Source organism: Mesoplodon densirostris, chromosome 4 (assembly GCF_025265405.1).
Source record: "Mesoplodon densirostris isolate mMesDen1 chromosome 4, mMesDen1 primary haplotype, whole genome shotgun sequence".
In the NCBI taxonomy this organism is placed as follows: Eukaryota; Metazoa; Chordata; class Mammalia; order Artiodactyla; family Ziphiidae; genus Mesoplodon; species Mesoplodon densirostris.
In genome coordinates, this window is record NC_082664.1 from 115,341,531 (window position 1) to 115,629,888 (window position 288,358).

The following is a 288,358-nucleotide window of genomic DNA, read 5'->3' on the forward strand; positions in this document are numbered from 1 at the left end:
CATTAGAGAAATGCCAATCAAAACTCCAATGAAGTATCACTTCACACCAGTTAGAATGACCGTCATCAAAAAATTTACAAACAATAAATGCTGGAGAGGGTGTGGAGAAAAGGGAACCCTCTTGCACTGCTGGTGGGAATGTAAATTGATACGGCCACCATGGAGAACAGTATGGAGGTTCCTTAAAGAACTAAGAATAGAACTACTGTATTACCCAGCCATCCGACTACTGGGCATATACCCTGAGGAAACCATAATTCAAAAAGAGTCATGTACCACAAAGTTCATTGCAGCTCTATTTACAATAGCCAGGACATGGAAGCAACCTATGTGTCTATTGACAGATGAATAGATACAGAAGATGTGGCACATATGTACAATGGAATATTACTCAGCCATAAAAACAAACGAAACTGAGTTATTTGTAGTGAGGTGGTTGGACCTAAAGTCTGTCATACAGAGTGAAGTAAGTCAGAAAGAGAAAAACAAATACCATATGCTAGCACATATACTTGGAAACTAAAAAAAGAAAAAAAAATTGATTCTGAAGGACCTAGGGGCAGGACAGGAATAAAAACACAGATGCAGAGAATGGACTTGAGGATATGGGGAGGGGGAAATGTAAGCTGGAACGAAGTGAGAGAGTGGCATGGACATATATACACTACCAAATATAAAATAGATAGCTAGTGGGAAGCAGCCACATAGCACAGGGAGATCAGCTCGGTGCTTTGTGTCCACATCGAAGGGTGGGATAGGGAGGGTGGGAGGGAGACTCAAGAGGGAGGTGATATGGGGATATATGTTTATGTATAGCTAATTCACTCTGTTATACAGCAGAAAGCATCATACTGTTGTAAAGCAATTATACTCCAATAAAGATGTTAAAAAATAAATTATTTGAGAATATGGAGAGAGAAGAGATTAGGTGATTCTCCAAAAGTTTTAGAAAGGGATTATATATGTACTAGGAAAATGGCCAACATGAGGAAAATGGCACCAGTGGGAGGAGTGTTAAGGAATTCCAAGAAAAACAATTGACACTAGACCAAAATTTATATTGAGGATATTGGTGTCAGGGTACCTCCTTGCAATTTGTGCTGGGAAGTATATGGAGAAGAATTAGAGGCAAGGACCACATCTCAGGGGTGTTGGTCTTACTGTCTAGTAATAAATTTAAGATTTTTATTGTTAAGATGCACATGGTTAATAGTGAAATAGAATATGCATGCTCTTTTTTTGGAGCTGCAGTCTATGGTCCTCCACTTTCTAGATGACCAAGTCTGCTAACCTCTTGATGTCTCACTTTCCTGGATATTAATATGAAGATAATAACAACTAATCATAAGCTCACTCCCTAAGGTGGTAGTGAAGGTAAAATGAAAGAATACACATGGAAGTGCTTTGCACTTTGCCAAATCCTATGCATGTGATTGTTGCTGTGAAGACAGTATAATTACATCCAATTAATTTTGTAATACCAGCCTAGTCATTCCAAGCAGCCTGAAATTATACTTTTGTATTCCTGCAACTTTTATCAGAAAAGCATAGGGACTCCCATACACACAGATGTATTATAAATAAATTGTATGTGAAACAAACCACCCTCCTTTTCCTCCCTGCCCCATCCCTTCCTGTCTAGCTCTGTCCTCCAATTCAAAACGAGTTGGGTTTGATTCCACTGGATGCTAAAGATCAGGAAATACTCTCCAACCATTGGTGTGCCCTTCCAGTGGGGCTCTTTTGAAAACATGGCAGTTAGCAAACTTGTAGGTACGTCTGTTGGGGATCATTTTTGGGTCCCAGTCATTGTTGCTGCTTTTGTCTTGGAAATATGATGTCCTTTACACCCACTAATATCCTATTCCTCTTCATGCACAAGACAGTCAGAGCTCTCAGACAAAACAGGCTCACACCATCTTTTAGGGCTCTACTAAAAGAGAGCTGATGGGGTGCTCTGAGATTCTTTAAAAAGTGATTGCTCTTTCATTGGTTCCATCTTTGATAAAGAAAATATGTTTCAAACATAGAATCTCAGTATGACTAAGGATCTTAAAAGTCCCCTAGAGTTAATTCCTGGCTGAAGTGTGAAGAATTTTAATAGTGTCCCTGACAAGTGGTTGTTTCATTTCAGTTGAATCCCTATTGTGACAGGAAATTTACTCTCCTATAATTTTAGTGCTCAATAAATATTTGATGTATACAGGCAATTTTAAGGAAATTAGACTTCCACTAGAACCATATCTCACATAAGTAGACTAAGTCCTGCATTCTGAACCGACACAGGATGACTACCTGCTAAAATGAAAGATATACACAGGACCCAGAAACTCCTAACATAACAGACAAAATATAAAGGACTGATAAAAAAAATCACCCATCAGCCAAAACCAAGAAATATACAACTTGAATGAAAAAAAAGAAAAGTATTAACTGACGCCAGTAAGGATTTTCAAGGCATCTCATAGGTTAAGCTTCAACAATAAATTACAGATTCCCTGAAAACAAATAAAAGAAATAGAAGTTATTTTAAAAGTGGATATTATAAAACCGAAATATAAAAAAAGAAAACTTGTCAAATGGGCCCAATAGTAGAATGGAGATGATGGAGTGAACTTGAGGATGGATCAATAAAATTCACTGAAAGTAAACAACACAGAGAAAAAATTTTCTTTCTAAGAACACTGAAAAATATCTAACATAACTTCATGAACTTGCAGTAAGTGCAAAAGATTCAAAATTCATATAATTAGATTCCCAAAGCAAGAGGAGAGAGTAAGGTAGAAAGAATAGAGTTAAAATAATGGCTGAGAGCTTTTTAAATTTGGCAAAAGATACAAGTCTATAAGTCCAAGAAACTTAATGAAATTCAAATAGAATAAATCCAAAGAAATCCACACCAAGATACATTATAGTTAAACTTTTGAAAAATAAAGAAAATAAAAAATTGTGAAAGCCACCAGAGTTTACCTATAGTAAGACACAAATTTATATAACCACAGATTTATCATATGAAACCATGAAGGAAGTAGCACAATGTTTTTCAAGTGCTCAAAGAAAAACTATCAAACATATATTCTATATATGGCAAAATTATTCTTCAGAAATAAAGGAGAACTAAAGATACCCTCAGTAAAGGAACCTAAAGGAGGTTGTTACTTGCAAACTTACCTTAAATGTTGGCTAAGGATGTTTGTCAAATGGGAACTGATGAAGGAAGAAACCTCAGAGCATCAAGAAGGGAGGGAAAAAACACAAAAAGGAAGAAATATGAGTATATACAAAAGACTATTTCCTCATGAGTTTTTAAAATTAAGTTTGATGATTGAAGCATAAATTATAATATCATCTGATACTCAAGACAGTAACATTTAAAAGTGGGAGGTAAAGAGCCTTAAATAGAAGTAGATTTCTATACTTCCCTGGAAATGGTCAGAGTTGATACCATAGGTTGTAAAAAGTCACATTTCTATACTGTACTGCTCAGATCAATAATTTTAAAAAATATCAACTGTATACAAAGAGATACATTCAAACATACTATAAATATATCAAGATAAAAATCCTAATGAGTTTTCAAATAACTCACAGGAAGACAAGAAAAGAGAAACAGAGGAATAATAATAAGAAAAAAAAACAGAAAACAAAGAGTAAAATGGAAAACTTAAGACTTAATATATCAATATTTACTTTAAATATTAAGTGTTTAATTGCCCAACCAAAGGGTAGAAATTGGAGTGACAGTAACAAAAATGATGGAATAGGACTTCTGAAAATTCTCTCTTTTATAAAAATAGGAGAAAACAGATCAAACTTGTCAGAGTCATCTTTTTCTGGACTCTGGAAATTAGTCAAATGCTTTAACTAATTAGGGGAGTGTTTATTCAAGAAAATGAGATGACTATTAGTAAGAAAAGTGAGTTTTGTGATATTTTAACTTGCACTATTCCCATTCTGACCTTATCTAGCTTTGTGGTAGCCTTGACAATAAATGACCCACAATCACAATGAAAAGCAGCAGCTTGGCAGCACTGCTGAAAGAATAAAAGGTGGACGGAGTGACTTCAAAGCCCCGTTCTCAGAGAATTTGTCCTTATGTGACCTGTCCAGTGGTTCCCCAGAAGACTGCATTCATAGGGATGTTTCTATTTGACTTAACCTGGAGTTCACAAAGTGGGAAAAACATTTTCCCAGGGGTGATTGTTGAAAATAATTAGAGAAAATAGTTTAACTTCTTGAATGCCTGAGGCAGAGGATAACATTTCGGGAAAACAATAGTCTAACTAAAATACCTAAAACGAAAAACTAAGTAGTGAGATTTCTCTACTGACTTTAAATCTCTGACATATACCTAGGAATCTAGATGACCATATGCATGTATAGAACTCTGTGCATGCCCAGGGTTACGTACATGCTCAGGAAAGTCCTGCAAAGGTTCTAAGATTTCATCTCTGTCTGGCCTTGAGGATGTCTGCAAGTAGGAAATGAAAGCTAAAACAGAGTTGTCAACTGCCTGGCTAAGTGTTTAAGACATGTCCCAATCTTTACAGAGTCTATTTATAAAGACTAAGAGATGTATTGGTTCCAGGCATTGAGGAAATCTCCATTCAATTATTAGCAGACCAATAAGCTAACTGAGCAGCAACTTCAGTGACCAAATATTACAGAATTAGGTCATAAAAATAAATCCAACAAACAAAAATAACAAACAGCAAAAACAACAGACCTTGGGGAGGGTGAAGAATGTGATTTTCAGGATTGCCACATTATATTATTTTAAATGCCCAATTTTCAACAGCAACAATAAAAATGAGACATACAAAAAAAGAAGCCTTGCCCATACACAGGAAAAAAATGTGATTAATGGAAACTGCCCTGAGGAAGCCCAGAAGTTAGACTTACTAGACAAAGAATTTAAATCAGCTATTTTAAAACATGTTAAAAGAATGAAAGGAAACCATGTCTTAAGACCTAAGGAAAGTATGAGAATGACTTCTCACCAAATACACAATATCAATAAAGAGCCAGAAATTATTTTTTTAAAAAAACCAAACAGAGAGTTTCCCTGGTGGTGCAGTGGTTGAGAATCTGCCTTCTAATGCAGGGGACACGGGTTCAAGCCTTGGTCTGGGAGGATCCCACATGCCACGGAGCAACTAGGCCTGTGAGCCACAACTACTGAGCCTGCGTGTCTGGAGCCTGTGTTCTGCAACAAGAGAGGCCGCGATAGTGAGAGGCCCGTGCACCGTGATGAAGAGTGGCCCCCACTTGCCACAACTAGAGAAAGCCCTCACACAGAAACGAAGACCCAACACGCAAAAATAAATAAATTAATTAATAAAAACTCCTACCCCCAACATCTTAAAAAAAAACAGAAATTTTAGAGTTTGAAAGTACAAAAATGGAACTAAAAATTCTCTGGGGTGACTTGACAGCAGATTTGAACAGGCACAGAAAAGAATCAGTAAATGTAAAGATAGGTCAATTGATACCATCCAGTTTGATGAGCTGAGAAGAAAACTAATGAAGAAAACATAACTGAGATCAAAGGCTTGTAGAATATTACCAAGCAAGCATATCTATATACATATATTGAGAGTCCTAGAAGAGGAAAGAGAGAAAGGGGGAGAAAGAATATTTGAAGAACTACTCAGTGAAGAAATAATCTATACATCCAAGAAACTCAACAAACTCCTAGGAGTATAAACCCAAAGAGATCCTCACATGAACACATTAAAATCAAATTGTAAAAAGCAACAAGAGAGAAGTGGCTGTCACACACAAGAGAATATCAATAAGGTTTACAGCTGATTTCTCTCCCAAACAATGGAGGCCAGATGACATATTCAAATATCTGACAGAAAATAATTATTAACCAAGAATTTTATATAAAACAGAATTACCCTTCAATAAATGAGGGGGAAAGATATCTCCAAATGAACAAAAACTAAGAGAATGTATCTCAAGCAGACCTATCCTACAAGCAATACTAGAAGTTTGAAATGAAAGGACACTAGGCAGTAAGTTTAATTAACATGAAAATTAAAGAACACTGGTAAAGGTAAGTGCATGATAAAATATTAACAATGTAAATTAAGTTTTGTTTATAACCCATTTATTCTCATATATAATTTAAAAGACAGCTGCACAAAACAATTAATAATATCTATGTTGATGGACACACGATGTATACAAATGTAATTTTTATGACAGTTACAGCAAAAAAAATAGAGGAGAAAGAATGGGACTATATAGAAATAATGTTTTAGATTACTATTGAAATTAAGTTGGTACTGTTCAAACTAGATGTTTTTAAGTTAAGATGTTAATTGCAATCCTCAGGATAACCACTATGACTATACCTCAAAAAGTGTAGTAAAATGAACAGTAATGAGGGAATAGAAGAACAAAAACCACTTAAGACATAAGAGAAACATGTAGAGAAAACAACAAAATGACAGATGTCAAACCTATCTTAACAGTAATTACATTAGGATTAAGGATTCCAGTTAAAAAGCAGAAATTAGTAAAAATAGATTTTATAAAAACAGGAGACAATGAAATCCTGTGTAGAAGAAACACACTTTAATTTCAAAAAACAAATAAGTTGAAAGTAAAAGGATATCTATACCTATCTATCTATATCTATATCTATCTATCTATCTATCTATATCTATATCAGGTAAAGAGTACCTAAAAAAGAGTTGGAGCAGCTAACTAATATCAAAAAAAAAAAAAGACTCTAATACAAAAATTGTGACTAAAGACATAGAAGGACATCTTACAATGAACAAAGGCCACACATTGTCTGATTCCTTTTATATGTCCATAAACTATTTACATGACAAGTCCATAATAGGCAAATCCATAGAGACAGAAAATAGATTAGTAATGTCAGGGTCTGGGAGAGGGGCAGTCGACTGCTTAAGGAATGTGATGCTTCTTTTAGGGATTAGAAACACCAAAATAGGGTGTTCCAGAATTATGCAATGGTGATGGATGCAAAACCTCCTGGATTTATTTTTAAGTACATTTTAATAGGGTGAATTTTATGGTATATGAATTATATCTCAATTTTTAAAGTCAGAGGCTGGCAGAGAGAACTAAAACACACACACACAATCCAACCATGTGCTTCTTACAAGAAACTCCAAATTCAATGACATAGACAATTAAAAAGTAAACTTTGGCAAAATATGTGCCAGGAAAATTTTAATCAATAAAAGTATGAGTGGAAATATTAATATATGATTTCAGAGCAAATAAAATTGAGTCAAAAGAGGGATATTATATAATAATAAAAGGATCAATCCACCAGGAAGACATAGTGAGCTTAAATATGTGTGAAAAAAACAACAAAACCTCAAAACAAAGAAAGAAGAATTGGTATAGATTAAAATATATGAATAGATAATTTCATTTTTATTATTGGAGACATTAACAACTCAGTCTCAGAAGCTCAGAACTACCAGACATAAAATCAACAAGGATACTGAAAATCAAAACAACACAATCAGTAAGATCTAACTGAAATATATAAAACACTTCACCAAACAAGAGAAGAATACACCTTTTTCCAAGTGATCATGGAACATTCACAAGATAAACCATATACTGGGCCATAAAACACACCTGAAAAAAATGTAAATGAATTGAAATCATATAGAATATAATTCTCTACATACCATTATAGAGTGCCCTTTGACCATGATGAAATCGAATAAAGTCAATAACAGAAAGACAGTAGAATATCTAAACATGTGGAAATTAATATGCTTCCATAGAATCCATGAGTTAAAGAGGAAGTGTAGAGCCAGAGCCCCCCTATCAGCGGCTCCTTTAACCCTGTCCTGTCTGAACAAAGAATAGACGCCTTCTGGTGACCTACACGCAGAGGCGTGGCCAAATCCAAAGCTGAACCCCGGGAGCTGTGCAAACAAAGAAGAGAAAGGGAAATCTCTCCCAGCAGCCTCAGGAGCAGTGAATTAAATCTCCACAATCAACTTGATGTACCCTGCATCCGTTGAATACCTGAATAGACTATGAACCATCCCAAATTGAGGAGGTGGACTTTGAGAGCAATATTTATTATTTTTCCCCTTTTCCACTTTTTGTGAGTCTGTATGTGCATGCTTCTGTGTGAGATTTTGTCTGTATAGCTTTGCTTTCACCATTTGTCTTAGGTATCTATCCGTCCCTGGTTTTTTTTCCTTTAATAATTATATATTTATTTTAATAACTTTGTTTTATTTTACAGTATTTTAATTTCTTTTATCCTCTTTCTTTCTTTCTACTTTTTCTCCCTTTTATTCTGAGCCGTCTGGATGAAACGCTCTTGGTGCTGCAGCCAGGAGTCAGTGCCATGCCTCTGAGGGGGGAGAGCCAACTTCAGGACACTGGTCCACAAGAGACTTCCCAGATCCACATAATATCAAATGACGAAAATCTCCCAGAGATCTCCATCTCAACACAAGCACCCAACATCACTCAACATCCAGCGAGCTACAGTGCTGGACACCCTATGCCAAACAAATAACAAGACAGGAACACAACCCCATCCATTAGAAGAGAGGCTGTCTAAAATCATAATAAGTCCACAGACACCCCAAAACACACCACCAGACATGGGTCTGCCCACCAGAAAGACAAGATCCAGCCTCATTCACCAGAACACAGGCACTAGTACCCATCACCAGGAAGCCTACACAACCCACTGAACCAACTATAGCCACTGGGGACAAACACCAAAAACAATGGGAACTACGAACCTGTATCCTGCAAAAAGGAGACCCCAAACACAGTAAGATAAGCAAAATGAGAATACAGAAAAACACACAGAAGTTGAAGAAGCAAGATAAAAACCCATCAGACCTAACAAATGAAGAGGATATAGGCAGTATACCTGAAAAAGAATTCAGAATAATGATAGTAAAGATGATCTGAAATCTTGGAAATAGAATAGAGAAAATGCAAGAAACATTTAACAGGGATCTAGAAGAACTAAAGGTGAAACCAGCAACGATGAACAACACAATAACTGAAATTAAAAATACTATAGAAGGGATCAATATCAGAATAACTGAGACAGAAAAACGGATAAGTGACCTAGAGGATAAAATAGTGGAAGTAACTACTGCAGAGCAGAATAAAAAGAATGAAAAGAATTGACGACAGTCTCAGAGAACTCTGGGACAACATTAAACACACCAACATTCGAAATAAAAGGGTTTCAGAAGAAGAAGAGAAAAAGAAAGGGACTGAGAAAATATTTGAAGAGATTATGGTTGAAAACTTCCCTTATGTGGAAAAGGAAATAGTTAATCAAGTCCAGGAAGCACAGAGAGTACCATACGGGATAAATCCAAGGAGAAACATGCCAAGACATATATTAATCAAACTGTCAAAAATTAAATACAAAGAAAACATATTAAAAGCAGCAAGGGAAAAACAACAGATAACACACAAGGGAATCCCCATAAGGTTAACAGATGATCTTTCAGCAGAAACTCTGCAAGCCAGAAGGAAGTGGCAGGACATATTTAAAGTGGTGAAGGAGAAACAACTAGAACTAAGATTGCTCTACCCAGCAAGGATCTCATTCAGATTTGTTGGAGAAATTTAAAACTTTACAGACAAGCAAAAGCTCAGAGAGTTCAGCATCACCAAACCAGCTTTACAACAAATGCTAAAGGAACTTCTCTAGGCAGGAAACACAAGAGAAGGAAAAGACCTATAATAACAAACCCAAAACAACTAAGAAAATGGGAATAAGGACATACATATCGATGATTTCCTTAAATGTAACTGGATTAAATGCTCCCACCAAAAGACACAGACTAGCTGAATGTATACAAAAACAAGACCCATATATATGCTGTCTAGAAGAGACCCACTTCAGACATAGAGACACATACAGACTGAAAGTGAGGGGATGGAAAAAGATATTCCATGCAAATTGAAACCAAAAGAAAGCTGCAGTAGAAATTCTCATATCAGACAAAATAGACTTTAAAATAAAGACTATTAGAAGAGACAAAGAAGGACACTACATAATGATCACGGGATTTATCCAAGAAGAAGATATAACAATTGTAAATATTTATGAACCCAATATAGGAGCACCTTAACACATAAGGCAAATACTAACAGCAATAAAAGGGGAAATCGACAGTACCATATTCACAGTAGGGGACTTTAACACCCCACTTTCACTAATGGACAGATCACCCGAAATGAAAATAAATAAGGAAACACAGCTTTAAATGATACATTAAACAAGATGGACTTAACTGATATTTATAAGACATTCCATCCAAAAACAACAGAATACACATTTTTCTCAAGTGCTCATGGAACATTCTCCAACATAGATGATATCTTGGGTCACAAATCAAGCCTTGGTAAATTTAAGAAAATTGAAATTGTATCAAGTATCTTTTCCGACCACAATGCTATGAGACTAGATATCAATTATAGGAAAAGATCTGTAAAAAATACAAACACATGGAGGCTAAACAACACACTACTTAATAACGAAGTGATCACTGAAGAAATCAAAGAGGAAATCAAAAAATACCTAGAAAAAATGAAAATGGAGACACGACAACCCAAAACCTATGGGAAGCAGAAAAGCAGTTCTAAGAGGGAAGTTTATAGCAATACAGTCCTACTGTAAGAAACAGGAAACATCTCGAATAAACAATCTAACCTTACACCTAAAGCACTTAGAGAAAGAACAAAAAACCCCAAAGTTAGCAGACAGAAAGAAATCATAAAGATCAGATCAGAAATAAATGAAAAAGAAATGAAGGAAACGATAGCAAAGATCAATAAAACTAAAAGCTGGTTCTTTGAGAAGATAAACAATATTGATAAACCATTAGCCAGACTCATCAAGAAAAAAAGGGAGAAGACTCAAATCAATAGAATTAGAAACGAAAAAGGAGAAGTAACAACTGACACTGCAGAAACACAAAAGATCATGAGAGATTATTACAAGCAACTCTATGCCAATAAATGGATAAACTGGAAGAAATGGACAAATGTGTAGAAATGCACAACCTGCTGAGACTGACTCAGGAAGAAATAGAAAATATGAACAGACCAATCACAAGCACTGAAATTGAAACTGTGATGAAAAATCTTCCAACAAACAAAAGCCCAGGACCAGATGGCTTCACAGGCAAATTCTATCAAACATTTAGAGAAGAGCTAACACCTAACCTTCTCAAGCTCTTCCAAAATATAGCTGACAGAGGAACACTCCCAAACTCATTCTACGAGGTCACCATCACCCTGATACCAAAACCAGACAAGGATTTCACAAAGAAAGAAAACTTCAGGCCAATATCACTGATGAACATAGATGCAAAAATTATCAACAAAATACTAACAAACAGAATCCAACAGCACATTAAAAGGATAATACACCATGATCAAGTGGGGTTTATTCCGGTAATGCAAAGATTCTTCAATATACTCAAATCAATCAACGTGATAGACCATATTAACAAATTGAAGGAGAAAAAGCATATGATCGCCTCAATAGATGCAGAGAAAGCTTTCGACAAAATTGAACACCCATTTCTGATAAAAGCCCTGCAGAAAGTATGCATAGAGGGAACTTTCCGCAACATAATAAAGGCCATATATGACAAACCCACAGCCAGCATCATCCTCAATGGTGAAAAACTGAAAGCATTTCCACTAACATCAGGAAAATGACAAGGTTGCTCAGTCTCACCATTCTTATTCAACATCGTTTTGGAAGTTTTAGCCACAGCAATCAGAGAAGAAAAGGAAATAAAAGGAATCCAAATCAAAAAAGAAGAAATAAAGCTGTCAGTGTTTGCAAATGACATGATACTATACATAGAGAATCCTAAAGATGCTACCAGAAAACTCCTAGGTCTAATCAATGAATTTGGTAAAGTAGCAGGATAAATAATTAATGCACAGAAATCAATGGCATTTCTATACACTAATGATGAAAAATCTGAAAGTGAAATCAAGAAAACACTCCCATTTACCACTGCAACAAAAAGAATAAAATATCTAGGAATAAACCTACCTAAGGAGACAAAAGACCTGTATGCAGAAAATTATAAGACACTGATGAAAGAAATTAAAGATGATACAAATAGATGGAGAGATACACCATGCTCCTGGATTGGAAGAATCAATATTGTGAAAATGACTCTACTACCCAAAGCAATCTACAGATTCAATGCAATCCCTATCAAACTACCACTGCCATTTTTCACAGAACTAGAACAAAAAATTTCACAATTTGTATGGAAACACAAAAGACCCTGAATAGCCAAAGCCATCTTGAGAACGAAAAACGGAGCTGGAGAAATCAGGCTCCCTGACTTCAGACTATACTACAAAGCTACAGTAATCAAGACAGTGTGATACTGGCAAAAAAACAGAAATATAGGTCAATGGAACAGGATAGAAAGTCCAGATATAAACCCACACACATATGGTCACCTTATATTTGATAAAGGAGGCAGGAATTACAATGGAGAAAGGACAGCCTCTTCAATAAGTGGTGCTGGGAAAACTGGACAGGTACATGTAAAAGTATGAGATTAGATCACTCCCTAACACCATACACAAAAATAAGCTCAAAATGGATTAAAGACCTAAATGTAAGGCCAGAAACTATCAAACTCTTAGAGGAAAACATAGGCAGAACACTCTATGACATAAATCATAACAAGATCCTTTTTGACCCACCTCCTAGAGAAATGGAAATAAAAACAAAAATAAACAAATGGGACCTAATGAAACTTCAAAGCTTTTGCACAGCAAAGGAAACCATAAACAAGACCAAAAGACAACCCTCAGAATGGAAGAAAATATTTGCCAATGAAGAAGCTGACAAAGGATTAATCTCCAAAATTTATAAGCAGCTCATGCAGCTCAATAGCAAAAAAACAAACAACCCAATCCAAAAATGGGCAGAAGACCTAAATAGACATTTCTCCAAAGAAGATATACAGACTGCCAACAAACACATGAAAGAATGCTCAACATCATTAATCATTAGAGAAATGCAAATCAAAACTACAATGAGATATCCTCTCACACTGGTCAGAATGGCCATCATCAAAAAATCTAGAAAGAATAAATGCTGGAGAGGGTGTGGAGAAAAGGGAACACTCTTGCACTGCTGTTGGGAATGTGAATTGGTACAGCCACTATGGAGAACAGTATGGAGGTTCCTTAAAAAACTACAAATAGAACTACCATATGACTCAGCAATCCCACTACTGGGCATATACCCTGAGGAAACCATAATTCAAAAAGAGTCATGTACCAAAACGTTCATTGCAGCTCTATTTACAATAGCCAGGAGATGGAAACAACCTAAGTGTCCATCAACGGATGAATGAATAAAGAAAATGTGTCACATATATACAATGGAATACTACTCAGCCATAAAAAGAAATGAGATTGAGCTATTTGCAATGAGGTGGATGGACCTAGAGTCTGTCATACAGAGTGAAGAAAATCAGAAAGAGAAAGACAAATACCGTATGCTAACACATATATATAGAGTCTAAGAAAAATAAAGTCATGAAGAACCTAGGGGTAAAATGGGAATAAAGACACAGACCTACTTGAGAATGGACTTGAGGATATGGGGAGGGGGAAGTGTAAGCTGTGACAAAGTGAGAGAGTGGCATGGACATATATACACTACCAAACGTAAAATAGATAGCTAGTGGGAAGCAGCCGCATAGCACAGGGAGATCAGCTCGGTGCTTTGTGACCACCTGGATGGGTGGGATAAGCAGGGCGGGAGGGAGGGAAACACAAGTGGGAGGAGATATGGGAACATATGTATATGTGTAATTGATTCACTTTGTTATAAAGCAGACACTAACACACTATTGTAAAGCAATTATACTCCAATAAAGATGTAAAAAAAAAAGTATTTACTCATTAAAACTGTAAATTCACTTCTGTTTAAAGATGACTTTCCTTGCTCTCAGTCTCCCTCACAGCCCCCCAAAAATATATAAACAACAACAACAACAAAAGAAAAATAGAGAAAAAGACATATCCATCTTAAATAGGGAAAATGATCTATCGATCATATAAAACAAGATAAGGGCCACAATCTTAAAAGAAAAGCTGTGACATCTTGACAGGAGTTACAGATCTCATAAAAAGTTAACCTCTACCACCTGAACCTCAGGCCAGCCCAGAGGTGCTCCTAAAAGGGAGGGTCCATGGTCTATGGTCCATCTGCCTGTTCCTGCCCCAGCTGTTTTCATTATTGGAAGAGTGTCATAGGTGTACAGGACCCAAAGGATGATGACAGCTATTGCCAGCATCAAGTGGACACCCTGTAAAGGGCTTGAGAGTATATACCTGCAGGGAGGAAGATCCTCAGGGCAAAAAAACAAAAAAGCAGGTTTTATTGGAGAACCGTGAAGGAAAAATACATGTGGAAGTGGGAGACAGGATCCCTTACCCACTTCCTGCCACTTTCCCACTTCCACCCCACCCTCCCACTAACTGAATGGGGCTACTCACTGGCCCCTTCAAAAATGAATCATACAGAAATAAAGAGCCTAGCCCTAAGTGTAAACACTGCAAAAAGATACAAATTATTTACAAATCAAAAACAGACTTACAAACTTATGGTTACCACAGGGAAATCTGGTTGGGGGAGGGATAAATCAGGAGTATGGGATTAACATACACACACATGCAATATATGATATATAATCAACATGGACCTACTGTATACCACAGGGAACTCTACTCAATATTCTCTGATAACCTATATATAAGAAAAGAATCTGAAAAAGAATGAATACATGTATGTGTATAACTGAATCACTTTGCTGTACACCTGAAACTAACACAAGGTTGTAAATCAACTATACTCCAATAAAATTTAAATAAAACAAAAACCACTGCCATCAAGCAGTCAAGTGGAGGGAGGAAAAACAAGAAGACAAGTCAAGGGCATATGTCACAAGAGGCACTATTCAAGGGAACGGGAATTGTGACCAATCATTCTTCACTGCTGCCAAAAGATATATATAGCAGACAGCATTCCACCCCTGGAACAAGAGCTCACGTGAGAGTTAGGATTTTCAAAGAATAGGCTATGTGACAGAGGGGAAGGATGTGAGCAGAGCTGCCAGGGTCCAGGAAAAAATGGAAAAGAGGAAGCACACTGCAGAAATGAAAAATCTATATGAAGGGGGGAAAAGGCAGATGCTACAATTAGGTATTGACAGATAGATCTGGAGGAAATCTTTTAAGTATTAAGAAGAATTAGAGAATTTAAAATATATATGTTTATAAAAAAGGTGGCAGAGAGGCAAGCATGCAAGGGTGACACAACTCTCACCCTGCTGCTTTTAACCCCTACCCCCCGCCTAACCGTTCACACTGCTGGCCTTGGCAGGGCAAGAAAATGCTGGCCCATTGCCATCACTTTGTACCTTTCCTTGGGTTAGGCTGTTTGACTGCAATCATCCTCCCTGCTTTCCCTGCCAGATATATAATATCCTTTGCTTTATCCAAATATTTTCTTGTGTAGTTTTCTCTGTGAAACCTCCCTCATGAATTCTGATTCTCATGCCTTCAGTAGCTGCAGTGACAACAACTCATCTCTAAATTTCCTTCCCCTTTAAATCCCACAGTTCAGTGGTCATCGGCAGAGTTCCCTTTGACCTCACACTTGCCCTCACTGACCACAGAGCACGCGGGATGGCATTCCCCAGGGGATCCCAGCATTTTCACTCTGACACTTTCATGACATGCTTCACATCCACACTGATCAACGCCCTGGCTGCCGTGGCTCTGATCTAAGAGAAAACAAGTTCAATTTCATCAGATCCAAAGGAAGGCTCCTTAAAATAGGAAAGGATATAATTCTCAGTGAAGTGTACCAGTCATGAAAACCTGCACCTAATGACATAAATCAACAATTAAAAAACGAAAACTGGGCTTCACTTGTGGTGCAGTGGTTGAGAGCCCACCTGCTGATGCAGGGGACACGGGTTCGTGCCCCGGTCCGGGAGGATCCCACATGCTTCAGAGCGGCTGGGCCCGTGAGCCATGGCCGCTGAGCCTGTGCGTCTGGAGCCTGTGCTCCACAACAGGAGAGGCCACAACAGTGAGAGGCCCTCATACTGCAAAAAAAAAAAAAAGAAAGAAAACTACAGAAAATACAAGAAAGAGTGGTGAAAGACTTGAATGCACTTGGTCCTTGAGAAGGAAGTGTTGCCACCAAGGAGGCTAGAAACATTTAAACAATAATTGACCAGGTGAATCATTTTTATTATTGATCAATGTGGAGTTTGGGGGGGGTGTGTATAAATGTATTTATATACACACATATACATCAGTGAATTAAACATATATGTGTGTATATGGATATATACATATAAACATGTATATATATATGTGTGTGTGTATAATTCACTTGATACATATACATGTATAATTCACTATATATGTGTATAATTCACTATATATATAATTCACCATATATATATATATATATATATACATCAAACTCCACACTTATAGATAATATGCCATCATTATTTCAGGTGACCAAGAAACATACACAAAACATAACCACATATTAAGCCACAGAGTAAAAACTCAAAAAGTTCCTGAGAATAAAATAGAAAGAATATTTTCTAATCCCATTCCTGTAAAACTAAAGTCTTACAGCAAAAATATCAAATGCAAAAATCAAAAAGATAGAAATCTGGGTTTCCCTGGTGGTGCAGTCGTTAAGAATCTGCCTACCAATACAAGAGACATGGGTTCGAGCCCTGGTCTGGGAAGATCCCACGTGCCGCAGAGCAACTAAGCCCCTGCACCACAACTACTGAGCCTGTGCTCTAGAGCCCACAAGTCACAACTACTGAGCCCGCATGCTACAACTACCGAAGCTCGTGCTCCTAGAGCCCATGCTCCACAGCAAGAGAAGCCTCTGCAATGAGAAGCCCACACACTGCAAGGAGGAGTAGTCCCTGCTCACCGGAAATAGAGAAAGCCCGTGCGCAGCAAAAAAGACCCAATGCAGCCAAAAATAAATAAATAAATTTATGTTTAAAAAAAAGGTAAGGCTTCCCGGGTGGCGCAGTGGTTGAGAGTCCGCCTGCCGATGCAGGGGACATGGGTTCGTGCCCCGATCCCGGAAGATCCCACATGCCGCGGACTGGCTGGGCCCACGAGCCATGGCCGCGGAGCCTGTGTGTCCGGAGCCTGTGCTCTGCAGCGAGAGAGGCCACAGCAGTGAGAGGCCCGCGTACAGCAAAAAAAAAAAAAAAAAAAGGTAGAAATCAAAAACTCTTGGGTTAAAAAGTAAATTAAACCTGGGAATTCCCTGGCAGTCCAATGATTAGGACTCCATGTTTCCACTCTAGGGAGCACGGGTTGGATCTCTGGTTGGGGAACTAAGATCCTGCAAGCCAAGTGGCACAGCCAAAAAAAGAAAAAGCAAATTAAATCCAATGTTACATAATATAAAGAAATGATCATGGAAACACATATCAGGTCCTATGGGATACAGCTAAAACTATGCTCAGGGTAAAATTCATGAAACTCAACAAAATAAACTGGAGCAGAAAGACATTAGTCAGGATAAATTTTTTTTAATGACCTAGAAGTATAAAAACTGTATAACCAATAATTCTAGAATCAGATTTTTTAAAATAAAATTAAAAATCATTAGCTAACATAATCAAGGGGGAAGAAAGTTTATAAACATCAAAAAAGAGAACATTAATAAACAAGACTAATTTGCTCAGTTTTATGAAAATATATGGAAGAACCTGGATGAACTGGATGATTTCCAGGAAATTCTTGGAAAAAATAACAGAAATGATCCCAGGGGAAATTAAAAATTCAAACAGAATGATTTTTCTTGAAATTTCAGAAAAACAAATTGTCAGTAAGCAAGTTAAACACTAGGCTAAGACACTCTCACATAAAAAAGTTTACCAAATCTTTAAGGACTGCATAAATGCTATATTTAAGCTTCACAGCATAGTAAAAGAAGGACATTTTCCAAATTATTTTAATGAAACAAACAAAATTTATAATAATGCTAACCAAGATGGCACAAAAAGATACAGATCAATCTTTATTATGAGTATTTATGTAAATGTTATAAATAAAATATTAGACACAGAAGGCAGCAGTGTAGCATTTTCTCAGTAATACCAGGGTGGTTTAATATTGCAAAAATATTTATCTAGTTCATTATATATTCACATGATGCATTATGTTAAGTAAAAAATGGAAAAAATAGAATCACTTTTACAAATACAGAAAAGATATTTTAATAACTTTCAATATCCATTCTTGGTTTGAATAATAGACTTATTAAAACTGTGACTGACAGAATGTATATATCTTGACCCCAAATCCATTCTTATGCTTGATGGAAGAAAACCAGAAGCATTGCCATTAAAGGCAGGGACAAGACTAGCATCATTATTACCATTGAGCATTGCTATAGTGGTACTAGCTGAAAATTTTAGGAAGAAGTAAGACATATGGAAACTGGAAGCGAAGAGGTAAAGTTATATTTGATTGTAGTTAATATGATTGTATACCTGGATAAACCAGGAGAATCAACTTATATAAGACAAGTGAAAGAATTCAGTAAAGGGACTGTGTAAAAAATAATAATATATAAAAGCCATCAATTTGCACGCAACAATCAGAAGTGATAGCAACAAGAATGAAAAAAAAAAGAATTACCCTGGATTTAAGTAAGAAATCTGTAAGACGTTTAGGAAAACTATAAAATATTATTGAGAGACTTTTATTAAAAGAAGTCTTAAACAAATGGAAAACCATACAATACTCTTGGATTGAATGAGAGTAATTAGATGTCAATTACATTACCCTGTATTTGAGATCCAATAAAAGTGCCAATAGGCTTTATCTTTTTTTTTTCTTCCCCCTTTGGAACCAGATAAGTTGATTCTAGATTCTAAAGAGAAAAACACAGAAGGAAAGTAGTTAGGAAAATTATGCATGTGAAGAATAATGAGGGTGGGGAGCCCATTCAAATATTAAACTTTACTATAAATGTACACTGAATACAAGATTGTGGTACTGGTACAAAATCAAGAAATCAACAAAACAGAATGAAAAGTCCATAAATAGAATACTATATATTCTATATAGTAGAGTATATATATATATACTTTATATATATACACATTATATATATATATATATATATATATATATATATAAAGGCATTGTTAAAAATAAAAATAACAAGCATGTTAAAAAAAATGGAGACCAACTGTAAAAATTCCCTGAGCAGATGAAACCTTTTTTTTTTTTTTTTTTTTGTGGTACGCGGGCCTCTCACTGTTGTGGCCTCTCCCGTTGTGCAGCACAGGCTCCAGGTGCGCAGGCTCAGTGGCCATGGCTCACGGGCCCAGCCGCTCAGCGGCATGTGGGATCCTCCCAGACCAGGGCACGAACCCGTGTCCCTTGCATCGGCAGGTGGACCCTCAACCACTGCACCACCAGGGAAGCCCAAAACCAGTTTTATCTGCTTAATTTAGCTTATTTTGTAAAGCTAACTTGACCTGGGTCATTTCTTCTTTATGCTTCTGGAAAACATAAACAAAATTTAACTTGTTTCCCAAAACTGATATGACATAACCACTAACCGATTCCCTATCATTTAAGAGAATTCTAATATTGTAACCAACTACTGTGAAGAATAAACAGTCACTGCTTTCTCACTATATAAGCTGCTTTATAACAATGTTCCCCTGAGCTTCATTCCATGTTTTCGTTTGAGGACTCCTTGTTTGTGAACTGTCTTTTTTTGGTGTGTACACAATAAAATTTTACTAATTACTGCTTCAGTGATTCATTGGTTTTACTTCCATTATTTCTGAAATTTTGACAGTTAGTTATTGTGGTAACATTTTAGGTTATTCAAAATATGATGTTGACAATTTGTGTCCATCTGAAAAGATTGTTGGAGCGCTAGCTGATATGGCACACAAAATAAATCCTAAACAATCTAAGTCTCAAATTCTAAGAGAAAACCATAAAAATATTAGAAAAGCAATGACATTTTTATTAGCAAGTGGAATGGGGAAGGCTTCATTTTAAACTATTACACAAAACCCAAAGCCATGAAAGTATTGAGAAATTAACTATATGAATATGATAAATTCTGCTTGAAAAAATAAAGTCAAAAGAGAAATGAAAAACAGAAATGAAATATTTGCAACTTATGTGATTGTAAAAGAGTGATTATATATTCCCATACTATGTAAAGAGTATCTATAAATCAATGAGAAGAAAGACCAAACCCCCAATAAAAACCTGCAAAAGATAAGAAAACATTTCTAGTGCATAAGAAAAGCACACAAGAACAACTGTCATGCCCCTATCTTCATTTAAAGATGTAGACTAAAACCAATAGTATAGTTTTTACTTATCAGATTTGATAAGTGATTGGAGAAGATATAGTTCATACATTGCTGGTGGAAGTGCTCTTTGGTGCAACCACTATAAGAAACAGTAAGGTCCTGTCTTACCAGAAATTAAAAGTTCACATACTCTCACATAAAAGTACACATCTACTTTTCACAAACTCACACCGGACTACATGAGGTGTGAACAAAATTACTTATAGCAACATTGTTTGTAATAGCAATATGTTGGAAATGCATAAATATCCATCATTAGAGAGATGTTGACTTGAATTGCAAAAGATCCATGAAATTTAATATTATACAGCAAAAGAAAAGAAGGAGAAAGCTCTACATACACCACAAAAGAATGAAATAAGTGAAAACCGCAAAGTGATGAGGTGGAAGACAATGTATCTGATGTGAGCACGATGTAGGCCTGAAGAACCAAGAAACCAATCACAGAGGTTGCCCCCTGGAAAAAGAAATGCCTGGAACACAGGGAGGAAGGATGCCTTTCTTTTTACTACAGATTCCCTATTCTTTTGAATTTCGTACCATGCATGTGTGTTTCCAGTTTAAAATTAATAAATTAAATGGCTATTTCAGAATTCAGTGGAGAAGAAAAGAAACATGATAAAGTTCCACAGCACTTGGGTTTACGACCATCTTAGCTCTACTGCAACTGCTACTCTTTCTTCTTCACTGTGTATCCATGAGTCTTTCATGTCAATGCAGGAAGAGAAGAGAATCTCCAGCAAGGGGCCCCAAGGTGGAAGAATCCAATCTGTGAAAAGCAGAGGAAGCTGGTTGGCATATGGGAAGAAGTAAAGACAGAAAGAGCATGAGCAACAGATAATAAGGGAGCTCATGCAGGATACACTACTACAGCACAAATTCTGGAATTTGCTTAAAAACTCATTGAAGTGTTCTAACCAGCACAGTGACTATGTCAGATTTTAAAATTTTAAAGGGCGTTATTTACAATTCCCAACACATAGAAACAACCTAACTATCCACTGACAGATGAATGGATAAAGAAGATGTGGTACATATATACAATGGAATATTACTCAGCCATAAAAAGAATGAAATAATGCCATCTGCAACAACATAGATGGACCTAGAGATTATCATATGAAGTGAAGTCAGTCAGACAAAGATAAATACCATATGATTTCACTTATACATGGAATCTAAAAAAATGCTATAACTTATTTACAAAAAGAGATAGACTCACAGACATAGAAAACAAAATTATAGTTACTAAAGGAGGGAGGGATAAATTATAAGTTTGGGATTAACAGATACAAACTAATGTATATAAAATCGATAACCAACAAGAGCCTACTATATAGCACAGGGAACTATACTCAATATCTTGTAATAACCTATAATGGAAGGGAATGTAAAACAGAATATATATATGTATATATATATATGTATATATATATACATATATATATATATTATTTATATATATACACATACATATATATATTATATATATATATATATATATATATATAACTGAATCACTGTGTTTTACACCTGAAACTAACACAACATTGTAAATTAACTATATTTCAGTAAATTTTTTTTGAAAAAAAGAAAAGAAAAGGGAGAGCAGAAAAAATTTTAAGGGCATTCTTAATGAAAACAACAGCAGATGCGGCAAAAATACTGGTAATATGAGTATCACAAAAAATAGAACTGGTAAGCAGAATTTTTTTTTAAATCCTGAAAACAATACAAATAAAATTGGTTAGAAAACATAAATAGGCAAGTTAGAGGAAAAGGAGATATAGTTGACTGATAAACATTGAAAAGATGGTCACCATACTGTAAGGCCTAAAATTGAATGTGCTATCTTGACATCTTCAAGCCTCACAGGCCCCAAGGTCTAAGCATGAGTTCTCCTGCCTTCCAGATATGCCCCCACCTGTGGGAAAGTCTCCCCACTGCCTGCTAGTCCCCTATCAGCAGGACCAGCTGCATTCCACCTAGTCCTCACCCTAAAGGGCTTGATTTCCCTGCCAGCCCATGAAGTTATTCAAGCAAGCCAATCACATCCTCCAGTGGGGATGGGAGGCACCCCAAATCCTTGATACTGCAAAGCCTGCCTCCCACAGACCCTGTTTGTTCACTCTGTTCCCAAGCACAATTCCAGTGTGGACCTGTGTGTGTGCCATGTCCTCCTCCCCCAGACTGTGAGCATAGGTGAGTAATAAACTTCTGCACATCTTGCCGTCCCAGTGTCAGGTGTCACGTGTCTCATCGTATTTAGGGCAAGGGATCTCTCCCTCACCAACATAAGAGATGATCAGAACCGTCACTTCATTGGATATCAGAGAAACAGTAAGTGAAACAACAATAATATGGAATATTTTTACCCAACAGACTCACAAAATTATGAATAACTAATAATAACCAGTGTTGGCAATAGTTTGGATGAAAATATAAATTGATGCTTTTTTGGATGATAACTATGCATAGCCTGTGACCTCTAATTGCCTTCTATTTACCTTCTAGAAGCTTTTACTTAGATGCACTATTGATAAAAGAGAAAAATTGGATAAGGCTCAGAGGTCCACTAATAAGGGGATGGTTAATGAATGTTAATACAACCACCTGTAGGCCATTCCTGTGGACTGGCTCAGTCAGTATCATTTTCAGCATTCCTCTTGTATGTTTCCCTGTACTTCAGGGGCTGGAAAGCTGGAAACTTTATTTTTCTAGGCTCCTTTGGTTACAAACATGACTTAGGTTCACCATTAGAAGCTCTCATGTATGATTTGGCTTTGGATGTCTGTTAAAGGAGATAGAGGCAGCATGAAACATCATTTTTTAAGTAAAATATTTTAACTTTTAGAACAGAATTCTGTTCTAAAAATTTTACATTACAGAAATACATTTATAGAAAAATTGAGAAGCTGATACAGAGAGGTCCCATAATACTCACATACTCAGCTTTCCCTATTTTTACCATCTTAACATTTAACATTTGTTAAAATGAATAAACCAATAGGACTTTTTACTATCATTATTATTAACTAAAATCCTTAGTTTACTCAGATCTTCTTAGTTTTTACAAAATGTCTTTTTCTGCTCCAGGATCTCATCCAGGGTCCCATTATATTTACTTGTCATGTCTCCTAGGCTCCCCTTGGCTGTGACAGATTCTTTGTTTTTGACAATCTCGACATATCTAAGGGTAGAGGTCAAGTATTTTGTAGGATACATCTCAAATGGAATTTGTCTGAAATTTTTCTCATGATTGGAGTGGGGTTATAGGTTCTGGGGACAAGGACCACAGAGGTAAAGTGCCATTTTCACCTCATCACAACAAGGGTAATTTCTATCAACATCACTAATCACTGTCAATGTTGACTTTGACCACCTGGCTGGGGTAGTGTTTGTCAGGGCTCTTCACTATCAAGTTACTCTTTTTTTCCCTGCTTTCCATACTTTACTTTTAGTAATGAAGTCACTATGTTCAGCTCACACTTAAGTAGTGGGGATTTAAGTACACCCAAAATTTCACCACTCTAAAATCCCCCTGTGCTTCACCTAGTCAACCTTCCCACAATCCTCAGCCCCTGGAAACCACTGATCTTTTTACTCACTCTGATTGTTCATTTTTGAGAATGCCATACAATTAGAATCATACAATATTTAACCTTTTCAAATTGATTTCTTTCACATAGCAATATGCATTTGAAATTCATCCGTGGTCTTTCTTGGCTTGATGGTTCATTTCTTTTATTGCCAAAATAATATTCCATTGTCTGGATGTTCTACAGTTTCTTTATCCATTCACCTATTGAAGGACATCTAAGTTGCTTCCAGGTTTTTGTGTTTATAAATAAAACTGCTAAAAACACTTGCATGTAGGCTTTTGTGTGAGCATAAATTTTCAAATCAGCTATTACTGAGGGATGTGATTGCTGGGTTTATGGTGAGACTATTTTTAGCTTTGTAAGAAAATGTCAAACTGCCTTCCAAAGTGGCTGTACCATTTTTTACTCTCACCAGCAATGATGTGAGTTCCTGATTCCACATCTTCTCCAGCAACTGGTAGTGTCACTTTTATAAATCTCATCTATTCTAATATAGGTATAGTAGTATCTCATTGTTGTTTTAATTTGCAATTTCCAATTGACAAAATCATTTTGAAATTATTTCATATTGCCATCAGTATATTTTCTTTGATGAAATTTATGTTCAGATCTTTTATCCAATTTTGTTTTATTTGGTTGATTGATTTCTTACTGTTGCATTATAAAGTTCATTGTATATTTTGAATATAAGTCCTTTATCAGATATGTGTTTTGCAAATGTTTTCTCCCAGTCTGTGGTTTGTCTTCTCATTCTCTGAACAATGTATTTTGAAGAGCGGAGTGTTTAATTTTAATAAAGTCCAACTTATCAATTCTTCTTTCAAGGGTTAGGTCTTAGAAGGTTGCCTTGATTCTAAGAATTTATTTGCTTCTTCTAGGTTGTCCAATTTGTTGTTGTATAGTTTTCATAGTATCAATATTTATTCTTTTATAATCCTTTGCATTTCTGTGGTGTCCATTGTTATTTCTCCTCTTTCACTTATGATTTTATTTATCTGAGCCTTGTCTCTTTTTTTCTTAGTGAGTCTAGCTAAAGGTTTGTCAATTTTGTTTATCTTTTCAAACAACCAGCTGTTAGTTTTATTGACCTTTTCTATTGTCTTTTTAGTCTCTATTTTATTTATTTCTTCTATGATCTTTATAATTTCCTTCCTTCTACTGATTTGGACTTCATTTGTTATTCTTTATCTAGTTCCTTTAGATGTAAGGTTAGACCGTTTATTTGAGATTTTTCTTTTTCCTCAAGATAGGCCTGTGTATTGCTATAAACTTCCATCTTAGTACTGCTTTTTCATATTACATGAAGTTTGTTATTTCTTAGATGTTTATATTCATGTCTTTCATAAAATTTAGGAAGTTTTCAGTCATTATTTCTTCAAGTAATCTCTCAGCCCCTTCAGCTCCCTCTTCTCCTTCTGGGACTCCCATAATGCATATGTTGATCTGCTTCATGATGTCCCACAGGTCCCTTAGGCTCTGTTCACTTTTCTTCAATTATTTTTTTTTCTTTCTGTCCGTTAGACTGGACAATTCCCAAAATCCTGTCTTCTAAGTTACTGCTTCTTTCTTCTGCTTGCTCACATCTGCCTTTGAATTCCTCTAGTGTATTTTTCATTTCATTTATTGTACTTTGCGGCTCCAGAAATTTTGTTTCTTTTTAGGATTTCTGTCTCTTTATTGATATTTCCATTTTGTTCATACATCATTTTCTTGGCTTTCTTCACATCTTTCTTTAGTACTCTGAGCATCTTGTATACAGTTGTTTTACATTCTTTGTCTAGTAGATTTGCCATCAGGTCTTTTTCAAGGACAGTTTTTATTGATTTATTTTTTTCCCTTTGGATGGGCTATAAATTCCTGTATCTTTGCATGCCTCATGATTTGTTATGGTTGAGAAATGGATGTTTGAATCTAATAATGTGGTAACACTGAAAATGAGATTCTCCCCCTTTCCCAGGGTTCACGGGTTTTATTATTGCTGTTGTTTATTTTTTTTAATTGTTGAAGTCTGCCTCTGTGTTAAAGATCAGCCTGAGGTGTAGACTTAAGGTCTTGTCAGATCTTTTCTAAGCCTGCATCTTTCCCTGGGCAGGTGCATCTACCTTTTAATTTTCCATATATATGAAGTTTTTGTTGTTGTTTGTTTGTTTTTTAATGTTCTAGTCTTTAATGCTTGGGTCCCAAAAGGAAAAAAAATTAATGGGAAGGGTAAAGGGTGTCCGCTCTTTAAATCCCCTGAAAGTTATTTCAGCCAGAAGGGGAGGGGATTGCAGCACATGGGGCAGGTGCAACAACAGTGGCCACCTGCATCTTTGTCTGCACTTCTGTGATCAGAAGCAACAATCAGAACACAGATTCCTTATACTTGAAGAACAGTGTTATTTTCTTCCACTCTTGTTCTTGTAAACTGTGTGCAGATATCTGGTGAAACATGTATACAGCTGCCTGCATGAGACAAGGGGTAGGAGATGAGTAGCTACTACTCTGATGAAAGCTGAAATCATCTGAAGTTAACTGAAATTTACTGTTCAACTCTTCCCATGGTAGTTGCAAACCTTTAATAGACTCCTGGTGTCCAAAATAGTTATATTGGACAGATTCTGCCAGTGCAATTGTTGTCTAGTCGGGAAGACAGTTTCCTGATGCTTTCTTCTCTGTCATCTTCCTCCACCCATTTACTGTTAATGTGTCTGTGTCTTTGTATTCAAAGTGAGTAAACTGTAGACCACATACAGTTGGATCTTGTTTCTTTCATCCATTCTGACAATATATGCCCTTTAATTAGTATATTTAAAACTTTTACATTTAATGTGATTATTGATATAGTTGGATTCATATTTACCATGTTTGTAACAGTTTTTCTATTCATACATTTCCTTCTTTTCTCCCCTCTTTTTCTATATTCTCTGGTTCTACTGTAGCACAAAATATAATTATATTTTTCTTCTTTCTTAGCATAGCAATTATGCTTTAAAAATGTTTAGTGGTTGCTCTAGAGTTTTCTATATACATTTACAACTAATCTAAATCTACTTTCAAATAACATGATACCACTTCATTGGTAGTACAGGTAGCTTGTAACAGAATATTCCCAATCTCTCCCTGTCTCCTCTTATAAAATTGCTGTGTTTTATTCCACTTGTCTATTTTATATAATTACATAATGCATTGCTACTATTATGGCTTTGAACAAATTTGTATCTATTGAATCAATAAGAACTTTTTAAAAGATTTTATTTTACCTTCATTTATTCCATCTCCAATGTTTCCCTTTTATTTTTAAAATGTAGACCCAAGTTTCTGTTCTATCATTTTCCTTCTCTTGAAGAACTTCTTTTAACATTTCTTGTGGGGGGATGAATTCATTCAGTTTTTGTTCATCTGAAAAATTCTTTATATTCTCTTTTGGAAAAAATTTTTTGGATATAGAATTTTATATTTGTGGGGTTTTTTCCTCTTTTTTTATTGGAGTAAAATTGCTTTACAATGTTGTGTTAGTTTCTGCTGTACAATGAAGTGAATCAGCTATATGTATACCTATATACCCTCCACCTTGGACCTCCCTTCCCCCTTCCCCCCCCATCTAGGTCATCACAGAGCACCGAGCTGAGCTCCCTGTGCTCTACAGCAGGTTCCCACTAGCTATCTTTTTATGCATGGTAGTGTATTTATGTCAAACCTAATCCCCCAATTAACCCCACCTTCCCCTTCTCCACCGTGTCCACATGTCCGTTCTCAATATCTATGTCTCTATTCCTGCTCTACAAATAGGTTCATTTTATTGGATATAGAATTTTATATTTGTGGGGTTTTTTTTCTTTCAATAGTTTGAATATTATGGTATAACTGGGTGCAGATTCTTTGTTGTTTATATTGCTTTGTGTTCTCTGAGCTTCTTAGATCTGTGATTTGGTGCCCATCATTAACTCTGGAAGGCTTTTAGCAATTATTACTTCAAATATTTATTCTGCTCCATTCTTTCTTTTTTCTCTTACTGGTATTCCATTTTGCATACATGTGTTACACCTTTTGAAATTGTCCCAAAGTTCTCAAAGTTCTTTCCTGGATATACTGTTCTTTTTTCCCTTTTTTTTTTTTTTTTTTTTTTTTTTTGCATTTCAGTTTGGGAAATTTCTGCTGATATAGTTTCAAGCTTACTGATTCTTTCCTTGGTTGTTTTCATCCAGTCTATTCATCAATCCATCAAAGGCATTTTTTATTTTGTTAACAGTTTGTGTGTATGTTTATTTTTATCATTTTCTTTTAATTTTCTTAGAGCTTTCACCTCTTAACTATCCATCTATTCTTTCATATTTTACTTCTTTTCATTAGATTTCTTAACAAATTAATCAAAATTATCTTAAATTTCCTCTCTGATAAGTCCAAAATATGTGACATATGTGAGTTTTGTTCCGATATTCGCTTTGCTTCACGTTCTGTTTTATCCTGCCTTTTAACATGCCTTATAATGTTATTTTTCTTGATATCTGAACGTGATAGGTTAATACAAACTGATATAAATTTGCCTTTACTCTGACGTATTATGTTAATCTGGCTAGAAGTGTTTAATGCTTATTGTAGGTGTAGGTGCCAGGGGCTTCAAATTCCTCTAGTTTTCTGGTTTTTGTCTCTGTTGTTGTCTGAGTTTCTCTAAGAACTTCTTAAGTAGAGTCTGAGTCTTGCAGCTCTTTTAGCTATAATCTACTGTTAACTTATTGGAGCCCTGTTGACATAGTGGTAAGACAGGCAGGGAAGTGTTCTATAATCTTATGATTCAATCTCAAGTGTTTTTTTGTTTGTTTGTTTTTAGTGGGCCTCAGTCTCTTGGCAGTAGCTTTAATGTAATTTATTTTAAGTGAGGCAGGAAGGTTAGAAGGGACTGGAATTGGATAATCGCCCTTCCACCTAAGTGAGATAAAGTTTTTTTCTGTGGAGAGTAGGTCTTTGTTATAGAGAATATTCTGGGCATATTTCAAAATGGTTACTTTTCCCCTCTCCCTCCTAGACAATGAGGTGATTTTTCTTGGCTCCTTTTGATAAGAACCTGATGAGGTGCCTGGAGGTAAAATTCACAAAAGTGTGGAAACCCTCTAAGACTGTGGCCCCCAGAAGTTTCTTGCTCTCAAGCTACTGTATACTCATTGTCTAGAAATTCATCAAAATTACTATTTATGAGATTCTACCAGTTTATGCTTCCAGAAACTTTTGTTCCTCGCAAATTTATCTGCACTCTTTTTCTCTGTATTCACCTGTATTTCTAGATTTCAGGGAACAATTTTCCCCATGACTTCAATTCTCTCTTGGGTTCAAAAAAAGTCTTTGAATTTAAGTTTGTTCAGTTTTTTTCTTATTGTAAATTTGGTTGACTTCCAATCTCTTTACATGTTGAGGCTAAAACTAGAAGTCCCTGAAGCATCATTATTACATCATGTGCTCATAGAGCTGGCAGCTGAAGTGGCAGCATCCTGACTTGGTGACTCAGCAAGAGTGATATGATGGTTAATTTTATGTATGAAACACACTGGGCCATGGGATGCCCAGATGTTTGGTCAAACATTGTTCTAGGTGTTTCTGCAAAGTGTAGTTGGATGAGATTAACATTTTAATCAGTAAAATAGGGTACAGTAGAGTGCAGCAGACTGCCCTCTGTAATGTGGGTGGACCACATCAAGTCAGTTGAAGGCCTGAACATAAAAAGACCAATCGTCCCCAGAGTAAGAGAGAATTCTACAGTATATTGCCTTAAGACTTCAGTTGAGCCATCAGTTTTCCTGGGTCTCCAGTCTGCCAGGCTCAGGACCAGAACAGCAAGATCAGCTCTGCTAGGTCTTGAGCCTACCAGCCCACACTGCAGATTTGGATTCCAATCACCACAATAATGAGAGCCAAATCCTTTTAATAAAACTTTTTCAATCTATACACACATTTATTGGTTGCATTTCTCTGAATAACTCTAATATGGATTTTGGTACTGATAGCAGTTCTAGAGGAACAGACTTTTAAGTATGAATTTTCAATTCATCAAGATGATATAACAATTATAAGCATATATGTGTCAAAAAACAGAGTCCCAAAATGTATGAAACAAACATTTACAGAATTAAAGGAAGAAATAGACAATTTTACAGTAACAGTTGGAGACTTTGTACTAGTTTTCTATGGCTGCTGTAACAAATTACCACAAACTGGGTGGCTAAAACAACATGGATTTAATCTTTCACAGTTGTGGCACCCAGAAGTCTGAGATCAAGGTGTCAGCAGGGCAATGCTTCGTCTAAAGCCTCTAGAAAAGAATACTTTCTTGCCCCTTGTAGCTTCTGGTAGTTGCCAGCAATCCTTGGCATTCTTTGTTTTGTGACACTAGGACTCCATTCTCTGCCTCTGTCTTCACATATAATTTTTTCCTGTGTATGTGTGTGTCTTCAAATCTCTCTCCTTGTAAGGATGCTAGTCATTGGAAGTAGGGTCTACCCTAATCCAGTTTGACCTAATCTTAGCTTGATTACATCAGCAAAGACCCTACTTCTAAATAAGGTCTAGTCATGGGTACAGCATATCTTCTGGGGGAGACACAATTCAATCAACAACAACTGCAGTAATAGATATGTTAAAAATATGTTAGATGCATGCTACAGACAAGATGTGCACATATCAACAAGGATACTGTAAGGACACATATCGGAGGGAAAATGTGAGAAGCTGAACAGGATATATAGCAACATCCCATTCATGTGATTTAAAATATATGCACACAAAATAGGTTTACATGTTTTACAATAGCACATACAAGGGAGTAATTAAAATGGGGCCTGCAGTAGGCAGATGGAATGGAGTAGGGGAAGGGAATGAAGGGTATAAAACAAAAGAGATGCTGTGCTCTAAGGGCACTGATGTGAGCTATATATTTTTGCACTTGAGGTCCAAAAAAGAATTAATAAACACATGAACACAGGAAAATAACAAATACACATTTAACACTTACTGTGTTTCAGGCACAGTGCTAGCTCTGGCAGTCATATATATACATACATACATATATATGTTTAAATATGTATATGTGTAAAAATGTTCAACTAATTAAACAGAAAACCACTCTCACCACTCTTAACAACTTTACTTCTCACTTGATCCCTTAAATGGCATTTTAGAATGTTGTATTATTAATCAATATAAATTTATAGAAATGTTAACAGTTGAGGAGATTCAATGAAATCTCTAAAGCAAATCTCTAAAAATCTCTTTAGGGAGAATATCTGATAGTGGTTTGTTCTGTATTTGTCACTTTCTTAAAGTAGTATGTAATGTAATATAGGAGGGAACAATTCTGAACATTGAGTCTTCCTTTTGTTCTGAAAATTAATGAATTGTTCCTCATTTAAATCTCATGCTATAGATTGACTCCCTTCTCAGATTCCCTTGTACATGGATTGTGTTTGTTCTTGATGCTATATTCTCAATGCTGAAAGCTTTATATAATGCCTGATACCCTGAGGTCATTAAATGGATGATAACAGAAAGGACTCACTTAGATGCCAAAGGTACCTTAGGTGATAGAGATTGCAGCTTCCCCAGACCTAATGGGTTCGAAGGCACAAAATAAAGAATCACAAGGTCATCAAGAGAGAAATAAAGTAGGTGTGGATTTTCCTCACTCCCATTTGATTTCCTTGGAGAAGAGAAGGCTTATAGAAGAACTGACACTTTATATCTGTCCCCAGAGACATACTAGAGCTTCTGTTCTGTTCTCAAAGTGCACTGTGGATAATATGAAAATGTATTTCTGGGGAGATTTCCCAGTGGCTACAACTTTCTCAGATGACCTATTCCTCAGGTGCCATATTAATAAAATGTTAAACCCACAAACTCCCCACAAGTCAATAAATAATGCAGGCTGAAATCATTAAATATTATGCTTCTGAGGGCCATTTCATTGAAATTCACTGATTCAACACTTTTCCAAGGAAGTTTTGCCTCATTCAGCATTCTTACTATGAAGTTGGCCAGCCTGAATATCAAGGTCCTTAAAGGTTCTCCTTGCTGCTGTCACCCTTTGGCTGCACACAAACGATGGAGATATAAAGCTGGTTCTCAGAAAACTGCAATTACATCGCGTCTCCAAAGTCTGCTTCATTTCCTCTCAGTTTCCAAGTCTGTGGAAGGGAATCAGATATGCTCACTCTGCCTCTCTAGCAGATTGTGCTCCTCTCCACCTCCAGCATAAAGTTCAAAGCACACATTGAAAAGCCTTGAAAAGGCTGACTCAACATCTTTCCCCTCTGTTAAAAATCTCTTAGAGTATTATGTTTGGAAGACTTAGTTTCTTAATTGTATCTGTGCTCTTATTCTAGAATTTCCAGAGCCAATTCTTCAGAAATTATGTGCTATTAATACATCTACTAACAAAAAGAGTAAAAAGTCTGCAACCCTGTTGCTTCAATTCAGCCGCTGTTCAACAGTGTCAAATAGAAACACAGAGACAGAGTTCTGAGTGAAGTAGAAAAGAATAGCTTTATTGCTTTGCCAGGCAAAGGGGGCTACAGAGGGCTAATGTCCTCAAGACTGTGTGACCCACCCTGGAGGGGGTAGTGAGGCATCTTATAGTGTTCAAGGAGCTGGGCATGGTCAGCTTGTGGACATTCTTCTGATTGGTTGCTGGTGAGGTAACCCAGAGTCAGGATCATCAACCTTCGGGTTCCAGTTTGTCTGAGGTCTACATGTTTGTCAGCAGCATATGGTTTACTTCTTCCACCTGGTGGGGGCTTCAGTATCTCCGAAACAGCTCAAAGGACATGGCTCAGAATATTATCTATAGTCCTTGAGGAGGAACTAAAGGTCCTTGACTTTGTTTAATGGCTAAAGTATTATTATTTTGTTTTGCTTGACTGTATTCCTTTCTTTCTGCATTTTCTCACTTCTCTGATTAAATTTATTCTTTGACTAAAGTTCTTCTACAGACAAAAGGCAGGCAGAGGTGGGGGTCTATTCTAGGAAGGCCTCATAGGGTCCTGCTCAGTTACAACCCTTTGCAAGTTCTTTTCCATAAGGAGGTAGGCGGGCGGCCGCAGATGGAGGGATTGCTGGGAGAGGAGAGAAAACAAACCCGATTGCACCCTCATGGCTATTGCTGATGGAAAACAAGGGAAGCTTTGGGAAAAGCACCTTGACTTTTCACTTTCAAATTCCTACAACATCATGTGTCTTTCAGGTGCTGTGTGTCCATAAGCACAGAGATGCCTTGGCATCTGTCCTTGGCTCAGGAGCAAAAAGAGAGTTCCAGGGCAGGTTTGTATATTCCAGGCAAGTTTGATTCCCCATAAATCTGTATGTTGGTCTTTGCACTCCCTTCTTTCCACTCCAGCAGTCAATGGTGATGTATAAGCATCCTTCTGAAGGCACTTCTGGTGTCAAGGAAAGACCCAAGAACATCACAATTAAAAACCAAATGGGGGTCTAAGTAAAACCTGAACCTTTCTTTGTCATGAGCTTTATGGCAGATCCCTTCACCTTCTTAACTCTATACTTCCTCACCCTTAAAATGGGGCCAGTGATGCCTATCATACATGGATGCTGTCAAAGGAGATAATGGGTATTTGCAAATAATTGAAAACATCAGGGAAAAAGTAATCTACATCTACTATGCCTTCCACTCACCTTTCAGTATGTCATACATTTCTTATAACTTTAGTTAGGCATGCTACAAGGGATAAGACTTCCTGCAAGCCAATTCAAAGACTGACTTTTGGTAAGAAATTTTATAGAAAACAATGGCTAAATGGTTGAAGGTGTGGATGCAAGGAACAGCACACCTGCTGAAGGCAGAGTGGAGTCTTTGTCCAGTCCTAGGAACCCAGTCAGGGTTGTCAACCCCTCTCAAGGCTGATGGTCAGCAGAGCAGGTGTGTAGCTAATGTCTAGAAGAATTCTTTTTTTTTAATTTTATTGAAGCATAGTTGATTTACAATGTAGAGTTAATTTCTGCTGTACAGCCAAGTGATTCAGTTATACATATATAAGTTATTTTTCATACTCTTCCATTATGGTTTATCACAGGATATTGAATATAGTTCCCTGTGCTATACAGTAGGACCTTGTTGTTTATCCATTCTATATATACTAGTTTGCATCCACTAATTCCAATCTCCCACTCCATCCTTCCCCCACCCTCCCTCCCCCTTGGAAACCACAAGTCTGTTCTCTATGTCTGTGAGTCTGTTTCTGTTTTGTAGATAGGTTCATTTATGTCATATTTTGGAAGAATTCTTAGTCCATTAAAATCCTTTGTAAAAGTGCTAAAGCATTAATCCAGAATGCTAATTTCTTCCTAGGATAAGGTTTATGCATTATGTCACACAAAAAGTTCTGTTCCAGATCAGGACTAGAACAAGATTTTTTTTTTAAATAAATGTTTGCGAAGAACATAAGTCTCTGTTAGTAATCTGCTAAAAAGAAAGCTACCTTAGCCTTTTAATTTGTGTTTGCTCTTTTGAGTCTTGTCGACTGAAAAACCTGCACAACCGGAAAGTTGAGAATCATGTTTTATTCGAGGACATTACTGAGGACTACAGCCCAGGAAGGCAGCCTCTCAGATAGCTCTGAGGAACTGTTACAGAGAGGTAAGGGAGGAGCCATATAGAAGTCTTTGCTGAGGGCTTTCCTGGTGGCGCAGTGGTTGAGAGTCCTCCTGCCGGTGCAGGGGACGCAGGTTCGTGCCCCGGCCTGGGAAGATCCCACAGGCAGTGGAGCGGCTGGGCCCGTGAGCCATGGTCCGTGGCTGGGCCCGTGAGCCATGGCCGCTGAGCCTGCGCATCCTGAGCCTGTGCTCCGCAACGGGAGAGGCCCGCGTACCACAAAAAAAAAAAAAGAAAAAAGATTTTGCTGAAAAAAAAAATCATGTAGTCTAATATCAAAAGATTACTGTTAATCACAAAAAAAAACCCTCAGACATCTCAAGTTAATGATTTTAGTGCTTTTCTACGTATGACAAGATGTAAGATTCTGGGCTCATTGAAATTATTCCTTTGATATGCATCTTAACTATCTAGGGCCAGTATCCTGTTTTTCACCATCCTGAATTCTCAGGGTGCACCTTAGGGGGCAGCTGCAGTAGCTGATAACTCCATGGCCACAGTGTTCTTTGTTTACTGACATTCTTTGTCCACAGTCTGAAGGAAGCCATATCTCCTGAGTGCCACTTTATGGACACCACTTGGCATGCTGCAATCTAGGAAGAATCAAGTGAATCTGGGAGCTCAGTGTGCTAATTTTTAGCATAGGGCAGAACCTCCCATAGTCCTGGATGGGATGGCAGGCCTTGGCAAGGTTCACCCAACTCCCTCCCCACATGAAGCCCCTGCCTTTTGGTTCTCTGAGCCTAAATCCAGATGGAACTGGCCATTTCTAGCTACAGGTCAAATTATCCTAGGCATAATTTGAAGTAAGAGAATAATTTCCATTGCTGGTTGTATCTTTTCATCTTTCTTTTTTTCTCTTCTCTTGGGGTCTGTGAGAGGTAAATTTTAGTGAGACAAAAAAACTAAACATTTACTAATTTGAAATAATGGCTTCTGTTATCCTTATGCTAGTTCTGTGGTACCAGTTCCTTAATAAGATCATCATTAGGAGTAAAGTTGCAGATCATGGCTGGGTTCACAGGGGCCACTGAACTCACCCTATAAAGTAACAAGCAGAATCATAAAAATTATCCAGAGGATAAAAGGTACATCATACAATCAAGTCCCCAGACACTGTGATTCCCAGGCTAGCTGGATATCAGCAACAAAAATAGTACAAGCCCCACCTGCCCCAGTGAGGGGGTATGAAAAGCCACTGCATCAGGAAGCACTGCTCTGACCTTTTCCATGCCTTGTGGTCACTCCTCACTGGCTGATGAGTTCTGAGTTCTAGAGCCCCAGAATAACAGCCACAGCCAGCCCCAGGCCTGAAGGGTGTCAATGACACATCCTTATCCTCAAGGAGTTCCTACTCTTGGCCTTCGAGAGAGAAGACCCCAGGGAACAATCATCTGATCACAATGGGGAAACATTTTAGTAGTTGTCATTAAATATTCATGTTTCTTCTGCTATAGATTTACTCTCTCTGACCCTCAGTTCTTTGTTTTTTTATTGTTGTCTTCTATTAAAATGAGTAGGTAGTCCTAAAGCTGTGGATCTCAAACTATGTTTCTAAGGCATCTGAATGTTGTTTCCAGGTGAAAATTAACCTAGTATATACACACACATTTATGTAAACACATGTACATTCATATAAATGCACACATGCATGTGCATGTCATGTACATTTCATGTGTAAGTACATGTAGCCATATACACACATATCCTATGTGTATGCACATATGCATATCATATCACATACACACATGTACATATACACAGACACATGCATATACATATACAAATGTGCAGCTGTGGTTGGTGAAGCTTGGTCTCTGCCCCCCGCCTCCCAGTCTGGCCTTCATGGTGACACCTGGGCACCATCACAAAACTCTTGGGCACCACCCAGCTCTGCTTTAAAACCACTAGGTTTTATATTCCAAGTCAAAGGCCTGGGGACTTCCTTGGTGGTCCAGTGGTAAAGAATCTGCCTTACAGTGCAAAGGATGTGGGTTTGATCCCTGGTCATGGAACTAAGATCCCACACGCAGCAGGGTAACTAAGCCCACACGCCACAACTACTGAGCTCTCATGTCTCCACTAGAGCCCATGTGCCACAAACTACAGAGCCCATGCGCTCTGGAACACACTCACCACAACTAAAGAGCCCACGTGCCCTGGAACCCGCTCGCCACAACTACAGAGCCCACGTGCCACAATAAAAAGTCCTGTGTGCCACAATGAAAGATCCCACATGCCGCAACCAAGACCCAACACAACCATAAATAAATAAATCATTAAAAAAACAAAGTCAAAGACCTGTTCCCACCAACCAGCTTGCTGGCAAATCTGAAAATGTGGATGTTTACATGAATCAGTGCTGCCTGAGGCCAAATTCTCTTGAAGGAAATGGGACAATACTTCAATTTTGTGGGATTAAATTTGTCAAAAAGCAAACTTCCTTTAAGAACCAGTGAGTGAATTCAGTGAGTTCAGTGAGTCTGAAGCTTGGACATCCTACACCCTTAGTTAGGACCCTTGGACCTCCCAAAATATCTTCGGTGTGGATGGTCTCTGTTTAAAGCTATTTCTGTCACAAATGAATTAGAGTTTTCCATGCTTTGTGACTTTGGGCAAATTGCTTAACCTCCAGAAGCCTCAGTTTCCTTATAAGTAAACTGAAAATAATGATAACATCTATTTCATGAGGTTAGGGTGAGGATTATGAGATGATCCAGGGAAAGTACTCCACATAGTGCTGGGAGGACAATGAACACTTACTGTATGTCATCATCTTTACAATTATTGCTCTTGTAATTGTAGAACTAGTGCTGACAACACCAGTAAGAGTAGAGCAGGCAACAATAACAAAAATACTTTCTGAGAAGAGTAAATATAACTTCGTGACCTATCAACTTTAGCAAGCAAAGGAGACAATAGGGAGAATTTCAAGCCGGGTGGAAGAAATCTTAAGGAGTATGGGAGCATGAGCTAATGAAACTGTTGGCTAAAAACAAATGCACAACCTAAAAGTTGAGAAATATGTTTTAATTTCCAGACAAAACTGAAGACTTAAGCCTGGGACACAGCCTCTCAGATAGCTCTGAAGGACTGCTCCAAAGAGGTAAGGGAGGAGCCAGGACATATAGGAGTTTTTGCAGCAAAGACCAGGTGGTCAGAACATCAAAAGATTACTGTTAATTAAATAAAAGCAGACATCTCAAGTTAATGAATTTAGTGCTTTTCTATGTATGGGGAGATGCAACAGTCTGGGCTCACTGAAATCATTCCTTTGATATGTACCTCAGCTCTCTGGGGCCAGTATCCTGTGCTTTCTCATCCTGAGTCTCCTCAGGCTGCACCATTGGGGATGGCTGCAGTGTCTGATGGTTTGGTGGTGGGCGTCCTCTTCCATCCTGAGTTCCCTCAGGGCTCACCATCCATCTGGGTGGCTGTAATGTGTTGGCTTGATGGCTGCAACATTCTTTGTTTACTGATATGGCAGGCAATATCTTTTCATTGACAAAGCAAAAGCTCATAAACTGAATGGAGAGGAATTAAACACACATTACACAGTGCTAGCGAGTTACAGCCATGTGAGGATGTCACAGGAGGTATGGTACATGAATAGAGCATTTTGGAAATTGGTGGGTTTCTGGGTAAGTGGAGGGTAGTATTGGGGGGGGAAAGATGTGGCTAGGATCAAAGCTGTGATGATCACAGAATTCATGGGACTGGAGGAGTTCATGCAATAGGAGGAAGACAACTTGTAATTGAGATTAGCAAGAAGATGAAAGGAGCTCATGGGAGCTTCTTTATGGGGAATGTGTGGAGGGCTGAGAAGAGGACTGGTTCTGCCTTCTGACAGAATGTGGACCCCATTCTGAGTGAGGTGAGAACTCTGTCACTGAGTTTGGAACTGAGTGAGTGGGGGCAGGGTTCTCACCCAGCATCTGCTATGAAAGAGCAAGCAAGTGACTCAATGGAAATGACAGAGATTCCCTCTTTAGGTCCCTGTTGGGTAGGCACCTTCTGGAAAAATTGATGGTAATTCATGTCATCTTCACACTGAACATATGCCCCATTCTCATACTAAACACTTACACACTTCCATCCAAAAGTTTAAATGGACACACACACACAAACACACAGGCCCCTAAGGAAGAGGTGACCCAAACTTTAATTCCTGAAGGGTCTGAGTCCTTAGCTGTCTTGCCTTTATGGAATTGCTATTGTCATTTGTATTCATTTCCAAGGGCTGCTGGAACAAATTACCACAAACCAGGTGGCTTAAAAACAACAAAAAATTATATTGTCACAGTTCTGGAGGCCAGAAGTCTGAAATCAATGCATCAGCAGGGTCAGTTTATTCTGGAAGTTCTGAGGGAGAATTCATCTAATGCCACTTTCCTAGTGTTGCCAGGGCCGCTCCAGGTCTTTGCTCAACACCCTCCAACCCCTACCTTTAGCAAGAGTTAACATAATATTTTTTTAAGTTTTTAATTTTATATTGGACTATAGTTGATTAAAAATGTTGTGTTAGTTTCAAGTGTACAGCAAAGTGATTCAATTATACATATACATGTATCTATTCTTTTTCAAATTCTTTTCCCATTTAGGTTGTTACATAATATTGAGCAGAGTTCCCCGTGCTATACAATAGGTCCTTGCTGGTTATACATTTTAAATAGAGCAGTGTGTACATGTCAATCCCAAACTCCTTAACTATCCCTCCCTCCCCAGTAACCATAAGTTCGTTCTCTAAGTCTGTGAGTCTGTTTCTGTTTTGTAAATAAGCTCATTTGTATCATTTTTTAGATTCCACATATAAGCAATATGATATCATAAGATAATTGTTTTTCTCTGTCTGACTTACTTCACTTAGTATGATAATCTCTAGGTCCATTCATGTTGCTGCAAATGGCATTATTTTGGTTTTTTATGGCTGAGTAATATTCCATTATATATATGTATCACATATTCTTTATCCATTCATCTGTAGATAGACATTTACGTTGCTTCCATGTCTTGGCTGTTGTCAATAGTGCTTCTATGAACATTGTGGTGCATGTATCCTTTCAGATCATATTTTTCTCTAGGTATATGTCCAGGAGAAGGATCATATGGTAGCTCTATTTTTAGTTTTTTAAGAAACCTCCATACTGTTCTCCACAGTGGCTGTACCAATTTGAATTCCCACCAAAAGTGTAGGATAGTTCCCTTCTCTCCACACCCTCTCCAGTATTTATTGTTTGTGGATATTTTGATGATAACTATTCTGACTGGTGTGAAGCGATATCTCATTGTAGTTTTGATTTCCATTTCTCTAATAATTAGTGATGTTGAGCATCTTTTCATGTGCATCTTGGCCATCTGTATGTCTTCTTTGGAGAAATGTCTATTTAGGCCTTCTGCCCATCTTTTGATTGGGTTGTCTGTTTTTATGATATTAAGCCACATGAGCTTAGTTCTCTGACCAGTCATCAAACCCATGCCCCTTGCAGTGGAAGTGCAGAGCTCTAACCACTGGACAACCAAGGAATTCCATAAGAGTTAACATAATCTTTAAGTTAAAGAGTTCAGAGATAGAGGAGCTTCAAGATGGCCAAAGAGTAAGACGTGGAGATCACCTTCCTCCACACAAGTACATCAGAAATACATATACACATGGAACAACCCTACAGAACACCTACTGAAAGCTGGCAGAAGACTTCAGACCTCCCAAAAGGCAAGAAATTCCCCATGTACCTGGGTAGGGCAAAAGAAAAAAATAACAAACAGAGACAAAATAATACGGATGGGACATGCACCAGTGGGAGGGAGCTGTGAAGGAGGAAAGGTTTCCACACACTAGGAAGCCCCTTCATGGGCGGAGACTGGGGGTGGCGGTTGGGGGGAGCTTCAGAGCCTCAGAGGAGAGCACAGCAACAGGGATTCAGAGGGCAAAGCAGAGAGATTCCCGCACAGAGGATCTGTGTCGACCAGCACTCACCAGCCCGAGAGGCTTGTCTGCTCACCCGCGGGGACGGGTGGAGGCTGGAAGCTGAGGCTCAGGCTTTGGGCTTCGGAGGTCAGATCCCAGGGAGAGGACTGGGGTTGGCTGCATGAACACAGCCTGAAGGGGGCTAGTGCACCACAGCTAGCCCAGAGGGAGTCCAGGAAAAGATCTGGAACTGCCACAGAGACAAGAGACATTTTCTTGCCTCTGTTTCCTGGTGTGTGAGGAGAAGGGATTAAGAGCGCTGCTTAAAGGAGCTCCAGAGATGGGCGCGAGCTGTGGCTATCAGCATGGGCCCCAGAGACGGGCATGAGATGCTAAGGCTGCTGCTGTAGCCAACAAGAAGCCTGTGTGCAAGCACAGGTCACTATCCACACCTCCCCTCCTGGGAGCCTGTGCAGCCTGCCACTGCCAGGGTCCCGTGGTCCAGGAACAACTTCCCCAGGAGAACGCACAGCACACCTCAGACTGGTGCAATGTCCCACCAGACTCTGCCGCGCAAGGCTCACCCCACGTCCTTGCCCCTCCCTCCTCCCGGCCTGAGTGAGCCAGAGCCCCCGAATCAGCTGCTCCTTTAACCCCGTCCTGTCTGAGGGAAGAAAAGATGCCCTCAGGTGACCTACAGGCAGAGGCAGGGCCAAATGCAAAGCTGAATCCCAGGATCTGTGCAAACAAAGAAGAGAACGGGAAATCTCTCCCAGCAGCCTCAGGAGCAGCGGATTAAATCTCCACAATCAACTTGATGTACCCTGCATCTGTGGAATACCTGAATGCACAATGAATCATCCCAAATTGAGGAGGTGGACTTTGGGAGCAACGATATATATAATTTGTTCCCTTTTTCTCTTTTTTGTGAGTGTGTATGCATATGCTTCTGTGTGTGATTTTGTCTGTATAGCTTTGATTTACCATTTGTCCTAGGGTTCTGTCTGTCAGTTTTCAGTGTTTTTTTTTTTTTTAGTATAGTTTTGAGCACTTATTATTATTGGTGGATTTGGTTTGGTTGTTCCCTTCCTTCTTTATTTCATTTTTTAAAATTATTTTTAAATTTTTTTAACAATTATTTTTTGGTTTTTATTTTAATAACTTTAATTTTATTTAATTTTATTTAATTTTATCTTTTTTTCTTCATTTCTTTTTTTCTCCCTTTTATTCTGAGCCATGTGGATGACAGGGTTTCGGTGCTCCAGCCAGGAGTCAGGGTTGTGCCTCTGAGGTGGGAGAGCCAAGTTCATAACATTGGTCCACAAGAGACCTCCCAGCCCCACATAATATCAAATGGTGAAAATCTCTCAGAGATCTCCATCTCAACACCAACACCCAGCTCCACTCATCAACCTACAGCAAGCTACAGTGCTGGACACCCTATGCTAAACAACTAGCAAGACAGGAACATAACCCCACCCATTAGCAGAGAGACTGCCTAAAATCATAATAAGGACACAGACACCCCAAAACACACCACCAGACATGGACCTGCCCACCAGAAAGGCAAGATCCAGCCTCATCCACCAGAACACAGGCACTAGTCCCATCCACCAGCAAGCCTACACAACTCACTGAACCAAGCTTAGCCACTGGGGGCAGACACCAAAAACAACAGAAATTACAAACATGCAGCCTGTGAAAAGGAGACCCCAAACACAGTAAGTTAAGCAAAATGAGAAGACAGAGAAAAACACAGCAGATGAAGGAGCAAGGTAAAAACTCACCACACCTAACAAATGAGGAGGAAATAGGCAGTCTACCTGAAAAATAATTCAGAATAATGATAGCAAAGATGTTCAAAAATCTTGGAAATAGAATGGAGTAAATACGTGAAACGTTTAACAAGGACCTAGAAGAACTAAAGAGCAAACAAACAGTGGTGAACAACACAATAAATGAAAATTAAAATTCTCTAGAAGGAATCAATAGCAGAATAACTGAGGCAGAAGAACGGATAAGTGACCTGGAAGATAAAATAGTGGAAATAACTACTGCAGAGCACAATAAAGAAACAAGAATGAAAAGAATTGAGGATAAGCTCAGAGACTTCTGGGACAACATTAAAAGCACCAACATTCAAATTATATGGGTCCCAGAAGAAGAAGAGAAAAAGAAAGGGACTGAGAAAATATTTGAAGAGATTATAGTTGAAAACTTCCTTAATATGAGAAAGGAAATAGGTAATCAAGTCCAGGAAGAACAGAGAGTCCCATACAGGATAAATCGAAGGAGAAACACGCCAAGACACGTATTAATCAAACTGTCAAAAATTAAATACAAAGAAAACATATTAAAAGCAGCAAGGCAAAAACAACTGATAACACACAAGGGAATCCCCATAAGGTTAACAGCTGATCTTTCAGCAGAAACTCTGCAAGCCAGAAGGGAGTGGCATGACATATTTAAAGTGATGAAGGAGAAAAACCTACAACCAAGATTACTCTACCCAGGAAGGATCTCATTCAGATTTGACAGAGAAATTAAAAGCTTTACAGACAAGCAAAAACTAAGAGACTTCAGCACCGGCAAAACAGCTTTACAACAAATGCTAAAGGAGCTTCTCTAGGCAGGAAACACAGAGAAGGAAAAGACCTACAATAATAAACCCAAAACAATTAAGAAAATGGCAATAGGAACATACCTACTGATAATTACCTTAAATGTAAATGGATTAAATGCTCCCACCAAAAGACATAGACTGGCTGAATGGATATAAAAATGAGACCCATATATATGCTGTCTACAAGAGACCCACTTCAGACCTAGGGACACATTCAGACTGAAAGTGAGGGGATGGAAAGATATATTCCATGCAAATGGAAATTAAAAGAATAATCAAATAATAATAATAATAATAATAATAATAATAATCAAATAATACCTAGAAAATAATGACAATGAAAACGTTATGACCCAAAATCTATGGAATGCAGCAAAAGCAATTCTAAGAGGGAAGTTTATAGCAATACAATCCTACCTTAAGCAAAAAGAAACATCTTAAATAAACAAGCTAACCTTACAACTAAAGCAACTAGAGAAAGAAAAGCAAAAAAAAAAAAACCCCAGAGTTAGCAGAAGGAAAGAAATCACAAAGATCAGTTCAGAAATAAATGAAAAAGAAATGAAGGAAATAATAGCAAAGATCAATAAAACTAAAAATTGGTTCTTTGAGAAGATAAACAAAATTGATAAACCATTAGCCAGATTCATCAAGAAAAAAAGGGAGAAGACTGAAATCACTAGAATTAGAAATGAAAAAGGAGAAGTAACAACTGACACTGCAGAAATACAAAAGATCATGAGAGATTACTACAAGCAACTCTATGCCAATAAAATGGACAACCTGGAAGAAATGGACAAATTCTTAGAAAAGCACAACCTTCTGAGACTGAACCAGGAAGAAATAGAAAATACAAACAGACAAATCACAAGTGCTGAAATTGAAACTGTAATTAAAAATCTTCCAAAAAACAAAAGCTCTAGACCAGATGGCTTCCCGGGCAAATTCTATCAAATATTTAGAGAAGAGCTAACACCTATCCTTTTCAAATGCTTGCAAAATATAACAGAGTTAGGAACACTCCCAAACTCATTCTACGAGGCCACCATTACCCTGATACCAAAACCAGACAAAGATGTAACAGAAAAAGAAAACTTCGGACCAGTATCACTGATAAACATAGATGCAAAAATCCTCAACAAAATACTAGCAAACACAATCCAACAGCACATTAAAAGGATCATACACCATGATCAAGTGGGGTTTATCGCAGGAATGCAAGGATTCTTCAATATACGCAAATCAATCAGTGTGAAACACTATATTAACAAATTGAAGGAGAATAACCATATGATCATCTCAATAGATGCAGAGAAAGCTTTTGACAAAATTCAACTTCCATTTATGATAAAATCCCTGCAGAAAGTAGGCATAGAGGGAACTTTCTTCAACATAATAAAAGCTGTATATGACAAACCCACAGCCAACATCATCCTCAAGGGTGAAATCTGAAACCATTCCCAGTAAGATCAGGAACAAGACAAGATTGCCCACTCTCACCACTCTTATTCAACATAGTTTTGGAAGTTTTAGCCTCAGCAAGCAGAGAAGAGAAAGAAATAAAAGGAAGCCAAATCAGAAAAGAAGAAGTAAAGTTGTCAATGTTTGCAGATGACATGATACTATACATAGAGAATCCTAAAGATGTTACCAGAAAACTACTAGATCTAATCAATGAATTTGGTAAAGTAGCAGGATACAAAATTAATGCACAGAAATCTGTGGCATTCCTATACACTAATGATGAAAATCTGAAAGAGAAATTAAGAAAACACTCCCATTTACCATTGCAAAAAAAGAATAAAATATCCAGGTATAAACCTACCTAAGGAGACAAACGACCTGTATGCAGAAAATTATAAGACACTGATGAAAGAAATTAAAGATGATACAAATAGATGGAGAGATATACCATGTTCTTGGATTGGAAGAATCAACATTGTGAAAATGACTCTACTACACAAAGCAATCTACAGATTCAATGCCATCCCTATCAAACTACCAATGGCATTTATCACAGAACTAGAACAAAAAATTTCACAATTTGTATGGAAACAAAAGATCCCGAATAGCCCAAGCAATCTTGAGAACGAAAAATGGAGGTGGAGGAATCAGGCTCCTGGACTTCAGACTATACTATAAAGCTACAGTAATCAAGACAGTATGGCACTGTCACAAGAACAGAAATATAGATCAATGGAACAGGATAGAAAGTCCAGAGATATACCCACACACTATGGTCACCTTATCTTTGACAAAGGAGGCAAGAATATACAATGGAGAAAAGACAGCCTCTTCGAAAACTTGTGCCGGGAAAACTGGACAGCTACATGTAAAAGAATGAAATTAGAACACTCCCTAACACCATACACAAAAATAAACTCATAATGGATTAAAGACCTAAATGTAACGCAAGGCACTATCAAACTCTTAGAGGAAAACATAGCCAGAACACTCTATGACATAAATCACAGCAAGATCCTTTTTGACCCAGCTCCTATAGAAATGGAAATAAAAACAAAAATAAACTAATGGGACCTAATGAAACTTAAAAGCTTTTGCATAGCAAAGAAACCATAAACACGACCAAAAGACATCCCTCAGAATGGGAGAGAATATTTGCAAATGAAGCAACTGACAAAGGATTAATCTCCAAAATTTACCAGCAGCTCATGCAGCTCCATATCCAAAAAACAAACAACCCAATCCAAAAATTGGCAGAAGACCTAAATAGACATTCCTCCAAAGAAGATATACAGATTGCCAACAAACACATGAAGGAATGTTCAACATGATTAATCACTAGAGAAATGCAAATCAAAACTACAATGTGATATCATCTCACACCAGTCAGAATGGCCATCATTAAAAAATCTACAAACAATAAATGCTGGAGAGGGTGTGGAGAAAAGGGAACCTTCATACACTGTTGGTGAGAATGTAAATTGATACAGCCACTATGGAGAACAGTATGGAGGTTCCTTAAAAAACTAAAAATAGAACTACCATACGACCCAGCAATCCCACTACTGGGCATATACCCTGAGAAAACCATAATTCAAAAAGAGTCATGTACCACAATGTTCATTGCAGCTCTATTTACAATAGCCAGGACATAGAAACAACCTAAGTGTCCATCAACAGATGAATGGATAAAGAAGATGTGGCACATATATACAATGGAATATTACTCAGCCATAAAAAGAAACAAAATTGAGTTATTTGTTGTGAGGTGGATAGACCTAAAATCTGTCACACAGAGTGAAGTAAGTCAGAAAGAGAAAAACAAATGCCATATGCTAACACTTATATATGGAATCCAAAAAAAAAAAAAAAAGGTCATGAAGAAACTAGAGGCAAGATGGGAATAAAGACACCGACTTCCTAAAGAATGGACTTGAGGATACGGGGAGGGGGAAGGGTAAGCTGGGACAAAGTGAGAGAGTGGTAGTGGACATATATACACTACCAAATATAAAATAGATAGCTAGTGAGAAGCAGTCGCATAGCACAGAGAGATCAGCTCAGTGCCATGTACCAGCTAGAAGGGTGGGATAGGGAGGGTGGGAGGGAGGGAGGCGCAAGAGGGAAGAGATATGATATATGTACATGTATAACTGATTCACTTTTTATAAAGCAGAAACTAACGCACCATTGTAAAGCAATTATACTCCAATAAAAATGTTAAAAAAGAAAAGACAATAGAACTTCTCTATCTAAAATAAATCCCACATCTGAGAAAACTTAAAAAAGGGTCCAGAGTTAAAAAAAGGAAGCTATAAACAAACAAAAACCCAGATGGCACCAGCCTGGACTAAGATGGCAACGGATCGGACCTCCAGCAGACCCTGAGTCTCATTATACGTTGATTTTACCATATGAGTATATTAAATTACACACCAACCAATGGCCATGACTGAACATTAGGACAAAAAAAGGATGAAAAGGGGGTGACACTCCCATTCCCTCAGATGCTCCTTTCCTGGTAGACTAATGCTTATGCCTTTCCATCATTAGCCTCACTCCTCCTCCGTTTGTCTCTACTGTTTAAAATTAGCTTCAGTTTCGTTATTCACCTATTCAAACCCAAATGGGAAACGAGCCCTCCCCCGCCAAGGTAGAGGGCCTCAGCCAAGCTAGGACCCATAGGAATTAATTCGGTAACACTATCTTCTGGTGGTGGCTGTAAACCTTGTCATTACTTGCTTTAGTCCTACATAACTCCAATCTCTGCCTCTGTTGTCAGGTGGCATTCTTCCTCTGTGTGTTTGTGTCTCTTCTCTACTTCTTATAAGGGCACCCATCATATTGGAGGTCATATTGATCCCCCACTCTAATCCAATGTGACCTAATCTTAACTTGATTACAACTGCGAGGACCCTATTTCCAAATAAGATCACATTCACAGGTACCAGAGTTTAGGACTTAAACAGATCTTTTGGGGGGACACAATTTAACCCACAAGATTGTCCACTAACATTTCCTATTGGACATGGGAGAGGCAGGTGAGAGGCGCTCCAGTGAATCTTCCAAGTACATCCTCCCTACCTCCTTTGTGTAGCAGAAACCCAGTTTCTCTGTAGTAATCAGAATCATTTACCCCAGCCAGGACAGTAACTCTCCTCTTTACAGTGTAATAAAGAGTCCCACGTGACAGGATACAGCCTCGGTTTCCAATCCAATGGACACATTGTTGAGTTCTCTGGCAGAAGTATCCCTCCCCTTAGAACTAGGACCTCCAAGCCAGCAATGCACACAGTTCTAGGGATGGGAAGCAACAATTCTGCAGAAGAGATATTAGGCATACTAGTGAGAAAAACCATTTCCAATTATGCTTCTTTGATTTCTAGACTCATGTATTCTGATGATTGCTTGCTGGTTCAGAGCATATACCACATATAGGGTGCTCCCTCCCAGTGGGTACCATAATGGAGTCTTCTCAGGCCATCCTATCAACATGTAATGACCACTGCTTCTGGGTAAGAGGGAATAGAGTAGGATGTGTGAATTTCATGAGCTTATTACCCTGTTCCTTTGATTGCGAAGTGAATGCCTTGATCAGAAGCAGTATTGTATGAAATAACACCATGGCAAATGTGGCATTCCAGACAAAGTGAAAAACGAAATGTCCTGCTCAAGGTTTTACCCACTTGGAGGATATCCCTTGCCCTGTTCTTTAGGGCCTCCCTTGAGTGAGGCTGTTGTGGTCCAGCTGTCCACTTAGAGTTAGTTGGTGCCGGCATCTCAGGCAGAACCATCTGTGAACCAGCCTGTCATAAGGAATTCCTCATGAGGTCATACATGTAAATCGTGGGGAAAAAAGATGGAGAAGCAGAAGATGTGATAGGAGTCTGAGCCACCTGCTCATGAAATATACTTGTGCTTCCCAGACTTGCAAACCTGTTCTCTTACAAACAACTTCTGCCTGTGGCTCCGTGTCAGAGCATATCCAATTCATGGTGATCAGCTTCAGTCACAGGGTCACTGAATCCCCATTCTGCTACAAAGTTCAGTTGCACAGAAAGAGCCGATTCTTAAAATAATAACTTTGGGGCTTCCCTGGTGGCGCAGTGGTTGAGAGTCCGCCTGCTGATGCAGGGGACACGGGTTTGTGCCCTGGTCCGGGAAGATCCCACATGCTGCAGAGCGGCTGGGCCCGTGAGCCATGGCCGCTGAGCCTGCGCGTCTGGAGCCTGTGCTCCACAAAGGGAGAGGCCACAATAGTGAGAGGCCCGCCTACCGCAAAAAATAATAATAATAAATAATAATAATAACTTTGCACCCCAAACCTAGATATTTTCATTGTTATATACAGTATCCCTGTTGGAAACAGACATTTCAATTACCGTGATGCACAAGGCCCAAGACACCTAATCCAGACCCCACTCAAAATCTGGAGCTTTGAAGATTTTCAGTAAATGGATTGGGGCAGCCCTTTCAAATATGGCATACGTTGCCTCCAAAGAGACCCACCCAAAACTGTCCACTTTTGAGCAGTAGGCAATCGGAGAAATAGCAACTTTTCTTTCACTTTGGAAGGGATGTTCCAACATGCTTCAGACCACCTGGCCCTTAGAAACCTCCCCACAGTCTGAACCCTGTAGTTTCATGGGGTTTCTTGCTCACCCTCTGCCACACACATGTCTCAATACGACATTTAAGGCTCTTGCTGTTCCTGCTCACCAGGTTCAATCATCTTGATATCATGGGTGTAGTGGATGAGTATGGTCTTCTGTAGAATTCAGAGATTTCTGCACACAGACCATCACAGAGAGCAGAGACGGCCTTATCAGATGTGGGCCAACGTCCAGTCTGGATTTCACCCCAGCAACCAAGCAAGCTGAGAGCTCCCCTAAGGAGCTCCATTAAGCCACTCGACCTGAATCTCTTGTCAATGAAAATAATCAATAAACAATCAATAAGAAGAATAGAAAAGAGTTTTATTTGAGTCAAACTGAGGACTAGCCCAGAAGCCCACTTCCCAGGTGACTCTGAGAAACCGCTCCTGAGAAGCAGGGTTTTCAGCACAGTTTTATATCTTGTCAGAACAAAGAACATTAAACAAGTCAGGGTTACATTTCTTCAAGGTTTCAGAAAAAAAGAACAGCCCAGCATGTACACAGTGAGTCAGCATGGCCTTGGCACCTGGGAAGGGAGTCTTATCATCAAAGGAGGACCAACATTGATATCCCAGGAAGGGAGGCATTTAATCTTTCTATTTTTAACATGGACATTCTTCACTTCTGGCCAATGTGCCCTTTTCTTTAATAATTAAAGCAGGTGTACAATGCATGTTTGATAGACTACAAAGAGTCTATTTTAGTTAGCATCAAATTCAAGTTAACTCACGTATAAACCAGAATGACTTCCCTATATCTCAATTGTGAACATTTCTTTTATCACTCTGGAAGGGCCCTCACCTGGGTAAATTCAGCCTTATCTAGTACTGAATTCTGCACTTCATGGTTTAACCTTCTTAAGATCCATGCCCATTTTACCTGTGTCTGGTGGTTTGAATTAGCAAATCTTTCCCTTTTTATCTTTTCCCTTCCCCTTTCTGTCTGCCTGTCTGTCTCTCTCTCTCTCTCTCTTTCTCTCCCTCTCTTTCTCTCTCTCCCACCCTACTCCCTATTCCTCTCTCACTCTCTCTCTCTCCCTCACCCCTGCTAAGTGTAAAAATATCTTCATGGATCAGATTTTGCATTTGTCCCTGTGAACCTTACTTGATAGATGCGACCCTAATTATGAGTCTCAAGGCAGTATCAGTTGAGGAGGTGGGTTGGAGGATCATAAGCATCACCTTGTGAGGGGACTCTCCCATGAAAGTTATTAAAGGATCATCAGATAAGGGAGGGTTCTTCACACAGGGTGCATGGGCCACTTCTTCCAGCAAGGGTGGAACAGGGCATTTTGGAGAATTCAAAATTCCCAGCTTTTCTGGAATCCACACGTGTCCCAGTTCCAAATCTCAGGGTGCCCCTGCACCACAATCCAGCCTCACTTGTATACAAGGGCATCGGCAAGTTACATTGTAGTGATACAACCTACTCAGTTACATTCTGAGTCTGTGTTACAATCATATCTGTCCTGTTGCTTTAAGAAAGGAAAATGTTTTATCCTATTTTGTCTTGAGTGTCACTGCAGAAGCTGTCTGATTCTCTGATCGTGACAGGAGCCAAGGGGTTAAAGTACTGAAATCATGTTAGTCAGTCATGCCAGCTTGTGACTGCCTTCCTGTGCAGTCACATGTGACTTTCCTATGCCTCCCTGCAGGCCTTGTCATTCTTGTCACCACTGTGAATGTCAAGTACAGCACCCAAGGCACTTGCGTCAATAGGCATTGCTTCCTTAGCAACCCCAGGTGGTAATTGAATCCTAATGCCACTGCACGCTGTGGATTATTGGAATCCCATTTTCTACTCAGCATTGCATTCAAGGTGAAGGACATCATCAAATCAGTCCTGAAATCCCACATCAGACATTAGTAACAGGCTGTATTTTATACATATTTTTCACTCCTAAAAATGTCAGGTAGCAGGGGGACATCTCTGGGGGAGGAGCCCCATTGCTAATGGGGTCCATGCTTTTTTTTTTTTTTTTTTTTTTTTTTTTTTGCGGTACGCAGGCCTCTCACTGTTGTGGCCTCTCCCGTTGTGGAGCACAGGCTCCGGACGCACAGGCCCAGCGGCCATGGCTCACGGGCCCAGCCGTTCCGCTGCATGTGGGATCTTCCCAGACCGGGGCACGAACCCGTGTCCCCTGCATCGGCAGGCAGACTCTCAACCACTGCGCCACCAGGGAAGCCCATGCTTATTTTTAAACTTCAAAAAATAGGTGTTTAAACACTACTTCCTGGAAACAGGTAGGGGTATGTTTTGGTCATTGTAGATTTCCTGACAATAACTATTAAGTACACAACCATACAAACTCATCATTAGTACTTATTAGTGCTCTTTTGACTTCATCCCCATCTCGTCTTTGAAACATACATCCTGGAAGTATCCCAGAGGGCTAGATACACCACAACCACATTACCTGTGGGCTCATGGCTGTGTATTGGGAACCTGTCTACGTCTATTCTTCAGGGTCCTTACCTAATAATATTGACCGGATGCAGCCTGTGGTCTGTGTGAGGTCCAAAATGGCAAACCTGGTTAATGTGTTAGCTCAGAGAAGCAATCTTAATTTGTTACTGTGACTTGTAGCATCAAGGTTATTAAAATTCAAGGACTTAATAGATTTCTCCATTTATTGCATCAATAGTAACTACAGGAATTAGCTGAAATGCACTATCATTAATGCAATGGGAAAACATTTTGTCTTTTAGGGAACTTGTCCCCACCGACCCCCACTTCTTTGATACTTAAGAGAGTGAGAAAAAGATGTTTTACATCTGGACCATTTGGGGGGGGTGTGTGTGTGTAATTTTCTATATAATTTAATTTGTTTGAATTATATAGCAAGAGAGCTTCATTTTTTTCCATGCTATGTACTTCACCAGTGGTTTTGGTTTTCTGGCTATTTCTGTGATATTGGAAATAACAGGTACCATTCTGTGCCCAATAGATTTAATGGCTCTTCTTATTTGGGTTCAATCCCTCTGTGTCCTCTGAAAGGAGCTTCCAAGGTCTAGAATTGGGAGCCATGGCTGGGGTACTTAAACTGTCTATCGATTTTATAATTAAATGGGCCTTTCAGGCATCATCTTGATCATAATTTTCCTGACCCTTGACCCATCCACTTGCCAGTCACTGCATATTCCACAGAGCTCTTGATCTGTCTGTCATACCTTGGTTAACTGGAGAAGAGGCTGTTGGATGGGGCCAGGAACTGGGATAAGAGACCCACAGAACCCAGGAGGTGGTTCTGAGGGATCTCCTGTCATTGGAAGAAGTCTAGCTCAGCAGGCATGAAAAAGTGCCAGAGCATAGGAACAGGAAATGAGTTTCTGAAAATCCAAAGCAGGAAAGCAGGCAAGCACTCACCTGGCGCGGGTCCTGGGCTGGTGTCTGCAGTCCCTAGGGAGGCACCTGTCAGGGACATGACTGGGTTCTGTGGTCTCTCTGGAGAAAGCCTTCCCCTCCTTCCCTTGTTCATTCTGCCCCCAACCACTATGGTCCCTCCTCTGTTTTGAACTTGCTGGTCATGCTCCTGTCTCAGGGCTTTGCACTTGCTGTTTCTCCATCCCTTGGAAGGCCCTTCCCCAATAACCAGAAGGCTCATTTCCTCACTTCCTTCAGAGTTTCACTTAAAAGTCATCTTCTCAGTTGGTGGCTTTCCCTGGCACATGATCTGAATGTTTATATTCCCTCTCCCTACAGACCAAATGTATGTCTCCTTTCTCTGTTTTATTTTCCTCTTTAGCATTTATCACTATCTAACACACTACACGTTTTCCTTATTTACCTTCTTTAAGGTGTCTCCTCTACTAGAATGTAAGGTCCATGCAGGAATGGTGTTTGTTGGGGTGGTGTCTTTTGTTCACTGCTCATGGTCCAGTGCCAAGAAAAGAGCTTCGTAATTAGTAAAGGCTAGTAAATATTTAACAAATAAATGCATAAAATGATCATGCAAAATCTTCTCCTGAGGAATAACTATTCAGTCATCCACTCCTTTGTGCATGGACTTTTGGCCGTAGTGTCTTGACTTTGGGCTGGGCTGTGGGACGTGCCTTGGCCAAGGGCAGAGGGCAGAAGCAATTGTGTTCCAGTTCCAAGACAGGCATTAAGAAGTCTTACATGTTTCTGTTTAGGCTCTTGAGGGTCTGCCCCCAGCATGAGAACTGCACGTCCTAGCCAGCCTGCTGATCCAAGGAGGGTGAGAAACACGCAAGAGAGACTAGAACACAGCTTGCATGTCGAGGCAGAGCTGCTCCATGACCCAGAGAGTCATCACAATAAGAGATGGTTGTTCAGGTTCACTGAGTTTGGGACACAACAGAATTGTGGCAATATCTAATCAAGGCAGTATGCATCTCTCCCATGATTTTATCAGGCACCTACAGAATTGATTACGTGGGATGCATTGTTTTTGTTTTTGTTTTTTAATGATATGTCTTAGGGATCCTCCAGTGTCAGTACCTATAAGCCAACAGTATTCTTTGTAAGAGCTACATAGTATTCCATGGTATGGATGTAACACAATTTATTTAGCCAAACACTGTTGATGAATATTTAACTTCCGCTCTTTCCTCAAATCAACAATGCTGCAGTGAATATTTTTATATATGCATTCCTTTTCACATATGGGAATATTTAAGATAGATTCCTAGTGGAAAGTTCATGAGTAAAAATACATACACATTTACAATTTTGACAAATGCATCCAGTTTTTCTGAAAAACTAGAAAGAACATGCAATTCCCAAGAGCGATGAATGAGAACATCCACTATTCTGCAGCCTTTAAATTAATCCCAAACTAATAAATGAGGAAAAATAATTTCAGTATGGTTTTATTTTGCTACTTCTTGATTTTGAGTAAGAATTAATCTCGTTTCATATGTTTATTGGCTATGTTCCAGTCTTCTGTGAGGGTCATGTTCATAGTTTAAATTTTTCTATTAAAATGTTTTCCTTTCTTATTAATTTTTAGATCTCTTTATATATTCCAGTTATTAACTCTTTATTGATTAAATATGTTGCAATATCTTCTACTAGTCACTTACTTGCCTTTTAACTTTATGGTGACTTTTTTTTTCTAAAGGCGATTTCAGATTATAAGAAGGCAAACATTTCATTAGATTTATTTATGGATTCTGAGTTTTACACTTTGCTTAGAAATACTTTTACACCATTCCAATATAATGAGGCAACTCTTTATATTTTCTAAGTGTACAATTTTGATTTTTATTTGGCCTTTGCAACACCTCAATATTAGGAAAACACTCTAACATTTTTTCTAAGTTTACAGTCCTTCTTTTTTTTTTTTTTTTTTTTTTTTTTTTTTTTTTTTGCGGTATGCGGGCCTCTCACTGTTGTGGCCTCCCCCGTTGCGGAGCACAGGCTCCGGACGCGCAGGCTCCGGACGCGCAGGCTCAGCGGCCATGGCTCACGGGCCCAGCCGCTCCGCGGCATATGGGATCCTCCCAGACCGGGGCACGAACCCGTATCCCCTGCATCGGCAGGCGGACTCTCAACCACTTGCGCCACCAGGGAGGCCCTACAGTCCTTCTTTTTATCAAAATTTTATTGTTTTTATAATGTAAGGAAACTTATTTTTTTCCAGAAGGAAATTAATTCTTGAATGCACTATCCATTTACCACTGACTTGAAACACTTGAAACTTGATTTTTTTTATTTTAATAAGCTACTATCCTATTAGTACAATAATATAAATATTTTTTAACTTAATAAATTTTCAATTGTGGTTAAAAGATAACTTAAACCATTTTAAGTGTAGAGTCCAGTAGTGTTAAGTATATTCACATTGTTGTGGGAAAGATTTCCAAAACTTCTTCATCTTGAAAAACTGAAACTCTGTACCTCCTTAAACAACTCCCCATCCTCCTCCCCAAGCCCCTGGCAACCACCATCTACTTTCTGTCTCTATAAATTTGACTCCTCTAGGTACCTCATACAAGCAGCATCATACGGTATTTGTGTGTGTGACTAGCTAATTTCATTTAATGTCCTCAAGATTCATCCATGCTGTAGCATGTGACAGGACTTCCTTTTTTTTCTTAAGGTTGAATACTATGAAGAATATTTCCTGAATTCTCTAATTTGTTTATCTCTTTTATTTATCTACTTTTGTACCAATACCACCATGTTTTAATTATAATTGATCTGTAGTGATAATTACACTATATTGTTCTCTTTAAAAAATTAGATATTCTCTACCACATGAAATTTAAAATCATTTTATCAGCTTCCATGAAACATTCCGATTTTGACTAAGATTTTATGCAATTTTTAGATTAATGTGGGGGAGAATTAACATTTTTACATGCCTATATCTTTCCATATCTGGACATAATATGTCTCTCCTCTTATTTAGTTTTTTTTTAATGTGCTTTAACAAAGTTTGAAGTTTTATTCACATAAGGCTTGTACATTCTTTGTTAGGTCTGGGGCAGAATTTGCTAGCAGTTCCTCAAAATCTAGTTGACTTTTCTTCTTGGGCAAGCAGCTAAACTTACAGCAATCTTTGCAATTAGGTTGGGTCATATAACTCAGGTCTTAGCCAGTGGAAGGTGAACAGAAGTAATGGGTGTTGCTTCCAAGCCAGACCCCTAAAACACACCCTCACTTTCTCCTAAGCTCTCTCCCTCTCCTGCCTGCCTGGAATAGTAATCCCCAGAGGGTCCTTAGAAGAAATTGATGAGGATGGTAAAACCCTGTCAGGGGATCCCTGGGGCCCGGAATGATGGAATGGAGCACGTGGGTTGCTGCCTGGGGCTGTTAGATGTGTGAGAAATGAACTTCTCTTGGGTAAAACTGTTAGATGTTTAAGTCTGTTACCACAGCTAAATCTTGTATAATCAGTATAGAAATCTCCACCTTGAAGAGGGGCAGTGCCATAGACAAGGTTTGAATTTCATGGCCTAACTTAGTGCTTGGGTGTTGGGCACAGGAAGATCCAGAAAGAGAGAGGCCCCAGCCAGCAGTGGTGGACATTTGGTCCAACACTTCCTGCTAACTTTAGCCTTGCCAGATTTACCAAATAAAAATATAGGACACCCTGTTAGATTTAAATTTCAGGTAAACAATGAATAAGACTTCATGGAAGTATGGATGTGGTTGCTGGCATGTGAAATTGACTGACAGAAGATCAGAAGTCTACAAAATTTCTGAGGAAGTTATATTACCAAAGAAACCATAAGCTTAAAAACAAAAACAAACTTGGAAATGTAAAATAAATTTGGGCCCCCAAATCGGCACCAGCAGGAAAACTGCTACAAAAACTGTACACACACCCCTACCCCAAGGGTGACATATTCTCCAATGCCTACTTCAAATATAGTCATGAAAGAAAATGGAAGGAAAAAGTAAACCTTGCCAAAGGGTAGAACCAGGGGCAAAGGAGATTTTCCTGGAGCCCAAATCCAACGTCTAATCAAGGCCCTTCTTCCAAGATGCTGGCCCCGTAAGAGTACACTCTTGCTGGGGATGGTGACTGCTGCACATCTCCTGGTGTTTCCCCCTGTACGTCTCCCTTTTAAGGGCAGTTGCATTGGGGTTACTCTCTTCCTGCTCCACCACAGCATTTAGTTTACAGGCAGCTGGATGATGGCGAGCCACATCCAGATGGATGAAGAGAAGACTTCACCCAGATCCCAGACTGAGCTGGATGAAACTTGGGGTTGGTCCCCTGGGGACGGGCTTGAATGAGTTCTGTATGTGGGAAGAAGGGTGCAGACAGATTTTCACGACAAGATTAATGCAGAGGTTCCTAAAAATCTGTGCCTCCTCTTCCTTACCCAGGCTGCCTTGCACTCACACATGGCTGTGTGGTTGAGCACTGGCCACTGGAGAGTGAATGCCACTTTCAGCCCGGCTCATAAAGCACTTCAGTGCACACTCTTCTGTGCTCCTCTCCTCTTCCAGCCAGCTTGGAAGCCAGGTGTGGAAGACAGCAGGGTCACGGTTACCTGTGCACCAAGATGTCTGGTGCAGCAGAACCTCCGCACTTCCCTGGAACCACCTCACGTTGTCAAGTGAGACTTTAGGTATCTGGGCCTAGTTAAGGCTGCCCTGTGGCCCACTCAGAAAATGTAGTTTATTTCATGGTGTTTTGTGTTAACTTAAACAATTGATAATGGAATCCATTTTTTTCCATTGCCTTTTCTGATTGGTTATTATTGGTAAGTATGTTTTAAATGTTTATTGTACATCAGACTGTAACCAAAAGTGGGGTCTGGCTGCTCGCCACTCAAAAGCCAATAAAGAGGCCAAGTTGGTGGAAAGGAAAGTTTGCTTTATTTTGGCTGCTGGCAACTGGCGGGGAGAGCAGATGTCTGTCCAAAGGCTGACTCCCCTCTAACAATCAGGGGGCAAGAGTTTTTATAGGCAGAGGGAGGGAGCTACATGCCAAAACAACACAGTCAGCTCTGACAGTCATCTTGAAACTGGTCATGCAGTGGTCTGACCAGCATCATCTTGATTGTTTTAGGTACAGTTAGTCTTCAGTTCCAGGGTCAGTTTGTTCCCATTTTCTTGAGGCCAGTTGTTGGAATTGTGGCAGCTTATGTCATGGCTACAGTCTGGTCATCATGTAGTTAACTTCTTCCACCTGGTGGGGGTTTCAGTATCTATAAGACAGCTCACAGGGCATGGCTCAGAATATTATCTATAGCCCCAGAGGAGGAACTAAAAGTCCTTGACTTTGCTTACTGACTAACCTATTACTGTTTTGTCCTGTTTGACCGCTTTTTTTTTTTTTTTTTTTTTTTTTGCTTCTGCATTTTCTCACTTCTCTGATTAAACTTATTCTTTGGCTAAAGTTTTTCCATAGACAAAAGGCAGGCAGAGGACATGGCGGGGAAGGACCATAGGGTCCTGCTCCATTTCAAGACCATCTTTTTAGTTAATATTTTTTATCAATTAATTCTTCAGAGTTTTGGGGTAGATTATCAGATAAAAGTTTTTTAAAAGGCAGGTTTGTCTCTTTTATTCCATTATTTTATTTTTTATTTTTTTAACATCTTTATTGGAGTATAATTGCTTTACAATGATGTGTTAGTTTCTGCTTTATAACAAAGTGAATCAGTTATACATATACATATGTCCCCATATCTCTTCCCTCTTGTGTCTCCCTCCCTCCCACCCTATCCCACCCCTCTAGATGGTCACAAAGCACCGAGCTGATCTCCCTGTGCTATGCGGCTGCTTCCCACTAGCTATCTATTTTAGGTTTGGTAGTGTATATATGTCCATGCCACTCTCTCACTTCGTCCCAGCTTACCCTTCCCCTTCCCTGTATCCTCAAGTCCATTCTCTAGTAGGTCTGTGTCTTTATTCCCATCTTGCCCCTAGGCTCCTCAGAACTTTTTTTTTTTTAATTCCCTATATGCGTGTTAGCATACAGTATTTGTTTTTCTCTTTCTGACTTACTTCACTCTGTATGACAGACTCTAGGTCCATCCACCTCACTACAAATAACTCAGTTTCGTTTCTTATACTTCTTTTTTCTTTTAATTTATTACTAAGATTTTCTATTCAAAACATTGAATAATGTAATAATGTAAGTAAAAATCACAATAGTTGGTGTCTTTTTCTTGTTTATGATTTTAATATGAGTACTTCTGATATTTCACCATTAGCTATCATGTTTGCTTCAGTTTTCTAGGAGATACTTTTTTTTTTTTTTTTTGCGGTACGCGGGCCTCTCACTGCTGTGGCCTCTCCCGTTGTGGAGCACAGGTTCTGTATGCGCAGGCTCAGCGGCCATGGCTCACGGGCCCAGCTGCTCCACGGCATGTGGGATCTTCCCGGACCGGGGCACGAACCCGTGTCCCCTGAATCGGCAGGCGGACTCTCAACCACTGCGCCATCAGGGAAGCCCGGAGATACTTTTTATATCAAGTTAAACCTTTATTTCTAACTTTACTGTGTTATTTTATTTATATTTTTATTACAAATAGATGTTGAATTTTAGAAATGCTTTCTTAATATTTATTGAGATTATCTTCTTTTCCTACTTTAATTTGTAGATACAGAGAATTAATAGATTTTGAAACTACTGAATCACATTTGCACTCTAAGTATTGTTTTGACCTGATATGTGAATCACAAAGATCATTACTGAGTAAAATCTGCTGAGATATTTTGTATTTAATTTGTCCATATCTATGTATTAGTGTGATTGGTTGATAGTTTTTAGATTTCTGTCTTCAGCCTTGTATAGTGTGGGAGTTAGTATTATATTAGCCTCTTGGAATTCTCTTTTATTTATAGAAAAAATGGCATATTTAGCAAAAGGCACACTGAAATAAGAGTCACTATAGTCCAGGAGACAAGGCAGGGAGGTGACAAGTGTTTGGAGGCCCTGCTAGGGGAGGAGAGGGCTGGGACAAAGTGAGAAGCAGTACCCAGTAAGAACAGAGTGGGGGGCGTGGCACAGAGAGGAGAAAGGTCCAGATGGATCCACACTGATGTCAGGTCATGGGTGGGACTCACAGTCATCTCACTGCTAATTATTGCTTCGGGGGGTGGGGGTGTCAGTTAGTGCTGCAGACTGGAGTGAGAGTCGCCCCCTGGTTCCTGGAGGGACACAGGTCAGGAAGCCCAGAATGGGAAGTGTAACTTGGGGTGGAGGCCAGGGAAAGCAAGGGCTCTGAAGTGGCTGAGGCCTAGGTGCATCCTGTTGCAGGGGTGGGGAGGGCGTCTGCACCGTGTCTGCCAGGCACTCTCCACTCCAACCAGGGTCCAAGCGGTAATGATGCCTCCCTTCAAGGGCTCCCTGGCACCCTTACTGTCAGCACAGGGGCGCTGGATGTCTTTGCCTTTCTCCTCTATGACCAACAGCAGGTGCGTGTAGCACTCTGGGGGACCTGGGCCCTGGTGGTTTCATTGCCTGTGCATGGCCCCTGGAGGGCAGTCCAAAGTGGTTAAACAATGGGGTTTTCTTGTTTGGCTTTGTTTTTTCACTGTTCAAGGTTTAGTTGGTATTTTAGCTGGTAGAACACTTGGATAGTTGGCCACATTATTTATGTAGACTTTTCTTTTCACGTTACATGGCAATGTACACTATTCTGATACATATAGTCCATAAAATAAGATTCTTTAGAATAGTTATGCATGAGCCATGCAATGTTGGATTTATACATTGGATTAATCAGAGAAACAAAAGTTGGATTAGGCATCTTGACTAAAGGAACTAGAAGTTATATAGCCCACAGTAAACACACATTCGGTTGGAAGGGCAGCTACAGCATCCATGATATTGGCAGTGGTGCCTCTTGAGGAAGGGCTGAGCCTAAGGACCGTGGTCCCCGTCCACCTGTAGTGCCCAGGGTGCTGGGCCCAGGGGTGCTGCTGGGGGTGAGGGCAATGGGTTGTATGTCATCCCAAAACCCTGGCACAGGGATGCTGGCCAGCAGTTCCCCTGGGTTGGTTGCCCATGTTCAGTCACGTTCAGAACCTGGTGACAGTAACCCACAACCTTCTGTAGAGGCAACTATCTTATCACTCCTGCAGGACTCAGAAGCTGCATTGTTGGTTTCTGAAGGTAATCAAATGGTTTGGTATGAATATGCTTGCATACGATCAAAACTGTGCAGTGTAACACAGATGCCATTTGATATGCATTAGGCTTCCCACACACCTATACTATGCAAGTGTGTCCATAATACAATGATCATCTAACAAATAAGGTTTAGTAAAATTCACTCAAGAAACTATCTGAACCTGATGTCATTCTTATGGATAGGTTTTTCTTTCTTTTTATTACTCTTTCAGTTTTGGTTTTGATACTTTGTTTGGATTTTGTCTCTTTGTGATTTAGAACTGATAATTCATAGATCGCATCTTCAAAAAATGTCCATTTTCCCTAGACATTTAAATGTGTTGGTATAATTTTATACACTATCTTCTTATATTTTAAATATCCTCTCTCCCCCCATCTCTAGATAGATAGATAGATAGATAGATAGACAGATGATAGACATATACATATATAGCATTTGACATTTTTTCACAGAGCTAGAACAAACAATTCTAAAATTTTTATGGGAACACAAAAGACCCTGAATAGCCAAAACAATCTTGAAAATGAAGGACAAAGTTGGAGTTATCAAGCTCCCTTAGTTCAAACTACATTACCAAGCTATGGTACTGCAAACAGTATGGTACTGGCACAAAAACAGACACACAGCTCATGGAACAGAATAGACAGCCCAGAAATGAACCCACAGTTGTATGGTTAACTAATCTATGACAAAGGAGGCGAGAATATACAACAGAGAAAAGACAGCCTCTTCAATAAATGCCACTGGTGTTTTAATAAGGATTGTATTGAAGCTGTAGATTGCCAAGAGGGAGATTTAAGGATCTGAACACCAAGCGCAGTCCTGGCTCACCCTTGTCTCAGCTGCCCAGCTCCAGACACAAGTTCTGGGCTGAGCCCCTGAGTTAAGAACTAGGACCTCACATGGCTTATTGGGCCACTGCTCTGGAGCAAGAGCTGGGGACCTACAGGAGGCCCACATCCACCTCCTTTCTACGTGCTTGTCTTCATGCTGTCATTAAGGTCAGAGCAATAATGCTACTTATAGAAGCCAGCACTCTGGGGTGTGCAGAGAGGCTGACATTCTGACAAGCCTGCCTTATATGAGGAAGTAGGACTAAGTATGGGGCAGGAGGGTCAAGCTACAATTCTGGGGCATGCTGCACATTGAGGAAAGAGAGACTTGGGGAAGGACTTTTTAGAACTAGAGGATACCATGAGTGTCTCAGAATCGTAGGGCAGGAGAACAACACATAATGGGAAAGAGAAAGGTATGAGAGCACCAAGGCAAAATAAAGTTCTTTTTTTTTATTGAAGTATAGTTGATTTACAATATCATGTTAGTTTCAGGTGTACAGCAAAATGATTCAGTTATATATATATATGTGTATATATACATATATATATACACATATATATATATATTTCAGATTATTTTCCATTATAGTTTATTACAAGATATTGAATATTGTTCCCTGTGTTATACAGTACATCCTTGTTGTTTAGCTATTTTATATACAGTAGTGTGCATCTATTAATCCCATACTCCTAATTTATCTTTCCCCTTGCTTCCCCTTCAGTAACCATAAGTTTGTTTTCAATGCCTATGAGTCTGTTTCTACTATGTAAATAGATTCGTTTGTATTATTTTTTAGATTCCACATATAAGTGATATCATATAATATTTGTCTTTCTCTGTCTGACTTACTTCACTTAGTATGATAATCTCCAGGTCCATCTATGTTGCTGCTGCAAATGGCATTATTTCATTTTTTTATGGCTGAGGAATATTCTATTGTATATATGTACCACATCTTCTTTATCCATTCATCTGTCAATGGACATTTAGGTTACTTCCATGTCTTGGCTACTGTAAATAGTGCTATTATGAACATTGGGATGCATGTATCTTTTCAAATTATAGTTTTCTCCGGAAACCATATGCCCAGGAGTAGGACTGCAGGATCATATGGTAGCTCCATTTTTTTTTTAGTTCTTCAAGGAAACTCCATTCTAATGGCAAAAGAGAGTTCTTAACTGTGCCCAGGACTGGTTGTTCCCTGTCCCTTTCCTTAAGATATAACTTAATGCTAGTCACATTTCCTGGACTAAACACACAATATTTATTTTTCCTGTGGTTAAGCAGAAGTGTAAAAGACAAAACAAAGGCATTCTCTGGACAGTGTCAGACAGCAAGCACAGTATGTTACTTTATGCTGGTAAAAGGTACATGTGAATTTTTCTCACACTTAAGAGGAAGTAGAAAAGGAAGAGGTTCAGTAAAAGTGTAAGAAGCAGCAATCAGAGAGGCTGGGGGCAAATCTTTATATTCAGATTTGCCCTGGGCACCCCTGCCCCAATCAATTTAAATTCCAAATTATCCATCGGAAACCTGGAAACACTTTTAACTTGTTATTTCAATTTTTGGTCATATTTTACCTTAGATAATTTTCTAAAGTTGGATAATCTGGAGACTAATTTATTTACTTTTCACTTTCCCATTAGAAGGTTGAATTCATTTCTGTTTTCATTACTGGTACACAATGGCTTGTCCAAAATTGCCTTCACCCAAATCCCACATGGTTGAACTTACAGCATTTTAATAAGATGGCTCTTTGCTTTGGGAAGAATCTATAATAAATCTCCTTATCTTTGAAGTAATACCTCACTTGTGCCAGCAGACACACAGAGTCACAAAGGTTGTAGGTTAGCTTGAATGTGAGACCAAAGTATGTCATTTGTACTTGTGCACACAATAATCCAGGATTCCTGTGACAAAGTGAGAGAGTGGCATGGACATGTATACACTATCAAACGTAAAATAGATAGCTAGTGGGAAGCAGCCACATAGCACAGGGAGATCAGCTCGGTGCTTTGTGACCACCTAGAGGGGTGGGATAAGGAGGGTGGGAGGGAGGGAGACAGAAGAGGGAAGAGATATGGGGACATATGTATATGTATAACTGATTCACTTTGTTATAAAGCAGAAACTAACACACCATTGTAAAGCAATTATACTCCAATAAAGATATTTTTAAAAATAATAAATGTATTAATTATTTTAAAAAGTTCAATACTGAGGTTCTAATGCAGCAGTTTATTAGATGGTAAAGAGCTCCCTTTCTTCATATACTATACTCCATAAACTGCTGAGTTGTCCGAGTGCCCCATAAATAATGCAAGTCCCCTGCCTATGATTAACAAAAGACACCACTAAGTGGACAGAAAATTCAATGATTCCCTTTTATGGAGATCACAGGACACACACTTAGCACAATTTGCTGACCATGCCTTCAAAAAATACTGTCTGCAGAAAACAGGGTCTGGATCCTTTCACACTGAAAAATGGAGAGTGGGGGATTTTAAAGGGAGACACTGAACCCTGGTTAAAACTCTGACTTCACTTTAGAAGTGACCCACTGAGAGAAATGTGTAATTACTGCTTCTCTTCCATTCAGAGCATGCTCTTCTAGCAAAGGCATGCTGAGCCAGGAATCTGAGCTCTTTCAGGAAATCAGCTGGTAATAAGCCCAAGTGAACTGCAAAGTCCAGACCCCAGTGTGATAACAGTTATATTATCTGTGATTAGCTGTGAATCATCACTCATGCAGCATCTTGTTTGTAATGTGACAAATATGCCAGACAAGCAAATTCACCGTGCATCTGTCCCTGGTAATTTGGCTTGGGAAATGTAACACAGCGTAACAGGCAACTTGCTAAGTTTATAAATCTAAAGAAAGCAGGGGCCTATGGGGTAAATGTGCCCGAGACCACCAGATGTCCAGGCACCTGGTCTGAATACGCTCTCCCCTAGCTGATGATACGTTCTGATGCTCCATTTCTCAATATTCTAAGCAATAACAAACCTCAGTTAAGTCTGCGTTAACGTCTCTGGTGAATGCATGCTGCCCATCTACTTCCGGATTTGGAAAATTTCTTAACAGTTAGTAGATCCCATATTCTGGAAAGTCCAGTTAGACAGATTGTAACACAGACATTGCAGGGACCACTCTGGATTTCTTTCTGGCAAATGCATAAGCTTAGACTGTAGGCATCTCCAAATGTTACATTCCACAGCATAGAATCCACCTTTCACTGTTTCTCTCATTCAAATCAGAGCCCAGAGTGAACCAAAATTCTTCACCTGACCAAATCTACTGAAAGAACCAGAAATCTGTTAAGAATCCTTTGGCATTTTCTAATGGTGTGGCCACCGTGATTGGCTTCCTAACACACAAACTTACCCCCACCCCCCTGCCCCACCGAAAGAAAGGTTAATCCTACAATCCAGAGAAAATGTATTACCCTGCTCATCCAGGTATCTTTTTTTCTGTCCACTTGCATCAGAATCAGCTTCTGTGTACATTGAAAGCTGGATTCCTGGTCTTCACCCCGGACCTGCTAATTAAAATCTCCCAGAATGAGGATCAGGAAATTTTACTTTTTAATAAAATTCCAGATAGTTCTGTACCCATTGTATTATACTTTGAGAATCATTTGGGGTAGGTTTGTACTGAGACTCATCTCTGCCCTAATGTTCTGTGGCTTTGGAAACATCTAATGTGTCAGTGTACACCACAAAGGAGTACCCACAGGGTCCCCTGCAGCCATCAGCCACCCCATCCTCAGACCATCACAGGAATGTGGTCAGGAGAACACACAGGATGCAATAGGGCTGGGGAATACGTGAGGGCTGGAGATCACGGATCTGGGTTCAAGTTCAGTGTCTCCATTTCTGATTTTGCAGTCTTAGTTACAGCACTTAACCACTCTAATTTCAAGTTCTCTACCTGTAAAATGAGAGTAAACACAGAAAAAAAATGGCTTCCCAGATTGCAAAAGGATTAAATGAAGTGATGAAAGTACAGGATCTTGTATACGGTGATGCTCCATTGATATTGGATTTAACTCAGTACATGTTAGTTCCCTTCCCAATTTCCTACCTGCAAGATGATGAAGACAGCACCCCCTGGTTTGTGGGTTGTTTTGAAGATCACGTTAGATGCACGTTAAAGATACTCTCTACAGATAGCATTGTGAAGAGCGGGGCCCCTGAATTCCTTTCCTTGCCTTGAAAGAGGAACAGAAAAGGCCACCAGTTCAGTCTGAGAGAAGAGTTGTGTGACTGGACAAATAATGGGCCCCTAGGATGTCCATGTCTTAATCCCTGGAACCTGTAAGTATGTTACCTTACACAGCAAAAGGGACTTTGCATATGTGATTAAGAACTTTGAGATGGGGAGGTTATCTTGGATTATCCAGGTGGGCCCTAAATGTAATCATAAATGTCCTTGTAAAAGAGATGCAGAAGGAGATTTGACTATGAAAGGACAGAGCCAATATGACAAGGAAGCAGGGGATGAAAAAGCCATGTGTGTAACGAAGGGGTTAGATCCAAACAATGTAAGCAGCTTCCAGAAGCTAGAAAAGTCAAGGAAACCGTTCCTCTCTTAGAGCCTCCAGAAGGAACCAATACTGCTTATACCTTCTTTTTTTTTTTAAGTATAGTTGATTTACAATGTTTTGTTAGTTTCAGGTGTATGGCCAAGTGATATATATATTTTTTTCTTTTTCAGATTCTTTTCCTTTATAGATTATGATAGAGCCAGGCAGGCTCAGTCTCCCCCAGAGGTGGGCCGCAGTGTCTTCAGATACAGCTTCCTGTAATCATTTTCTTGGGTCCATTCCTGTTCCTTAGGGGGTCTGCCCAGGTCAGGAGACCCAGCAGGAAGGGTAGAGTTTTTTCCTCCCCACCCCTACCATTTTCTCTGCTAGCTCTCTCAATCTGTGTCCTTTTTGTTCCATTTTTCCTCATCCTCACTCTGTCTGCCAAAATCCTACTGCCAACCGATTGTAAAGTTGGGTTCTGTGGTTAAAACAAAGCAGATGCAGCCAGTTCAATGCACAGAGTCCCCTGGGCTAAGAATAGGATGATCATATAATTTATCATCCACAGCAGGACACTCCTGCACTCAAAGCATCATTGCTGACTTGAGACTGGGTATCTGTTGGAACAGGCAAGCTCCAACCAGACAGTGGCACTGTCCCCCAGAGTTGGACCACAGTCAGGCAGGGAGAGTAAGGGCAGGAGGGTCCTCCATCAGAGGCCCGCATCTTCCCTAGTTCACATGGAGCATGCAAGCCTGTGGCTGTCTTGGGTTTCCAGGAGAGCCCTCCAGAAGCCCTGAGGGCTGAACAGAGAGCCCTCTTGGGGAAGTGAGGGGTAGAGAAACAGGACATGGGTTTCCTCATTCCCTTCCACCTAGAACATCACCTGGACCAAAGCCAGCTGCTTTCCCAGGCAGGGAACTTGACTCAGTTGAGACCAGCATATAACCCAGCCTCCTGGGGCTGGTCTAGGCTCTGGTCTATAACTAGACCTTCTGTAGTCAGCACTTCTCCACAACCCATCAGCATCAATCCTCTGCTACACACACAGTTCCCAAGTCTTCTTTTGGCCATCCATTAAGTTCCCAGTTCCTAAGACAGATGCCCAAAGCCCCTAGGTCATTGGCAGAGCATGCCTTGAATCCCATCACAGACCAAGCCTCTCTTAATTTAGAACTCCACTTCAACCTACCCAGTCTTTAATATTAATTTTTGTGATGTCCTTCCCACTCTCCTTCCCCCTGGGGTGGTGAGATAGAACACAGGATGCCCAGTTAAATTTGAATTTCAGATAAACAACTTTTGGGGAGTAGAAGTAGGTCTCATGTAATATTTATTTCATTCTCTATTTTTATTTCATAAATATACTAGCCCTACCTTCCCCCACTCCCTTTCCCCAGAACCCAAGGAGTTATTGTCCAAGATCCTATCACGATTGTATAGTATAAGTAAAACCTGATTAAAATATTTTCATTTGTTGAAATTGATGTGGGAAGTAGAATAATGTGGCAACTATTTAGGGGGCCAGCCCACACCATGAATTCCATGAAGGCAGGGTCATCCAATGGTGTGAATTGCATGGGTTCAGACCATATGTCTCTGCCATGTCTTATACTCCTGAAAGGGGTGAAAAGAATTGCTATGCAGATCTCAGCAAGATGTCTCCTTGAAGCTTCCCAAACTCCATCGTCAACTCCAGACAAAGAGACGTGTAGGATGCTCAGATGTACAGTCAAAGGCTCCATATTATATGCAAAGCCTCCCTGACTTTGAATATACTTTGAGTGCCATTTTGCTAAAAGTCTGTAACCAGAAACTTTAAGTAGATTGTATTTATTTATTTTTTATGTCTTTATGTTACTGTGTGAGAAGTTAATTTTCATGCCATTCAATGAATTACACTGGTGCTAAACATCCATTATAATGTCTCTTTTGGTTTTCTGAAAGATGTTCTTTGAAAGCAGATACACAGTCATTGAAAATGAATGGAGTGTGTGTCTTAGGAACAGACAGCAGGAGAGCTGGGAAGAAGAGTTTAAAGGCCTGGGTGGTTCCCATTAGTCACTAGTAGACTCATTAGATGAATGAATGGAGAAAATATGATCTCCACTTTCATGAAGTTACTCCTGGTGTCATTTAGACACCACAAAAAATGCAAGGATGTTCTCAGCTCAGATTTAATATCCTGTGTTCCAGAATCCTAGGGTTTAGTAAAAATTATACTATCATGGAGTTGGTGGCCAGTTGCGGGTGGAATATATAAGCTGTTTTATGTGTTTCAAAAGCTCTCATGGAAATTAGCCCGTGAATGCCATCCTATGTGAATATATTTTAACTGAAAATATCCTCCAACTGAAGACCCCTAGGAACAGCCCTGCGGTTGAGTGAGTTGGGCTTATTATTTGCCAGAGCAAGAGAGACTACACACAAGTCACCTGAGAGGGAGCCAGGGGCATCCCAGTAAAAGGGAGCCAGAAGGGACTCATTATAGGATTGTGTTGGGTGATTTGGGGAGAGGGGTCCAGGAAGCTGGGCTTTGCTCTAGATTGGATGCTGTGATGCTGTCAGGAAGAGGGGAATCCTATGCTTGGACATCTTAATACATCATGTCTAGAAGACGTGCAGATGAAAGCGAGATGGCAGTCTTCACTGTATAGAAGCAGCCCCTCTCCCTTTACCTGCAGCAAGGTGGATGTTTGGCCCTTTGTGTGGCTTCCTGTTTCATCTGTATTCAGACGTGATGACATTGTGACCTTTCTCTCGTCCTGACCTTTCACCCTCACTGGGTGGCCTTGCCTGATGATGTTCTGTGAAGTTGTTTAGGTTCATCAGGAGACACCAAGTTGTGAGCACCAGGCCAGCTCGGCCGGTCGGGCGGGGCAGCTCTCCCCTTTCTCATTATGAAGCAATAATAACCACTGCAAAATAAGACCAAGTTTAGCACTCGCTTTGTCGTTGTTTACTGCAGGGTTATTATGGAATAATGTTTCATCATATCCTTTCTTTAGAAACACTGGAATAGAGTCATTAATGGGCTAGATATGCTATTTCAAATCATGGGATGCAGAAAGGAAAAGTAACAGAAAGGTCTTGGGCTAAAGACAGCCTAATTGCAATATACAAAGATGCAATGGTCTTGTGGCAGCCACTAAAACAAGCCCCAGGAGACAATGGAGGCTGAGTCTGTCCTCACAGGGCCAGGCACCTCCCTCATTTTCCTCACAGCAGGCAGCCCCCTCACTTCTGCTGTCTCTCTGTCCACAGCCCCACACATATCTGTCCACCACATAACCCTCCTTTACTCTGGAGTGTTTCTCAGCGCCCTGGCAGTGCATCCTCCCACCTCAAGGACAGTCTATGACAAAGATGAAAGCTGCCTCCATCTCATCACTGATCCATCCCAGCAAGATAGGAGAACCCCTGCTTGCTGCTCTAAGCATAGCTGGACACCTCGAATAACACCAGCGTCAATCAGAGGACTCTGAAAGCTGGTCAGAGGACAGAGGGGTCGCTTGAGACCCTGGGGAGGAAGGAACAGTGGTAGGAAAACTGGCTGCTACCCTTGCCCTTCCGAATCTTCCCGCTGGGTAACTTCTAATCAGCTCTCACTGTTTGCTGCACACATTGCCTGCAGGGGGAGCTGGCCTGAACCCATTTCCCTGCTCCCAGGTCTTCACCCCATCAGTCATGCTGTCACATTCGTGTCCATGTCTGTTTATTAATTTACCACCCTCTCTACCAGACTCCAGCTCCATGTGGATAAGCCTCTCTCCCCATTTATCTTGTGAACATGCCAGGCATGTAGAAGGCATTCAACAGACAGCCATTCTGTGAAGGGTCTCTGCTGGTTTCCAAGTATAATGGCCCCTCCCTAAGGACTCCACCAGATTCTCCCAGAACTCACTGCCAAAGCCCCTTTCTTCATTTTTGACTTGTGCTTTTCAGTTTGGGGTCCCAGAAAATATCCCCAGAAAGAGACAGTTGACAGTGTCTCTAAGCTTTCCTTTTTCTCACCAGAGAACTTGCTGCTTGATGTCATTGCCAACAGTGGTGGGAAGAGTTTGCTAAACTTGAAAGGGACACTTGTGACAGGACCAGGCAGCCTGTTTGTCATAAAGCTTTTTAAGACAAGAATAGTGTGTTCCCTGTGTGGGAAGTCTGAGGTTTGATCCTGATGGAAATTAACTTAACTGACATTTTCTGAGTGTTTCCCATGTTCCGGGCTGTATCCAGGCTCCTGCCTCAGTGGGTACTAGTATTAGTTGTTTGCTCTTAAAAGATGGGGAAACTGAGGTTTGGATAAGGTGAGGAGCATGCTGGAGGTCAGTAGGGGCAGAAATGGGTTTGCAGGTGTGGCAGCCAACCCGGGGCGGCCAGTTTTCTTCTCTGCACTAGAGAAAGGAGGGAAGGTGTGTGGAGGGAGCAGACTTGCCAACCTTAAAGAAAATCTTGGAGAGGTTTTCTTAATCACTGCCCACCCAAGTTATTCTTTTCTTTTTAAATTTATTTTATTGAAGTGTCATTGATTTATAATGTTGTGTTAATTTCTGCTGTACAGCAAAGTGATTCAGTTATACATATATATACATCCTTTCCAAGCTTATTCCTTTGTGATGTGTTCACAGGGCCCTGAAGCACTCAGGAAGTTCTCACTGCCTGGTCCTCAGGACATTCATCCTCACCTGCCCCCCCACTGCCCAGGCCCCAGCTAAAGGCAGTTTTAGGGACCATGCGTGTCTTCCACCATCATGGTATTGAAATATTTACTTTCAAAGAAAAATTGTTTTGGCCAAAAATTTCATTCACAGCTAATGAAGACAGCACATACCAGTGACAAAAACAATACTTTGAATGAAAGCAAAGCTGGGGTGAACAAGGCAGCCTCTCCAGTTTCCCTTTCATTCCAGATCATTTAAGGATTCCACGTGCAGTTCCCTGCCACTGCCACAGGAGTTTGGAGGGCAGAGATATTGGAAGTAAATGAGAGCCTTGTCAGGACATTTTCTCATCCTCATTCAAAAACAGCCATTTGTGAGAGATGGAGCAAGCTGCTGGTGTGAGCCTCAATCCTGCTGTCTGGTTCTAGCTGAAGCACCACCATCTCTGGGAAGCTGGCCAGGATTTCTCAAGGCTGGGATTCCTCACTGGGTGGCCCTTGTCTGTTTACATATCTAAGCCCCTTACTGAGAAAGAGCTCATTGCAGCTGAGGAGTCATTGTTTCACAAGACTGTATCTGCACCCCACCCAGTGCCTGGTGGAGGGGATGCCCTGTTGTAGGTGGTGCATTAGTCTGCGAGGGCAGCCAATAAAGTCCCACAGGCTGGGTGATTTAAAAAACACATGTTTCCTTAAAAAACTACAAATAGAACTACCATATGACCCAGCAATCCCACTACTGGGCATATACCCTGAGAAAACCATAATTCAAAAAGAGACATGTACCAAAATGTTCATAGCAGCCCTATTTACAATAGCCCGGAGATGGAAACAACCTAAGTGTCCATCATCGGATGAATGGATAAAGAAGATGTGGCACATATATACAATGGAATATTACTCCGCCATAAAAAGAAATGAAATTGAGCTATTTGTAATGAGGTGGATAGACCTAGAGTCTGTCATACAGAGTGAAGTAAGTCAGAAAGAGAAAGACAAATACTGTATGCTAACACATATATATGGAATTTAAGAAAAAAAAATGTCATGAAGAACATAGGGGTAAGACAGGAATAAAGACACAGACCTACTAGAGAATGGACTTGAGGATATGGGGAGGGGGAAGGGTAAGCTGTGACAAAGTGAAAGAGCGGCATGGACATATATACACTACCAAACGTAAGGTAGATAGCTAGTGGGAAGCAGCCGCAGAGCACAGGGAGATCAGCTCGGTGCTTTGTGACCGCCTGGAGGGGTGGGATAGGGAGGGTGGGAGGGAGACGCAAAAGGGAGGGGATATGGAAACATATGTATATGTATAACTGACTAAATTTGTTATAAAGCAAAAAATTAAAAATAAATAAATAAATAAATAAAAATTAAAATAAAAAACACATGTTTATTTGCTCACAGTTCTGGAAGCTGGAAATCTGAGATCAAGATGTCAGCAGGGTTAGTTTTTTACTGGGGCCACTTTCCTTGGTTTGCAAATAGCCATCTTCTCCCTGTGTCCTCACAGGGTCTTCCTTCTGTGCACATCTGTGTCCTAATCTCTTCTTGTAAGGACACCAGTCATATTGGATTAGGCCCCACCCATACGACCTCATTTAACTTAATCATTTCTTTAAAGGCCTCATCTTCACATACAGTCACATTCTGAGGTACTGGGGTGGTTAGGACGTCGACATATGGACTTGGTGGGGTGGAGGGACACAATTCAGCCTGTAACACAGCCCAACATACTTTAAGTGAATGTATTAAATCTCAGCCTATGGTTCCCGTGGGGTCACGAAATCTGAATTTAAGTGGTAGGTTAGTCTCAGCCAGTGGCTTTGGCTCTCCTCTCCCCGTTTATTTCTAGGAGTCTGGAGGACCCTCAGGAGAGTTCAGGAAGCCTCCTTGAAGCAAAGCACCAAATGTTGGCTACCACCACTGCTCCATCCTGAGAGTGGGGTCCCCACCTCCCCCAAACACAGACGCAGTTGGAAGTGACCCCGTGACCCCTCACTGGTCCACCGCCTCCTGAGCCCACATTGCTTTGGCTGATGCCCCAATGTTTACTAAGACCCTTTCCAAAATGTTTCCTTCACAGCTTCTCTTTAGGGGCAAACCAGGACCCCAGACTCCCACTCTGGAACTGATAGTATGTTCTCTTCAGTTTGAAGAAATAGCTCTTTCCCTCTTCTTCTTTTTAAATTTGGAAATGGATGGCAGAGATGAGCTCTAAGCTTTTGTTTATTTTGGAAATTATGAATCTAATTGGATATAGTGAATTTGCCCCTATCCATGAAGGGTTTGAGGCACTGCCTCCTCAAATGAGTCACCAGGCCTCCCTCTGTAAACAGTATTGTTACCGACCAGGATCCTTGGCCTCCTTAATCAATAGAAATTGATAAGAGACTTGACAAGAAATTCAGGCAAGGCTTTATTGGGACTCCTGCTGCAGCAGGGGGGAGCTAAAACAAGTAAGAGATTCCCTTGTTTGCTCCCTGAGGGGAGGGGTGAGTTGATTCCTTATATGAGGTGAGGGTAGGGGTGTGACCGGGGTCGGGCCGGAGGGGTGGCTTAGGTCATCTGCCCACCCCCTTGGTGGTGGTGTGTGCAGGGAGCATGTGCAGCACCCTGCTTTTGCTCCCGGATCCTCAGAAGTGACGGTTGGATTTTTGGTCTTTTTGTACCTTGTTCATAATTTTCCCCAATTGTACATGTGTGCAGTAATTTTTAGTCCATTATAGTTTCTTTGTATTCTGTTGCTCGAGGAGACCTTTGTCCAGGTGCAAGCACTGCAGCAAAGGGTCCCAGGTCCCAGACTGTCTCAGTATGCAGGGCTCTGTAAATAAGGGTGCTAAAGGGAGTATAATACTGTCACATAGAAGCCAGAGACTGAGGATGACAGTGTATAGGGAGCACACTGCAGTATGGATGGGACTAGCTCAGATTGTCATTTCAAGTGGGTGGCGATTTTCTGAGCCTTATCATGTTTGAAAAATGTAACAGCAGTTCCCAATGTATAGTAACTACCAAAATGCACAGGCAGAAACATAACACTCATTTTAACTCTAAAGTATTTATGTCTGCCAGACTATCTTTATCTTAAGTGATAGTCCAAAGCAACATGCTTTAGAAAACAGTTATGCAGATAGTATTAATAAAAATATGTACTACAAAGAAATGGCTGATGCTTGGTTATTTTCACCTACCATAGAGAGAAAAATGGACAAATATAGGTGGAGAAATCCTAAGCCCACAACTACAGAGGCTCCTTCACCATAAAGATCAACAGCTTCAACATAAAGTTGAAAACATCTGCCATGATACTCTCAAATTATTGATAACATAATTTACCACTAGCCTTGGTACTTGAGTATATCACTGTCCACTGATACTCATCCTTTTTAACATAGGTCAAGGGCCTTAAAAATCATGGGTGGAGGAAATCAGGGCCAGAGATGCTCCAGCCCCTAACAACAATACTAACCAGCAGCAGCGAAATAAGTGACTTGACAGAGCCACATGCCACACTCTTCAAAATGCTGCAGCCAAGAAAAGAGAGTCAATCGTGGTGGGGAAAACCCTGCCTCAGGGAGACACCCCTACATACACATCCTACTGAAGGACCTGATTGTGTTGTCCCCACCCCATCCCTGCCAACGTGGAGTGAGGTGACTGGGAAGGGAGGCTGTAACCTGGAGGGGAAATTTATAAAAATTTCACGAGTGCAGAATCCCCTACAGAGCCCTCGAGGGTCTCCACAGAAGCAGGAAACCCATCCAAGGTCTTCGTGTTTTCTTTTCCAGATGGGCAGAAAGAAACAGGGATGTGACTGTAACCACTTCCAAGGCACAATGAGAGCAAAAGATAATGCTCCCCATTCCTACGAGCTGCCAGCACAGTGCCCAATCCATGGTTATCTTCTTTCTGTCCTGACTGGAGGTGGGTTAAGGATAGGGGTTGTCAATGCTGCTGGGGAGATGAACCTAAAATAACCAGCTGATGGGAGGCCCCAGGGTTTCATGCTAAATTAGAGAAGTAAATGCCAATGCAGGTCTCCTCTACCTGAGTGTTAGGGGCAATTAACAGACCAACAACTGCAGCAGAAGAGTAAAAACATACAAACCCAAATCCTCCAACTTTCCTTCCAGAACCTCAGGGCAAAAGAGCAGAAAGAAGAGGGAGGTCTGAGCCTTCATCTCCAGCTTGAATGGGAGGATAGAGAATTTGGGAAGAAGTTCAGAGACCTTCTCTTAGAGGAAAAAGAAGGTCCACACAGAGCTGCCCAATAAGCAGAAGCAAGATGAACATAAATGGGAAGGCATTCACTCAAACACACCACGGGAGAACAGAAGAGAAAGTGTGGACCCTGGCATGTGGCAGAGATGGGAAGTTCCCTTTCTGCAAAGGAAGAACCAAACAAACAGAAGAAAATTCTCCAAAATGTTGTATGAGAATGAGAACTGGACTTATATAAAATAAGTGCTAAAAGACAGGATGGACAAATAAAATAAGTGGTAAGTTGCAGAGCTTTGGAAAAAAACAGTGGACCTAAAACTCACCATTTCAGAACATGTGGAAACACTGAGAACAGGTTCAGGTTGGTTAATCATGAAATAAAGGTTTGATTATATTATGTAAAAGTATATAGGTGACCACTTGAAACACATACCTATAATGTCTTCCATTTTAACAAAAGGAATACATATACACCAAAGGAGGAAAAAGAAAGAAAATCAAAAACATAAGATGCAAAAAAATATGAACTTCATATACAGAAATTATTTAAGGAAAAATGATATTAGAACAAAACATAGCAGTTATATTAAAATGTAAATGCATATTCAAGACAAACCTATAACAAAGTGACTCAAAAAAGGTTAAAAATAAAATTATGGTTAAGGATATACTAGGCATAAGCTCAGAAAAAAAATCTGGGGCCCTGATTTTAAAGTGTGAATTCAAGGAAAATATAGAATCAACAAATGATATCAATTGTTAAATGTCATATAGTAAAAGGAAGGAAAACTAAAGGAGAAATACTGTTAGTAAGGAGTGCAGCCCCTCCTACCTGGCTCCCACTGGTCAGTCTAAAAGGCCAGAACTCCAAGGGCATACTCTGGGAAGTGCTCATTTGCACAAAATGATTATATTAAAAAAACTCAAAATATACATCAATAAATTATAAATATTAGAAGTAGTACAGAATACATGGTGCTCAAATCACAATGTAATACAAAAGGAAATTAATTTTTAACTTTTAAAAATTTTGGAAATTTTCAAATATTCAAAAAATATCAGTTCAAAGAATATTTCAAAACTGAATTTATAGAATATTTAGAAAGTGAAGATAAAAACGCTACATATCAAAACATATAGGTTGCTGTTAAAGCTCTAATGAGAAGAAAATTAAGAGCCAAAATTACTTATATGATTAAATCAGAATAAATGGAGATAAATGAACTAGGTATCAACTGCATAAGTTAGAAGCACAACAACAATAAAGTAAACAGTAAAAGCAGAAGAGGAGCACGAACTTGGATAAAACTTGAGGGTCTTATGCAAAGTGAAATAAGCCAATCACAGAATGACAAATCCTGCATGATTCCACTGATGTGAGGTACCTAGAATAATCAAATTCATAGAGACAGAGTAGAATTGTGGTTGCCAGGGTCTGGGGGATGGGAAATGGGGAATTAGTGTTTAATGTACACAGAGTTCAATTTTGCAAAATGAAAAGAGTTCTGGTGATGGATGGTGGTGATGGTTGTACAAAAATGTGAATGCAATTAATGCCACCAAACTGTACACTTAAAGATGGTAAATTTTATGTTCTGTATATTTTACCACAATTCAAAAATATATATAACATTTTTTTAAATAGGGGTTTGACTTCAAGACTTACTATAGATCTATAGTAATCATGACAATGTAGTATTAACAAAAGAATAGACAAATAGAGCAGAATAGAGAACCCAGATGGTACCCAATGGGAGAAAATAAAGAGCCCAGAAACAGACTCACATAAATATAGTCAACTGATTCTTGACAAAGAAGCAAAGTCAATTCAATGGAGAAAGGATAATTTATTCAAAAAATAATGCTGGAGCAACTAAACATCCACATGCAATAATAAATAAATAAATCTAGACACAGAGTATATACTGTCCAAAAAATTAACTCAAAGTGGATCACAGACTTAACTTTAAAACACAGAATTATGTAACTCCTGGGAGATAACAAGAGAAAGTCTAGATGACCTTGGGTATGGAGATGACTTTTTAGATACAACAGCAAAGGCATGTCCATGAAAGAAATAAATAATAGACTAGACTTCATTTAAATGCAAAAATTCTGCTCTTTGAAAGACAATACTAAGAAAATGAAAAGACAAATCACAGATTAGGAGAAAATATTTGAAAAAGACACATCTGATAAAGGATTGTTATCCAATATATACAAAGAACTCTTAAAACCCAACAATAAGAAAACAAACAACCTGATCTAGAAGATGGGCCAAAGACCTTAACAAACACCCTGTCAAAGAAGATATATAGATGGCAAATAAGCATATGAAAAGATGCTCTACAACATATGCCATCAGGGAAATTAAAATTAAAACAACGAGATACTAGTACATACCTATTAGATGGCCAAAATCTGGCAGATGGACAACCCCAAATACTGGCGAGGAAGGGAAGAAACAGGAACTGTCTTTTATTACCAGTGGGAATGCAAAATGGTACAGCCATTTTGGAAGACAGTTACTTTAAAAACTAAACATACTTTTACCATACAATCTAGTAATCACACTCCTCGGTATTTACTAAAAGGAGTTGAAAACTTATATCCAGGCAAAAATCTGCATGCAGATGTTTATAGCAGATGTTTATGATAAGCTCTGATATTAAAAAGTCAAACCCACATGCAATTATAGTAAATAATAATTAGAAAAGGAGCAAGGATCCGTATCATGAAGTAAATGATACAGACAGTGAACTGTTACTCAGTGCTAAAAAAAAAAAAAAAAAGAGCTATCAAGCCATGAAAAGACACGTGGGGAACCTTAAATGCATATTACTAAGTGAAAGAAGTCAATCTGAAAAGTCCATATACTGTGTGATTCCAACTATATGACTTTCTAGACAAGGCAAAACTATGGAGACAGTGACAAGATCAACCATTGCCAGGGGCTGGGAGTGAGGAATGAATAGATGCGAGCACAGATGATTTTTAGGGCAGTGAAACCACTCTGTATGATACTATAACGCTGGGTACACATCTTTATACATTTGTCCAAAGTCACTGAATGCACAACATCAAGAGTGAACCCTTGTGTAAACCATGGACTTTGGTTGATAACTATGTGTAGGTTCATCACTTGTAACAAATGTCCATCATGAGGGAGGTTAGGCATGCAGGGGGCAGGGAGTACCTGGGAAATCTCCACACCTTCCTCAATTGTGCTGTGGATCTATAACTGCTCTAAAAAATAAAGCCTTAAAAATAAAAAAAATACAAAAATAAGAGTAGAGGAGGACTGAAATATTAAAAATCAAGGCAGAAATTTAAGAATTACAAAATACAACAGCAGAATTTGTTGATGGGCAGTATTTGTCAGAAGGTAGAATTACAGAAGTCTAACACAGCAGAGGAGAGATTGGCAATAAGGCTCTAGCAAGAAAAAAATTAGGAAAGAATGTACATTTTTAAATGAGACATTGGAGAGGCAGATTAGAAAGGGCGAAGAACAGGGCAGAATGCTAGAATGTCTTGCATTCCTGTGATTCCCCAAGTGTGGTGTACTGTGGACTCAGCAAGATTTGACCACAAGAGTTCAGAAAGCCTGAAACTGCAGACAGTCCCCATCACACGATAAACTCTGATATTAAAAAGACAAAGCCACATGCAAATGAAGTAAGTTATAATTTGAAAAGGAGCCAGGAGCAGTAAAGTCAGGTCTAAGGAGGATTGGGCCGGAAAGGAAGGTTTGGGCCAGGAAGAATGAAGTAACCAGGGAACAGAAATTATTATGTGAGAAAGGATTGCTTCTGGGAGTCCAGAGCCTCAGAGAGCTTCTGGTTAAAGCTTTGGTGGGTCTGTTCTCCAACTAACTGTGGTCACAGGGGTGACATGACCAGCCTCGTCGGACACATCCCCACTGCCTGGCCTGGTTTGACCCTCTGGCTCTCACTGCCAAGTGAAGCTGCAGTCCTGGTGCCGGAGCCCTGCTGTGGCTCCCCCTGTACTGCTTGCCTGCTATCCCAGGAAGGGTTGCATCAGCCCAGGGGCAACAGGGGCTGCAGCCAGGTCCCCGAACTGATGAATAAGACTAAGGTTTCAGTGTCTGAAAATATAGAAAAATAAAATCCTTGGTGAGCCAAATCAGTAAAGACAAAAGGAGAAATGCACACAATTAGAAATGAAAAATGGAGACATAATTATGAATATAGAGGAAATTTTAAAATCCTAAGTTCCCATATTGTAAAACTACATAAATATACTGAAAATTGGATTAAAATGAATTTTCTTTAAAAATATGTAACTAAAATTGACTCCAGAAGTGCCCTAGGACCTAACGTGCCCAGTGGGAGAAATTCAGAAGCACCCCAGTGTATTCCCAGACAGCCCCCAGCCCTGGTGAGACATTTGACACTTAAGTAGAAAATGATTCTAAAACCAAGTAATGGTTGCAGAATGTAGAGCGTTCTTTGGTTTCTTTTGGTTTTACACACAAAGCAAGCTGCAGAATGATTCATCTCATATATGAAATTGATAGCAAAAATCGTAAGTAGAGATCGTCTCAGGAACATAATAATAGTTTGGTCTGAAGCAATCTATTAATATACAACATACTACTAGAGCAAAGCGGAAACCCTTCTGACCATCTCCATGGATACTGAGAAGGCTGTGACAAAAAACTAACATCTACATTTCCCCAGAGAGCCTTAATAGTCTGAGAATACACAGATACTTTTTATTATGACAAGGAAAATACATGTCTTCATACAAGTTAAACAGTGAGACATTAAACCATCCCATTGATGTCAGGAACAAGACAGGTATGCCACCTGAGTCACTATTATTTAACACTGTTCTCAAATGCAGTTGGCTAAGAGAAAGAAAAAAGGGAAATTAGTGGAAAGGGGGAGGCAAAAGAAAATCTTAGAAACAGTAAGAAATCATAGTTAGAGTGTTTGATTATAACACTGATGCAAAATTGACTACTTTCCTATATATCCAGTGAGAATACAAAATGTAAAAACTCATTCCATTAAAAATGGTAGCCAAATGACATCTAGAAATAGACAATAACAAATTCATAGGACCTATCTGAAACCATAAAACTCTACGAGTGATATAAAATTAGATTTGAATACAAGCCTGGATTGCAGTATTCTTCGATAGGAAGACAATCTAGAAATTCATTGTGATCCCAATTTTTTAAAAAGTTGTGTGTGTGTATATGAGAAAGAAAGAGTTACAGAAAAAAAGAGAGAGAGGAAGAGAGGGAGAGAGTGTAGAGAAGAGCCTTGATTGAAATGTTTACATTAATATGAATATTTTATATTAATTGGAATGAAGCCTCAGAAATTAAAGGAATTCATAGGGAGACAAATCAATAAAACAGAAGTAGACCCAAACACTTGGAGGAATTTAGTTTACAAATAAGGTGTCATTTTGAAAAAATAGGGAAAAAACTACAATTATATACCAGAATGCACTGTCATGTATTTTGCTGGCAGAATTGACCAACCATTTGGAGGGAAAAAAACCACATCTTTACCTCCATTTCCTGCAATAAATGAATTCCTGGGAGTTAGAAGATGTAAAGATAAACAGATGAAACCATAAGGATTTAGAAGAAAATATGAGTAAATTTATTTATAATCTCAGAATGAGAAAGGTCTTTTAGAACTGGAAACAGATTCTGGCATCTAACAAGGAATATATGGGTAAGTTGACAACAAAAAACTTTAAACTATATATATATACATATATATATGACCATTAATAAGCAAATCAATAGAGAACGTCAAAAGACAAAAATATTTCAAGACATAAGAAAGAAAGATTTCAAAATACACAGCCAAATTAATTAAGAAAAAGCCAAAATTGTGTAAAGGACATAAATTTACCAAAAAATTACCAGGAAACATTTGAAAAGATGTTCAACTTCACTCCTAATAAAGTGAACTAAATCAGAATGATACTGTAATATCATTTTTCACCAGACTGGAAAAAAAATAGTTGTTTGAGAAAACTGAGAAATCGACCTTTTCATTATACTCTTAAGTGTAGCCACGGGTCAATGTTTGAAGAATAATCTGGTAATATTGACAAAAGTGTTAAATGCACATAACCTTAAATCCAGCAACTCCATTTTCAAGTTGGAATTGATATCAAGATACAGTCACAAAAGTATGCCATGATATAAGTACAAGGATGCTAATTTTAGATCTGTGTATAAAAATAAAGGCAGGAAATACTCTATAGGTTCACTAATAAAAGACTAATCAAGGAAATTATAGTGCACGGGGACAATGGAACACTAAGCAGCTATTAAGAATGAGGTAGATCTTTATATGTTGTTATGGAAAGATCTCTTAACACCAAGTGAAAAAAGCAAAGTGCAGGGCGCTAGAAACAGACAGAAAAGGAAGGTGTCTCTCCACATCCTCTTCCTCCCTGCTCAGCCTCTCTCCCTTCCTTTTTTTCTGGAAATGCCCATCCCTCCCCAGAAGCTCACTGATGGTCCCCTGTGAGGAGAGAAGGCAGGGGCTGGGGTGGGTGGGGGCTTATTTTCAGCCCTTCACACTTGTCTTCCTATGTGTGCATCTTTTCCTTATTACTATTTTTTAAATCGCAGAGTAGTTATTCGGGTGGTCAAAATACAAACCCCTTTTGTTTGCCCTTTTACGTTTTTCTGTATAAAATACAAAACCAAAAAGGTTTTTTATTAAAGGAAAATTTAGTAGGGATCAACTTCAAATAGCAATAAGAAATGAAGCACTCTCTTTATATACCAAAACACTTCTAGCTGTTTCTAAAGACACTTTAATAGACCAAAAAAAAAAAAAAAATGATTGTGCATTTTTCGTCCACTCCACATAGAACGAGTGTACTCTGAGGACGACCCTGCTCCAAATGGTATGTTGCTGGAATGCCCTTATTTATCAGCCTTCTTGCTGTAAACCAGGGGCCTTTTCTGAAGGTGCTCACACACACGTGTTCTCACACACATACACACACACCATACACAAGGCTCCATCTTCTTCAGTGCACACAGATCCACCCAGAAATGAGCGAAATAAATGGCTGAAGAAGTGCATGCAATTTCTTTTGCTCTGAAAATCAAATCTTCCCCTCATGATGTATCCATTTCAGGGGTTAGAAGCAAATTAAAGATCCCCGGGAGCTCAGACACCTTCTGCAGTTTTGAGCTCTGAGAGTTACTAGATGAAACAACAGAACAGGAGAGATTGTCTTGTGTCTTCCTCTAATCACATTAAACAGTAAGGATGGGAGAAGCAAAGGGATGATTGTCAGCTAGACAACCTAAGTGGAGAACTGCATCACCACCTGGATTTAAAATAAAAATTTCCCTAGCTTTCAAAGCACACACCTCCAGTGAATCCACCCATTCAGCCAGCTCTCTGAGCTGAAGTTGTGTGTGTGAGCTGTGGGACAGCAGATCCCCCCAAACCAGAAACTGGAATTACTGGGTGTGCAGCCACTGTTAGTCTGTAAGCCCCTCCAGCTAACCACCACTGGCCTGCCATTCAGGAAACCCATCAGCCATGCCAACCCCTCCCCAGTTCCTGCCACATGGGGAGCTAGAAGAGGCCCAAACCCCTGCCCCTTGGCCCTGACAAATGGAGAAAAGGCATAGAATACTTTGGTGACTTCATGCTGAGCATTTGTATGGATTCACAAATTTGTAAGGCTAATCAACTCCAATACATGTGAAGTGTCTAATGCATTATTTTAAAAAAAATACACATATGGTTTAATTTAGCTTCAGCTATTACTTACATTAAAAACAAACAAACACATAGATGGTTTAAACTAGCTTCAGCTATTATTACATTGGGTGGTAATTCTAATAGAATTCTACTTGTCCTTTGGGTTTTGTCGACTAGAACAGACCGACTCAACCTGCCAGTGTCTGGGGGCAGCACAGAAAGCTTGGGAGTGCCTGGGATCTACAGAAATCCCCTTGACTGGGTCCGGTCCTGGTTCAGAATCAACACACACCTGTGTCCCTCCTGGCTCCCCTCACAGGGTAGGCTGGCAAAAGCGTAATTTACAAGATGAACTATTACTGTCTCTTTTTTTAAATGTAGACACAGCATAAAACTGTTTCTCTCTACCGTCTTTGGTAGAGAAAATTAAAGTCTGAATTGAAGAAAAACCAAGCAGTTGGGTTTTAAGTTTTAGTTTTTTTTTTTTTGTTGTTGTTGTTGTTGTTGTTTTGTGGTACGCGGGCCTCTCACTGCTGTGGCCTCTCCCATTGCGGAGCACAGGCTCCGGACACGCAGGCTCAGCGGCCATGGCTCACGGGCCCAGCCGCTCCGCGGCATGTGGGATCTTCCCAGACAGGGGCACGAACCCGCGTCCCCTGCATCGGCAGGCGGACTCTCAACCACTGCGCCACCAGGGAAGCCCTTAGTTTAGTTTTGTTTCATTAATTATCTGATGGATTTACTGAGTGTGGTTTATTATGATGATTAGCTTGTCTAGATTTGTACACAGGCAAACCAGATATGAATTTTCATGTAAGCCCTCACAGCAAGTGACATGCAGGCATGTAGACCAGCTACCCAGGCCTCACCTGGCAGTCAGCCCTGAGCTACCCGAACCTCTTTGAAGGGCACACCAGGCAGTGGAGAATGGGCAAAACGACCTCTCCAGGATCCTGCTGACTATAAGGATGCTCGGAGGATATCGAGTGGCCCATCAGAGGGTTAAACAGAAACGTGCTGAGATCCTATTACTGAAAGTAACAAGTAAACTGAAACTGACATGACAGCGATAGGGTACATCTGCGTACTCTGGTTTAACGGTGCTGTGGAATCAGCAACCCCAAGTTCTCCCTAAGCCAACGTCATTGCCCATCTCTGCGTTTCCTACATGCCGGGAGCCAGGACGGAGTCAAGCGAAATCTTTGGACACAGCCTCGACGAAGTTGGGCGCTGACATCAGGATGCCAATGGTGCAGAGGATGGTGAAGACCGAGAAAGCCATGAGGCACAGGCGGTCCACCACACAGGCCGCGAACTTCCACTCGCTGCACACGGCCTCGCTCTCGTCCTGGCAGCGGAAGCGGTGGGCAATGTAGCGCACCTCCTCCAGAATCTTGGCCAGGTCCGGATCCCCCTCCGAGGGCTGGCCGCCGTGCAGCAGGTGCTCATCGTGCGTGGGCGAGCAAGCCACGCGGCCGCACACAACCCCGGAGTCGGGGGTGGGTGCGCAGTGCACGCTGTCCAGGCCACGGAAGCCGATGTACAGCAGGTTGCCGTTGGTAGCCGGCGGCCCCGCCACGGCACTCATCTCCACGCTGGCCAGGCTGCAGCGGCGCTGCTTGTGCTGGCAGGCCGGCCGCACCTTGTCCTCCCCCGGTCTCTTCATGCGCAGGAACCAGGCACACCAGTTCAGGAGGATGACTCTCGTCTGCAGAGACAGCACACCGTTAGGGTGGGCGGGAAGGGCGCACGGCTGATCCGTCCAAGGGGATGCTGTGATACCAGCTAGACTTCGTGGGGGTGGACCCTAGGGGTGACAGGTCCCCAGGCCTTCCCAGGCGAGTTTACACAGGCAAGCAGTGCCAATGGGGTACAATGGTTGAATTGAATGTGAGGCAATGACAAAGCAATACAGAAAATCACCCTGGGAAGGAACTATGCGCACACTGCCATCTCAAGGAGGACAGCCCGTGTGGGAGGAGAGGGCTGTCTTCTAAAGAGAGCCCTGAGCTGGGGAACAGAGCAAGTCACCCCCTCTGGTCCTTCCTCATCTGGAACTAGGGACCACCAACTCTAACTCCCTGTGAGATACGCCAGTGTGCGGTGACAAACTCACAAGGGCACCCCTGGCGATGTTGAAGTTTCAAGGGCAACTCTGTGGCATGTGTCAGACACTGTGTGCACCCCTAGCCTGAAGCAGTTCAGACTGTCACATTAGATCACTGCATTCCTTGCATGATGTCCTATCCTTGCAAAGTAGATTTTGGAACTTGTCCTGATAAAAGGCAAGTGCCAAGAGTCATCGTGGAACAGACAAGGAGGGTAGCATGCTCCCAAGATGAGAGAAGTTTGCTGTGCCAATAGGTGCTAAGCTGTCGGGGTATAAGAACTTAGTAAGTTGTTTTGACCTGTTTAAATAACAGAACCGTTAGGTATTCCTCTTGTCCTAGGTGCTCTGTGGGAAAACAAACAAACAAACAAACAAACCCTGAGACATGAAAGGTTTTGTGAACCATGGGAGTTTAGGAAACTCTAACGTAACTCATTAGGCTGCAGTGAAGACTGAAGGAGATGATATGAGACAAAATGCTGTGAAAAGTCTGAAGCTGGGGTTGGCAGACTTTCTTTAAAGGGCCAAACAGTAAATATTTTAGCTTTGCTGATATAGTGCAAAGTCAGCCATACATGCAAAAGAGCAAAGAGGCTTTTTTTTTCTAATAAAATTTTATTTGCAAAAGCAGTTGGCAGGTTGGATTTGGCCACCAGGGCCATAGTTTGCCGACCTCTGGCCTAAAGTGTTTTATAAACATACATTGCCTGCATGCATAGAAGATGCTGGAGAGATTTGTTTCTCCCTTCTAATAGAAAGAAGGGAGCCTTGTGAAACCTCAAGCCAGCTTTTAAAAAATTCTTGCAAGCCTATTTAGGCAAGTGCAAGAAAAGTGAGCCCTTTCCCTGAAATGATCCAGATACGGATTTGAATTTTGGTTTATGATTGTAGGCAAATTTCCATCAGCAGTGTAGCAGGTATGCTTCCCATCTGTAAGTGCAGGCAGCAAGTTGTGAAATTCGTGTCTGCCACCCTTGTTTTGGTAACCATTTTTACGACACTTATCAAAGATAACTGCAGTTATCTGGTCTGGAGACAGCAATGAAAAGAACAAAAAGGCGTAAGAGCAGTTTGGCAGCAGCTGTAAAGATCACCCTCTGTCCATCATAGGCAACACTTTTTATCCTGCCCACACCCTATGGACATACCTCCAGAGCCTGGAAAAGCCAAACTGCAGACTCTGTTTTCCAGGATCAGTAAGGAGCAGAAACACACAGCCCCATGTGGACACTCCACGTGAGGCTCAAGACAAGCCATCTCACCTGGGCATCTCAGGGTTCAGTGAAGTGAGTATAATTCCCCCATTTTACAGATAAAGAAGCTGAGGCTCAGGGGGAGGTGGTGGGGAGTTTGGGGTGAGCAGGTGCAAACCATTATATATAGAATGGTTAAACAACAAGGTCCTACTGTATAGCAGAGGGAACTGTATTGAATATCCTGTAATAATCCATAATGGAAAAGAATCTGAAAAAGAATATATATGTATATGTATAACTGAATCACTTTGCTGTACACCAGAAACTAACACAGCATTGTAAATCAACTATACTTGAATAAAATAAATTTAAAAAAAAGAATCTGAGGCTCAAAGAGGCAAATAAATTGGGTCAAGGTCACACAGTGAGTTTGAGTCACCCAGTGTGTTCAGACTTCCACAGCCTCATCTATAAAGGGGTCTGCTAGGTTCTCTGCACGCCCCCTGTGACTTTAGCCAAACCCCAACTCAGAAGGCACCAGAAAGTTGGGGCCAGAGCTCAAGGGAGCACATGGGGCAGTGAGTGTGCCCAAACCCAGAGGCAGCCTGGAAGGGACAGCTGAGCCTCAGATCCAGGGCTGTGCCTGCCAAGTGGGGGTCTGCACATACCCTGGGGCATAGCTCAAGCTAAATCTATTTTGAATTTCATGGCCTAAATCATTATCTTTCAAGGCTAAAGCATCTCAGAAGATGAGATTATCCTCTTGGCACTTCTCAGACTGTGCTTGTGACCTCTGCTGTTAGGTTATGGTTTTGTTTCTGGCTGTGTGAATGTCACATAATGCCACTGCACCGGCAGTGTCTTCTTCATGGCAACAGATCACAATGAAAGCCCCTCGGAGGCTGTTTATGTTTCATATACACATGGAAAGAAAAAAAAAAAAACGCAGTGTGTTATATAAAGTGAAAGAGAAATACAAGTTTCATATCTGCTTTGCACCATTGGCTTTAACATGCTCTTGCGCTGAAAGGTGAATAATCAGCATATGCTCTTAATTCAGATTTTTCTGGAACAGTAAAGTGCTACCACATCATTAAAAATGGTTTTGTATCTTACTGCCTTAATCCCCTTGTCTTTACATCAGTCAAAACAGAATAAGAATATGTGTTTATATTTTGGCATCTGCATAAACACTGGAAGGAAAAAGAAATTAACTGAAATGGTTAGAAATTGGTGGTGGAAGTAGGGGGAGGGGCAGGAATGGGAGCAGGAGTTCCTTATGTATAATTCTTTTTTTTTTTTTTTTTTTTGTGGTAGGCGGGCCTCTCACTGCTGTGGCCTCTCCTGTTGCGGAGCACAGGCTCCAGACGCGCAGGCTCAGCGGCCATGGCTCACGGGCCCAGCCACTCCGCGGCATGTGGGATCTTCCTGGATCGGGGCACGAACCCGTGTCCCCTGCATTGGCAGGCAGACTCTCAACCACTGCGCCACCAGGGAAGCCCATGTATAATTCTTTGATTTTGACTTCTGAAACATGTAAATGTTATTGCAAACAAATGGGTGGATAGACAAGAAAGTGTATCAGAGTTATAAGGAAGTCAGATGAGAATGTAGGTGAATGTGTGCAAATGTATCTCAGCTTCTTTTGTTGAGGGGGGAGGCACTTCTCAAAACAAGCCCGCAGACTGTGGTGATGTGACCCATGTGGGAGGTGGCACCATTTTGGGGAGCCCAATGCTAATGCCACGAGAGAATTATTAAGTGTAAGGATTTGCTGTGGAAAAGAATTCAAGGGCAGTCACTGTGTAAAGCCAATTTCTTAAAAAAAAAAAAAGTGGTCTTGCCTAAGTTAATTTTTGGGTAACTGTAAATTATTGCACAATGGATGTTTTTGAAGGGCCAAGAACTCCCTGCTCCTGGAGATTAAGGGAATGCATCTTACATCTTGCAGTTACATTTAGTGCACTGGTGAGTCCTAAATTGACTCTGAACTTGGAGGCAATTTTTATGGGTCTGCAAAGACAGGCTTGTTTTGGCATGAGAGGGCTTCTTTAGCTCCCAACTGTCCCTAAGCCATGCTCTCTCGATGGGAAGACTGGAGGGTTTGTGGGGCCCAAGTAAGAAGTGGGGTGAGGGGTTGGGGGGCAGCTCTGCCCTGCCGGGGGTTTGGTCACACCAAGTGAGGCAGGGAAAGTCCAGGCCCTGCTTGTCCCCCAACCAAGTTTTCCCAAGTGCCTGGCGAGGGTGGTGTAGAGCTTTGGACATTGGACTCCAAAGGAGCATGGCCCATGGCTGGGGAAGCATCAGCACACGCCACAACACATCAGTGCTAGGAGGCACTGGGACCATGTGGCCTGACCTGGGCTCAGATGACAAACATTTATTTACCATCCATTTCCTTTTTTGTTTTTAATATTTATTTATTTATTTAGCTGCACCAGGTCCTAGTTGCGGCACTCAGGATATTCTTTGCCGTGTGCGGGATCTTGAGTTGTGGAATGCGAACTCTTAGTGGCGGCATGTGGGATCTAGTTCCCTGACCAGGGATCAAACCTGGGTCCCCTGCATTGGGAGCACAGAGTCTTACCCATTGGACCACCAGGGAAGTCCCATCCTCCTTCCCCACTGTTAACTACTTACACCTTATTTTATAGGCTTTTGGTTAAATCACCTTCCTATGTGTATTGTGATAAAAGAAAGTTTCACATACTGAGCTATAGGGAAGTCATTCTGGCTTATACATGTTAACTTGAATTTGATGCTAACTAAAATAGCCTGTTTGTGGCCTATCAAACAGGCATCTGCTTTAATTATTAGAGAAAAGGGCACATTGACCAGAAGTAAAGAATGTCCATGATAAAAATAAAGATTAAATTCCTCTCTTCCTGGAACACCAATGCTGGTCCTCCGATGATAAGACTCCCTTCTCAGGCGCCAAGGCCATGCTGACTTGTCGTGTACGTGCTAATCTGTGTTTTTGTTTTGTTTTGTTTTGTTTACCTTGAAGAAATGTAACCCCGACTCATTTCATGTTCTTTGTTCTGACAGGATATAAAACTGCTGAAAACCCTGCTTCTCCAGAGCAGCTTCTCAGATTAATCTGGGAAGCCGGCTTCCAGGCTAGTCCTCAGTTTGACTCAAATAAAACTCTTTTCTATTCTTCTTATTGATAGTTTATTGATTATTTTCATTGACAACTGATTGTATATATTTGTACACTGTTCACTCTATTTCTTACTCTTTTCACTCCCCATTCTGTTTTGAAGATCCAACCTGAAGCTGTGTGCTCATCTTGTGTGTTGCTTCTAACAGTGTACATGCAAAAAGGAGGTTTAGAAACACTGTCCAGTGAAAGGTGCACAGTGTTCGACCTGAGCCCTGCTCTGGGATATCAGATTGTAAGGACAGCCCCATGGGACCCTAAAAGCATTCACCATACTGCCCTGGATGCAGAGATATGCAGACAGGTAAGAAATTGCAGCTTTTTGTTTAGGAATGCTAGCTGTTTGTGGGATTTTTAAAATAGATAAGTCATCCTCAGAGCCTCCTCTGGGGAGCAGCCCTGACCCCCTCTGGTGGAGGAGGTGGGGAGGAACTCACCCACTTGGGCATCTTGCCACCGTCGGGGTCATGGTGGTGGTACTGTAGCACGATCACTGTGACGACCACGGAGAGGCCCACGATGATCATGGTGCTAGCGAAGTACTGGGCTGCAGAGAGAGCAGATGCAGGGGAGACCTGGGGCCTAGGTCACAGCGGGTCACCATGGCTCAGTGCAGGGGACCCAGACTGTGTCTTGACAACCAGGGGCTGGGGAGCAATGCCCAAGAACAGAGCAGGACCCCCTCCAGGCCTGTAGCCCACCACGCACATTCCTGGAGGGCAGATGCCAATCCAGAGCACACAGACCTCCTCCTCCCACCCTGCTGAGCGGCCTCACCAGCTGACTGCACTGCTGGGAACCCTGCCTGCCTCACCCTTCAGTGAAAGCTAACTGCACCTCACAGGATGGTGATAAGGTTGTCCGATGAGAAAGCACCATTGTCAGAACTGAAACCACCTGGACACAGAAGGTGTGATCACCACTGTGATGACTGTAGGCCACGGACAGGCTTCAGGGATCTAGCAAGGGCAGATACGGGTGCCACCGGCTGACTTATCAGACCTGGAAAATGACTCTACTAATGATAGAGTCTGGCCCCATCTACTTACTGAGAGCCACAGGGGTGGGGAGTGCCAGCTGTGCAGCTGGAAGAAGAGGTCAGCTGCAGTGTCTTTTCAGGCTGAGAACATCAGCTTCAGCTCTGATGGGCAAGGATGCGTTTCTCCACCTTGGACCAGGTGAGAAGCAGCATGGAGCTTCCCCACCGGGTCCACTGGTGGCCGTCTGTGAGCTTGGACAGACCACTCAGCCTCTCTGGGCCTCAGCTTCTTCACCGGTATAACAGGGATGGAGATGCCTTCTCTGAAGGGTTGGCACAAGGATTAGCAATTTTATGGGCCAAGGGTATAGGAGAAAGCTGGCATGGGTGGGCATTCCTTAGCTGCCAACTCTGATTAGTAAGCCTTCAGTGTGGGGGAGGCATAAATCAGGAGGTTGGGATTAACATACACACGGCTATATATAAAATAGATAACCAACAAGGACCTACTGTACTATACAGGGAACAGTACTCAATATTTTGTAATAATTGTAGGTTATTTGTAAAAACCTATAAGGGAAAAGAATCAGGCTGTACACCTGAATCCAACACAACATTGTAAATCAATAAAATAAATAAATAAAATAAAAAGGGATTAGAAGCAAAGATGGATTCAAGTATAAAAACAGTATTAAAAAGTAACGAAACAAAAAATATATACACACAATGCCTCTCTAAGCAACAGAATAAATTATCCTAACATAAATGCAAACAAACAAACAAAGCTTCAGTGTGGCCAACCACCAAGGGGCTGGGCTCTTAAAGAAAGCATCTTGGTACGAGGCTAAGTGTGCAGCCACACACTTGGTTAAAAACACCTCCTGCCCTCCAGACAGGCATGAACTCACTGCTCTCCCATGGAGACCAAGAGGAACCTACAAGGAGCTACCAGAGGTGGACATTTGAGACTTAACATCAGCATCAGGGACCTCTGGGAAGGGAAGGGAGGGGGGACCAAACTGTGACTGTTATGGGCTGCATACTGTGTCCCCCTAAAACTTATATGTTGAAGCTGTAAACCCCAAGTACCTTAGAATGTGACTGTGTTTGAAGAGAGGGCATTTAAAGAGGGAATTAAATTAAAATGAGATTGTCAGTGTGGCACCTGGTCCAATCTGACTGGTGTCCTTATTATAAGAAGGGGAAATTTGGACACACAAAGAGGCACAGGGATGTGAAGATACAAAGGAAAGACCATGTGGGGACACAGCAGAGGGTGCCCATCTGCAAGACAAAGAAAGAGACCTCAGGAGAAACCAACCCTGCCGGCACCTTGACCTTGGACTTCCAGCCTCCAAAACTGTGAGCACATAAATTTTTCCTGTGTAAGGCACCCAGTCTGTGGAATTTTATTGTGGTAGCCTTAGCAGACTAATACAACGACCTAAGGAGGGATCCAGGCTGACTGGATCCCACAGCTGAAATCTCAACAACAGAGGTCAAAGGCCAACAGCATCCCATCCTTCTAGATGTGGGCTATGCACCAACCAAGCCTGTGGGTTCATCAGACACAAGAGGGCCTGCCGACTGCCCCTTTAAGGGTGGTTTCTGCTGCAGGTCTCTATTGAAAGCATTGTGCTAGAAGGTAGAAAGGATGAGGTCAGAATGTCAGGTTGAAAGACGGTTCCTTGCTTCCAGGATGGTACGGAGAGAAATATGACACCCTCAGAGGCTTTTTATACCAACAGTCTCTCTGGTCAAAATATTACACATCCAGAAACCTCCAATAAGAAGGGCCTTGGCTTCTTAATTTGTGAAGCTTGGCGATATCATGCAAGGCCCCCCACTCCTACTTACCCCTGGTTAACCACACAGGACTGCCACCGGTATACTGCTTTCCTGTTTCTGACCTCCACCGCCAAATGGGAGAGGGGACTCTCATTAAAACTAATATCTATTGGCAGAATGTTTGCTTCCTGTCCTCACAACTGGCTTGGAGGTCTGGTTCCCTGACCAGGAACAGAACCCTGGCTGCAGTGGCCAGGGTGCTGGGTCCTAACCTCTGGGCCACTGAGCACCCCTCGGCACGCTCCTGCTAATTCCAGTTCAGTCCAGGGAGGTTCACAGCAACAGGTGATGCTGCCTCCTGTTTCTGTCATCCTTCCTTGGGCAGAAGGTCATCCTTACACCTGCATTTGTGTGTGGTTTGTGCCTCCCCTGCTGGACCAGTCCCTGCTTCACCCACACCCTACTCACATGACTGACTTTCCCCCCTAATTGCAGAGCCTAATCAGTAAATACCTACATCCTTGTCCCGCTGCCCCGAAGCTAGTGATTGTTTAATCTTTAGTTCAGAATGGCTCCCCTTTGATAGTTTAACAAAGGGAAGACCTCCACCCCTTGAAGGTACTTAGCCCAAGGGGCTAAGAGGGCTGTGCCCCTCTGCTGGTTTCCCTGGTAACCGATGGGCCAATCTGACTTCAATTCCCCTAGATAACTGGTGGGGTGTCACTCCAGGACCCTTTTGCTTCAGATGTGTAAGATCTCCCATCTACCAAACAACTGATGTCCTGTCTCTGGACTCTTTCTTCAGTCTTGAGTCTGGGCAAGTATAGGGCTTGCAGGCCTGCGGGGTGCAGCCCAACATGTGGCCAGAACATATTTGTCCTCTTCACCTTCCCTCACAAGCTTTAACTTTCTACAGAGACATTGAGTTATCTCAAGAAACAATGGCTGAGAGTTAACGTGTAACAAATAATTTGTGGAAAAACAGTGACTCAAGCTAAAATAATGAATCTTTAATGGTAAAAATCTCTGGCTCCGTAACAAGTGTGAGGGGGGCATTGTGGGAGAAAAGGGGGCATTTCTGCATCTTAAGGCCAAACCACAAAGCCAGACTCCCCCTCCCCTTCTATGTGCCAGGTGAGCAGAGGCCATGGGTCAACTCTGAGTAGTTACAGCAAGTCATCTCGTCACAGAAGAAAAGGGGGGCCATGCAGCTCTCCGGGGTCCTTCGGGACACGTTTCTACTCTCTGCCTGTGCTGCAAAATCCCAGGCACTAAGCCCATGTCTTTAGAGGAGCTGGATGCTTGCTTACCTATCAAGGGCACTGAGTCAGAGGTTGCAGGCATGATCTCAGCCACCAGCAGCATGAAGACGGTAAGAGAGAGTAAAACTGTGATCCCTGGAACAGAGACATACAGTGGCCCCTGAGACAGAACAGATGGTAAGGCCTGAACTCCATCCAGCCCAAGAGCCAAAGGAGGTGTGGAGGGAGGGATGGTGGTGGCCATGACATTCCTGAAACCAAATGCACGGTTTTCTATATTGATGGGAATGGGCATCTTTCTGGGGACAGTCTGTGTCATTTACCGGAGTCCCAGAGGAGTTCCTGGGAAAACAAACTTAGGAGCCAGAACTTTAGAAGAACAACTCAAAATAAATCATTGACCTCAGCACATGTATCTCTCATTTTCTTTATTACATTAGTATCGAGAGGTAGTTTCATGTAGCAGGAAAAAGAAAATACACAGTTTGAAGACCTGGCTTTTGTTCTTAACTTTTCTACTTACTAGCTGCGTAACCTTGGATAGGTCATTTAATGTGCCTGAGGCTCTTGTATGAATGAAAAATATCACCTGCCGTATCAGTAAACAAAGGATGTTGCAGCCATCAAGCCATCACATTACAGCCTCCCCAATGGTGCACCCTGAGGGGACTCGGGATGAGAAAACACAGGATACTGGCCCCAGAGAGCTGAGGTGCGTATCAAAGGAATGATTTCAGTGAGCCCAGACTCTTGCATCTTCCCATACACAGAAAAGCACTAAATTCATTAACTTGAGGTGTTTGGTTTTCTTTAATCAACAGTAACCTTTTGATGTTTTGACTACCTGGTCTTTGTGGCAAAAACTCCTATATACCCTGGCTCCTCCCTTCCCTCCTCAGAGCCGTCCCTAGAACTATCTGAGATGCTATGTCTCAGGCTTGAAGTCCTCAGAAAGTCCACCAAATAAAATATAATTCTTAACTTTTCGGTTGAACATTTTTTTTCAGTTGACACTCACAGTCAGAAGTTATAGGTTTGAGAATGACTTCTATGTGTACCAAATAGGATCTTTAGTAACTCTTTGAGATGCTGTGGAGCTCATTTCACCAATCTAAATCATAGTTTTCTTATCTTCCTATTGGAGGATCATCAGGAATTACACTGTGTGTGGCCATATATAAATGCAAGCTGATACTATATTAAACTAAACTGTGTCCTGTCCACAATGAATTCCAGCTGGTTGTCACCAAGGGGTGGGGTGGGGTGGGGTGGGGTGGGGTGGGGTGGCAGAAGGGGAGAAGGCACAGGCCCCTCATGGAGGCATCGGTTCTTCCCTGGGCATCCCCATTCTCTCTGCAGGATCAGAGGAGCCTGTGGAATCTCAAGAGGGCCTGGCCATCCTGCACAGCGGGCTGTGGTGTCAGGGAGCCACCCTGGGCTGGGATGCATGGAGTGGGCCCTGGACATCTCTGCACCTAGAGCCCAGACTGCCACCCTCAAGGCAGGGCCCTCCCATCCCAGCTCAGACCCGGTACTCACCCAGGGAGATTTTCTCCCCAGAGTCTGCAGGGAGCAAGAACACGAGGAGGGCCAGGGCAGAGATGAGCACACAGGGAATGAGAAGGTTGAGGCCATAGTACAGGGTCCTGCGGCGGATGGTGACAGTGAAGGTCACATCCGGGTATGGCTCTTTGCAGCACTCATAGTACTTCTCACTCCGCTTGCCAGGGATCCCTTCAGTTCCAGGGGAAGAAAGGAACCACCGTTGAATAAAAGGAAGCAGTTTATTTTAAGGGGTTATAACACACACACAGAGCCATGGAATTTGTTAAGTGCAAAAAACTGGCTAATTGTTGTCTGAATAAACACTTTAGGTTTATTATAGATTTATTTAAGGGTATCTTAGTGATATTTGAACAAATTGGCAGGTTTTTTATGTATTCAAATTACATGTGCTCTAGACTGAATGTGTCCCCCGCAAGGTTCATATGTTGAAATCCTAACCTCCACAGTGATGGTTATTTGGAGGTGAGGCCTTTGGGAGGTGATTAGGTCATGAGGGGGAGCCCTTGGGAATGGAATTAGTGCCCTTATAAAAGGGACTCCAGAGAGCTCCCCTGTTCCTGCTGCCATGTGAGGACACAGCTTGAAGACAGCTGTCTATGAACCAGGAAGCAGGTCCTCACCAGACGCTGAGTCTGCCAGCAAGCACCTTGATCTTGGACTCGCAGCTTCCAAACTATGAGAAATAACTGTCTGTTGTTTATAAGCTACCCGGTCTATGGTATTCTGTTATAGCAGCCTGAACAGACTAAGACACCATTATTATAAATAATACATTGTAAACTCGACACCATTATAAATGTAGTTATCGTTTTCTATTTAAAATCATCAAATATAGGTTCCCATCAACTACAATTTGCTGTTCCACCTGATTTTAGGGATGAAGCAGATTTGAATAATGTAGAGATGCCCATACTAGCACTGACCTTACCATAACTGCAAGTTCCTTATGGAAAGCACTGAATTTTCTAATTGTTTTTTGTTTCTCATCCTAGAGCTCTCAGTAAATCATGGAGAATGTTGCAGGGTTCAATAAATGCTCATGCTGAAAAGCAGAGTGGAAAATCCCAAACTTTTTAAGCAAGCAGAGTAATAAAGCAGCTTCCTCTTATGTTGCCAGTATCACGTCTTTGCTGGGCTTACCCACAAGGTCCCATTCTCCATTTGCGATATAGCCGCTGATGTCTGCCTCCTGCATCTGCAGATCCAAGGACCACCCTCCATAAGACCAGGACCCAAACTTCAGTTTGCACTGCTGCACATCAAAGGGGAACCATCGCACATCAATGTAGCAGGAGCTCTTGAAGATGCCTACGTGGGCAATGAGACAGACCAAGATGGAAGCTGGCTGAGACCTGCTTTAAACATACAGCAGTCTCACACTGTTGGTGGGAATGTAAATTGGTGCAGCCACTATGGAAACAGTACAGGGGCTCCTCAAAAAATTACAAAAAGAACTAAAAATGATCCAGCGATCCCACTCCTGGGTATACATGGAAAGGAAACAAAATCAGTATCCCACAAAGATATTTGCACCCCACTGCAGCATTACTCACAATAGCCAAGACATGGAAACAACCTAAGTGTTTGTCGATGGATAAACAGATAAAGTATTATATATATATATATATATATATATATATATATATATATGTGTGTGTGTGTGTGTGTGTGTGTATACATAAAATCAAATTTATGTGGATTATATGGAATATTATTCAGCCTTTAAAAAGATGAAAATCCTGCCATTTGCAACAACATGGATGAAACTGGAGGGCTTTATGCTAAGTGAAATAAGCCACACACAGAAAGAAAGATCCTGTATACTATCACTTACATGAAGATTTAAAAAAAAAAAAGTTGAACTCACAGAAACAGAGTAGAATGGTGGTTGCCAAGGGCTGGAGGGTGGGGGAAATGGGGGAGAGGTTGATCAAAAAGGGAACAAACTTTCAGTTATAAGGTGGATTCATTTTGAGGATCTGATGTACAGCATGGTGACTACAGTTAATAATATTCTATATTTGAAATTAACTATGTGAGGTGACGGGTGTGTTAATTAACCTGATTGTGGAAATAAATGATTTCACAATATATATACATATGCATGTGTGTGTGTATATATATATATACATGCATATGCATATATATCATGTATATACATACATATATTATACACATATATGTGTATGTGTATATATATATTACAATTTCATTTGTCAACTACACCTCAATAATGCTGGAAAAAATTAAAATAAATGCACAGCAATCCCTTGGTCTCCATCCCATACACTATTCATAACACACAAAGCCTACTCTTCATGGAGTGAAAAGCTTGCTAGCCTGATCAAGCAGGTTAAACGATGCATCATTTCTGATGCTCTGCGTGTCTCACAGTCAATGCTGTGCACACATCCCCTGGACCATTTGAGATCCCTTCAGGAGGAGGCAGTGTGAGTACCGGGGCCTCTCACCTGGGTGTGACCAGAGAGGCTTCAGCCCATCCTGCCCGTACAAACTAGACCTGCTCAGGACAAGCTGGGTCTTTCTGGAAAAATCTCTAGAAAAGAAGTTCAGCTGAAGCTTTACTGTCTTTTACGTTTCAAAGGCTACATCGACATCTTCTGTTCTGAGAGATTTCTGGGCAAAGAATTAAACATTCTGTAAACTTGCTCTTGCCATGCATGTGCATCTCCAAATTCTAAACAGTAAGAGAGATGTAAAGAATGTGAAAAAATCCTGTAGAAGCTGATAACAATGATGAAGAGCTTAGAAACAGAATCTGAAAGGTCTGTGTGCGTCTGTGTGACTGTGTGTGGTGAGGGGCAGGATAAGCATTTTCTTTAGGTTAAAAATTGAGGACATACTTGGTTATCTAGAAATATATATGGAAGATAATTTTAACTAGTCTGAATTCTAGATTATAAACAGAACAAAACCTAATAGGTTTTAGTTGAAGAGGTAGTGTTTGGACAAAAGCTAGAGTTTCCACTGAAAAGAGGGACAGGACAAGTTGGGAGTAAATTTCCCAACAGGTCACTGAGATAAGCCCACACCAGCCATTTATGCCCATGTGCTCCTTGCTGCCCAGAGAAAGACCAGAAGGCAGTGATGGCACAAATAGCTAAGGGTCCCAGTGCTCACAGGGACAGGGCAGACGCTCTGTAAATTTCTGCTTCCAAATTTAAAACAATGAATGGAGGGACTCAACTTGCTAACAGGGACACCCCACCCACCCTAAGTCAAGCTGGGAAAGGATAATAAACTTCCTGTCTCCTCAAGTCCCTTTAAACAGGATTTGCGGCATTACATCCAATGTCCGCAAGAATCTGGAAGTCATTATAGACACTGCCCTCCCATTAATGGGGTGAATCCCCCAAAACTCTCACTGCCGGTAGAAAATGAAACTGTCACTGTATTATTCCATTTCTACCAAATGACCAGAAAAAGAGGCTCTCTAGAGGCAGAAAGCAGGTCAGTGGTTGCCTCGGGCCGGCAGTGAGGGTGGGGATTAACCGCAAACAGGCAAAAGGGATCTTTGGGGGGTGATGGAAAATGTTCTAGAACTAGATTGCAGTCTGGTCGTACAACTCTGTGAATTTACTAAAAATCATTGAATCGTGCACTTAAGATGGGTCAATTGTATAATATGTAACTTATACTTCAATAATGCTATTAAAAATAAAAATATGACAAGGGAAAGAAGTCATTTCCTAATAAGTCATTTCCTATTTCAAAGCTTGCATCTGAAGCATCTTTTGCCCGTTTAGTTGCTGGAGCAGAGCAGCTTCCCAGTTCAGGTCGACGCGACCCCAGGCGCAGTCTTGCTGCCCTGAACCAGACAACCCCACACTCTCTAGACCAGAGTAGGGGAGACTCCCACAGTCAAAGCTTAATGTGCCCTCCTGACAGACTCCAGGGGCCATGGAGGCTGGGATGTAGGAACTGGCCCCAAAGTGGCTGCTGCACAGAGGGCTCTGGGGTCAGGAGTACTGCTCCTGTGGCTGAAAATAGCCTCAGCCTTCAAAACAACCCGTAGCCCAGTATTCTTCTACGCTGATGACTGCTGGAGGTCGTTTTCCAAAATAGTTCTCATGAGAGAAGCTGCAACTTCTAGTCCTGGTGTAAAAGAGTGTTCCAGTGATGGAAGACCCATCCCCGAGGTCTTTGTTAGGAGGAAGGCTTGCGTGGCCTTGGGGAGGAGAGGAGGGGCTGAGGAGGAAGCAAGGAAGCACAAGGTTTAAGACAGAAAACCTGAAAGTCTGGAGTCCTTCCATCTCCTCAGACAACAATGGACGGTATCTGCCTGTGACAGGTTCAATCCCTGATGCGTTCGTTTACCTACATGTGGGCCAGGCCGCTGGTTGACGAGGGTGGTTCTAATGGGAATAAACATAGATCCTGCCCTCGGGACTCTTATCCTCTGCTAATGAGAAAGAGCATGTAAACAACAACCCAGGAGGCAAAGCCAGCTTTGCTGTGAGCTGCAAGATGAATCCAAGGGCACAAGATGGGGCTGACTGTTGGAGGGTGTGTGTGTGTGTGTGTGTGTCTGTGAGAGTGTGTGGTGTGTGTGTGCATAGTGTGTGGTATGTTTTTTGTGTGATGTGTCTATATGTGTGGTGTGTATGTATGGCGTTAGTGGGTGACGTGTGTACGTGTGTGTGTGCACGTGTGTGTGTGTCTGTGTGTGGTATAGGTGTTGGTGGTGAGGGGGGAGGTGGCTGCAGGCTGCCTGGGAACAGGAAGTTAAACAAACAGTTGCAGTGGGGAAATAACCCTGGAAAAGAACATGTGAAAAATCATCTAGAAGATTTTTAAAAATCTGTTAATATCTTGAGGGCACGAAGTCTGGGTTTCCCACGGCATGGATCACTCACAAGTAGCCCAGGGCCCTGTGAACTGACAGGAATGATGGGAGGAGATTCAACCTCAGCAGTTACCCATCAGCTGCCTGAGAAGGAGAGAAGCTCTTTCAGGAAGAAATCACTGATGAGTCCCTTGGAAACCACCTGTTCTCACCTCTAACACGCAGGTGGGCTTTAATGCACGCACACAAGAAGCCAGCCCAACAAGGTCACCATCTCACCCCGACACTGGAGGGCAGCACATACCCAGGTACCAAGCGCAGTGGGAAGGAAAACGCAGGCTGTGAGGAGGAAATGACCTGGAGGTTGGCTTGCAGGCTATAAGGAGAACAGAAATGACCTGACAACGGAGACTTGTTTTAGTTGTGGATGAACTTTAAAGAACACAGGACAGACAATAAGGACAGAGGACATGTGTTGGCAAAGACAGCTTGAGCCATGATCCCAAGACAAAAAAGAGGAAGACGGCATTGCCACGCTCAGGGAATACATGCAAGCACAGAGGAGAAGAAGTCAGGAGGGCTGGGCGTGCATGGAGGCTAAGGATGCTCAGAGCTCAGAGCCAGCCGCTGCCCCTGAGGGAACTGTCGGGCACCCCAACCTCCTTCACGCTGTCTAACTGCAGGGGACAAAGGGAGCAGCACTTACCTGGAGGGATGTACTGGCAGTGCCCAGAAGAATTCACTAACACATTGGTGTGGAATGTGGCATCAAACCGCTCATCAGCACTGGAAACAGGAGAAGGATCCGTGAGCCAGCCCGGCTGGGCAGTGGGTTCCCCATGCCCTTAGGGCAGTTATTCCTGCAGTCTGAGCAGATCTGAGAGGGGCTGCTGCTTGCAGTTGGGGCAGCCAGCAGCGGTCTGAAAGCCCCACCTGTGGCTGACCTGGAAGGTCTTCCCAGAGCACAGGGGGAAGAGACCAATGCCCACCTCCGTTTCATAGGGATGCCGATTTTTTCCATATGCATATAAAACAAAGCTCTTAGCAAAAATGAAACCTGAAGACAACTTAGGAGGACATTGGCAGATGAGACATTTCAATCTATCTGCAGGAGATAAAGAGTGGGCTGATAGAGCACCCCTCTATCAGCCCTTAAGGGTGGGATTTGGACCCACTGTGTTCAAGGCTCTAGTTCCAGCCCCTTGAATGGGTCTAAAGCTCAGTTGGTGTTTGAGAAATCCATCTTGAGTGACTGAGGCTGCAGGTGCATGGGGGAGCTGGGCAGCCCCAAGGAGTACGGGGCTCCAGGATTAGTGATGACAGGAAGGAGAACAGGTGGAAACAGAAGAATTAGGTTCAAGTGTAGAAGAACGCACTCCAGCCCCACCCCCTGCCCATGGTTAGAACCTCCTACAGCCAGGAGTTACCAACCTGGTTAAAGGGGGCACACAAAACGGAAAGGAAAAACAATTAAGACCAACAGCCCTTATTATCCAGGTCTTTCATTTTCTGTGTTCTGACACTTTGACATCTGGGGCCTTGCTGATCCTGGAGGGACTATTCCCACCCCCACCCCACCCCCCAGGTCAGCCAATTCCTAGAGACAGCAAACAACTTGCTCAAATGGAAAGCAACCAATCCAGAGCCCACACTCCCACCATCTCTTTTATGGAGCTCTCACCCTCCTGGCCACCATCCACCTGCCCTAATCACCCCAGGACCAGGTACCAGACAAACAGGGACAGGCCATATGTACCCAAGCCTGCTGAAGGCATTCCCGGTCCTAGCCCTGCTTACCCTGCCTCAACAGTTCCATTCCAATGGAAACCACAATAAAGACTTTTGACCACATTTTCCCCTCACGCCCTCTGCCTCCTGACCATCCCTGGTGCTTCCCTGTGTGGCCCTGTATGGCAAACATGGCTCCTATTTCCAGGGAACTGTAAGATAAACTTCCTTCCTTCCTGATCCTGACAGTCATTTCTGTGTCTGCATTTTACCATGCCTGATTAAAACATATCCTTAAAATGTCAGATGTAGTGAATGGACTTGAGGACATGGGGAGTGGGAAGGGTAAGCTGGGATGAAGTAAGAAGGTGGCATGGACATATATACACTACCAAATATAAAATAGTTAGCTAGTGGGAAGCAGCCACATAGCACAGGGAGATCAGCTCGGTGCTTTGTGACCACCTAGAGGGGTGGGATAGGGAGGGTGGGAGGGAGACGCAAGAGGGAAGAGATATGGGAACATATGTATATGTATAGCTGATTCACTTTGTTATAAAGCAGAAACTAACACACCATTGTAAAGCAATTATACTCAAATAAAGATGTTAAAAAAAAATGTCGCCCTACAGGTGAATAAAAAAGTAAACAGCCTCAAGAAAACGTAGGCAGCCAGTCAAGGTGCCAGCACCTCGAGTTAAGTTTCCCTCATTTTAGCAACTGGAGAACATCTGCTAAGGGCTGCCCACGTCTACAGAGCCTCTGCAGACTTTTCTGTTCCCAAAATCTTCTGAAGGGGAAACTCACCGTCATGAGATATCTGAGGACAGCCTTCGCTGTGAAAGACAAGGACAGAGACAAGAAAGATCCAAGAAGAAACAGTCAATGAAAGGAATGAAAAATTACCTCTTAAAAAAGTAATATCTTCACAAAAATTCAAGAGGATGTTGCATTTAGAAAAACAAATGGCAATATGGATGTTAAAACATAATCTATGAAATACATCTTTATAAATTGGTGGGAGGTTTGGCTGATAAGAATCACTGAGATGAAATGTAAGACCGAAAGGATGAGGGCCTCAGAGTAAAGGCCAAGGAAACGCACTCAACAGAAGTGGAAGAGACATGGGGGCAGGGGTGGGTAGTGGGAGGGAGAGAAATCACACAGAGAAATTGTAGAGCTGAAAGAAACCCCTCCAAGGTGAAGGCAAAGAAAGGTGTTTTTAAGAACATTAAGGTGCCAGAGAGCTTGTTTCTTATGTATATTTTCTTGGTCATGGACTTGAGCATCAGCTCCAGAAAAATGAGGGTGAATACTAAGGAAGAAGAAATAAACTTTCAGACTAAACCTAAAGATCTGGAAAAGGAATTTTCATGATGAGCTGTGTAGTGGGTCTAGAAAAAGGGGCGGGGTCTAAATTACAGCAAGATATAAGGGGTCTCTGAAGAGAGTACAGTGGATTCAGAGTAATGAAGAGAAGAAACAACAAGGTGGAAAACACCGTGGATTTGATTAAGGGCACACTGTTTTCAAAAATCTTTCATTAAAAAAAGCCACCAGAAACTTCAGGAAAAAAACTGTACAAGAAAGCCAAGGTTTGAATATGAAACAAAAATGTGATGAAGCTTAAAGAAAGAAGGAAGGGAGGAAGACTAAGCTACAATAAAAAGATAATCCTCTGAGATGAAAAAGGACACATCCACCCCCTGACTTCCAAACACACTCAGGGAGAGAGAGGAGGAGGAAGGCTCAAGATGTAAATATTCTTTGCTTGACTGCAGTCTGTACCCAACTGTCTTAATGAGACACAAACAGTGACTGGGCACCAAATATCTGAGGATGTGGACCTTCACAAACTCACCCTGGATTTTACCCTGCTTTTTAAATTAGGTTCTCTGGAACCCCAAGATTCTGTGGAGGTGCTTCAGATTTCTGCGAATGTTTGATTCCAATATTTTCTTTTCCTTGTGTTTCAAAATGCTAATAAAAGTCCAAAAACACTCAAATAATTGTTTGCAAAATTTTAACTCTTCAGACACTACCAATGTATTAATTCATGTGGCCCATTTAACTTCTTTTCCAGTGGACGTGAAACTAAACCTCCTTTTGCCATGAATACTGCATGTATTTGAAACTCTTGAAAATGAGTCACCCAGTAAGATTTCACTTTTGCATTATTGCTCTTTTTAAAAAAATTCACATTTGGATCTACAATTCCAGCACAGAACCTGCCTCTGCCTTGGCACCTCTTCCCCCACCCCCCACCCCGTAGCAGCAACAGCAGAAAGCACTGTGTGATGCTTGCATAGCTTTGCTTATTTTAAGCTTGGGTGTCGTCTTGGCTGATTTTTATATTTATAATAAAGGCTGTGGGCATCTGTTAGTGATTCAATTCTGAAAGAAAGAAAAATTCATACAGCTCTTTCTCCATGGATTTGGAGCAATTTAATTGAAAAGACTCTTGAGATCACAAGGCAAATGGGTAAAAACAAGATAAAAATCTGTTGCCATTAGCAACAGCTTACCTGTGTGACTCAGTGATTTCTGAATACCGTTCAACCAAAATAGAATATTGAGATAAATGTACCGCTGTCATCATTATCAAAATTCAAATCTTAATACTCACTGTGGAAGTTTTAGGGTTCTTTCCCAGGGGCAAATTGATTTAATACATAAATGATATAAAAGTAAACTCTTGTAATAATTATGTGCTAATACCACTTCATCTGTTTTAACCATTAGGGCTGGAGATAAGGTTTGTTTGGAAAGGGGTTCTGTTGCTAAAATCTAAGTCTGAAAACACGCAGGGGATGAAGTCCCTGTGAAACATGAGTGACCAAAACCACTGCAAGGACCTGCCAGGCAACAATATTAGTGATGTCCATTGGGTGCCAGCTGACAGTGACCTTGAGGCCACATGGTATCACAGTCTTGCAGCCAGCAGATTCTGGTCACCCTGGAGGCTGGGTGGGTTCACAGAACTCAGCTCACTCTTCTCTCTGTGCTGGTGTGCACCTGAAACTTTCTGTATTAAACTGTCAGAAAACAGTCAAACATACATATTTTTTCTTGACTACTAGAGGACAGGATACACCCTCAGAACTTTTTACGACCCTGGCACGTGGCCCTTCACTCCCCTCAAAACCTCTTCCCTCCAGCAGCCTTGGTCCTCGTCCAGGTAGTGATGGACAGGTGAGCTTGCACTTGGTGTGAGGAGAGCTCTGGGCACTCCCACTGAGAAGTGCCCATGGAGAGGAGGGATATTTAACCCCAATATTGAAGGTGCAGGTCCTACGTCATCCGTCAAGTAGTCAGGAGCAGAGGACATCTGGACAGGCTCTAAGGATAGGCAGAAGGCTCACAGGTTCTGTGAGCCTACCAGGAAAGGTGGGCGTGTCCTCAGCAGAGAGTATAGTCTGATTACACACCTGGAGGTAGACTGGACTGAGGGAGGCTTCATGAAGGTGAGGTTTGCCTGGAGCAGGGGTGAATGAGATGTTGTCCCAAGCAGCAAGGCTAGTACAGGGGCTTGAGAGCTAACCACTGGTGGCTATGCCTGCAGGACCCAAGGGCCCATCCTTAGGGGAGGATTACAAACTGTGCTTCCAGACATCAATGGCAGCACAGGCAGGCAGAGCTCAAGGGACACAGGTGAACCCCGGTGGTCTGGGCTAAGACTGTTTCCTGCTCCCCATCCACAGGGTCTGACACAGTGCTTGATCCCAGCCCTGGAAAGGGCTCCTGGCCCTGGAAGCAGAGCCCTCCGATCCCAGCTTGGTGCAGCCCCTGCTCATCTCGCCCCACAACACTGACCCCCATCTCTGAGCAAAAAACCCCAAGTACACTGCACTGCTGTCTAGAGCACACTGTGGGCTCATGAGGTGAGGACTGTAATGAACAGGGTCTCAGGCGGTATCAGACCCATTCCCTCTGAGCTCACATGGTCCTCGAAAGAGAGAGAGGGAAGAGCAAAAAAGGCAAAAATGATCTTAATTGCTCTACCACAAAAAAGAAATAATGATTATGTGATGAGAATAGAGGTGTCAGCTAATGCTACAATGGTAAACATATTGCAATATATATGTGTCTCAAATCAACACAGTGTACACGGTAAACATAAAATGTTGTACATATATATATCAATTGTATCTCAATAAAAATAATAAAATAAAATTTAAAATATTGTAAGAAAAAAAGTAAATGAGTAAGAAAGAGGAAACCCATCTATCTCAAAAGACTGTCAATCTAAGGTGCCATTTATCTTAAATCTTTTAAGGAATAAAAGCTGCCATGGATCAAAGATCAATAAAACTAAAAGCTGGTTCTTTGTGAAGATAAACAAAATTGATAAACCATTAGCCAGACTCATCAAGAAGAAAAGGGAAAAGACTCAAATCAATAGAATTAGAAATGAAAAAGGAGAAGTAACAACTGACACTGCAGAGATAAAAAGGACCATGAGAGATTACTACAAGCAACTATATGCCAATAAAATGGGCAACCTGGAAGAGATGGACAAATTTTTAGAAAAGCACAACCTTCTGAGCCTGAACCAGGAAGAAATAGAAAATATAAACAGACTAATCAAAAGCACTGAAGTTGAGACTGTGATTAAAAATCTTCCAAAAAACAAAACCCCAGGACCAGATGGCTTCACAGGCGAATTCTATCAAACATTTACAGAAGGGCTAACACCTATCCTTTTCAAACTCTTCCAAAATGTAGCAGAGGGAGGAACACTCCCAAACTCATTCTACGAGGCCACCATCACCCCGATACCAAAACCAGACAAAGATGTCACAAAGAAAGAAAACTACAGGCCAATATCACTGATGAACATAGATGCAAACATCCTCAACAAAATACTAGCAAACAGAATCCAACAGCACATTAAAAGGATCATACACCATGATCAAGTGGAGTTTATCCCAGGAATGCAAGGATTCCTCAATATATGCAACTCAATCAATGTGGTACACCACATTAAAAAATTGAAAGAGAAAAACCATATGATAATCTCAACAGATGCAGAAAAAAGCCACTGACAAAATTCAACACCCATTTATGATAAAAAAAAAAAACCCTCCAGAAAGTAGGTAGAGAGGGAACTTAACATAATAAAGGCCATATATGACAAACCCACAGCCCACATCATTCTCAATAGTGAAACACTGAAACCATTTCCACTAAGATCAGAAACAAGACAAGGTTGCCCACTCTCACCACTATTATTCAATGTAGTTTTGGAAATTTTAGCCACAGCAATCAGAGAAGAAAAAGAAATAAAAGGAATCCAGATCAGAAAAGAAGTAAAGCTGTCACTGTCTGCAGATGACATGATACTATACAAAGAGAATCCTAAAGACTCTACCAGAAAACTACTAGAGGTAATCAATGAATTTGGTAAAGTAGCAGGATACAAAATTAATAAACAGAAATCTCTTGCATTCCTATACACTAATGATGAAAAATCTGAAAGAGAAATTAAGGGAACACTCCCATTTACCACTGCAACAAAAAGAATAAAATACCTAGGAATAAACCTACCTAAGGAGACAAAAGCATGGACTTATATATACTACCACATGTAAAATAGATAGTTAGTGGGAAGCAGCCGCATAGCACAGGGAGGTCAGCTCAGTGCTTTGTGACCACCTAGAGGGGTGGGATAGCGAGGGTGGGAGGGAGACACAAGAGAGAGGAGATATGGGGATATATGTTTATGTATAGCTGATTCACTTTGTTATAAAGCAGAAACTGACACACCATTGTAAAGCAATTATACTCCAATAAAGGTGTTAAAAAATAAAAATAGGGCTTCCCTGGTGGCGCAGTGGTTGAGAGTCCGCCTGCCGATGCAGGGGACTAGGGTTCGTGCCCCGATCCCGGAGGATCCCGCATGCCGCGGAGCGGCTGGGCCCGCGAGCCATGGCCGCGGAGCCTGTGTGTCCGGAGCCTGTGCTCCGCAACGGGAGAGGCCACAGCAGTGAGAGGCCCGCATACAGCAAAAAAAAAAATAAAAAAAAAATAAAAATAAAATAAAAATAAAAATAAAAATAAAAAAATAAAAACAATACATTGGTAACAGCAAAAAAAAAAAAAAAAGCTGCCAATTACATGTTAAGATACCGCTGATGCCCAGGTTTCAGAGGAAAAAAGTCTGTAGAGAATAGATTAATTTTATTTCAAAAGAGAGTAGTAAGTCCTTTCTCTGGATATTTTGATTTTGTTTTGTATTTTACTCTAATGTGTTAAGGACATGTTAAAATGATAGCAAGATGGCTTGTCACAGACCATGACCAAAAAGTCTTGAGCAGAACTGAAATTTCATGGTCGTTTCTACCTTTCAGAGATCCCAGGAGGCAGACATCTAGGTATCAGCAGGAGGCTTCCAGAAGAATCTATTCAAGATCCTTTCTTTACCTACCAATTTATATGTTAAATGGCATATAACATGGATTACAACAATTGGATGTAACATTGGATGAATTAGAACAATGTTATAAATAATATGGGATAATGTTATCAAAGCCTGTGTCAAGTTTCTGGGCTCCCAATATTGTTCCTTGATCAATAGGACCATTCCTGATCCAGTACAACATAATCTTAATCACTACAACTTAATGGAAATGTTGGTATTTGGCAGGGCAAGTCTCCGACAACTTTGTTCTTTTGTTTCAAAATTATCTTACCTATCCTTGGCCCTTTACTCATCATTGTTAAGTTCTAGGATCTACTTGTCCAGTCCCATGAAGACCCAGTTGAGACTTTAGTTGGAATCACATTAAATTTACAGACTAGTTTGGGAAATTCTGACATCTTTATGATACTGAGTTTTCCCAGAAATAAATATATAACTCACCATTTATTTTGGTCTTAGATTTATTTATTGATACTTTTTAACACCTGCAAATACTGGAAAAAAGTCATATAGTTGATGAATGATGGTAATTTAGTTTATTCCTTTCTAACCCTTAATATTTCATTCTTTTACTTTTCTTGTTATTTAAGATTCTTATCATTCTTAAGATATATTTTTTAAGTGATGACAATGGGTATCTTTATTTTGTTCCACATATAGAAACTTGTAATGTTTCAGCATTAAATGAGCTTTTGGTAAACACCTTACATCAGGTTACACAAGTTTTCTTCTATTTTACAAATGGGTATTAAATACCATCAACTGATTTTTCCCCAGCTACCAAGATGATCGTATGATTTTTCTCCTTCATTCTGTTAATATTGATAGAATGAATTATATGAATGAATTTTTCTAAAGTTAAACAAAACTTATTTTTCATTAGAAAACTAAATCTGTTATGATTTTTAAAAATTTTTTGCTAGATTTAGTGAGTTAATACTCTAGTTAAGATGCATACATACATGCTCATAAGTGATATTGTATGCTAGGTGGAACTTGCCTGCAAAACCCACTTTTTTGAATTTCTTTTTAAAAACATATCAATCAAGAGAATGAAAAGACAAGCTTCAGACTGGTATAAAATATTTGAAAAAAGATATACCTGATAAAGACTGCTATCCAAAATATACAAATGACACTTAACAGTAAAGAAAACAACCCAATCAAAAAAACCTTGGACACCTCAACAAAGAAGATATTAGGGAATTGCAAATTTAAACAACCAGATACCACCACACACCTAGTAAATGGTCAAAATGCAGAACACTGGCAAGGATGTAGAGCAACAGGGGCCTCCATTCATTACTGATGGGTATGCAAAATGGAACAGCCACTTTGAAAGACACTTCGGCAGCTTCTTACAAAACTAAACATCCTCTTACCATACAATCCACCAATCACACTCCTTGGCGTTTACTCAAGGGAGTTGAAAACTTATGTCCAGACAGAAATCTGCACATGGATGCTTAAAGCAGCTTTATTCATAATTGCCAAAACTCTGAAGCAATCAAGATGTTCTTGCGTAGGTGAATGAATAAATAAATAAACTGTGGTATATCCAGACAATGATATGTTATTTAGTCTTAAAATGAAATGAGCTATTAAGCCATGAAAAGACCTGGAGGAAGCTTAAATGCATACTACTAAGTGAAAGAAGCCAGTCTGAGGGCTACATGCTGTATGATTCCAACTATATGACATTCTGGACCAGGCAAAACTATGGAGACAGTAAAGTTCAGTGGTTTCCAGGAGTTGGGGGGGGAGAGGGATAAATGGGAGGAGCACAGAGGATTTTTAGGGCAGTGAAGCTAGTATGATACTATAATGGTGGATACATGTCATTATACATTCGTCCACATCCATAGAATGTACAACATAAAAAGCGAACCCTTAGTGTAAACTATGGACTTTGGTTGATCATTATTTGGCAATGTTGGCTCATCGATTGTAACAAACATACCACTCTGGTGAGGGTGTTCATAATTGGGGAGGCAGTGCATTGTGGGGGCAGGGCTATGTGGGAAATCTCTGAACCTTCTCAACTATGCTGGGGATCTAAAACGGCTCTAAAAAATAAAGCATATTTTAAAGATAGATGATAAATAGGTAGATAGGTCCAATTATCTTGTCTATTTTTCTATTTTGTCTGGAACCACCTTGTATTTTTCTAGAAAAAATAAATTCTGGCTAAGTTTCCATATTCAATGGCATAAAGTTGTCCATAATATTCTCTCTTCTTTACTTTCTTGATAATTATTCCCGAGGTGTGTTCATTTTATTAGTTCTTTTAAAAACCAACTTATTCCTTCTTGATTTCTATCTTATTTTTCTCATTTAATACATTTCTACTCTTTTCTTTATTCTTCCTTCTGTTTACTTAATATTATTTTTTTCCTAACTTCTTGGGATTGGTAATTAATTCACAAATTTTAGTTTTAAAATCTTGCCTAATGTAAGCATTTAAGGCTATGGATTTCTCCCTACATATATACACACATGCACACACACATTCACACACACTGAAGTTTTTTCTTTTTTAATTCACATTTGGGTACTTAGTTCTCCAGATACGTATTTTTAGTAGAACAAGGACACATCTGTTTTTCTATCTGTGTCTATCTGTATCTATTTCTCTACATTAGATGAGGCTTGTTAATTATGAAGTTCTATATCCTGACACAATTTTTCCTTCTTGAACTATCAATTACTTAAAAAAAAGTACATTAAAATCTTCTACCACAATTATGGATTTATCTGCCAATTTTTCTTCATTTGCTTCAAAGCTATTTTATTAGGTGCATACATGTGAAATTTGTTAAGTATTCTCAGAAATTGTTTCTTTTTTATCATTGACTTGACCTCTAACCTTAATTGCACCTTTTTCTTATAGTGTGCGCATGCACATGAGAGTGCATGTGTGTGTGCATTTTCCTGTTGTAAACATAGCCATTCTAATTTTATCTTATTCCTGTTGGTCAAGTATAGCTTTTTCCTTTTTTTTTTGTCTCTTGTGTACTTATGCTTTAGTTCAAATATATATCCAAATGGTATGTGTGTGTGTGTGTGTGTGTGTGTGTATACATATACATATATGTGTGTGTGTGTGTGTGTGTGTATATATATATATATATATATATATATATATATATATATATACAAATGGTGTACAGTTGGATTTTTAAAAAATATATTGTTGGGGGATCTCTGTCTTTTTAACTAGCTGCCTAATCCTTTTATCTTGTCTGTTACAATGTTTGGTTTTATTCCTACTATTTAATTTTGTGGAGTTTTTTGTGGGTTTTTTTTGTGGTATGCGGGCCTCTCACTGCTGTGGCCTCCCCGCGCCGTGGAACACAGGCTCCGGCCGCGCAGGCCCAGTGGCCATGGCCCACGGGCCCAGCCGCTCTGCGGCATGCGGGATCCTCCCAGACCAGGACACAAACCCGTGTCCCCTGCATCAGCAGTTGGACTCCCAACCACTGCGCCACCAGGGAAGCCCTCTGCTTTTTATTTCACCCTCCTTTGATTGCATTTCCCTCATTTCTTTAGGCTTCTCACATTTTCTTTATTCTTTCCCTACTCACTTCTTACCTGTCTGGAAGTTTAAAAAATTATTCTTATGCTTCTGATGGTTATTCTTACATTTTTATCCCTTTAAAACAAACATTTATTGTTCTTTTCTAATTACAGAAATAAAACATATTTACAAAAAGGGAAATACAGAAAACACTTGGTAGGGACGCAATAATTATGAGGTGACTGAAGGAACAAAAATAAAATTTACACACAATTTTGTAACTCAGAGGTAACCTCTTTAACATTTTTTTCTGACCTTTTTCTATGCATGTGGATACATCAGTTGTATATAATGCACATGCATACATACAGATATTTTAAACAAAATTTTGGATCTTACATACAATACTCTTTAGAATTTGCTTTTTTTCCCCACTTTAGCAATGTATCATAGACAGTTTCGATTTTTACATTTTTAACGTGTATACTTTACTCAAAGCTGACAGCTCTATGCTCTGACAGAGCAACTTAAGTCCAACTAAGTGCTTTACCTCCAAGTACCATCCAAATACTGCCTTTCATGTTACTATTTTCCATCATTTTAATCTCTGTTTTTCGCCCTCAAGTTCGTCATTATTATTATATATGTTCAAAACTGTTTATATTTACCTGAATTTTTAACAATTGCATTCCTTCTCATACCCTGTTCCTAAATGTATATTCTGGTAGTTTCTTTAATACATGTATTTCTGGTATTTCATGGCAGTTTACCTTTTCATGTTAACTTCTTTAGTCTTTGTTTTCCTGAAAATGTCCTGATTTTGCCCCTCATGTAAAGAAGGGTTTAGCCGGGACAGAATTCTACATTGACGATTATTTTCTCTCAAAATTTAAAGTTACTCTTATTTTTTTCTGGCTTCTACTGTTGCCTCTAAAAGGCCTGCAGTCAGTCTCATCGTCATCCCTTTGTAGCAAACTATCTTTTTTTCTTTCATTTTTTCCACTATCTCCTTAGCTTTGGGCGTTCTGCCGCTTTTAGCAAAGTTGTCTAGGTGCCCGTTTCTTATTATCTATCTTTCCTCAGACTTCTTGTATCTCCTGAAACTGAGGATTTATGTTTTTCATCAATATTATTAAATTCTCAGCCATTCTTTTGGAACATGGCTTCTGGAGGAAAAAGTCGTATTTCACCGGAAAACTGCATCCTCTAAAAGCATACAGCTCTGAGCAAGGCATGGGACTAGGTCTGAGCTCTTTGGAAGCTCTTTGTAAGCTGCAAGCAGAGTATAGATGTATAAATTATGTGTTGTCTGGGAGTGATTTCACTGGTGGTGATTTGACTTCCTGCGCCCAGTAAGTAAACACATTTTATGTCCACTTACAATTCATCTCAACATTCCTTTACTTCATATACATTTGTCCTGGTTTGACTTTTCCTTTAATTGGATCTAACATCTGCCTGGTTCCCTGTCTTGTGAGTAAAATAAATTCTTTAGCATGTGTTCATTTTTTATATCTGTATATGGGTCACAATTTTACCTTTCCTCTGAAACATCATCTCCTAACACTTCTCCCACGTTCTTTCTATTATTTCCTTCTACGATACCAGCCACCACGCGTGGGAGCACCTATGCAAGAGAGGAACTCATATGCCCTGTCTCACAAGGTTAAGTGTGGGGTCAATCCAGGATGGGGTTCATGCGTCCACATCTGCTTTCTGCATGACCTCAGACACACTATGCTATTATTTTGATGACTCTTCCTATTTTTGACTTACTTGCAAAATAGTAACAGTACCCTTCTCAAAAAAGGTTGTAAATATATGTAAAACATTTGGACCAGGACCTGATACATAGAAGCACCATTCACCAATGCATCCATTCACCATTCTTTCATATTTTCCACCTATTTAGCTGGCTATGATTCATTTAGGAAATTACCTCTACTCCTTTAACCATGTCTCATCTGACACCCAATGCTTCTACTGAGTTTTAATTTTTTATTTCACTGAAATGTTGTGTTAGTTTTACAATGTTGTGTTAGTTTTACAATGTTGTTAGATTTACAATGTTGTGTTAGTTTCAGGTGTACAGCACACTGATTCAGTTATATATATATATATATATATATATATATATATATATATATATATTCTTTTTCAGATTCTTTTCCCTTTTAGGTTATCACAAAATATTGAGTATAGTTCCCTGTGCTATACAGTAGGTCCTTGTTGTTTATCTATTTGATTTACTGTAGTGTGTATATGTTAATTCCAAACTCCTAATTTATCCCTCCTCCACCCTTCCCCTTTGGTAACCATAAGTTTGTTTTTCATGCCTGTGGGTTTATTTCTGTTTTGTAGATAAGTTGAGTTTTTAATTTTGATGCCTATATTTCTCATCTCTATTAATTTTATGTGATTTTTTTCAAAGCTGTTTTTTAAAGAGTGTTTTGCGTTTTTCTTGCATTTTCAATTCTTAATTGTATTTAATTATTTAAACATTATTTATTAGTTCCTATTATCTAAAGTTTAGATCCAGATCTGCAGTATGTTATGTCTGATAATATCTGCTCCAAGGGAGCTGCTATTTGTTTATGTATGTTTTGTAAGTTTAATTTTCAACTCATCTATTTGCATATGTTTGTTTTGCCTTTAGCAGTCTTTGTAATGTTTGCTGTAAAATCTAATGAAGGGTGATATAGAGCGAGAGCTCAGGGGACACAGATGTAGCCACGGTGTTGGTGGAAGCGAAATGACAAGGGGGAGTGAGGGAGAAGAGCAGAGCCCTATGGCTGTCCCCTCACAGCTTTCCAGCCCCCACTCCTGGACACCAACCACTGTAGTTTGTGCTGCTTGTCAGGTGGCAGAAAACTCGGTTCAAACACTGATGCACCACCATGGAGCTTGGACAGGGCACATCTCAGCTTCCAGATGCCAAAAACTGGAATGAATCTTCAGTCTCCGAGCCCCCTGATTGTGACACAGAGCTTCCCCCACACAGCCAGAAACAGGCAAGCTTCCTGTTCACCTTCCTGCACTGAGAAGGAGATACTCCTCCAGTCCCCTTCTCAGAGAGGGCAGTGTTTCCACAGCAGTCGGTTCCAGCCCACCTGGTCTGGGCAAGAGGGTGGGGCCCAGGTGTCACCCTTGCCTCCCTAGGGGAGTTGTTTGGTGACCCAGGACCCAGGATAACTGCCTGAGCTCCCAGGGCTCCATGTGGGGAAAGCACTGGCCTCCATCCTCCCGGGCTGCTCAGAGCCCCTGCAGTCCCTCCAACACAGAGGTCAGGCAGCCTACTTCATGGATGTGAATGAGTCCATGAAGTAAAAGTGAGTTTTCCATTTCTGAGCTGTGTAACCTGTGATGCCCTTTCTCTCCAGAGCCATGAAACAAAGAGAACAAAAGAAAGCTAGCCAACCCTGCTGGGGAGGGGAGAATTTCTGCCACTGGTGCCCTTGGTTACTTTTCACACAAGGACTGCGAATCAGGTGTGGAAATTCAAACGTGAGTGAAGGTGAGTAGAAAACACAGAGGGAAAGGTGCTGACTTTGCACTCTGCCCACCTGTGTTTCAGTGACCTCTGACCTGGCATGTATGCCACCTTGGGAACCTCCCACATAAGTGGGGCCACCAAGTCCATGCCTGAAGTTCCCCAGTAACTGGCTGAAAAGTGACCAGGCTAATCTTCTTAATGGGAGCTTTTCCCTTTAGATGGAAGATAGTAAAGAAATTGATCAACATTCATCTGAATAAATATGAAATCTAAGTAAACTAAGTGTATGCACTTGCTATTACAGTATAAATAAAATCTAAAAATGATAAAACAGAAATATTGTTTTTATCTTCAAGAAGTTAATCTACATATTTCCTGTCTAAAATTATACTAAGTATTTCTACCAAAACACTGAAGCAAGAAGTGCTTCAAGTGAACCAAGCTGGTATACCATGTTTGGAAAGAAATTTCACAAAATGTAATAAGAGGATTTAAGAACCTTAAAAATTCCATGTTTCATCTGGAAAAATGTATAAGGTTAAAATAATTATAGTCACAAATATGTTTATTACCAATTTCAATAAAACAAAAATTAGAGCTCAGACTTTTCACTTAGGGATAGAATAGACACACTTTTACCTATTTGCATGGGCTGAACTGCACCTCCCCCAATTCATATGTTGAAGTCCTAACCCCCAGTGTGAATATATTTGGAAACAGGACCTTTAAGGGGGTAATTAAGGTACATGCAGCCATAAGGATGGGGCCGTAATCCAATAGGACTGGTAGCCTTATAAGAATAGGAAGAAATTAATATTCATATTTTCTCTCTCTCTTTTTCATAGAGGACACAGTGTGAAGGCAGGCATCTACAGGCCCGGATGGGATCTTTCACCAGGAACCAAATTGGCTGGCAGAAATAAACGTCTCCATTTTTATGTATCCATTACAGTTACTTTAAGAGTTTCTTGGGAACAACACAGTATATAAATAAATAAGAAATAAAATGTAATGGCCTGGGGATTCTGCCCCAAATAAATATTTACTTTAGTGAAAAAAAATGCCCAGAGTATGGTATTTTGTTATTAGTGTTTTGCAGCACTATTACTTCCATTAACTATGCCTAAAACTCTTAACATAAAATATAAATAAACATAGGACCACTGTGAAAATGCAGAGAAGAAGGCAGAAGGACTCACACAGTCCTTGGGTTTTCCATTTGTCTCTTATATTCCAAACTGAGTACTGGAGAAGCACCAACAGGTGCAGAGAAAAACAACAACAACAAAAATGTCCTGAGAAAAGCAAAATGACCAGGAAAGGGCAGCCAGGGAGACAGAAAACTTTTAAGTAATAGTCCTACCTCAGCTAAACACCAAAGGAAAAAATCATGTTCTACCAACAACACCATCAGCAGAGAGGTGAGGCCTGTAGGCTACCAACAAAATTACATATTCCAAGAAAATATTATCAAAACAAGCAAGATCAACTATATATTACCAGATAAACTAGACTTTAGAGGAAAGAAAATTACAAAGAGCAGATATAAATTTACATACTGATAAAGACTCCACATATCAAGAAGACACAACAATCATACTTTCTTTCCCAAACGAGCTGAAAAGCTGAAAAGTATGTGAATAAAATCAGAAGGAAGTAAAAAAAAAAAAGAAAAAGAAAGAAAGAAATATACAAATCTACATTCTTCAACACTCCTCTCTCAACACTTGATGAGAGGACAACTAGACAGAAAATCAGGAAAGTCACAGAACTTCACACACCATCAACCAATAGGGCCAAATTGGCAGAAAACCCTTTCCCCAACACAGCAAAAACACATTGTTTTCAGGTCCCCAAGGAGCATATACTAAGACAGACTACAAACTGTGCCATAAAAGCCTCAACAATATTATAAGAATTTAAACCATATGGAGTGTGATTTTCCACAATGGAATCAAATTAAAAACAAGTAAAAAGGAGACAACATGAGAATTTCCAAACACTTGGAATCTAAACACTAAATTTCTAAATAACCTATGAGTCAAAGAGAAAGTCTATGGGAAACTCAAAAGATAAGGTGAACTGAAGAAACTAAAAATACAGCTTATCAAAATTTGTGAGGTGCAGGTAGAGTGCTGAGAAAGAGATGTATAGTAGTAAATGCTTACATTAGAAAAAAGTCTCAAGTCTGTAACTCTATGCTGACTCCTCATGTAACAAAAAAAAAATGAAGAAAAAAATAAACTCATAACAGGTAGAGAGAGAAGGAAATAATAAATATAGGAAGAAAAATCAATGAAAGTGAGAAAAGAAAAACAACAGGGAAAATCAATGAAACAAAAATCTACTTCTTTGAAAAGATCAATTAAATTGACAAGCCGGGGCTTCCCTGGTGGCGCAGTGGTTGAGAGTCCGCCTGCCGATGCTGGGGACACGGGTTCATGCCCCAGTCCGGGAGGATCCCACATGCCGCGGAGCGGCTGGGTCCATGAGCCATGGCCGCTGAGCCTGCACGTCTGGAGCCTGTGCCCCGCAATGGGAGAGGCCACAACAGTGAGAGGCCCGCGTACCACAAAAATAAGAGGGAAAAAAAAAAATTTGAGGGAAAAAAAAAATTTGACAAGCCAATATCAGGAATGAATTTGAGTATATCACTACAAGCCCTGAACACATCAGAAGAATGACAAGAGGATGTCACAAACAACTCTTCACATACAAATTTGACAGTTTAGATGAAATAGACCAATTCCTTGGAAAGCACAACCTACTAAAACTTAAACAAGAGGATATAAATAAGCTGAATAGGTACAAAATTATTAGACAAATTGAATTAATAATTTTAAAATTCCTGAAAAGAACTCTCTAGGTCCTGATGGTTTCACTAGAAAATTCTACCAAACAATTAAGAAGAATTAATACCAATTCTATAACTCTCTCCCAGAAAACAGAGGATAAGAGAATATCTATCAACTCATTTTAAGAAGCTAATATTATTCTGAAACCAAAACCACAAGGATAGTACTGAAAAAAAAAAGAATAAGAAAAAATATAGAAACGTATAGAGTACATTCCCTCATAGACACAAAAATCCTTAACAAAAAATTAGCAAATACAATTTGGCAGCATATATAAAGAATTATACACATAACCAAGTGGGGTTTATTCCATGAGTACAACATTGGTTGGAGTATTTCAAAACTGATCAATAAATCAACCATATTAAGAGGCTGAAGAATAAAAAGCACATGCTTATACCAACTGGTGCAGAAAAACACACTGATAATATTCAACACTCATGCAGAATAAAAACTGTCAGAAAACTGGAATAGAGGGGAACTTCCTCAGCCTGATAAAGAACATCTATCAAAAAACCCACAACTAGTATCATACATAATGGTAAAAAGACTGAATGCCTTCCCTCTAAGATCAGGAACAAGGCAGATCTTATTCCTGATCTTTCAACACCCTTATTCAACATAATACTGGAGTCCTCACCAGGAAAGCAGAAGAAATAAAGGCATAGAGATCAGAAGGAAAGAAAACCATCTTATTTGCAGTTGACATGATAACAGAAATCATTTGCATGACTATGTAGAAAGCCCCAAGAAATATTTAACAACAACAACAACAACAAAACCCCACAACAACTGCTAAAACTAATACATGAGTGGAGCAAGGTCAGAGGATACAAGGTCAACATTTAAAAAGAATTGTGAAGGAGGGTTCAAGATGGTGGCATAGGATGATCCTGAACTCACCTCCTTCCACAGACACAACAGATCCACAACTACATATGGGATAATCCCCTCATAAAGGGACCCGAAAGCTGGAGGAACAGAATCTCCACAACAAAGAGTAAAAGGACAACACTGAGATGGTGAGGAGAGGCAGAGAGATGTGTCACCAAGGAGGAAACCACACCCTGGCTGCGGTGATCCACAGTGATCCACAATCGGGAGGGATCACAAAGGCCCAGATCTTTTCTCTGAGGAGTGAGGGATTCAAGCTCCACACCAGGCACCCTGACCCCTAGATCCTGCACAGGAGAGACAAGCCCCCAAAACACCTGATTTTAAAAGCCAAAAGAGAGTGCTCACTTCAGCAGCCCATATACTAAAATTGGAACAATACAGAGAAGATTAGCAGGGCCCCTGCACGAGGAAGATGTACAAATTCGTGAAGCATTCCATAGTTTTTGCACTTATTTACAAAACAGAAATATACTCACAGACATAGAAAACAGTTTTATGGCTACCAAAAGGGGAGAGAGGGGATAAATTAGGAGTTTGGGATTAAAATATACACACTATTATATATAAAACAGATAAAAAAGAACCTACTGTATAGCACAGGGAACTATACTGAATATCTTGTAATAACCTATAATGGAAAAGAATCCGAAAAAGAAAATATATATATATATTTTTTTTATATAACTGAATCACTTTGCTATACACCTGAAATTAACACAACATTGTAAATCAACTATACTTCAATAATAAAAAAAAAGAAAAACCAAAAGGGAATACATCCAGGGCAACCACAGAACTGAGAGAAGAGAAAATTCATTCTTAAAGGACCCACATGCAGACTCACTCAATCCAAAAGCCAGCATGAAAACACCAGATTGAAAAGTATATAGACTGTAGGTCACGGGGACCCACTTACTAACCTTGAAGCATCACCAGAGAGGCAAGAACCATTTCAGATGCTCCCTGGGGAATGCAAGACAGTGCCAGGAACCATTTTTGCCATTTCAGACTACCTTGCTAATACTGGTGCTGGTGGGCACCACTTTGAAATTCTCGCTCTAACTTGTTAGCACCAGTGTGCCCCACTGAGAGCCCCACCCACTCCTGTCACATCAGCCCCACCTACCAGTCGGTGCAGCCATCACAGGTAGACCTCCAAGCCAGTCTGGGGGGCTGCCTCACTCACCAGCACACCACAGCAGCTGTAGCTATGTCCCTCAGCCATCCTGGAGGGAAGCCCAGCCCACCAGCATGCCACAGAACCAGCTGTGGCCCCACCATAGAGGAGGGTGCATGCAGCCCCAATAGGGGACAACCCTTGAATGCCTGGCTCTAGTGTCCAGGCAGAATTGCACCTCTGAGCCCCACAAGACATTTCCTAAATAAGGCCACTCCTTCAAGACTAGGAAGGATAGCTGATTCACCTAATACATAGAATCAAAGAATTAAGAAAAATGAGGAGACAGAGGAATATGATCCAATTGGAAGAACAAGTCAAAACCTCAGAAAAATAACTAAATGAAATGGAGATAAGCAATCTACCTGACAAAGAGTTAAAAGTAATGGTTATACAGCTGCTCACCAAGCTCAGGAGAAGAATGGATGGACACAGTGAGAACTTCAACAGAGACAGAAAATATAAGAAAGTACCAAACAAAAGTTACAACTAAACTGAAAAATACACTAGAAGAGCTGAACAGCAGACTGGATGAGATAGAAGAACAAATCAACAAGCTGGAAGACAAAATGGAACTCATCCAGACAGGGCATTATTACAGGGATTATTACAAAATGAAAAAGAACTTAAAAAGCAAAGATACCTAAATGGACCTTTGGGACAACATTACATTTGCATTATAGGGGTTCCAGAAGAAGAGGAGAAAGAAAAAGGGTCAGAAAAATTATTTGAAGAAACAGTGGCTGAAAACTTCCCTACTCTGGGGAAGGAAACAAGACTTCCAGGTCCAGGAAGTGCAGCAAGTTCCAAATAAGATGGACCTATAGAGTCACACACCAAGACATATTATAATTAAAATAATAAAAGTTAAGGATAAAGAGAGAATCCTAAAAGCAGAAAGAGAAAAACAACTTGTTACATACAAGGTAAACCCCTAAGGCTATCAGTAGATTTCTCAGCAGAAACTGTACAGCCCAGAAGGCAGTGGCATGACATATTCACAGTGCTGAAAGAAAAAAAAAAATTTCCAGCCAATAATTCTCTACTCATCAAGCTTATCATTCAGAATTGAAGAAGAGATCAAGATATTCCAAGATAAGTAAAAGCTAAAGGAGTTCATCACCACTAAACTGACCCAATAAGAAATGCTAAAGGGACTTCTTTCAGCTGAAAAGAAATGGCACCAACTAATAATAAGAAAACATACAAAAGTAAAAATCTCACTGGAAGGGTGAATAATAAATATAGTAAATTAATCACATAAAACAAGCATGAAGGTTAAAAGATAAAAGCAATAAAATTAACTAAAATTACAATACTTAATTACTTAAGGGATGCATAAAATAAAGAGATAAAATGTGTCATTAAAAGTATAAAACATGGGGGGTATTAAAAAGATAAAGTTTTGGAATGTGTTCAAACCTAAGTTGCTACTAACTTAAAACAGGCTACTATTTACACAGGATGTGATATGTGAACCTCACAGTAGCCAAAAGGAAAAAAATTATAGTAAATACACAAAAGAAAATAAGAAAGGAATCTAAACATAACACTAAAGAAAACCACAAAACACAAGGGAAGAGAAAAAGAGAAGAGGAATAGAACGGAGAGGAACTCCAAAAATAGCTAGAAAATAATTAAGAAAATGGCAATACATACCTATCAATACTTACTTTAAATGTAAATGGACTAAATTTGCCAATCAGAATACACAGAGTAGATGAATGGACAAAAAACCCAAGACCCGTAAGTAGGTTGCCTACAAGAGACTCACTTTAGAAGAAAGGACACGCACAGACTAAAAGTGAAGAGATGGAAAAAGATGTTCCATGCAAAGGGAAATGAAAAGAAAGCTGAAGTAGCCATACCCATATGAGACAAAATAGAATTTAAAACTAACAGTGAAATAAAAGACAAAGACAGGCATTATATAATAATGGGGTGATTAGAAATTAATCACAAGAAAAAAATGGGGGAAAAAACCCACAACATGTGGATATTAAATAACATGCTACTGAAAACCAATGGGTCATCAATGAAATCAAAGGAGAAATCAAAAATTACCTAGAGAGAAATGAAACAGAAATATGACATACCAAAATCTATGGGATACAGTAAAGTGGCTTTAAGAGAAAAGTTCTTATCAATACAGGCCTACCTCATAAAACATGAAAATCCCCCCCCCAAAATGTAACTTTACACCTAAAGGAACTAGAAAAAGAAGAATAAACAAAGCCCAAAATTAGTAGAAGAAAGGAAATAATAAAACTAGGGCAGAAATAAATGAAATAGAGACAAAAAGCTATAGAAAAGAGCAACAAATCTAAGAGGTGGTTCATTGAAAAGACAAAATTAACAAACCTTTAGCTAGACTAACCAGAAAAAAAAGAGAGGACTCAAATAAATAAAATCAGAAATGAAAGAGAAAAAGTTACACTAATACCACAGAAATACAAAGGATCATAAGAGATTATTACAAACAATTCTGCACCAATAAATTGGATAACCTAGAAGAAATGGATAAATTCCTAGAAACATACAAACTTCAAAGACTGAATCATGAAGAAATAGAAAATCTAAATAGAGCAATCAATAGTAAAGAGACTAAAACAGTAATCAAAATCTAACAAAAAACCCAGGATCAGATGGCTTCATTGGTGAATTGCATATAATATTTAAAGAAAATTTAATACCCATCTTTCTCAAACTCTTCCAAAAACTGAAGAGAAGGGAAACTTTCCAAATATATTTTACAAAGTCAGCATTACCCTGATACCAAAACCAGATAAGGGCATGAGAGAGAAAAAAAAAGAAAAAGAAAAAGAAAAAGAAAGAAAAATACAGGCCAATATACTCGATGAAGATAGATGTAAATATCCTCAACAAAATATTAGCAAATTTAATACAACAATACATTAAAAAGATCATATATCATGATCAAGCAGGATTTATTCCAGGGATGCAAGGATGGTTCAAATCCATGTATCGATCAATGTGATACATCACATTAACAAAATGAAGAATAAAAATCATATGATCACCTCAATAGATACAGAAAAAAGCATCTAATTCAACATCCATTTATGATAAAAACTCTCAAAAAAGTGCCTATAGAGAGAGTGTACCTCAACCTAATAAAGGCCACATATGACAAACCTACAAGTAACATCATACTCAATGGTGAAAAGCTGAAAGCTTTTCCCCTAAGATCAGTAATAAGACAAGGATGTCCACTCTTGACACTTTTATTCAACATAGTATCAGATGTCCTAGCCTAGAGCAATTAGGCAACAAAAAGAAATAAAAGGCATCCAAATCAGAATGGATGGCATCCAAATCAGAATGTCACTGTTTGAAGATGACATGATACCATATAGAGAGAATTCTAAAGTTCCCACCAAAATACTGTTAGAACTAATAAATGAATTTAGCAAAGTCACAGGATACAAAGTCAATATACAGAAATCCATGATATTTCTATACACTAATAACAAGCTACCAGGAAGAGAAATTAAGAGAACAACCGCATTTATAACTGCATCAAAAAGAATAATATACCTAGGAATAAATTTAACTAAGCAGATGAAAACCTGTACACTGAAAGCTATAAGACACTAATGAAAGAAACTGAAGAAGACACAAATAAATGGAAAGTTATTCCATGTTCATGGATTGGAGAAATTAATATCATTTAAATGTCCATATTACCTAAAGCAATGTACAGATTCAATGCAATCTTTATCAAAATTCTAATATCATATTTCACAGAACTAGAAAAAAGAATTCTAAAATTTGTATGGAACCACAAAAGATCATGAATAACCAAAACAATCTTGAGAAAGAAGAAGAAAGCTGGAGATATCATGAGCCCTGATTTCAAACTATACTACAAAGCTATAGTAATCAAAACAATATGGCACTGGTACATAAACAGACACACAAGTCAATGGAACTTTAATTGAGAGCCCCAAAATAAACTCACACATATATGGACCACTGATTTACAAGAGAGGAGCAAAGAACATAAAATGGAGAAATGACAGTCTCTTCAATAAATGGTGGAAAAACTGGGCAGCCACATGCAAAACAATAAATCTAGACCACTATCTTACACCATAACAAAAATTAACTCAAATGGATTAAGGACTTCAATGTAAGACCTGAGACCATAAAATTCCTAAAAACAAACAAACAAAAAACATAGGTGGTAACCTCATTAACACTGGCCTTAGTGATGTTTCTGTGGATCTGACTCCAAAGACCAGAGGAACAAAAGTAAAAATAAACAATTGGGACTACATCAAACTAATAAGCTTCTGAAGAGCAAAGAAAAGCATCATCAAAATAAAAAGGCAACCTCTTGAATGGGAAAAGATATTTGCAAATCATATATCTGATAAGGGGTTAATATCAAAAAATATATGAAGAACTCACACAAATCAACAACAACAAAACAGCCCAATTAAAAATAGGCAGTGGATCTGAATGGACATTTTTCCAAGGAAGACATAGGGATGGCCAACAGGCACATGGAAAAAATGTTCAACATCACTAATTATTAGGGAAATGCAAATCAAAACCACAGTGACATATCATCTCACACTTGCCAGAATGGCCATCATTGAAAAGACAAGAAATAACTAATGTTGGAGAGGATGTGGATGAAAGGCAGTCTTTGTACACTGTTGGTGGGACTGTAAATTGGTACAACCACTATGGAAAACAGTAAGGAGACTCTTTAAAAACTTAAGACTAGAACCATCATATGGTCCAGCTATTCCACTTCTGGTTATTTACTCAAATAACACAAGAACACTAATCTGATTAGATACATGCACTTCTATGTTCATTGCAGCATAATTTACAATAGCCAAGATATCCTAACAACATAAGTGTCCATCACTGGATGAATGGATAAAGAAGACACACACACACAAAATGGAATACTACTCAGCCATTAAAAAAAGAATGAAATCCTGCCATTTGCAACAACATGGATGGACCTTGAAGGTATTATGCTAAGTGAAATAAGTCAGACATAGAAAGATAAATACTGTATGATTTCACTCATGTGTGGAATCTAAAAAGTAAATAAATAAACAAACAAAATAAAGCAAAAACAAACTCAAAGGTACAGAGATCAGATTAGTGGTTACCAGAGGGAAAGGGGGCTTGGGGAATGGGCAAAATGAGTGAAGTGGGTCAACTGTATGGTGATGGATGGTAACTAGACTTGTAGTGGTGATCACTTTGAAGTGTATACAGATGTCAGATTATAATGTAAACCCAAAATTTATATAATAAACAAATAATCAATAGTATGTCTATATACTAGCAACTATGGAAACTGAATATTCAATACCATTTATAATTGCTAAAAAAATAAAACTCTTAAATATAAATCTAACAAAACATGAACAGGACATGCATGCTGAAAATTACAAAATACCCATGAAAGAAATCATAGAAGATTTAAACAAGAGATAAAACACAATCACATGTCGGGAGAGTCAACACAGTATGTCAATTCTCCCCAAAATAATCTGTAGGTTTAACAAAGTACCTATCAAAATTCCAGTAAGATTTTTGTAGACATGGACAAGGTCATTCTGAATTTATAGACAGGCAAAGAAACTAAAAGATCTAAAACAATTTTGTAAAAGAAGAATAAAGTGAGAGGAAAAACTCTATTTAATGTTAAGCCTTACTTAAAGCTAAAGCAAACAGGGCAGTATTGCATTGGTAGAGGGACAGACACAGATCGATAGAACAGAACAGAGAACCCAAGAGTAAACCCACACAGATCTGCGCAACTGACTTTATCAAGGATTTGAGGCAATTCAAAGGAGAAATATAGCCTTTACAAAGAATGGAGTTGGAGCAACTGGAAAACCATAGGCGAAAAGAACTCTGACCTAAGCCTCACATATTATACAAGAATTCGCAAAAATTAACTCAGAATGAATCACAGACTTAAATGTAACTCTTAAAACTATAAAACTCAGAAGGAAACAGGAGAACATCTTCAGGACATAGGTATAGGCTAAGATTTCTTAGACTTGACACCTAAATACAATCCATCAAGTAGATTTCATGTACATAAATTTTTTAAAAATTTGCTTTGTGAAAAATCCAGTTAAGAATATGAAAAGATGCCACATAAAAAAATAAATTAAATAAAATTCAAAAACAAAAAGAATATGAAAAGACAAGCTATAGAAGGATAAAAAATATTTTCAACACATATCCAAAAAAAGACTCACAGAATATATAAAGAACTCTCAAAACTAACAGTAAAAAATAAATAATAACAAAACCCAGCAACAATCAAATTAGAAAAAAGGCAAAAGAAATGATCAGATACTTGATTAAAGAGGATATGCATAACTAATAAATACATGGAAAAATGTTCAACATTTTTATTAATATTAGCCCTTGTGGAAATGCAAAACCACAATGCGATATTACTACATACCTATCAGAATGACCAAAGTAATAAATAATGAAAACATCAAATCCTTGTGAAGAGGCAGTATAACTTGAGTCACGTATTTCTGAGGAGAACGTAAACGGTACAGGTGCTCTGAAAAAGGGTATGACAGTTTTTTTAGAAAACTCAACACCTATGTATTATACAACCCAGCAATTATACTCTTGTCTAATTTATACCAGAAAAATAAAAACTAATGTTCACATAAAAACCTGTACATGAATGCTCATGGTAGATTTATAATACCTAAAAACTGTAAACTCCCCAAATGTCCTTCAATCGATAAATATTTAAACAAATGTTGTACATCTATACCATGGAATGTTATTCAGCCACTCTCAAAAGGTTACATACTGTATGGATCCATTTATATAATATTACTGAAATGCCATAATTCTAGAGATGGATATCCTATGAGTATGTGCCAGAGCTTAACTGTAGGAGGAGTTACACAAATCTACAGATGTGATGAAATTGCTTAGAATTATGCACACACACAAATGCACATATGTAAAATGGGTGAAACCTGAATAAACTCTGTGGATTGTACCAATGTCAATTTCTCGGTTATGACATTTTACTGGACTTATTTAAAATGTTACCACTGGGGAAGACTGGGAAGGATAGGAAGATGTACCTCCCTGTACATTTTTTTCTGTTTTTTTGTGAATCTATAATTATTTCAAAATAAAAAGTAGAATTATTATTTTTTGTTTTTTAATATTCTTAATAAGCACTTTATTTTTTTTGAATTTTTTAATTTTATTTTATTTACTTTTTTATACAGCAGGTTATTAGTCATCCATTTTAGAATTTTTTTTAAATTAAGACACCAAATATCCAATAATGGTCAATTAAAATACATCATCTCAATGGAATCTTATGTTACCATTAAAATTATAATTAGAAAGTGCCCATAGAAACATAGAAAATGTTTATAATTACTGAAAAATGCAGTCATTATAGCTACATCAAAATGTATTAAATGGATGGACTGACAGAAGATATATAAAATGACATTTAGCTGTTTAGGGAAGGGTGGATAGAAATTAAGCAATTTGACTTTGTAATGGCCAATGATACTGCTCTTTTGAACCATGAAGACTTTTTTTTTTTTTGGCTCTCTATCTGAAGTTGGCTTTCACAATAAATGAGGTAAAAGGGTCAACAAAGCCAAGATAAAAAGAATGTGACAATGTCCACTGGAAGGTCAGGAACAACTGTCACCTTCAAACCCAGATGCCACTTACCACAAGCCTTTAGAGGCACCCACTGGAAGTCTATAAAATGGAACCCATCCTATGTTCTGCTTACTGAGAACATCAAAGGAGCTATGTTATAGCCATAACATATCCTGCCTGTTGATTACAAAATGCATAAGGAATCCTGTAATAATTCCCTAAAGCATTAATGCACCCTGGGAAAATGAGAATACCTAGGTAAGTACCAGGGAGAAGCACTCAGATGGTTAGAATAAAGTTCCCATTTGTTCTTTTGCCATAGGCCACCAATGTCATGAGCATCCTTCATCATTCAGTTGGTCTCTGTCTCTGGACAGCAAGAGGGAGACAAGAATTTAATTAAGGTTATTGTATGGGCTGAAATTCATGACATCAAACCCCCCAAATTCCTCCTAGTTTCCACCTAATTAAAGATATGTAAGTTGGTATTTGTGCCCAGCAGTTCAGAGTCTTTCAAAGTTTGGTCCATAGACCACTGTACCATATTCCTCAGCTGTACTCCACACCTGCTGCATTGCACCCTGAGGGAGGCAGAGATGAAGCCCCCATTGCTAACAAGTACTTGGGAGTTTCTTAGGTAGAGCAGAAGCCAGAAAATCAAATCAGAAAAGTCAAAATGAGCAGGAAGACTGAGAGTACCCACATGGGTTGCAAGGACTCAGAGGACCACACCAAAGAAAACTCTGAGCAGCCTGGGAGTTTTTAAAGCCCATTGAATGTCTCCTCATGAACTCTCTGACCTGGTGCAGAAGGACGGCAGACATGGCTTACATGGGGGCAGAGCGGTTCTAGACCCTGGTCCTGAAACCTGGTCCCCACAGCAACGGTGCTTCTGGTTGCACACTCTTTCAGATGCTTTGGTGAGTTTTTATCCTGGATAGGCAAAGGTGGATGAAACCGGTAGGCTTACTAATGCAATTCACTACATATCCATGTTAGACAAGGAAGCAAAGACATAATCTTAACAGAGACAGAATAATTGTTAAATTCAGCTCTCACGGGCTGCTGCATTTATCCCAGATTTGTCCCTCAGTATTTCATGGTTATACTCAGTATTGTAAATGAGACCCTGTTTTCCATTTTGCTTCCCTGTTAGTCACTGATGTGTAACTCAGCTATTATCTCGTCTTCCTTGCTCAACTCTATTTAGCTCCAAGTTTGTCAGCAGATTCTATTTTTAAGTCAATAACCAACTAGAAGTAACAGCAGTGCTGTGTCTTCCTGCTATACTTAGATCTCTTATTTTTAATTTTTTCTTGTCATGCTCTGGCTACACCCTCCAGCAGACTGCTGATAGGAGGGATATCTGGCATCTTTGCCTTATGTCTGACTTGGATGTGGATCTAACTTCTCAACTATTAGTTTATGTTTACTGCAGTTTTCCTGTGGATTGTATTTATCCAATTATGGAAGTTTTCTTCTAGTCTTGGTTTATAATGTGTTACATCAAGAATTCGAGCTGAATTTAATATTTTTTCTGTTAATTTGTTTCCTTCTTTAACATGGATACAAATTAATGTGACTTGCATTAGTAAATCTACCAAGTTAATCCATCCTTGCCTACCTGGGATAAAAATTATTTGGTATTTTTCACTTAGTGCACTGCTGGAATTCATCTGTCAGTATTCTTTCAGGGTATCTGCATTCATATTTACACGTAAGATTTATCAATAGTTCTCTTCTATTCAGACATCTTTGTCATGTTTAATATCTGTTAGCTTTATAAATTTTCTATCTTTTATCATGTTCTAGAACAATTTATATAAGGTATATTTATCTATTCTTTGAAGATATAAAATTCAAATGTAAAAATGTAACTTTTAAATGTATATATTTGCCTACCCTTTCCATTTTTATGTATTTATGTATGTATTTATGTCTATTCTGATTTTCTACTTTTTAGGTATATTTAGTAATTTTTATTTCCCTCAAAAAGAACCCATTTCAACCAGATGTTCAATTTATACATATGTTCTTTCATTCACTCACTTTTTTGATGTTGTCAAAGAACTAGATTTTAGTTTTGAATATTCTTTTTTTTAAATGTGTGTTTGTTTTATGCCTTTTAAAAATCATTTCTGGTATGCCTTTACTAATTCCTCCTAGATTCTTCCAGTTTATTCTGATATGCATCTGCTAACTTTTTGAGGTATAGGATTAATTAATCAAATTTCAAACTTCCTTGTTTTCTTATATTTAGACACGACTTGGACATCTGTCTCTGGTCTTGACATGTTCATACTCATTGCTATTCATTCTTTAAAAGACATTTCTTAAAAATTCCTATAGTCAAGATTAATTTAAGAGTGTTTTTTAAAACAATTAAGTGGATATTATACATACATATATACATATTACTGTATTACTATCCCTTTATTGATAAATTCCACTTTTAGAGCTTTGTGATGAAAGAACAGAAGACATGTGATATCTACATTTTGGAATACAATAGATATTATTATTTGCCTTATGTATTGAGGTGCTCCTGTGTCGGGTGCATAACTGTTTAAGAGAATTCAGCACCACCAAAGCAGCTTTACAACAAATGCTAAAGGAACTTCTCTGGGCAGGAAACACAAGAGAAGGAAAAGACCTACAATAACAAACTCAAAACAATTAAGAAAATGCTAATAGGAACATACATATCAATAATTACCTTAAATGTAAATGCACTAAACGCTCCAACCAAAAGACAAAGAATGGCTGAATGGATACAAAAACAAGACCCATATATATGCTGTCTACAAGAGACCCACTTCAGACCCAGGGACACATACAGACTGAAAGTGAGGGGATGGAAAAACATATTCCATGCAAATGGAAATCAAAAGAAAGCTGGAGTAGCAATACTCATATCAGACAAAATAGACTTTAAAATAAAGACTATTACAAGAGACAAAGAAGGACACTACATAATGATCAAGGGATCAACCCAAGAAGAAGATATAACAATTGTAAATATTTATGCACCCAACATAGGAGCACCTCAATACATAAGGCAAATGCTAACAGCCATAAAAGGGGAAATCGACAGATTTCAATAATAGTGGGGACTTTAACACCCCACTTTGCCCAATGGACAGATAATCCAAAATGAAAATAAATAAGGAAACACAGCTTTAAATGATACATTTGAACAAGATGAACTTAATTGATATTTATAGGACATTCCATCCAAAAACAACAGAATACACTTTCTTCTCAAGTGCTCATGGAACATTCTCCAGAATAGATCATTTCTTGGGTCACAAATCAAGCCTTGGTAAATTTTTAAAAATTGAAATTGTATCAACTATCTTTTCGAACCACAACACTATGAGACTAGATATCAATTACAGGAAAAAAACTGTAAAAAATACAAACACAAGGAGGCTAAACAATTCGCTACTTAATAAGCAAGAGATCACTGAAGAAATCAAAGAGGAAATCAAATAATACCTAGAAACAAATGACAATAAAAACACGACAGTCCAAAACCTATGTGGTGCAGCACAAGCAGTTTTAAGAGAGAAGTTAACAGCAATACAATCCTACCTCAAGAAACAAGAAATATCTCAAATAAACAACCTAACCGTACACCTAAAGCACTTAAGAGAGAGAAGAACAAAAAACCCCAAAGTTAGCAGAAGGAAAGAAATCATAAAGATCAGATCAGAAATAAATGAAAAAGAAATGAAGGAAACGATAGCAAAGATCAATAAAACTAAAAGCTGGTTCTTTGAGAAGATAAACAAAATTGATAAACCATTAGCCAGACTCATCAAGAAAAAAAAGGAGAAGACTCAAATCAATAGAATTAGAAATGAAAAAAGAGAAGTAACAACTGACACTGCAGAAATACAACGGATCATGAGAGATTACTACAAGCAACTCTATGCCAATAAAATGGACAACCTGGAAGAAATGGACAAATTCTTAGCAAAGCACAACCTGCCGAGACTGAACCAGGAAGAAACAGAAAATATGAACAGACCAATCACAAGCACTGACATTGAAACTGTGATTAAAAATCTTCCAACAAACAAAAGCCCAGGACCAGATTGCTTCACATGCGAATTCTATCAAACATCTAGAGAAGAGCCAACACCTATCCTTCTCAAACTCTTCCAAAGTATAGTAGAGGGAGGAACACTCCCAAACCCATTCTATAAGGCCACCATCACCCTGATACCAAAACCAGACAAAGATGCCACAAAAAAAGAAAACTACAGGCCAATATCACTGATAAACATAGTTGCAAAAATCCTCAACAAAATACTAGCAAACAGATTCCAGCAGCACACTGAAAGGATCATACACCATGACCAACTGGGGTTTATCCCAGGAATGCAAGGATTCTTCAATATATGCACATCAATCAATGTGATATACCATACTAACAAACTGAAGGAGAAAAACCATATGATAATCTCAATAGATGCAGAAAAAGCTTTCAACAAAGTTCAACACCCATTTATGATAAAAACTCTCCAGAAAGTAGGCATAGAGGGAACTTAACTCAATGTAATAAAGGCCATATATGACAAACCCACAGCCAACATCATTCTCCATGGTGAAAAACTGAAAACATTTCCACTAAGGTCAGGAAAAAGACAGGTTGCCCACCCTCACCACTATTATTCAAAATAGTTTTGGAAGTTTTAGCCGCAGCAATCAGAGGTGAAAAAGAAATACAAGGAATCCAAATTGGAAGAGAAGTAAAACTGTCACTGTTTGCAGATGACATGATACTATATATAGAGAATCCTAAAGATGCTACCAGAAAACTACTAGAGCTAACCCATGAATTTGGTAATGTAGCAGGATACAAAATTAATGCACAGAAATTTCTTGCATTCCTGTACACTAATGATGATGAAAACTCTGAAAGAGAAATTAAGGAAACACTCCCATTTACCACTGCAACAAAAGGATTAAAATACCTAGGAATAAACCTACCTAAGGAGACAAAAGACCTGTATGCAGAAAACTATAAGACACTGATGAAAGAAATTAAAGATGATACAAACAGATGGAGAGATATACCATGTTCTTGGACTGGAAGAATGAACATTGTGAAAATGACTATACTACCCAAAGCAATCTACAGATTCAATGCCATCCCTATCAAACTACCAATGGCATTTTTCACAGAACTAGAACAAAAAAATTCACAATTTGTATGGAAACACATAAGGCCCTGAATAGCCAAAGCAATCTTGAGAAAGAAAAACGGAGCTGGAGGAATCAGGCTCCCGGACTTCATACTACACTGCAAAGCTACAGTAATCAAGACAGTATGGGGCTTCCCTGGTGGCACAGTGGTTGAGAATCTGCCTGCCAATGCAGGGGACACGGGTTCAAGCCCTGGTCTGGGAAGATCCCACATGCCACGGAGCAACTGGGCCCTTGAGCCACAACTACTGAGCCTGCGCGTCTGGAGCTTGTGCTCCGCAACAAGAGAGGCCGCTATAGTGAGAGGCCTGTGCACCGTGATGAAGAGCGGCCCCCACTTGCCACAACTAGAGAAAGCCCTCACACAGAAACAAAGACCCAACACAGCCAAAAAAAAAAAAAAAAGGACAGTGTGGTACTGGCACAAGAACAGAAATATAGATCAATGGAACAGGATAGAAAGCCCAGAAATAAACCCATGCACATATGCTCACCTTATCTTTGATAAAGGAGACAAGAATATACAATGGAGAAAAGACAGTCTCTTCAATAAGTGGTGCTGGGAAAGCTGGACAGCTATATGTAAAAGAATGAAATTAGAACACTCCCTAACACCATACACAAAAATAAACTCAAAATGGATTAAAGACCTAAATGTAAGACCAGACACTATTAAACTCTTAGAGGAAAACATAGGCAGAACACTCTATGACATAAATCACAGCAAGATCCTTTTTGACCCACCTCCTAGAGAAATGGAAATAAAAACAAAAATAAAACTAATGGGACCTAATGAAACTTAAAAGCTTTTGCACAGCAAAGGAAACCATAAACAAGACGAAAAGACAACCCTCAGGATGGGAGAAAATATTTTCAAACGAAGCATCTGACAAAGGATTAATCTCCAAAATATACAAACAGCTCATTCAGCTCAATATCAAAAAAACAAACAACCCAATCCAAAAATGGGCAGAAGACTTAAATAGACATTTCTCCAAAGAAGATATACAGATTGCCAACAAACCCATGAAAGGATGCTCAACATCACTAATCATTAGAGAAATGAAAATCAAAACTACAATGAGGTATCACCTCACACCAGTCAGAATGGCCATCATCAAAAAATCTACAAACAATAAATGCTGGAGAGGGTGTGGAGAAGAGGGAACCCTCTTGCACTGTTGGTGGGAATATAAATTGATACAGCCACTATGGAGAACAGTATGGAATTTCCTTAAAAAACTAAATACAGAACTACCATATGACCCAGAAATCCCACTACTGGGCATATACCCTGAAAAAACCAAAATTCATAAAGAGACATATACCACAATGTTCATTGCAGCACTATTTACAATAGCCAATACATGGAAGCAACCTAAGTGTCCATTGACAGATGAATGGATAAAGAAGATGTGGCGCATATATACAATAGAATATTATTCAGCCATAAAAAGAAACAAAATTGAGTTATTTTGTAGTGAGGTGGATGGATCTAGAGTCTGTCATACGAGTGAAGTCAGAAAGAGAAAAACAAATACCGTACGCTAACACATATATATGGAATCTAAAAAAAAAAAAATGGTTATGAAGAACCTAGGGGCAGGATAGGAATAAAGACGCAAATGTAGAGAATGGACTTGAGGACACAGGGAGGGGGAAGGGGAAGCTGGGATGAAGTGAGAGAGTGGCATGGACATATATACACTACCAAATGTAAAACAGAAAGCTAGCGGGAAGCAGCCGCACAGTACAAGGAAATCAGCTGGGTGCTTTGTTTCCACCTAGAAGGCTGGGATAGCGAGGGTGGGAGGGAGACACAAGAGGCGGGGGATATGAGGATATATGTATACATATAGCTGATTCACTTTGTTATACAGCAGCAACTAACACAACAATGTAAAGCAATTATACTCCAATAGATGTTAAAAAATAATAATAATTTCCCTCTAATATTTGACTAAGACCTTATTAACTAAGCCAAATTTGTTCCTTGTTACTGTAATTTTTCACTTTGAGAGCTTCTAAAGGTTTTCCCTATATTTTGGAAATTTTAATATTTCAGCATGATATTCAAAATATATGTCTCTTTTTGTTTCTCTCCTTAGCACTAAGTAGGCTACTGATACTGAATAGATGAATACAACTATCCCATTTCAATTCAGGAGGAAAAAGACAGAATGTTTAGTACATCACGTTAGAACCATTTTCTACCCTTTAAAGAAAAGTAAAGTTAGACCCTTACCTTGCACCATTAAAAAAATTTAAGTAAAAAAAAAAAAAAAAAAACCACAAAATGAAAAGCAAAAAGCATTAGAAAAGCAAAAAGCACGAGAAAAAACTAAAATAGAATGCATGTGTAATCTTCCAGTATGGAACCCAAAGCCACACTGATACATAATGAGAGTAACAAAAAGATCTGATTAAGAAGGTATAGTTTATCTTCAATAAAAGACCATAACTCATGCTAAAAGATAACTTGAGTAGTTTAAATTAGATAATCCTTCATGATAGATTGATAGGGAAGTGAAGGAGAAAAGAGAATGATAAACTCTAGATACTTGCATTTTATCACCCATACCCCTCACCCCTGCCCCAAACAACCAGAGTTCACTTATTTTTTTATTTATTGCTGTTGGGAATGGATCTCTTAATCCAGAGCTGTGAGCGCCAAGCACTAAGGCCTCCAGCGATTCCCTACTGTACCAGGGTCACAGCCCCCAGCACTGCATCCACTCACTCGAATTTGATGCCTTCCATGTGCTGTTTGCCACACTCACTTTTAGGAATCAAAGATGTGAATAGAACGTGATCCTTTTGACGGAGCTCACTGGCCGGAGGGGAGGAACCTGAGTGTTAAACTGGATTTGCACGTGATGTAATGCTGAGAAACACCAAGTCCTCTGAGGCCCACAGCATCCCAGAGGCAACAACTGCACTGGACATCAAGGGCAGAGTCCTGGAGGAGAAGCCCAGCTGGACTGGTCTGAATGCCTTACTGTACTTCATCCTGGCCTATTATCCTGTTCTTTACCCCCTCCCTTGAATTAAATAAAAGCAATGTTTTGGGGGTCCTGCAACATTTGTTCCCTTCCAAGACTGTCACCCACGGTCCCCCCCAAGAGCTCCGTGCCATGGCCTCACCTAGTGTTTCCCCCTGAGATGCCCTATCCTGTTGCCTTCCAGGTCTTCATTTAACTGTTGTCTCCCTGTAGCCACTTGTCCTAAGTGAGAGGACCACATACATTATTACCTAAGCTGGGCCACTCTTAGAAGTGAAAGAGGCACAGTTAACAGCTGCGCCAGGACTGCCCCTGGCAGACAGGTCCAGTCTGGCCCCCTTCCCAGGAACAACTTCTCCCCCCGCCACTGGATGAGCGTCTCTCTCCTCCAGACCTTGCCCGACCCCTGACTCACATCATCTGTTCTGTAAGATGATCTTCCGAGCCCCTGTCTTACACCCATGACAAGACTGTCAAGTGTTGGGAAAAGTCAAAGGTTTGGGAGTCAAGGCCTTGGTCCTGTGTCTCAGAATCAGTTTCCTTAATTGCGAGTGAGGGGGAGTAATTCCACATGGCTTCACTGCAATCATGAATCAGATCAGATCAGCCCACCAGGATGAATGTGTAACTGATTACAAACGTCTCAAGGGCAGTGAAGGTGTGTCCTCAGAAGATTCCCCTGAGCTGCACAGACAGCATCAGCTACACACCGGCCCAGAGACCCTGCCCCACAGCCCACTTCCTCCAGATTTTGATGCGTGCCATAGGCACACTCAGCTTGACCCAGCCCCTGCACAGCTGAAGTCCCGGGCTTTGGGGGAGGACCAGCACCCCACCCCCATGTCTTGTCCCTGTCTGTCACAACCTCCTATGCTCTCCTTCCTCTGTACAGATGGCCCACAGCCTGGGTAGGCAGTGGAGATCCCACAGGGACCCCACAGCAGGCTGAGGAGGGGGCAGCGTGAGGGCTGATCTTGGCCCCTCCCTTCCCCCAGGATGCTCCTGAGGATGACTGAACTCCCCATTGAATTCCTGTCTCACGTATTTACTACACAGACCCTTACAGCTGAGTTGGCTCCATGTCTGACATAACGAAGATCAATAAGCTCATCTCCCAAAGCCAGGCTCTTGGGCTGGATGGGTCTTGCAGCCCTCAGGATGCAGGGGGTGGGGGACTCCGTGGGCTGGCCTGGTGTCACAGGTAGCAAGAGAGTCTTGCCGGGGCAGCCCTGGATACAAAGCTATCCCTAGAAAACTCAGCTGGCTGCAGCGCCCGGCTCTCTGTTTGAAATTCTGCTCCAACTCTCACCCAGCAGTTTGCATTTTGTCATTCCACGCTGGCTGGCAAGGGATTTGGTCAAGGAAAATTCGGTTGTCGGATGCTGAGGAAAGGTCAGCAAGAAGCGATGTATGAAAATCCCCCAGCGGCTCTGAAATTGGGAGGAGACAGGCTCACTCCTTTCAGAGTGCAAGAAAAAAAGGCTGAGACAGAGTGGCCAGAGAAGGTCTGAAAGTGGAGTTGATTCTCAGGAAGCGAGAGGAGTGATTCCACTTTGTCCAACATGTAGAAAAATAAAACACAAGAGCTCTAAAAGCACAGCTAGAGGCAAGTACATCACACTCCAGAGTCAAGCATGCCCTGGGGGGAACCTCGGGCACGCGGCTGAACTTCTCCAGGCACCAGTTTCCTGCCCTGAGAAATGTGGCTGCTAACACAGACTTTGAAGCCACCCAGCCCTTTGCAGAAAGAGTGGAGCAAAGCAGGGCCACTAAAGGTCGGCTAGTGACAGTCCATGCTGTGCAGAAAAGCTGGGCTCCAAGTCAGTATGAGGCAGCTGGGTCTCTGGGATCCCAGCAGCTGAATGAGGATGCACGTCCACGTGCCCTCTGTCCCCTGATTTTACCAAGATGCTGGAGGAAATGACAGAGGTAAAACACATCCACTGCTGTAAGCTGGGAGGAGTGTGCAAGCAGAGAAGAACAGATAATAACTTCCAGACAAATAACCATGGGATGGGAATCAGCTGCTAGCAAGTCAAAAGGAGAATATGAATTAGGATTTTGACAGTTATTCAGGGCAAAAAAGGAAATGCAATTCTACCAAGAGGCTCAGAGGCTCTCCTGTCTCATTCAAAGTAAAAGCCAAGACCTGGGAGACTTGGGTGGCACCCCCAGTGTCCCTGAGCCTCTCCCCTGCCACTCCTGCCACTCTGGCCCCTTCTGCTCCGAGGACAGATCTAGATGACAAGTTCCTGCCTCAGGTTGATCAAAAAAAGATACATTTAAAAAAGATAAAATCATGATACTTACACAAATATAAAATGAACATGTGTCAAAGATTTCTTTTTAAGTCATTAGTTAATGAGGGAAACAGCAAGGCATCAAAGACCAATTCTAAGGAGCATCCAAAGAGCAGACATGGACACTGGTGAGCAGGAATGCTGATCCCGTCTATTCACAGAAGAGTCCACCAGACAGAATCCATTTGCTTCTCTATGGACTGGAATCATCTCCACCACTACTGGTTCTAGAACTTACAAAGGTGAAAGGTAGTTCAAAGACCATGACCTACTGAGTCTCTAGTAGAGGGTGCAGGTGACCTCACACAGAGATGTCATAGACTCCCACTCATCTTTCTCTCCTTCACCATTTTATTTTATGATGATGATGTTTTGCATTTCAAAGCCTTTCACAACCTTTCCTGACAGGCCTGTGCACCTGTTCTTTCTGCCAAGAGCATTTGCCTCCCTGATGCTCTTCTTCCACAGCCTCCCTCTAGCCATACTGCTTGTCTCACACCCCACCTCTGGCTCCAGCACATGTGAGGCTCTCTCCCCAATTCTCAAAGCCCCAAAAACCTGATGCATGCTCTCCCCTCCCTCTCTCCCTTCCTCTAGAGGGCTGTCCATCTTGATCGCTGCGATGTCCTCAGATCCTAGAACACTGTGTGATACCAGCATGTAATCCTTCATGAAATATTGGTTGAGTGAAGAGACAAACGAAAAACAAACATCAACAGTGGCAGGGGTGAGAAGGGGGAGGTTTGGATGGACAAAGTTGGCAGGTTCCACTCACTTCCTAAAAACTGCTCCGCCCTCCTCTCACCTTACCTTATCTACAATCAGCCTCCCTCCAGATTAGGTCAGAAGATTTGATAATGCAGATACTATCACAGCATGCCCTAAAGCCTCCTTCTCTAAGATCCAAAGCTGAAAATTACCTTTGCTCAACTGGAGTTTCCTGCCGTAACAAGAGCTGCCCCTGATGTCCTTTCAGTGATGCCTCCTGCCCTGACCCCCACCCCCAGACCAGCCACGGTTGTGTGATGGGCCTGGGAGCATCAACCTGGGAACCTCCTTGTGGAGCCAATAGCAGCGACAGCACCGATTCTAAGAGATTCACTCCCTAAGACCCCATCCCACACGTGGACCACTGTGATACCATGACAACGCATGCTGCCCAGGGGAGCAACTGCCACTCACAAGGATGCAGGTCCCAGCTGATCTGTTACCTTTGCCACCTGCCTGCCTCCTCCACTTTGCCTGAGTCCCAAGATGCGTTCCCATCACTCACATCACTGCTGCCCTGCCCCCAGGAGCTGGGATTGGACCTCCAATCAGGCCAAGGTGAAAACGACTGGAACTTCAGTGGGCCACTCACCTGCACTGAGCTGACCATGCTGACGGCTGTCCTGTCCGTGCCTGAGGCCCTGACAGCTGCCAAGAATCGGCAGCCCTGACCGAGGCTCTGGTTTGTGCACAGGACAGGCAAAGAGAATGATACCCCTGGAAGCAGCTGTCAATCTAGGACAGAAGGCGGTTGGCAGATAAACACCCCGGATGTCCCCGGTGAGAATGGGCCCTGTTGCCCACAGCAGTAGCTTTTTGACGCATCCTATATTGGTTTCCCTCCCTCCCTGGTCTCACGTCCTCTCTCAGACAATGTGCACTTGAATCCTTGACTTGATTGCTAAGGGAATTTAAGACACTCGGGAAGAGAATACATTCTATTTCACTGGTGACTCACTGATCAGCACAATTATAAGCCCTCTCGGGCTGGATCACACTGCATGCACTGCCCTCTCCCCAGGGTCTGCCATCAGCCACAGGGTCAGGGGAACAGGTGACAGAAAGAGGGCTGGAGCCAGAGGCCTGCAGCCTCAGAGCCAGACAGGTGCCTGCAGACGTGCAAATGTGGTTTTGCACAGCCTGTGAGAAAGAGATGGTTGACACCCCACGCTGTCCTAAAAATCCAGAGCCAACAAAAACATCAGCAAATTACATTCATCAACAAAGATTCCATTATTGTCATGAGACTTTCTGAAGAAACAGCTCAAGAACTGAGAAGCCTGGAGAGGCTGAGGCAGCCGCCCATGGTTGCACAGTACAGGGGTGGCCAAAACATTGCTGGAGCTCAGGCTTTCCTCTGAAAAGCGATGCTGATACCAGCCAGGCCTTTCATGCCGCCCACAGGCATTGTAGCTTTTCCCTGGTCAGTCTCTTGCATGACTCATTCTGAGGAAAGCCAGCCACCACACCAGGAGGACATGCAATCCATTAAGAAGCCCATGTGCATAAGAATTAAGGCTCCCAACTGAGGGCCAAAATCAATTTGCCAGCCATCTGGGTTGTTGGGATGCCCCAGTCAGGCTCCTGGCTGACTGCTGCTCCAGCCAGCACTGGGCTGAAACTTCATGAGATCTGGAGTCAGAGTACCGGGCTGGATCCCTCCCCAAATCCCTGACCCACAGTGATGGGGGGAAGTCACAAGGATTCTTATTTTAAATTTTGGAGTGATTTGTTCTGCAAAGACAGGAACTGCAATAAATACCATCTGTCCCAGTTAGGATTGGTTGGGGTTCCTTTACCTGATGATTCGTATTTTTTATAATTTCTGGAAAATTCCCAGCCATTATTTCTTTAAACACTGCTTTTCCCTCATTTTCTCTATTAGTTCTATCTCGGACTCCAATTAAACATTTTAAGGACATCTCACTCTATTCTCCAAGTCGTGACATTTCTCTTATTTTTCATCTTTTTGCATCCCTTTGCTACAATCTGTGTAAATGACTTAAATGTGCCTTCCAGTTCACTGATCTTCTCTTTATTTGTGAACCATCTATTCAATCTAGTACACGTTTCAAATTGATCTACAATTTACAAGAAGAAAGCACAGATTTTTGATGTGTGGTTCACTGAATTTTTTTTTTTTTTTTTTTTTGGCTGTGTTGGGTCTTCATTGCTGCGTGTGGGCTTTCTCTAGTTGTGGTGAGCGTGGGCTACTCTTCGTTTCAGTGCACGGGCTTCTCATTGCGGTGGTTTCTCTTGTTGCAGAGCATGGGCTCTAGGCACGCAGGGTTCAGCAGCTGTGGCTCGCAGGCTCTAGAGTGCAGGCTCAGTAGTTGTGGCACACAGGTTTAGGTGCCCTGCAGCAAGTGGGACCTTCCTGGCCCAGGGATCGAATCCGTGTCCCCTGCACTGGCAAGCGGATTCGTAACCACTGCGCCGCCAGGGAGGTCCTGGTTCATTGAATTTTGATGCAGATTACATTCATGTGACCATAATCACCATGAAGTCAAGATACAAACACTCCCATTACCTCAGAAAGTTCCCTCATGCCCCTTTTCAGTCAAATGCCCCTCCCAGAGGCAACCATTTTATTGATTTGTATCCCCTATTCTAGAACATCAATAAGCGTAATCATACAGAAGATAACCAAAAAAGGGGAGGAAATTGTAACAAGACATCCACAATTGCTACTCACTTTGAGCAAGACTGTGTTCAGACAAATCCTAGAACTGCAAGCTTAAAGTAAAGCAGAACAAAGTAACCAAGAAACCATTGGGCTCAGCATCTGGCAGGGATGGTTTTATCAGTGCCCGTCCTCTCCTCAGAGCCACCCAGCCAGCTGGCCAGCAGTAGTAACTTGTTCACCATCCCTCAGGGAACTAAAGCAGTGCATCCCAGAAATGATGCAGAGATGGCTGTTTTGCAGTGACCCAGCCTCTTCAAAGCACAGAAAACGTATTCTATCTCAAAAACCATGTGAGGCTCGCACTTGGACTACAAAATTGAGCTGGAATAGAAGGAGAAATGTAACATACATGTTGGTGTTTCCCCTGACCTGAATCAATGCTCCCTTCCAAACCATGGCTCACACAGAAGGACGGCACGTCCCCTCCTCAAGGAAGCGTGCCCAGCCCCACCACACACATATAATGAACTATCACATGAGCCCACTGAGGAAACATACCACTCTGAGACCCTCTGGCTGGTGGAAAGTATCAAGTTCAACATCTCCCCAAATCCCCCATAACAGAATAGTAACAGAAGGTTAGGATCTTACTGAATTCAGGCCTGTTTTTGCTACTTCCTATGTCAGTTTCTGGACTCAGTCACCCAGTCTCACATTTTCCAGGCTGCCAATATGGTATCTCTCCTTCCTTTCTTCCCTTTGCTGTCCTTAGCGGCACTGGCATCACAAAGATCATCCCCTTTGCTCCTCCTCACACCTGGACCCTCCCTCCGTGCTTCCATCTCATCTGTGCACAAAAATTAGTCAGGTGCTTTCCAGGTGTCCAGGAGAGGGGGCAGAACCTGCGTGCTGTTGGGCACAGGAACGCCCTTCTAGGAGATCACGTGACAGAGAGAGGTGTCTGGAGCCAAAGGGGTGTCGAGTTGAGGTCTGGGGGCAGAGTGAAGGGTGACTGTCCCATGCCGAGAGGGGGCACGTGTAACCAGTGGGAGTCAGGGCACGTTCCTGAGCTGACGGACAGCAGGTGGAAGAGGAGGCTACGGGGTGGGGGGTGGCGGGGGGCCCACACACACCTGGGGCAGGAGGAGTGGCAGCGGAGGGAGGCTAGCCCATGGAGGCAGGGATAACGGGGTCGCCCTGTGTCTCACCCTCCTCCTAGCCCCACAGGGCGCCCTGAGCTGAGTGCTCCTTCACTACACATGTCTGTTTTGGTCCTTCCACTCCTCCCAGTCTTTACTGTGACCTTCCTGTGTCATCACTGTCCCCTCTCAGCCTGGGCAGCTGGTCTCCCCAGGGCAGCCTCCCCACCTCCCTCCCTGGTGCCCTGGATAAGGGGACAGCTGATTTCTCCTCCCTCCTCCAGGCTGCACCCACATCTACTCTGCCCAACAGAACCAGGTAAAGGGCTGGTCTGGTTTCTCATGCTCAGTCCCTAAGGGCCCTGGAGCCCCCACTTCCTGCCTCTCCTGCGTCGCCAGGCCACGTGGAAGACCTTTGGGGAGGGAGGAGACAGCCGAGCTGGCACAGGTGTAGCCCCGGCTGAGCCCCCACCCATGGCACCATCACCACCACCGCCAGCCCTGGCGGTGCATCTCCACATCCCAGCTCATCTGAGCCGCGGCCCGTCGCCTCCTGCCAGCATCTCACAGAGCAGACAAGCAGCCACGCGGGCCCAGCCAGCCCACAGCATGGCGAGAAATAATCTGCGCTGTGTTATTTCCTTAAGCCACTAAGCTCAGGGTCATTTGTTAATTTGTTAAGCAGCAAAAGATAACTGGCGCCGTGTCTACAACTGGCTTCAATATCTTCCGTAACCTGCTTAGCCCTCGCTGTGCTCACGTGGACGCGCAGCCATATAGCTAGCAGTTACTTCAGGTAAAAAATCCTATATCTCATTTCTCGGAAGAAAACTAACACAGAAGAGGAGGCAGCCTCTACAGATCCCGTGACAGAGGCCGGCGGACTCATTCAATAGGGATACGGGACTGAGACGCAGGAGGAGGATGGTTATTTGGAGCTCCAGGGGATACAGGAGAGGAAGAAGGGGATGCATTATTCCTGGGGGCCGGGTCCCTGGATCCATCAGACAGAGACGGCTGTATCTTTGCTCCTTAAAATTCAGGTATGTATAGAATACTTGGTAACTCTTCATTAGCCAAAATATTAGGAACTCCAAACATTTTATTTATTGGGGTTTAAGGTCTCACAGATAAGACCCATCTCTTAAAGCCTCATTCTTAAGATTCTACCATACTATAATATTTATTCTTGATTTCAGATAAAAAAACTGAATTGGGAAGAACGAAAAGCATTATTGGCATGTCTTTTTTAAATTGTCAAACCCATCTTACTTGAAGCAGAAATCCTCATCATCAGGCCTGTGAGCACACGACTGCCATTAGTGAATGTTTACTCTTTGCCAAGTTCCACCCAAGCGTGCTATGTACATCTGCAGTCATCCTTCCAAACTCTGAGAGGCTGGCATTTCCCGCACTGGGCAAAGGAGGAATCTGAGACTTACAGACATAGTAAACATTACGGTTAAGATTTACACCCAGACTTGTTCAATCCTAACCCTTTGTCCTTAAGCAGTCAACGGCAATGCCCCTGTCATAGGCTGAATTGTGTTCCCCCAAAAGTCATCGGTTGAAGTCCTAATCCACGTGCTCAAGTATCTCTGAGTGAAACTGTATTTGGAGATAGTCTTTAAAGAGGTAACTAAGTTAAAATGAGGTCATTAGAATAGGCCCTAATCCAACATGACTAATGTCTTCATAAGAAGAGATGAGGACACAGACACACACAGAGGGAAACCTTGTGAGGACACAGGGAGAAGGTGGCCATCTGCAAGCCAAGGAGAGAGGCCTCAGGAGAAACCAACCCTGCAGACACCTGGATCTGGGACTTCCAGCCTCCAAGAGAAAATAAATTTCTGTTGTTTAAGTCACCCAGTCTGTGGTATTTTGTTCTGGCAGCCCTGGGCAACTAACATAGCCACCCCCAGGAAATAGATGAGCCAAGGAGAAGGCATGGGAACTCCTGTGCTTCTACTCAGTTGGGATCACTTACTCTGACCTGAGACATCTTTCAAAGCTCAGCTGCCTGAACTAATCTAAGAAACTGAAGAGTGGCAACAAATTAGAAGAGGTGTAGTCTTCTAGAGACAGGGCCAATGATTCAAATGAAATGTGATGTCAGTAAGAAAGAAAAAGAATTAAAAGGGAAAACAAGACTTGGAATACCCAGCCTTCTGGAAGGAGTCAGTGCAGGACAAACACATCAGCTGGTCCCGGGGGATGACCGTGGGCAGTGGCCGATGGCAGCACTGTTTCCTGAGTCAGGAAGGTACTTGGCTTCCTTCTTGTCCAGGTGGGACCAGAGGCAGCAGCCATCACTAGGAAATATCTTTCTTGTATATTAAGCTGGTTATCACATCCTAAGCCTTATTAGAAAGAAAGGTGCTGGGTTCCCTTTTTTGACTATGTAGTTTAGCAAATAATTTAATGCTTCTAGAAATTTACCCTACCTGGATATCTGCCTTCTGGGCTTCCACTCTACAAATTAGACAGTTTTGGATGACTAATGAATCCTTCCTTTCCTGACCTCAGGAGAAGGACTACATTTATTAGAACATGACTGCTATCTGCCTTTCTTCTGTCAGGTACAAGCTTCTGAGTGTGGCTAGAGATGACAGTCTCCTGTGCTCAGCTGCCCCACAGGGCTCTCCCAATGCCCAAAGGACACTGCATCAAATGAGGACCTGGGTCCAGAAAGTGGACTCCAGCCATGCGTCCCGTTGCCCAGCAACTTCTCGTGCTGTGACTGTAACTGCTGTCATTCAGGGGCAAAGGTATGGCCACATGCAAAAATGTCTCAGTGCCAACATGCACACAAGTACCTACACACCTGTAATGCACAGCCCTGTGGACATGGCCATCGGGGGCAGTGTGCTGGGCGCTGCAGGCCTGCGTGCCAGGACAGAGAACACTGGACATGGGACAGAGCTGCTTCCTACAAAGCCTCGTGGGGATCCACAGTCCCAAATTACAGATAATGTACTGGCATGGCTATAAAATACTCAAATATGCTTGATTGTTAAACACGTCCAAAAATAAACTCATTTTTCTCCTTTGTCCATTGTGCTTACCTGTTGTAGAGGAGAATGTCTGGCTTCCAGATCTGGCCATCTGGGAAACGAACCGTCTTCACGCCTGGATACTCTGACATATTCCACTGTAAATAGTGATCTATCCAAGACTGACAAACACAGAGGGCGGCATTAGCAGCACTTTGCTTCCTTGCCTGCTAATATATCTTATAAGAGATTATTAGATAAGTTCAAAACCAAAAAGAGTTCCAGACACTTATTTACATAATTGAGTTGCTATCTGTAAAATATATGGAAACTGGGAATTCAATAACCCCTTACAAAATGACCACGAATAGCAAAAAAATCACATTTAAGACCCTGCTGTCACCATGACTACAGTCAGAGGGTAGCATTAAAGTTAATTCCAGTTCACTGAATGCCCCCAAGCCTTCCCCTCCCATAGCAGATGGGTTTTTTCCTAGCCGAATGAAGAACTGTTTCGCTTTCAAAGTTCTCCATTGTAAAGACACTTTGGACAAATAAATTCATTATTTCAATTAGAACAAGAACCAAGCTGGAAAAATGAAGAATATTTATTTCCATGAAACAACTTCGTGCAGCTGCAGGGATACCTCTCAGAAATTTCTAAGGCACTGTTTTTGGATTTGAATTATTATTTTCATGTAGGAATAGTGCTTCTGACACCACAACTCAAAAATGCAAACATGGGTGTTGGCAGTAAAACAATGAATCAGCACATGAGGGTACAGGAAATATTTATAAACATGTGAACACAGGTGCATCTCTTTGGAGCTACGCCTGAAATTGGCTCTTGAGGGATCTTTGTGAGATGAAGGCCCATGTCTGGGGTCCTCCACCCCAGAACTATGCACTCCAGAGCTACCTGAGGTCCACTAGCTCTGTAAAGACTGCCCAGGTAGGACCCCACCTGCACTGCTGGACAACCAGCACCACCCAGCCAGGACCGCAGGGCTGCTGGGTTTGGACTCATCAGCTCCTACAGGTGTCCATAATCAGAGCAGATCCAGTAAAGGCCCCCATCCTGTATTCAGTCCCCCTGGGGCCACCTGCTCTGGAGTTCAAACTTTCTCAGATTTAAAAAGGTATGTGATGCAACACCCCAAGCTGGTCCAGGGACAACTCCCTATAATCAATCATTATTTCTGCAGCAAAACATGTATATTTTTACTGAGAAAATAAATGCATATCAATATCAGTTTGATGTAAAGTTATAAAAACAAAAACAAACAAACAAACCAAAAACCCTGTCATGTTCAGAGTTGCTGAGATTTGAGAACTGCAGCCAAGGGGCTGTGGGTCTAGAGCTACTGAAACTTGCAGCAGGGGTCAAAGGGCATGTCCCAGAGATCCCACCATCCTCTGGAAAGGGCAGGCAAGCATCCCAGTTCTGGGACTACCTGAAGTCAGACAAGAAGGAATATGCAGGCAAGTAACAGCATTTCACAGCCATGGACCATGAAAAAGAGGGTGTATTGATACTTAACGTGCTGAAGTATCATCTGGGGCATTTAGGATAGAGACCCACCAGGCCGATGTTTCTAATTAGACATGTGCAGCTGGGGAGGGTCTCTCCCACCCTCACCCTGCTGTGACAGGACAGCACAGCACCCAGAAAGGGCCAGACCTGTTCGAGCAGTTTTGCAGGAAGGCCTGGGTACCAGCCATGCTGTATCCGCTCCAGCGGCTCCAACTCTGCCCCATTTGCCCAGCGCTCCCTTCCTTCCTCTCGCCTGCTCTGGGCACAAGCCCTTATGTGCCCAACATCTGTGCTTTCCTGACCATGTCCTCATATCCAGCCCTGGGATGCTTCTCTGGCAGCTGATTATCACAGAGCCTTACACTGTCACCTTCCCCACCATGCTGCTCAGGGCCCCAGGGCCCCAAGAACTGTGCAGGAAGGTAGGTGTGGCAGGCAGACACCCATCTCCTCTGCCTGCTGAAATGATGGCCACAGGGCAAGGGGAAGCAGGGAAGAGGGAGCGCTCTGTTGGTCAAACTCAAACCTCTCCTAAGGGCACCTGATCTGAGCTGTAGGAAGCCTCCCTGGCAATTCCTCACCTCTCCCGTCTCCCCTACTCATGCTCTTACTTAGCTCCCTGTGCCCCAGGTCATGTATCCCGGCCATCCTGCCCACTCAGTGTCTGCTATGTGTACCATGCTCACCAGGATGCCGGGATGCCAGCATTACTATTCCTATTTACAAGAGAAATCTGAGGCCCAGAGAAGTGATATATTTTTTGTTGGTCACTGGATCAGGATTCAGAATGGCATTATTTGACTTCAAGCTGGGTGACTCCTGGGCTCTACCGTGGTTGGTTCTTTCCATCCAATCTGTCTGCACAGGCAGATTCTGCACCCCAACATGGTGGGCTGCTCATCATTCCTGAAGGCACTGCCCTTCTGGGGCTCTTCCTTAGTCCAAAGCCAAGCTGGGTCTCTCCCACCCTCACAGCAGAAAGAGGGGCTACCAGGAGCTTTGGAATCAGACAGGCGGGTTTGTACCAAGGCTCCGGCAGAGAACTGTGTGAGCTCTACCAGGTCAACCACCCTCTCTGTGCTGCAGTTTGCTCGTATGTGCCACACCTCATCAGGTGCTGTAAGGATGCAATGAGATAGTGTCACAGCAGGTAAGTCACATGGCCCTGGGAGGCACATGATACATCATGGCTTTAAAAGGAAGAGGGATCCCTCCCTTTCACAAAATTTCAAAGGACATGAGAGCTGTAATAACTGAGCTGAAGCCAAAGTGGAGAGAGCAAGGGCCAGCTCAGTGTCAGGAGGTGGATGGAGCAGGAACCTTGGTGCTGCGTTGTCCTGGGTTTGCATGAAGATTTCTTAAGAATGGATGTGGAAAGGGGCCCATAAACAAGTGTGGTGCGGGGGGAGTTTCTATCCTCCAAAGCACTGACTGCCCACTCAGATTGCAAGGCCCGGGAAGGCAGAGGCACTGAGCAAAATCTGTGCACAGACAGCAGCTGGCACGGCTTCCACACGTGGGCACCTGGAAACAGGCATGAACCTAGAAACGCCAACCCTCCCAGAGCTTCCCATCAGAAGAGGCTGCACTTTGCATTCTCTCCCTATTTCTGTGTGATTCCTTCTCATTAAGTCATCAAGATAAGATTACATGGGATGCTTAAGGGGGAACGCAGGGGAGGAAGGGGCCCTTGATCTAAAATGCACAGTAAGAATCCCACTCTTTCAGGGGTCTGAGAACTGGCCCTATTACAACCTGTCCTGGGCCCACAGGAAACTCTTTTTAAATGTGTGTGTGCACACAGAAAGCACACACAAAAAGTGTGTGTGCACACTTGCATGGAAATATTTAATGCAAGAAAGAAAGAAAGCAGAGAGTGAGAGCAAGTGAATGAAAGAGAAGAAAGGGAAAGTTTACTTCATTTTAAAAAAATACACTATGGTATAATAAGAAATATATTTGGCCTTTCTCCTTGGTTCCTGGCACAGAGTTCCTAAAACCCTGGGAACTTCCTGAGTGATCAGATGTCTTTTAAGCATATTTTTTATTCTAATGAGCTGGCTTAGGGTGGGGCCCCTAGTCAGCCTCAGGCCAGCAGAATACCTCTGGTCATCGGAAAGACCAGCCCTGCATTGGAGGGCGGGAACCCTTATCCCCACCCCACCCCAATCTCTGGGAAGAGAAGAGAGGCTGGAGACTGGGCTATGAAACTCTGAACAATAAGGCTCACATTGTAAAGCAACTATACTCCAATAAAAATTAATAATAACTGAATAAATAAACAAACAAACGATGCTGTTGGAGCGGGGGGAAAAAAAAACAAGGCTGGTGACCACATCAAGGTGCAGGGACAGTGACGGGGGTGGGGGGACAGACGTTCCACTCCTCCCCTCATACCTGCCCTGGCATCTCCTCCTTCAGCTGTGCATGAGCTGCATCCTTTATAATAAATTGGAAACATAGATGAAGGTTTCTCTTGAGTTCCAGGAGCTGTTCTAGAAAAATACTGCACCCAAGCGGGGTGTGGTGGGAAGGTCCGAATTTGAACTCAGCTGGACCGAAGTGTGGGTTACCTGGCTCCCCCATCTGCAGTTTGTGTCTCAAGTGGGGGCGGTTTGTGGGACTGAGCCCTTACCTCAAGGGACTAGACGCTAACTCAGAATAAAACTGAACTGCTGGACACCAAGGTCGAGTCCCGAGAATCACAGAACCAGCTATTGGATGGGCAGATGCCAAGCGCCTGGTGTCAGGAAACACCTCACACACACATGCTCTGAGCATTCTTCCCCGTCAACTGTTCTGATCTCAGAGGAAGAGAGTGGGCCTCCTCCTTCCTTCTGCCCTAAAACTTTCTTCTCTCAGTGGGACACACCGATTGAAACACCACCCTTAACCGTGGGTTACTCTTATGGCCCTAAGCAAGCCACCGACCTCTCATCTATGAGCATAACGTATGGCATTTCTATTTGTCAGAGAAAAGTGATAAAGAATGCAGAAATGAAGAAGGTAAGCATTTTAGAAATAAATATGGTTTAGACTCTAATATTCTATGATGCTATTCATTCCATCATTAGAATTAGGAGATAAAAAATAAGCATAAGAAGGACGGGAAACCTGAAACCAGAAGAATGGTCAAAATTCCAAAATTAAAGACAACAGATTTATTTTTAAAGCAACTACAAGTCTCTGGATGGCTCAAATGTCTCTTTAGAAACTGAAATGGCTTCTGTCATTTCTTCTCATAGATTAAATCAGATTATGTCTGACAGTCCTCCCCAAATGATAAAACTAATCTGCCAAGAAAATACACTAACTGCTTCCTCCTATGAATATAGAGGTAAACAGAAAGATCAGACACTTTCTCTTCCTTCAGATTATCTAAATAACTGGAAAGTCCTACAAATCAAGGGCAGGTAAGAGAAAGGAAAACACAATCAAGAAACTGTAGGTCAAAGAGAATGTTTTCTCTGCTTCTCTTTTTGAATGTATAGAAAATCCATCATTTGTATAATATTGACCTCAGAGTTTAAATACCTAGAGAAAAGATTATGTGGATTCAGGTTTTCAGAACAGGAATTCAGCAACATGAAATGAGAGGAGAGAAAAACCAATTGCTAAGAGCAATTTCCTGGGTCCTCTGTCCTCTCCTGTCCACATTTCTGCCCTCCCTCCCTGGGGACTCTGGCCTTGACCGTCTTCAGCATGGAGTCTCACTTCTTGTCTGTCTCCATAGCTGGGGCAGGCCAGGCTGGCCACCAGTTGGGAGAACACAAAGAGCAGGAATCAAGGTGGTCGTCTTACACATGGCTCTGGGGCAGCTTCCAAGGCTTGTCGGGGTGACATCTGAGTTCCCCATGGCCATGCTATGGCCGCAATAGGAATGCCATGGCTTTCCAGATGGAAACACTGGGTGGGGCAGAGGTTAGATAACTTTTAAGGTCTGCTCTAAATCCAAGATACTTGTGATTCCTTAAAATTCAGCTGGGAGCTACTGTTACAGCCGCTCCATGAGCTAAAGGGGCCAGATAAATGTGCCACCCAGCTTTATAAGGACATGCGCTACGAAGGCACCCAACTTGTTTTCCACAAGGTGGGCACCTGGAAAGAAGCACTAATTAGCAAGGTCACACCTAGAAACACTCGGGCTCCCTGATCATCACATTCAGAAGAGTCTGTGCCTTTCCTCCTCTCCCTCCCGTTTCTGTAAAGCAGAGATTTCTCCCACCTGCCAACTCCACGTCTACACAGCCAGCCTGCCTCCTGCCAATTCTCTAGGGAGGTACTTGGTCTTGATATTTGAACCTTCTTTAGAGTGTAAATTACACAGCCGGATTGGAAATGGTTTGCTGGGTAGAAACTGGGTCTCATCCTTTTCTGGGCCCCCCTACATGGCCTAGTTCAATGCTTTCCACAAAGCAGGTGCTTGAAAAGATTAGTTGAATAGGTACATGAGATAAAAAAGTGAGTTTTAAAACAAATGAAGCTGCAGATGCCTCTGCAGATGCAAGTCTTAATTAGAAATACACTGTGCTTGAAAGAAATTTAGAGGCTTCTGGTGACATCCTCCAAAGCAAGGATGTTTACTTATGGAGAACCTGAACTCAATACAGTAAGTAATAATCCAGTTACATTTTTCCTGGAAACCAACACCCTTGTAAAAAACACCAAATAATATACATTGCTGAAGATCAATCACTTACGGAGGGCTAAGAAACAGAGACTCAGGGAAACCTGACTGACATGCCAGAGGCAAATTCAGTGTGTCTCTCTCTCCATGAGAAAAATGCCCACAGCAGCTCTGCACTTTAGAGGGCTTGGGCAACAAGCAGTTTTATGTAAAAAAGGAAGCATTTGCATTATGCCCCAGGATTCCCAGAGCTATACCTTATATGACAGTCCTGAATGCAGGGGATGGGGGCGGAGGCTGCAGACCTGAAGGCATTACTGGCAATTCATTGACAGATACTCTTAGGATCTGTGCATTGCATTGTATGCAAATACTTTACCTTGAAAGAAAGAAAAAAAAAAAAACCTCTGAACTCTTGAGATCTCCATGAAATATGTGGGTGAAAGGGCACCACTGTCCACTATTCTACTTTGAGCTGCATTTCAAAATAAACTAGATGAATAGATTCCCAGATGTGGGATAAAGCAAGTATAGTAAAATGCTAATTATAGAATCCAGGAGGCAGGTATATGGGTGCGTGCTATAAATTCAACTCCTTGGTATAGTTGAAAATTCTCATCAAAAAAAATTGGGTAAAAGCATTACTCATAATATGTAGTAACCTGGGGGTTAGTGCTTTGCTTACACACAGCAAGATGAAGGTGAGTTTAAGTGAGAATGCAAGTGGAGAGATTGAGGACAGTAGGGCAGGGGGGCACTGCTCAGGGGAGCCTTGCCATAAAGGTTAAGAGGAACCAGGGAGTCACTGGGCAGGTTTACGGGGACAGACTGCATCATGTCTGTATGCTAAGGAGTGGCTCACAGACACTATTATGATGCTCCAGGCGATAGGGGCAGTTGTGAAAGCCCAGCTCTCAGCAGGTGCCAGGAGACAGGACCAAGCCCACTGAGGAAGGGCTGGCTTCCAGGGGAACACAGACCCTGTACCCCTGGCAAAGGAGGTATGCTGGAGTCGGCAAGCACAGGTGTGCAGGTGGGATCCACACACTGAAGAACGTTGCTTTAAATCCTGCAGGGGAGACTCTCAAAGGTTCCTACTTTATTCACTACAGGAAAGTTCTGCAAGTGGTCTGAGGCATAGCTAAGGGTACCCCTGGGACAAACAGCAGACAGTGTGAAGTAAATCCATTTTCTGTTTTCTATCCCTCAATGTCCACTTGTATCCAACTAAAACTCACCTGCCCAAGAATTGCCTGGGAGCATCCTTTGCCTCCAGGTTGAAGTATCCCCCTCCCACTTCACAAATAAAGACCTATTTCCCTTTTCTCAACTCTTACCTAGGGACACTGACCCAAGAAGCAAGAAAAAGTCCATTCAAAATACCAGTGTCTATGTCAATTTTGTTAAAAACTTGGGTGACAAATACTTTCAAAGGTCAGATGCATTTTGATTCTTTAAATTCTTTGTTTTCAGCAAAATTGAAGGAGAAACTAATCAAGTTGTCCACTGATACACCTTGATGAAAACTCTATTATTTTTGGCATGTAATCTGTAAGAAGTTCAAGGAACTGAGTAAACCTGTTGTTACAAAGTGCCTTTCATTCTGAACTATACATGTTACTACATCTATTTTTAAAAGTTATAGAATTGATAGTGAAATCTGTGTCAATGTCTCAGCTCTAGCAATAAAAATGTCATCTATGAATACATTAATGAATTTAAAATAAAGCCCCATCTTTTTTCCTTTTTTTTTCTTTTTTTATACAGCAGGTTCTTATTAGTCAACCATTTTATACGCATCACTGTATACATGTCAATCCCAATCTCCCAATTCATTACATCACCACCGCCACCACCACACCGCTTTCCCCCCTTGTATCCATACGTCTGTGCTCTACATCTGTGTCTCAGTTTCTGCCCTGCAAACCAGTTCATCTGTACCATTTTTCTAGGTTCCACATATATGCATTAATATACGATATTTGTTTTTCTCTTTCTGACTTACTTCACTCTATATGACAGTCTCTAGATCCATCCACGTCTCTAAAAATGATCCAATTTTGTTCCTTTTTATGGCTGAGTAATACTCCATTGTATATATGTACCACTTCTTCTTTATCCATTCGTCTGTTGATGGGCATTTAGGTTGCTTCCATGAACTGGCTATTGTATATAGAGCTGCAATAAACATTGGGGGGCATGTGTCTTTTTGAATTATGGTTTTCTCTGTGTATATGCCCAGTAGTGGGATTGCTGGGTCATATGGTAATTCTATTTTTATTTTTTTCAGGAACCTCCATACTATTCTCCGTAGCGGCTATATCAATTTACATTCCCACCAACAGTACAAGAGGGTTCCCTTTTCTCCACACCCTCTCCAACATTTCTTGATTGTAGATTTTCTGATGATGCTCATTCTAACTGCTGTGAGGTGATACCTCATTGTAGTTTTGACTTGCATTTCTCTAATAATTAGTGATGTTGAGCAGCTTTTCATGTGCTTTTTGGCCAACTGTTCGTCTTCTTTGAAGAAAAGTCTATTTAGGTCTTCTCCCCTTTTGGATTGGGTTGTTTCTTTAAATTGAGCTGCATGAGTTGTGTATATATTTTGGAGATTAATCCTTTCTCCGTTGATTTGTTTGCAAATATTTTCTTCCATTCTGAGAGTTGCCTTTTTGTCTTCTTTACGGTTTCCTTTGCTGTGCAAAAGCTTTGAAATTTCATTAGGTCCCATTTGTTTATCTTTGTTTTTATTTCCATTACTCTAGGAGGTGGATCAAAAAAGATCTTGCTGTGACTTAGGTCAAAGAGTGTTCTTCCTATGTTTTCCTCTAAGAGTTTTATAGTGTCCGGTCTTACATTTAGGTCTCAAATCCATTTTCAGTTTATTTTTGTGTATGGTGTTAGAGAGTGTTCTAATTTCATTCTTCTACATGTAGCTGTCCAGTTTTCCCAGCACCACTTATTGAAGAGACTGTCTTTTCCCCATGCTATATCCTTGCCTCCTTTGTCATAGATTAGTTGACCATAGGTGCCTGGGTTTAACTCTGGGCTTTCTACCTTGTTCCATTGATCTATATTTCTGTTATTGTGCCACTACCATATTGTCTTGATTACGGTAGCTTTGCAGTATAGTCTGAAGTCAGGGACTCTGATTCCCCCAGCTCCGTTTTTTTCTCTCAAGACTGCTTTGGCTATTCGGGGTCTTTTCTGTCTCCATGCAAATTTTAAGATTTTTTGTTCTAGTTCTGTAAAAAATGTCATTGGTAATTTGATAGGGGTGGCATTGAATCTGTAGATTGCTTTGGGTAGTATAGTCATTTTCACAATATTGATTCTTCCAATCCAAGAACATGGTATATCTCTCCATCTGTTGTATCACCTTTAATTTCTTTCATCAATGTCTTATAGTTTTGTGCGTACAGGTATTTTGTCACCCTAGGTAGGTTTATTCCTAGGTATTTTATATTTTGTTGCACTGGTAAATGGGAGTGTTCCCTTAATCTCTCTTTCAGATTTTTCATCATTAGTGTATAGGAATGCAAGAGATTTCTGTGCATTAATTTTGTATCCTGCTACTTTACCAAACTCAATGATTAGGTCTAGTAGTTTTCTGGTAACATGTTTAGGATTCTCTATGAATAGTACCATGCCATCTGCAAACACTGACAGTTTTACTTCTTCTTTTCCAATTTGTATTCCTTTTATTTCTTATTATTCTCTGATTGCCGTGGCTAGGACTTCCAGAACTATGTTAAATAATAGTGCTGAGAGTGGACATCCTTGTCTTGTTCCTGATCTTAGAGGAAATGCTTTTAGTTTTTCACCATTGAGAATGATGTTTGCTGTGGGCCTGTCATATATGGCCTTTACTATGTTGAGGTAGGTTCCCTCTATGCCCACTTTCTGGAGAGTTTTTATCATAAACAGGTGTTGAATTATGTTAAAAGCTTTTTCTGCATCTACTGAGATGCTCATATGGTTTTTATTCTTCAATTTGTTAATATGGTGTATCACATTGATTGATTTGCATATATTGAAGAATCCTTGCATCCCTGGGATAAATCCCACTTGACCATGGTGTATGATTCTTTTAATGTGTTGTTGGATTCTGTTTGCTAGTATTTTGTTGAGGAGTTTAGCGTCTATATTCATCCGTGATATTGGTTTTTAATTTTCTTTTTTTGTAGTCTCTTTGCCTGGTTTTGGTATCAGGGTGATGCTGGCCTCACAGAATGAGTTTGGGAGTGTTCCTTCCTCTGCAATTTTTTGGAAGAGTTTGAGAAGGATGGGTGTTAGCTCTTCTCTAAATGTTTGATAGAATTCACCTGTGAAGCCATCTGGTCCTGGACTTTGGTTTGTTGGAAGATTTTTAATCCCAGTTTCTATTTCATTACTTGTGATTGTTCTGTTCATATTTTCTGTTTCTTTCTGGTTCAGTCTTGGGAAGTTATATCTTTCTAAGAATTTGTCCATTTCTTCCAGGTTGTCCATTTTATTGGCATACAGTTGCTTGTAATAGTCTCTTAGGACACTTTGTATTTCTGCAGTGTCTGTTGTAACTTCTCCTTTTTCATTTCTAAATTTATTGTTTTGAGTCCTCTCCCTCTTTTTCTTGATGAGTCTGGTTAATGGTTTATCAATTTTGTTTATCTTCTCAAAGAACCAGCTTTTAGTTTTATTGATCTTTGCTATTTTCTTTGTTTCTACTTCATTTATTTCTGCTCTGATCTTTATGATTTCTTTCCTTCTGCTAACTTTCGGGTTTGTTTGTTCTTCTTTCCCTAGTTCCTTTTAGGTGTAAAGTTAGATTGATTATTTGAGATTTTTCTTGTTTCCTAAGGTAGGCTTGTATAGCTATAAACTTCCCTCTTTGAACTGCTTTTGCTGCATCCCATAGGTTTTGGATCGTCGTGTTTTCATTGTCATTTGTCTCTAGGTATTTTTTGATTTCCTCTTTGATTTCTTCAGTGACCTCTTGGTTATTTAGTAACGTATTGTTTAGCCTCCATGTGTTTGTGTTTTTGACGTTTTTTTCCCTTTACTTTATTTCTAATCTCATAGTGTTGTGTTCAGAAAAGATGCCTGACATGATTTCAACTTTCTTAAATTTACTGAGGCTGGATTTGTGACGCAAGATGTGATCTATACTGGAGAATGTTCCATGCGCACTTGAGAAGAAAGTGTAATCTGCTGTTTTGGGATGGAATGTGCTATAAATATCAATTAAATCTATCTGGTCTATTGTGTCATTTAAAGCTTCTGTTTCTTTATTAATTTTCTGTTTGGATGATCCGTCCACTGGTGTAAGTGAGGTTTTAAAGTCTCCCACTATTAGTGTGTTACTGTCAGTTTCCTCTTTTAGAGCTGTTCGCAGTTGTCTTATGTATTGAGGTGCTCTTATGTTGGGTGCATATATATTTATAAGTTATATCTTCTTCTTGGATTGATCCCTTGATCATTATGTAGTGTCCTTCCTTGTCTCTTGTAACATTCTTTTTTTTAAAGTGTATTTTATCTGATATGAGTATAGCTACTCCAGCTTTCTTTTGATTTCCACTTGCATGGAATATCTTTCTCCAACCCCTGACTTTCAGTCTGTATGTGTTCCTAGGTCTGAAGTGGGTCTCTTGTAGACAGCATATATATGGGACTTGTTTTTGTATCCATTCAGCAAGCCTGTGTCTTTTGGTTGGAGCATGTAATCCATTCACGTTTAAGGTAATTATCAATATGTATGTTCCTATTACCATTTTCTTAATTGTGTTGGGTTTGGTTTCGTAGGCCCTTTTCTTCTCTTGTGTTTCCCACTTAGAGAAGTTCCTTTAGCATTTGTTGTAGAGCTGGTTTGGTGGTGCTGAATTCTCTTAGCTTTTGCTTGTCTGTAAAGCTTTTGATTTATCCATCGAATCTGAATGAGATCCTTGCTGGGTAGAGTAATCTTGGTTGTAGGTTCTTCCCTTTCATCACTTTAAGTAGATCATGCCACTCCCTTCTGGCTTGTAGAGTTTCTGCTGAGAAATCAGCTGTTAACCTTATGGGAGTTCCCATGTATGTTATTTGTCATTTTTCCCTTGCGGCTATCAATAATTTTTCTTTGCCTTTAATTTTTGCCAGTCTGATTACTATGTGTCTCACTGTGTTTCTCCTTCTGTTTATCCTGTATGGGACTCACTGCACTTCCTGGACTTGGGTGGCTATTTCCTTTCCCGTGTTAGGGAAGTTTTCAACTATAATCTCTTCAAATATTTTCTTCGGTCCTTTCTCTCTCTCTCTTCCTTCTGCGACCCCTATAATGCAAATGTTGTTGTGTTTAACTGTTGTCCCAGATGTCTCTTAGGCCGTCTTTATTTATTTTCATTCTTTTTTCTTTATTCTCTTCTGTAGCAGTGAATTCCACCATTTTGTCTTCCAGGTCACTTATCCGTTATTCTGCCTCAGTTATTCTGCTATTGATTCCTTCTAGTGTATTTTTCATTTCAGTTATTTTATTGTTCTCTGTTCTTTAATTCTTCTAGATCTTTGTTAAATATTTCTTGCATCTTCTCGATCTTTGCCTCCATTCTTTTTCCAAGGTCCTGGATCATATTCACTATCATTATTCCGAATTCTTTTTCTGGATTGTTGCCTACCTCCACTTCATTTAGTTGTTTTTCTGGGGTTTTATCTTGTTCCTTCATCTGGTACATAGCCCTCTGCCTTTTCATCTTGTCTTTCTGTGAATGTGGTTTTTGTTCCACAGGCTGCAGGTTTGTAGTTCTTCTTGCTTCTGCTGTCTGCCCTCTGGTGGATGAGGCTATCTAAGAGGCTTGTGCAAGGTTCCTGATGGGAGGGACTGGTGGTGGGTAGAGCTGGCTGTTTCTCTGGTGGGAAGAGCTCAGTAGAACTTTAATCCGCTTGTCTGCTGATGGGTGGGGCTGTGTTCCCTCCCTGCTGGTTGTTTGGCCTGAGGCAACCCAACACTGGAGCCTACCAGGGCTCCTTGGTGGGGCTAATGGCAGACTCTGAGAGGGTACACACCAAGGAGTACTTCCCAGAACTTCTGCTGCCAGTGTCCTTGTCCCAACAGTGAGACAGAGCTACCCCCTACCTCTGCAGGAGACCCTCCAACACCAGCAGGTAGGTCTGGTTCAGTCTCCTACGGGGTCACTGCTCCTTTCTGTGGGTCCCGACGCACACACTACTTTGTGTGTGCCCTCCAAGGGTGGAGTCTCTGTTTCCCCCAGTCCTGTTGAAGTCCTGCAATCAAATCCTGCTAGCCTTCAAAGTCTGATTCTCTAGGAATTCCTCCTCGCATTGCCAGATGCCCAGGTTTGGAAGCCTGAATTGAGGTTCAGAACCTTCACTCCAGTGGGTGGACTTCTGTGGTATAAGTGTTCTCCAGTTTGTGAGTCACCCAGCCAGCAGTTATGGGATTTGATTTTATTGTGATTGTGCCCCTCCTACCATCACATTGTGGCTTCTCCTTTGTCTTTGGATGTGGGGTATCTTTTTTGTTGAGTTCCGGTGTCTTCCTGTCGATGATTGTTCAGCAGTTAGTTTTGCTTCTGGTGTTCTCACAAGAGGGAGTGAGAGCACATCCTTCTACTCCGCCATCTTGAAACAATCTCTTCCAAAGCCCCATCTTTGGTAGAGAGGTAGATTTCCCATTTTTTATGTTTAATAATTATTTATTAAGATTTGTAATTAGTGTCACCTTGAGGAATTATGTACCATTAATCACTATAATCCTAAATCTATCCAGAAGAAAAATTCTTAACACTTATTTTCTGAAGGAATAATTTTTATGTAAATATTTACATTTGAGAGAACCAAGACAGAATGATTAATATAAGAGTTTCAAACATAAAGTTATATCACATTTGGATAAAATTCTGTGTGGAAAGTGGAATAGAAATATAAGTGCAGAGAGAAAATGGGAGTATGTAAAATATCAACCAGTTAAAGAAGGGCTTGTTTGTATATTTTTTTAAATTAATGATATGGGCATCAAATTATATGGCACTTAAATAGATTCAATTTAAAATAGAGACTGACAGTTTTATTTTTAAACGTCCATATTTACAATTCAATGTAAGTAACATAATTTGTAGTTAATTAATCTGGGGTTAGAACTTTAGATGTCAAGGTTAAAATACATGAATGAAAAAATACGGCTTCTCAAAATTCTTGCAGGGGTCACTGGAGCAGGAAGTGTGAAGGCCTCTGGCTTATGTGTCACTCTGTCACATTCAGACATGCATGGCTGGAGCCAGGGGGAGCAGGGCACACACTCCCAAGCCCTAAGGACCAGTTAGGGTGCAGGCCGTGGACATGCACATGCAGACCTGCAACTTATGACTTGTGCATATTTCTGTCTTGCAGGGTTTAGTGCAGGACATGCAAAGGCGGGGTGGTCTGGTTCACTGTTTGCATACGTGAAGGTGGGAGGACAGTCCTGGTTTGTCTTACGGGACCTTCACTGTGATTCCAGCACAGGCATTGTGGAAGCAAGAGCAGGAAGCCACGGTCGCAACTTACCATTTGCAGCCAAATGTTGGTGGTCAACACTTGGTTCTTCTCATCCTTTAAAGGAAAAAAAAAAGTCAAAAATATGGTTTATATGATTTACATAAGAAGAAATGATACCCTTATTCATGCACCAATTTGATGGTTGGGAAGGTTGGCGTGTGTGGAAAATAGAATTCATGGAGCATTTCCAAATATACTCCAGCATTTCCCCAGAGCGCAGCTTTTCTATTTATGCTGAAGTAATACACATTCATTACAGAGCTCTTACAAAAGATGGAAAAGTATAAAAAAGAAAATTAAAACCCTGCAACCCCACCATCCCGAGATGATACCTGCTAATGGTTTATCTTATTTTTCCTTACACATTATTTATCATTTGTATACTTAAAAAATAAGACTGGGTGCAGATTCTAATCTTTTAAAGTCAAGTTTATTAGCAGAATGGATAGAGTTTTAAGCAAACTGAAAGATTTTAGGCTTCCCTCCCCCCGGGAAAGGGAGTCCCCGCCCCGTCCCGTGACAGCTGCGGCACCTGTGCGTGGGCCCCATTCCTCCCTGAGCCCCAAGGGTCTGCCTGCCTTTCCTCCCATTCTCCATCAGCCTGGCAGCACCCAGGCCCTTGACACACACCTGCAGGGTACATCCTGTCCAGGTGAGCAAACGAAGGATCAGAAAGGTGGTTCCTTTATGAAGGAACCATTCACACTTGGATCTGAGTCAACAGCCCCTCTTTCCACATTTCCAAACAGAGTGGGTTCCAAGCTGGGCGCCAAAGTCTGCATTCTTTCCAGGAAGCTCCGGAGAGCAGATCGACCGTGGCTTTGCCCCTGCACTGGGCACCCAAAGAAGATGCTAGTCAACATGGGGCCTTTCCATGTGGGATGCAACTGTTTATTTTTAGCATGGCTGGCAAAGCCCAAAAGGGCTTAGCAAAAGCCACAGTGCACACGGAGACAAACAAGCCTATTTCATGCAATAGTTCTGCTGAGAACGCTGTTCACTATTTCGTGTTCAATTCCCACCTAAAAGACTCTGTAAATTAGCAATTTTCACCCTCTCCAGGAGAAAGTACTTACTAATGCTGAGATACCCAGAGGCTGAGGCCATAAGCCCCTCCAGCAGGAACTACCTGGCCTGGCTCCCTGATGGCAGTCACAAAAACAGACCCAGTGGCAGAAAGAACACCATCTACTGGTGCATGGTCTCAGGGCAGGGACACAAGTGAGAAATAGATGCTGCTTCTCCTTCAAATACAAATGTGTTGAATGCATAAGAAGCTGGCAGAGATTCTTTGATGCATCAATGCCCCTGTCCCAGTAGCTCACCCTGGGTGCCTCTGAGAGGTGAGAGTTGGGGGCAGGAAGGTGGGTGTAAATCTCACAGAGAAGATCAGGCTGCCTAAGGAAAGACAGGGGACCAAGTCCCAAGGGTCCCAGGCCAGGGGCTGTGTCCAGAAGAAGCTGCCAATTCTGTTACAAGAAAAATACATCCCCTTTTTCAAAATAACACATGCCAGGGGTTTTGGTAGAAAAAGCTGTGGAGCTAACCTCTCTCTATCCTCTGTGCAGAGAGAACAGTCCCTGACAGAGCCATGCATCTGAATTGCAAGAGGGCTCTAGTTCCAGTCCGATCTCCAGTACTATTTGAAAGCACTGATAAACTCTTATAGGACATATGTCCCTTGTCTCAACTTATTAAGGAGTTGTTTTTAATCGACTTAAAATTAGCCAGTGTTCCATTCACGTGGCTTTCTTTCTTTTAATTGCATCCATGTCTTCTGAGAGATCTTCTGAGAGAAAGGCTTCTGTGGTTTGGGAGCTCAATTACGACCAATCTAATTAAAAGGCTTTCTTCTTTCCAATATGTTAGCTGAAACCTCATTAGAGGGAAATGAGATTTCTGTGGTGTGCGACAGCATGGGACTGAGCAGGCATTTCAAACTGTAATCAACGCAAAGCAGCAGCCAGCCTCCAACGGAGGGAGCAGCAATGTGGGTGGGGGAGCCTCCACGGAGATACGGGAAAACCCTGCAGGGCCAGCAGAGAGGCTACTCTCTGTGTTCCCAAGGTGGGCCCCTCACACCACCCTCATCCCAGGGCCACCCACTGGCTGAGTCTCAGCTCTCAGTCTGCATGGTGACAAGGCGTCCCACCTCCTTCCCACCCCCTTGTGAAGTATGTCCTTCCCCCCAAAGACTGAACGTTTGTGTTGCCCAAATTTCCGATGTTGAAACCCACCCTGCGCGGGGATGGTATTAGGAGATGAGGCCTTTGGAAGGTGTTTAGGTCATGAGGGTTGTTTCACCCTCATGACCAGGATTATTGTCCTTAATAAAGGGACCCCAGAGGGCTCCCTCACCCCTTCTGCCATGTGAAGACCCAGTCAGAAAACAGCCATCTATGAACCAGGAAGCAGGCTCTCACCAGACATCAAAGTTGCAGGTACCTTGATCTTGTACTCCCCAGCCTCCAGAATTATGAGAAATAAATGCGTGTCATTAAGCCACTCAGTCTATGGTTCTTTGGTTACAGCAGCCGAGCTGATGGAATGCAGGGCCCTCACAGGGTCTGAACTCTGCTCAGCTCCAGACAGGCTCTCTGCCCTCCTCCAGCTGTACTGCTCAAAGAATCCAGTCTCAAGTCCTTAGGGCAGCACACAGCCCTTTCTACAACCCACAGTCCAGCCAAGTGTTCATTTGCTCATTCATTCATTCACTCATTTGACAAATATTTCTGGAGCACTTCCTGTTTTGGGCATTACGCCAGCCTGACATGCACAGTGGGAACTGAATAGACACGGTCCCTGAGCTCATGGAATATAAAATGTGGGTGGAGGGTGGGATAACACAATTCGACAATGACACACCTATGATTAACAAACGGTGACAAGTCACAGAGGACAGGAACAGAGCCCCTTCAGAGGATGACAGGGAGACGAACTTCACCAGAGTGACAGGGATGGGATCCTGAGGAAAAGACATCACCTTTACTCCCTATGACCCTGCAACACCAAAGCCACGACCCCTCACGCCCACTGTGTGCACCCCTACCCTTCGAGATCTTGCTCCCCACTCAACCCCCAAGTGCCTGCCCTGCCCCATGCCGTCCTCCTTCCTCCTGCACAAGCCCAGGGGCTCCGGGAGGGAGCCAGCAACCTGGGCAGACCTGTGGCCTCGGACAGCAGAGTGCAATTCAACCGAAGAAGGAACCTTCCTGCCAATTGTCCAGCTGCCTTAGAAGGGACCTAACATGTCTCCACAAGGATACATCATTTAATGCTTAATAAATCTATTTTCCATTTCAAAAAAGAGGGGACCTATAGACCAGTTCCTGAGTTGTAAGCACAGAGGATGGCCACCCTTCTGGTCCACCCCTGGGCTGGCCCCCTGAGGGCGAAGCCAGGTGACCAGGGCCTGCAAGGTCTGCAGAGCCAGATCCCGCACACCCAGTGCCCCTGCCACAGCTTCCCAGCCTCGTCCCCGCCACCCTGCCACCCACGGTGCCCTGCTTCTTGATGGAGTCTTCGCCTCTGCATTCAACTGCATGGCCTCAGGGGCTGCACGTCCTACACACTGAGGCCGGGTGGAAATCAATTCTCACCCTGGGCGGAAGCTCCCTCCTCTCTCACCTCATCCTCCTCCACTGACACCCCAGTCACCAACCCCCGTACTGCTCTCGCGCTTGTGTGAAATCAGGAACCAGCCACTGATGCTGAACTCAGCAGTCACGACTGGCACAGGCTGGAGGCACACGGGTCCAACACTGGGACTCTTGGGAGGGAGAGGCGGATGAGGCTTCCAAACCCTGACTCCAGACCCTGGCCCAGGGGCTGTAAAAAATAAGCAGGTACAACCCCCTGAGAACAAACAGCACAGGATCCGGGCATGGGTTACGGTGATTCCAGACCCTCAGCAGCCGCCTGCCCATCACAGCCCTGACCCAACCCGGCAGGACAGCACACAGGAGCAGAGCCCCCGACACTGGCTGCCAGAAAACCCCCTGGGCTCCAATCAGCTGCCCCCTATCGGGCACTCAGTGTCTGTGGTTTCAGTGTTCTCTTCTCAGAAATAGGGAGACAATAGCTGCCCCCACCACCTCCCAGTCTAGGAGGGACGAGGGTAGAGTCACCCAGGCTGTGACATATGACTCGGCTCTAGTGTGTCACTGTGTGGTTGCTCTCTCTCTCTCTCTCTCTCACACACACAAACACACACACACACACACACACACACACACACACACCCCTCCCCCACAAGACCCAGGCTCCTTGCTGACCCTGGGATCTCACAAGAGGACACAGGACCCCTGAGTGCCATGGAATCACACAGACCAGTGCACAAAACACCCCCAAAGCCAACCTCTTCTTTGTTTTTCAAACTGAGCACTTCAGAATATATTCAGCCTCAAAAAAGAAGGAAATCCCACTATTTGCAACAGCGTGGATGAACCTGGAGCACGTTACGTTAAGTGAACGAAACCAGACACAGAAAGATCCTGCATGATTCCACTTGTATAACGAATCTAAAATAATCCAACCCACAGAAGTACAGAGTAGAATGGTGGCTGCCAGGGGCCAGGTGGGAAATGAGAGGTATTAGTCCAAGGGTGCAAAGTTTCAGTTCTGCAAGATGAACAAGCCCCAGAGATCTCCTGTGAGGCACAGAGCCTGTAACTAATAATGCTGTAGCATAGACTTAAACATTTGCTAAGAGGGTAGATCTTATGTTAGGTGTTCTTATCACAGAAATAATAATTATAATAAATAAAAAAGAGGGCAGGAGGAAACTTTGGGAGGTGATGGGTATGTTTATGGCATAAATTGTGGCGAGAGTTTCACAATGTATGGTTACCTCCAAACTTGTCATATTGTGTACATTAAACACGTATAGCTTTTTGTATGTCAGTCATACCTCAATAAAGGGATTTTTAAAGTATACTTTAAGTAGCCATGCTTTTTAAAACTAATCTCCCGAAATAATCATGTGTCTGTTTTAGAGTACAACCATTCTGATGTGCTATCCTGCACACCTGCAGCAATTATTCTTCTGGAAGTTACAGGGTGACATTATTCAACATTATTTTGCAGAGCTCCCAATACTTTTCCTTTGCTTTTGTGTAAATGCTGAGAAAAAAAATAGGTAACAATAGATCTGTGTCTCAATTCTTGTTTGCAGAGAAAGATAACATAAATTTTTATTTATGTAGTACTCTGCAGTTTTTTTTTAACAGGGATCACTTCTTTTATCTAATTTAATCTTTACATTAACCATATTTTTGTCCTGTTTTTACAGAAAAATAAATTGAGAGGCTGTGATTTTCCCTGAGTCACCGAGATATTAGGGCTGAGAGAAGAGTCATATCCAGCATAAGAAATAAACGCCTAAAAGTCAATAAGAAAAAGGCAGACAATCCAACAGAAAAACGGGCAAAAGATGAACAAACCCATGATTTTCACCACAGAGAATAACAGTAAATGATATTTGAAAATAACACAGCTAAACCTTAAATAGAGTTTGCAGTCTTCTGAATGTGATACATACACACACACACACACACTTTTTTTTCAAACTCATTACAGTCTTGTGACAACCACACAGAGAAGTCAGTACTGTTATTATTCTCATCTCATAGCTCAACACCAGTGTTTCAGCCGCCAGGTGACTCTGCTCCCAACGTCCTAAGGAAACACTTTGGTGATGGTCACAGAAAATGATTCCCTTTGGCATCTATACAGCACAGACATTCTCAAACTACAGGCTGGAAACCTCTGAGTTTCTGAGATGCTTCCAGAGGATCAGTGAAGCCACATCTTTTTCACAGTCATGAGAAGTTATTAGCCTATTTCACCCTCATTTACTCATGAACGGTTGGTAGAGCTTGGCAGAGACCACGTGACATACAATGCAGCAGACTGCCACAGAAGTGGATCAGAGAATCCAGCTGTCTTCTACGAAGCTGGGCATTAAGGAGATTTGCAAAAATATAAAACAATGCTACTCTTCTCACTAAATGTGTTTTTCCTGGGAAAATATAGTTATTTTTCTTAAAGTATTAGTTATGGTAACAAGGCACGGGGTTATTATTTCGAAAGAATTCATGGACTTGAAAATGTTTTCTTAGTTTTTATTTCAAACATGGTAATAAATATTGATATATGTAACCCATGTAAAAAAACTGGGGGGGGGGCAGGGATCTGCAATAACTTTTATGAGAATAGAGGGGTCCGGAAGCTTAGAAGTTTGAGAGCCACTGGTGCAGGCCTGGCGTTCCTAAGACAAGGCGTTCCTGGTTCTTGGACCCAGGGGCCCGGCCTCATCTCTGTTCTCATTTGGGGGTTGCTCAGAGTCTGTGTTTTGGGAGTACAGTGTGAAAAGTCTGCCCCAGCCTCCCCAGGGAGGGGCAAGGGGTTCGAGGGTGCACTTTTTACTAGGACTGAAAGGGCTTCTTTCCACTTCTGTTAGAGGAAGAGCCTCCCTGTCTCCCCCAAGAGAACCCAAATCGGGAAGAATGAAGCCTGAGATCATGAGAGCAGAACCAGAGAAGAGAGTCCATCTTGAGGCAGCAGGACTGGAAAGTGGAGGAAGGGTGGAGGGGCCAGGGGATTATAGATATAGGAGAGAGGGGGAAAGAGGTGGACTCCAGTCACACTGGTAAACCACTCAAGCTTCATCTGAACTCTCTCTGGACAGAAACAATAAATTTCCCTTTATTCTGAAGCCATCATCTTGACTGAATCAGTGTCTAAGCATCCCCTTCACAAACGTAGCACACATAACAAGTTATCTCTGACAGGACTCAAGGTAAGCAACTGCACGCAGAGATGGACTCCACAAATGCCTGGGTCATGGAAACCAGTGCTGGAGCTTCAGCATCAGGCTTCTCCAACAAACTCTCTTGGGAACCTGGCTGTGGAAAGTCCCATCAAAACGAGGTCCTCTGAAGACAGGAGCTAGTGATAGGGGATTTCAACACAACCCTCAGTGTGGAACTGGTGCCAAGGTGGGTTCAAAAGGTCAAAGGGAAGGGAAAGGGATGAGATACATGAAAGAAGGCAGGAGCTGGAAGTGAAAGCAGTAATGTTTTCTTTTTTTGTTATTTGACATTTATAATATTTCTACAAGCAATGTAGATTAATTGGTTTAATAAATTAAGCAAAAATAAAGATCACATAAAAGGAAAGAATATATATGAAAAAAATTACCACCATTATAGCTCAGAAAATTAAAAACTATGAGTAGACACACCCTCATAAGGCATGGGCAAGATGAAAAAATTGGAATGACAGATTCACATAGTTTGGCAATGAATGAATGAATGAATACATAAATAATTTAAAATAGCAAATGCAAGGAAGAAAGGAAGGCAAGGAGACAAACACAACTAAAATACAAAATATAATCTGGAAAAAAGCCCAATTAAGACAAGCATGCTTCCCATGAATTCTTTCTACTATATAACTCAATAAAGCCTTGGATCAAATTAAACATGATTTCAAATATGAGATTATAAAATACCGAATGAAATAAAAGGGAGACTGCAGAGCTAAACAAATACACTGAGAACCAAAACAATACAGTTACATGGCTAATAAATTAGAGCCAGAAAAGAACAAAACAGACCCAGTTGAAAATTGAGTTACTGGCATGAAGGCAAGGCATGAGACAACCACAGTATGTAGAGGAAAAACACAAAGAGATTAAGTCAATTAGGGACGTGGACACAGAAGTGCCACAAGGAGGGCACAACTTGAGCTGAAACAGAGAACACGCACGTGGGAAACAGAAAGTGTCCTGGGACCACGCACAGGAGACACACTTCTGGTTCTAGCAAAACAGTAAAATCCATGACCTGAACACTGTCCTGCTACCAAACACCTAGAAATGCTGGAGAAAATCACAGAAATACCTTCTTAAATGCAAATGGAAGCTCACAAAAATGGAAGAGAAATCTTCAAAAACAAAAGATCCAATAGGAAACGGAAAAGAACACTGTTAGGGGCACTGGTGGTGCAGTGGTTAAGAATCTGCCTGCCAGTGCAGGGGACACAGGTTCAATCCCTGGTCCAGGAAGATCCCACATGCCACAGAGCAACTAAGCCCATGAGCCACAACTACTGAGCCTGTGCTCTAGAGCCTGCAAGCCACAACTACTGAGCCCACATGCCACAACTACTGAAGCCCACGTGCCTAGAGCCCATACTCCACAACAAGAGAAGCCACTGCAATAAGCCCAGTCACCACAGTGAAGAGTAGCCCCCACTCGCCGCAACTAGAGAAAGCCCGCGGGCAGCAAAGAAGACCCAACACAGCCAAAAATAAATAATAAATAAATAACCTTTAAAAAAATAAAATAAGCTTCAGAAGGAGAAAATTTAAAGAAATAATGACTGAGAAATTTCCAGAATTGCTGAACTAATCCTCAGTTTAAGGAAGCTCAACAAGTTACTCAAGAAGATAAATGACTCAAAAGCTAATCAAAGTTTAATCATTTTTTTCAGCTCCTATATGTAAAGAGCTTAGAATTAAGCTCTTATAGCAAGAAAAAAAAACTGAACATACTGAAAATCAGTGACTTTGGTTGGACCCATGAGAGCTTGAGGTCGCAGTGTAAAGTGCCACACCGAAATCTGAAAACAGGCGAATTCAGAGTCATAGACAAGATCTGCTTACCTGGGGCAGAGGCTACTAGAGCCATAAACTTGCAGTAACACCCACAAGGTCATTTTGATGAGTCTCTGTTTGCTGAGGATAAACTTGAGTGAGAATAAGAAAGCTCCAGGGAGCCACAACCTTGGGGACACCCTACACTCTCATGGATTTCATCTCCAGGAGCCCCACCAAGTTCTCAAGGTAAATGTGCAAGAAAGATCCCCTTGTAACTCTGGCACAGGAAGGGAAGGAGTAACTCTTAGGAAACAGGCCACCCAAAGCCTTCTCAATAGCAAAGCCTACTCTCCAAGCTTTCCAGAGCTTGATCTCCACCATTCCTCCCACACCGGTGCCCTGGAGCCTTTCTATCCCATGTGAAGGAGGGGACAAAAGCCATCATAGGAGGGAAACACTTGTAAAGGCCACAGCCCAGGAGCACAGACAGACCCACTGAAAGGCTGAGATTTAACCCTAACACTACAGAACCTATAGAACACTTCCCCTCTCCCACATCATCCCATCACACTAACACACCAGAATAAGGGCAGTGGGAACCACTGAAAAAGCTGCAGACTCCCTCTGAGGAGGGTACTGAGCGAAGACCAAAATCAAGAGGGGAGACAAAAACAGACACTAGAAGAATCTGAAACTTCTGACACAGAAAGCTACAGCAAACATTACAGCCCAACTACTAGCCAAACTAACATAAATTCTCACATTAAAGGTATATTTATTTCAATTTCTATTACCTTATAGGATATTTCTGATTTAAAACAGAACAACTACAAGGCAACTAAAAGACAAGAAAAAAGTATGAAGAGACAAAGCAAGCATCAGGAAAAGACTGTAATATGACACAGATGTTGAAATTATCAAACACTAAATTTAAGATAATATGATCAATATGTTAAAGGGCTCTAAAGGAGAAATAAACAACATGCAAGAACAGATGGGTAGGGGGAACCTTCAAGATGGCGGAGGAGTAAGATGTGGAGATCATCTTCTTCCCCACAAATATATCAAAAATACATCTACATGTGGAACAACCCCTACAGAACACCTACTGAACGCTGGCAGAAGACCTCAGACTTCCCAAAAGGCAAGAAACTCCCTATGTACCTGGGTAGGGCAAAAGAAAAAAGGAAAAACAGAGACAAAAGAATACGGACAGGACCTGCACCTCTAGGAGGGAGCTGTGAAGGAGGAAAAGTTTCCACACACTAGGAAGCCCCTTCGCTGGCAGAGACAGGGGTGGCGGGGGGGAAGCTTCAGAGCCACAGAGGAGAGCGCAGCAATAGGGGTGCAGAGGGCAAAGCGGAGAGATTCCCGCATAGAGGATTGGTGCCAACCAGCACTCACCAGCCTGAGAGGCTTGTCTGCTCACCTGCCAGGGTGGGTGGGGGCTGGGAGCTGAGGCTCGGTCTTCAGAGTTCAGATCCCAGGGAGAGGACTGGGGTTGGCTGCGTGGACACAGCCTGAAGGGGGCTAGTGCACCACAGCTAGCCAGGAGGGAGTCCGGGAAAAAGCCTGGAACTGCCTAACAGGCAAGAGACCATTATTTCGGGGTGCACGATGAGAGCGGATTCAGAGCACCGCTTAAAGGAGCCTCAGAGACAGGCATGAGACGCGGCTATCAGTGCAGACCCCGGAGACAGGCATGAGACGCTAAGGCTGCTGCTGCAGCCACCAAGATGCCTCTGTGCAAGCACAGTTCACTATCCACACCTCCCCTCCCTGGAGCCTCTGAAGCCTGCCACTGCCAGGGTCCCGTGATTGAGGGACAACTTCAACATCATGCCAGCCTCTGCTGCCGCAGGCTCACCCTGCAGTCCGTACCCCTCCCACGCCCCAGCCTAAGTGAGCCAGGGCCCCGAATCAGCTGCTACTTTAAGCCCATCCTGTCTGGGCAGGGAACAGACGCCCTCAGGTAACCTACACACACAGGCAGGGCCAAATCCGAAGCTGAACCCCAGGAGCTATGCAAACAAAGAAGAGAAAGCGAAATTTCTCCATGCAGCCTCAGGAACAGTGGATTGAATCTCCACAGTCAACTTGATGTACCCTGTACCTGTGGAATACCTGAATAGGCAACGAATCATCCCAATATTGAGTCAGTGGACTTTTGGAGCAATTGTAGACTTGGGGTTTGCTATCTGCATCTAAATTGTTTCTGGTTTTATGTTTATCTTAGTTTAGTATTTAGAGCTTAATATCACTGGTAGATTTGTTTACTGATTGGACTGCTCTCTTCCATTTTTTGTTTATATATATATTTTTTTCCATTTTCTCTTTTTGTGAGGTGTGTGTGTGTATACTTCTTTGTGTGATTTTATATGTATAGCTTTGCTTTTGCCATTTGTCCTAGGATTCTGTCTGTCCAGTTTTTTTGTTTTTTTTTTTTTAGTATAGTTTTTAGCACTTGTTATCATTGGTGGATTTGTTTTTTGGTTTGCTTGCTCTCTTCTTTCTTTATTTTTTTCTATTACTTTTTAAATTTTAGTAATTTCTTTATTTTTTCATTTAATAACTATTTTCTTTCTTTCTGTCCTTCCTTCCTTCCTTTCTCCCCTCTCCCCCCTCCCCCTCTCCCCCTCTCCCTCTCTCTCCCTCTCTCTCTCTCTGTCTCCCTCCCTCCCTCCCTCTCTCTCTCCCTCTCTCTCTCTGTCTCCCTCTGTCTCCCTCCCTCCCTCCCTCTCTCTCTCTCTCTCTCTGTCTCCCTCTCTGTCTCCCTCCCCCCGTCTCCCTCTCTGTCTCTGTCTCTCTGTCTCTCTCTCTCTCTCTCTCCCTTTTCTTCTGAGCCACGTGGCTGACAGGGTCTTGGTGCTCCAGCCATGTGTCAGGCCTGAGCCACTGAGGTGGGAGAGAAGAGTTCAGAACATTGAACTACCAGAGACGTCCCAGCCCCAGGTAATACCAAACAGCAAAAGCTCTCCCAGAAATCTCCATCTCAACACTAAGACTCAGCTCCACTCAACGACCAGCAAGCTACAGTGCTGGACACACTATGCCAAACAACTAGCAAGACAGGAACACAACACCACCCATTAGCAGGGAGGCTGCCTAAAATCATAGTAAGTTCACAGACACCAAAAAATACACCACCGAATGCAGTCCTGCCCACTAGAAAGACAAGGTCGAGCCTCATCCAACAGAACACAGGCACCAGTCCCCCCCACCAGGAAGCCTACACAACCCACTGTACCAACATTACCCACTGGGAGCAGACACCAAAAACAATGGGAACTATGAACATGTAGCCTGTGAAAAGGAGACCCCAAACACAGAAAGTTAAACAACATGAGAAGACAGAGAAATACGCAGCAGATGAAGGAGCCAGGTAAAAATCCACCAGACCTGACAGATGAAGAGGAAACAGGCAGTCTACTTGAAAAGGAATCCAGAGTAATGATAGTAAACCTTGGAAACAGAATGGAGAAAATACAAGAAATGTTTAACAAGGACCTAGAAGAACTAAAGAGCAAACAAACAATGATGAACAACACAATAAATGACATTAAAAATTCTCCAGAAGGAATCAATAGCAGAATAACTGAGGCAGAAGAACGGATAAGTGACCTGGAAGATAAAATAGTGGAAGTAACTACCACAGAGCAGAAGAAAGAAAAGAGAAACAAAATAATTGAGGACAGTCTCAAGACCTCTGGGAAAACGTTAAATGCAACAACATTCTAATTATCCCAGAAGAAGAAGAGAAAAAGAAATGGACTGAGAAAATATTTAAAGAGATTATACTTGAAAACTTCCCTAATATGGGAAAGGAAATAGCCACCCAAGTACAGGAAGCGCAGAGAGTCCCCTACTGAATAAATACAAGGAGAAACATGCCAAGACACACATTATCAAACTATCAAAAATTAAATACAAAGAAAAAATATTAAAAGCAGCAAGGGAAAAGCAACAAATAACATACAACAGAATCCCCATAAGGTTAACAGTTGATCTTTCAGCAGAACTCTGCAAGCCAGAAGGGAGTGGGCAGGACATATTTAAAGTGATGAAAGGGAAAAAATTACAACCAAGATTACTCTACCCAGCAGGGATCTCATTCAGATTTGACAGAGAAACTAAAACATTTATAGACAAGCAAAAGCTAACAGAATTCACACCACCAACCAGATTTACAAGGAATACTAAAGAAACTTCTCTAAGTGGAAAACACAACAGAAGAAAAGGACCTACAAAACAAAGCCAAAACAATTAAGAACATGGTCGTAGGAACATACATATAGATAATTACGTTAAACGTGAATGGATTAAATGCTCCAACCAAAAGACACAGGCTTGCTGAATGGATACAAAAACAAGACCCATATATATCCTGTCTACAAGAGACCCACTTCAGACCTAGGAACACATACAGACTGAAAGTGAGGGGATGGAAAAAGATATTCCATGCAAGTGGAAATCAAAAGAAAGCTGGAGTAGCTATACTCATATCAGATAAAATACACTTTAAAATAAAGAATGTTACAAGAGACAAGGAAGGACACTACATAATGACCAAGAGATCAATCCAAGAAGAAGATATAACAATTATAAATATATATGAACCCAACATAGGAGCACCTCAATACATAAGGCAACTGCTAACACCTATACAAGAGGAAATCAACAGTAACACAATAATAGTGGGGGACAACAATGGACGGATCATACAAAATGTAAATAAATAAGAAACAGAAGCTTTAAATGAACAATAGACCAGATAGGTTTAATTGATATTTATAGGACATTCCATCCAAAAACAACAGAATACACTTTCTTCTAAAGTGTGCACTGAACATTCTGCAGGATAGATCATATCTTGGGTCACAAATCAAGCCTTGGTAAATTTAAGAAAATTGAAATCATATCAAGCATCTTTTCTGACCACAATGCTATGAGACTAAATATCAATGACAGGAAAAAACAAGTAAAAAATACAAACACAAGGAGGCTAAACAATACTCTATTAAATAACCAAGAGACCACTGAAGAAATCAAAGAGGAAATCAAAACATACCTAGAAACAAATGACAGTGAAAACACAATGAACCAAAACCTATGCAAGGCAGCAAAGCAGTTCTAAGAGGGAAGTTGAGAGCAATACAATCCTATCTCAAGAAACAAGAAAAATCTCAAATAAACAACCTAACCTTACACCTAAAGCACTTAAGAAAGAAGAACAAAAAAATCCCAAAGTTAGGAGAAGGAAAGAAATCATAAACATCCGATTAGAAATAAATGAAAAAGAAATGAAGGAAACAATAGCAAACATGAATAACACTAAAAGCTGGTTCTTTGAGAAGATAAACAAAATTGATAAACCATTAGCCAGACTCATCAAGAAAAAAAGGGAGAAGACTCAAATCAATAGAATTAGAAATGAAAAAAGAGAAGTACCAACTGACACTGCAGAAATACAAAGGATCATGAGAGATTACTACAAGCAACTCTATGCCAATAAATAGGACAACCTGGAAGAAATGGACAAATTCTTAGAAAAGCACAACCATCCGAGACTGAACCAGGAAGAAATAGAAAATACAAACAGACCAATCACAAGCACTGAAATTGACACTGTGATTTAAAATCTTCCAACAAACAAAAGCCCAGAACCAGACGGATTCATAGGCAAATTCTATCAAACATTTAGAGAAGAGCTAACACCTATCCTTATCAAACTCTTCCAAAATATAGTAGAGGGAGGAACACTCCCAAACTTATTCTGTGAGGCCAGCATCACCCTGATACCAAAACCAGACAAAGATGTCACAAAAAGAGAAAACTACAGGCCAGTATCACTGATGAACGTAGATGCAAAACTGCTCAACAAAATACTAGCAAACAGAATCTAACAGCACATTAAAAGGATCATACACCATGATCAAGTGGGGTTTATCCCCGTAATGCATGGATTCTTCTATATATGCAAATCAATCAATGTGATACACCATATTAACAAACTGAAGAATAAAAACCATACGATCATCTCAATAGATGCAGAAAAAGCTTCTGACAAAATTCAACACCCGTTTATGATAACAAACCTCCATAAATTAGGCAAAGAGGAAACTTAACTCAAGGTAATAAAGGCCATATATGACAAACCCACAGCCAACATTATTCTCAATGGTGAAAAACTGAAAACATTTCCACTAAGATCAGGAACAAGACAAGGTTGCCCATGCTCACCACTGTTATTCAACATAGTTTTGGAAGTTTTAGCCACAGCAATCAGAGAAGAAAAAGAAATAAATGGAATACAAATTGGAAAAGAAGAAAACTGTCACTGTTTGCAGATAACATACTATACATAGAGAATCCAAAAGATGCTACCAGAAAACTACTACAGCTAATCAATGAACTTGGTAAAGTAGCTGGATACAAAATTAATCCACTGAAATCTCCTGCATTCCTATACACTAATGATGAAAAATCTGCAAGAGAAATTAAGGAAACACTCCCATTTACCACTGCAACAAAAAGAATAAATATCTTGGAATAAACCTACCTATGGAGACAAAAGAGCTGTATGCAGAAAATTATAAGACACTGATGAAAGAAATTAAAGATGATATAAAGGGATTGAGAGATATACCCTGTTCCTGGATTGGAAGAATCAACATTGTGAAAATGACTATACTATCCAAAGCAATCTACAGATTCAATGCCATCCCTATCAAACTACCAATAGAATTTTTCACAGAACTAGAACAAAAAATTTCACAATTTGTATGGAAACTCGAAACACCCCAATTGCCAAAGCAATCTTGAGAAACAAAAACGGAGCTGGAGGAATCAGGCTCCCAGTCTTCAGACTATACTACAAAGCTACAGTAATCAAGACAGTATGGTACTGGCACAAAAGCAGAAATATAGGTCAATGGAACAGGATAGAAAGCCCAGAGATAAACCCATGCACATATGGTCACTTTATCTTTGATAAAGGAGGCAAGAATATACAATGGAGAAAAGACAGCCCCTTCAATAAGTGGTGTGGGGAAAACTGGACAGCTACATGTAAAAGAAAGAAATTAGAATACTCCCTGACACCATACACAAAAATAAACTCAAAATGGATTAAAGACCTAAGTGTAATGCCAGACACTATGAAACTCTGCCTATGTTCAGAACACTCTATGACATAAATCACAGCAAGATCCTTTTTGACCCACCTCCTAGAGAAATGCAAATAAGAACAAAAATAAACAAATAGGATGCAATGAAATTTGCAAACGAAGCAACTGACAAAGGATTAATCTCCAAAATATACAAACAGCTCATGCAGCTCAATATCAAAAAAACAAATAACCCAATCGAAAAATGGGCCGAAGACCTAAATAGACATTTCTCCAAAGATATACAGATTGCCAACAAACCTATGAAAGGATGCTCAACATCACTAATTATTAGAGAAATGCAAATCAAAACTACAATGAGATATCACCTCACACTGGTCAGAATGGCCATCATCAAAAAATCTACGAACAATAAATGTTGGAGAGGGTGTGGAGAAGAGGGAAACCTCTTGCACTGTTGGTGGGAATGTAAATTGATATAGCCACTATGGAGAACAGTTTGGAGGTCCCTTAAAAAACTAAACATAGAATACCATATCGCCCAGCAATCCACTCCTGGGCATATACCCTGAGAAAACCATAATTCAAAAAGAGTCATGTACCACAACAATGTTCACTGCAGCTCTGTTTACAATAGCCAGGTCATGGAAGCAACCTAAGTGTCCATCAACAGATGAATGGATAAAGAAGGTGTGGCACATATGTACAATGGAATATTACTCAACCATAAAAAGAAACGAAATTGAGTTATTTGTAGTGAGTTGGATGGACCTGCTGTCCTGATGGTCTGTCATACAGAGTGAAGTAAGTCAGAAAGAGAAAAACAAATACTGTATGCTAACACATATATATGGAATCCTCCCCCCAAAAAGAAAATGGTTCTGAAGAACCTAAGGGCAGGACAGGAATAAAGACACAGACATAGAGAATGGACTTGAGGATGGGGAGGGTGAAGGGTAAGCTGGGATGAAGTGAGGGAGGGCATGGACATATATACACTACGAAATGTAAAACAGATAGCTAGTGGGAAGCAGCCGCATAGCACAGGGAGATCAGCTCACTACTTTGTGTCCACCTAGAGGGCTGGGATAGGAAGTGTGGGAGGGAGATGCAAGAGGAAGGAGATATGGGGATATGTATACATATAGCTGATTCACTTTGTTATACAGCCGAAACTAACATACCATTGTAAAGCAACTATAGTCCAATAAAGATGTTAAAAACAAAAACAAATAAACAAACAACAACAAAAGAATAAAAGAACAGCTGGGTAATGTCAGCAGGAATATGGAAACTCTAAGGAAGACTCTAAAGGAAATACTAGGAATCAAAAACACCATAACATGGACCTAGATTCTGTCATACAGAGTGAAGTAAGTCAGAAAGAGAAAGACAAATACCGTATGCTAACACATATATATGGAATCTAAGAAAAAAAAATGTCATGAAGAACCTAGGGGTAAGACAGGAATAAAGACACAGACCTACTAGCGAATGGACTTGAGGATATTGGGAGGGGGAAGGGTAAGCTGTGACAAAGTGAGAGAGTGGCATGGACATAAATACACTACCAAATGTAAAACAGATAGCTAGTGAGAAGCAGCCGCATAGCACAGGGAGATCAATTTGGTGCTTTGTGAACACCTAGAAGGGTGGGATAGGGAGGGTGGGAGGGAGGGAGATGCAAGAGGGAAGAGATATGGGAACATATGTATATGTATAGCTGATTCACTTTGTTATAAAGCAGAAACTAACACACCATTGTAAAGCAATTATACTCCAATAAAGATGTAAAAAAAAACAAACCAAGAAAAAAACAAAAAACCCACCATAACAGAAATAAAGAATGCCTGTATGCAATTTGAATATATTTTGTCCAAAATATACAAACTTCTATTAAATGTAAACGTTTTTAAAATAAAGAAAAAAAGAAAGCCTTTGATGGTCTCATGATTAAACTGGACACAACCAGGGAAAGAATCAGTATGCTTGAAAATATGTCATAGAAACTTCTGAAACTGAAATGCAAAAAAGGAAAAAGAATGAAAAAAATTGACCATCCAATAACTCTGGGACAATTTCAAAATGTATAACTCTATGTAGTTGTGTTACCAGAAGAATAAGAAGCAGAGCAGATGAATAATCAAAGTAATAATGGCTGAGAACTTTCCAAAATTAATGACAGACACAAATCACATACCCCAGAAACTGAGGGAACACCAAGCAGCATAAATATCTAGAAAAATAGACATGGACCTAATACCTATCACAGAAATAAAATCAAAATGGATCATAAGACTAAATATAAAACTAGAAGAAAACATAGGATATCATATGTGTGATCTGAGGCTTGGTGATGAGTTTTTGGATACAATGCCAAAAGGATGATGATCCATGCAAAAAATAAAGTAATTAAAATTGCTAGGTTGGATTTTATTAAACCTAAAAACTGCTCTGTGAAAGACAGTTACCAGAATGAAAAAACAAACCACAGACTGGGAGACGGTTTCTCAAAATAACATCTCTGATAAAGGACTTGGATCTGAAATACTGGGAGAAAAGTCAACAATAAGAAAACAAACAACCTAACTAAAAAATAGGCAAAAGATGTGAACAGACACCTGAACAACAAAGATACACAGATGGTAAAAAAGCATACAAGAAGATGCTCAACATGTCATTAAGGAATTACAAATTAAAACAGTGAGATACTGCCACACACCTATTAGAATGACTAATATCCAAAAAAACTGACAATACCAATTGCTGAGAGGATGTGAAGCAGTAAGAACTCTCATTTACTGATGGTGGGAACGCAAAATGGTGTGCCAGTCTGGAAGACAGTTTGGCAGTTTCTTATAAAACTAAACGTAGTATCACCAGACTATCCGACAAATGCACTCCTAGATATTTACTCAATGGTTTGAAAATTTTTATCCACACAAAAGCCTTCATGTTAATGTTTATGGCCAGTTTATTCATAACTGCCAAAACCTGGAAGCAACCAAGATGTCCTACAGTAGATGAATGGATAAACAAACTGTGTGACATCCATATAATGAACTACTACTATTCAGGGATAAAATGAAATAAGCTATCAAACCACAAAAGATACAGATAAACCTTAAACATATATTGCTAAGTGAAAGAAGCCAGGCTGAAAAGGCAACATACCATATGATTTCAATTATAAGACACTGCAAAACTAGGGCTGGTAAACAGATGATCAGTTGTGCTGTGTGTGAGGTTATACGGATGAATAAATGGAGCACAGGGGATTTTTAGAGCAGGGGAACAATTTTGTATGATATTGCAATAGTGAACACAAGACATAAAGCATTTGTCAAAACCCATATAACTGTAGAGCACAAAGAGTAAACCTTAATGTACACAAATTTAAAAGAAAATCATTTAGGAAGTCAGAGGATCCAGGATGGAATGCAAAATGTGAGAAATGGATCTAAATACATCACAAAAGTATGAACCTCCCTGATGGAGTTGGAGGAAAAGGGTGCTGACCTAAGTAAATTCCAAAATAAGGGAGTCTGTAAGGCACCGTACACTAGCACTGCACTCTAGGTGATGAAGCTGTTCTCCATAGAGTTCTGACCTAACAATTCTAAAACCACTGCATGTATACTGGAATTGAACAATTATGTAAATGGGTGGAAGATCGTGGGAGTCAGATTTCTCACCACTGGGGTGAGAGGAGGTTAGAATTACCTATCTGGTAATGGATTAGAGTTGGAGACATAAGGCAGAATTCACGTTTAGCTTAGTATAGATTCCAGTGTTATATATAGAAATACCATAGATATGTGCATATACATGCATTAGTACACATACTGTATACATACACCTGTCCCTTACTCCATCAATTTAGAGGGCCTAGAAACATGCCCCAGGAACAATGAACACACACACCAAGCACTCAGATTTTGTTTCCTAATCATTCTCCAGTAAAAAGAATCAGGCATCCTTCAGAAACAGCTGACTCCAGGTGTTGGGCAGGAAATAAACAAGATGACCTGGAACATCTTTGAGTGCCAGGAAGTAAGAAAGTGGTCAAAAAATAAATACATAAATTCACAATGATGAGGGTACATCAAAGGGTCACAGGAACAAACAGAACAAGTACCCAGGTGGTCAAAGCTGGAACAATTTGAGAAATGAAATTCATAAAGTAGTATTGAATTATAAGATAAATATCCATGAGTCCACACTGCCATAAATAAATAATTGAATAAATAAAAGGGAGAAAACAGACAAATCTCTCATGCAGAGGAACTCCAAATAATTTATGTAGATACTCCACTTTTTAAGGAGATGGAGCTTACCTCCCCACTACGTAAATGTGGGCTGCACAGAGCGACTTCCTTGAAAAAACTACAGTATAGACAGGGGGGGAGGGAAAAAGAGTAACTGTACAGTGGAGAGGCCTGACCTACCTAAGGTCATAAGATGAAGGTCAACATCAACAATGACAAATCATATTGACGGTATATGCCCTTGATATGACAGGGTGAGGATGGTACTTTAGCTCTGTGGTCCTCCTCCCCAAAACATATTACCCCAGTCTAACTATGAGGAAAACATCCAACAAATCCCAACGGAGGGACATTCTACAAAATGCCTGACCAGCACTCTTCAAAACTGTCAAAATCATCAAAAACAAGGAAAGTCTGAGAAACTGTCACAACCAAGAGGAGCCTAAAGAGATGACTAAATGGAATGTGGTACCTGGATGGGATTCTGGGACAGAAAAATGACAATACAATAAGTAAAAAATTAAGAAAATCCTAATAAAGCATGGACTTGAGTTAAAATAATCTATCAATATATGTTCATTAATTATAATAAAAGGTAGCATACAAATGTACGATGATAATAATGGGGGAAACTGGGTGTGGGGTAAATGAGTAAATCTTTGCAAGTTTTCCCTAAATCCAAAACTGTCCTAAAATAAAATATGTATTTAAAAAACTAAATCTACTAAGTGAAGTCAGAAAGAGAAAGACAAATACCATATGATATCACTTATATCTGGAATCTAAAATAGGATACAAATGAACTTATTTACAAAGCAGAAACAGACTCACAGACACAGAAAACAAACATGGTTATCAAAGGGGATAGCAGGGATGGGGGATAAATTGGGAATTTGGGGTTAACAGATACAAACTACTATATATAAAATAGATAACAAGGACCTACTGTATAGCACAGGGAACTATATTCAATATCCTGTAATAAACCATAATGGAAAGGAATATGAAAAAGAATATATATTTATAACAATCACTTTGCTGTACAGGATAAATTAACACAACACAACCCTGTAAATCAACTATACTTCAATAAAATAAAATTTAAAAAAATAAAGTCCTCCCCTTGTCAAATCAGGACAGGGTCACCTTGGAAACCTGTTGGGCTAAGAGTACTGCCCAAACAATACACATCAACTAAGAGAAAGCACTACCATGTCCTCTCTCAGATTCCTAGCTCACACCATTTATCACAAGGGCTCTAAGAGGTCCTGGAGAATCTGACTAAGCCTGTGCTTCCCAAACGGGTTTATAGAATCCTTTTTGTTTTTCTGTAAAATCTATAAATAACGAGTCCCCTACGGATCTTTAGACTCTATCTTCTGGAGACTTGTAGGAAGCTAATAAATTACTGGTGCCCAGAAATAATTTGGCAATTCACCAACCATTAATCACCACAGAGTTCTAACACTCAGAAAGGAAAATTCGACACCTCTCCCTTCCCCATTTGGACTTCCCCCAAAGTCCATTTCCCATCTAATCCAGAGCATATTCGGATTCCTATTTTACAGGGAACAATGAGGAGCTAAATAACCCAAATTCAGACTATTCACAGACCTCTTTGCTTCTGAGAAGTACAATGAAGTGACTCAGGCCATAAAGCACATGACATCAATTGCCAAGAAAAATGTTCCTTTCACCAAATCAGGAAGGGAATTACTTCGGGAACTTTTTCATAATTCAGTTGATTAAATAGTTTACATAAAGTTCCCAAGTCATTCCTTGTTTCATAAATGACCTTTGGTTAAGTGTGAGCCACTTAACATGTCAGGAACAATATTGTCCTTATAAACTCTGGGGGGGCTGGGAGACAGGAAGAAAGTACGCAATGTAGGGGATGCCTGAGCTTGTATCTACACAACAGCTACAGCTGAATTTCTATCCCACAACCCCCCACCTCCTCACCCCAGACTATAGATGATCACAGTCTCACTTGTAGATCAAAATTAATCTGTACCTACTTTTATATTCATTATCATCTAGAACAACCACCAGTTTCTGTTCAGTTTAATGAAGTAATGCATTTGCCCTAACCTGGATTCCACAGATACAGGTTATTAGAGAGGCTTAGGTTATGAAATAAGGAGAGATTCCTGGGGAAGGAAGTACCCTCTTGACATCTTATAATCTAGTTCAAGAACTATCATGGAGTACCAGAATGAATCACTCTCTAACCTCTTCTTACCTGCCCTTACCTTACCTTCCCTAACCTCCCCTGACCAACCTCATGCCACAAGTCTCACCTACCCCTCTGCCCTCAGAAGGAGTTTCCCAAGGTCCCACCTATTTAAACAGAGATTTTAAATAAGACCCAGAGTTTCTTAACAAAATAAGTACGGTGTTTAGGTTCCTAATGAAAATCACTTACCAGACAAAGGGCCAGGAAGATCTAAAACTGAATTTAAAAAAAAGACAACCAATGGATGTCAACAAGATTACGACCAAGAGACGTTAGAATTATCTGACAGAGATATGAAAGCAGACATCAAAAAATGCTCCAAATAGCAACTGCAAACATGATACAAATAAATGAAAAAATAGGAAGTCTCAGCAGAGAAACAGAAGATATACAGGAGAATCAAATGGAAATTTTAGAACTGAAAAACAAAATAACCTCAATAACTGAATGGAGGGGTTCAACAGCACAATGGTCAAAGAATAAGTGAACTGGGAGACAGGACAATAGAAATTACCCAATTTGAAAAACAGAGAAAAAAACTAAAAAATGAAAATAATGAACAGAGCTTCAGGGACCTATGGGACTAAAATAAAATATCTAATAATTGTATAATTGGAGTCTTGGATGAAAAAGAAGGTGAAACTAAAAAAGTACATGAAGAAATAATGGCTGACACTTCCCAAATTTGATAAGACACAATCTATAGATTCAAGAAGTGAGCAAACCCCAAACAAAATAAATCTAAAGAAATCCCTACCAAGATACATCAGAGTCAAACTTCCAGAAGCTAAACACAATGAAAAAACCCTTGAAACAGCAAGAGAAAGACAATACCTTATCTATAGGGCAAAAGCAATTCAAATGATAGTGTATTTACATTTTGGAATCTAAAGAGTAACTCCTGTAGAGACATATAGTCAGATCTTTTTTTTTTAACCCATTCTGTCAATCTCTGTCTTTCAATTGGAATGTTTAACTATTTAAATTTAATGTAATTTCTGATAAAAGGAGGATTTACGTTCACATTTTGCTATTTGTTTCAATGTCTTATGTGGCTCCCTCTACCTGAATCCCTCTCTTATTGCCTCTGATGTGTTAAACCAAAACCTTCTAGACTACTGTTTTAATCTCCTTGTCATTTCATTTACCATATATTTTTTGAGCTATTTTTCCTGGGGATTACAATTAACAATTTATTACAATACTGTTTGGATTGATATTAACTTAAATAAATATTATACAAAAACTCTGCTCCTCTGTAGTTCTGCTTTCTCTCCCCTCTTCCTTTATACCACACAAGCTTTATATATGGTATGCACATCAACATGTATTTATAGTTATTGCTTTACTGGGTTGCCTTTCAAGTCAAATAGGAAGAAAAAAGTGATAAACAAAACATAGATTTATACTGTCTTTTATATTTACCTAAGTAGTTACCTTACTGGTGCTCTTTATTTATTATTCATGTGGATACAAGATACTGTCTACTGACCTTTCATTTCGCCTAAAGGATTCCCTTTAGTATTTCTTGTACTGTGTAAGTTTACTAGCAAGAGTTATCTCAGCTTTTTTTACTTTATTTTTTAGAGCAGTTTTAGATTCACGGCAAAACTGAAGGGAAGGTACAGCGATTTACCTGCCCCCACACACACAGCCTCCCTCATTACCAACACCGCCCCGCCCCCCACCGAAGTGCTAGAATCATTACAACCGATGAACCTACATAGACACATCATTACCAACCAAATTCCATAGTTTACATTACGGTTCACGTTTGGCGTACATTCTATGAGTTTGGACAAATGTATAATGACACATATCTATCATTTAAGTATCATTCAGAGTAGTTTCACTGCCCGAAAAGGTCTCTGTGCTCTGCCTATTCATCACTTCCTCCCCTGACTCTTGGAAACCACTGATATTGTTATTATCTCCACAGTTTTGCCTTTTTCAGAAAGTCATGTGGTTGGAATCATTCAGTATGAAGACTTTTCAGATTGACGTTTCACTTAGTAATATGTATATAAGGTTCCTATGCCTTTTCATGGCTTAATCGCTCATTTCTGTTTGGTGATGAATAACATTCCAGCGACTGGATGTACCACAGTGTTTACCTATTCATTGACTGAAGGACATTTTGGTTGTTTCCAAATTTTGGCAGTAATACTAAACGAGGCTGCTTTAAACACCTGTGTGCAAGTTTTTGTGTGAACATAAGGTTTCAATTCTTTTGAGTTAATGCCAAGGAGTGGGATTGCTGGATGTTATGGTAAGAGTATGTTTAGTTCCATAAGAAATCACCAAACTGTCTTCCAGAGTGGTTGTAGCATTTTGCATTCCCACAAGCAATGAATGAGAGTTCCTGTTGGCACATCCTTGCCAGTATTTCGTGTTGTAGGTGTTCTGGATTTTGGCCATTTTCATAGGTGTTATTGCTATCTCACTGTTGTTTTAATTTTCATTTACCTGATGACATATGACATGAATTCTCTCAGAGTTTTAAAATTTGAGAATGCAGTTGTCCTTTGATATCCAGGGGAACTGGTTCTAGGACCATCCTCAGATATCAAAATCCAAGGATGCTCAAGTCCCTTATAAAAAATGGTGTAGTATTTGCATATAACCTACATACATCTTCCCAGATACTTTAATTCATCTCTAGATTACTTATAATATCTAATATAATGTAAATGCTATGCAAATGGTTGTAAATACAATGTAAATGCTATATAAATAGTTGCCAGCATGTAGAAAATTCAAGTTTTGCTTTTTGGAACTCTCTGAAATTTTATTTCAGATTTTCAATCTGATTTTCAACCTGAGGTTTTCAATCTGAGATTTTCAATCTGAGGTTGGTTGAATCTGCAGATGTGAAACCCACAGATCCAGAGGGCTGAGTGTGTATTAATTCATCCTTCATTTTTAAAAGGTAGTTTTGCTAGATATAGAATTCTTGGTTGAAAGTCTTGTCTTTCAGCATTTTGAATGCCATCCCACTGCCTTCTATCCTTCATTGCTTCTGTTCACAGATCAGCTGTTAATCTGATTGAGGATTCTTTGAATGGGATGAGTCAGTTCTCCCCTACTATCTTCAAGATTCTCTCTGTATTTGTCTTCCAACAGTTTAATTATGAGCATCTGCATGTGGATCTCTTTGAGTTTATCCTACTTGTAGTTCACTGAGCACTTTGGATGTGTAGGTTAATGTTTTTCATCCAATTTGGTAAGTTTCTAACCATTATATCTTCAAATATTCTTTCTTCACCTTTCTTTCTGCTCCGTCTAGAACTCCCATTTTGCATTTGTTGGTGTCTAACAGGTCTCTGAGATTTACTTTTCTTCATTCTTTTTTTTTAAAGTTCTTCAGACTGGATAATCCCATTGATTTATCTTCAAGTTCCCAGTTTCATTCTTCCACCTACTCAAATCTGCTGTTGAAACACTCTAGTGAGTTTTCCTTTCAGTTTTTAGAATTTTCTATGCCAGAATATATATTTTTTTTATAATTTGTATCTCATTATTGATATTCTGTATTTGATGAGACATCATTCTTGAACTTTCCTTTGGTTCTTTATAGATGATCTTTAATTCATTGAAAAGATATAAAATAGCTGATTTAAAGTCTTTGTTTAATAAATCCAATGTGTGGGCTTCCTCAGGATAGTTTCTATTGTTTATTTCTGTGTATGGATCAAACTCTTTTTTCATTGCATGTGTTATATATTTTTGCTGAAAATGGACATTTAAAATAATAAAACATGACAACTCTGGAAATCATATTCTCTCTCCACCCAGGTTTGATCTTGTTGTTGTTTATTTATGTAGTCATTTTTCTGAATTAATTCTGTAAAGTGTATTCTTTGTTGTGTGTGGCCACTGAAGTCTCTGTCTGATTAGCTTAGTTTTCAGATAACAATAGAATGAACAGAAATTTCCTTAAATGCCTGGAACCAACAAGGCTCCCAGTCTTTGTCAATGGGATCTTCTGTATGTGCTGGGGCACATCCTCAGCACTCAGCCAGGCAGTTGACTACATCGCTTTAGCATTTACTTCCTGCTTGTGTGCAGCCTCAAGGTCAATCAGAGGTGAGAAGTGAGGGTCTTCTCAGGTCTTTTCCTGAGCATGTGCATAGCCTACACATGCTTTCTGGAGATTTTTTCAAAGATGCTATGGGCATCTAATTCCCCAACTTTTCCTTTTAATCTTTTTTCCCCAAGTGTCATCCATTGCTTCAGGCAGCTCCAAGCTTAAGCAATTACTTTTCAAAATGGAAAAGTAAATTTTCAACATGAAAAACATACAACACAATAGCAAATATATATATATATCACCAATTAAAAAGTGGGCAGAGGTCTAAATACACATTTTTCCAAAGAAGACATAGAGATGGCCAACAGGTACATGAAAAGATGCCATCACTAAACATCAGGGAAAAGCAAATCAAAACCACAATAAGATACCATGTCATACCTGTTAGAATGGCTATCATCAAAAAGATAAGAAATAGCAAGTACTGGCGAGGATGAACAAAAGGGAGCTCTTGTACACAGTTGGTAGGAATGTAAATTGGTACAGCCACTATGGAAAACAGTATGGAGATTACTCAAAAAACTAAAGATAGAACTACCATTTGAAATTCCACTTCTGGGTATTTATCCAAAGAAAAGAAAAACACTAACTCAAAGATATATGCATCCCCATGTTCACTGTAGCATTGTTTATAACAGCCAAGATATGGAAGCAACTGAACTATCCATTGATGGATGAATGAGTAAAGAAATTGTGATGTGTATACTTCACTATATATATACATACATCAATCATAAAAAAGAATGAAATCTTGCCATTTGTGACAATGTGGATGAACCTCAATGGCATTATGCTAAGTGAAATAAGTCAGATACAGAAAGACAAATACTGTGTATGATCACTCTTACCTGTGGAATCTAAGAAAACAAAACAAAAACCTGATAGGGAGGGTGGGAGGTGGGAGAAATGGGGGAAGGGGGTCAAAAGTTAAAGAGAAAAAAGAAAAATTATGGTCACACAGAAGAAATATGGAAATGGGAGACAAGTGGGGAAAAAATTCAACAGATGCTCCCAGGAAAAGCTTTATGGACTAGAAAGCTCTGGATTAGGTCTGTTAAAGACAGCCTTGCAAGTGGGGTTTTCTAATGATGCACCAGACAGATCAAAGAAAACTCTTCTCTGGCAATGAGTTCTTTTCCCTGTGGTGGCTGGTACCCTGGATGGAATAGAGGGCAAGTTACAAAGCTCACTGTTCTTACCAAAGGTCAGCTAATTTTCTTGAATTAATGTTCCCCTGGATTTCTGCATACGTTTGGTTAATTTCCAAAGTTTTGGAAAAGTTTGTTTGGGAAATTTTTGACAGTTTTCTCCTTGATTTTGTGAAGGAGAGAATCTCCAGAAGTCCTTACCCCACCATTTTCACTTCCATCCCTCAAGCAGTCATATTTGACAAAGCTTTTCATGGGGTTCTGGTACAAAGTCCTGGTTAAGAATCACCATTCAGAGGATTCCTATTAAAAATGTGATTTGGACATAAGCATACATCCTCTTCTTCCCAAAATTCAAAAAAAATGTGTGATAAAGAAATGCATTAAGGAATAATTTCAAACTTACCAAAACAAACGTGAGACAACATAAACAACTTGGAATCTGAAAAGTAAATGGACAAGAAATGATGACTGACGCAGTCTTCCAAGTGCAGATCTAAGTCCACATGGAGGAGACTGCGATGAAGCCCACAACAGCTCACAAGTTGGAAGGAGCAGGTAACCACGAAAGCAGAAGTGCAGATGAGGTTAAGACCGGAGGGCTGACATTAAGCCTTTATAAGAATCATTCAAATGCCCCAATATACTCATATGCACGAGTGGCAGCTGCTCCTCCCTGCCTGGCAGGATATCAGAATCTTACTCGCTGGAGAAGACAGACCAGAGGATTCTGTACACCAGACACAGGCAGAGCTACAACGGAAGTAACACACTACAAATAGAGGTGGGGTTAAGAATACCCAACTCCTCCAGCCCTTGTCTCCTCTTGGCTCTCAGAACTCCAATTGCCAGGCTCAGGCTGCCCCTGTGGCACACTAGAAAAATTTTCTCTGGGCAAACTGATCAGCCTAAAAGAAAAGATCTAATCATACTAAGGTCTCCAAAATAATACTGATACCTTTCCAGCCAGATCATGCTATAGTGAAGCCCACACTACCACTCTCTCTGAGACCCTCAGGGACATGGACACACACACACACACACACACACACACACAGCTCCAATCAAGGGATCACCTAGCATTATGAGAAAGCCTCTAATATAAAAAGCAAGAAACAGACAATACAGGGAGCAAATAAAAACTTCCAAAACTTAAAAATATATATATAACTTCAGAAGTTATTTCCCAAATTTTGCCAGCTAGAGTCTTTATTGAAATTCTCTTTTGTAAACACAATTGATTAGATTATTGGCTACATTATTGGGCTCCATTTCCAGCACTGCCTCCTCTCACTGAAGGTTGAGCTGAAAGTTCCAGCCCTCTAACCTCCTCTAGGGTTTTTCTGATGACAGTATCTATCCTGAAGCTATTCAGGATAACCCGTCATAAATTACCTTATTAGCATAATGAAGATATTCCTATCAGGAAATTCTAAGCATTTCTGAAGCTTTGTGTTATGTCAGGAACTTGAGACAAAGGAAAAAATATATATATATATATAATATTTTACAGTTTTTTTATATTTTATTATACCACAACTCAAGCAGAGAATTCCTATTGCTTTTCTCCAGGTATATCCTTTTCAGGGACCCATGTGATTTCCCTTCAATATGTATGTTCTCATTCTGGTGGATGGTGTCCATCAGGAGCAGTCTGAGAAAGGGAGCATAGAAGAATATGTTTTCCAGGTCTTATGTGGCTTTATTTTTGTCCCTTCTACTTGATGGTTAGTTTGGTCGGGGATAAGCTAAAGAACTTTTTCCTTGGAATTTTGCTGTTTCTTTGTCTTCTACCTTCCAATGTTCCAATTTCCAAGAACTCTGTTTTGCACTCTGTTCCTTTTTGGTAGTATCTGCAACCTGATACACCTTGTTCTTTTTACATTGATGCAACTGTTTCTCTTACATTTCTGAAGTTTTTTTTTTAAGTTTTGGAAGTTTTCATCGGCTCCCTGTACTGTCTGTTTCTTCAAAGCCCTTTTATTCCTTGCTTATATTTTTGACTGTTTGTTTATATTAGCTCTTGGGAGAGCTTCCTGGCTGGAAGGGTGGCACCATATACCAGGAGGGTGGCACAAACCAGCTCCTGTTCTCCGAGACCTCCTCAACCTTGCCCTACATACTCTTCATCTGGCTGCTCATTTGCATCCTTCATAATAAAATGATCATTGTAAGCATAGCATTTTCCTGAGTTGTGTGAGTCAGTCTAGTGAATTATCAAAACCTGGGATTTAGGGAAGTCCCAAATTTGCAGTCAGCCAGACAGACGTGCCTACAGCCTGAAGACCCCACTTGCAGCTGGTGTCTGAAGCAAGAGCACCTCGTTGGGAACCATGCCCTTTACTTCGTGGGGTTTGATGCCAACACAGAGTAGTCAGGGTCAGAATTGGACTGAACTGTAAGACACCAGTTGGTGTCCAAGATTTGTTGACAGAACGCGATAGTGAACGAAAATACCAGTTCAACATTTGCCAATTTAGTTACAAGCACGAAGACAAATGCTTCTGAAGATAAGGTCACTAAAAATGTGGATGATACAGAACCACATGTGTCTGAACCAAGGAGAGCAACTTACACTTCCATTTGAAAGTTTAGGGATGAAACAATGATTGTTACATGAAAAATTCAACAACTAGGAAAAGACAATAGCATTAACCCTGAGGAAAAATAAAAAGTAATACTACAAGATAAATGCAATCATAGCCCACTACTTGGCTCAAGTGAACAGTGATTTCATAACAATTTTAATATATACACTGTAAATTAATTTAACCAAAAATGATAATATAACTTCATTGGGAGGATAAGGAATGAGAAAAGGAAGTATATTACTTATCTGGTGGGGGGCGGTGAAAGGACAACTAAATCCTCACCTTCAGTATTGGGAAGCCCTTAGATATTGACCACAACTCTAAACCAAAAAGCAGTAGTTGTTATAAGCATTTTATTTAGAGATATAGATGTGAATCTCAAAGAAACACCCAGAGCTGGAATCAGACGCTTCTGGAAAATGTAAACAGAGAGAGAGGTATAAATAGGTCTTCTATAACTATTTCAGTGTTTAACCTATGTGCAAGAATCATATTAACAAAAATACAATTTTTTAAAAAGTATCACTACCCACAACAGCACTGTGACGTTATCACAGGAAGCAGTATAATTTAAGGGGCAGAACCCAAGAGGTGCGGCGGGGTTCCTGAGCTCACACAATTACGGAGGGTTGGATCCAGTTTGAAACTCTGTTCTTATGATTCCAAAACTTGTGTTTCTCTCTCAATCTTCCTAGTAGCAACCTGTCAATAAGTAAAGTGCTTTGACATCACAGGAGTAAAAAAGATTAATTGTGATTGGCAGGGTTGGGAAATCTCTTTATAGAAAGTACCCTTTAAACTAGTCTTCGAGCCATCTCAGGCTGCTCCCTGCAGGCAGGGAAAGTGCCTGGACCATATTCCTCCCTCTTCTCCTGACACTACCTGACTTCCTGTCTGGGGTGGGGGAAGGATGGAGCTCCTGCAGTCCACCCACCGCATGATCCTAATGCGGGAGTCTGGCGAGCTCTCAACAGTCTGTAAACCATCTACAATTTCTCAGCACCTGGTGGCCCCACTATTACAGCTCCCATAAACTGCACCAATGTGGGTGTGCAATCAACAGAATAAGGTGAGTAACAGTACATTTGACAGGGCTTACTGCAGTGTTACCAAACTCACTGTCTGTGTCTGTCTGTCTACATATTTTTGCCTTTCTGACTACTTTTTTTTTTTTTTTTTTTTTGCGGTACACAGGCCTCTCACTGTTGTGGCCTCTCCCGTTGCAGAGCACAGGCCCTGGACGCGCAGGCTCAGCGGCCATGGCTCACGGGCCCAGCAGCTCCGAGGCATATGGGATCTTCCCGGACCGGGGCACGAACCCGTGTCCCCTGCATGGGCAGGCAGACTCTCAATCACTGCACCACCAGGGAAGCCCTCTGAGTACTTTTAAGTCCTTCTCTTGAAAGTGGCACACATCTGGAACTTTTTAAAAGTGAACCTGGGGCTGCTGTTTTTAAATAAGTGTGTCTACCCATCTCACAATAGAGTGATTATGGATGAGACTGGGTTTGTTCTGTCATCATGTGCTGCTGTTTTCCCACAGTATTTCGTTGTACTTCTTAAACCATTTCTAAATATTATTGGAATGTTCAAGTTTCTTTGTTCCAGTTTCCCCCTCAAAATTTCAAAATGTTAGAACATCTTTCTGCTCGTACAGTGGTTATTTAAAAATTTTTGAAAACACATATTTTCATTTATATATAGAGAGAGACAGAGAGAGAGAAATACACATATTTGGGTTACAGATTGCTATTAACATTTCAGGGATGGTTGTTGTTTGACACAGTTAGCCTTGATGGAAATTTTTTTCTGACCTCTGACTAGTTTTTCTTACACCCCACTTACTTTGGTTAGGGTTTGTTTTGGTTTTTGCATAACTGGAATACATTATCTAGCAATGCTTTCAGATAATCTGTGGGTGGTAAAACGTTGATCCTTGCATATTTGAAAATTTTGTTTATTTTTCTACTTGGCTTTGTAGAAATTTGGGGATAATTATCGATTTCTCACCTGAGCTATGACATTATAGCCTACTGTCTTCTCAAAACCCAGTTTGGCAATTACTCTTCGGCAAATGATTTCCCTCTGTTCTGGATGAATTTAAGCTTTTCTTTTTCTTATCCTTGGTGTGCTGAAATTCAAGTGCTCAGGGGGTCTTTTACATCCAAGTTTTCATGTCTTCCTTGAACTCTAGAAGCTTTTTTAAAAAGATCATTTATTTATATTTTTACTTCCCATCTGCTCAGTTATCTCTTTCTGAGATACTTACTGGGCTCCAGTGAGAATTTATTCCAATGCCTGCTGTCAATCCGTGGTTTCCAAATAGTTTCCCATTGACAGGCTTCTTGATAAAAGTGGATTCAGGTCTTGAGTGGGAGGTACAAGACAGCCTTGGGACACCTCATTTCATTTTGTTCTAGAAAGCAGAGCACCTGTCAAGGATCATAATGACCCTACCAAAAGGACAGGAGTCACCTTGATAATCTGAGCATCAGAAACAAAAATAACTGGAATGAAATAAGACACATCAAATACCCCCCAAAATTATTCAAAATAATAATAAAATCTCATTGGTCATCTATTTGGCTATCTTGAATACTGCATAACATATTTAAAAATTAAAAAACAAACAAAAATATCCCCAAACAAAAAATATGAAGAATGCCCAGGTTCAAGTCCCAAAATCTTCTCTGCCTATACAAGAATGGTCCTAATAATAGAACACCTCATTCATATGATCAAAGAAGAGACAAAAATTAGGTGTGTGAAAGTATCTGAAAACTTTAAATTTACATGCATAGAAATGATACCATTTTAGGGCGCTTTTCAAATACAGACACTGATATACACCTACAAATCTACCTATTAGCATGGGAGATGGGCCCTGAATACCCCCCAGCCCAGGTCTGAGGCAGGAGATGGATGGGCTCCAGCCTAGGCATTTACAACTGGTCTCCTACTTACATTTCTTCAGGCGAGAAAAAAGTGGGCTTCAGGCCAGATACTTACAATTAGCCTCCTGTTTGCATTTCCTGAGACAGGAGATAGGTGGGCTCCAGGTTAGATATTTACAACCAGCCTCCTATTTGCTCTCCGAAATGAAAGTAACAACAGAAACAGGGTAAATAGCCAGGCTTTGTCTCCTGCAGACACCTTAAGATAACAGTCATGGCAGGAAGAGACAGGGGCTAAATCTTGTTTGGGTAAAGGATCAAGAGGTCATATATTTCCCTTCCTTGGGGCACAGGAGACACTACACACGGGCAGAAAGGCTCCTTGGGGTCAAACAGGAAGGAGGCGCCACCCCATAATATGTGATGCTAAGGCAGCAGTGTCACAGGCCTCTGGGCTGGAATCCATCTTGGAAAAAAGTTGTGCAAGCATGTTGGAGAGGGCCCTAGGGCAGGTCAAGTGTGGAAAAAGAAACCAGATAATTGGCCAAAGGTAAACAAGGACCCGGAAGAACTGCCCTATGTGAATGATTTAACCATCTCTTTACTGTGCTCCTCCTCAGCTCCTCCTCATTAAGGAGGAGGCCCACACCCTTTCTCTCTGCCTTGCTCCTATCTTCACTAAACAAACTGTTTCTCTGTGTGCTCTCCCATCGTGCTGTCTCTCTAATAATAAACTTTGTAGCTGTTTTTACAGTTTTTGCCTCCCTGAGAAATGCATTTTTCACTGGGGCAAGAGCCAGGGAAAAAATAGCTTCTAACCTCTAGCCCTTGCTGGTCTGGTGGCTAGGATTCCTGGTTTTCATCCAGGCTACCCAGGTTCAATTCCTGGGAAGGGAACTAAGATCTCACTTCACACCACCGCTCAACGCTGCCTCTCCGAGCTCAGGTCGACACCTACCACCTTTTCCAGATTTCCTACAACGATGATGATAAACTCAGAAAGAGTCTCATTTTCCTCCAAAAGAGCAGCCTTTCTGAAACAGGTGCAATATTTCCAATCCAGAGAAAGCCACACCATGTATCCCATCTTACTATTTCCCTTCCTCTATTTGAAATTAAGTTTCAAGCCCTTTAAAAGTATTTCTGTCTAGTTCTGTGTGCTTTTGTGTGTGTGTGTGTGTGGTACGTGGGCCTCTCACTGCTGTGGCCTCTCCCGTTGCGGAGCACAGGCTCTGGACGCGCAGGCGCAGCGGCCATGGCTCATGGGCCCAGCCGCTCCGCGGCATGTGGGATCCTCCCAGACTGGGGCACAAACCCGTGTCCCCTGTATCGGCAGGCGGACTCTCAACCACTGCGCCACCAGGGAAGCCCCTGTGTGCTTTTAAAGTGACATCTGAAAAAAAATGGAGGGAGCTGGTGGAAAGCTGGTTTGTGATGACACATCAATGACCCGCTGCTCCCTGCAGATGCAAACCACCACTGGAAAGGAAACACGTTTCCTGTCATGAGTATTCATTCCCTTTCAGTTTTTAATTTAATCCACTGCCTATAATTTTTCCTGTCATCAACAATGAAGGTGCCATCTGCACACTGTTGCTTTAATGCATACCCAATGGTTACTGACAAAGAAGCGTCCTGGGCAGTGGCCATCGCATTAATTGTTCCATACATGGAACAGGAGGAGGGGTCCAACTGGCCTGATGCCCTCCAAGGGAAATAAAGGAGGTAAGGGGGACCTTCCTGCAGCTGGGTATCAGTCCAACTCCTGGACAGAGAGCTGCCTTCAATGCCTCTCATTCCTGAGACCAGATGTCAGTACAGACCGCTCCCAGGTATAAAGACTTACAGAGAAAAGCCTCTGGTGCAGTTTCCATTCACTCTGGAACTTAAAAACACAAGACCACTAATACAGAGGATAAGCCTGATTTGGAGATATTCTCCTATTTCTAAATATCTATGCTGTATGCAATTTTGTCTACAGAATGTGCCCCTGAAGACTAGCCAGAGGCACTTGAATGTTTGCAAATATCGGGATTCTCTGGGCTTTGTCTGTTTTTTTAATCAACATGCCTGTTATTCTTCAGTTTCCATCAAGGAATTCTGTTGATCCTCAATCTCCAGATATTTTAGGCAAATATAAAATATTGTCCTAAATGATTCCGTCATAATTTGCTGAATAGCTACAACATTTAATGAAAAACATCTAAGAGTAACATATTTGGATTAAAAAAAAACCTTGTAAAATAGTTTTTTAATGTTTTCTCAAGTGTTTTAAAGTTTTGGACCAATTGATTTTTAAGACCCATAAAATGTTTCATTTACTAATATATAAGCTATAAATTTTTCAAACTAACATACCAAAAAGTTCATTACCTCATTAAGGCTGTCTTTGAAAATAGTCAGTAGAGAACTGTTTTAAGTTGCTTAGGACACTTTGGGGAATTTTTATTTTTCTCCAGTGTCAGATTATATGCATCCAAAACAAAAATAAAAACAGAAAATCCATCTCCATCTCATTTGTGAGCCATCAACATCCATCATGAGACCCTGCTTTGAGGTACACCAGCCAGTGCTAATAAATAAACTCATTCTGAAAAGAAGAATATCTCTACCAAAAATTTTCAAATAATCGGGCTTTAATCCTATCAGGATTCCAAAACTATTTGATATTTTAATAGCTTTCTTAGAATAACTGCATCTCCTTCTACAGGGGCTACACTGAAGAAAACATTCATTTACATTTAAATAAATTATAAATGTAAGAAGTATGTAAAATGCTCTTTCTTGATTAAGTCAAAAGTGTAGCCATGGAATAGGACATTACAACTTCTAACTGTATTTTTTTTTAGATAATACCTTGTAGGCATATATTCAATTCACTAAAAACCATCTGAAGGACATGCTCATACACCTTTCCAAGGAACTGCACTGATTTAAGAAAATGACAGACACAATTTTGCCCAAGTGTTCTCCACTCAGTCAGTTTAAAGGAACCCATTAAATATCAAAATGAGAGGGGGAGGAACCAAGATGGCAGAGTAGAAGGACGTGCTCTCACTCACTCTTGCGAGAACACCAGAATCACAATGAGCTGCTGGACAATCATCGACAGGAAGACACTGGAACTCACCAAAAAAGATACCCCACATCCAAAGACAAAGGAGAAGGCACAATGAGACAGTAGGAGGGGTGCAATCACAGTAAAATCAAATCCCATAACTGCTGGGTGGGTGACTCACACACTGGAGAACATTCATACCACAGAAGTCCACCCACTGGAGTGAAGGTTCAGAGCCACACGGTCAGGCTTCCCAACCTGGGCGCCCGGCAACGGGAGGAGGAATTCCTAGAGAATCAGACTTTGAAGTCTAGTGGGAATTGATTGCAGGATTTCAGCAGGACTTGGGGAAACAGACACTCCACTCTTGGAGTGCAAACACAAAGTAGTCTGTGCATCGGGACCCAGGGGAAGGAACAGTGACCCCATGGAGACTGAATCAGACCTACCTGCTAGTGTTGTTGGGTCTCCTGCAGAGGCGGGCGGGGGGCGCTGTGGCTCACTGTGGGGACAAGTGGGGGCAGCAGAAGTTCTGCGAAGTACTCCTTGGTGTGAGCGGTCCAGGAGTCTGTCATTAGCCCCACAAAAGAGCCCAGGTAGGCTCCAGTGTTGGGTTGCCTCAGGACAAACAACCAACAGGGAGGGAACCCAGCCCCACCCATCAACAGTCAAGTGGATTAAAGTTTTACTGAGCTCTGCCCACCAGAGCAACAGTCAGCTCTACCCATCACCAGTCCCTCCCATCAGGAAACTTACACAAGTCTCTTAGATAGCCTCATCCACCAGAGAGAAGACAGCAGAAGCAAGAAGAACTACAATCCTGCAGCCTGCGGAAAAAAAAACCACATTCACAGAAAGATAGACAAGATGAAAAGGCAGAGGGCTATGTACCAGACGAAGGAACAAGATAAAACCCCAGAAAAACAACTAAATGAAGTGGAGATATGCAACCTTCCAGAAAAAGAATTCAGAATAATGGTAGTGAAGATGATCCAAGAACTTGGAAAAAGAATGGAGGCGAAGATTGAGAAGATGCAAGAAATATTCAGCAAAGACCTAGAAGAATTAAAGTACAAACAAACAGAGAGCAACAATAAAATAACTGAAATGAAAAATACACTAGAAGGAATCAATAGCAGAATAACAGAGGCAGAAGAACGGACAAGTGACCTGGAAGACAAGATGGTGGAATTCACTGCTGCGGAACAGAACAAAAAAAAAAGAATGAAAAGAAATGAAGACAGCCTAAGAGACCTCTGGGATAACATTAAACTTAAGAACATTCTCATTACAGGGGTCCCAGAAGGAGAATAGAGAGAGAAAGGGCCAGAGAAAATATCTGAAGAGATTATAGTCGAAAACTTCCCTAACATGAGCAAGGAAATAGCCACCCAAGTCCAGGAAGCGCAGTGAGTCCCATACAGGATAAACCAAAGGAGAAACATGCCAAGACACATAGTAATCAAACTGGCAAAAATTAAAGACAAAGAAAAAATATTGAAAGCAGCTAGGGAAAAATGACAAATAACATATAAGGGAACTCCAGTAAGGTTAACAACTGATTTCTCAGCAGAAACTCTACAAGCCAGAAGGGAGTGGCATGATCTACTTAAAGTGATGAAAGGGAAGAACCTACAACCAAGATTACTCTACCCTGCAAGGATCTCATTCAGATTTGATGGATAAATCAAAAGCTTTACAGACAAGCAAAAGCTAAGAGAATTCAGCACCACCAAACCAGCTCTACAACAAATGCTAAAGGAACTTCTCTAAGTAGGAAACACAAGAGAAGAAAAGGACCTACAAAAATAAACCCAAAACAATTAAGAAAATGGTCATAGGAACATACATATCGATATTTACCTTAAATGTGAATGGATTAAATGCTCCAACCAAAAGACACAGGCTTGCTGAATGGATACAAAAACAAGACCCATATATATGCTGTCTACAAGAGACCCACTTCAGACCTAGGAACACATACAGACTGAAAGTGAGGGGATGGAAAAAGATATTCCATGCAAGTGGAAATCAAAAGAAAGCTGGAGTAGCTATACTCATATCAGATAAAATACACTTTAAAATAAAGAATGTTACAAGAGACAAGGACGGACACTACATAATGATCAAGGGATCAATCCAAGAAGATATAACAATTATAAATATATATGCACCCAACATAGGAGCACCTCAACACATAAGGCAACTGCTAACACCTATAAAAGAGGAAACCAACAGTAACACAATAATAGTGGGGGACTTTAACACCTCACTTACACCAATGGACAGATCATCCAAAATGTAAATAAATAAGAAAGAGATGCTTTAAATGACACAATAGACCAGATAGATTTAATTGATATTTATAGCACATTCCATCCAAAACCAGCAGTTGATTCTTTCTTCTCAAGTGCGCATGGAACATTCTCCAGGATAGATCACATCTTGGGTCACAAATCAAGCCTCAGTAAATTTAAGAAAATTGAAATCATATCAAGCATCTTTTCTGACCACAATGCTATGAGATTAGAAATGAATTACAGGGGAAAAAACGTAAAAAACACAAACACATGGAGGCTAAACAATACATTACTAAATAACCAAGAGATCACTGAAGAAATCAAAAAGGAAATCAAAAAATACCTAGAGACAAATGACAATGAAAACACGACGATCCAAAATCTATGGGATGCAGCAAGGGGAGTTCTAAGAAGCAAGTTTATGGCTATACAAGCCTACCTCAAGAAACAAGAAAAATCTCAAGTAAACAATCTAACCTTACACCAAAAGGAACTAGAGAAAGAAGAATGAACAAAACTCAAAGTTAGCAGAAGGAAAGAAATCATAAAGATCAGAGCAGAAATAAATGAAATAGAAACAAAGAACACAATAGCAAAGATCAATAAAACTAAAAGCTGGTTCTTTGAGAAGATAAACAAAATTGATTAACCATTAGCCAGACTCATCAAGAAAAAGAGGGAGAGGACTCAAATCAATAAACTTAGAAATGAAAAAGGAGAAGTTACAACAGACACTGCAGAAATACAAAGTGTCCTAAGAGACTATTACAAGCAACTCTATGCCAATAAAATGGACAACCTAGAAAAAATGGACAAATTCTTAGAAAGATATAACCTCCCAAGACTGAATCAGGAAGAATCAGAAAATATGAACAGAACAATCACAAGTAATGAAATAGAAACCGGGATTAAAAATCTTCCAACAAACCAAAGTCCAGGACCAGATGGCTTCACAGGTGAATTCTATCAAACATTTAGAGAAGAGCTAACACCCATCCTTCTCAAACTCTTCCAAAAAATTGCAGAGGAAGGAACACTCCCAAACTCATTTTATGAGGCCAGCATCACCCTGATACCAAAACCAGGCAAAGAGACTACAAAAAAAGAAAATTACAGACCAATATCACTGATGAATATAGATGCAAAATTCCTCAACAAAATACTAGCAAACAGAATCCAACAACACATTAAAAGGATCATACACCACGATCAAGTGGGATTTATCCCAGGGATGAAAGGATTCCTCAATATACACAAATCAATCGATGTGATACACCATATTAACAAATTGAAGGAGAAAAACCATATAATCATCTCAATAGATGCAGAAAAAGCTTTTGACAAAATTCAACACCCATTTATGATAAAAACTCTCCAGAAAGTGGGCATAGAGGGAACCTACCTCAACATAATAAAGGCCATATACGACAAATCCACAGCAAACATTATTCTCAATGGTGAAAAACTAAAAGCATTTCCTCTAAGATCAGGAACAAGACAAGGATGTGCACTCTCACCACTACTATTCAACATAGTTTTGGAAGTCCTAGCCACATCAATCAAAGAAGATAAAGAAATAAAAGAATACAAATCGGAAAAGAAGAATTAAAACTGTCACTGTTTGCAGATGACATGGTACTATACATAGAGAATCCTAAAGATGCCACCAGAAAACTACTAGAGCTAATCAATGAATTTGGTAAAATTACAGGATACAAAATTACTGCACTGAAATCTCTTACATTCCTATACACTAATGATGAAAAATCTGAAAGAGAAATTAAGGGAACACTCCCATTTACCACTACAACAAAAAGAATAAAATACCTAGGAATAAACCTACCTAGGGTGACAAAAGACCTGTATGCAGAAAACTATAAGACACTGATGAAAGAAATTAAAGATGATACAAACAGATGGAGAGATACACCATGTTCTTGGATTGGAAGAATCAATATTGTGAAAATGACTATACTACCCAAAGCAATCTACAGATTCAATGCAATCCCTATCAAATTACCAATGGCATTTTTTACTAAACTACAACAAATCACCTTAAAATTTGTATGGAGACACAAAAGACCCTGAATAGCCAAAGCAGTCTTGAGGGAAAAAAACTGAGCTGGAGGAATCAGACTCCCTGGCTTCAGACTATACTACAAAGCTACAGTAATCAAGACAATATGGTACTGGCACAAAAACAGAAATATAGATCAATGGAACAAGATAGAAAGCCCAGAGATAAACCCACGCACCTATGGTCAACTAATCTATGACAAAGGAGGCAAAGATATACAATGGAGAAAAGACAGTCTCCAATAAGTGGTGCTGGTAAAACTGGACAGCTATGTGTAGAAGAATGAAATTAGAACGCTCCCTAACACCATACACAAAAATAAACTCAAAATGGATTCGAGACCTAAATGTAGGACCGGACACTATAAAACTCTTAGAGGAAAACATAGGAAGAACACTCTTTGACATAAATCACAGCAAGATCTTTTTTGATCCACCTCCTAGAGTAACGGAAATAAAAAGAAAAAATAAACAAATGGGACCTAATGAAACTTAAAAGCTTTTACTCAGCAAAGGAAACCATAAACAAGATGGAAAGACAACCCTCAGAATGGGAGAAAATATTTGCAAATGAATCAACAGACAAAGGATTAACCTCCAAAATATATAAACAGCTCATGCAGCCCAATATTAAAGAAACAACCCAATCCAAAAATGGGCAGAAGACCTAAATAGACATTTCTCCAAAGAAGACATACAGATGGCCAAGAAGCACATGAAAAGCCGCTCAACATCACTAGTCAATAGAGAAATGCAAATCAAAACTACAATGAGGTATCACCTCACCCCAGTTAGAATGGTCATCATCAGAAAATGTACAAACAACAAATGCTGGAGAGGGTGTGGAGAAAAGGGAACCCTCTTGCACTGTTTGTGGGAATGTAAATTGATACAGCCACTATGAAGAACAGTATGGAGGTTCCTGAAAAAACTAAAAATAGAATTACCATATGATCCAGCAATCCCACTACTGGGCATATATCCAGAGAAAACTGTAATTCAAAAAGACACATTCCCCCCTTACCTTCACTGCAGCACTATTTACAATAGCGAGGTCATGGAAGCAACCTAAATGCCCATCAACAGACGAATGGATAAAGAAGATGTGGTACATATATACAATGGAATATTACTCAGCCATAAAAAGGAACGAAACTGAGTCATTTGTTGAGATGTGGATGGATCTAGAGACTGTCATACAGAGTGAAGTAAGTCAGAAAGAGAAAAACAAATATCGTATATTAACGCATGTATGTGGAACCTAGAAAAATGGTACAGATGAACCGCTTTGCAGGGCGGAAGTGGAGACACAGATGTAGAGAACAAACATATGGACACCAAGGGGGGAAAACCGTGGTAGGGTGGGGATGGTGGTGTGCTTAATTGGGCCATTGGGATTGACATTTATACACTGATGTGTGTAAAACTGATGACTAATAAGAACCTGCAGTATAAAAAAACAAACAAATAAAAAAACTAATACTAAACTTTCCTTGGGTAATTTGTATGGAAATATGTTAATATAAATGTTTCAGACATTACATGAAATTTCCAAAAATCTTATATGTTTTGGTATAATGTTATAAATCATAATTCTAGTTATTACTTTAAAATGTATATCTCATAAATTAAAAATATATATATCAAAATGATATTGCAGAAATACTGACATGGATTTGTGAGTCAAATAATTAATTAAAAAGAGAAAATGACATATATTTTGCCCATTTGCTTATTTGCTGATAAGAGTATCCTTTAAGTTTCTAGCTTAAGATGTCAGCTTATACCAATCTATTTCCCCTTTCCCCCCAAGACCACTCAAATTAAAATAAAGAAGGGAAACAGTATGTCAATGAAAAACAGTATGCCATATCAGGAAACAGGATGTTGCAGCTATCAAGCCATCATATTACAGCCTTCCTGGGTGGTGAGCCCTGAGGGAACTCGGGATGGAAACAGGATGGCTGCCATCAAGCAGTCGGTCACTGCAGCCACCCCCAAACATGCACCCTGAGGGGACTCAGGATGAGAAAGCACAGGATACTGGCCCCAGAGAGCTGAGGTGCATATCAATGGAATGATTTCAGTGAGCCCATACTCTTGCATCTTCCCATACATAGAAAAGCGCTGAATTCCTTAACTTGAGATGTCTGGTTTTCTTTAATTAACCGTAATCTTCTGATGTTCTGACCACTTGGTCTTTGTTGCAAAAACTCCCATATACCCTGGCTCCTCCCTTCCCTCTTCAGAGAGGTCACTCCGAGCTACCTGAGAGGCTGCCTCCCGGGCCTAAGTCCTCAGTTCTGTCCACCAAATAAAACATAACTCTCAACTTTCAGCTTGTGCATTTTTTTCAGTCACCAGGTATAAACTCCCCAAAACAAAGAGAATGGGAATGGGGCCATAAAAAGACAAGGTATTTCAATACACTACAAGAAGAGAGCACACACACACACGGAGGTTTGGTAACTGCAAAAGCAGATGAAGGAAGCCCTGTGCTGAACACTGGGGAGGGGGCTGCAGGATGGAGGTAGCAGGTCTGCCATGTAGAAACCCATAGAGTTCAGAAGTGCCCTGAGTCTGGAGGAGGGCAGGGAGTATGGAGTGGAGCTCTAACAGGTGAATTCAGAGAAAGCTTTGTCAACTCCCTTCTGACGATAATGAGCAACCAGGTTTCTCCTCACTCCAAGGAGTGAAAACTCAAACAAACTGATCTGATCAGTGAGTGCTGTACAGTACAATATGGTAGCCACTCCAAAACGTGGCTCTTGAGTCCTGGATGTGTGGCCAGTGCTGTGAGCCTAACACACAGGATTTGCACAGCTTAGCTGTGCCCTCCCCTAAAAGCATTAACTATCTCATTAACATTTTTTATGTTTGCTACCTGTTGCAACTTTAATAATTTAGGAATACTAGGCTAAGTAAGATACTTATTAAAATGTTCCCTGCACCATTTTCCTTTTTAAATGTGACCACCAGAAAATCTAAAATCACATCTGGGGCTGATATTACATTTCTATTGGACAGCCCTGAATTAGGGAACAAAGAAGCTAACACAAAAAGATAAACTAACACAGTAATGTGAAGCAATTACACTCCAATAAAGATTTAAAAAAAAAAAAAAAGAGGTGCCTCGAAGCAAAGCATTCAGTCCTTGAGCATTTAGGGTCCTCAAAAATGTAACAGCTCCCATCTGATATAGCACTTCTACCAAAGTTTCTGTTCCCTAATTTAAAAATAGGAAGAGAATACTAAGAATCAGAAGGCACTTTAGGAAGTCTTGCCAAACAAACAGTAAAAATAAACAGAAGGACAAATAAGCAAAATTAAAAGAAAGGCAGAGAAGTAACCCTACCCTAGCAGAAATAACATTGTTTGGTTTAAAACAAATGAACTACAAAAATAAAGAAGGAAAGGACAACCCTCCAAGCGGTATCCTCAGAGAAAGAGGGGCAAATGTACAAAGGACAGAGGGAACAGCAAAAGGAGGACATAGAGGACGGACAGCGTGACCAAGGACATCGGGAAAGGAAGGTACAATAAGGTTTGGTGAAGAAGATAAAAAGGGAGAGCATCTTAGCTTGACCCCAGATCAGCTGACAACAGGAACACTCAACTGAATGGCATGGAAGCCACAGCACTAAACGCACACAGAAGGAAAACAGGGGCTCAGAAAAATGGTTTTGCAGAGAACAGTGCTTACACTGTCACAGAATCGTGAGGGCTGCTTTTTTTTTTTCTTTTTAAGTCGAATCAAGCCAACTTTAAATTACAAAGAAATTAAATATGGCTAAAGAATGGAATGTACATGTTACCAACATGGAGATGGAAGGACTTCGAGAGAAGTAGGGACAGAACAGGAGTGATTACAGAAAAGGAAAACTGAATTCCGGGTGACAGAAATAACAAGAAGCTTTAAGACTGTCTTTTTTTTTTTTTTCACCAAGTTAGTTTGTAGATATAGTTAAGATTACTCTTAATTTTTTATTGAGGTAAATTTTTTAAAATTTATTTTATTGAAGTATAGTTGATTTGCAATGTTGTATTAGTTTCTGCTATACAACAAAGTGATTCAGTTATACATTACATTCTTTTTCATATTCTTTTCCATTATGGTTTATCACAGGATATTGAATATAGCTCCCTGTGCTATACAGTAGGACCTTGTTATTTATCCATTCTATATGTAATAGTTTGCATCTGCTAATCCCAAATTCCCAATCCACCCCTCTGCCAAGCCCTCCTCCCCTTGGCAACCACAAGTCTGTTCTCTATGTCCGCGTGTCTGTTTCTCTTTCTAGATATGTTTATGTCATATTTTAGATTTCACATATAATTGATATCACAATATTGGTTTATAACATCATATAAGTTTGACGTGTACATTACATTTCGACTTCTGTACACACTGCAGCATGCTCACCACCAGAAGGTTAATTTCCATCTGTCACCATCCTGTTGATGCCCTTAACCCGTTTTGCCCTTCTGAAGGTGCAAAAGTGAGCAGTGGAAGAAGTGAGAACAAAGGTTAAGAGGGGAGGTGGGGAGAACTGTGAATGAGCCAAGTTTATATCTGTCATAACAGGAATTCACAGAAAATGGGTAAAGTTGATCAATCCAGGAAGAGGAATATAAGCAGAGTATTAAAATAGGAGTCATAATCAGAAACAGAGGCAGCTGAAGGTCTTTGGGAAATGGTCAGAAATGGGAAATGTGGAGAGGGCCCAGGACTTTTCAGAAATCCTTTACTGTTGGCTCTGAAAACGTTGTGTGTGCCCTACTGACATTTATTTGTGTGTGTGTCTTCCAGTAAGACTTTATTTACAAAAACAGGCAGTGGGCATATTTTTAACCTGTGGGCTATAGTTTGTAATCCCTGCTTTATTCATTTTTACTACTTTGCATCTGCTAACCCCAAACTCCCAATCCATCCCTCCCCTACCCCCTCCTTGGCAACCACAAGTCTGTTTTCTATGTCTGTGAGTCTCTTTCTGTTTCGTAGATAGGTTCATTTGTGTCATATTAAAAATGTCATAGCCCCTACATTTTCTCCGTATTATGCACACACCAAATAACTGAAATGTCCATTTGGGGGCAGACACAGTAGATAATACAATGTCTAAATGTGAGAAAGTTCACCAATTGTGCAGTCATTACACTAACAACCCTTAAATTATCCTTGAAAAACAAAATAATAATCAGTTGAGATTTCCACGTGAAGGTAAAACAACAACAACAAAAAGCCTCTAAAAGCAAATATATAGGAAAGTATCTTCATTAGTTTGAGGAAGGGTAAGACTTTCTAAAGATAACATAAGCCCTAAACATAGAAGTAACGAGTTACAAAATAAGGCAATTAAGAATTTCTGTTCATCAAAAGATACCATTTATCTGCAAGCATATTCTACTTCAATCAAAAGTTTACAAAAGAGGGAAAGAACATGAAGGGTGAAAAGATCAGCCAAAGAGTCAAAGAAAATACTTGCAAAAATATTTTACGAAGGGCTCATGTCCACAATACAGAAAAACTCATACAAATCCCAATAAGGAAAAAAACAAAACCACACACACACACAACACACACAAAAATAGGCAAGAGATATGAATAAACACTTAGTAACACTTTGTAAGAGAAGATGATATCCAAGTGGAAAATTAACAAATGAAAATGTCCTCGACTTTATTGGTAATCAGGAAACTGCTAATTAAAATCACAAGGAAGTATCACTCTCCACCCACCAGAATGGTAAATTTAAAAGACTAAAATACAAAGTGTGGGTGATTATGTAGAATAAGAAGAATCTTTCAGACGCTGCTGGTGAGAACGTTAATTGGTATAATTATTTTGAAAAGGGTTTGGCTTCATCTGGAAAAGTTAAAGATATGGCATCCTATGGCCTGGCTAGTCCCCTCCTATATATATACATACGTGACAGAAATACAAATACATCTGCGTCAAAAGACATGAGCAATTAGAATATTCATGGCAGTGTCCTTCATAAGACAAAAGCTAGAAACAACTTAAATCTCCATCAACAGAATAATAAATCATGTTATATCCACTTGATAAAAATGAATAAACTGCAGCAACAGGCAAGAACTTGGGTGACTCTCACAAAAATAAAAGTGAGTAAAAGAAAACAAAAGAATACATATTGTGTGCTTGTGTGATTCCACTTATAAAGTTCTGGAGAAGGGCAAAACTAAACCCTGGCACTTGACTTCATGTTAATGGTTTTCCAGTGGGAAAAAAGGGGGGAAGAGCCATCTTGGGTGGAGGTTACCTGCGTGGGTTCACTGTGATAATTCACCAAGTTGGTTTTGATATTGTGCTACCCAGTGGATACATACTACACTGCAATTCAAAGTTGAAAATGACTTCAAAAATGAAATCTGACTAAGAGCTAGCCAGCATATTAAAGGTTACTGCAGGGCCTCCCTGGTGGCGCAGTGGTTGAGAGTCCGCCTGCCGATGCAGGGGATACGGGTTCGTGCCCCGGTCTGGGAGGATCCCATATGCCGCGGAGCGGCTGGGCCCGTGAGCCATGGCCGCTGGGCCTGCGCATCCGGAGCCTGTGCTCCGCAACGGGAGGGGCCACAACAGTGAGAGGCCCACATACCGCAAAAAGGAAAAAAAAAAAAAAAAAAAAAGGTTACTGCAAATGTCAATAAAACATCTTAAGAAAAAACAGTGAATAAATGAATGTTTCCAGACCAGTGATTTCAATTGTAAATGTTATCAATTTGAGTTTAATCAATCAGTGAGCATCCTCGGCTTAATTTGCTTAATCTGAGCCCCCCCATATGACACACGGTATGTGTGAGCTTCTGAAGACGGCTGCAGTAGAGCAGAAAACCCTTTTATGATTCTAAAGTTTCAAAACACCTGGAGCTCAACCTGACCACTTGGCTTCTCTCCACAAAATAAAACAAACACGTTTATTCTTGCTCAGACACCACCTCTTTTACCCCAAGACAGCAATCTTTACTGACAATTTGCCCTCAGTGATCCCAGAAAATTTCCCACGCTGGGAGTCATCTCACAGGTGGCACTCACTAACCACAGCAGCCACAACGTTCCCCCCTTTCTGCCCACCTCCACCTGCAGGGGGGATGGGTCAGCTCCTTCTTCTACTACCTGACTACCTGACTCAGAGCATGGAGTCAGCCCTGTGTCCAGGCCTCTCCCACAGCCTCCTCCCCTGCAGGATTTTAAACAATTCCTTACTTAATTTCATGTTAGTTTCAGTCAATTATTTGGCTCTCTGGAAGATATGACTCCATGGCTTTTGCTATATCTTCTAGCTTTTTCTCTTGGAAACTTAACAAGCATACTATGTGATGTCTTATCTTATAATATCCAAAAAAAATATTCAAAAAGGAGAGATAAGAGTAATAGGTAGGTGTGTGTGTGTGTGTGTGTGTGTGTGTGTTTATATACAAATAAATGTGCACATGCAAACTTTTTTTACAATGGTTTTGGTTTTTACTTTGAGGGCTCTTTTTGCTAAAACAGTTTATAGCTAATATAGAGTGGGAATAAGGAAATCACTGAAATAAAGAGCATGGGAATCAGAAAGTTCCAAATTACTTTCGTCTTCTCTAAGGAGTAAAACACTACCTAATCCTGATAAATCAATAAGGGAGCAGAGATTTTCACTGGCATCTCTCCATGACAAGACCACTTCTCTTCCTTTAACAGCATGTCAAGGATGAATCAGGAGCTCTGAGAGAACTGAGCCTTTGGGGAATATCTTCAGGGGTAGACTTGAAAGGCAACATTTACAAGAAAGCTTCCTTTATTAAAAGTGCCCATAATCCCCAGCCTATAAAGCTAAAAGAATTTTGTACCTTTATGTTCCAGAGCCATAAAGAGGTTTAAGAGGGATACAATTTCTACCTTAATAAATCTGGATCAATTACAAAGGTACATTGTAAATAAGTTTTAATTTAGAATTTCAGTTCTGCTACAGCAATGATGAACAAGGTAGTTCTCACTAGCCCTCTGGGCTACATTAGAAAAATGCAATGACCATGTGCATGAAGGCACCAGAGAACTAGCAGGGCAATGACGAACAGCAGGGCCAAGGTCCAGAAAAGGGAGGGAAGTTTAGGAAAATAACAGGATCTGGGGCCATTTTTACAGAACCATGTGATGATTTCTAAAGCAACGCCTACAATGCCAAAAGTTTAAACAGATCTTGGCAGACTCAACAGCTAGCAGGACAAATAGGGGTGCAGGATCCACAGAATAGAAGGAAGACCCTGCTAAATTCTCTATTTGCACACCCTAAAACATATATGCAAAATTCAGAAACTAACCAGCCCTCACAGGAACGGAAGCCCAGGTCCTCCTCTACTCAATCACTAACTGGATTAAGGTGATTTGTGCTTGCTGGTACCTATAGCCTGGGTGTTGGTCAGAAGCAAACATAAAACTGGAGGGAGGTAGTGTCAAGATCTTCAAATTAGCTCTGTGATTTTTCACATACAATATCTGGGACAATATTTAAAAGCATCCAGGCTTAGAAGTAACATCATGAATCATTTCAATAAATACTTTGTAAGAGATTTCTAAAATAAAAATAGGAATAGGGATTGAATATGCAGCGATGGTGAGAGTTATGTAATAGTGGGGAAAGAACACAATTTTGTTTTAAAACTCAGTTTATTACTTGGCCTATTTATGTCACTTTAAAAGTAATGCCTGTTAATATTGTTTAAGGCACCATAATGGTGTTATGCCATTTTAATTTTTAAATATTATCCCAAACCACAGAGAAAAGACAGCCTGAACTGCACCAGAAGGCCTTGAGTGTTGGTGATTTGGGTGATTTTCCCCCCTGCAGTCCTTTTTTGGTTTAATTTGATTTCTTGCACAAAACACATATTTGTAGTTGTAAAAAATATCACTTATAAAAACATTATTAGGATAATTACAGAATTGCACCTTGGGTTTTCCTCATAGACTGTCTTCAAGGTGTGCAATTTTTACAGCAAATATTTGGTAATATTAAGTTAGAGTTGTAGCCTTTTACATAGTGAAAAGTAAATATAAAATCATAAGTCTGACAAACCAGAGCAGAGGCCACCAAGGGATTTCAGATAACACACAAGCCCTCAGATACTGGGCTCCACACCCATGCCTGCCCTCTGCAGTAGCAAACCCCAAATGCACAACCACTTTGTTCTGCTGTCTTATGACTAAAGCTTCTAAAAAGTTGAATCTGCAATTCCAAACGTACAAAAGAGCAAAAATCATCCACGCATCATTATATATTATACATTTCCGTATACTTTTCTGTTGATTCCTATTATTCATTTTAAATACCTTGCCTTCTGGCCATGCTTTCATAACTGTACACATTTATTTTATGCAAATCAACACTCGGAATGGCCTTCAGATATATGTGTACAGGCAAATGACTAAATGGCATGCATAAAGGAGAAATATTATGGAAACTGTTGGTAGTTTAAGAACCTTACACTTGCATCACTTCAAAATGATTTCTTAGGTATTATCTCATTCCCAGCCCAGATACAAGCCCATGAAGTAAATTAATAATCACCATAAGTCAGAGTATGCATTTAGGTACTTTCATTTCATAAATTTATCTATATACTTACATGAAGTTCACATACACGGTTATATATCATAGATAGTATACCCAAAATGTCTCTGGAATCTGTCCACGTCTCCACATTCACACAGTGACCATTCTAGTTTCAACCTCTTCATCTTTGCCTACACTTTCTCTTCTCTTTAATCTGTCCCACACATACAGTGCCCTCAGCATCCTCGATCTAAACACAGATCTAGTAACATCCCTCCTCTTGATTAAAAATCCACCACCCCTTCCCATGCTTCACCTCGTGCCTCACCAAGGGGGCCTGGTGGATAGCTAGAGCAGGCCACTGCAGGTAAAACTATCCCTCTAAACACACAGGCTTTGTCTTTAGAAATTTATGCAATTTTTTTCATTCTAGTCTATAATTTATACTTGTTGTGTTGAATACAAATATAATGGTTTGGACTGTTTCCATTTCTAGGAAAATATCCAATGGCAAGCTGGTCTTGCAGCTCCACAAATCCTCTGGCACACCACCACCTCCGCCTCATGTACTGGGAGATACCCAGGCGAGGGTCCAGGGCAAAATGTAAACTCTACAGAGCCACTCGACACACCTCATGTTCAACATCTCTTCTGTCTACGGTATGAACTCACCTCAGCCCTCCCACCAAAAGATAACCCCATCCTTGCAAGGTGTGTTTCTAGAACATCATTATTACAAAAGGGTACCTAAGAGAAAGTTAGTAGTTTTGTTAGTATGATATCCCTCCTTTAAAAAATTCTCAATACACATAGCACATTCAAGTTTCTGAAAAGTTTTTCAGCAAAACCCGCAGCGAAGATCAACTGGGAGCCAGTGTTCCACAGAACACACCTTGTTGAGGGCGTGCTGTTCTCACCCCACTCTCATCTTTCCTCACCCTGTTCGTCTCACCTGGAAAGCCTTTCTTATTTTCTCCAACTGGCAAACTTCTGCTCACCTTTAGAAATCTAATTCCTAGCCACCCTGGCTGGAAGTAAATATTTCCTACTATGTGTGTCTATACCACTTTACAGACATTTCTGTTCAATTACACATGATATAATCTTGGATTTACACGTCAGTCTCCCTAGATAGACTGTGAATTCTAGAAGTAGAAATAATCCCTTAACCAGGTATAAACTCTCAGAATCTAGCAAAGTCCACAAGAAGGGTTCAATACGTATGTGTGGAATAAGTTGATAAACAGGTAAATGATCTTCCATGAAAATAAGATATGTAGAATCACACATTATCTTCCCTATTACTCCCGCCAGGAAATCTCTGCTGGCAGAAAGGGGAACAATAACAAGATTTGGGAGAAAAAATGTTCCCTAGAACAGCCCAGTAAGAATGGGCAAAGGACCCCGGAACAAAATTTGTAAAGAGAACCTGACAACAGTTAGGGCTCTGCCACATGAATCACTTATGAGTCACTGTATCTCTGTCCAGGGCCCCGAGAGTCTGGCTGGAAAGCCCTGGCTCTGCTTCAAAACCAGACAGAGCCGAGTCCTGCTGGAATACAAATGTTTGCATATTTCATTATTTCTAATAGAGAGACTTCCTTTTCACCCAGGATCTCAGGATAGTTACATTCAATCAGTTACACTCAGGCAGTTTAAATAAATTAAGCTGACTTCTACCTGCAAAAGAAGTTACAGATTCTAAAAGAGGCAGGAGATGCAAAGGACTTGCAAGGCAAATGTGGATGTTCCACACAGCCCTGCCTCTAACCAATGAGCAACCTTGGGCAAGAGACCACACCTTTCTAGGCACTGACATCCCAACCTTTGAGTTGAGTAGCTACATAATGAAGATCAAGCAAACCTTCAGTGAATCACCAGTGTGTGGCAAGCACTTTCTCTTATTTAATCCTCTCAAAACCCTGTGAAGTGGGTATTATTATCCTCATTTTACACATGAGGAAACAGGGCTTAGAAAGGTAAAGTAATTTGCTCAAGGCCACTCCATGAGCTCACAGAATTGCTGGGCTGGGAAGTTAAATGCATTCCCGGCTAGATCCACAGTGAGAACAATGTATTAACTGGAAAATACAGACTCAGGATGTTTAAGAAACATTCCTCAGAACAACCAGCCAGAAACGAGCAGAGCCAGAACCTACCAAAGGTCCCAAGCACAAATCCTGAGCTCTCTGAAGTAACAGAGAAGCTGCTCCATAAAGCACTTGCCTCCCCAAATGCTGCAGGCCTGTGCTGCTCCAACACCCCTGTAACTCCATTTCTCCACCATGGCTCCGCTTAACACCAGGGCAGCTTTCTCAGCCCCTCTTCCCCTAACCCCATATCTCCATCCTTTCCCCTTTCCTGCAGCCCAAGCTCTATAAACAGGAATTTTTGCCCTGGTAACCCACGAGACAGCACTTGTCTGCCTTTACAGCTCTCCTCTGTGATAACCTGCCCACGTCATCGCACACACATTCAATATTTTGAAGCATGGGTCTATCTGTAGAAGGAAGTACACATTTAACACACGTGTCATGTGGGAAAGCAAGCCATTCATCACAGCAATTTAACTAGGTTAAGTGATGCAACATACATCAGTGTAAGAGAACGGGGCACTCTTTATTTGCAAGACTATGAAATCTTACCTGTCTTTTTACACCTCTAATCTGCACACCTCTGGAGGCTCTTGGCACTTTCTACCTATTGTAGCTATTCTCACACCCCCTTCCTACCACATCCTTCCCTCCCTGAAACAGCGTCACACCTGTACACTTCTCCAGAGCACAGTCCAATGAATGCCTTGTACAGGCTAGACACTGAAACCCATTTATAATGACTTAAACGCTTTTGTAAAATATTTACATCGTATGAGGATGTGCCAACTGAATATCCAATATCCATATTTAATATGGGAAACTGAATATCCAAAGCAGTCTAGAAGAGCGAAAGAACAAACTTACCCAGGTATTACACAGATCTGCCAATTGAAGTGCGCAAGCCCGTGGGGCTGAAAGCAGCTGCCTGAAGGAGCAGACAAGTGTACCCCTGCGGCGGAGCTTTGTTCATCCTCAAAGCAAGACGACCCACACTACCCTCACCAGGAAGGCAAAGAATGCCCATTACTGGAATTGGGGAGGGGGTCTAAATGCTCAGAGTTGGCCCTTTGCCTGGACAGATGAACCAGCTTTAAAGCCCAAGGCCAGGCCTCTACCCAGAGAAGTTGCATACCACGGGCAGCAGAAAAGCCTAGAAATGTCTAAATTGACTCTAAATGTCGGACTGCATGCCAATACTTATACCAGAAGGGGTACTAATACGTGATCATTCGGACCTGTTCTTGAGGATTCCCGGCTCGGGACGGAGATACTTTCGTCCTGAGTTTCTAAACCGAGGGCAAGGCGGGTCTGAAGTACCCGCGCACAGGTGGCCGGGGCGCGCGCCAAGCTCCTCCCAGGCGACCGGGGAAACCGAGGCACGCGGCGGCGGGCAGGGCCGGGCCGGGACTCACCACGTCCATGATTTGCAGAAGGCTCAGGGAAAAGTAGACGGTGAGCGGCTGCGAGTCGTTGGCCACGGGCCTCTCCAAGGGGTTGTAGTTCTTGACCAGGTCCTTATAGAGCTTCCTCTGGAACTCGCCTTGCAGGGACACTTCAGGAGAGGAGAGGAGAGCCGAGCGGGCTGCTCAGGGAAGGCCAGAGGGGATGCGCCCCGCGCCCCCTGCCCGCACCCCCGGCCGCCCAAGCGGCGCAGCCCAGACGCTCAGGGCTCGCCTTCCCCCGGCACCGCCGACAGCGACCCCCGCCGCCCCCGGCGGGAGCGAACCCCCAAACCCGGGGCCGGCGCAGGGCGCCCCAAGCCACCCGGGATGCGCCCGGGATCCCGCGGACGAAGAGTGGAGGGCGGGGAGACCAGCGGCTTTACCGTGCAGGAGCGACGCGGCCAGCACCAGGCACAGTAAGCGGCGCATTTTGGGGCCGGAGCAGCGCGTCTCGGAAGTCGGCTCGGGCCTGCGCCTGCGGCCGCAGAGCCGCTTCTCGCGGTTCGGCTCGCGCGTCTTTAAAGAGTCGAGCGCGCGCCCCCGCCCAGCCCACCCCCGCTCGCCTCTCCACGTGACGAGCCCCGCCCCCGCCCCCCCCGCGCCCCTCCCACCCGTCCCTTCGGGCCCACCCCCCGCCCGCCGGCCCTCGGGCGGCTCGGCGGCCGCAGTGGGCAACAGTAGACCAAACGCTCCCGGGGAGGTGCGACCCCGCCCCGCCTCTGTCTCCACCAAGCGGTCCCCGCGCTCCCGAGGCTGTCCAAGGCCAGGCTCTGCCGGTCCCTTCTGTCCTTTGTCCCCACTCCGCTCGCTGATGCTCTCAGAAGCTGCGCCGGGTCGATGGGAGAACGCCGGGACCCTCCTGGGTCCGGTTCTCCAGGGCCCTTCCTCCCCCCAGCCGGGGCTGGGTGCAGCGCCCGGGAACCGGGCTCCCACAGGTTCGCGACTCCCTCCAAGGAGATGAGACAGACCTGAGAAAGGCCCCTCCTACCTCCCGCCGGTCGTGGATGTTCTTCCAGCATCCATTTGCTGGGCATCACCAGCCTGATTCTCAGCTGGTTCTGGAGGCGCCAAGAGGAGAGGCGAAGTCCACCAGGGAGGCGTTCTACAGGGAGGAGACTCTGCAAAAGTGTGTCATGGAATTCCCAGTGTATATCCTCTTTATATCTCATTCTCTTTTAAAGGCGATTGAAAATGTTGAAAAGTTAACTCCCCGCGGCTTGTCAGAAGGACAGTCAAAACTTGGTGGTGTGATCTAGGCATTGTTTTTTTTTTCCTGAGGCCAAGAGAATTAATTGCCAAGAGGAAGCTCAGAGCAGACACCAGTCAGAGGGGTCAGGGGCTTAGTTACATCCTAGATATTGAGGAGGGGTCATGGTTCTGTAAGAGGATGGGAGAGAGAATCCTGACGAGGGCCTTCAAAAGTGGTGTGTAGACACTGTCCCCTTTGCTCTCAGCAAGCATGTTGCAGAAGGCTGAGTGCAGAGGGGTTCCCTGTGCCCACTTAGGGGGTTCTGCAGCTCACTTTCCTCAGGCCCCAGAGAATCTGAGCTCCACCAGGATCTGGGATTGCTGTGGACCAGCAGAGGCAATGCCCACATCTCTGAAGTGCATAAGGCCCAGGATTCCTGGATGGCACCAAAAACTAGGGAAAGGCTTACCAAAATGTGACTGCCCTTGAATTTACCCCAGCAGCAGTAAAGGGCGACCAAGCCAGTTATTTGATATGGAAAAACAAAGAATTATGTCAGCCTTGCAATGAAGTGTCCTGTAGCAAATTCACACCCGTTAACTGATGCACATATAAATAAATAATCAGTATAGGCTTTGATAACTGCAACAGGATCCTAGAAGAAGGAAGGATTCATTCTTTCTGGAGAAGGGTTCATAGAAGAGGTGACTGCTGACCTGGGCTTGCCTCAAAGGAGGGGTTTGCAGGGAGACGGGAACACCAGAGTAGGGATTCCTGGTGAGCAGACAGGCATGCTCATCACTTCATCTGGCTCCTGAGTTCCACACCATCTGGGGCCGTCTGGATACACACAGAGCTGGCATATGGTGAAGGAATGAACTACACGGTATTGGCCACTGGCAAAAAGGGAGTCAGACAAGAAAAATAAAACCCAACAACAGAATAGAGGAGACATAAGAAGCATCAGTTGGAAGATTCCCACTGGCACACCACCTCCACTGGTCCTATGAATGCAGCACCCACTCTCCTACACATTTCCTGAAGGTACCTTTAAGCCGTGCCTTCCATCCTAGAGGTATATGAGCCCAGAGGGGCCAAGGGACTTCATATATGTGCATATGGTCATGGGGATCACGTTTCTGAAAGCGTAACTACTTCCTTGCCTCCCTTGTGCCCCATAATATCAGAAACCTCAAATTAAAGCATTTTCCAGTGGGACAACAGGTCAGTAAGTACAGATCTACCTTGACTTACAACGGGGTTGCATCTTGATAAACCCATCATAAGTTGAAAATATTTTAAGTCGAAAATGCACTGAATACAACCTAACCTACCAAACATCAAAGCTTAACCTTGCCTACCTTGAATGTGCTTAGAAGCCGTGCATCAGCCTACAGTTGGGCAAAATCATCTAACACAAAACACTTTATAATGAAGTGTTGAATATCTCATGTAACTTATTGTGACACTGTACTGAAAGTAAAAAACAGAATGGTGGTATCAGTTGTTTATCCTTGTCGTGATCATGTGGCTGACTGGGGGCTGTGCTCACAGTTGCTGCCCGGCATCACGAGAGTATGGTACCACATATTGCTAGCTTGGGAAAAGATAAAAATGCCAACTTTGAAGTACAGTTTCTTCTGAATGCATATTGTTTTCACAGCATCACGATGTCAAAAAATCATAGGTTGAACCATCTTAAATTGGGGACCATCTGTATTGGTTTATGCCCTGTTTCTGCTAGGTGCCTGGAGCAGCAACAAGAACAATCCACTCACTCAGTTGACAATTTAGAGCCAATGTGAGTGTGGAAAATAAATTCCAGTCTGTGCTGTGCCAATAAGTAGGTCTGTGAGTTTGGCTATACAAGCAGACCTCGTTTTATTGCACTTCACAGATATGATGTTTTTTTTACAAATTGAAGGTTTGCAGCAACTCTGTAGTGAGCAAGTTTATTGACGTCATTTTTCCAATAGCATTTGCTCACTTCATGCCTCTGTGTCACATTTTGGTAATTCTCATAATATTTCAAACTGTTTCATTAAAATTATGTTCTTTATGGCGATCTATGGCTGATCTTTGACATCACTATTATGGTTGTTCTGGGACACCACAGACCACACCCATATAAGATGGCAGACTTAATCAGTAAAGGTTCTATGTTCTGACTGCTCCACTGACTGGCTGTTCCCCTGTCTCTCTCCCTCTCCTAGGGCCTCCCTACTCACCAAGACACAACAGTATTGAAATTAGACCAATTAATACCCTCCAGTGGCCTCTAAGTGCTCAAGTGAAAGGAAGAATTGTACATATCTCATTTTAATCAAACGCTAAAAATGATTAAGCATAGTGAGGAAGACATGTTGAAAACCAAGACAGACCAATAGCTAGAACTCTTGCACCAAACAGTTAACCAAGTTGTGAATTCAAAAGAAAAGTTCTTGAAGGAAATTGAAAGTGCTACTCCAGTCAACACATGGATGATAAGAACATGAAACAGCCTTCTTATTGATATGGAGAAAATTTTCGTGGTCTGGATAGAATATAAAACCAGCCACAACATTCCCTTAAGCCAAAGTCTAATCCAGAGGAAGACCCTAACTCTCTTCAATTTTGTGAAGGCTGAGAGAGATGAGGAAGCTGCAAAAGAAATGTCTGAAGCTAGCAGAAGTTGGTTCATGAGGTTTAAGGAAAGAAGCCATCTCCATAACAGAGGTGCAAGGTGAAGCAGCAAGTGCTGATGTAGAAGCTGCAGCAAGTTATCCAGAAGATCTAGCTAAGATAATCAATGAAGGTGGCTACACTATACAAAAGATTTTCAATGTAGATGAAACAGCATTCTGTTGGAAGAAGATGCCATCCAGGACTTCCATAGCTAGAGAGGAGAACTCAATGCCTGGCTTCCAAGCTTCAAAGGACAGGCTGACTGTCTTGTTAGGGGCTAATGCAGCTGGTGACTTGAAGTTGAAGCCAATGCCATTTGCCATTCTGAAAATCCTGGGGCCCTAAGAATTATGCTAAATCTGCTCTTCCTATGCTCTCAATGAAACAACAAAGCCTGGATGACAGCACATCTGTTTACAACATGGTTTACTGAATATTTTAAGCCCACTGTTGAGACATACTGCTCAGGAAAAAAAAAAAAGTCCCTTTCAAAATGTTACTGCTCATTGACAATGCACCTAGTCACCCAAGAGCTCTGATGGAGGTGGACAGTGAGATTAATGTTGTTTTCATGCCTGCTAACACAACATTCATTCTGTGGCCCATGAATCAAAGAGTACTTTCAACTTTAATGTCATTATTGAAGAAATACATTTTACAAGGCTGCAGCTACCATAGATAATGATTCCTCTGATGGACCTGGACAGAGTAAATTGAAACCTTCTAGAAAGGATTCACCATTCTAGATGCTATTAAGAACACTTGTGATTCATGGGAAGAGGTCAAAATATCAACATTAACAAAAATTTGACAGAAGTTGATTCCATCTCTGATGAATGACTTTGAGGGGTTCAAGTCTTCAGTGGAGGAAGTAACTGCAGATTACTTAGAAAGAGAACTAGACTTAGAACTTGAGCCTGAAGATGTGACTGAATTGCTGCAATATCATGGTAAAACTTTAATGGATGAGGAGTTGCTTCTTATGAATGAGCAAAGTAAGTGGTTTCTTGAGATGCAATCTACTCCTGGTGAAGATGCTGTGAAGATTGTTGAAATGACAACAAAGGGTTTAGAATGTTGAATAAACTTAGTTGATAAAGCAGTGGCAGGGTTTGAGAGGATTGACTCCAATTTTGAAAGAAGTTCTAATGTGGGAAAAATGCTATTACACAGCATGGCATGCTACAGAGAATTTATCCCACGAAGGCAAAATACTCATCACCACATTAACAGGCAAATAAAAAATATCATGTCAACAAAATATACTGACATAATAAAATTCAGTGTGTTGTGTAAAATCCAATGCTCATTCAGGACTAAAAGATAACAAACCTAGGTTTGAAGAAAACTATCTTAACCTTATCAAGTGTGCCTTATAAAAGCCTACAGCAAGTGTCATGTTTTTGTTCTGAATACATTTTTATTTTTAGAATAATTTTAGCTTTACAAAAAAATCTGTGGAGATGTTCAGAGAATTCTTATATACTCAATACCCAGGATCCACTATTGTTAACATCTAACATCAGTATGTTATATTTTTCCAACTAAAGAAAGAATATGAATACATTATTATTAACTAAAGACCACACTTTATTCAGATTTTCTTAGTTTTTGCCCACTATCTTTCTGTTCCAGGATCCCATCCAGGACACCACATCACATTAGATATCATGTCTCCTTGGGCTCCTCTTGGCTGTGATAGATTCTCAGCTATGCCAGTTTATTGATAATCTTGATAGTTTTGAGGAGTACCTGTCAGGTATTTTGTAGAAAGTCCTTCAGTGTGGGTTTATCAGATGTTTACTCAGGATTAGACTGAGGTTGTGTGTTTTGGGGAAGAAGACCACAAAGGTAAAGTGCCATTCTCATCACATCATATCAAGGGTACATACTGTTAACATGACTTATCACTGCTGATGTTGACCTTGATCAATTGTGTTGAGGTAATGTTTCTCAGATTTCTCCTTTGTGAAGTTCCTCTTTTTTTTTATTGTGAACTGATATATGTCAGGGATAGTATAGGTATTCTTTAATTTTATTTTATATTAATTTGGGGCCATGCCACACAGCATGCAGCATCTTAGTTCTCTGACCAGGGATCAAACCCATGCCCCCTGCAGTGGAAGTGTGGAGTCTTAACCACTGGACCACCAGGGAAGTACCCTGAAGCTCCTCTTTTTTACCTCCTTCTCTGTCCTGTGGTCTTTGGAAGGAAGGCAAAATGTGCAGCTCACATTTAAGGAGTGGGGAGTTATACTCTATCTACTAAAATATTTACATACATTTTAAATACTCCTTAAAGTATTTACATAAATTATCTCAACTTATTCTTCTTGGGAGATTCATCTGTCTTCCCACATTTATGAATTCAATAATTTATATCAGTGTAGATTCATGGACATTTACTTTCTACTTTGGGTTCTAATTCCCTGACTTTATTTTATTGCCCATATTCTTCCAGCTTTGGTCATTGGGAGCTCTTTCAGTTGGCTCCTGTGTTGCTTTGATACCCTCCCTTGTGGGTTGTCTTTGAGCACCTGCATTCTTTCTAGCACTACGAGATTCTCCAGACTTGTAATATTTCTGGCCCCAGTCCTAGAATCAGCCATTTCTCCAAGGATCCCTAGTTCCTTTGGTTTGAAAATGGTATTAGAAGTGAACATCTGAATCCTGGGTGTGCTTGTTGCTACTGGGGGAGATTGCTTCTAGGACCTCTGGAGTTTTCAGAGGAAGGAGATATATGTTTATCTAACCCATGTATATATGCACAAACCCATCTATATCCATATTAAACTCCACATAAGTCCACACTGAATTCTCCAACTATAATGCAACATGGATCATCTTAGCCCCCTCCCCCTTGCTTGTGGGTAACCCCCATCTCCTACAGTGAGAAACCTGTCTCATACCATTACATCTATTTACTTACTGGTTGAACTTCAGTATGCATCTATAAAGGTTTCAGAATTCTTTTTTTTTAACATCTTTATTGGAGTATAATTTCTTTACAATGGTGTGTTAATTCCTGCTTTATAACAAAGTGAATCAGTTATATATATACATATGTTCCCATATCTCTTCCCTCTTGCATCTCCCTCCCTCCCACCCTCCCTATCCCACCCCTCTAGGTGGTCACAAAGCAACAAGCTGATCTCCCTCTTTTTAACCTGTACCCTTAGGGGATGTACGTGTGCTTTGCCGAATGGAGTACAGTGCTTATGTAGTCTTTTTTGCCTTTAAGTCTCATTCATTTCCAAAGTTACTTAGGTCAGTACATTTTCCCTCATCCCCTTCACTGAGGTTATTTTAGATATTTCTGACACTGTTAGATACTGTTAGATATTTTTGTCACAGTCAACATTCCATCATGGGATTCCCCTGAATCCCAAAGTGATTTTTTTAAAATTTTGCATCAAGTGAAGCTCATTCTTTTTGCTATAAAGTTCTGTGGATTTTTAAAAAGCATAATGTCATATTGATTTTGGAAGCATGCAGCAGTAAGCGGCAGCTTGCAGCAAGCAGCAGCAAGCAGTAGCTGGAAGCAAGATCTTATTTCCTGGACCGGGAGTCCTAACTGCTAGACCACAGAGGCCAGCTGCTAGGGCCTAAACCCCCAGTTCTTGCCTGCCTTGTCAAGAATGAATTCAGGTGAGGAGGCAGAAGGTAAAGAGAAAAGTAAACATTTACTGGAAAAACAAAGTACATGTGGAAAGATGCATGGGCAAACTCAGAGAGATAGCCGTGCCTTTGGGAAGTTTAAATCCCTTATAAGGGGGCAGCCTTCTGGGTCTTTGTCTTCTTCTGGGCCAACCGTACTTTTTTTTTTTTTTTTTTTTGGTACGTGGGCCTCTCACCACTGTGGCCTCTCCTGTTGCGGAGCACAGGCTCCGGACGCGCAGGCCCAGCGGCCATGGCTCACGGGCCCAGCCGCTCCGCGGCATGTGGGATCCCCCCGGACCAGGGCACGAACCCGTGTCCCCTGCATCAGCAGGCAGACTCTCAACCACTGCACCACCAGGGAAGACCCCAACCGTATTATTTTGACCTCATGGCTAATTTGTCTCTGGACTCTCCCCTGGGTGCTCACGCAACCCTCAGTCAAGATGGATTTCATCGCAAAGGCCTCTGGGAGGGACGATGGCAAGACTTATTATGGTCTAGCATCCCCTGCCTTTTTGACCCCGTGAAGCCTTTTGTGCATGTGTAGTGTCTCTCTTGCCCCAAGGTTGGGAAATGTATGACCTCTTGATCTTTTAACAGCATTTAGCTCCTCTCTGTCCCGGCCATAAAAGTATCAAATGTCCAGTTATCTACCCTATTCCTGTTGTTGTTTCTTAATCGAAGTGCAGATCTCGAAATATAGACAGGAATCCGGTCATAAATATGTAATCTGGACCCTGTTTGTCTCTTGCCTCAGGAAATGTAAACAGGGGGCTGATAATGAATGTCCGGCCTGGAGCCCATCTTCTTCTCACCCCAGGAAATGTGAACAAGAGGCCAGTTGTAACTGTCTAGACTGGAGCCCATCTATCTCCTGCCTCAATACCTCTACCATTAAAATATTATACAGGATAGTTTCTCTGTCCTATAAACTCCCCTGTGCTTCACCTATTTATCTCTCTCTTCCCAAATCCCTGGAAACCATGGATACATTTATCATCATTATAGTTTTGTCTTTTCCACAATGTCATATAAATGGAATCATGTAGTATGTAGCCTTTTAAGACTGGTTTCTTTCATGTAGCAATATACTTTTAAGATTCTTCCATGTTTTTGCATGGCTTGATAACTTATTTCTTTTCATTGCTGAATACTATTCCATTCCAAAAATGTAACATAGTTTATTTACCCATTCATCTATTGAAGGGCATTTTGATTACTTCCAGTTTGGGGTAATTTTTTTTAAACTTTTTTGGTTTTTTGGGGTTTTTATTTTTTGTTTCGGCTGTGCTGGTTCTTAGTTGCGGGGCATGGGCTCTTCGTTGGGGCACGCAGCCTTCTCTCTAATTGTGGTATGCGGGTTTTCTTTCTCTAGTTGTGGTGCATGGGCTCCAGGGTGTGTGGGCTCTGTAGTTATGGTGCATGGGGTCCAGGGTGCATGGGCTCTGTAGTTTGCAGCACGTGGGCTCTTCTTGTTGAGGCGTCCGAGCTCGGTAGCTGTGTGCGCAGGCTTAGCTGCCCTGGCATGTGGGATCTTAGTTCCCCGACCAGGGATTGAAGCCGCATCCCCTGCATTAGAAGGCAGATTCTTTAGCACTGGAATGCCAGGGAAGTCCCTTGGGGTAATTATTAATAAAGCTGTAATTAACATTCAAGTGCAGATTTGTGTGTGTGTGTGAGTGTACATAAAGTTTCAAATCATTGGATAAATACCTAAAATGTGATTGACTATCATAGGATCAGACTATGTTTAGTGTGTTAGTTTCCTAGGGCTGACATAACAAAGAACCACAAACAGAATTGCTTAAACAATAAACATTTACTGTCTCACAGTTCTGGAGACTAACAGCCTGATTATCAGTGTTGGCAAGAGTTGGTTCCTTCTGAGAGCTGTGAGGGAGAATCTATTCTATTTCTCTCCTATATTCTGGTGGTTTGCTGGCAATCTTTGGCATTCCCTGGCATGTAGGAGCATGACCCTGATCTCTGCCTTTCTCCCTGCATGGTGGCCTGTCTCTGTGTACATGTCTCTGAATTTCCTTTTCTCAAGAACACTAATCATATTGGATTAGGGGCCCATCATACTCCAGTATATCTAATACTGGAGTATTATAGCTCCAGTATACAACTCCAGTATAACTATATATCTGCAATGACCCTATTTCCAAATAATGTCATATTCTGAGGCACTGGAGTTTAGGACTTCAACATGAGGTGGGGGCTGGAGGAATTCAACCCATAACATTTAGTTTTTTAAGAATTTGCCAGGAGGAACTCAGGGGAAGATGGCGGAATAGTAAGACGCGGAGATCACCTTCCTCCGCACAGATACACCAGAACGTTGTCTACACGTGAAACAACTCCCACAGAACACCTACTGAACGCTGGCAGAAGACCTCAGACCCCCCAAAAGGAGAGGGGATTAAGAGTGCTGCTTAAAGGAGCTCCAAAGACAGGCGCGAGCCGGAGCTAACAGCGCGGACCCCAGAGACAGGCGTGGGACGCTGGGGCTGCTGCTGCCGCCGCCAAGAGGCCTGTGTGCGAGTGCAGGTCACTGTCCACGCCCCCTTTCCAGGGAGCCTGTGCAGCCCGCCGCTGCCGGGGTCCCGGGATCCAGGGACAGCTTCCCCGGGAGAACGCACAGCATGCCTCAGGCTGTTGCAATGTCACACCGGCCTCTGCCGCTGCAGTCTTGCCCCGCATTCCCTACCCCTCCCTCCCCCCGGCCTGAGTGAGCCAGAGTCCCCGAAGCAGCTGCTCCTTTAACCCCATCCTGTCTGGGCGAAGAACAGACGCCCTTCGGCGACGTACACGCAGAGGCGGGGCCAAATGCAAAGCTGAGACCCGGGAGCTGTGAGAATAAATAAGAGAAAGGGAAATCTCTCCCAGCAGACTCAGGAGCAGCGGATTAAAGCTCCACAATCAACTTGATGTACCCTGCATCTGTGGAATACATGAATAGACAACGAATCATTCCAAATTGAGGAGCCGTGTGGATGAAAGGCTCTTGGTGCTGCAGCCAGGAGTCAGTGCTGTGCCTCTGAGGTTGGAGAGCCAACTTCAGGACACTGGTCCACAAGAGACCTCCCAGCTCCACATAATATCAAATGGCGAAAATCTCCCAGAGATCTCCATCTCAACACCAGCACCGAGCTTCACTCAACATCCAGCGAGCTACAGTGCTGGACACGCTATGCCAAACAACTAGCAAGACAGAAACACAACCCCACCCATTAGCAGAGAGGCTGCCTAACATCATAATAAGACCACAGACACCCCAAAACACACCACTAGACGTGGAACTGTCCACCAGAAAGACAAGATCGAGCCTCATCCACCAGAACACAGGCACGAGTCCCCTCCACCAGGAAGCCTACACAACCCACTGAAACAACCTTAGCCACTGGGGACAGACACCAAAAACAATGGGAATTACGAACCTGCAGCCTGTGAAAAGGAGACACCAAACACAGTAAGATAAGCAAAATTAGAAGAAAGAAAAACACACAGCACGTGAAGGAGCAAGATAAAAAACCACCAGACCTAACAAATGAAGAGGAAATAGGCAGTCTACCTGAAAAAGAACTCAGAATAATGATAGTAAAGATGATCCAAAATCTTGGAAATAGATTAGACAAAATGCAAGAAACATTTAACAAGGACCTAGAAGAACTAAAGATGAATCAAGCAACAATGAGCAACACAATAAATGAAATTAAAAATACTCTAGAAGGGATCAATAGCAGAATAACTGAGGCAGAAGAACGGATAAGTGACCTGAAAGAGAAAACAGTGGAAAAAAACTGCTGCAGAGCAGAATAAAGAAAAAAGAATGAAAAGAACGGAGGACAGTCTCAGAGACCTCTGGGACAACATTAAACGCACCAACATTCGAATTATAGGGGTTCCAGAAGAAGAAGAGAAGAAGAAAGGGACTGAGAAAATATGTGAAGAGATTACAGTTGAAAATTTCCCTAATATGGGAAAGGAAATAGTTAATCAAGTCCAGGACACACAGAGAGTCCCATACAGGATAAATCCAAGGAGAAATATGCCAAGACACATATTAATCAAACTGTCAAAAATTGAACACAAAGAAAACATATTAAAAGCAGCAAGGGAAAAACAACAAATAACACACAAGGGAATCCCCATAAGGTTAACAGCTGATCTTTCAGAAACTCTACAAGCCAGAAGGGACTGGCAGGACATATATAAAGCGATGAAGGAGAAAAATCTGAAACCAAGATGACTCTACCCAGCAAGGATCTCATTCAGATTTGATGGAGAAATTAAAAGGTTTACAGACAAGCAAAAGCTGAGAGACTTCAGCACCACCAAACCAGCTTTACAACAAATGCTAAAGGAACTTTCCTAGGCAAGAAACACAACACAAGGAAAATACCTACAATAACGAACCCAAAACAGTTAAGAAAATGGGAGTAGGAACATACATATTGATAATTACCTTAAATGTAAATGGACTAAATGCTCCCACCAAAAGACACAGATTTGCTTAATGGTTACAAAAACAAGACCCATATATATGCTGTCTACAAGAGACCCACTTCAGACCTAGAGACACATACAGACTGAAAGTAAGGGGATGGAAAAAGATACTCCATGCAAATGGAAATCAAAAGAAAGCTGGAGTAGCAATTCTCATATCAGATAAAATAGACTTTAAAATAAAGACTAGTAGAAGAGACAAAGAAGCACACTACATAATGATCAAGGGATCGATCCAAGAAGAAGATATAAAAATTGTAAATATTTCTGCACCCAACATAGGAGCACCTCAATACATAAGGCAAATACTAACAGCCATAAAGGGGAAATCGACAGTAACACATTCATAGTAGGGGAATTTAACACCCCACTTTCACCAATGGACCGATCATTCAAAATGAAAATAAATAAAGAAACACAAGCTTTAAATGATACATTAAACAAGATGGACTTAATTGATATTTATAGGACATCCCATCCAAAAACAACAGAATACACATTTTTCTCAAGTGCTCATGGAACATTCTCCAGGAGAGATCATATCTTGGGTCACAAATCAAGCCTTGGTAAATTTAAGAAAATTGAAATTGTATCAAGTATCTTTTCTGACAACAATGCTATGAGACTAGATATCAATTACCGAAAACATCTGTAAAAAATACAAACACATGGAGGCTAAACAATACACTACTTAATAACGAAGTGATCACTGAAGAAATCAAAGAGGAAATAAAAAAATACCTAGAAACAAATGACAATGGAGACACGATGACCCAAAACCTATGGGATGCAGCAAAAGAAGTTCTAAGAGGGAAGGTTATAGCAATACAATCCCACCTTAAGAAACAGGAAACACCTCGAGTAAACCTTGCACCTAAAGCAATTAGAGAGAGAAGAACAAAAAAACCCCAAAGTTAGCAGAAGGAAAGAAATCATAAAGATCAGATCAGAAATAAATGAAAAAGAAATGAAGGAAATGATAGCAAAGATCACTAAAACTAAAAGGTGTCTCTTTGAGAAGATAAACAAAATTGATAAACTATTAGCCAGACTCATCAAGAAAAAAAGGGAGAAGACGCAATAGAATTAGAAATGAAAAAGGAGAAGTAACAACTGACACTGCAGAAATACAAAAGATCATGAGAGATTACTACAAGCAACTCTATGCCAATAAAATGGACAACCTGAAGGAAATGAACAAATTCTTAGAAATGCACAACCTGCCAAGACTGACTCAGGAAAAAATAGAAAATATGAACAGACCAATCACAAGCACTGAAATTGAAACTGTGATTAAAAATCTTCCAACAAACAAAGCCCAGGACCAGATGGCTTCATAGGCGAATTCTATGAAACATTTAGAGAAGAGATAACACCTATCCTTCTCAAACTCTTCCAAACAATATCAGAGGAAGGAACACTCCCAAACTCATTCTACGAGGCCACCATCACCTTGATACCAAAACCAGACAAGGATGGCATAAAGAAAGAAAACTACAGGCCAATATCACTGATAAACATAGATTCAAAAATCCTCAACAAAATACTAGCAAACAGAATCCAACAGCACATTAAAAGGATCATACAACATGATCAAGTGGGGTTTATTCCAGGAATGCAAGGATTCTTCAATATATGCAAATCAATCAATGTGATACACCATATTAACAAATTGAAGGAGAAAAACCATATGATCATCTCAATAGATGCAGAGAAAGCTTTCGACAAAATTCAACACCAATTTATGATAAAAACCCTGCAGAAAGTAGGCATAGAGGGAACTTTCCTCAACATAATAAAAGCCATATATGACAAACCCACAGCCAGCATCATCCTCAATGGTGAAAAACTGAAACCATTTCCACTAAGATCAGGAACAAGACAAGGTTGCCCACCCTCACCACTCTTATTCAACATAGTTTTGGAAGTTTTAGCCACAGCAATCAGAGAAGAAAAGGAAATAAAAGGAATCCAAATCGGAAAAGAAGAAGTAAAGCTGTCACTGTTTGCAGATGACATGATACTATACATAGAGAATCCTAAAGATGCTACCAGAAAACTACTAGAGCCAATCAATGAATTTGGTAAAGTAGCAGGATACAAGATTAATGCACAGAAATCTCTGGCATTCCTGTACACTAATGATGAAAAATCTGAAAGTGAAATCAAGAAAACACTCGCATTTACCATTGCAACAAAAAGAATAAAATATCTAGGAATAAACCTACCTAAGGAGACAAAGGACCTGTATGCAGAAAATTATAAGACACTGATGAAAGAAATTAAAGATGATACAAATAGATGGAGAGATATACCATGTTCCTGGATTGGAAGAATCAATGTGAAAATGACTCTACTCCCCAAAGCAATCTACAGATTCAATGCAATCCCTATCAAACTACCACTGGCATTTTTCACAGAACTAGAACAAAAAATTTCACAATTTGTATGGAAAAACAAAGGACCCCAAATAGCCAAAGCAATCTTGAGAACAATAAATGGAGCTGGAGGAATCAGGCTCCCTGACTTCAGACTATACTACAAAGCTACAGTAATCAAGAGAGTATGGTACTGGCACAAAAACAGAAAGATAGATCAATGGAACACAATAGAAAGCCCAGAGATAAACCCACACACATATGTTCAACTTATCTTTGATAAAGGAGGTAGGAATGTACAGTGGAGAAAGGACAGTCTCTTCAATAAGTGGTGCTGGGAAAACTGGACAGGGACATGTAAAAGTATGAGATTTGATCACTCCCTAACACCATACACAAAAATAAGCTCAAAATGGATTAAAGACCTAAATGTAAGGCCAGAAACTATCAGACTCTTAGAGGAAAACATAGGCAGAACACTCTATGACATAAATCACAGCAAGATCCTTTTTGACCCACCTCCTATAGAAATGGAAATAAAAATAAAAATAAACAGATGGAACCTCATGAAACTTCAAACTTTTGCACAGCAAAGGAAACCATAAACAAGACCAAAAGACAACCCTCAGAATGGGAAAAACTATTTGCAAATGAAGCAACTGACAAGGGATTAATCTCCAAAATTTATAAGCAGCTCATGCAGTTAAATAACAAAAAAATAAACAACCCAATCCAAAAATGGGCAGAAGAGCTAAATAGACATTTCTCCAAAGAAGATATACAGACTGCCAACAAACACATGAAAGAATGCTCAACATCATTAATTATTAGAGAAATGCAAATCAAAACTACAATGAGATATCATCTCACACTGGTCAGAATGGCCATCATCAAAAAATCTAGAAACAATAAATGCTGGAGAGGGTGTGGAGAAAAGGGAACACTCTTGCACTGCTGTTGGGAATGTTAATTGGTACAGCCACTATGGAGAACAGTATGGAGGTTCCTTAAAAAACTACAAAAAAAAAATACCATATGACCCAGCAATCTCACTACTAGGCATATACCCTGAGAAAACCATAATTCAAAAAGTGTCATGTACCAAAATGTTCATTGCAGCTCTATTTACAATAGCCAGGAGATGGAAACAACCTAAGTGTCCATCATCTGATGAATGGATAAAGAAGATGTGGCACACATATACAATGGAATATTACTCAGCCTTAAAAAGAAACGACATTGAGCTATTTGTAATGAGGTGGATAGACCTAGAGTCTGTCATACAGAGTGAAGTAAGTCAGAAAGAGAAAGACAAATACCGTATGCTAACACATATATATGGAATTTAAGAAAAAAATGTCATGAAGAACCTAGGGGTAAAACAGCAATAAAGACACAGACCTACTTGAGAATGGACTTGAGGATATGGGGAGGGGGAAGGATAAGCTGTGACAAAGCGAGAGAGAGGCATGGACATATATACACTACCAAACGTAAGGTAGATAGCTAGTGGGATGTAGCCACATAGCACAGGGAGATCAGCTCGGTGCTTTGTGACCGACTGGAGGGGTGGGACAGGGAGGGTGGGAGGGAGGGAGACTCAAGAGGGAAGGATATGGGAACAGATGTATATGTATAACTGATTCACTTTGTTATAAAGCAGAAACTAATACACCATTGTGAAGCAATTATACTCCAATAAAGTTGTAAAATAAATAAATAAATAAATAATAAGATGTGGGCTGACCCCAAACAAATTAATTTAAATAAATAAATAAATAAATAAATAAATTCAACCAGATCCAATTGGCAAAAAAATAAATAAATAATTTGCCAAATTACCTTCTCAAGTGGCTGTACCATTTTGCATTCTCATACAGAAATTAGAAGAGTCCCTGTTGCATTCTATCCTTACCAGCAATTGGTATTAACCATTTTTTGTAAATATGCCATTCTAAGAGTGGTGCTTCATTGTTGTTTTAATTTGTCTTTTTCTAATGACAAATGATGTTAAGCCTCTCTTTATATGCCTATTTGCCATCTCTATATCTTGTTTGGTGAGGTGTCCGTTTAGATCTTTTGCCCATTTTTAAATTCAGTTTTTTGTTTGCTTAATGTTAAGCTTTAAATATCAATAGTCTTTGTATATTTTGCCTAGATGTCCCTTATCAGACATGTGATTTGTAAATGTTTTCTCCGTGTTGGTGGATTGTCTTTTCATTCACTTAACAATGTTCATTGCAGAGCACATCGTTTAATTTTAATAAGATCCAAATTATTAATGTTTTTTTTCATGAATTGAGCTTGTGGTGTGTATCTAAAAGAGACCAAATCTAAGGTCACATAGATTTTTTTCCTATAATTTTATAGTTTTCTCCTATAGTTTGCTGAGGTTTTATTTGGGATTACATTGAATCTATGGATCAAATTAGGAAGAATGGGTACCTTAAAAATATTGATTCTTCCAATTCATGAACATGGAATATTTCTGCATTTATTTAGACCTTCTTTGATTTCTCTCATTGATGTTCTATAGTTTTCTGCATAACATATTTTGTTAGATGTATACCAAAGCACATCATTTCTTTTGGTGCTGTTGTAAATGGTTTTGCTTTTTGAAATTTAAATTCCAATTCCTGGTATATAGGAAAGCAGTTTACTTTGGTATATAGACTTTACATCCTGCACTCTTGCTATACTCATTTCATTAGTTAACAAGTTTTGTGGGGGTGTTTTTTGTGTGTATGGATTCTTTGGTGTGTTCTACATAAACAGTCATATTATCTGAGAATAAAGATAGCTTTATTTTATCCTTTCCAATCTGTATACCATTTATTTCTTCTTCTTGTATTCCAGGATGATAATAAATAGAAGTGGTGAGAGTGGACATCCTTGTTGTCTTCCTGGTCTTACAGGAAAAGAGTTTAGTTCTCACCATTAAATATGATATTAGTTGTAGGTTTTTTATACATTCACTTGATTTGAGTATGAATGGGTATCTAATTTCATGAAACCCATTTTCTGCACTGATTGATTTTTTTCTTTTAATTTCTCTATTGTCTTATTAATTATACTATTTTGCATTTATTAAGTGTTTGCTCTAGGAATTACAATATGCTTCATTAACTTATGACTGTCTACTGTGGTTACTGTTGTACTACCTTCTGTAAAATGTAAAATCTTTTAACAGTAAAATTCTATTTAACCTCTCCTATTCTTTGTATAATTATTATCATATAGTTTACAACTACATGGGTAATAAACCCCACCTCATAATGTTATTAATTTTGTATTTAAACAGAGTTGAATTATTTTAAAAGATAAGATTAGTTTCTATAAAAGTACTGAATCACTATGCTGTACACCTGAAACTAATATAATATTGTAAATCAACTATACTTCAATAAAAAAAATAAGGTTAGGAAAAGGTAATTTTTTAGAATTAATGTTTACTATTTGTGGAGCTCATTATATTTTCATATCCAAGTTTCCATCTCATATCCTGCACCCTGTAGAACTTCCTTTTAGAACTTCTTCTTATAGAACAGATCTGCTGGCAACAAATGTGCTTATATATGTTAGTTTCCTTGCCACCATTCTACATACCACTGAGGCTCTGCTTATTTTGTTTACAATCTGTGTTCTCTCTGTTCTTGAGGTGGGATTACTTCTATTCATCTATCCTTAAATTCCATAATCCCTTCCTCTGGAGACTCCAATCTGGTGTTTAAGCCTATCTGGTGAAATTTTTCATATACTTTTACTTCTAGATTTTATATTTGTTAGTTTTTGTGGGTTTTTTTTTTTTTTTTTTTTTTTTTGCGGTATGCAGGCCTCTCACTGTTGTGGCCTCTCTCGTTGCGGAGCACAGGCTCCGGATGCGCAGGCTCAGCAGCCATGGCTCACGGGCCCAGCCGCTCTGCGGCATGTGGGATCTTCCCAGACCAGGGCACAAACCCGTGTCCCCTGCATTGGCAGGCGGACTCTCAATGACTGCGCCACCAGGGAAGCCCTGTTTTTGTGGTTTTAATTTCACTCCTGATGTTCCCAGTTTGATCATTCCTTGTGAACATATTTTTATTATGTTTTTAAAAAACTCAAAATAGTTGCTTTAATGTCTATGTCTGTTAATTCCTATATCTGGGTCATTGTGGATTCTGTTTCTATTGACTGTCTTTTTTTTCCCCTTAACTATGGGCCTCATTTTTTTCTGCTTCTTCACGTGTCTAGTCATTTTTTAATGTATGCTGAACATCATAGATGGTACATAGTAGGGAATGTTTTAAAGAGTACTGAGTCATGTTCTGGTAGGCAGTTATTAATAGGTACTGTTCTAGTCCTGCCCAACTTGGCTTTACACTTTTTTGGGTGTATTATTTTGGTTATAAACTTAGTCCAGGGCCTAGCCCTCACTCTAGGGTGTGATCTTTAATCCTAGGCCTTGGCTTTTCTGGTATCTTGAATGAATAACAGTGGTGCTCAGCAAGATATCTCCACTCTGGTTGGTCTAAAACACCAATATCACTTAGCACAATATTTGGCATCTCTATTCAGGTTTTATCCCCATAACAGGCAAGCTCTCTTAGGCCTTGTTGCAGGGGTGTGGCTTTTGCTTTTTTTATGCATGTGCAGCCCAGTTCTTGGCCAAAAGCTCATGGTTAATTCATAAATTTCTAAACCACCACCCTCTACATTACACCCTCCTCTTGGGTATCAACACAAATTCCAGCCACTTTTTTCAGCCTAGAAATCCTACCTTTGCCTCCTCAGCTCAGCAACACCAGTTTGCTCTGCTTGGGTGCCATCTCTCCACCCAAGGTCCCAAAATTTCCCTCAGGCAGAAAGCAAAGGGGAGGGCAGGGCTCCCTTTTTTCCTCTTCATTGTGGGATCACAGTCCTATACTGCCTGTTGTCAAACATCTAAAAAGAGTTGCCTGATATATTTCACCCAGTTTTATAGTTGTTTATGGTGGAAGGTACTCTTTCATGGCCTGAAGCAGATAACTTCCCTACCTATAACATTTAAAAGTATTTAATATTCTGTACTTTATTTTTCTTTCCTTTTCTTTTCTTTTTTATTGAAGTATAGTTGATTTACAATGTTGTGTTAGTTTCAGGGGTACAGCAAAGTGATTCAGTCATACATACATATATATCTATTTTTTCAGATTCTTTTCCCTTATAGGTTATTATAAAATATTAAGTATTGTTCCCTGCGATATACAGTAGGTCCTCATTGTTTATCTATTTTATATATCTGCTAATCCCAAACTCCTAGTTTATCCCTCTCCTTTCCCATTTGGTAACCATAAGTTTGTTTTCTATGTCTGTAGGTCTATTTCTGTTTTGTATATAAATTCACTTGCATCATTTTCTTGTAGACTCCACATATAAGCGATATCATATGATATTTATCTTTCTCCATCTGGCTTACTTCACTTAGTATGATAATCTCTAGGTCCATCTATGTTGCTGCAAATGGCATTATTTCATACTTTTTATGTCTGAGCAATATTCCATTGTACATATGTATACATATCCTTTATCCATTCATCTGTTGATGGACACTTAGGTTGCTTCCATGTCCTGGCTATTGTAAAGAGTGCTGCAATAAACATTGGGGTGCATGTATCTTTTTGAATTAGCATTTTCTCTGGATATAGTCCATACTTTAAGCATTATATGTGCCTTCCTTCAACATATACAAGGAGCTTTGGACACTTTAAATGTTTTTGCACCCAGTGAGTATTATATGTTATTATCATTGGAGATTTTGTTTCTTTCTTGCCATTTTACCCCTGAATTTAGGCATCATTATTATTGTTTAGATATTATTTTAATGTTATAGTTATAATCCATAAATGTTTGTTTATGTTTCTCCCTCATTTACTTTTTATTTTAAACATGCCATTCCTTTTTGCATCTCAGGCTGTCCTCTAGGATTATTTCACTTTTTTAGAAACCTTTCTATGATGTTACCACACTTAAGATCTGATCATTTAAAAATCATTCCATCTCTTGTTTTCTAAATATAATTTATTGGAGCTCCATTTTTAAGATAAACTTTTTTTGGAGGAAAACATAAGAAAGAAAAGGTACAAATCAAAAATTACAGCTCAGTTAATATATAAAATTAAAACACTTTGAAATTAGATCAAGATACAAAATATTAATGACAAGCAGAAAGATCCTCTCCAGTTTCTAGCCCCTCCCCACCAAAGTAATGATTAACCTGACTTCTAATACTAGAGATTAGGTTTGAATGTTTTTGTTCTCTTATGACTGGAATCTTACAGGATGTATTCTATTGGGTCTAGCTTCTTTCACTCAACATTATGTTTGAGACCCATCCATGTTGTTAGATGTTGTTTTAGTTTGTTCATTTTAATTGTCATAGAGTATCTGATTATAGTAGTATACCACAGTATCCACTATTGATGAAAATTGGGTTGTTTCCATTGTGAAGCTATTATGAATAATGCTGCCATGAATATTCTTGAACATATCTTTTGAGGGAAATGTGTACACATTTCCATTGGATATTGTGATAGTTGATTTTATGTGTCAACTTTACTGGGCCACAAGTGCCCAGAGTCTTGATATATTTCAAATATTATTCTGGGTATTTCTATGAGGGTGTTTTTTGGATGAGATTAAGATTTAAATTGGTAAACTGAGTGACACAGATTGTCCTCCATAACGTGAGTGACACTCATGCAATTAGTTGAAGGCCTGAGTAGGATAAAAAGGCTGATCCCCCACCCCCCCAGTAAGAGAGAATTCCTCCTGCCTGACTGCCTTCAAACTGGGACATTGGCTTTTTCCTGCCTTCGGATTGGAACTTACCTCTGGCTTTGCTGGTTCTTAGGCCCTTGGACTACAGCCATCTCATTGGCTGTCTGGGGGCTCCAGTTTGCTGGATGACCCTGCAGATCTTGGAACCTGTCAGCCTCCATAATCACGTGAGCCAATTCCTTATAATAGATCTCTTTATATATACATATAAACTCGATAGATAGATAGATAGATAATAGATAGATATAGAGTTACATGATACATATATAGGCTCACATGATTTGATATGGATACAGATATTGATATAGATGTAGATATAGATATAGGATAGATAGCTCCTATTCATTCTGTTTCTCATGTGAGTTCTGCTGGGTCCCAGAATTTGCAAATGTTCAGCTTTAGTAGATACTGTCAATTTCCCAAAGTTCTTATTCTAATTACACACCCACCACAATGTATGAGTGATCTATGTGCTTTACATACTCATCTACTTTCTTTGATTTAATTTCATACACTCTGGCTTATGGATAAATTGATCTCATTGCGGCTTTTAATTTGCATTTCCTTCATGACTAAGGAAGTTGGACAGATTTTCGTGTCTTTATTGGTATTTTGAATATCTTTTTTTGTGAAGTGACTTGTCAGACTTTTGCCCATTTTTCTATTGGATTGTCTGTCTTTTTCTTAGTTACTTGTAGGAATTCATTCTTTGTTCAGGGTATTAGTCCTTTGTCAGACATCTATATTGTAAACAGTTTTTACAAGTCTGTGGCTTTGTTTTATCTTTCTTAAGGTTATCTTTTGAGGAACAGATGTTCTTAATGTTAGTGTGGTCCAATTTATCAATATTCCTAACTACAGTTTGCATTTTTGGTGCCCTGCTTTTGATTTCTTTGCCTATCCCAAGGTCATAAAGATACAATCCTATGTTTTCTTTTAAGAGCTTTATGATTTAACATTGAGATTTTTTTACCCATTTGGAATTAACTTTGTGTATGCTATGAGGTACGGTACGAATAAAGATTCATTATTTTATAAGGATAATCAATTGACCCAATACCATTTAATAAAAAGGTAATTTTTTTCTCCCTGTATTGCCACGTCACCTTTGTGCATCAGATGACAGTATATATGTGTGGGTCTGACGTTGTACCAATATCACACTTTCTTAACTACTCTAACATTGAACTAGGTTTATGTACTTGGTAGCATAAATTTTCTACCCTTTTAAAAATTTCTTCAAATTGTCTTGGGTATTCTTTTTTTTAAACATCTTTATTGGAGTATAATTTTTTTTACATCTTTATTGGAGTATAATTGCTTTACAATGGTGTTTTAGTTTCTGCTTTATAACAAAGTGAATCAGCTAGATGTGTACATATATCCCCATATCTCCTCCTTCTTGCGTCTCCCTCCCACCCTCCCTATCCCACCCCTCTAGGTGGTCACAGAGCACCGAGCTGATCTCCCTGTGCTATGTGGCTGCTTCCCACTAGCTATGTATTTTACACTTGGTAGTATATATATGTCCATGCCACTCTCTCACTTTGTCCCAACTTACCCTTCCCCCTCCCCGTGTCCTCAGGTCCATTCTCTACATCTGCATCTTTATTCCTGTCCTGCCCCTAGGTTCTTCAGAACCTTTTTTTTAATAGATTCCATATATATGTGTTAGCATATGGTATTTGTTCTTCTCTTTCTGACTTACTTCACTCTGTATGACAGACTCTAGGTCCAACCTAGAGTCTCTCACTACAAATAACTCTCTCTCACTACAAATAACTCAATTTCGTTTCTTTATAAGGTTGAGTAATATTCCATTGTATATATGTGCCACGTCTTCTTTATCCATTCATCTGTTGATAGACACTTAGGTTGCTTCCATGTCCTGGCTATTGTAAATAGAGCTGCAATGAACATTGTGGTACAGAACTCTTTCTGAATGCAGCTCAATATCAAAAAAGCAAACAACCCAATCCAATCATGGGCAGAAGACCTAAATAGACATTTCTCCAAAGAAGATATACAGATTCCCAACAAACACATGAAAGGATGCCCAACATCACTAATCATTAGAGAAATGCAAATCAAAACTACAATGAGAGGGCCTCCCTGGTGGCGCAGTGGTTAAGAGTCCGCCTGCCGATGCAGGGGATACGGGTTCGTGCCCTGGTCTGGGAGGATCCCATATGCCGCGGAGCGGCTGGGCCCGTGAGCCATGGCCGCTGGGCCTGCGCATCCGGAGCCTGTGCTCCGCAACGGGAGAGGCCACAACAGTGAGAGGCCCGCATACCGCAAAAAGAAAAAAAAAAAAAAAAAAAACTACAATGAGGTATCACCTCACACCAGTCAGAATGGCCATCACCAAAAAATCTACAAACAATAAAAGCTGGAGAGGGTGTGGGGAAATGGAACCTTCTTGCACTGTTGGTGGGAATGTAAAATGATACAGTCACCATGGAGAACAGTGTGGAGGTTCCTTAAAAAACTAAAAATAGAACTACCATATGACCCAGGAATTCCACTACTGGGCATATACCCTGAGAAAACCATAAGTCTTGGGTATTCTTGACCCTTTTTACCTTTATATAATTATGATTCATTTTATAATTATGGGAGAATTCTATGGAATTTTTAGACCAAGCTGGTGTCTTATGATACTGTGTTCTTTAATCTGTGAACATGGTGTTTTCTTCCATTTATTTAGATCTTCTCTAATTTTTCTCAATAATACAGTTGACCCTTGAACAACATGAGGGCTAGGGGTGCCAACCCTCCTTACAGTCAAAAGCTGATACATAACTTTGCAATCATTCCTCCATATCCACAGTTCCCCATTTGAGAATTCAACCAACCATGGATCGTGTAGGACTGTAGTCCGTACTGAAGAAAAAAACTGTGTCTCAATGGACTGCACAGTTCAAACCCATGTTGTTTAAATGTCAACTGTATTTTATAATTCTCAGTATAGAAATGTTGGGAAACTTTCCAAGAATCATTCATAGGGCTTCCCTGGTGGCGCAGTGGTTAAGAATCCACCTGTCAATGCAGGGAACATGGGTTCAAGAGCTGGTCTGGGAAGATCCCACATGCTGCGGATCAACTAAACCCAGGTGCCACAGCTACTGAGCCTGCATTCTGGAGCCCGCGAGCCACAACTACTGTACCCACACACCTACAGCCCATGCTCCACAACAAGAGAAGCCACCGCAATGAGAAGCCCACGCACCGTAATGAAGAGTAGCCCCCGCTCACCGCAACTAGAGAAAGACCACACACAACAATGAAGACCCAACACAGCCAAAAATAAATTAATTAAATAAATAAATTTTAAAAAAATAATCATTCATAATAAACACTGATGTTTTTATGCTATTAAAATAATATTTTTTAAAATTTCATTTTATAACTGTTGCATGTTTAGAAATATATTTGATATCTGCATATTGGTCTCATATTCAGTGAAATATTCTAAGCTCCCTTATTGACTCTAATAGTTTTTCTGTAGATTATTTTTTCAAACAGACAGAGACATAACAACTGCCAAGTCAGTTTTAAACTTTTCTTTCCAATCCGTATTCTTCTATGTCTTTTTCTTGACCTATTTCACTAGATAGGGACATCCAATTCAATATTTAATGGAAGGGAGAACACACTGTTTTGTCTCATTCCTGATCTCAGGCAGAAGGCCTTCAATAATTTACCACCGCATTAGTTTTCCGGGATTTTCATAACACAATACCAAAAAGTGGGTGACTTTAAACACAGTTTATTTTCTTACAGTCCTGGAGGCTGGAATCCTGAAATTGAGGTGTTGGCACGTTCCCTCTGAAGTTCTGCACAGAATCCTCCTCCCTGCATCTTCTTTGTGTTGGTGGTGGCTGGCCACCTTGATGTCCCTTGGCCCGCAGCTGCATCACTTCAATCTCTGCCCATGTCATCACATGATGATCATCCTGTGTGTGTGTCCAAATTTCCCTTTTCTTATAAGGATACCAGTCATATTGAATTAGGCCCTACTGTAATGTTCTCGTCTTAACTTTGTTACATCTGCAAAGACCCTATTTCCAAATAAGGCCACATTCACAGGTATAGGGGCAGTGGGCATAGAATTTCAACATATCTTTTTGAGGGACAGAATTCAACTTACAACAATCACTAAGGAAAATGTTAGCTGTATTTTTTTTGTTTTATTGTTTTTCTTTCTTTTTTTTTCACATATATATCAGCTTTTACACAAGAAGAAAATTCCCTTCTATTCCTACTCAGATAAGATTTTTTTAAAAATTACAAGTGGGTATGGAATTATTTCTTGGTTTAGCATTTATTAAGATGATATAGTTTTCTCCTCTATTTCTAATATTTTGAGGTACACTGACTTTTTATTGTTAAATTAACCCTTGTGCCTAATACAAAGACCCACATTACTGATCAAACTTATATGAAATTGAAGTCTTGTCAAGCATCAAGTTTACTAATGAAGGTGCAAAGCAAGAACTATGATATATGCTGCAGCAATATCTGGAGGCCCTGACTCCTTCACACTCAGCCCTCTGAGCTCCTTTTTTTCCCACGTAGCATGAATTCTGGCTTCAGAGTGATGAATAGGGACAAGTCAACACAGGAAAACAGCTGTGTATCACTCAGCTTTTATATCCTGCAACTCAGGTGGCCCTGATCTGGTTATGTGACTAATTTCTATTGTTCAGTGCAGAGGCAGCCCATCAATTGCAGATTTATTTATAGTAAGCATGATAGACAAACTAGGCATAGCATGCTAAAAGTGCCCGTAGATCAGTAATCAGGACCCCCTGTAGCACTCTGATGAATCCTTATTCATCTTATGGTTGGTGCATTTCATCAGTTGTTCTTTGCTAAGTGTTTTGGACAGAATTAAAGCTGCCTCACAAGTAGGAGGGTATGTGTCTATAAAGTCTGTTCCTTTGTACCTTCTAGTCCTGAAAAATCAAAGATCAAGTAATTGATCTTAGTTATTATTTTAAAAAATATTATTGAATTTGTTTAGTGAATATTCTCTTTAGAATTTTGCATCTATGTTTATTAAAGGAACGTACCTGAGATTTTCTTGTAAAGCTGCATGTTTTTGGCATGTAGATTATGTCGGCCTCATGAAATAAGTCAGGAATTATTCCCCATTTTCTATATTGTGAAAGAGTTTTCTAAGCTTTGTGTTATTTTCTCCACACATCATTAGAAAAATTAGCTGATGAAGCCATCTAAATTTGTGTTTCCTTTCCTGGGAGAACTTCATTTTGTAATTTTTATGGAAGCACAAAATACAAACAGAAAAAGTCATGTTTGTGAAACTTGCATTGAGATGAAGAAAAAGAATATTGCCAGCACTCCAAAAACACATTTCTTCTGCTGTATTCCAGTTTCTATCCCTCAGAGGGTAATATTATCTTGACTTCTAACTTCATAGATAGCTTTTCCTATTATTGAACTTTGTATAAATATGATTACACAGTGAACTCTCTTTTTGTCTGGCAATTTTTGCTCAATTTTATGTTTGTAATATTCGTCCACATTTTTTGGCATGCACTTGTAGTTAATTGATTCTCTTGACTGTGTAGTATTTCATCAAGAGATTACCAAATACACTTCTACTGTTAAATGGGCAGGCATCTGAGTATTTTCCAGTTTGGAGCAATTAAAAATAATGCTTCTGTGAACATTCTTATAACTGATCTTTCAGTGAATGGGTTTATGTCTATTGAATATGGTTACTCCATCTCCTTGTGAGCACTTTATCCCTTTTTATTTGAAATATTTTGGATGGTATTAGTGGCATTAGTTATCAGCTTCTCTGCTAACTAATGAAGTTTAGGACCTTCTCATCTATTGATTGACCATTTAAATATCTTCTTTTGTGAAGCACCTGCTCAGAGCTTTTTGCCCATTTTTTTTGAATAGACACACTTTTTCCTATTTATTTGAAGGAGTTTCCTATTTATTCTGGATATGAATCCTTTGTCCAAAAATGTACTACAATTATCTTCTCCCTCTCTGTGTCTTCCTTTTCACTCTCTGAAGACATATTTTGACAAATAAAATTTACTGACCTTCATAGAGTCCAATTTATGTATTTTTCATCTATGGTGTTTTTGATGTCCTATGAAAGAAATCTTTTCCAACTCTAAATTCAGAAAGATATTCTCCTAAGTTTTCTTCTAAAAGGTTTGCCATGCTATATTTAGTATTTAGAGCTGTAATTATTTTTTGTGTAGGCTTTGAGAGAAGGCAGGGTTCAAGATAATTTTTTCTGTATTAATGTACAATTATCTTAGCCCCATTTATGGAAAAGATCATTATTCTTTGTAGAATTACAATTTTACTTTGTCCTACATCATATGACAGTGCATGTGAGGGTCTGTCTCTGTGGTCTTTTTGTTTTGTGTCTTGTTTTCTTAATTTGAGATATAAGTTACATATGATAAACTGTATACATATTAAATGGAAACTCTAATAGAGGAATAATCTCTAGTCTACTGATATAAAGTAAATGTAAGTCAATAACCCTGTATCCAGTGAAGAAATAACTCTCTTTCAGGATAAAAGGAAACAACTCTTTGTCATGCCTTTATATTTGAAAAGTATTTCATTGGATATAGAATTCTAGGTTGATAGCTCTTTCTTTAAGTTACTTTAAAAACACTATGCCACCTCCTTGCCCCACCATCCGCCTTCATGGTTTCCTATGAGAAATCTTCTGTCACTCAAATCATTGTTTCTGTACAGGTGTGTGTCATTTTTCTGTGGTTGCTGTCAAGATTATTTTCTTCCTGTTTAGTTTTCAGAAGTTTGATTATGACATATCTGGGCATGGATTGCTTTGAGTTTATACTTTTTAGGTTTGTTGAACTTCTTGAGTCTGTAGGTGTATGGGGGTTTTGTTTTGCTTTGTTTTTGCCAAACTGAGGAAGTCTTCAGCCATTATTTCTTCACTATTTTTTTAGCATCACACTCTTTCTCCTCTCTTTCTTGGATTCTGATGACATAAATTTGGGCCTGTTGTTGTTCCCCTACTGGTCCCTTAGGCAGTGTTGTCTGTGTGTGTGTGTGTGTGTGTGTTTCTGTGTGTTGTTCAAGTTGGATAATTTCTATTGATTAATCTTCAAGTACACTAATTCTTTCCTTTGTCATCTCCATTCTACTATTGAGTCATAACAGTAAATTTATTTCAGTTGTTGAATTTTTCCATTTAAAATTTCCATTTGACTCTTCTTCTTATCTTCTATTTATTTGCAGAAATTTTCTGTTTTAACTTGTTTCAAGAGAGCTTATGATTGATCATCTGAGCATTTTTTTAAGATTTATTTTATTGAAGTATAGTTGATTTACAATGTTGTGTTAGTCAGGTGTACCACAAAAGTGATTCAGTTATACATGTATATACATTCTTTTTCATATTCTTTTCCATTATGGTTTAATCACAGGATATTGAATAGTGTTCCCTGTGCTATACAATAGGACCTTGTTGTTTATCCATCTTAGGTATAATAGTTTGCATCCGCTAATCCCAAACTCCCAATCCACCCCTCTCCCACCCCACCTCCTGCTTGGCAACCACAAGTCTGTTCTCTACGTCTGTGAGTCTGTTTCTTTTTCATAGATAAGTTCATTTGTGTCATATTTTAAATTCCACATATAAGTGATAGCATATGTCATTTGTCTTTCTCCTTCTGACTTACTTTGCTTAGTATGATAATCTCTAGGTCCATCCATGTTGCTGCAAATGACATTATTTCATTCCTTTTTATGGCTGAGTGGTATTCCATTGTATATATGTACCACATCTTCTTTATCCATTCATCTGTCTCATCTGAGCATTTTTTTAATACTTGCTTTGAAGACTCATCAGATAATGCCAACACCTCTTTATTGCTGTCTGTTGATTGTCTTTTCTAATGCAAGTTGAATTTTTTGTGTGTGTGGTTCTTCACATGCTGAATAATTATGGATTTTATCCTGCGCACTTTGAATGTTTCATGAGACCCTGGGTCTTGTTTAAATCCTATGAAGAATGATGATATGTACGTTTTAACCTTCTATAGGCTGTGGTTCCAATACCAGGTTAGTTTTCCAAGCCTTTTATCGCTACTCAAATATGTATGTCCTGGATCTGTGCTGCCCAGTGGTCAATCAAGGACCTGGGCATAAGTCAACTGGTTATCTTAGTTCTCAGTCTTTGGTGTGCTGGGTGGGATCAGATCCATGAATGTGCATTTTAGAGGTGAGTCCAAGATGGGTTCACTTTCTCAAGCTCACCTCTCTGCTGTCTCTCCAGTACTTTCTGGTCCCTGCTAATTCCCCTTTGTAGTCTCTAGGTCAGAATTGCCCAATTCCATGATTGCACCATATACAAGGCCCATGTAATGAAGAACGGAGAGAAAAACAAACAACTGGGGACCCACACTGCCCTCTTGGAGGGGTAGCGACAAAAAATGCTAGAGGAAGCTTCCCTTCCACAGAGATTTAGCTCCAGCAGTTTTCCATTGCTGGCTACTGCTACTACCCCCATTTCACAGTTGCCTAGGGATTAGGGTGCAAGAACCAAAAATAGAAAAAATGGGGAGTTTCCCTCACTTTTCTTGCATTTCTGTTTTCTGGTCTTTGAGCTCAACTAGAGGATTTCTGCTGGACTCTCTCTGTCTGCACCACAGGGCTCAAGTCTGGTCTTCCAACTGTATCCAATTCAGACTGGGGAATATCCAAGGAAAAATGGTAAACTCACTGCCAGTTTATTAGTACTTTGAATTCTGGAGGCTTCCTTTGATCTGCCTGCTGTTATTTACTTTTCAGAGTTCTCAGATTGCTGCCTCTTCATTCTGTTTCAGGTTTATAATTGGTATTCAGAGAGATGGGAAGATGAGACTGTGTTTAGTCCATCTTGCCTGGGGCTGGATCTGGAAAATTTATTTTCCACCTACTATTTAGTTAAGGTTAACAATATAATTTATGTAAGCAATATTTAGTTAATGTTATCAACAGATTGTTTCTTAGTTCAATTGCTTTCTCTCTACGTTTACTATTCTTATGGATATACATCTTTAGTATTTATTTTAGTGAGTGTCTTTATATGATAAGCTCCTGTTGTTATGTATAAATGTCTCTGTTTTCCCACCAACTTTTGAATTTTTTGATCAAAATAACATGAATACAGAAAACAGCTTAGAGAAGAGGTACCACTTAAAGAGTTTTTATAAGATGAATGTCTTTTTTCCGTTGCTGAGCACAGGCTTCAGCCGCGCAGACTCAGCGGCCATGGCTCATGGGTCCAGCTGCTCCGCGGCATGTGGGATCTTCCCGGACCGGGGCACGAACCCGTGTCCCCTGCATCGGCAGGCAGACTCTCAACCACTGTGCCACGAGGGAAGCCCAAGATGAATGTTTTTTTAATCCCACCCATAAATCAGACAGAACTTGGCAGCAACCCCAGAAGCCTCATGCCTCTTCCCCAAAGCAAGCACTGACTTCCCATAACAAAGGTAACTATCACTCTAGATTTTATGGAAGTCCTCTTATTACTTTTAATTGTAGTTGTATTACCTAAATGAGGAACTCTAAACACTATAGATAGTATAGCTTAGCCTGATTTTCAAAAATATGTCTGTTACCCCTCTGTGTATTTTTAACCTTGAACATTTTTTGCTGAAGAAGCCAATTCTGGGGAGCTAAGATTTTGCTGATTGCATTCCTATGGTTTAGTTTGATATTTTTATTTGTCCTCTAGGTTTTCTGCAAAGTAGTAATTGAGTATAAACTTAATCTGACTCAGATTTTACTGTGGCAAGAAGATTACTTCATAGGTGCTGTTGAGTTCATTGTCAAGGGGCATATTGTGGTCCAGTTATCTAATTTTTTGTGGTCGGCAACCATAGATTCTTAGTTAGACATGCTTAGATCTTGAATGTGTTGCAAAATGGTGATGCTCTAATTCTATTGTTCCTTCTTTCTTTAAATATATTCCCACATCTGCCATTTAGTTTCTAGAGGTAGTTTGCATAGGAAAAGCAGGATAGATGTTAGAGTCTTTCCTGTTTTTATGAGTTTGCAAAACAAAAAAATGGTTTTCTTAGTATTTTATAGAGTTTAGTTAATTAGGTGAGAGAGAGAAATGGAGAGAGAGAGAGAGATTGAGAGAGACAGAGGGGGAGAGAGAGCATGCAGACCTCCAACATCAGGTAGTATAATTCACCAAGAGTTCCAGCTACAAGAGCTATGAACTCCAACTCCGTGTCTGTGCTGAGGACGTGTTCCTGATAGGCTGTTCCTCATTCCTGGGAGAACATATCATGGGAGACTGAACTCCTCTGACAACCACCTTTGGCTTGAGCTCTCCTAGTGGCCTTGCTGAGCTTTCCTGAATGTTCATCTAGGACTCTGCCACACAACTTTCCTCCCTTCTCCCTGCACCTGGGATCAGACTTACACTGCAGTTTGATAGCTCTCCCAGATTCCTCTTTCACTCCATATTTTCTATCACTTAGCCATTTCCTCCAATAAAAGCCTTGCACTTTTCATTCAACCTCAGCATCTGCTTCTTGGAGGACCTAGACGATGCAGTGTATCATTATAAACTCACAGATGTACACCTCTTTGGTGTGTTTCCATCCATCTAAGGCATTATTACCCATACTGATGCTCCAATTGTCCTATCTTTGCTGAGTGGGAGATTCTCCAGCTTGACACCCAAGTTTTTTTAACACAACCTTACTAGTCTTTGATAATGTCCTTGCTCTCTGTTACAAAAAGATATTCTAAGTTCATCTGCTCATCTTTTCCTTTTCCTGTCCCACACCTAGAATCAGCAATGTAATTTCAACCATTTCTCTAAGAAACCCTGGTGTCTTTTAGTTGGAAATATTATTTTTAGGCTTCTTCAATGAACATATTTAGGGTATCTATTTATCTATCTATCTATGTATCTATCATCTAGCTATCACCTAGCTATCTCTCTATCATCTATCTATCTATACTCTCTCTTCCTATCATCTATCATATATCTATCATCTATCTACCTATGTATCTATCTATCATCTATCTGTCTATTATCTATCTATCATCTATTTATCTACCTACCTGTCATATACCTATCATTTATCTATCTATCTATCATCTAGCTATCATCTAGCTTTCTGTCTCTCTATCATCTAGCTATCTATACTCTATCTACCTATCATCTCTCTATCACTATCTATCTACCTATCTATCTATATCTATGGTAAAATGCCTCGAGTTCAAATTCAAGATTACGGAGGTGTTTACTTAAGATTTTCTATCTTTCATTTGCAGCTCCTAGGAAACCTGGTTCTCAAGAGCACTAGGGATAATCAAATTAGAATAACATATGTACACAAAAATAATATTCAGAAAATACCAACACTTTATCCAACTGTCACAAACATGATTACTAAAAATATTTTTTAAATTGTTTTTTGTGTATGTTTTTTCCATTTTCTTTTTCATTTAAAAAGTTCTACTGTATGTACATTGTCAAAGCCTATAGCTATTACATGCTATATTATCTCCCTTGAATCTCATATTTAATCTTAGTTCTACATATAATAATAATAATTCATACCACCAGTATTTATGCCAGTCTCTCTGCAGTTTCAAAGGCAACAAGGTCTGCACGGGTTTCAGCCCATCTGACAAGGTTCCAGCTGGTTCTTTCTCTCCCCAAAACACATGCATCCTCCCTTCCTGACTGCCTGCCTTACAAACCTGACTCACGTGCAAGGCTGCTAGACTTGCAAAGGCTGCTTAACCACCTCTCAATATTTGATCACACACACACACACACACACACACACACACACACACACCCTAGAGGTTCTGCTTCTCTGGTTGAATCTTGGCTGCCGGTACAAGTAACCTCATTTGGTTGTTTTTGAGACATGTTAGAAAATATAGCATTGTGCTTTCTGAAAGATTCTAACTGTTCTCCTCCCCCACCTGTATCAGCACGCATTCTTCTTTGCCACCATTGTCCCTATCCAGCTCAATTTAGATTCTTTTCTTAGCAGTTTCCTCTCAGTGGGTCTCCGTCCTGGAAGGGAGCCTTGCTCATTATTCTTGAGAGTTTGGAGAACCTAGTCTGCACTGGCTTCTTTAGACCTTACTGACATCCTCTTTTGCTTACTTGCTTTAAGAGTGAGAAGATCCTTCCAATTCAGCTGCTTTCAAAGTTGGCCTGCTGGAATTTCCAGAAAGTAACTGTTAGCAAGTCTTGCCACACGCTTTGAGGAGGCCCAGTGAAAAACGAAGATGGAGAACACTTTGTTGCAAAAAAACTTTGTTTTAAGGGTTTTTTTTCCTTTTTTCTGTAATCTCTTTCCCAATCTGTCATGGTGTTTTTTTCTTTGATATTTAACATTGCACTTGCTTGAGCACAAGAATACTTGTAGAGGAGTGAGACCCTCACAGGTACCTGGGGTCCCATCCATGATTCAATTCACAGGGTGCACACGCCCAACCCCAGTCCCTCCTGTGCCGAGTCCCTACCAGGGTGGATGTTGGCTGCAATTTTGGGGTGGACATGGAGAAGCAGACTCCTGAGAACCCTTGCTGGGGAGATGAGGAGGTGGTGGGAAGCAGGACCACACAGGAGCTTGAGACAGGCTGGGACCCGGGAACTGGGACCCTTTGCTGCAGTGCTTGCACCTGGACAAACATCTCCTCCAACAACAAAATACAAAGAAACTATAAGGGACTAAAAATAACTGCATGCAAATGCAGTTGGGGCAAACAACAAGATACAAAAAGACCAAAACCCCCCAACTGCCACTTCTGGAGTGCCGGGAGCAAAAACACGGTGTAGGGAGCAAAAGCAGGGCATTGTGCATGCCCCCTGCACACACCACCACCTAAGGGGTGGGCAAACCACCTAAGCCACCCCTCCAGCCCAACACCTGGACCTGCCCCTACCCTCACCCCATATAAGGAACCAGACCACCCCCCCCTCAGGGAGCGAGCAAGGGAAGTTATTACTTGTTTTCACTCCCCTCTGCTGCAGCAGGGGACCCAATAAAGCTTTGCCTGAATTTCTTGTCTAGCTTCTTATCAATTTCTGTTGATTGGAGAAGGCCAAGAACCCTGGTCGGTATCAAGCTGAGTCTCCAAGCACCCAGTGCATGCTCCATTGTCCCAGGATAAAAATTCAAAACTTATTCAGTATTTCTAGATAGCCACTGCAGATCCTTAACCTCTCCAAGTGTGAGCCCCTTCTGAGTGTGGGCCCCTGTGTGACTATGCTGGTCACATACGCATGAGGTCAGCCCTGCCTGGTGGCTATACTGGAGGTCTCAGCCTTGCAGACACCCACTGTTGCTCTCTGCTGAAGCTATGGGTGTCTTTTGGAAGCCAGTGGTTCCTCCACCCCCTTGTATTCTGAAGTTCTTAAGAAACTGGGTTATCTAGCTTTATTGTAGATGTTACCTATGGGATTTGGATTTTGCTGTCCCCATCTCTTTGTGTTCACCAAGGATTTGGAGAGATTCAGAAAAAATACTGCTCCCTGCCCCGTCTTCCCAGAGTGCTTGAAAAGATATTTTAACTGCATGTAAAATTTGATTTTAACAGTTGTTTACATTCAACCCTTTTGACGACATTATTCCAAGGGGTTCCGCTGGACGGAGGTGGGATACAGTTTCCACTAGGCTCTGCCCTGGTCTGGAGCAGGAGGAGCCCTCTGGCACTGTGAGGTGGGGGATGCCTGCTACCACTGGGGAGGTGGTAGAGGTCCAGGACCCCACGTGGCCCTCACTGACACTGTGAAATGGGGAGTATCAGTACCATAAGTACGGGTGAAAGTCCCAATTCCCTACTTCTCCTCTGATGTGATGGGGAGGGAGTAATGGACCCCAGCAATGTCCACTCACAGTTGGAGAGCAGAACTCAGCCTTTGCTGATGAAGTGGGCACAGGGCAGTTCTCTAAAAGTTTTCTGTCTTGCTAGGTTGCTTCTTTCCTGGTCACTGGCTCGAGAGAGCGGGCTTTTTTGTAGACTTTTCTGTCTGCACCTGTTGGCAGTCCTCAAACGCCGACTTCTCCAGTAACCAGTCTGGGATCTGTGAGGAAGAAAGAGAACCCAGGGACATAACTGCTGTGCTCCTCCTCTGTCCCAAGGTCCCCAGCTGGTCTGTTCTCTCTTCCTTTCAGAACCTTGTTTGCTTTATACATAATGTTCAGGGCTTTAGCTGTGCTCAGCTGCAGGAGTAGGGGAGAATGCCTCTATTTCATTTTGGTCCAGAACAAGTTGTCCCTCTTGCTTATCTTTATGATGCCATTATTTTAATTGTTTTCGTCAGTGAAAATATGTTCTATTTATTAATATTTTGTGAGAGGAGTATTGACTTCCCTAGCTTTAGAATTCCTTATATGTTTTGACATTTTCTTTTGAAAACTTCCGCCTCTCTCTCTCCGCCTCTCTCTCTCTGTCTCTGTCTCTGTCTCTCTCTCTCATCCTACTATGTCTAGTGATTTTGCAATTGCCAATCCCTACCTCCTTGGAACCGTCAGACTAAAACTGCATTTTACTTATTGAGTCCCATTTCACATTTCTAGGCAAAACTGGGGACTTTCACGTGTCATCCCAAGGTCGGCAAAAAGCTAGTCCTAGCTCAGAGCCCCCTGGCTGCATCTGTGCTTCCCAACTGCCCCAGGCAGCATCTTCTTTCCACATGCTTCATAAGAAGGGAGGCTGTAGGCAGACTCTCATTTTAAACACTGAGATGGCTCATTTCCCACTTTCTCTGGGAGCCAGAGGCTTCTATCGGTTCTCCAGCTTCTGCTTTTCTAGGTTTCTCAGTCACAGGTGTTGTTTTCTTGTCTTGCAGCAGAGCTGCACATTTTTAGGGTTTTATTTTCATGTATACTTTATCTGTATGATTGGAGAAGAGGAAAACTTCAAAACATTATCTTCCAATGCTGACTTGAAGCTGAGATTCCATATTTAGCCTACTAAATCAGTGAAGACTAAGAATTCTGATGAAGTCCAAAGTCTGGGCGGCGGGGTTTTGGGAAAGATGCACTCCAATATACTGCCTTTGGGAATATAAATAGGTGTAACTGTTTAGGAAAGCAATTTGGGAATATATATCAAAGTTTTAATTAGCATCCTATTGAATACACTGATTTCCTAATTTATCCTAGAGGATACAGTTGCCATGTATACATTTTAACAAAGTTTTAATTGAAGTACAGTTGATTTACAATGTTGTGTTAATTTCTGCTGTATAGCAAAGTGATTCAGTTATACATATATATACATTCTTTTTAAAATTCTTTTCCATTATGGTTTATCACAGGATATTGAATGTAGTTCCCTGTGCTATACAGTAGGGCCCTGTTGTTTATCCATTCTATATATAATGGTTGGGAGTTTGGGGTTAACAGATGCAAACCATATATAAACTTAAAATTTACTTTTAAAATATTTATTAGAGTATTGTTTATATTAGCACAAAGAACTGAAAATTCCCTAAAAGCCAATCATTAAGAGACAAGTTGAATAAAGGATGACATATCCACAAACTAGAATTCTTGGCAGCATTCAAAAGAATGGGATAGAGATGTGCTTACAGATTAGGAAATATATACAAGAAGCTACAAAGTAGAAAATTTACTAGTAGATATGCTCTGACCTCATTTGGGTAAGACTCTTCTGGAAGCCAGTCACATGACTGTCAGCAGGCATTAATTGTAGTCATTAGAACTGAGGTGAGAAGGACTTTCACATTTGTATCCTTTCATACTATTTGCAGTTTTATTGACATACCTTTAATTGTGCTTTTATTTTTAAGACTAGCCCTTATTTCTGGTGGGAATGTAGAATGGTACCGCAACTATGGAAAATAGCTTGGCAGTTCCTTATAAAACTAAACATGTGATTATCACATGATCCAACAATTGCCTTCTTGGGCATTTGTCCCAGGGAAATAAAAACTCATCTTCACACAAAAACCTCACATGCATGTTCATTGTGACTTTATTTTCAAAGCCCCAAACTGGAAACAATGCAGACATCCTTCAGTGGGTAAATGGTTAAATAAACTATGATAAATCCATTCCACAGACAACTAATCAGCAACAGAAAGAAACAACCAATTGGTAAACACGCAGCAACCTGGAGTGATCTTAAGGGAATTAGGCTGAGTCTTAAAAAGCCAGTCCCAAAAGGCTACATACTATATTGTTCCATTTATATCTCATCTTTAAAAGACAAAATTGTAGAAATGGAGAACTTATTAGTGGGTGCCAGAGGTCAGGGATGGGGGTATAGGGTAGTAGGCAGGTGGGTGGTGGTACAAAAGGGCAAGTTGAATGGCCATTGTGGTGAGGGATCTATTCTATATCTTGACTATGGTGGTGGATGCATGAACCTACACATGCAATAAAATTGCATAGAACTAAATATACACATACACATAAATAATTAAAACTGGGCAAGTCTGAATAAGTAGGTGGACTACATCAAAGTCTGATTGTTATGATGTAATACAGCATTTGTAGATGTTACTATTGGGGGAAATTGAGAAGAACACACACAACCTCCAGAATCTCTCTCTATTATTTCCTACAATTGCATGTGAATATTCAATTATCTCAAATTAAAAAGTTTAACTAGAAAAAAAAAACCATCCTCAGAGTGATTCTTTTTCTCTATAAAGATCTCATGAATTTTTTTGTTAGGATATCCAAAATATATTACAGATTTTCTTCCTATTGTAAACTGAATCTTACTGTCTATTACATTTTCTTAATAGTTATTACTGATTTAGAGGCATGCAATTCATTTTTATATGTTGATCTCCTATTTGGCAATTTTGCTGTATTCTCTCATTTATTCAGATAGACTATATATTGAGTCTTTTTTTTCCGATGAGTTTTCAATGTAAACAGCATTGGGCTTTTAAAACAATATACCTTTATTGGAGTATAATTACTTTACATTGTTGTGTTAGTTGCTGTTGTATAACAAAGTGAATCAGCTAGATGTATACGTACATACACATATCCCCTCCCTCTTGCATCTCCCTCTCATCCTCCCTATCTCACCTCTCTCGGTGGCCACAAAGCACTGAGCTGATCTCCCTGTGCTGTGCGGCTGCTTCCCACTAGCTATCTATTTTACATTTGGTAGTGTATATATGTCTATGCCAATCTCTCACTTCGTCTCAGCTTACCCTTCCTCAAGCAATTGGTAAACATTCAGCAACCTGGAGTGATCTTAAGGGAATTAGGCTGAGTCTTAAAAAGCCCTGGTCTCAAATCCATTCTCTACGTCTGCGTCTTTATCCCTGTCTAGGCCCTAGGTTCTTCAAAGCCATTTGGTTTTTTTAGATTCCATATATATGTGTTAGCATACGGTATTTGTTTTTCTCTTTCTGACTTACTTCACTCTGTATGACAGACTCTAGGTCCATCTACCTCACGACAAATAACTCAATTTCGTTTCCTTTTATGGCTGAGTAATATTCCATTGTATATATGTGCCACATCTTCTTTATCCATTCATCTGTCGAAGGACACTTAGGTTGCTTCCATGTCCTGGCTATTATAAAAAGAGCTGCAATGAACATTGTGGTACATGACTCTTTTTGAATTATGGTTTTCTCAGGGTATATGCCCAGGAGTGAGATTTCTGGGTCATATGATAGCTCTATTTTTAGTTTTTTAAGGAACCTCCATACTGTTCTCCATAGTGGCTGTATCAATTTACATTCCCACCAACAGTGCAAGAGGGTTCCCTTTTCTCCACACCCTCTCCAGCATTTATTGTTTGTAGATTTTTTGATGATGGCCGTTCTGACCAGTGTGAGGTGATACCACACTGTAGTTTTGATTTGCATTTCTCTAATGATTAGTTATGTTTAGCATCCTTTCATGTGTTTCTTGGCTATCTGTATATCTTCTTTGGAGAAATGTCTGTTTAGGTCTTCTGCCAATTTTTGGATTGGGTTTTTTGGTTTATTTATATTGAGCTGCATTAGCTACTTGTATATTTTGGAGATTAATCGTTTGACAGTTGCTTCATTTGCAAATATTTTCTCCCATTCTGAGAGTTTTCTTTTAATCTTGTTTATGGTTTCCTTTGCTGTGCAAAACCTTTTAAGTTTCATTAGGTCCCATTAGCTTATTTTTGTTTTTATTTCCATTTATCTAGGTGGTGGGTCAAAAGGATCCTGCTGTGATTTATGTCATAGAGTGATCTACCTATGTTTTCCTCTAAGAGTTTTAAAGTGTCTGGCCTTACATTTAGGTTTTTAATCCATTTTGAGTTTATTTTTGTGTATGGTGTTAGGGAGTGTTCTAATTTCTTTCTTTTACACGTAGCTGTCTAGTTTTCCCAGCACCACTTACTGAAGAGGCTGTCTTTTCTCCAGTGTATATTCTTGCCTCCATTATCAAAGATAAGGTGACCATAGGTGTCTGGGTTTATCTCTGGGTTTTCTATCCTATTTCATTGATCTATATTTCTGTTTTTGTGCCAGTACCATACTGTCTTGATGACTGTAGCTTTGTAGTATTGTCTGAAGACTGGGAGCCCGATTTTTCCAGCTCCATTTTTCTTTCTCAAGATTGCTTTGGCTGTTCGGTGTCTTTTGTGTTTCAATACAAATTGTGAAATATTTTGTCCTAGGTCTGTGAAAAATGCCAGTGGTAGTTTGATAGGGACTTTAATGAATCTGTAGATTGCTTTGGGTAGTATAGTCATTTTCACAATGTTGATTCTTCCAATCCAAGAACATGGTATAGCTCTCCATCTGTTGGTATCATCTTTAATTTCTTTCATCAGTGACTTATAGATTTCTGCATACAGGTCTTTTGTCTCCTTAGGTAGGTTTATTATTAGGTATTTCATTCTTTTTGTTGCAGTGGTAAATGAGAGTGTTTCCTTAATTTCTCTTTCACATTTTTCATCATTAGTGTATAGGAATACAAGAGATTTCTGTGCATTAATTTTCTATCCTTCTACTTTACCAGATTCATTGATTAGATCTAGTAGCTTTCTGGTAGCATCTTTAGGATTCTCTATGTATAGTATCATGTCATCTTCAAACAGTGACAGTTTTACTTCTTCTTTTCCGATTTGGATTCCTTTTATTTCTTTTTCTTCTCTGATTGCTGTGGCTAAAACTTCCAAAACTATGTCGAATAATAGTGGTGAAAGTGGGAAACCTTGTTTTTTCCTGATCTTAGTGGAAATGGTTTCAGTTTTTCACCATTGAGAATGATGGCTGTGGGTTTGTCATATATGGCCTTTATTATGTTGAGTTAAGTTCCCTCTATACCTACTTTCTGGAGGATTTTTATCATAAATGGGTGTTGAATTTTGTCAATAACTTTTTCTGCATCTGTTGAGATTATCATATGGTTTTTGTCCTTCAATTTGTTACTGTGATGTATCACATTGTTTGATTTGAATACATTGAGGAATCCTTGCATTTCTGGGATAAACCCCACTTGATCATGGTGTATGATCGTTTAATGTGCTGTTGGATTCTGTTTTTTAGTATTTTGCTGAGGATTTTGGCATCTGTGTTGATCAGTGATATTGGCCTGTAGTTTTCTTTCTTTGTGACATCTTTGTCTGGTTTTGGTATCAGGGTGATGGTGGCTTCATAGAATGAGTTTGGGAGTGTTCCTCTGTCAGCTATATTTTGGAACAGTTTGAGAAGGATAGGTGGTAGCTCTTCTCTAAATGTGTGATAGAATTCACCTGTGAAGTCATCTGGTCCTGAGCTTTTGTTTGTTGGAAGATTTTTAATCACAGTTTCAATTTCAGTGCTTGTGATTGGCCTGTTCATATGTTTTATTTCTTCCTGGTTCAGTCTCGGAAGGTTGTGCTTTTCTAAGAATTTGCCCATTTCTTCCAGGTTGTCCATTTTATTGGCATATAGTTGCTTTTAGTAATCTCTCATGATCCTTTGTATTTCTTCAGTGTCAGTTGTTACTTTTCATTTCTAACTCTACTGATTTGAGTCTTCTTCCTTTTTTTCTGATGAGTCTGGCTAATGGTTTATCAATTTTGTTTATCTTCTCAAAGAAACAGCTTTTAGTTTTATTGATCTTTGCTATTGTTTCCTTCATTTCTTTTCCATTTGTTTCTGATCTGGTATTCATGATTTATTTCCTTCTGCTAACTTTGGGATATTTTTGTTCTACTTCCTCTAATTGCTTTAGGTGTAATGTTAGGTTGTTTATTTGAGATGTTTCTTGTTTCTTCAGGTAGGATTGTATTGCTGTAAACTTCCCTCTTAAAACTGCTTTTGCTGCATCCCATAGCTTTTGTGTTGTTGTGTTTTCATTGTCATTTATTTCTAGGTATTTTTTGATTTCTCCAATGATTTCTTGGTTATTTAGTAGTGTATTGTTTAGCCTCCATGTGTTTGTATTTTTTACAGATCTTTTCCTGTAATTGATATCTAGTCTCATAGCATTGTTGTTGGAAAAGTTACTTGATACAATTTCAATATTCTTAAATTTACCAAGGCTTGATTTGTGACCCAAGATATGATCTATCCTGGAGAATGTTCCATTAACACTTGAGAAGAAATTGTATTCTGTTGTTTTTGGATGGAATGTCCTATAAATATCAATTAAGTCCATCTTGTTTAATGTATCATTTAAAGCTTGTGTTTCCATATTTATTTTCATTTTGGTTGATCTGTCCATTGGTGAAAGTGGGGTGTTAAAGTCCCCTACTATTATTGTGTTACTGTCGATTTCCCCTTTTATGGCTGTTAGCATTCACCTTATGTATTGTGGTGCTCCTATGTTAGGTGCATAAATATTTACAATTGTGATATCTTCTTCTTGGATTGATCCTTTGATCATTTTGTAGTGTCCTTCTTTGTCTCTTGAAATAGTCTTTATTTTAAAGTCTATTTTGTCTGATAGAGAATTGCTACTCCAGCTTTCTTTTGATTTCCATTTGCATGGAATATATTTTTCCATCCCCTCACTTTCAGTCTGTACGTGTCCCTAGGTCTCACGTGGATCTCTTGTAGACAGCATATATACGGGTCTTGTTTTTGTGTCCATTCAGCCAGTCTATGTCTTTTGGTTGGAGCATTTAATCCATTTACATTTAAGGTAATTATCAATATATATGTTCATATTACTATTTTCTTAATTGTTTTTGGTTTGTTATTGTAGGTCTTTTCCTTTTCTTGTGTTTCCTGCCTAGAGAAGTTCTTTTAGCATTTGTTGTAAAGCTGGTTTGGTGGTGCTGAATTCTCTTAGCTTTCCTTGTCTGTAAAGGTTTTAATTTCTCTGTCAAATCTGAATGAATCCTTGCTGGGTAGAGTCATCTTGGTTGTAGGTTTTTCTCTTTCATGACTTTAAATATGTCCTGCCCACTCCCTTCTGGCTTTCAGAGTTTCTGCTGAAAGATCAGCTGTTAACCTTATGGTGATTCCCTTGTATGTTAATTGTTACTTTTCCCTTGTTGCTTTTAATATTTTTTCTTTGTACTTAATTTTTGATAGCTTGATTAATATGTTTCTTGGCATGTTTCTCCTTGGTTTTTTCCTGTATTGGGCTCTCTGCACTTCCTAGACTTTATTGACTATTTTCTTTCCCATATTAGGGAAGTTTTCAACTATAATCTCTTCAAATATTTTCTCAGTCCATTTCTTTTCCTCTTCTTCTTCTGGGACCCCTATAATTCAAATGTTGGTGTGTTTAATGTTGTCCCAGAAGTCTCTGAGACTGTCCTCAGTTCTTTTCATTCTTTTTTCTTTATTCTGCTCTGCAGTAGTTATTTCCACTATTTTATCTTCCAGGTCGCTTATCCATTCTTCTGACTCATTTATTCTGCTATTGATTCCTTCTAGAGAATGTTTAATTTCATTTATTGTATTGTTCATTGTTGTTTGCTCTTTAGTTCTTCTATGTCCTTGTTAAATATTTCTTGTATTTTCTCCATTGTATTTCCAAGATTTTGGATCATCTTTACTATCATTACTCTGAATTCTTTTTCAGGTAGACTGCCTATTTCCTCTTCATTTGTTAGGTCTGGTGGGTTTTTACCTTGCTCCTTCTCCTGCTGTATATTTCTCTGTCTTCTCATTTTGCTTAACTTACTGTGTTTGGGGTCTCCTTTTTGCAGGCTGCAGGTTCATAGTTCCCATTGTTTTTGGTGTCTGCCCTCAGTGGGTAAGTTTGGTTCAGTGGGTTGTGTAGGCTTCCTGGTGAAGGGGACTGGTGCCTGTGTTCTGGTTGAGGAGGCTGGATCTTGTGTTTCGTGTGGGCAGGACTGCATCCGGTGGTGTGTTTTGTGGTGTCTGTGAACTTAGTATGATTTTAGCCAGCTTCTCTTCTAGTAGGTGGGGTTGTGTTCCTCTCTTGCTAGTTGTGTGTCATGGGATGTCCAGCACTGGAACTTGCTTGTCATTGAGTAGAGCTGGGTCTTAATATTGAGATGGAGGTCTCTGGGAGACCTGTCACCGATTGATATTACATGGGGTTGGGAGGTCTCTGGTGGTCCAATGTCCTGAACTCAGCTCTCCCACCTCAGAGGCTCAGGCCTGACAAATGCCCGGAGCACCAATACCCTGTCAGCCACATGGCTCAGAAGAAAAGAGAGGAAAAAAAGAAAGAAAATAAATAATTAATTAAAGTTATTAAAATTAAAAACTAGAAAAATTTTACTAAAATAAAAAAAATTTGTAAAGTAACTAAAAACAAGAAGAGAGCAACCACACCAATAAACAAATCCACCAATGATAACAAGTGCTAAAAACTATACTAAGATAAACATATAAATCAGAAATTAGTCACATACAGCAAACCCCAAGTCTACAGTTGCTCCTAACGTCCACCGCCTCAATTTTGGGATGGTTCTTTGTCTATTCAGGTATTCCACAGATTCAGGGTATATCAAGTTGTTTGTGGAGATTTAATCTGCTACTTCTGAGGCTGCAGCGGGTGAGCAGACAAGCCTCTAGGGCTGGTGAGTGCTGGTCGGCACTGATCCTCTCTGCGGGAATCTCTCCACTTTGCCCTCTGAACCCCTGTTGTTGTGCTCTCCTCCGCAGCTCTGGTTCCGAAGCTCCCCCCCTCCGCCACCCGCAGCCTCCGCCCTCAAAGGGGCTTCTAGTGTGTGGAAACCTTTCCCCCTTCAAGGCTCCCTCCCACTGGTTCAGGTCCCGTCCTTATTCTTTTGTCTCTGTTTTTCCTTTTTTCTTTTGCCCTACCCATGTACGTGGGGAGTTTCTTGCATTTTGAGAAGTCTGAGATCTTCTGCCAACGTTCAGTAGATGTTCTGTAGGAGCTGTTCCACATGTAGATGTATTTTTGATGTATCTGTGGGGAGGAAGGCGATATCCACATCTTACTCTCTGCCATCTTGAAGCAAGCCTCAGCACTGAACTTTTTTTTTTTTTTTTTTTTTTTTTTTGCGGTATGCGGGCCCCTCACTGCTGTGGCCTCCCCTGCTGCGGAGCACAGGCTCCGGACGCGCAGGCTCCGGACGCGCAGGCCCAGCGGCCACGGCCCACGGGCCCAGCCGCCCCGCGGCACATGGGATCCTCCCAGACCGGGGCACGAACCCGCATCCCCTGCATCGGCAGGCGGACTCTCAACCACTTGCGCCACCAGGGAGGCCCAGCACTGAACTTTTTAAATGCTTTTTGCTAATGTATTCAGAAGACCATGTAATTTCCTTCTTTACTGCATTCATATAGTAAATTGCACTGGTAGATTTTCTGATGATGAATCTTTTCTGATGGCACTCATGTTTCCTGTGATAAACTCGACATAATAATTTTGTTTTGTTTTGTTAATTTAAAAATACGCTTTTGAGTTTAATCAGCTAACATTCCATTTCTTATTTCTGAGTTTATATTAACCCGTGAAATCAGTCTGTCATTTTCCTTCCTTCTAATTTGCTTGCTCTGTTTTGGTACCAAGGTTATTAACTGACTTCATATAATGAGTTTGGAAGCTTATCTTCAAGTTCTATTTTCTGCAACAGATTGTGTAAAATAGGGGTTACATATTATTTGAGAGTTTGGTAGAATTTACCTGTGTAAATTCTACAGTTTCAGTCTACAAGGAGAGAATTTGATCATCATTTCAATATTTTTATTTTTTTATTGGTATTCACATTTTTTTCTTACTTCTGGCACCAAATTTAGTATTTTAATTTTTTTCAGAAAATTTCCCATTTCCTCTAGATCTTTATATTTAGTCCTCTATAGTTGTTAATAATATTCATGTCAATGAATTTTAAATTAATTGCTTTTTAAATTTATATCAAGTAAATTCTTCATTCTCTAGTAAAGAAGAGTAAATCTCCCAATACTTCCTAATCACTAATAATTTCCCATTTTTCCCAGAGACACTTTCCATGGAATCTTCAGTCTTGTTTAGACATGCTCTTGTCCAGTTGTCATCTCAGAGTCTTATCATCATACCAACAATTCTTTCTGCTTATTTTCTGAATTAGCTAAATTGTTTTTAGATCTCATACTTTTCTTCTTCTTTCATTACTGTCATATTTTAGAACAAATCCTTCTAAGATAGGGTACATGGCAATCACATTTTGAGACCTTACTTTCTGGAAGTATCCTCGCTATGTCCTTATATGAGATTAATTGACTAGCTTGAATAGAAGTCTTGATTGGAAATCATTTTTCTTTAAGAAGGTGGAGGCATTGTTTATCGTCTGAGGTAATTTTAATGACTCATCTATTTATTCATCATTTTGTACCCATATTGTTGTCATCTTCCCATGATTCTCTGAAATATCAATGGCTAGTTTCTTGTGATTTCTTTTCCTACATTGTGTCAAGTGTTCAGTGGGACCTTTCAATCTGGAGACTCATGCCCTAAAATTCTGAGAATTCTAGTATTATTTCATTGCTATTGTTCTTTTCTTTTTATCTGTTCTCATTTATTGGAACTCCAATTATTTGCATGTTGGTCCTTACAGATTGATCTTTTTTTTTCTTATAGTTCATCTGTTTGTTTTTTGCTCTACATTCTTATAGAGTAACTCCACTTCATCTTCCAGCCCTTTTATTGTATATATTGTTTTTCCCATCATATTTCTGAGAATTTTTGTTCTCTGAATGCTCCTTAAAAGCATCCTGTTTTTATTCCATGGATGCAATATCTTCTGTTATATTCACTGGCTTCACTCTTCATAGACACTTAGCTTTCACTGAGCTGGTAACTCTGACACCATTAGGCCTTCTACTTTGCCACTTTTAAAGATTTCTAATATCTATTAATGGATGTCATCTTATTTGCTTTGTCCTTTTGCACCAGTGCTATGTTTTTCCTCTTTATTCTGATTTCAGTGGAATTTTTAATGTAAGTTCAATTGCCATGTTTAAAAGAAAATTCCTTTAATTAAAAAAACCCTCTAGTATATTTATGTTAATTTCCTTTCATTTGATATCCTATTTATTTGCAAGTTTTTTGGAATAAACCAGGAATTAGACTATATAATCAGCTTCTTTCTAATAGTCAGGTTTTATTTTATAATCATTTTCTTTAGGGAAAATCAATAAACTGATTTTAGAAGTGCATAACATACTAATCAAATTCTAAAAATGAAACACACAAGATGGGGTAATTATCCTACCTTAAAATAACACACATTTTAAAGTTCTTTAATAAAAACAATGTGTTACTAGCACAAGAGAAATGGAATAGCATAGACAGTCCAAACAGTGCCACATATGTATTTAGGGATGTGGTATATGATACTAACCATCAGTAAGGATGTATTTTTACTTAGTAAAGAGTGTTGGGTGAACCGGCTGACTACCTGTAAAGAGAAAGAAGCTGGATCCTTACTTTACACCACACACACACACATACACACACACACATTTAATGGGTTAAACTTCTATTTAAAAAGTAAGTCTATTACACTAACAGGAGAGGATACAGAATGTCTTTGTAAACTCAGATGGAGAAGTTTTTCTTAACTAAGATCCAAAAGTCACCAATGGGCCCATTCAGAATTTGTGATTTCTGTTTAGCAAAGATAAAGTTAACATATGAGGGACAGGCTGAGTGCCACTCTTTCCAGTATCTAGAATGTACAAAGAACTCCTGCTAATAGTCGAGGAAAAGACCAATAATCCAATAGAAAATAAATGGGCAAGACACATGAGGAAGCTTTTCAGATGGAAAATCAGACAGAATAGCTGCTAACTGAATGAGTATGTACCTAACCTCACTAAAATTCTGAAATATTCAAATTTAAACATCATATTACAGATTTGATGTCAGATTGGTAAAAAGTAGAAAATGTGATAGTGTTCAATGTTTTTGGATATTTGGGGGAAATGGGAAACTTTGTTTACTTTGGGAACTGAAAACTGGTGGAATCATTCTGGAGGGCAATCAGGTAAAATTAGTATGTGTATACCTTCTCACCCAGCAATCCTTCTCCAGGGCATGTACCCTGAAGAAAGTGTCAGTGGTGGGCACAAAGGTATTGATACCAGGGTATTCAGCCTTAGTCACGAGAACAAGCAGCTGGAGATGACCTGGGCAGCCTTTCTTATAGAAATGGATGAGGGTGTGTATGTACACAGTAGAGACCTCAGCAGCAGTCGAAATTAGATTTACATATATCAACATCTGTGTGGTTAATGAAAAAAATTATTTGCATTAATCACATACACACAAAATACATCACATGTAGTTTTAAGTGAATACATGAAAATGGTTTGAATGGACTTTAGGTACAGTGTGTGTACATTGTGAAGGTCAGGGTAGGGAGTGGAATGGGAATGGGGATGATGAATGAAGGGGGAAATTAATAAATTAGTAACTAACTTAAAGAATGAATGAATGAATGAATGAAGTCACACAAAGGGGACTTTGCAGGGAAGACTGATGGTGAGATTGTCCTAGACTGAAGAATATGGTTGGGATAATTTTGTGTTTGTTTATCTGTGGTCTAAAAAGTAAAACTAATTAAAAACTAGATGCCAATAATTGAAAAGCCATCTCAATAGAAACTCACAGCAGAATTGGAGAGTTGGGTAAAATAGCTACAGAGATGACTATTATTCTCGGGAGGACAGTAATCTCGCCACCCAACTGAACATTACTATATAATATGACAGAAAATCTATCAGGGGAAAACAAGACTGTGACCTTTTAGTGATCTTCCAGGGAAAAAGGTTTTTCTAAATTCCATTAGCACTGAGATTGATGATTCAGATTTAAAGTATAAGATCTTTGATCATGTGTATTGGTTACATAAGAGACTTGAGATTGATGGAGTGCTACTGGGTGCTCAATCCAACGAGCTTGTGCTCCATCTAAAGCAGAACTGATTGCTCATTGAACAGTCCTTATTGTGCTGTGTCACATTGGCTGTGATGGCTGAGGGCAAAGAGGCAGGAGGATGAAGTGCCTAAGTCTATACTAGAAACTAGTATTATGTTGTACCATGGGTTTAGGTAGGCTGTGTTAATCAGTCTTCATGACAATAATAATAGGCAAGTATTCTTTTTTATTTTATAGGTGAGATCAAGAGAGGTGATATAAATTGCACAAGGTCGACTGGTAAAAACCAGCTGAGGTTCAAACCCAGACATTTCTGACTCTTTTCAATATATAGCACTTTACCTTCATCTATAAGATGCTAAATTTGCATTTCATTATTCACATGGAGCTATCCAACACTAAGATTTTATCATTTTACTAGATATGCCAATCATAGAGTTTCTCATAGCTTCTACAATAAACTGCTATGACCATAGACCCTTCTGAGAGGACAACCCTAGGCAGTCATACCATGACCTCCACTCCCAGCCCACAGCTGATGGACCAGGGGCTTGCAATGACCTGAAGATAACCACTGCAAAAGTCAGTGGCCCAAGGTGAAAAAAGGTTAAGAAAAGATTTTCCCGTCAGGTATTTGGTTGGCCAAAAAGTTCGTTCAGGTTTTTCCATAAGATGTTATGGAAAAAAACGAATGAATATTTTGGTTAACCCAACATTATGGATATAGATCAGGCAAGGTAGAGTCTTCTCTGGAATTCAAAGTAGGAGGCTTGGCAACAATGAGCTCTTTGGTAGGCCAAGGTAAGCTGATCCAGAGAGGAGGGCACACAACAACTAGCTGAGTGGTCCTGGAGTGGTCCCTGGATTCCTGCAGCTGAGTTTGGAGCTGCCCTGGATTCAGGAAACCCTTCTGTTCAAGTCTTCCTGGTGGCTAACTTGGACTTCCTGACCTTGATGTGAGGCATTGTTGTTCAGTTTTCCCTAGGTTCTTGTGAAGAACCACTGCATGCTTTTCAATTTCTTAAATGGATTCTTAAGCTCTTCTCCCATTTACATGAGGTGGTGTGAGCAAATCTTTTCCATGAAGAAAAAGAGCACAACTGAATCATGGTTTTGCTTTCTCAAGTTTCTAGAAGGTGGCCTTCAACTTTGACCAAGGAGACCCAAACACTCAAGTGTGAGAAAAAGTATCTAGGAAATCTGCTTCATGCTTCAGTTTCCAATAGCTTCATGCTTCAATTTCCAGTAGCTTAAGCCACACATGGAAGGAGCCATGTGACCCTAATTTGATTTATGGAGGCAAAGTTAGGCAAAGTGTGGTTCTGCCTTAGAGGTGTCAGTGAATCAGGGTTCAGGAGTTGTGTTGGGTAAGGAACAGAAGTGAGAGGGCAGTTGTGAGACAAGATTGGGAGCCAGTGAAAGCTGGGATGACATCTCAGGATCTGTGCGGGGCATGTACTTGGAGATCCATGCGGTTGAGATAAATTATGATGGTGGTTCATTTATGAGCCCCAGTTCAGAGGGTGAAGAGAGGTCATTCCAAGAAATCCAGAAGGAAATTAAATTAGCCAGAATGCTTTGATTGCAAGTGGAGTAACCAGCCATCCCAGTTTGCCTATGACTGCAGAGTTTCCTGGGAAGTGGAATTTTCAGTGATAAAACCAGGAGAGTCCTGGGCAAACTGGGATGCTTGGTCAACTTCAGAACTTGCAAAAGATAGAAAGTCACTAGTTAAACAAAAATATATAATTTGTTGACTCACAAAATCAAACCATAGTGTGGAAAGATCTAAAACCAGGTTTGAAAAGTCCCAGGAAAGGATTATGCAGTTCAGGGATCTCCTGCCTTAAGCTTTCAGGATTTCACCTCTATCAGCCTGAGAAGGTTTGAAAAATCTATGCCCAGACTTCCCCCAGAGATTCTGTTCTCACTCGTCTGAGTTTGGATTTTGGCTTCAGTAATTTTTTAAAAGCCTCCCTTGTTTGATTCTTATTTTAAACCACTGCTTTCTGTGAATAACAGAATAACCCCAAGGTTCCCAAACTTGTCTTTCCATTGTAATCGGCTGGTAAGTTTTTAAAATGCCAATGTCTTCTCTTAGAGATGATGGTTTAACTTGTCTGGGTGTTGGCCAGGGCTTTGGGTGATTTTAAACATCAGCAGGTGTTTCTAATGAGCAGACAAATTTGGGATCCACTCCTGGATCCTCTCCCAGAATAGCACTGGGATTTGAGCAGGGGAAGATTAAGGGTTTATGGGTACATGAGTCTTCAGAGAGCTCAAGAAGGGATCATTTGCAAACACTGTGGGTTAGATGATCATCTGCCAGGATAGAGTGAGGGTGAGAGGGTGCAGGAGATTAGGACCTAGGAGATTTTGCCTGCTTTTAGGATGGAACCCTGACCAGATAGAGGCTGGGTCCTCTGCAGTCCTCACTCTCGCCCCATGCTGTCATGGCCGTCTATCAAATCTTCTGAGAGATGAGCAGTTAATGTCCTGGATCTGGCATGTATCAGCTGACCTTTGACGTTAAATCATTCTTGGCTTTGATTTCCTTACCCCTCAAGTGAGAATAACACCATATGCTTGGATGGTCTATACAAAGCAGCTGATGTGTGGTTAATGCAGAATAAAACATTAGTATTTCCCTCTTCCTTACCACTTTGAATATCTGAGTCTCCACATGGACTTCCTTTAATAATGGGGCATTTCTGCTGTGACAGACAAATGCTCTCAATCTGTGCATTCACAGCTTGCTCTAGCATTTCCTCCTGCATCTTTAAGACATTATGATGCCACGACTCCTCATTTCTTGGAATTTGTGAGTTTGCAGTCACAGAATGTTTGAATTAAAGCTTAAGATTTCAGTGAGAATGACTGTGGGGATACCTGCAGTTGTGATTTTGATATTCTGCAAGTGTTACCAGATGCAAGTCCTTGTGCCCGACGCACAGTAAAGCCAAACAACGTTGAAACATTGGAGTTTGGAGCAGAGAGAGGTTTATTGCAGGGCCAAGCAAGGAGACGGGTGACTTGTGCCAAAGAAGAACCCCGAACTCTCTGAAGAATTTCAACAAAGCATTTTTAAAGGCCAGGTGAGGGAGGGACGTGGTTAGTTGTTAGAAACTTCTTGGTGTCAAAATCCTTTGTTCTTGCAGCTGTCCACATAGGTCAGGTCACGCTGTTACTGTAAACCTCCAACAAAAAAAAATGTTACTCTCTGTTTTGCAAATTTTTATCTCTATATGAATGGGCTCTTTAAGGTCAGAGCCCTGAGAATGGGCAGTCACGTATATTTTAGGCTACAGGCAAAATTCTTTTACAGAAGGTGCAGAGCCAGCATGACTAAGCACAGGCAACAGAGCACAAATGTTAGAGCTAAAGGAATAGATTCAATATGGAGTCAGATTTGTTCTTCTCTAGTACACAAGTGCAAATCCAAGCCTTCAAGTGAACATAATTTTCAAATATCATGACTCAGCAGATTTCAGAGTACAAGATTCATAGATATTCAAAACCCATTACTCAGTGATTCTCTGATATTATGACACTGATTTTCTATTTTGGTTATCCATATACAGAAAGCATAAATCTAAATCTATAGCAATTGTACCACAAAAGAAGAGTGCTTTTTCTGGGACTGGGAGACTCAAGTAGACGGGGCTTCTGCAGAGGATTTGGCCCTGAAGTGCCAGCTCATTGAAGAAATGGCAACTACCAGACAGTTGAAATTGAGAGTAATTTTTTATTTGTCCTATTTAAAGATAACGGTATACCCTAGGTAATAATTAGTATAGACAAGTGTTTGGACAGTGAACACAGAATAAGGATAAGATAAGGTTGTTTCTCAGATTGACCCAGGGAGCCTCAGATTTTATTACTTGCTGGTTTTTAGATTGGCAATTCTTATGCACAAATAATAAGACACTTAAAAATAGAGAAAAAAGGGAAAGACAAATACTATATGTATCTAAAATATGACACAAATGAAACTATCTATGAAAAAGAAATAGACTCACAGACATAGAGAACAGATTTGTGGTTGCCAAGGGTTGGGGAGAGGGAAGGACCGGGAGTTTGGGATTAGCAGATGCCAACTATTATATATAGGATTGGTAAACAACAAGGTCCTACTGTATATAACAGGGAATTATATTCAATATCCTGTGATAAGCCATAATGGAAAACAATATTAAAAAGAATGTATATATGTATAACTGAATCACTTTTCTGTACAGCAGAAATTAACACAACATTGTAAATAAACTATACTTCAATTAAAAAAAAATAAAATAGTCTCCCTGGCTTCAGACTATACTACAAAGCTACAGTAATCAAAACAGCATAGTACTGGAACACAAACAGGAATATAGATAAATGGAACAGGATAGAAAGAGATAAACCCATGCACCTGTGGCACCTAATCTATGATAAAGGAGTCAAGAATGTACAATGGAGAAAAGACAGTGTCTTCAATAAGTGGTGCTGGGAAAACTGGACAGCTACATGTAAAAGAATGAAATTAGAACACTCCCTAACACCATAAACAAAAATAAACTCAAAACGGGATAAAGACCTAAATGTAAGGCTGGATACTATAAAACTCTTAGAGGAAAATATAAGCAGAACACTCTATGACATAAATCACAGCAAGATCTTTTTTGATCCACCACCTAGAGTAATGAAAATAAAAACAAAAATAAACAAATGGAACCTAATTAAACTTAAAAGCTTTTGCACGGCAAAGGAAACCATAAACAAAATGAAAAGACAACCCTCAGAATAGGAGAAAATATTTGCAAACGAAGCAACTGACAAGGGATTAATCTACAAAATATACAAACAATGTGTGCAGCTCAATATCAAAAAAACAAACAACCCAATCAAAAAATGAGCAGAAGACCATAATAGACATTTCTCCAAAGAAGACATACAGATGGCCAACAAACACATGAAAAAATGCTCAACATCACTAATTATTAGAGACATGAAAATCAAAACTCCAATGAGGTATCACCTCACACCAGTCAGAATGGCCATCATCAAAAAATCTACAAACAGTAAATGCTGGAGAGGGTGTGGAGAAAAGAGAAGCCTCCTGCACTGTTGGTGGGAATGTAAATTGGTACAGCTACTATGGAGAACAGCATGGAGGTTCCTTAAAAAATGAAAAATAGAACTACCATACGATCCAGCAATCCCACTTCTAGGCATATATCCAGAGAAAATCATAATTCAAAAGGAGGCATGCACCCTGATATTCACTGCAGCACTATTTACAATAGCCAGGACATGGAAGCAACCTAAATGTCCATCGACAGGGGAATGGATAAAGAAGATGTGGTACATATATACAATGGAATATTACTTAGCCATAAAAAGGAATGAAACAGTGCCATTTGCAGAGACGTGGATGGACCTAGAGATTGTCATACAGAGTGAAGTTAGTCAGAAAGAGAAAAACAAATATTGTGTAATATCACTTATATGTGAAATCTAGAAAAATGGTAAAGATGAACTTACTTGCAAAGCAGAAGTAGAATCATAAATGTAGAGAACAAACTTATGGTTATCAAGGAAAGGGGGTGGGGTGGGATGAACTGAGACATTGGGACTGACATATATACACTACTACATATAAAATAGATAACTAATGAGAACTTACACTATAGCACAGGGAACTCTACTCAGTGTTCTGTGGTGGCCTAAATGGGGAGGAAATCTAAAAATGAGTGGATGAATTTATATGTATGACTGATTCACTTTGCTGTACAGCAAGAAACTAACACAACATTGTAAAGCAACTATACTCCAATAAAAAATTTATTTTAAAATAAATAAATAAAGGCATAAACCCTTTTCTAAATTATGAAGATTAAAACAGCAATATGGAAAATACAAAACATACTAAGTAGAAGAAAGCATACTACAAATCCTATCTGTGAATACAACCACAACCACAAAATGAGCCTGCATACCCAAATGGTAAACAAATAAATTGTTAGACTAGTGAGGGGAAAATAGAGAAAAAAATTAATTCAGTAATATATATAAAAAAGCCAGAATCTCACAAGAGGAGAAAACCATGAAACACACTCAATGAGAGACACAGGCCACACTGGAAATGACCAAAACTCTCCCTGGCCTCCCTCCTTTCTCCTGGACTCTGCCCTACAGACAGCTTAGAAGGGTTAGCATGGCTGTACCTGGCCTCCGTTCTTTGCTCAGCTGTGGGGCTCCCAATCCAGGGAGAAACACAGTGGGGACTGGCTAACCCAACCAGATTCTCTCTCTTGCCACCTGTCCAAGGGTGACAGACATAGTTAATGTTAGAGTTGGATAGTCAGGGAAACCTACTGTTTGGGGTCATGCCTGCTGATGGACAGGGAGGATGTAGTCTGTGCAGAAAGGAATAGAGTCAGGAAACAGTAGACCCCATCTCCTCAGCAATGTGCACTTTCTGCCCTTAAGTTCCACCAAACATTCATTAACTTGTTTTTCCTTGGATTTATGTACATATTAGTTTATTATTTATCTTTTTATTTTAAGTTTAAACAGGAAACTAGGCCAAAATCCATGCTGAGCTTAGTGAATTACAATTATAAGGCAAGTGTCCTAGTAACTACCAACCAGGTCAAGACCAGAACTTTTCAGTAACCTCAAAAGCCCTTCTCCATACCTCATCCAAGCCATGCCCCTCCTTCCTCTAAATGCAACTATGCTGACTTTTGTAATAGCCACTTCCTTGCATTACTTCATGGTTTTACCATCCAACTGTGTATCCTTTCAAGCTAGAAAGGTTTTACCATCCAACTGTGTATTCTCTTTCAAGCTAGAAATCATGTATCCGTCCCTTCCTTCCTTCCTTTCTTTATATTCTCTCTTTCTTTTTTTTCTTTTCTTTCTTTCTTCAATTTATCTGCTGAAGAATTGAAGAATCTGAGCTCTTTCACCTGTAGAGTTCCCTATTGCCTGAATTTCAGACTCACTGTGCAGCTCAGTGTGTTTCCCTTGCCTTATTTGCCTTATTTTCTGCAAACTAGCAGCTGAATCCAGAGGCTCCATCAGACTGAGGTTCAACCCCATTGACAGGACTACAGGCTGTGCTGTGACCTTTTGCCAGGAAGCACATGGTGCCTGGTTTTCACTCTTTTGATTACCAATGAATGATACTGAGTGTCAAGACCTCTTAATTGATTGAGTGTTGGAAAAAGCTAATATACTTATTTTGTCATGGTGTTTTTATTGTTTCTTTTGAATTTGTTAAGGTGTGTTTTATGTCCCAGAATGTGGTCTTGGCAAATGTTCTATCTTGTGGAGATTGTGTAATCTGCTCTTGTTACGTGAAGTACTCTAGAAATGTCAATTATATCCACCTGATTGATGATGTTTTTCAATTCAACCACCTCCTTACTAATTTTCTGCCTGCTGGATCTGTCAATTACTGAGAGAGAGGTGTTGACGTCTCCAATGAGAATAGTGGATTCATCTATTTCTCCTGGTAGTTCTATCAGGTTTTACCTCATGTATTTTGACACTGTTGTTAGACACATGAACACTAAGGATCGTGATGTCATCTTGGTGAATTAATACATTTATCATGATGTAATGCCTCTTTTTATTACTGGTAACTGTCTTTGCTTTGTCTGAAATTAATATAGCTACTCCAGCTTTCTTTTGATTAGTGCTAGCATAGTATATCTTTCCTTATCCCTTTATGTTTAATCTATTGATGTCTTTATATTTAAAATGGGTTTCTTGGGACTTCCCTGGAGGCCCAGTGGTTAAGACTTTGCCTTCCAGTGCAGGGGGTGCAGGTTCAAACCCTTGTTGGGGAGCTAAGATCCCACAGGCCTTGTGGCCAAGAAACCAAAACTTAAAAAAAACAAGCAACATTGTAACAAATTCAATAAAGTCTTTAAAATTGTCCACATCAAAATAAAGAGAATAAAATAAAATGGGTTTCTTGTTGACAACATATAGTTAGGTCTTACTTCTTTTATCCACTCTGATACTCTGTCTACTAATTGGTGTGTTCAGACTATTGAGGTTTAAAGTGATTATTGATATATTTGGATTAATGTCTACTATATTTGTTACTGCTTTCTATTTATTGCCCTTATTTTAATCTTACACTCTTTTTCTGCCTCCTCCAGTTTTAATTGAGGATTTTATACAATTTTGTTCTCTCTTAGCATATCAATTTAATGTTTTTTAATGGTTGCCCTAGATGTCACAATACACACTTATGACTAATCCAATTTCACCCTCAAATACACTATATCACCTCAAGGGTCTGAAAGTATTCATAATTCCTCCCTCTTATCACTTATAAAATTGCATATAAAAATGAATTGTCCTTCATTTACTTATAAGTTGCTGTAATTGCACAATCCATTGTTATTATTATTACATTAAACTGTCATCTGTTAGATCAACTGAAAACAAGAAAAATAAAATATTTTATTTTACCTTTATTTTTTCCTTCTCTAATATTCTTTGTTTATGTAGATCTAAGTTTCTGACCTCTATCATTTTCCTTTCTTCTAAAAAAAACTCCTTTAAACATTTCTTGCAAGGCAAATTACCTCAATTTTTGTTTGTCTGAAGAAGCCTTTATTTCTCTCTTAACTTCTGAAAGATAATGACTCTGGTTACAGAATTTTAGGTTGGTGGGTTTTTTCTGTTTTTCTTTCAACACCTTAAATATTTCACTCCACTCTCTTCTTTTTTTTTTTTTTTTTTTTGCGGTATGCGGGCCTCTCACTGTTGTGGCCTCCCCCGTTGCGGAGCACAGGCTCCGGACGCGCAGGCTCAGCGGCCATGGCTCACGGGCCCAGCCGCTCCGCGGCATATGGGATCCTCCCAGACCGGGGCACGAACCCGTATCCCCTGCATCGGCAGGCGGACTCTCAACCACTTGCGCCACCAGGGAGGCCCTCCACTCTCTTCTTGTTCACATGATTTCTAAGCAGAAGTCAGAAGTCAGATGTAATTCTTAGTTCTTCCATAGATAAGGTTTTTCTGTTTGTTTGTTTGTTTGTTTTTTTAAATATCTGGCCTCTTTAAATATTTCTCTTTGTCTTCAAATTTCTGCAGTTTGATTATGATATGACTTGATGTAGATATTTTGGTATTTACCCTTCTTTAAATTCTCTGAGCTTACTGGATCTGTGTTTCAGCATCTGTTATTAATATTTTTTCCCTTTATTCCTTTCTCTCTTTCTTCTCCTTCTGGTATTACTATTCTGCATATGTCACACGTGTTATAATTGTCCCACAGTTTTTAGACATTCTGTTCCTCCTTTGTTATCCCCTTTTCTCTTGCATTTCAGCTTTTAAAGTTCCCAGTGACCTTTTTTTCAAACTCACTGATTCTTTCTTCAGCCATGACAAGCACATCAAATACATTCTTCATTTCTGTTACACTTACCTTTTAATTTCTAGCATTTCCTTTTGATTCTTTCTTAGAATTTCCATCTCTCTTCTTACATTACCCATCTGTTCTTGCATGCTATCCACTTTTTCCTTTAGAGATCTTAGCATATTAATCATAGTTGTGGGCTTCCCTGGTGGCGCAGTGGTTGAGAGTCCGCCTGCCAATGCAGGGGACACGGGTTCGTGCACCGGTCTGGGAAGATCCCACATGCCGCGGAGCGGCTGGGCCCGTGAGCCATGGCCGCTGAGCCTGCGCGTCCGGAGCCTGTGCTCCGCAACGGGGAGAGGCCACAACAGTGAGAGGCCCGCGTACCGCAAAAAAAAAAAAAAAAAAAAAAAATCATAGTTGTTACAAATTCTTGGTCTAATAATTCCAATATCTCTACCATATCTGAATCTGGTTCTGATGCTTGCTCTGACTCTTCACATAAAGTGCTCTGTCTTTTAGCATGCCTTGTAATTTTTGTTGAAAGCCAGATGTGGTATACTGGGTAAAATGAACAGAGATAAGTAGGCCTTTGTATGAAGTTTTATGTTTATCAACCTAGGAGTTGTGTTTACTGTATGCTATAGGTTTCAGAGGCTACAATTTCCTTAAGTTTCCTTGTTTTTTTCCTCCCTGTTGTCTTTGGGTTTCCGTAGAGACTTCTTCTTAAATAAGGTCTGTGATATGCAGTTTTTTTGTTGTAATCCCCGTTATACAGGAACCCCGTTGATGTTGTGGCAAGGTGTGAAGCAAGTGTTATATAGTACTATAATTACATCTCAGTCTTTTAGTAAGCTTGTGCCCTTAGACTGTGACCTTCACAAGTGACCCTCTGTTGTTGCCCTGTTAGGTGAGACACAAAGGATAGAGAGGGCTACAATTGGTTATTTCCATTCCTCAAATCAGTTAGGCTCTGGTAAAATAGTTTTCCTTGAAGGAAGGCCTTGTTAAGAACAGGATGTTCTGAGCATGTTTCAAAATGGTTCCTTTCCACTCCCCCTGCTGGGAGTGAAAGGGGATTTTTTCTTTATTCTCACTGTGAGAGCCTAGTAGTTTTCCTGGAGGTAAAACTCATGAAAGTGTGCCTCGTCCAGTCTAAGACTGAGCCCTTCAGGAGTTTTTAGCTCTCAAGCTTGTCCACACTGAGCTTCCAACATTTCAGCCATGAGAATTTTCTACCCTAGTGCTGGCTCCAAGGACAGTTTCTGCTTTTGAGTTTCTGCTCTGCTAAACTGTCTAAGTCTCTATATCTGCCTGTCTGTCTGTATTTGGGGTGTAACCATTTGCCCTGGGACATCACTTCTCTGATGGAACTAAGAATAGTTGTTGGTTTTCAGTATTTACCATTCATCAGTGGACCTTGCCTGTGGCGATTCTACTAGTGATTTTTTATCTGTAGCGTTCTACTAGTGATTTTTAATTGAAATAGACTTGATGTATAATATTATGTTAGTTTCAGGTGTACAGCATAGTGATTTGACATTTAAATCCACATTACAAAATGGTCACCACAAGTCTAGTAATCATCTGTCACCATACCAAATTATTACAGCATTATTGACTTATCCTTATGCTGTATATTACATCCCCATGTATTTTATAACTGGAAGTTTGTACCTCTTAATCCCCTTCACCTATTTCACCCACCCATCCCACTCTGGCAACCACCAATTTGTTCTCTGTATCTATAAGTCTATTATTGTTTTGTTTTGTTTGTTTGTTTTATAGATTCTACATGTAAGTAAAATCATACAGTATTTGTCCTTCTCTGTCTGACTTATTTCACTTAGCATGTTCTTGGCAAATGGCAGGATTTCATTCTTTTACAGTTGAGTAATATTGCATTTTATATATACACCACATCTTCTTTATCCATTCATCTGTTGATGGACACTTTGGTTGCTTCTGTACCTTGGCTATTGTAAATTTTGTTGCAATGAATATAGGGGTGCATATATATTTTCAAATCAGTGGCTTTTTCCCTTTGGGTAAATACCCAGAAGTGGAATTGCTGGATCTTACAACAGTTTTGTTTCTAATTTTTGAGGAAACTCCATACTGTTTTCCATAGTGGCTGCACCAATTTACATTCCCACCAACAGTCCACATCCTCAGCAACACTTGTAATTTCTTGCCTTTTTGATGACAGATATTCTGACAGGTGTGAGGCAATACCTCACTGTGGTTTTGATTTGCATTTCCCTCATGATTAGTGATGTTGAGCATCTTTTCATGTGCCTGTTGGCCATTTGTATGTCTTTGGAGAAATGTCTGTTCAAGACCTCTGCCCATTTTTCAATTGGATTGTTTTTTTTTGGATATTGAGTTGTATGATTTTTAAAATATAATTTGGATATTAACCCCTTGTTGGATATACCATTTGCAAATATCTTCTCCCATTCAGTAGGTTGCCCTTTTATTTTGTTGATGGTTTCCTTCACTGTGGTAATGGTGATTTTTTTTATATTTCCCAATTTCTTCTGCATATCATAATTGGAATTCTTATGTAAATAAGAGTTATTTCTTTCCTATTTATTTATTTATTTAGATATATATTTATATCAGCATAGTTATGGGTTGTTGCTTTTTTTTTTTTTTTTTTGCGGTACGCAGGCCTCTCATTGTTGTGGCCTCTCCTGTTGCGGAGCACAGGCTCCGGACGCACAGGCTCAGCAGCCATGGCTCACAGGCCTAGCCGCTCCATGGCATGTAGGATCTTCCCAGACCAGGGCACGAGCTCGTGTCCCTTGCATCGGCAGGCGGACTCTCAACCACTGCACCACCAGGGAATCCCTGGGTATTTATTTTATCATTTGGGTTATATTCTGACACTATAGTTATTTATAATTGGTCATTGTTCTTTGGACATTTAGAGCTCTTTCAGGTTTGCACCTGTACTCTTTTAATATACCCCCCCATCCTTTTATGTTTTTGGTTTTTTTTGCTTATGTTGTTTTATTTTATCATTTACTTATTGGCACTACAAGATGACCCAGGCTCATCGTGTATTTTCCCTGCCACAGGTTTGGAGTCAACCACATCTCCAAAGACCAACATTCTCCTTTTGTTGGAGAACAAAATTGGTTTAGAAACCAAGACCTCCTAGACAAAAGGTATACTCTTTGTTACTGGGTCACATAACATCCATTTCCTCTCAGTGGATAGGGCTAGGGAATACGTGTATGTATACTATCTTGTGTATACACATTTATATACCTATACTTATTTATTTATCTATTTACATATATATGAATATACATATATTCATGTGTCCATATTGATCCTCCAACTTCAATGCTGCATCATTCTAGACTTCCTCCTCTCCTTACCTTATTTGTAACTTCTTTCTCCCACAGTGAGAAACTTTGCTTTCATTCTCTACAACATATTTACTCATTTGTCCAACACTAGTACACACACACAAAAAAGTAGTTTCAAAATTCTTAATTCAACCTCTTCTGGGAAACAAATATATCAACAAAAGTACATTGTTTGCTCATTGCTCTTTTTGTATTTAGCCTTACCATAAGCAGTCAAAACTAGATTTTTGAACTTAGGTATAGTCTTTTATTCCTTATCCTTTCTGTGTGCTTATGTGATTCATTGGTAATATAGCTTGATTCATTCATCACAGTTAAGATTCAAATTTTCTCTCACATCCTGGTTGATTTTAAAATATTATATCAATAAAATTCACTTTGTGGTAGAAAGTTCTATGGATTTTTGACAAATGAATAGGGTCATGTATCAACCAGCACAGATTCACCTCAACAATTTCATATCAAACAGTTGCATCATCCCAAAAGCTCCCTGTACTACCTTTTTATATAAACCCTCTTCCAATGCAAAACAACCTCTGATCTGCTTCCCTTTCTATAATTTTGCCTTTTCCAGTGTTATATAAATTGAATTACACAATAGGTCTTCTTTTGGATCTTTCTTATTTCACTTAGCAAATGCTTTTAAGAGTCATCTATAATTTGGCACACATGAATAATTTGCTTCTTTTTGTTGCTGAAATGTATTCTATTGGATGGACATATCACAGATTAAATATCCATTCATCATGTCAAGGACATTCACATACAGGCTTTTGTGTGAACATACATTTTCATTTCTCTTGGATAAATACATAAGAGTAGGACTCTGGGTCATAGAGCAGGTGTATGATTAATTTTATACAAAATTGCCCAATTCTCCTCCCCAATCTAGACCTGGGACAGACACACAGAAAACATAAACAGGGCCCAGTCACAGCAAGCGTTCTGGTCCTTGAAGTCTCTTTGTCCCTGTGGGTGCAAGACTGTGTCCCTCACCCAGAGACACCAAGGAAGTGTATAAGGCATGCAAATGCGGAACTGCCCTCCCTTGCCAAGTAATGCTTACATGTCCCAGCTGGGGAGATCTTCTCTGCCCTGCAGGCAGCACTGGAAGACAACACCGAGATCTGCATGGCACCAGATAAACCAAACAGAAGAAAATAACACTGCTAAGTTTCTGAACGTGAAACTGCCATTCGAACCACAACCCACAAAATTTGGATAAGAACCACACACTAAACCTGCCAAGGGTGACAGCGAGCTAAATTAAAAGATTTAAACAGAACTCAGCCCCCTAATCTAATAGACAAAATAGCCAGCATAGAGTTGAAGGTCAACTGTCATACTAAGAACCACCTTGAATGAGAAAAGACAACCAACCAACACCAGCAAGATGAATCAGACCTTGAAATTAGTTGACAAGGATTTTTAAAGCAGTTGTCATAAAAACACTTCAATAATCAGTTACAAATTCCCTTGAAACAAATGAAAAAAGTAGAAATTTTCAGCACAGAAACAAAAGCTACAAAAATAACCAAGTGGAAATTATAGAACTGAAAAATACAAGTAAGAGAAAAAAATAACTCACTGGATGAGCTCAATAATAGAATGGAAATTACAGAGGATAGAATTGGTGAACTTGAAAGTGTATCAATAAAATTCAGCCAATCTGAGCAACAAAGAGAAAATATATGGAAAGAAATGAACAGAGCCTCAGAGATCTGTGAGAAAATAACATAGGATCCAACAATCATATCATCAAAGTCCCAAAAGGAGAAGAGAAAGATAATGGGGCAGAAAGAATATCTGAAAAAATAATGGCTGAAGATTTCTCTGATTTGGCAAAAGACACAAACCTACAGCTCAAAAAGGCTAAGAACAACCAAATAAGATAAACCCAAAGAATCATTTCAAGATACATCATAATGAAGTTTTGTAAACCAAAGACAAAGAGAAAAATCTGGAAAGCAAGCAAAGGGAAACAATACCTTACCAATAAGGAAACACTAACTCAAATACCAACAGAATTCTTATCAGAACCCAAATCATGGAGGCAGAAGGAAGTAGCACAATATTTTTCAAGTGCTGAAAGAAAAGATCTGTCAACCAAGAACTCTGTATCTAGTGAAGCTATTCTTTAAGAATAAAGAGGAAATGAAAACATTGTCAGATGAGGGAAAACAATAAGAATTTGGTGCTAGCAGACCTATCCTTAAAGAGTGGCTAAAGCAAGTTCTTCAAAAGGAAGGAAATGATAAATGAAGGAACAATGGTAAAAAGAAAAATATAAGTATGTTTTCTTTTTCCTAATGAGCTTTATAAATCATATTAATGATTGAAACAAAACTGTAACACTATCTGACACTCGGCACAATGGTGTTTAAAAATGGGGCAGTAAGGTACCTAAATGGAACTGAGGTTTCCACATGTAACACTAAGTGGTAAAATAGTGATACCAGTAGCTATGATAAGTCATGTACCTGTATTGTAGTACCAACCCAGAGCAACTAGAATGAAAAATATTTAAAATGATACACCCAAAAGCACAACAAGTAAATCAAAGTAGAATCCTAAAATGTTGTTCAAATAATCCACAGGAAGGCAGGAAAAGAGACAGAGGAATGAGAACCAGAAGAAACAAACAGAAAAAAACTTTTAAAGGCAGACTTAGGGATGCCCTGGTGGCGCAGTGGTTAAGAATCCACGTGCCAATGCAGGGGACACAGGTTCAAGCCCTGGTCTGGGAAGATCTCACATGCCGCAGAGCAATTAAGCCCAGTGCACAACTACTGAGCCTGCTCTCTTGAGCCTGCAAGCCACAACTACTGAAGCCCATGCACGTAGGTCCTGTGCTCCGCAATAAAAGAAGCCACTGCAATGAGAAGCCCGTGCACCACAATGAAGAGCAGCCCCCACTCGCCACAACTAGAGAAAGCCCACCAGCAGAAACAAAAACACAATGCAGCCAAAAATTAATTAATTAATTAATTTTAAATGAGGCAGACTTAATATCTAACATGCCAATAAATATCTTATATAGAAATACAATGAACAGACAGAGAGCAGCAGAGTGGATTAAGAAAAAAACAGGGCCCAACTATAAACTTTATATGAGAAATTCACTTTAAATTCAATGACATATGTAGATTAAAAGGAGAGAGAAAGATATGCCACATAAACATTATTTTTTAAAAGCAGGATTGTCTAGGTTCCTATCTAATAAAGAGAACTCCAGAGCAAAGAAAACTGCCAGAGGCAGAGAAGGACATCCCACAATGATAAAAGGTGGATTAATAATCCACCAGAAAGACATAATGATCCTAAATGTGTAATAGCCAAACCACAGAGCTTCACAGTACATGAAGCAAAAACTGATGGAGATGCCAGGAGAAACAGACAAATCTACAATTACAGTTGGAGATTTCAACACTCACAACCACCTACTATGAAATCAACAAGGATATATAAGATCTGAACAACACAAAAAATAGGATGTAACTGACACATGGAACAGTCCACCAATCAACAGAAGAATACACATTTTTTTCCAAGCACCCTTGGAAGTTTCACCAAGATAAACCCTATCCTGGGCAAAAAATCAAACTCACCAAATATCATACCGAGTGTGTGTCCTACAACCACAATAGTCTCAAAGTAGATGTTAATAGTAGAAAGACAACAGGAAAATCTATACATGCAGAAAGTAAACAACACTCTAAATAAGTCCTGGGTCAAAGGGGAAATCTCAAAGAAAATTTGAAAACACATAGAACTGAATGAAAGCAAAAATATATAATATCAAAATATGTGGGATGCAGCCAAAGCAATGTTAAGAGAGAAATGTATACTGCTAAATGTTTTCATTAGAAATGCAGAAAGGTCTAAATAAATAACCTAATTTCCTACCTCAAGAACTATGAAAATAAGATCAAAATAAATCCAAAGCAAGAAGAAGGAAGGAAATAATAAAGATAAGAACAGAAATTAATGAAATTTCAGACAGGAAAAAAATAGGAAAAATAAATGAAACAAATAGTTGGTTCTTTGGGGGAAAAATCAATAAAATTGATGAACCTCTAGCAAGTCTGACAAAAATACAGAGAGAAAACTCAAATCATCAATATTAGGAATGAAACTGGGGATATCACGACATAGTCTGCAGCTGTTGAAAAGATAACAATGGGATGGTTTGAGCAATTACTCATAAATTTAAAAACATAGAAGAAATAGAACAATTGCAAAATAAAATTCCCAAACTGCAAAAGCTCATGCAAGATGAAATAGATAACCTGAATATCTCTAAATCATTAAAGGGATTGAATTTGAAATTTAGAATGTCTGGAAAAATAAATCTCTAGGTTCATATGGTTCCACTGAAGAGTTCTTAAAATTATTTGAAGAAAAATAAACCAATTTTATGCAACCTATTTGAGAATATAACAGAGGAAGGAACACTTCTCAATTCATTTTATGAGGACAGTATTAGTCCGATTTCAAAACCAGACAAAAATAGTATAAAAAGAAAAGAAAATTAGAGACCAATGTCTCCCATGAATTTAGAATTAGCAACTGGATCTATCAGAGTGTAAAAAGAATTACTTACCGTGACCAAATTGGATTTATTCCAGGATGCAATGTTAGTACAACATTTAAAATCAATCAATGCAATCCATCATGTCAACAAGCTAAAGGGAAAAAAATCATATGATCTTATCAACTGATAGGCAGAAAATATATTTTACAAAATCTGTCTCTCATTCATGATAAAAAAATTTTATTCAGCAAGTTCATAGCTTGGAGGAATTGTCTGAACTTGATAAAGAGCATTTACAGAAAACAACAGCAACTGTAGCTAACATCATACTTAATGCTTCCGAACTCCCCTAGGATTAGGAACAGAACAAAGATATCAGCTCTGACCACTCTTATTTCCCACAGTACTGAAAGTTCTAGCCATTTAATAAGGCAAGAAGAAAAAACAAGAAGTATACTGATCAGAAAGGAAGGTATAAAATTATTCCTATTTGTAAATGATCTGATTATCTATGTAAAAATCCCGAGAATTCTACAAGAAAACTCCTAGAACTAATAAGTTAAGTTCATCACTGTCCCAGTTTATAAGGTGGACAGACAAATATCAATCACATTTCTATATACTAACAATTGTAGAAACCACAATAAATTGACAATCACTTCAGATAAAATGAAATGTTAGGTATGCACTTAAAAAAACCTGTGTAATATCTATGTGCCTAAAATTACAAAATGCTGATGAAAGAAATAGAGAAAACCTCCATAAATGGAGAGATGTATCATGTTTATGGGTTGGAAAACTCAACATAGTAAAAAATGTCAATTTTCCCAAAATTCATCTGTAGGTTTAATGCAATTCCTATAAAAACCCTAGCAAGAATTTTTGTAGACATAAACAACCGATTTTAAAATTTATGTGAAAAGGTGCAGGTTTTAGAATAGCTTAAAAAATCTCAAAAAATAAAAATAAAGTTGGAGGAAACATTGTACTTGATATTAAGGTTCACTATATAGCTACAGTAATCAAGACATTGTGTTATTGGCAAGAGATGAACATCAATCAATGGAACAGAATTAGAGAACCCAGAAACAGACCCCAAATAATATGCTTGACCTTCCACAACAGTGCAAAAGCAACTCAGTGGAGGAAGGATAGCCATTTCAATAAATGGTGTTGGAGAAATTGGAAATCCATGGCGGGGGTGGGGGGGATGAATCTTAACCTAAACCCAGACCTAATACCTTGTACAAACATTAACTCAAAATTCTTCATTGCCTTAAATGTAAAATGTTAACTATAAAGGTTTTGGGAAGATATTGGAGAAAATCTTCAGAATCTGAGGCTAGGCAAAATTTTCTTAGATTGACACCAAAACAATGATAATTCACAGCTTATTAAATTAAAAAATTTTGCTGTGCAAATACCCCTGAGAACAGAATGAATATACAAGCAACAGACTGAGAAAATATTTCCAAATCACGTATCTATCAAAGGATTAGTAGCTAGAAGATATAAACTCAACAGTAAAAAAAAAAAAAAAATCCAATTAGAATTAGCAAACTATATGAACAGACAATTCCCCCAAGAGGATATACAGTACACATAGCAAAGAAGCACATGAAAAGATGCTCAGCCTCACCAGCCATCAGGGAAATTCAAATTAAAACCACAATGAGATATCACTACAGAATTCTAAGAATGTCTAAAATTTTAAAAAAATATGATACCACCAAATGCCTTTGAGAATGCAAAGAAACTGCTTCACTCAGACTTTGCTGGTGAGAATGTAAATGGTACAAACACTCTGGAAAACCATTTGGCAGTTTCTCAGAATGCTAGACTTGCAATTTCCATATGACCCAGAAGTTGCACTCCTGGGCATTTATCCCAGAGAACTGGAAACTTGTGTTCACATTAAAACCTGTCCACTAATGGTCAGAGCAGTTTTATTTATAGTAGCCACAAACTGGAATCAGCCCAGATAGCCCTCAACAGGTGAATGATTAAATAAACTGTGGTCCAAACATACCATGGAATACCACTCACCAATAAAGAGGAATTGACTATTGGCACCTGCAACAATTTAGAAACTCTAGGAAATTATGCTGAGTGTAAAAAAGCAATCCCAAAATGTTCCATGTCATATGGTTACATTTATATAACTTTGATATGACACATTTTAGAAGTGGAAGATGTGTTAGTTGTTGCCAGAATTTAGGGATGGAAGTAAGGTGTGCAAAAGTAGGTAGATTTTAAAAGGTCGACAGGAGGCATCCTTGTTGTGTTGTAATTCCTCACTGTATTGACTATGGTGGTGGGTAAAGAACATACAAGGGTGATAAAATTCCATCAAATTTAATACACTCACATACAAATGAGTACAAGATGGGAAATCTAAATAATATCAGTGGTTTGTATCAATGTGAATATCCTAGTTGTGATACGATACTATAGTTTTGCAAAATGTTACCATTGTTGGAAACTCCTACAAGTATATAAGGGACATCTCATTATTTCTTACTACTGCATGTGAATCTACATTTTTCTCAAGAAAAATTTCAATAAGTTATTTAACAAACCTGTCACATTTTTCCCAAAGTGGCTGCACCATTTTTGCATTTCCACCCACAATGCATATGGGTTTCAGTTGCTCCACATCTTGTCAGCACAAAGTATAGCCATGTTTTTGTGTGTGTGGTTTTACAGTCATCCCTCGGTATCCTCTGGGGATTGGTCCCAGGACACTCAAGAATACCAAAATCCCTGTGTGCTCAAATCCCTTACAGTTGGCTCTCAGTTCCGCATTGGTGGATTCAACCAACCACAGATTGTGTAGTGTTTTCCATCCACTGTTCCTTGAACCCGCGGATACAGAGGGCTGGTTGTAATTTGAACTTCATTAATGGATAAAGATATTAAGCATCACATCTGTCTATATGTTTACTTGCCACCCTCACATCTTCTTCGGTGAAATATCTCTTCAGAACTTCTGTCAACTTACATTGTTTGTTTTCTTATTGTTGAGTTTTGAGAGTTCTTCATATTCTGAATACAAGTCTGTTGTCAGAAATGTGATTGGAAAATATTTTCTCCAACCTTGTGTTTTTATTTTCAATATCTGAACAGCTTTATTTTATAGAGCAAGATTTTTAAAAAATAAAGTCCAACTATGGGGACTTCCTGGTGGTCCAGTGGTTAAGACTCCGTACTCCCAGTGTGGGAGGCCCAGGTTTGATCCCTGGTCAGGGAACTAGATCTGGTAAGCCACAACTAAGAGCCCACATGCCACAACGAAGACCCTGTATGCTGCAACTAAGACCCAGTGAAGCCAAATAAGTAAAAAAATTTTTTTCTTAAATAAAAATAAAGTCCAATTATTTTTTTCTTTTGTGGCTCATGCTTTTGGTGTTGTGTCTAAAATCACTTTGTTGAACCTACAGATGTTTTTCCCTTTGTTTTCTTCTAGAATTTTTATACTTTTTATGATTTATATTTAGAGTTCTGGTACATTTGGAGTTATTTTTAAGATGTTAGATATGGGTCAAGATGCATTTTTCTGCATATGGACGTAAAATTTTTCTAAAATCCATATGTGGATGACTATCTTTTCTACACTGAATTGCCTTTGCATTTTTAAGAATCAGATGGCTATATTTGTCTGGGTTTATTTATGGTATCTTTATCCTCATTCATTTATCTATATTTCTATCCTTTTTACCAATACCCACTACTTTTAATACTGTACTTTTATAGTAATCTGAAATATGGTAGTATGACTAGTCCAAATATGTTTCTCTTCCAAAATTGAATTAACTACTTTAGTTCTTTTGCTTTTTATATAAACTTTAGAATAAGCTTGTTAATATCTACCCAAGAAACTTACTGTAATTTCATTTATAATTGCATTGAATATATGGATCAAATTGGAAAAATTGATATCTAAATAATATTAAGTTTCCCAACCCATGAACATGGTATACATTTCCATCTGTTTAGGTCTTGATTGATTGTTTTCATCAACATTTTGTAGTTTTCAAAGTGCAGATCCTGCACATATTTTGTTAGATTCATATTTTCATTTTTTGGGTACTATTGTACATGGCATTAACTTTCAAATTTCAAATTTCAATGATTCATTGCTATTATATAGAAACACAACCGATTTTTTGAAGGTTGGCTTTTTGTACTGTGAACTTAGTAAATTCATTTATTAATTTTAGGTGCTTTCTTCTAGATTCCTTGGGATTTTTCTGTGCATGTGTTCATGTCACCTATGAAAAGGGAGACTTTTATTCCTCTCTCCAACCTTATCCCTTCTTGATGCTTTATTACATTTGCTAAGACTTCTAGTGTTGACTAGGAATGGTGAGAGAGGCCATCCAAACACTGTACCCAATCTAAGGGAGAAGTTATTTTTTCTTTCACCATTAAATGTGATGCTTGCTGAGTTTTTTGCTGTTGTTGTTTGTTTTTTGTTTATTTGTTGATGATGTTTTTTATCTGGTTAAAGAAGTATCCTTTTTATTCCTAGTTTTTATCATGAATGGATGTTATTGTGGATACACTATAGACAGGAGGTGGATCCCAACCAAAATTTGGTTCAGATGTGAAGACTGATGATGCCAGACATGTACTGAGAGAGTATGAAAACGTTTATTAATCACATAATGGAGGCTTTCTGGGGAGAGCAGGACAGATTCCCAAGCAAGTCCTTAAGTAGCTTGGGATTTTATTGTGGTTAGGGTGTGGGGCTGAGGTGGGAATTCACACTTATAGGCCAGGACTTGCATTGTTTGGACTTTCCACTGACACCAATGGGGGGAACACACAGGCTTTCTTATCAGCTTTCTAGGATGTGGGTCAGAAGGGAAAGGGGAAATGGTGAGGCTTGAAAAGTGTGAACATCAAACATTGAAAATGGAGTCAGACTATATTACAGATGTTTAATTTGTCAAATGCTGTTTCTATCTCTACTGAGAAGATCAAATACTGTTTTATTTAGTCTATTAATAATGTGTTTTCATTGATTTTTTAATGTTGATCTTGTATATTGGGATGAAATCCACTTGACTGTGAGGTATTATTTTTATATATTGCTAGTTTTGATTTTCTAGCATTCCGTTGAGGAGTTTGCATCTATATCCATATGGGATATTGATCAGTAACATTTGTTTCTTGCAATATCTTTGATTTTGTTATTAGGGTAATGCTGGCCTCATTAAGTGTTTGGAAGTCAAAATAATCAATAATATTTGTATTCTGGAGAGAATTCTGTACAGTTTGTATTTTTTTCTTTAACTATTTGGTAGAATTCACCCCTGAGAAATCATATGGGCCTAATGTTTCTTTATTGGAAGATTTTAAAGTATGAATTTGATGTTTAAATTAGATAGAGAACTACTAGGTTTGTAAAAAGAGAGAGAAAAATGAAAAAAAAAGGAAAACAAAAAAATGAAAAAAAAGAAAAACAAAATAAACAGAAATAAAGAACTACTTGTGTTGTATATTTCTGTTAACTGTCCATTTCCTGAAATCTACTTTGCCTGATAGTAATATAGCTACTCTGGCTTTCGTTGTTTAGTGTTTTCCCTAAACAGTACTACTTGTATATCTTTCTCCATTTAGTTTTAACTATCTATGTATCAATAGTTATTTTTAAGGTGGGCTTCTAGAAAACAGCATACACTTAGGTCTTGATTTTATATCCAATCTGACAATCACTATATTTTAATTGGTGGTTTTAGACTTTTCACATTTAATATTATTCTTGGCGTTTTGGGATTAAAATCTACCGTCTGCTATTTTCCACTTGATCCATCTGTTCTTTGTTTTTCTTTTCCTCTTTTTCTCTCTTGTTGATTCAGAGCATTTCAATTTATCATCTCTAATAATTTATTATTTATACCTCTTTAAAATTTCAGCATTGTCTGAGGCTTTATCTTTAGTTAATCAGTCTACCTTAAAACAATATTATACTGCTTCATGGGTAGTATAAGGACCTTTCAACAGTATATTACCAATTCCCCACATTATTCATCGCGATATTATTGTCATACCGTTTGCTTTTGCATATGCTACAAATACATACTGCATTGCCATTCTTTGATTTAGACCAGGGCTTGACAAACTACAGGCTAAAGGCTGTCATTGTGAGTGAAGTTTTATTGTAACATAATCACACCACTTATTTATGTAATTTTTATGGATTCAGTTCAGCAACAGAGCTAAGTACAGCTGATTCCTGAACAACGTGGGGGTCGGAGTGCTGGCCCTCCATGCAGTTGAAAATCTATCCACTTGAAGTCAGTCCTCTGTATAAGCAGTTCCTCTGTATCCACGGATTCAACCATAGATTCAACATATGGATAGCGTAATACTGCAGTATTTGCTACTGAAAAAGCCTGCATATAAGGAGACCGTAACACTTCAAACCTGTGTTGTTCAAGGGTCACCTGTCATTTCAACACACACCATAGGACCCACAAGCCATCTACAATGTGTCCCTTTAAAGAAAGTTTCCCAACCCTGCTTTAGACAGCTATTTCTTACAGCAATTAAACATTTAAAAATATGTATATTTTTAATTTACCTTAAGTTATTCCATTTCCAGAACTCCTCATTTCTGTGCAGATTCCATGTTTAAATACATTGTCATATTCTATTGCTTAACCACTTTTTTACTTCTGCAGTGCAAATATGTTAGTAATAAATTCTCTCAGTTTTACTTTGTGAATATCTTTTTTTTTTCTTCACTTTTGAAAGGTATTTTCTCTGTGTATAGAATTCTGGGTTATTGTTATTTTTCCCAGCACTTTAAAGATGTCACTCTGTAGTCTTCTAGCTTGCACTGTTTCTGATGAGAAGTCTGCTGTCATTCTTGACTTTGTTCTAATTCTCTACGTTGTTCCTTACACTTAGTGTTTCCTTTTTTGCAGCTACCTTTTAAATTTTCTCTTTTTCTTGTGTTTTCAGCCATTTGAGTGTAATATGAATAGGGACATGTTTGTATTTGCATGTGTGTGTGCATTGATATTTATCCTTCTTGAGGTTCTGTGAGCTTCTTGTATCTATGTTTTGGTGTCTGTAATTAATTTTGGAAAATTCTTGGTTACCATTTTTTAAATATTTTTTTTCTCCATTTTCTCTCTCTTCTTCTGGGATTCCAATAGCACATGTTTTAGAAAGTTTGATTGTCCCAACTTTTGGATATGCTTTCCTATTTTTCTTTCTCTCTCTCTCTCTTTCTCTCTTCACTTTTGGAAATTTCTATTGACCTATCTACAAGTTCATTATTTCCTCAGCATCAGTAGTCCACGGAAGGCTTCTTTATCCTGCTTTTTTTTTTAATTTCTAGTATTTCCATGAGTTCTCTTTTGTACTTTCAATCTTTCTGTTCAAATAACTCATCTGATTTTGCATAGCTTCCACCTTTACTATATTAATCATAATTATACTAAATTACCTATCAGATAGTTCCAACATCTGTGTCATATCTGAGTCTGGTTCTGATGATTTTCGTATGTCTTCTGAGGGTTGTTTTCTTGCCTTTTCATTACCTCAAAATATTTTACCAAAAGTTGACCATCTTATGTAGGACAATAGTTTTCATGCCTAGATAACAATCAATTTTTTATTTTGATACACCTTTCATGTGGGGATTTGAGGTCATCTAGTTAGGATTTGGCTTGGTTTGAGATTTGGTATTGTTATGTTTACTCTCAGTGCAATCAGGCTTCAAATTCCAGTAAAGATTCCTTTTGTATAAGGGGAAGAATTTTTTCCATAGCAATGTCTGATTCTGAGTTTAAGATCTTCCTTTTGAACTTTGACTCACAGAGTGTCTCTCCACACATTCTCCTGGAGCATTCTGCAGTCACTTTTTATCTAAACGTTGTCATCATAGCAGTGGAAGGTAGGGTTTGAAGTCTCTGTCACTCTGATTAAGCCTCTGTCATTGGCTTGCACTGGTACCCTGGGTCTCAGATGTGTGACCCTCTTGGTTTTCTTGCCCCACCCCACTCACCCCTTGAATTAGGTGGCACCCAACTCCCTATTCCCTTCCTACACATTCAATGAGTTGTCACCAATTCTCAAAAAGAAGCAGCATTTGTTGCCCTTCTGCTCACAAATGAAGGCTCTTTTCCATGGTGCTGATGAAGCAGAAGGATTCAGGTGGGATTTCTTGCCTTCTCACAGGGTTGTTCATCTTCTCACTCACTGCACAACAACAGGCATTTCATGTTTCCTTCTGATCTTTTCTGTGAGTGCCTGGTAGTGTTAACCGAGAAAGAGCCCACAAATGGATCCTGAATCTCCCAATATCTATGGCCTCCCAGGGATTGCACACTGTCTCGCCAGCCTGCACTTGGTGGTAACTAATTTGTCAACAACTCTAGCTGAACTTATCAGGGTCCAGTTGAATAGACCCCAGAGGAGTGAATACTTGCATCTCCTCTTTCCTGCAGGCACTTGACTCTCTTTATATTTGGGCTGGTGTGTTGCTCTGTGACCTCAGCTTTCCAATGGGTTCAAAATATGTCATCAATTTCAGGTCAGGCTACCTCTTTTTTGTTGTAAAATTGGGGTAGCAATACTACTTTTAGCTCTCACTTTAGAAGGTAGCTTTACTTTTCTTCTGCAGCATCAGCTGGGAGCAATGGGTCTCGCAAATCATCAAAAGATTTGGTGATCTCCTGACTCCAAGATTATCCTAGGAGATTTACAGTTAGATCTGCTATGTGTTCATATCGCAGACCTCACAAGTGTGCCATGAAAGTTAAAGTGATATAGATTCCTGGGAAGTATGTAGCTTGGACCCACACCTTCATTTTTAAGAAAACAGCCTAGTTGCACAACATTGACTCTTAGGTCAAAT

At 40.0% G+C, this 288,358-nt stretch overlaps 1 protein-coding gene and 1 non-coding gene across 2 annotated transcripts; one reads left to right on the forward strand and one right to left on the reverse strand.

The window, feature by feature from the left end:
• Nucleotides 1–84,080: 84,080 nt before the first annotated feature.
• On the reverse strand, nt 84,081–214,149 carry CHRNA7 (cholinergic receptor nicotinic alpha 7 subunit). Its single transcript, XM_060095113.1, has 10 exons — nt 214,104–214,149; nt 213,691–213,830; nt 160,248–160,292; nt 145,639–145,748; nt 100,469–100,548; nt 96,096–96,263; nt 94,929–95,123; nt 93,438–93,524; nt 89,798–89,907; nt 84,081–84,599 (listed from the first exon to the last, which is right to left on the reverse strand). Exons 1-10 carry the CDS (start codon nt 214,147–214,149, stop codon nt 84,081–84,083), a joined length of 1,500 nt encoding a protein of 499 aa, XP_059951096.1.
• Nucleotides 119,011–119,117, forward strand: LOC132489496 (U6 spliceosomal RNA). The gene has a single exon (XR_009531906.1). It is a non-coding gene; the product is annotated as a U6 spliceosomal RNA (small nuclear RNA).
• Nucleotides 214,150–288,358: the final 74,209 nt, after the last annotated feature.

What these genes read in the sequence shown, in the direction of transcription:
- CHRNA7 (XM_060095113.1), bottom strand. Translation starts at nt 214,149, where the DNA reads ATGCGCCGCTTACTGTGCCTGGTGCTGGCCGCGTCGCTCCTGCACG. An exon ending in TTCTGCAAATCATGGACGTG is followed by an intron (nt 160,293 to 213,690) that starts GTGAGTCCCGGC and finishes TTTCCTTTAAAG; the next exon opens with GATGAGAAGAACCAAGTGTT. An exon ending in GACATTCTCCTCTACAACAG is followed by an intron (nt 100,549 to 145,638) that starts GTAAGCACAATG and finishes TCCTGTTTCCAG; the next exon opens with TGCTGATGAGCGGTTTGATG.